This window comes from Thunnus albacares, chromosome 1, assembly GCF_914725855.1.
Source record: "Thunnus albacares chromosome 1, fThuAlb1.1, whole genome shotgun sequence".
In the NCBI taxonomy this organism is placed as follows: domain Eukaryota; kingdom Metazoa; phylum Chordata; class Actinopteri; order Scombriformes; family Scombridae; genus Thunnus; species Thunnus albacares.
In genome coordinates this window covers 2223938-2505279 of record NC_058106.1, presented here as the reverse complement: position 1 = coordinate 2505279, position 281342 = coordinate 2223938, and the positions used below count along the sequence as shown (strand labels likewise).

General features: G+C 40.0%; 3 protein-coding genes and 1 pseudogene across 4 annotated transcripts; 2 read left to right on the top strand and 2 right to left on the bottom strand.

The window, feature by feature from the left end:
* Positions 1-7779: 7779 nt before the first annotated feature.
* LOC122986278 lies at positions 7780-9078 on the top strand (annotated as a pseudogene).
* Positions 9079-27364: 18286 nt separating this feature from the next.
* tlnrd1 (talin rod domain containing 1) lies at positions 27365-30791 on the bottom strand. Its single transcript, XM_044348007.1, has one exon. The coding sequence runs from the start codon at positions 29072-29074 to the stop codon at positions 28010-28012; it is 1065 nt and encodes a 354-aa protein (XP_044203942.1). The 5' UTR covers positions 29075-30791; the 3' UTR covers positions 27365-28009.
* A 10035-nt stretch (positions 30792-40826) lies between these two features.
* Positions 40827-44608, top strand: mesd (mesoderm development LRP chaperone). Its single transcript, XM_044347884.1, has 3 exons — positions 40827-41014; positions 42341-42573; positions 43773-44608. The coding sequence occupies exons 1-3, from the start codon at positions 40859-40861 to the stop codon at positions 44038-44040; spliced, it is 657 nt and encodes a 218-aa protein (XP_044203819.1). The 5' UTR covers positions 40827-40858; the 3' UTR covers positions 44041-44608.
* A 6585-nt stretch (positions 44609-51193) lies between these two features.
* LOC122980001 (cell migration inducing hyaluronidase 1) lies at positions 51194-271457 on the bottom strand. 2 transcript variants are annotated; one of them, XM_044347700.1, is made up of 29 exons: positions 271333-271457; positions 170281-170453; positions 152524-152661; positions 150885-151023; positions 149109-149345; positions 143820-143999; positions 132268-132338; positions 131450-131545; positions 128812-128933; positions 123876-124023; positions 121023-121214; positions 108326-108495; positions 104836-105045; positions 102714-102919; positions 89520-89589; positions 88320-88448; positions 83360-83445; positions 80591-80722; positions 80222-80257; positions 76994-77149; positions 72290-72470; positions 68269-68484; positions 67390-67601; positions 63286-63471; positions 61914-62118; positions 60609-60695; positions 56732-56889; positions 56188-56288; positions 51194-54985 (listed from the first exon to the last, which is right to left on the bottom strand). In XM_044347700.1, exons 2-29 carry the CDS (start codon positions 170333-170335, stop codon positions 54858-54860), a joined length of 4047 nt encoding a protein of 1348 aa, XP_044203635.1. In that variant the 5' UTR covers positions 170336-170453; positions 271333-271457; the 3' UTR covers positions 51194-54857. The 2 variants fall into 2 exon arrangements, with proteins under 2 accessions (XP_044203635.1, XP_044203713.1); XM_044347778.1 differs by having other exon boundaries at positions 271337-271457.
* Positions 271458-281342: the final 9885 nt, after the last annotated feature.

Sequence of the window (281342 nt, the reverse complement as noted above, 5' to 3'; positions counted from 1 at the left end):
GTGTGTATGGGTCTAGTTTTCAGTCTTAGGCAGTGCTGTTTGAACTGCAGCACTGGGCTGTAAATATGCAAATCTGGGTTGATTCTGGTGGAGGCTGTGGATGGACAGACCCACTCTGAGTGAACTCAGTTTGTTTTAGACAGGCTCTGATGGGAGGTGAGGCCTTTATAGGGTTTGGTATGTGGTTTAGGATATGGAGGAACATTAAATGTGGGCTATTTTCCAACATTCTCAGCAAAAAGGCTGCTATATAGCAGGAGCTGTCAAACAACATTGTGTCACAACAGCCACATTTAGCTTCACTTGATGATATTTAAGCCTAAAGACAAAGATTTGTATTGTTGTGTATTCAAACTTAGTTTTGAATTGTACAACTACATGTGTGGGGAAAATAATGATGAGAGTGAAAAATTCTCATCACCTTCCACCACCCAAATTCAACCATTTGCTATTCAGAGATTTATTGGGTAGAGTCTTGGCTTGTTGGTGGTGTCAACCACAAAATATCCACAGAAGATTAAGAAAGAATAAGGAAATTGATGGCTTGACCTGTTGACAAAATCAGCACAACAGAGGCTAAGATATCCTTCCTTTTAATCTCTAACATGGGTCAAGTTCCAAAAACACCGGATCCTACACTTCCCATAATGCAACTGAATAGAGTCTTATGGTGCAATCCATTGCAAGTCGGAAGTTGATAGTTCCGAGTCGGTATTCCTGACTTCTGATCGAAATGTCTCCCTGTGCATCTGCTTGGGAAAACATGGACGCCTACAGCAAACTAATGTTTGTATGGCAAGTCTGAACTTCACAAGCATCTAAGGACCTATATCATTTACCACAGCTGATTTAACAGATTAGCACACTTTAAAAGAGACAGGAGGAGTCTCTTTTAAAGAATGGAAATGGAAGAACTGAATGGAAATGGAAATGGCAACTACAAAGTTGTCACAGCATGTTTCACAACACAAACAACTACATAAAGTAAAAATTGATGAAAAGGCAATTCTGCACTGTTCACTGTGTGTGCCGCCATATTGCTGTGACATCAGGTGTGTTTCTGTCGGCAAACTCTGTTGGTGACTGTTCCATTGCATATTTTTGTGTTGGAGGTTGTTTTTTGCTGAGTTCCAAGTACAATGACTTGAAGCATTGGACTTTCCCTGCCTAGTAAACACCCACATCTTGTCCGCAGTTTATAATGCAGGCATACTGTTACAAATTTAAAGCGTTAAAGCTTTTTTTGGCCACTCAGGGGCAGCAAGACAACCTGTAAACGCATCTGACATAAAATGATCGTATGAAGTTGGTATGACTAATGTGTTACCAACCAGCTGCCAATGTGACCATCCAACAGTTAGCATTGATTTGGAGTTGTGTTAGTGTCCACTAGATGAATGTAAGTCCAATAGTCACTCTGATTTTAGCTCTGGTTTGGTCTAAACCAACTAAGAGAAAAAAAAATCTAATTTTCCTCACCAGCATTTAGCAGCTCTTCAGCTATGGAGAGTTTTAGAGTGAACCAAACAATAAAGTTGAGGGCCATAAAACCAAAACAATGAGCTGAAAGAGGCTAAAAGTCTTTGTAGAGCTGAGGGGAACTGCAGAGTTGGTGGGAATTATCTGTGGGTTCATCACTACAAGCAATTCCTTTCACATTTTTGTGTAACATTTGAGCCAATGTTAATATAAAAATATTAATTAGTGCAACATGACAGTGTCCAACCATAAAGAGACTTAATGTCACTTGAGTACTTTTCCAGAGACACAGAACCACATTATACTAATTATACTGGATTATATGACTAGCAAACATGTAAAATTGGTGGAGCACCCCTCTACTACAGACCTTCTGCTATGTCCAAATTCCATACTAAATGCCAACTATATATAGTATATAGGGGAGAACGGGGTATATAGAGCCAGTGGGTAAAATGAGCCACCCCCTTTATCTAGGTAACCATAAACAAAAGTAATTATGTGACCACAAATTAAAAAAGTATAGTTCACATTACTCAATCCATTTTGGACTCAAGCACATGGAGAGAGTGGTCAGCAAAACAGAACAAAAAAAATGACTTTTGTCACGCCAAGTGAATTCATCATGTTGCTAAAGTTACCAGTCTTGTATCTTAATTTAAAAAGATAAGTTTTGGACATTATTACATGTTAATTGAATTCAGTGTAAGCTACAAAACAAGGTCATAAACTCAGCATAATTGTGGATCTGAACCACTGTGTGAAACAGTTTTGTCATAATGGAGGTTGTGGGGTAAAACATGCCAGTGATGTTGGGGCAAGTTGAGTCAATGGCTCAGTTTACTCCCAAAAATTATTTTCTGATATTCTAGAGACTAGAGACACTGTTCATGTTTGATCCCTGTTACAAGTGCTACAATGTTGATGAATAAATACCTAATTCTTGACTAAAGTTAAGTTTAAACCACACACACAAACATGCTGTACATACAGATGGGTGACAAATTAAAGGAAAAGCCAACATAAAGTGTCTTAGTAAGGTGTTGGGCCACCAGAACAGCTTCAATAAACATTGGCATCGATTCTACAGTCTCTGGAACTCTTCTGGAGGGATGAACACCATTCTTCAAAAAGATATTTCCTCATTTGGTGTTCTGATGATGGTGGTGGAGAGCGCTGTCTAACACATCAGTGCAGAATCTCCCATAGGTGTTCAATTGGGTTGAGATCTGGTGACTGTGAAGGTCATAGCATATTATTCACATCATTGTCATACTCATCAAACCATTCCGTGACCCCTGGTGCCCTGTGAATTGGGGCATTGTCATCCTGGAGAAGACCACTCCCATCAGGATAGAAATGTTTCATCATAGGATAAAGCTGATCACTCACAACAACTTTGTATTGATTTGCAGTGACCCCTCCTACTAAAGGGACAAGTGGACCTAAACCATGCTAACAAAATGCCCCTCAAAGCATAACAGAGCCACCAGATCCCCTCACTGTAGGGGTCAAGCATTCAGACCTGGACCAGTTTTTCCTTTAATTTGTCACTTGTCTGTTTACACAAAAGTACATTTACACACACATTCTTTCAGGAGCTAAACCACAAGGATCACAGTTTAATCTTTACTGAAAATGTTTAGGTAACATGTTGAACAACAAGACACACACATATGGTTTTACTTAAAAGTACAAGTTTTTCGCCTTTGTTAGATTGATGGCATTAATAAAGTTCAACATTATTTTTAATTTTATAATTTATTTGTTTGATTTTGTGTCATTTTTATATCAGTATTTAATGGTAGCACTATTTACCCCATCCCCATGCTCATTTTACCCCTACCTTGGGCCAAATTGTGCCATAGGACTAACTTTTTTTGATGGCTCATTGTTCTAAAACCATAATGATTAGATAACTTGTTTTAATTTCCATGGGTACACAACAACCTGAGGTATATATGGTAACTATTATTTGAAACAAATACAGTTCCGTTTTTGCATTAAAATCATCAAATGTAAAAAGTGGCCAATGTTACCCTGTTCTCCCCTACTATATACTGACTGTCATTGTATAGTGCTTTGCAGTTAATATACAAAAAAAATCAGGACAGTAATCGTAATGTTCAACATCACATTCAAAAATGACATATGTTTAATTCAGTCATTTTTCCAGAGTGAATGCACTTCATACTCATATCCTGGCCAAACGTACTATAGTGTAAGTGAAATACTCAGTTTTATAAATGAGGCATAAATTGACTGGAGTGTGGTTGGAATTTCTCACCACTGAAGCCACTGTACTGGCTCAGTGAGATCACTTTACTATCTTGCATATAGCAGCTGTGGCTGCTATATGTGGCATTATTGAAGGGTTTAATCTGATATATGGTGGCCTCCTAGAAAGTGCGCAAGGAGGATCTACAATGCAGAACACCTATGGTGCTTTGGGAGATAAGAACCACAGGATTCAAAATAAGCAGATATTTTACAAATTAGAGGGTTATTTATCATTAATGATTTTATGGAACTACTGCCTCAGACCAAGTGTCTGAAGAGCTGCTCTGTTTTTCTGGATAAAAACCTTATTTCAAGTGGATCTTCACCTCTTGTAATCCAAAATGAATCTATCTGGGCCCTGTTCATGATCCAAGTCCTGCTGTCAGACTGGGGTGGCCAAGGTTATGCACACTGTCTTAACACAGAACAAAACCAAGATGACTCTTGGATGGATTGCTGACTAGCTTGCAAGGTAATAAGATGCAACTTATAAATTAGACAGCTTTAGAGTTGTTGGAAGGCAAGTTAAAATCCCTGAGTGTTCCCTTAAATTCCTTTCAATAAGTCATTAGCTTATTTCACCCAGATGTGTGTGAAAGATGCATGAAAGCAACCAAAACATGAATAATGGAAATAGTCCCATGAAGGGAAAGCCTCACATTTACACCTGGCAACTTTCATCCACTGTTGACCACTGGGAGAGACCCTGCTCACTGAGCTGCTCCTGGGCAGCTGCATGGTGGCTGTGCAACTTCAGTAGTCCCTCAATATACACTCAGTAGTCTCCCAAGCTGGTCTTCACATGTGGCATGAGGCTTCTGCTTCCCACAAACACATTTCCAACAGAATTCTTCATTTGTACATCATTTAGATAAATGAGTCAGATATCCTCAGTGTGAGGAGTTTGCCATGTATTCTGTTGTGCCTCCCTCTAGTGGCTCACCTGTGTCACTGTGGATGGGGGGGTTAAATAAAAACAATAAATTCCTATAAAGGTCTCTTTCAGTTTGAGGACTGTCCAGCAGTAAGATGTTGGATGAAAAGATGGGATAATCACAGGTGTCCATGTACAGTATGTAGCTGTTTTGTCATAACACTATGGGACTCTATAACAAACTTTATGTTTCATGAAGTCTTTTTCATGAAATTAACTCTGTGGTAAATTTGGTGATTTGTGATTTTGGGCAGTACAAATAAAAAGTGACTCCATAAAGAACCTAAATCTAAAGTATTCAAAAGTTCAGCTGTTTATAACTTCAAGTGCCCTGCTTGTAATGCTAATTACAGGCAACCTGAATGCTGTTTAATGTCCAGATTAATTTAACACTTAAGGGAACCAAACAGCGCTGCGTATGAACATTTAACCTCATGCAACAGATTCATACATATAACTGATATTATGAAACTTCCTGTTGAATTGGAATTGATATCTGGAACAAACTTGGGGACAATGAAAAAAAGACATTCATCTATGGACAATATACAAAAACTTATTTAAGTTTTTTCCTTCTTCTTAAAGAAGCATTTGCCATCAGCGGATATAAACCATCCCTGAACAGTAGTCTAAAAGCCCCTAAGATTCTGAAGTTGTTTACATATTGACAGCATATTCTATCTTACAAACAGTGTGGAGTGACATCATCAGCCTCATAGATAAAACAGAGTAATTAGCTGTTGTTTCCTGACATCTCCACCTACTGCTGGCCGTGGTTTTAAAGAGCAGCAGTACACTTTAAACAGAAAACATCTCTCTTTCTTTCTTTGAAATAGCTGTACTCTTATATGTTGTAATATCAGTGGATCTCCTGGATTAAAGAGATTTGTTGTTGAGAAAATAACCAAACAGACTTGGTGAAAGACTAACATGAATTGGCAGACAATTTTGAATTTTGAATTTGGCAATTTGGAATGCCCTACAGATACTTAAATATGACCTTGAGTTGTTGAGGATCCCTGAATACTCCATTAAGCAACTGATGAGCAACAAGAAAGCTTTTGAAATGGGACAAGTCTTGTCGATCCATTAGGGGTGTGCCCGAATACAAATATGTTATTTGGCAAAGCACAAATAGTGTTTTTTTTTTTTTTTACGAATATTTGTTTCATACAAATATTATAAAAAAATATTTGTTTTTGGGAAGAAAAAAAAACATGTCAAATACCAGCATGCAGGTCAGTTACATCACTCTCTCAGTCTCTCTCCTCTGCTCCGCTGTTACGTCTATCAGCAGGTCTCAACGAGGGGAGTCACATCCACCTGCTATATGACGCACATTTCCTTATTTGGACATCACTCCTGGAGTTGGGGGTGTTCCCCAGTGATAATGCTGAGCTATTGACAGGTGCGAAGTTCTCCTAAGGGACTCTCCATAAGCTGTTGGCCCCCTTCTCCTTTCCACAAAGTTAGGTTGTAAAAAATGTTACATGGTGTGCTGTCTCTGTGTTATGGGTATATAAATAAGTGATTCTAGGTTGATAGCGATTTAAGCTGCGTCATCCAACCAGTAATAGAGGTTGTGTAATGCAGAAAGCACTTGCTCAGCTTGTGCCCTCTCTTCTCTCTGTTAGAGAAGCAGATGGTGGGCGGCTTCATTCAGCTGCAGACTGTGCTAGCCAAAAAAAGCCCGGCGCTGAGCGCATCCACGAGCACTAATGTAGGTGCGATGTGATGAGAAAGAAACACATCCCGCCCAACATGGCAACACTCAAAAGCAGATCTGTGTCTTGCTGCACTCACTAGTACCGTTATTTATCAGACCAGCAAACGTGGCACATCTCCCTGGAAAACGGTGAGGCGGCAAGTGGCGTTATATCCTCAAACAGGAATAAGGCTTCATGCCCACACATTGACCAGAGTGAGGACATCTCAAGTCTGCTTAGTGTCAGCACTGCCTCCCGCTGTTCACGTCGCCTTGCACAGGACCGATATTTACAGCTCACTGCTTGGGGTTATGTTAGTGCGGCTGGCAGCATTACTTCTTCCTTAGAGAGTAATGCCCTGGGCCCGCTCATGGACTGAGGGGAGGAGACACCGAGTCTGGTCTGCCCCCCTCCGGTTATTTGTAAAACACTGAAAACACGGAGGATGATGGATAGACGTATCTAACGCTTTGTTGAGGCAGCTGACGTTGATGTGTTCAGCTCCGTCAGCTTGACCCATTCGATACTGGCCCCCCCTGGGCCAGTCTTGTGTTTATGCAAGGTATGGCAGTGGAGAGGGCTGAATCAGAATATTATAGCTTCCTGGCTGCTGCCCCCCAGCTGACCACCCGTCCTCTGACACGGTTTTACGAGGAATGATGTCATAGCTGCGCACTACCGGAGTAGATGGACAAAACACTGAGACTGGGTTGTTCAATACAGTATCCTCCCAAGAGGAGATAGATTTTCTCTTTGAGAAGATCCAGAACCTGTTATAGAAACAGGCTGTCTTGATCGTTCCCACTCATGACAGACAGAAGGGGTTTTACTCTGCATACTTCCTGGTTCCCAAGAAGATGGGAAGTTTCAGACCCATTTTGGATCTCCACATTCTGAAACAATGCATCACCAGAAAGACGCTCCGCATGCTAACCATGAGGACATTGCTGGAATTGGTTCAGCCATGTGACTGGTTGGTTCACCACCATCTACCTGAAAGACTCTTATTTTTCAGCAGTCACGCAGCATTTCCAGCCAGCTCCAGGATCTCAGCAGTCAGGTACTCCACAGCTACCAGGTAAACGGGGGCGCCTGTACCGACACACTCCGCATAGTTCCCCTTCCTCGGCAGCCTGTGGACATGGCCGACTGGGAACTGGCCTTAGCGCAGGCTTTTCCTCCAGTTTTTCCCCTGCCACACATTTTTGGATTCTTCTTTAGAGTCTGGTCTCAAAGAAAATACGTCGAGGTGGTGCTGAAACACAGGAAGTTCCTGCATTTCACCTTTCAGGGGATAGCCTACGAGTACAACAGACTACCGTTCGGCTACTTGCCTGTGCAGCAAGGTGCTGAACACTGCAGCCACTACATAACTGGGGCATGAGGGTTTTCTTTTACTTAGACGACCTCATTGTCATGGCCAGGTCCAAGGAACGAGCCATTTTCCACACAGCCAGTTTGGTGCTGCACCTAACCTGGTTTGGTTTTGCTATCATCTGGAAGAAGAATGCCCCCCTGCCATGCCAGCAGGTGGAGTATCTGGGAGTCATGTTTGACTTGGTCAGGCTGTGGGCTGCTCTGTCGGAACCCAGACAGACAGTCCTGCAGCAGGCAGTCCTCAGACTAAAGTGGGGTATGGCAGTGACAGCTTGGACTGTCATGCAGGCATTGGGGCTCATGACAGCGGGCCATCCAATCATTCCACAAGAGCTCCTGCACATGTGCCATCTGCAAGGGTTGTTCATCAGCCTGTGCTTGGATTCCGAAAGGCACAAGCACTGCTGGGTGAATGTTACCCCATCAGCGCAGGAGTACCTGCATTATCAGGGGTCCCCACGGCATCTGTTGACTGGAACACCACTGGGTCGAGTGAGCTCCTACATAGGGGTGTTCACACATGCATCCCTGACCGGGTGGGGGGAGAGCGATAGGTGGTGTGTGACCTTCAAGGGAAAACCGACACATCAACCTCCTCAAACTTCAGGCAGTGCTCCTGGTTATCTAACACTTTTTAACTCTGGTTCAGGGGAGAAATGTGTTGGTGAGAACAGACAACCGCTCCACAGTTGCCTACATCAACAGGCAGGGCGGAGTCTGATCCACAGCCCTGTTCAAGATGGCGGAGAATCTGTTGGTGTGGGCCTCAGAACACCTCCTGTCTCTGAGAGCCGTCCACATTCCAGGTCTGGAGAACAGGGGTGCTGACCTCATGTCAAGAGGCAAAGAGGCAGCCCTCCGGCAGATGAGTGGGTGCTGCACCCCGAGGTGGTGCAGCAGATTTTGAACCGGTTCAGGAGAGCGGAAGTGAATTTGTTCGCCAGTTGAAACAACACCATCTGCCCACTGTGGTTCTCTCTGACGCCGCAAGATGATCCACCTCTGGGGTCGGACGCGTTTGCACACACACCATGGCCAAGGATGCTGCTTTACACCTTTCCTCCTCTCCATCTCATTCCCCCTCAGTTGGAGAGAGTGATACAAGAGAGACTGTTGGTAATTCTGATAGCCCCGGACCACCACTCTGCACCATGGTGCACAGAGATGACCCAGATGTTGGTGGCCCAGCCCTGGTCCATTCCCCAAGTGTGGGGGGCTCTGTCCCGGGAGGTGGGCTTGATAGGCCTGCTGCACATGTTGGGCCAACCTCTTCAGACTTGGCTCCTGAGAAGGACAGGCTGATGCGGGCTGGACTGTCTGCACAGGTGGTGAAGACTATCCAAGTGGCAAGAGCAGGGTCCACCATTGCTTGCTACAAAGGTAAGTGGTTAGAATTCCAACACTGGTGCAAGGAAAGGAGACTGGACCCCTTGACATGTGCAGTGGGAGAGGTTCAATCAATCAATTTTATTTATATAGCGCCATATCACAACAGAAGTCATCTCAAGGCACTTTTCACATAGAGCAGGTCAAGACCGTACTCTTTAATATACAGAGACCCAACAATTCCCCCATGAGCAAGCACTTGGCGACATTAGTAAGGAAAAACTCCCCTTTAACGGGTAGAAACCTCAAGCAGACCCCGGCTCTTGGTGGGCGGCCATCTGCTTTGACCGCCCACTCTCCTTTCCACAAAATCTGGAAGAAAAGGGGCTGATAGACCTGTCTTCACCCACCCCCTCTTGAAACATTTACAGGAGCTTATAGTGGGTTAGGAGACAGCGGCTGGTGATATGTGTCTCCACCCCCCAGTGGGAACTGCCGATGGTGCTTGAGGCCCTAGTGAGCCTCTGGAGCGCTCCTCTCTGAAGGTGTTGTCATTCAAGACAGCTTTGCTGCTTGTGCTGACCTCAGCTAAGAGAGTGAGTAAATTGTGCACCCTGTTGGTTCACCCCAGCTGTTTGCTGCTTTGTGGTAACCACAGTGGTGCGACTCTCAGACTGATCCCTCCTTTGTTCTTAAGAACATTAAAAGTTCATTTAGGTTGAGAACTATTCATCTAGAGGTGTTTTGTCCTCCACAACATGGGGACACCAGGGAGGCAAAACTGCACCTTTTGTCTTGTCTTGGGATGTTATGTTCAATTACAACCCCCTTTCGGTGCCCTGAGCAGCTGTTTGTGTGTTATGGAGAGGGAGTGGCTGGTAAAGACCTGTTCATGAAGCAGTGTCTACTGCCTTATTCAGTGGGGTGAGTGTCGAGGACATATGCATGGAAATGTCTTGGTCTATGCATTGTCTGTTCATAAGGCTCTATCTCTTGGACATGACAGGCACCTTTTCAAGGTCTGTGCTCTACTACCCCCCACCCCCCCTGCATTGTCCTGTGATCCAAGATGACTCAGGGAATGGAGTGTGCAAGGACCCCTGCAAGGTTAGGCCATGGTTTCCCAGTTCATGTTCATGTTACTGGGCCAGGTTGAGCCCCCTACTGCTCCACTTAAGCAGCTGGGCTGGGTTTATAAAGTAGTAGGAGGGCTGAGGCGACTTACCTATAGCCAGCCAGGCTCAGTGAGGCAATCTGATGACATGTCATGGCAGGGGGAACATTAATTGGGCTTGGTCTACTGTACCAATAGAGTGCAGTAGAGGGCAGACCTCAACCAACCACAAGGAGTCCCTGCTGCAGTGACCATGACATGAACCTTAACTGGCTTCCCACCTGATCAATGCCAGTTGAGCAAAAAAGAGGGCAGAGCCATGATACCAAAAGTATCATTCATCTTTTAAACCTTCATTACAGATTACCTCAATGTTCCTCAGAATGTCTTTTGGATAGTTTTACAATAATGTAATGTTTTGACCTAAATATTTCAACTATGGTATATTTCTGAGAAATCAAGCTTCTTGATTGATCTGTTAGTATAGTGAATGGCTTCAAATAGTATGGTAGCCTTAGTGGCTATAGGCCTTTTTCACAGCTGACATTTTAACTTGTGATGGTAGGAAAAGCACAGGTGTTACGACTAACATCAATGATGGTTCAGTTCTACTCAAGTGTTCCAGTAAGCCATGACAGTGTGACAGTGAGCCAGCATGCACAATACCTGGACCCTGAATCTGAAGCAGTTAAATGGAATTCATTCATCACTGTGACATCTCTAATGACTTCAGTGAAAAAAACTATCAGTGTGTAGAAGAAACCAGCCACAGGTGCAAATGTTGAACACATCGTCATTACAATCAGGAACAAAACACTGTAAGTCTACTTTAGTTGCTGAATTCATCCAAAATTGACCTTGACCTGAAACAAAATTGTTTGAAACGGCTGAATGTGTAAACAGGATTATACAAAGTATCATCTCTACTGTGTGGGGCACAGAAGTTTAAGGTTGGTGATTTGATGCTTCTTACTGCTGTGCACCTTGGGAGTTTTTTTTAAAGCTTTTTTCTGAGCACAGCCTTGTACCTTTCATGAAGATTTTTATTTTTCAGTGCAGTTGCTTATCTTTTATACTGATGATTCAACTAGGAGAGTTGCAATCACATCTAAGGAGGCTGTCCTTCCAAGAAAAAGAGTATCACTTGTTTCTTCAAATCACTCCCCAACGATAACCAAGTGGCTATTAGTTTAACCATGACAACAAAGGTTTCCTAATCTTCACAATGATCTTTCCTTAACCTTATAACCAAGTTGTTTTTTTGGACAAACCTAACCACACCAGATCAATAAATGTTCAGTTCTGTGACAGTGACTTATAATGACTTGTAACAGTTTGGAAAGTACTTATATGGAAGCCAGATCAGAAAGCACAAACATGGATATTTTTAAAGGTGACTGTATGTAGTGTTTTAGTTTGGAGGAATTGTTGCATCCAAGACTTGGAAGTGATCCAACTGCCAGTCACCTAACATTGTCTATGCAAAAAAGACTGGAACCCCCAAGCTCCCTGACATAACTCTTCCCTCTTAATGTGTTCACTGGAATGCATGACCAAGCTCAGAGTTACTCTGAGCATCACTGCTGTGCTCAGCAAGAATTTTACCCCTGCAACCCAGACTTGTGCACCCTCAGTTTGAATTATGTGCTACATTATCATACCACTATAATGCAATTTTAACAAAAACATTTTAGGCATGACATTCACTGTAATGGATGACTTATCACAAGCATATTTCTGCAGCCTGGTTTTCATTCTGTAGTGAATTGAATAATAACCCATATTACCCATATTAAGTATGCAGTAGTGAATGAGATACAACATGCAAAAACAGGTCCTTAAAAGTAGATATTTGAAGGTAAAGCTTGTACACCAGAGTCAGAGAGTCTATATAAACTGGGATAGGGCTAAATTTATAACTACCATTCTATGTCTGTTCCTCATTGATACACATCATGATTGTATGTTAGTTTTAAGTTTTAAGTATTTTATGTTTGAAAATGTAATTTGACATATCATTTTCTGTGATTAACTTTTAATGTAGACATTTAGTTTGTAAGTTTAAAAAATACCATGTGGCTTGTAAATGTTATGGTAAATGTTATTATGGTGTAAGAGTACATGTCTCTTGTTTGGTTATATGCTGGATGTCTCAGTGGAGAAATTAACTCAACCACAATGATCTAATAGCACACAGTAGACAGGCTCTGCTTCTGTACTGTACTGTGCTGTGTGAAGGAAATGGACCACACCTCAGAGGGAAAAGAGGGTAAAAAACATCCTCAGTAAACAGCCTGAGAGCAGGAAATTCTCTCTCTGTTCTCTCTGGCCTTGACCTGACAGTATTTCACTTCCATCTCTGAGCTGAGCCTGCAGACACTGGGTTGGGCAGAGTTGGGCCTATATTTAAACAAGAATACACTCCCCTCCCTCTGATCTGAGATAGAACACAGTAGACCTACTTTTCTATACTTCCAACGCTGTCTGCCACATGAGACAGAAGTGTCACAGGACAGAACGACTATGGAAAGCCACTGGGCTAGAGGTGCATCACCTACATAAAGATCTCCATTACTCTTCCAATGCACTAGTTAAGGAAGCCTGGACTGCTTATTTTGCCAACTTAATTTCTTCCTCAAGAAGAGATCCTAAGATTTTATTTGACACTATAAATAACATTGTCTCACTGCTGCCCTCTACATTACCATCTTTCTCTAGCGATAATTACAACAAGTTCCTCACTTTTTTTGTGGACAAGGTAATGGCTATTAGGTCTAGCATTCATCCTAGGACTTGCCTGCCCAGCTCTAGCCTTACTCTATCTCCTCTCGTTGTAGAGTCTTTCTAATCAATCAGCTTACAAGATCGGATAGTACTGACTAGGAAAATGAAGTTATCCTCTAGCCCAATAGATGTAATGCCATCTTCTCTGTTTTTACAAGTTTTGCCAATTATTGGCACCGCTATATTAGCTATTGTCAACTCCTCAATGTCTTCAGGATGTGTCCCTTCCTATATTAAACATGCCACTATCCAGCCCATATTAAAGAAACCTGATTTAGATGCTGCTCTGCCCAAGGATTATAGGCCCATATCTAAACTCCCATTCTTGTCAAAAAATTTTAGAGAAGGCTGAAGCCAGTCAACTCACCACTGCGCTGGAGAGGCATAGTATTTATGATAAGTTTCAGTCTGGGTTTGGGAAACAGCACTCTACTGAAACTACTCTTCTAAGGGTCTCTAATGACATTTTAATGTCCTCTGATGCGGTTGATTGTTCTGTGGTAGTGCTACTTGACCTCAGTTCTACGGTCTATACCTGCTGTATGTGAAAAGTGCCCTGAGATTACTTTTGTTGTGATTTGGCACTATATAAATAAAACTGAATTGAACTGAATTGAAAACTTCTGTATTGGACACAGTAGACCATCATATCCTGATAAAGAGGTTACGTGATTGGGTGGGCATATCAGGCATAGCATTGGACTGAATTTTATTTTATCTCACTGACAGAAGTTTTACCGTCTCTATTGGTGATTTTGTGTCTGATTCCTCTCCATTGTCTTGTGGTGTCCCACAAGGTTCGGTTCTGGGGCCCCTGTTATTCTCTCTATATTTGCTGTTCTTGGGACGGATCATCATCTCTTTTCGCATTGACTACTGCAATGCACTATTTACCTCTCTTAGTATCTCTGCCCTTTATTGTCTGCAGACAATCCAAAATGCTGCCCCAAGACTGCTCACCAGGTCAAATAGACGGTCTCACATTACACCTATACTTAAAACTCTTCATTGGCCTCCTGTTACGTATAGGATTCAGTTCAAAATTCTCAGTCTTACTTACAGAGCTTTGCACGGTCTGGCTCCTGCCTATGTGGCTGATCTACTACACCCATACACATCGGCTTGCTCTCTTAGGTCTAACATGCAAAACTTGCTCTTTTCCACGCACCCACCTTAAGACCCATGGTGACTGAGCTTTTAAGGTCGTGGCACCTAAGCTATGGAATGCTCTGCCTGCACCCTTAAGGTCTGCTGATTCTGCTTATTCATTTAAAAAGCAGCTAAAAACACACCTGTTCAGAAAGCCGTTTGGGTAACTTGTAAGAATGTTTTTTACTGTGTATTTTTATTACAGGTTGTATATTTCTTTATTTCTTTGTATTTCTTTGTGGCATCATTCTCATGTAAAGCATTTTGTGACTAATGTCTGTGAAAAGCGCTAAATAAATAACTTTTACTTACTTACTTCTTCTAGTATTCTTATGTTCTATCAAGACAAATTAAGAATCTGTTGTTTTCTTCTGATTTGGAATGGTCAGTTCCCTCATACTGCTGTGCTTGTGCCAGTACTCCCCTTATTCACATGTTGGTGTGTGTATTGGCCGGTTTCAGCAAGTATTACATTCTGAATTTCTACAGTGAATAAAAGATACTAGGCAGGGGCAGAGCTAGACTCTCAGCACAGAGGGGGCAGAGCATTCTCGAGGGGAGAAAGTCATTTTAAAATTCACAACTGTAATAGCTGATACATCCTATCCTATCCTGTCCTATGCATAAACACAAAATGTCACTTACTGAGACAAGCAAGCCTACAGTATGTCTAAGAAAACATACAGGGAAGCCAATTTGTCAGATAGGCTTGTTTTGAAAAACAAAAAGACAGGTTGCTAGTCACGTTCAAATGTTTCAGCACTGAGGACAGCATGCAGCGCTCTATGTGCATCAATTGATGAATGGTTCAACGGTACACCATAGAGTAAAATGTAGAAGTATCGGTACTGCATACCTGTGAGTACAGGCTCACTTCGAGCACTGCCTGCACCATTACTGCGACTACTACTTCAACTACTGCCATGAAAATACAGAATGTAACATCTAACATACATATTCTATGCTAAAGGTTTTTTACTGTATTCCACAAGAACACACTGTAGTCCAGAAGTGGTAGTAATGCTACAGCTGTTTGATTTCTAACGCTTATTTCTTTATTATTTCTTCCTCTTCTTCTTATTTCTTATTATTATACCCTACATCAAAATTCATGCAATAATTTGTAATTAATCATTAATTAGTGTTACAGTTCATTCATCACAGCAAAACAACTTCCACCAGCTCTGTTCTATTGTCTCTATTCCTACTAAAATGTATCTATATCAAAAATACTACACCATTTCAAATCTCTCACAAAAACACATAAAACAACATTATCAGTCCCACACCTAGTGTGGTTTGTAAGATAACATTGTAATGACAGCTAACACATCCAACAGTTATCAGTCAGGAGTAATCATGCAATCATGTTTGCTCATGTCATGTCGTTTGGTCATGTGACTCTCACCTTGTAGGTCGTAGCCATCCCTCAACAGTCTCCCCTGGTCTCCCCAGGAACAACGCTGGGCTGTGAGTCAGAATTGCAATAACACCCACTGGCCAAGAAAGACTTTATCCCATTAAATTATTTTGTGCCATTTATGTGGGGGGAGTCAGCAGGAAGTTAGCTGGTTACAATAGACTACAAATGTACTGTTTAAGCAGGAAAATAAGTTGTTGTTCATATTGTAATCAGTGATTTTGTATAAATCTCCTGTTGGCTAGCTCTTTAGCATGGTGCTTGGACTCATGCCTTGCAGAGCAGAACCATGCTTTAAATTCACAATCAGTACATTCTTGTGTATATCCCAGCTAGCCATGTTCCTTTTAATCTTGCAAAACAGGAAAGTACAGTATATGGGTAACATGAAGAAGACAGAAATGGGCCTAGAGGCAGCAGGGAAGGATGACGTCACACCCCTTGAATGTTCCCAGAAGAGATGGTTACTGCTGGTTCACATTAGCTTGTGCACACACTCACATACACACATGACCCTGAAGCACACCACATGGATCCTCCTCATTGGTATTCATATCATTGTGTTTTGAATGCTGTAAAATGCTTGGATATATACAAAACAAGGTGCCTTACAGTTCAAAAGCAGGGGCTTAGGATTTGGGGCTGCAGTGACTGAATGATGAGAAGAAAAAAAACAACAAAATAAACTTTTTAGTAGAAAAGTGATTAGTAGTTTAGTGGTAATATGACAAAGAAAAAATGCTCCAAATGCTACCTTTTTATCAGATATAATACCGTGCTCCATTATAAAACCACACGCAAGACCTACATATCTTGTCATAATGAAAAAACAAATGAAAAACTTTTCTTATTACAACGAAAAAGAACAATAGAAAGAAGTGAGGTTGGCAGACCTCTGTAACTGCTCCTCATCTCTGCTGGAGGCTGGCAGCTCCAGGCTACATTAGCCGCTATTAGCATAACATGCCTGAATCAACTTGCAATGTGGGTGCATGGAATAAAAATACAATATCTCTCTGCTGTTATGTTGCATTGAATTTTATCCTTTCTTTACTGTCCATTGTGAGTCCAACAATGTTATAGGAGTGCAATGCTACAATGGTGGAGTATACTCCCCTTAATTGCAGCTTTACTTTACCAACATTTTTATAATTTAGTTTGAATACCAGAAGTTCCAGTTTGTTCAGCATTGTCCCGGGTGTCCTGAGTCCTCACAAATATCTGTAAAACACTAAACTGTCCCAGTTTTCAACATTCACTACCAAATTGTCCTGGTTTTAACCACAATTAAAATAACGATTGTAATACTGTACTTGTTTTCAGCGCTTACATAGACGTTTGTCCCACTCATTACTACCTAACCAATGTAAAAACATAAACAATGCACCATGCATCTGAATTCAACACTAATTTGTCTGTGTGGCTCCTTCTGAGAGAACCTGTCAGTAACGGTTAGCCATCATGCACTACGAGTAGTTAAGATTTGGAAGGTGTGCATGTCGGCTCCTCTGCGAGTATCGAACACCTACAGTTACTCATAACACCCTTCTCTGTGTAGGTTTGCAGAGACGTTTCCATGTGTCTTCGGAGAAACATAATTCCATTCCATTTTACCATCACACTGTCATGACGCCTGTGCTTTTCCTACTACATCAATGTTTGCTGTGAAAAGGGTCTATCAGATTGTGACTGGCTGTTCGACACCAAATACCTGCTAAGCCTTCCCATTAGCCTCAGCTGCACTTTGTGTTTGGTGCTAATTAGCAAATGTTAGCATCCTAACATGCTAAAGTCAGATTACCTGCTAAACATAAAAATGTTAGCATGCTGACACTAGCGTCTAAGCACCACTGTCACAGAGCTGCTAGTGTGGCTGTAGTTTCGTGGTCTTGTTCTGTCATTAAATGTATTTTAGCAGCAAGCAGGATAAGCAGTAGGAGCTGCAGACTTACAACAAGAGCTGCTGCTATCTTGTTTCCACACTGTAATGGCTGTAATATCACCCAACCTCCACCTGGCTTCAAGACAAGAGGAAATTAGGATAAAACAATAACCCTCTGCCTGTCCTGCTGGTAGAAACAGGATATGTGAACGGTGCTCAGAGTGAATCACACTAACACTTTCCCACAGTATAGAGGTATGAGGTGAGCTTCCTCCTCTGCATTGTCAAACCAGACTTTGATTAAGTCACTGATTGCAGAGGTGAACTGAGACACAGCCCAGTGTAATGCTTGTGTTTGTGTGTGAGGACAATAGTTAGCAGGGTGGGGTCCTGGTCAGGGACAGGATATGAAGTGTGTATTCTGAGCGGGGAGTGGGCTTGCGTTAACAATGTGTACACTGTCTGCTCATCAGGAGGAAGTTCTCCAACTACTCTGAATCCAAAAAAAGATCCTGAAACCACTGTGGCTCAAAGGTCAGCGTGTGGGTGTGAAAGTGTCCAGCCAACCATCTCTTCTCTGCATGCAGGTCTAAAGAATAGGAGGGTCCCAACATGGCTAAGGTTAAAGGTCAGACTTGTACTGTGGCGTGAGCCAAAGAAGGGCTGGGCCTGGAATTAAAAATGACGAGAGACAGCCAAGTTTCCACATTCTGTGGCTGAATGTGAACGGAGGGTGTTTTCAGTAAAACAGAGCAGATGTCAAGGCTGTAGAACAACAGTTTAGTTCCATCACCTGCAATAACAGCAGTGGATCACCTCCCATCACTCCAGACCTGCCGCGATATATCATCTGAATCCACTGAGTGCAATACAGCAAACATGTTCATTGAAGTGTTAAGCCTCTCCACACTGCTCTTTACAGTGATTATAGCATAAGCATATTAAGGACACCTGCTGTTTTCATTAAAGTTTAACATTTTGGGAAATATGTTTATTTGCTATCTCCCTGAGAGTCAGAAGAGAGATAATTTATTGCTAAAACTCAGAAGAGTATTACTGGTCAGGAAATACTGATTCACTAAATTCAAAAACTTAAAGTATGATGAGATAACAATAGTTTTACATGACATTTTGTCTTTCCTGATTCTCTGACTAGCGCCACTATGGTGACCTGAAATTTACATTATTTACTTTTCACTATCTCTCAATAGTAGCAAGGTCATAGCTGGGATTTTAGATATACTGAGGTCATGAGACCAAGTTCCTACCAAAGATATGTTAGATTATATGCTTGAATCATGTGACAGATAGAATGTAACCTGTATGGACCATTTGGACATAAATCTGATTGATTCCACTGATCAATTTGATTGTTCGCCTATATCAGGTTTGAAGTTTGTTCAAGTTTTTAGTAACCTGACTTTTGATATGACTTTGACTTAATTTTTACATCGGAATTTGACTAATTCCATTCGGGAAACTTGAATATAGTCTTATGAATATTGGACACTTAAATGAAATTGAATCTGAATTTGTGACCCGTAATAAAAAAAAATAAAAATAAAAATGAGGCTTTTCTTTTTCAAATAAAATATGAAAGCAACATTGCATCTTCCCAAAAAATCCAAATGGATTAACATGCCTCTAGGTGTATATTTCAGGAATTTTAACATTTTAATAATATTCTCTGTTCGGTTATCTCCCTTACCCAGCTTCTCGTAGTAAAACTAATTACTCTCTGTAATTTGGTTTCTTGTGTGCATATAAATACAATACTGTAAGTTTTTTTTCCACAATCTATTTACATCTTAATACCCTCAGAGCTTAAAATTTCTCCTCTAACATATATGCTTCCATTTATCTGCTTTGTAATTGATACAGATTAATAAGGAGGTTAAGATAGAGTAATACCTTTGTTACTAGTTGTTCATCAAGAAATATATCCCACACATAACCCCCTCTAAAACCACAAGTTATAGTTTTTACATTTCTGTGTGTGCACAGACTAAACAGAAGAGATACATGTTTGACTACATCGACATTAAGCCGGCTAAATTCTTTGAGCAAAAACGACATGTGTCCACAGCAGAAGTTTCAGCTCTAAAAATATTTCCGTCCACATTAAAACCCCAAAACAGTCAGCCACAGGAAACCAGAGAAGAAGAAACTGTGTACTCTTTCCGTTCCTTTGGTGGCTTCCTGACATTTTGTTTATTGTGAGCAGATTACAATAGTTTCAGTGAGAGAAAGGTGGTAGCAGGTTGACATTTGTGGTTCAGAGTTAAGTACTCTAGACATACCAGCATCCTTACAATTATGCATGAATCATTGTAAGGATGCTGCTAAGTATGTCTAGAGATGAATACTCTTTGATGCAGTGAAGCTGAGCTCAAGTAAAAATTTCCCCAATTGGTATAATAAAAGTATATCTTATCGGAGAGCTTGATGGATTGACACTAAATTTTGTACTGATGTTCATGGTCCCTGACATTGGGCCTCACGCAAGAACATTTCTGTATTCTTCTCCTAAATCTGTCTTACGTATTTCTGTGAGGTTTGTTCACACAGTGTTCGAATTCAATTCAACACACTCTTGCACAAACAAAACCCCTAAAATTGCCTTTTCTTGTTGAAATGTGCTATACAAATAAACTTGCTTTGCCTTACTTTGTGTTTAATGCTAATTAGCAAATGGTAGCACGCTAACATGATGAAATTAGATGGTAAAAATGATACCTGCTAGACATCAACATGCTGGTATAATCACTGTGAGCTTGTTGGTGGTATTCTCTCTCTCTCTCTCTATGAACTGGTGTGATAGCGGCGCGACCGACGCTTGCTGCGACCTCTCCTAGTTCTGATTATGCTACGCAGTGTCTTAGTCCATGTCTATGTCTATGTCTGTGTCATCGTGTGGAGTGCAAGGAAAATATGTCTATGATCATCAGTTTGTTTTGGACATTCGTAACAAAGACTTTTGCTATGAGAAATACTGGCTGGGAGAGCTAAATCAACTGGGCGTGCTCGGTCTACACCCAGTGGACCCAATGGAGACAATAGCCTTGCCTGGAGCTGCACCTGAGAGGAAACAACGAAAGTGGTGCAACAGGACGTGGAAGCGGGGCGAGCACGGAGGAATGCAAGCTAGGCTAACTGTTAAACCATATAAACCAGCAGTTCCAACAGTCGTGAGCTGTCTACATCGAACTGAGACATGTACTTTTCTCTCTAAGTGCACTTCAATGCACTGTGCTGTTAACTGCTCGTACTTATTTTTGTGGGGGGGATAGTGGGCTGGGAGGAACAGCATTTTGTTTTTTGTGCATGCAAATACACAAGAAAATGACAATAAATGAAATCTTGAATCTTGAATCTTGATGTTAGCACAGAGCCACTAGCATGGCTGCAGACTCTTGGTCTTGTTGTAATGTTAGCTGTGTCAGAGCAATAACAGCAATGTCATTTAATCAGCCAAGCCTATAAATAATTCAAACAGGATCAGTTAGCTCTTCTCAGGTTACTTCAGTACAGCTGGGGACACAATATGCTACCTTGCCTTGTTAACAGAGAGGACATCCACCTTGTGTAGTACTAAGATTAGGAATTCAAACCAAAACCTGACCACTGGTAAAAAAACAAAAACAAACAAAAAAAAAACAGTTCAACTGAATAACCCCCAACAGTTGATCTATCAGAGGGTGGCTTTTTCCTGTCAAAACCTGCTCCCACCAACAAAGAGATACAAGATAGTTGGCAGCCAGACCCAACCCAGCATGTCTTGGTCTCTGTGAATCAGGATAAAGTCTCTGGCCTCCTCTATGCGACTGCCAGCCTCCTTCTCCTCAGACACTGAGTCGTCAGTGCCGCAGGGATTAGAGCTCCTCTAGGGAAAAGGATAGGCAAGTGTTTCCCTCCTGCAGCAGGAAATGGGCGAAACCTTGCCTGAAATTATGACTCCAACGTTTTGTCATGTGAAGGAAGCCACTCCTGATAGCACAGGCTATAGGTTTCCTGTTGTGGGCCAATAGTTTTGGCTCCAGCGTGTGCTGGCAGGAAGGCTGAAGAATGCTGGGTCAAGAGCTGCTGAGAGCATTATAGCTTTGTATCATCACAAATGGCTAAAGCACTGAAGTTCCTTTTAACTGTTCAACACAAGTATATGGTTACAGTTAGGCCTAGTTACTGTAAGTAAATAAGTAAGTAAGTAACGTTATTTATATAGCTCCTTTTTAGAGCAGAGATGTCACAAAGTGCTTCACAGAAGAAATAAAGCATAAACATACAGACATAAAACACAATAACAGAATTAAGTAGAAAATAGAAAAATCACACAAAGGCAAGCCTAAACAAATGGGTCTTGATGTGCTTTTCAAAGGTGTCCACAGAGTCCACAGATCTTAAGTGTAAAGGGAGAGAGTTCCAAAGTTTAGGAGCCACAACCTCCATTGTAAAGTCTCCTTTAGTTTTGCATCTAGATCAAGGAACAACCAGCAAACTCTGATCAGAGGACCTTAGAGACCTGCTGGTGACACAGGGCTGCAGTAGATCTTTATAATGTAGGCAGGTACCTGACCATGCAGAGCTCTATAGCTGATCACAAGAACTTTGAATTTGATTCTGAATTTGATGAGAAGCCAGTGAAGAACAATCAGAATCTGTGTCACATGAGACCTTTTGGAGGACCTGGTCAAGAGTTTCTGAAATCTATCAATCAATCAATTTATTGCTCAGTAGTGTCTGTTATACAGAATAGGGACTGATGAATGAATGAACAATTGTGTGAGTGATTTCAGATTTCAGACTTTCTCAGATTGTCAGGAAGTTTAGAAAACTTCAGTATAAGATAAATATTCTTTTAGGGAATATCTCTTAGGGACTTTTTCCAAACTTCTTCAAACAAGCAAAATTCTTCCTGATAATAGCAGACAAGCTGATCATTTGTACCTTCCTATTTGCAAAACCACACACATGGAAAGTGTCACCTTAGATGTTCTGGTTCTGGCACATATTTGAATTTTAAAAAGAAATTTCAGTTTTATATGATTGTTGACTGACTGTGCTTAGTTTATTTTGTGACTTTTATATGTTATTTCATTTGTATTTACATAATGTTTGTTACTCTTAAAGAGACTCACTCTGTAAGCCTATCGTTTTTGATTATCCCTATGAAGTTTTGTATAAGTGTAAAATATATCATTTAACCGAAATTAGTATAATAATTAGTATAATTCATTAATGTAGTAAGTTGATCATAACTTATCTTCAGACATGACCAATAGTCTACAGCCATGCTAGCAGCAGTGCATTTAGCTAAATCCTAACATCAGCATACTAACATTCTCACAATGACCATGTTAGCATAAAGACATCATGTTTACCAGGCTCACCATCTTAATTTAGCATGCTAACATTTTCTCATTAGCACTAAATATAAAGTGAATCTGAGGCTGATGGGAATATCATTAGTTTTGCAGGTATTTGGTCATATTGGACAAATTGAAAATTTCACTGGATATTGAGAAGGGAAGTCCAAAGATCAGATCAGTGTTATTGCAATTAATTCAACTAAGCGTTATATTCATATGCAGTACTGTGCAAAGGTTTTAGGCATTTTAGACGTTTAGATTTTTATCCATAATGCAACACCACCAGGGAGGTGTCTGATCGGTCCCAAATTTATTATGCAGCATCACAACCAGCCCAAAGCTAAAGTCATAAAGAACTATATTCAGCAGCAAGAAGAACAAGGAGTCCTGCAACAGATGGTTTGGCCCCCACAGAGTCCTGATCTCAACATCATGGAGTCAGTCTGGGATTATATGAAGAGACAGAAGCAGCTGAGACGCCAAAATCCTCAGAAGAACTGTGGCAACTTCTCCAAGATGCAGGAACAACCGACCCGCTGAGTAACTGAAACACTGTGCAGGTGTACCGAGGAGAACTGCTGCTGTTTTAAAGGCAAAGCTGCTCACAACAAATATTGATTTCAGTTAGGTTTCTGCTGTTTACTCAACTTTGTATCAAGTTACCTGATAAATAAAAACTATTCATGCTATTATTTTTGAAAGCATCCTCACTTTACTTTTAGTGCCTAAACCTTTTGCACAGTACTGTATGTTAACTCTCTCAGCAGAATCCTCGTTGCTGCTTGGATTCATTGAGAGCTTCTTCAATCAGCAGAGCCTTTATCACCAAATTTAACTGTATAACCATTTGCTATAAATGGTCAGTTGTCTCTGACTGAATTTAGTTTATCAGTGTGAGGCTGTGTGAAAAACACATTTCCTAAAAACACCCAGGATAAAAACTTGGCAAATACTCTCTAGAGTCGTATCAGGGTTACCTGCACTGTGTTATAAAAGGATTCAGATGAAATCCAACTTCAAATGCTGCATGGATGACATCCCTATATAATACATTTCATTAAATGAGGATTTGGGTTCTGTGAGATTGCCACAACCCAGGGCTTATGATGGCTTTACTTCAGAAGGAGTGTGACCTGGGACGAACTGGAAAGGGCTGGGCATGAGAATACACTGTGGATGCTGCTCCATGTACTGAAAGGTGAGGGTGAGACTAGTGCCATGTCATGTGGGATGCAAGATAGTCAGTTCATCATGTGAGAATTAAAAATACCATGTATGTACAATATACCGTAGCACTAAAGCCATGAAATATGAGCTGAAAAGTTCACTTGAATGCAGTAGATATTAATAGATATTTAACAAAAACAGAGCTTTCAACCTCATCTCTCAGTCTCTGTCAGCATTAAGTGGTTTTGTCAGATTATATCCATTAAACTCTGGTTTAATTTCCTTGAACTATACATTTTGAAACTGATATTTCTTCACTTATTCAGGCACTTCTGTATTATTTATTAGAATATTATCTATTTATCTATCTATATGTATATATACATAAAATATTATTTAGAATAGTTCAACTTATTTTCTTTCTTTATGAAAGAGAGATAAGAAAACATTATCGATCTCATGTCTGTGTGTTGAGTCAGCACCAGTTAGCATAAAGACTGGAAGCAGGTGGAAACAGCTATAAAACACCTACCAACACCTCTCAAGCTCACTAATTAACATGTATCTTTTTCGTTTAACTTGTACACAAACAGAAATGTAAAAACAATAATTTGTGGTTTTAATGGGAACTGCCTGCTGGAAATATTCCTGATTTGGTAACTCATAACACACAACTTTGGTAACTGTGGGCAGATGGACACACTGTCGTTTTTGTCTAGAAATTACAGCACACAATTTCCCCCAACTACCTTTTGTCATTTTGAAATATTGCGTTAGCTGTATTCCAGTTGGGTGTTCCAGTGTCAGGGAGTTGCTAATTCAATAGGCCCTTTTCACAGCACACAATCCTCCCAATACTGGCGAAAATCACATCACTACTTTACTATTTACTTGTGATACTTCATTGATCCATTTTTTTTTACCTCCTCCACAGGGAGGTCAACTGTCAGCTACAGAAGAACAGTCTGGATTCAGTGTGTTGCTCAACGCTGCAGCTAATGTTTGCTGACACAGGGGCATGAACACAGGTCTAGCTGAAGCACGGACTCTTTATAACACATAACCACCAGAATCTATAGACTAGGGCAAAAACAGCTGCTCTCTTTTTTTAAAAAAATCAATTAGTTTACTCTCAGAAAACTGTAAAAAAAAAAAAAAGCCTGTCCTGATTTTCCAGCTTTTCACAAGGACATACTGTACTTTTTACATCCACCCATTTTCTTTACCGCTTATCCTCCAGAGGGTTGTGAGGGGAGCTGGAGCTGATCTCAGCTGACACTGGGCCAGAGGCGGGGTTGAGGCCTGGACAGGTTGCCAGTCGATCACACATATAGCGCCAGTCAAGTTTAGACACACTCTCTTATTCAAGGGAATAGGAAGGTATGTCCAAACGTTTGACTGGTATTGTATAGAGACAACCATTCACATTCACATTCACACCTACGGGCAATCTACAGTCACTAATTAACCTAACCTGCATGTTTATGGTCTGTTGGGAGGAAACTGGAGAACCTGGAGAGAAGCCACACAGGCACAGGTAGAACATTGCAAACTCCACACAGAAAGATAGTTGTGCAAAAGTAGTGGTGCACTTTTTTACACCATTACATTTATCTGACTATTTACTCCTTACTTTGTTCATAAAGAGTATATACAAAACACCAGCAGCTTATTAAAAAATGCACTTTTAACTACCCAGCAAATTTAGTTCAACCACGTTAACCAGCTACAGCATTAAAACAATAAATAACTCATTATAATAAAGTTTCTGCATTATAAGTACAGCAGTGCTTTTAAAATCTCACAGGATAAGGCCATAATTATTACAAGTCCATCTTTAAAAATTGTCAGGTGCCAATATGGACACTGAAAGTTTTTCTTGCTGTAATCATTCCTAAAAGAACAACCTTCCCATGTAAGTGACCGGGGGGGGGGGGGGGGGGGGGGGGGGGGGGGCAGAATCCAATCAGAATGATTCAAAGTGTATCTGAAGCTAATATGAGGCTTCAGCAGTCTGATATGGATATCTTTTGTGTTTCCCTGTTGAGCTGCAGTTGAGGGACTGTAACATAAGAGGGAAATTGTAGTAAATTCTGTTACTGTGGAAGATTTACACTGACTCAGACTGCTGGCGCCTCATGTTAGCTTCAAATAAGCTTTTGGATAGATTTTGCTTGTTTGTCCCCATCACTTACATTGAAATGACATTATGACACTTTCAATGTTCAGTATGAGCAGGAGAATTGATGACAGCAAAACCTCTTTCAATGTTCATATGTTTTAAGATGGACTTCTTTACATTTAGCTGATAATACTAGTTCTTTTACATTGTGGATTTCCTACTTTCACATAAGAATTGGAAAACTTCTCCCACAACTAAAAGATGTTTAATGACACTGAGTTTTTTCCTGATAGCATCATCATCTTTGTCAAGAGTCATTATTTAACACCTTGTTACTAAAATTAACTAAATGTCTGGTTTAGTCATTTATATAGTACATTCCTGAACTAACATATTTATCACATCCTACAAATGCTGAGTCACATCATGATCCAATGAAGTAAATTGCAAAGAATTTAGCAGAACCAGACCATGACCTGAATGACGCAGAATCTTCACAGACATCTTAGATCAGTTTGTCTTAAGGGCAGTTCACACATTTTCTCTCTTCCCTTTCCATGAACACAGTTTTGGTTTCATTTGTCCGGGTTCAGAGATATCTGTCTACAGGATTTCCCAGGGAACACTGTGTATTATGCAGGGACACTGTTAGTAGAAAGTACAGAGCCCTCAATGCCCTTGTCTTGCACACACAACAAATGATTTGTGACTATAAGATTTAAATCATCTTGAATCATCAGAACTTGGTACTACTTTCTTCAAAGGTACATTGCATAAAAGGCTTTTTTTTAAGTTGCAACTACAGGCTTTGTTAGTGGTTAAGAAATAGTTTACAAATGCTTTATAGATTAACTATAAGCCGTTAATAAAATTTGGGTTGCCAGGTTGTGAAAAATCCCTTGTTCAAACAATCTACCTGATGAAGAGCCAAAGGGTTTTTCACAACCTGCCAACCCAAATGCTGTTCTTAGTAATTCATTATAATTAATCTATAAAGTAAATGATTTATTAAGCCCTAAAAAAGTCATTAGTTACATGTTATATAACCCGTAACACACACAGTGGTACCATATTTTTGAGCACCACAAACTAAACTCCATTAACTCTGCTGTGTTTGGTTGGAGGCAGACATCAGATATCTCCTGATCTACATGAATAAGACTAGAACTTGGGAGCAATAAAAGACGTTTTTTTGTAGTTTAAGTGACCCTTTCAATCAATTTGGCCTTTTAAAGCACATTAGCCCAACAACAGCATATCAGAAACAACATTTTTAATAGTTGAAATAAATACTCCATTACATGCATGATCAAAACACATTAAAATACTATGGGAGTCTGGTAAATAGTGTAAAACCTATGGCACACACTCACAGCAGCTTTTACCAATTAAGAATTCACACACATTGAGAAAAAAAAAAAAAACAAAAAAACAAAAACAAGCATTGAGACACTCATCACTCTTCCCAATCTCACAAAGCACATGTACTCAAGCAGGTCAGCCAACCATAGGTTCACACAGCGAGGCTACATCCATCATCAAGGCTGGTGTTTTCACCAGAGCTGAAAACTGAGGTAAACTTTTCAGGTTTGAAGGCTGCTGTCTGTTGGTGACAAGCGGGTCTGTCAGCTGAGCCCAGGTCAGACCCGGAGAAGGTGAAGCGGTCTGTTTTAACGAGGTTTGAGTCACATCCAGCGCGACACGAAACCCCTGTAGCCGTTGTTTTAGTGCTCCTCTAACATTTTAACACACTTCAACCAACCCGGGGCAGACCTGCAGACAGCCTTCCTCTGATGTTACTCTTGACTCTAAACCTGATGAGCAGGGATAACCCAAGTGAGTCTCTTTGGTACATCGGAAAAGGACAGACGGGGAACTCGAGATCATGTTGCCTCTTCCTGAACTAATTCACAGAATGAGAGTTGACTGGCGGCAGAGTCCTTGGAGAGGAGCGTTCTCTGAGTGCCTGAGTGAGCAGAGTGCAGCCGTCTGATACAGCACACGCCGAGTTACGCAGACGCTCCCGGTAGTCCGCCATTTTGGAGCTGCTCTCGGGATGCTGTGCAACGTCCCTGAGGCCCTGAGTGAGGAGGACACAGGCTGAAACCACACTCATGGCCCCCCCTAAAACCGCAGTCTGTACCCCCTTCCCGTCAGTGGAGATACTCGCAGCTCTTCCCAGGAACTGAGGTTCTGTAGCGAACCCGACTAGGGCGCTGACAGCCTGGACCAGAGCGACACTGAAGAGGACGCAGCGGTTCCTAGTCAGCTCACTGGGCTGGGTTTTCACCTCTTTGACACAAGCCAGGAAGGCAGTGCCGCTCGTGCTCATGCTCTTAACGCTCAGCTTGAACTGCTCCTTCGCAAAGCGGTCCCTGGACCTCTCGCTGGCCAGCGACGAGATGTCTGTCAGAGTCTTGAGGTTGGTGGAGATGTTCTGAGAGAGCTCGAGGAGGAGCTGGGGGGTGAGGTCTGACAGGGGCGTGACTCGGAGGACGCCGCAGCTCTGCTCCACCTCATGCCTGCAGCGAGTCACCTTGTAGCGGTCCACCAGACCCGGCAAGCAGGGCTGAGATCCGGCGGTCTCCACCGCCGCTAAGTAAGCAGCGTGGGCCGAGCATTCGGTCAAAGAGACCACCAGATCAGCCATCTCCAACAGGCGGTCCCCCACCTCGGTGAAGCGGCCCATGTTGAGCTGGCTCTGGATGTCGTGGGTGAGAATGGAGAGCTCTTTAGTCCTAGCAATGACCGTGTCACGGCACTGGTCAAAAGTGTCAGCCACTGCCACACCTTCAGACGTCATGACTGGCCTGGTCTCGCTGGACAGCAGGAGGAGGTCAGCCACCAGCTGCATCTTGCCCTTACATGTGTCACAGACGGAGGAGAGCCGCTTCCTCTGCTGCAAACTGCCACCGGGTGTGCTGGCTGGTCCCTCGCTAGCCGATTTGCCAGAGCCACCACTAGCCATAATAAGGAGGCGAGGGGAGGAGGGGGGTGGAGAGAGGGTCAAACTGCTCTTCTGGAGGGGTTCAGTTATTTATAGTTTTCTACTGCTGCACACTGCATTGTACTGTTTAAGACATTTCCAAGATAAGCCTCAGCTCACTGTGTTTAAAAATCTTTTAAATAACAACTGGCCAAACAGTCTTCCTTATATTCCTTCAGAGTATGGATAAACTGTACATTATATGTTGACACACAGGACATGTAATCTCAATGTAAACATGAAGTAAGAGCAAAATTAAATTACTGCATTATTGGAATGACTTCCCCATTGTTAATTGGTGTGTTTCTGTATTCTGTCATAATAAAAGTCCTACACTATGACCATATTCCCAGAATGATTAACCTTGATTATTAATAATGTTACAATATTACATAGTCAAATCCAAAAAAAAACTTCTGAGTAATCAGTGTAACAAGCTATATGCTCTTATCTTGACACATTAATTTAAATGCCCTGAACAACATAATTCAAAAGTCAATATTCTTATTAGAGTCCCAAGTTTTTGTGGAACAGAAGAATTCACAGGTTGTTGAATTAAAAAAGAAATCACACACAAACTGCAGTGCCGCCAAGGTGCCTTCTACAAGGCAAAGTGCAGATTGAGATTTATAAAAATAATGTCAAAACCTCCTTATCTTAATAATAATAATAATAATAATAATAATAGCACATTCCCAATTGGAATTACATTTGCTGAACTGCCTCTGTGCTATTTTAGTAACGTTAGATGCCTTTACTGAGAATCTATCTGTGACTATAACCAAGAAAACACCTCAACATTTAGTAGATGCCTTTTTTTGAGTCTTTTTTGACTGTAATCAATAGGATATCATTTTGTGTCCACTCGCAAGAGAGCAAGTAGCCTGTAACAGCACCGAGATCTTGTCCGACTTGTTCCCAATGAGTTTGACCGGCCTGGCGTACTCATGCTGGTTACAAACAGGGCACCACCCGGGCAGCTCTTCTGGACAGCGGGAAGAGTTGTGTTTCCCTCCGGCACCATCATTTCATGAGTCCTTCCCAAGTAAAATCCACCGAAAGGGCGACTGCCCAACAACACAAGCCACTCAATCCACTTTCAACCTCTTCTTTTTCAAACAGAGCCCTGGATTAGAAGCTAGCAGTTGCTCCGGTCGCTTCGACTCCATATGCATCGTCCGTCTGTCCGCCCCCCACCACCTCCTCCTCCTCCGCGTCTTAACTCGGGACCAGAGAGTGTGTAGCCCCGCATATCCTGTGTGGGGACTCGCTACTCATATCCATACCGGTCGGTGGTCCCCGAACATTTAACTCACTTGTTTTAGCTGACTCTGCGGTCCCGAAACCGTAAGCGCAGCTGGGAGAAGCGGCCGTTATTCCCAGAGATTCAAAGCCGCGCTGCGCGCTCCCGCTGCAGTACTATGAGGAAGCAGGGAGGGTGTGGTCGCGGCGGAACGGCGGCTGGACTGAGCGAAGTTGTAGCAACACACCAACACGAGGAGCCCTTCGCTTTAAAATGAACTTTCCATCATGTCTGTGAACTAGCTGCAGGCTCACATGAACCACGTCGCGGGGAAGAGTCTAGTTACACGATAGTCAGAGAGCTCCGAAGAATTTTACGACTGCTTTTCCTTTCAGGACTGGCTGCTCCGCTGCCATGAGACAGACAGACCTCCGCCTCCCTGCTGCGTCACGTGATCCGCGTCGGTCTTTTCAAAATAAAGGCACTGATTCAGCGCGCAGTTTGGTTTAAAGGTAGAGTCAGTCATTTTAAAGGAAGATTGTTGATATTTGAACCATGGATGTATAATAAGAGCTGGATAGGGTGCCGCTGCTTAGCCTTGCAGCCAGTTTTTCCCAGTGGTCACTTGCGGTATTGCAGTGAAAAATCCCCCTGCGGCCCAAAAGGCATTCTCCCCATAGACCACCATTGTAAAAGAGACTTTTGTAAAACTGTTGACAGGACACCTCAAACTGCAAACCAGATCAATTATTACTATTTCTATCATGGACTTTTGATCCATGGAGGTTTTATATTTGTAGAACTTTCCTCAAGCTGAGAAAAGCGATTTAAAAATATGTGACATCATCACAATGTAAAGTCTATGGGCTGAGCTCGTGGGTGAGGCCAGCAGGGGAAACACTACTGCACATATTCAGTGGGCCGCACAATGTGGAAGCAAACCTAGAAACTTTTTTTGGCATATGCGCCAGCCGAGCAATTCCTATAGGACTGAATGGGCGCCATTTTTAGTCTGGTATCCAGCTCTTATAATACATCCATGATTTGAACTAAACACCCGAACAGAAGCTCCGCCCCCCAAATTCATGGACTCACATTGCCAAGGCAACACAAGTTCCCAGGAAGAGCGCAGGCTTTGGAGACAATTTAGGTGTTTCTCAATACCAAGTATGCCAAGTTCGGACTTGCTTACTTGCTAGTTTGGATTTGGAAGTTTGACTTAGGAGTACAAACTCCCAGGAACGGGAGGATGCAGTACGGTCATTCTGCAGTTGGAACAGCAGTGTACTTGATGACAGTACCAGCTAAGCTCATCTCAGTTTCCATGGAAATACATACTAATACCTGGAAAACAATCACTCACGTCAGTAGAATCCTTTGTAATAAAACCTAGTAAACTACTCTAGCAAGTAGGCCGACCCTTAGTAACAACCTAGCAACAGAGACGATTTCTAGTCCCTGCTGACTCAGCCAGACAACTTCAGCTAATACTTTCTGGATATCGTGGCATTACCCAAACTGAATAAATACCTCACATATAAACACAAAACTGCTTTGCTAGCTCAATCTTGTTGTAACTAAGATATCCACAGAAAAAAATTATTTTTCCATGGACAGATGTAGCTACTATGTCCACAAACTCCACAGACATTAGTAGCACCGTAGCACCAGCACAGCGGATGGAGGATGTGGGAGTGGAAGCTAAGATATACTCTCAACTGAAGGGAAAATGGTTAAGTTTTGCTGTGTATGGGAGTGCAAGATAACGATGAAGAATGAAGAAGGGTCCGGGTTTTGTGTGTGTGTGAGGGTGTGTGTGTTGTCCCACAGTCTCAGAGTTCAATCCACTCGGCAAAGGTTCTGTTTTGTTTTCCCCACAACCCCTAATCAGTTCAGTTCAATCAAGTTTCACAAACAGAAAGGAGAAATCCTCCCCACAAAACAAAACAAACGAAAGACACTAGCAAAGCAACACAGTACATAAAATAAAGCCAACAGAAATGTCAGATAGTTCGAACCACCATGTTTAACTATATATCTTTAAACCTTACAGTTATGGCTGAAAATGACAACAGAAAAAAAAAGTTTTCCAAGTTCACATATCTCCCCAATTCGAATTAACCACCAGTCGTCTACCCAGAAGTGACTCTTGTAGATAGCGCAACGTCACAGTCTGTAGTTCTAATGAATGGCAGAGTAATATTTCTAGTGATGAGGCTTTTATCATTTGAGCACGGCTAGGTGTGCTGTCATGCTGATTTTAGCACGTTCTAAATGTCTAGTTGACCAATCAGATTACTTGGTCGGAACTACGTGTTGTATAATACAGATTGAGAAACACCTTTTGACATAGTGGCCAAACCGTGGAATTACAACTTCCGGTCCAACAGGGGCTCCAAAAAGCATTTTTCCTACACACAATCATGGGAAAAGGAGCGGCTGTAAAATGGCGGATACATTTTTTTTGAGCATCACAAACCCTGCACAATGACTCATCTCACTATCAGAATTTGATCTGTTTGGTCCAATCACATTTCAAAAGTCTAGAAGAGCTGCACAATTGAATTGTTTTATCCACATTCACCACATCCAAGTTAGCTGGAGGGCTAAACTGGAAGTTAGCTGTCTCAGCTGGTGAGAGTCTGTAGTGAGCATGCTCTATGAGCGCATGGAGTCCATAGAGCGTGCACAGTTTGTTTTCATCTGGGTAATTTCTTTACAGTGGGAAGTGGCTTTTTTGTCTTCATGTGCTCACTTCTGTTCCTCTCACACACAAGCAGAAAAAAAATTGGTCTTGTGAGCACAACAGTCCATCCACACCCTCCGCCTCTCTGCGGCCTCTCCACTTCTCACTCAACCAGCGTTCAGCGTCTCTGTCCACAGAAGCAGCCATCTGTCAGCTGCAGCTCCTGGGGAGCTGAGAAGACAGCAGTGGGACAAATTGCCTTCACCAGGCTGACTGACAGCAGAAACTTACTGAACCAAAATAGTTTATATGTCGGCTACACGGGAAGAAATTGACTGTATTTATTGATTCATTGACACAGTTAATAAGTTGAAAACATATATACAGCGAGATATTTGTGTGATTTGAACAGCTGATTGCTCAGATTACGCTTCATTAAATGCGACAGGAACAGACTCGGGGGGGGGGGGGGGGTCTCTGTGAGACTCAGGTTCAGTGTGGATTGATACATTTAATAAAATGGAAGTGTATCTGTTCCATGAGAAAACACTTTCTGTGTGAATCGGCCACAGCCTCTCTCTCCAGTTCACCAGCAATCCCGCACCATTCAATGGGTGCTGGAGACAGGAGACTGTCATGTCTTCACACAGACAGCTGCTCTGATGACTTCCCCGTCCTGTGCACGAGCACGGACGCCCCCTGCTGATTGGCTGGAGTAGTGTTGTGTGGTTCACTCCGAGCTGCTGTGTTTACATGCCCGTTTACAGAGCCAGTGCTGTGTATGAACACCAGATTTTTTTCAGCGCACACACAGAAGGTACAGCCAGTGGACAGTGAGCAGATATTCACTGAATTTGACAAAAAGTGTATTGAATCTCTGACTTCACCCTTAAGAAACAGTTACAATCAGCTGTATCTTTACAAGCTGCTGTAGGCACTGCTGCAAGGATTATTCAGATGTTTTCATTAAGTCAAAAGTAGAAATACCACAGTGAAAAAATACTCAAACACAAGTCTTTTATTCAAAATTATAGCCTGAAATAAAATTATGTAAATGTGAGCTGCAAGATATACTGAAGTATCAAAAGTAAAAGTGCCTGTAAATGGACTTGTCAGATAAATGTAGAGGAGTAAAATATATTTACTTCCATGAGGCAAGTAAAAGTAAGCCTAACTTGAAATGGAAATGCCCGAATATAAGTACATCAACATTACATACTGTACCCGAATAAAAGAACTTATTTAGGGTGGCTGTCTATGGCTAGTGTTTAATAGCTTTATTATTATATTAATGCTGGATGTTGCTTTGTTTACTCTGGCATCTTTAACATCACTAACTACCCCCAGTGTTTCACATGCTCACCGACTACTGGTGTTATCAGTGCTCAAAAAACACACAGATCCTCACTATGGGATTATGTACATGACCTGATACACCTGCTGCATGTTTGGGAGAAGTCAGTGGGAAGAAATGCATTTTCCAACGCCACCAGCCTGGATCTCACAGATCACACAGTAGCAGCACAGCTGGAAAGAAGGCTGGAGTTTCAGGTCTTCCCCTCACCACTGGGTTGAGCAAACTGTACAGGAAGAGAAAATGACATTAAAAACTCATATTCTTATAGATATAGCCTGGGCACTGTGTGAGTTTCACACTAGTCAATCTGGCAGTTATTGCCTCATTTAAATGGAAAAAGTAGTGGCAGATTTATTTATTATTACATGGTAAGAAGTACATAATTTAGTAAAATATATGCCTACATTTAGCCTATATTCACAATGTTGACTAAGTGAGAGTTATTTTGCCTACAGTCGATTTTATGTGGGCATTGCTGCAGGGGAAGTTGAAATGACACCCTTGCAGCAATAAATAATTCCTTCCTAACACTGCTCCACAACCTCATACTGCAATTTTTTTTCTTTGTTGTTTTGTTTTTTTTGTAATGGGCGGTTAAATCTGAATCCTGTAACTGCTGGGAATAATGATATCCAAGTCATCATCAAATCACTAAATACAAATGTGGATGGTACCCAATCATAAGAGTTGAAGGGGAAGAGCTGAGAGCCAATCCAGTTGTAGTATGGGAGGGACCACTGTGGGGTGAATGAATCAGAATCATCTTTATTGGTATGTTTACACAAACAAGGAATTTGGGCTCTTCTCATTTCTCTATTTTGTGCCTCCTTGTCTCCTCTCTCCTCCATCCTCCTGCCCGTGACCCGGAAATCGATCTCAGCGTGTCATGTTTAAGGATGTCTCAATTCCTAAAGTGCATCTGGAGGAGAGAGAAGCGAGGAGAGATGAGGCTCCTGGTCTCCTGCAGAAAGGTCCCAGTGGCCAAAAACCCCAACATAGAGAGCACCTGCACTGGCACAGGTATCGCATTCAAGCGTTGGGTTTTTCTCCTTAACTGAGGTTCCAAATTGTGGCATAATTCCAGAAGGAGATGCCTTGGGAGACGAAAGCAACTTAATAACCACTTTTCACTCTCCATAAAAAGATTCCTGCAGTCCTGAAAAAACCCCTCACGTCTCAGGCGTGTAGAGGTCTTCTAACAGAGTCAGATCTGCCATGGCTGAGATTTGATGAATGTCAAGGCTGACTAATTAGCATCTAACCTATTACATTGCAAATCGGTTAGGTTACCCATTGCTTTCAATCAATTTGAATTGCTTGTAATTATGTCACCTGTAGCCTGGCCTAAAAAGTAGGCTTTCTCAAAATGAAAGAGAAATTAATCTTAAACCAAAAAAACTGTTAACCCCTGATAATACCCATTTATGTTAGGGATATATGACACCTAGTCAATGTATGCCTTTACAAAATAGAATATTTTGCCATTGGCTACATATCTTTAAGTGATGAATATGTGGCTGCATATGCTTAGATAATAATAATAATAATAATAATAATAGGATACATATCATTCATAAAATTCAACATTTTAGATGCCATATTTAATCTAACTATGAGTCTGGGAACCTCTGTCTGTCTGTGTCTGTCTGTCTGAACGGACACTGCACTAGTATGGTCTAATAGCAATTATCCAACACAGCCAGATTTACTATGCTGCTCGCAAGTCCACGCTGACTTTAAAAAATTGCGGACAGGAGTTGAGACTTGATGTGAGATTTGATCGTAGCCTCCGTTCACATCCAAATTGATAAATGTCGAGCTTTGCGTGGAAATGACTTTACGCTCACTATTCTGTCATGCGTTCATTTGATAAATGAGGGCCATGGTGTGTAACATTGTTCAAAAATATTGCACTGGGAAATGATTAATTGCACAAAAGCAAATGGTAAGTCTGTGTCAAGGTGTAACATAAGACAACATGAGGTTATTATAATATAAATGATAATGAATTAATAATATATATTGCCTGAGATATATTGTGTGCTAAGTAGTTGTGATGTATAAGTGGTGGGTGATGATGTCATTATTGCCTAAGCTAATCTTTACTATTTAAGTCACTCCTGTACACTAGCCATTGCTGGCTAATAGGGATGTGCAGAGATCCCAGTATTTGTATTTGTATCTGTATTTGTTGAGACAGCAAAATTATTTGTATCTGTATTTGTATTCCAATAAAAGAGGAAAGAGGCTTAAAAATCCTGTTTTTATTTTTATTACATTAATTTTAGAAAATTGTTATGCTTACTGAGCTAAAACTTAACTCATCGCCTCATTGCAGCCGGACGTATCTATTTGTACACCCATAACACAGAGACAGCACACCATGTAACGTTTAGGGAAGAACTTCAAAGGCAATTATTGCTTTGCATTTTTCATTTATTGCCTATTTTTTACAACCTAACTTTGTGGAAAGGAGAAGGAGAACAACAGGTTATGGAGAGTCTTTAAGAGCACTTTGCTTGTGTCAGTAGCTCAACTTTATCTCTGGGGAACACCACTAACAAATGATTTTTAAAATATTTGTATGAAACAAATATTTGTATAAAACCCACTATTTGTGCTTTGCCGAATAATGTATTTGTATTCGGGCACACCTCTACTGGCTAAGCTCTATACATTTTGAGCAGATCACTGCTGACCTCTAACATTGCTAACTAAGCTCAAATTGTTAGCTATTCAGGTCACTGCTGACCATTAGCCATTGCTGGCTAAGCTAAAAAAAAAATATTGGTAGCTGTCCAGGTCAGTGCTGATCTAATCTTTGCTGGGTGGTTTATTCACCTAGGTCTATTCATTCACGGTACATCATTGATGCTAATCACTTAAGCTTAAAAAAAACAACAATTCTGCATCTGGCTCATTATTATGTTTTATCTCTTAGCAGAATACGCTTCTTTGTACGATTAATGGTGGCTTGTTTCATTCCTGCTTGCTAAGTTAACATTATCTGGGGGAGAATATTAGGCTGTGTCTTTTCTAGGGCTTGCGTCCTTTATTTGGGAGATTTATCTTGCTGCTGCTCAGGACTGATCCCTCGATTACAAAATCTCCCTGTAGAGTCTAAGTGCCAGAGACTTTTGACAACTCTAATTATCAGTATCATCTATACAATACACAGTTATCTTTACTACATTTACTTGTCTCTCCTGATTGAATTGAAAGCAAAAATTCAGCCAGGAAGACTATCTTTACTTCTCATACCATCACGCCTTTCACATCTCTCATGCATGCATCTCATAATTTCCTTGGCTGTCATTATTCAGGGCTGTCAATTGAGCAATCAGCTGTTCACACCAGTTGGTCACATCTATCCAATAGCACGTCGTCACACCTCCATTGTTAGCCTATTATGGTGTGGCTGTCCTTTTAAATACGTTTGTCTCCCTCTCTGCCTTTAGTGCTGTCATGCTGCTGTTATGCACGCCCCACCACCTCCCCATTACCACCAGTCTTCAGTCTTCTGCAGATTCATCAGTGCATCGCTTCATCGACCTCACCAGCCTTATCAATCTCAGCAGAAGTCATCAGCCACCACCAGTGTCTGGATTCCAGGGGGGATTTATCTTGCTGCTGCTCAGGACTGATGTCCCTCGGTTACAAAATCTCCCTGTAGAGTCTAAGCGCCAGAGACTTTTGACAAGACTTATTATCAATATCATCTGTACAATAAACAAATATCTTCATTCATTCATCTCTCCTGATTGAAATGACTTCAAACAGGTGAAACCATTTCTGTGAACTGTAAACAGGATACAAGTAGTGCAAAGAATTGAAGAGTGCAAGGAGTGCTGAGATAAATATTAAATGGTAAAAAAAAAGTGACATGTTAATTTATATAAATATAGTAGGTGAATGAAAATGTGCAAATGAGTGAGTAAGAAAGCCTAAAAAGTCAAACAAAATGATTATTGATTTGTGTGCAAATCATACATAACCACTACATTTATTAGAAATCATTGAAGCCATCATCAGTCATTAATTGTATACAACTAAATCATATTGGATTACATTGTGTAAAACTCTCTGTATGTTCTTTTCCAACTAAATATAAGAGTAGAATTACTCAAAAAAATGAGATAGAGACCTATTTGCAGCTTAGGTTTTCATTTAAAACCATGCAGGAGCAGGTGTCAGGAAATGTGCCAACTGATTGCTTAGTTGTATTATTTAGGCTGATGATGTCATAGACATAGTCTTAGGTAGAACATTAATAAACATCAACACCCAAAACAACTTAAGTCTTACTAAATATGAACAATGAAGTCTTCTTAGAGTTGCATATTGTTATGAATATGTTGTAAACAGTGGTAAAGTACTCTTTAATTAGGGAAAAATAAACATATTCTGTATAAGTTCAACTTAAGTAAACATACAGAAATATTATTATGAGCTAAATATACTTAAATTAATAAACTAAGTATCAATAAGTATTCAGGAAGTATCAAAACTAACAGAACTCGTTCTGTATTACATATTTTACATTAGTGAAATATTATTACTTGATACGTAGGTGGCATTTTAATTTAGCTGATTGAGTTGGATCAATCTTTAACTCTTTTATAAAAGGGCCCACAACACAGCTGTTTTCACTTACTTACACTTACATGATTAGACCACCTGTGCTTAATCAATATCTTTCACACTCCCCTGTCAGTTTTGTTGCACCTGATAGAGCAGGACAACTGACACCTTTATCATTCTTACAATGGACTATGCTGACCTCATCTTTATACTCTTACTTAGTTACTTTCCAATAATAGTTGTAGATTTCAGTGGATCTGCTGTTTTTTTTTTTTTTGGGTAGTAGTATTGAATTCAAGTTGTATTGAATACAAAGTCCATTCACAGCTGTAATTACGATGTTTAATCAATAGCAATAAAATAAATGATTTGATTCATTGCTTTTTCTGTTATGGCTTTTAAAGATTTATACTTTAGTAGATTAGAAACTTGACATATTGCTGGTGGAGAAACTGGACTGTTGCAGTATCAGACAGAGGGATACTGTAGCGAGAAATGATCTTTGTTGAAAGATTTACATGTTCAAAACTGATGTGAAAGTCTTAACATTAGCTGTCATCATGAGGGTGAATGCACTAATATGATCATAATATGCAGGTATACAGATAGATATAATTATACTATATGTGAAGCATTATAGGGATGTTGCATGTTTTTTGGGTAGTGCGTGTGTGTGTGTGTGTGTCAAAATTTTGTGTATCTTAATTTTGTTCCAAAATTACACATCAGTTTATTTCAAAATGATTTTAACACCACATATTTCCCAGAATGAGACTGTATATTTTATATATACTGAATGATGAACCTTCCCTCAGGTATGTTACATGGAAACAAACCCTCTTTTCTACTTGGTAGGAGGCTGTGATGAACACACTGTGACTGTGAGTGCTGTTGTGCTGTCAGTGGGACTTGCAGCTGCACAGGGCACAGTGCCATTGGGTGGAGTCGGTCAGAGAGGAAACAGCTCCACAGTTTGTGTCAGCAGGGCTGATCTCTGATCTCCACGACCCAGTGAACTCTGCTGGCCTTCACACGCTCCTTTCTACATTGTCTGAACAATCTAGTCACATGTTCAGTGAGGGAAAATTATTATTATTATTATTTATTATTATTTTTATCATTATCATTATTATTATTATTATGTTCCAACCAATTTAAAACTAATGTATTAGTCTATTACTGTTATTGTTTCCTGCCTATTATGATTATGATGGAGGCTCCTCTCTGAACCCAGCTCACATATTTGTATAGTTATTGTATTTTTCCCATTCATGCTTTTGGACCTCATTTGCAGAAAAGTGCAAAATAAAGAAAAAAATCTAATTTAAACATGTAACTAAAAATATCAACTACTAGCACCTTCAGAAAAACCTAAAACAGCATTCTTTACACAACAGCATACAGCCAATTAACTTGTTTCCCTGACATCTCACATCGATACAGATAGCTCCCAAGTGTAATTGTGGGATTGTCATTTACATTAATAGATAACTTTTACTGAGTTTGAAGTTGATTTCTATGCAGATTGACGATAAATATAAGAGAATGAGCCAAATAGGGGTGGTGAAATATTTCGAAATACTTGTATTTGTGACACATGTGCGTAAAAAATGAACAACATCAAAAAGAAAAAATGAACAAGGTTTTTAGGGTTTCTGGCAAATAAAAATAAAAATAGGACAATAAACATGATAATGATAGCAACATGTATTCATTTGGCTGATGTTTTCGTCCAAAGCAAACAGACAAATGATAAAAAAATATCTACATTATTTAAATTGTATTTTTATTTTGAAACCCCCTCCTCTGATGTGTGTGCCTCCGGTCGGCTCTAGACACGCCCCTCGCGTCTTGTGACCGGCTGACTTCTGAGCCAATCAGAAGACACCATCTGTAAACATGGCGTCTGGCTTCAGGTGGAGATGTGTGGTGCTCCTGCTCTGCACGTATTTTCTTTGTATTTTGGCGACAGACAGCAAAGCTAAGCCTAAGAAAAAGAAGGACATCAGAGACTACAATGACGCAGACATGGCACGGCTGCTGGAGCAGTGGGAGGTAATGTGTAACATGCTAGTTCCACACATTAGCAACTAGCCAAGCCGTTAGCTCCGTTTATGAGCCGTGCATCATCAGCAACACACAACTCCTTAGTTTAATACTGTACCAATTTGAGCTACATAACAAGTTCTTGTTTGATAGTCTATGGATAGGCTATGTTCTGTTCTCTGATCTAACCTTGTCTCTCAAAGGACAGGGTCACAATTTTGTCTGTTGTAAAACATCAGTCAGGAGCCCAAATGAACACGGAAACATGTTTTCTTGTTGTAATCATCCCTCCTGTTCATACTGACATTAGAATATCCCTTCATTATACACTTACAATGGAAGTGATGGAGGACAAAATCCACAGTCCTCCTTCTGTGCAAAAATGTATTTAAAAGTTTATCTGAAGCTAATATGAAGCTTCAGCGTCCAAACGAGTCAAATCAAGTAGATATCTTTCAACATTACAGTCTTTTTAGTGCCAAAGTTCTTCTTTTTGTTACTATACTTCCACCACAGCTCAACAGGGAAACACTGTCTGAAGAAACTCAAAGAGGGAATTTAAGACTGTAAATGTGTCAAGTATCCACTTGATATGACTAACTCAGACTGATGAAGCCTCATATAAGCTTCACATCAACTTTTAAATGACTGTGTGGACACACTGTGGATTTTGGCCTCCATCACTTACATTGAAAGCACATTTGAAGAGGATCTTTTAATAGTCAGTATGAACAGGAGGAATGATTACAGCGAGGAAAACCTCTTTCACTGTTCATATGGACACCTGACTGCTGTTTTAAGACATACTTGAAAAATGATGAACCTGTCCTTTTAAGATGTGTACAAGCATGATTTGAGACATTACAACTAGTTTGGAACCAGCTGTCTAATATTTATCTTACACAAGTGTGATGTGGAAATTTGAAGCCTACACATCACAAACACTGAGAATGGACTTCACAGTGAAGTAGGAGACATCTTGTGTCCAGCAGTTAAACTTTTGAAATTAACAATATTCACATATTCAGAGATTGTGAAATTTGTAATGAGGGAAAAGGAGGAGTATCCCTAAAGGGGTACTGGAACTTTTCTCTCCACATAGAAACCATCAGATACAAATAATCCAAAGAAAAGTATTTTTATAATTCATAAAACATGACCTGAGGAGATCTTTAAGTGAGACTTGATGAGGTGTGAGCTGTGTTAACAAGCATGCTGCAACATTTTGAACGGGTCTGGGCACAGAGCTTCCAGTCATGTGCAGAGTGAGACAGTAACAGTGTTTCAACATGTCCTCTCATGACTCACCATGGATCATTTTCTCTTGGTCCACAGGAGGATGATGACATTGAGGAAGGTGACCTCCCGGAGCACAAAAGGTCTCCTCCACCCATCGACTTCGCTAAGGTGGACCCGTCCAAGCCCGAGGAGCTGCTGAAGATGTCCAAGAAGGGCCGGACTCTGATGGTTTTTGCTACAGTGTCGGGGGATCCCACTGAGAAAGAGACGGAGGAGATCACTGGTCTGTGGCAGGGCAGCCTCTTTAACGCCAACTTTGATATTCAGAGGTACAAACTCACTGAACTCATTCAACATCAACAAGTACTGTGTTTAACTGCTTTTCATACGACTGTTGGTCCTATTGAATACCTAGAAAAAGATGCCCCACTCTGTAATCTGATGTTTGAAAAGTAGACATTGACAATAAACAATCTAGGTGATCATGTGGGGTCACTTTCAGACAGTCCTCAAGCATAAATGGCAGATAGCAGCTTAAAACCCTGTCTAACTTGAACACGCCCTCATCACATACTCAAAAAATACACTCAATCACACACACACTCACACAGTATGGGATCTCTGTATTTATATATGGGGGTGTGGAAGGGGAACATGATGTTTTCTTGTAGTTTGTGTGTAGAAAAAGGGCCAGTAAGCACAGTTGCAGTGACTACAGACTGAGACCAGGATCAATTGATTGTAAATTATTTCATTTTGTATTGGCGGGCCATTTTCTATATTTTTCTTATTGTCAACAAATCTCATGTTTGGATCCAAACTGACAATGAACGTATGTGTATTAAAGCCTGTTATATCTTATTCCTCTGTGCTGTAGACCTTCATTCACTATTAAGAACATGTCAATGAGCCACACTGCTGCACTGGGTGACATGTTCCTTCCACCTGAAGAGTTTGGTCTCAGTAGCTTGTTTAGAAGAAAGCCTAATAACCGCAATCACACTTTCAAGTAGTTCTGTGTTAGACAGTGCCACTTTGTGCTACATTGTACATTGTAGAGCTTTAGTATAAATATATGTCATGCAACTTACACAAGTGTGATGTGGACTCTGACTGGACTTTTCAGTGTTTCCAGCAATTTTACAACATTTAAAATAAAAAAAAATTACGCATATGCATATTTATACAGTCTAGATTTTTAATGAGGAAGAAGGAGTAGATGACATTTTAACTCAACTTTTTGTTTAAAAACCATATCAGATACAAATTATTATAGTATTTTTATATATCCCAAAACATGTGTGGAGGGGTCCAGGTTCTTAAAATTTTAGACGGGCTCCAGTTCCAAACCGGATCATCACAAACTCCAGTGCAGCTTATTGAAACAATATTCTTCAATCATAAGCGTCAGGTATTGTGTATCATTACTAAAAACTGAAGTCATACAAGGTGTATTCAGCCATTTGAAACAACAGTTACATTACAGTGGAGGGTTTTGATCCACGTGTCCCCCCCTGTCCTCCTGCAGGTTTGTGGTGGGCTCCAACAGGGTGATCTTCATGCTGCGGGACGGCAGCATGGCCTGGGAGGTCAAAGACTTCCTGGTGGCCCAGGAGCGCTGTATGGACGTTACTGTGGAGGGACAGGTGTTCCCTGGGACAGCAGCCAAGAAAGATGACGCCAAATACAAGCAGCAGAATGAAGTCAACGGCAAGAAGAAGAGCAAGAAGAAGACAGAGAGCAAGAAGCCTGACCTGGAGGGGAACAGCGCCAGCCATCTCAAACAGGAGCTGTGATGCAGTAACGCAGGAGATGAGGGGCTCACAGGTCCCTTTCTTCTGTTGACACTCTTGACATGTGACAGCCTCAGACTCTGGCAGCATGCCTATTGTTACCAGCAATCTGTGAGAGGCTGCAGGAGCACATGACGAGACCGTGGTTCAAAGTCTACTGGGTTCATTAACCTTGACTGCTGAGCTGTCCCTCATTGGTGCAGTGACAATTACATTCTTCAAATCATCATCCACTCAGTGGTAAAAAAAAAAAAAAAGCTCTTTAAAATCTGTTGCCTTCTTTTGTTATTTTCTGATCATCATCAAATGAAAACCCACATATGTACATATTGTTTGAAAGGTACACAAGATAAGCATCATTAAATGTAATTCTCTATGCCAGGAGCCATGTGAGGTGTGAAAGTGGTTTTCCTGGTACAGACAGTGGAGTCCCTCATCAGACCTTCAGGTCCTAGTCTGTGTTAGACTCTGTTCAGGTCCGGCTGCACTTCAAGATTTGATGCAACGGCAGCACTCACGTTTTCTGTTAGATTTTTCACTGAATATGAAATAAAGATTTTTATAAAATGGATTTAGATGTGTTCCATTGGTGATATTTGAATTATAAGTCTTTGTAACTCATCTCTGCTCATCCTGCTGGTCTTCAAGATCATTTTCCTTTTACAAACAAATCTTAACGGATGGATTTTGCACAGTTGGTTGTCACTTTGTCATAAACAACCACCTGATGTCATGTGACTGAGGTTCTATACTAGGGTCACATGATGTCAACTTAGCCATTTCCAAGACAAATGAGCAAACTCCATGAAGATGATCACTGCGTCCCGGTTCCATACTACGTACTACTCTACAGTACATACTACATACTAATCTTCATAGTGTACTGTTTCTGCAGTCAAGTATGAGTCACAGTTCATTCTCCTTCATTTCCTAGACAAAATCTGATATTTTCATGACAGAAGCATGCAGATAGAGCGATCTAGCTCTTCACAGAATGAACTTGATAATTCAGTGGACATCAGGTAAGGCAACTTATTGTGAACTGTAACATTTGAATTGTCACAATATTAGGTGAGTACTTTAATTGATTTTTGGAGCATGGAACCAACATATTCAGGCCACATTTCCTCCACCTTATTTCTTTTTCCCTTATCTCAAGCATCAAAAGTACATAAATTGGGAGACCACATGAACTCAGATTATCACATTATTGGTCTTCATATTGCAATAAAGGAAAGCACATGGTATTGCATCATCAAACCTTATTAAATCATTTAAATTAAATAAGTAGAACAATTTCTCCAAGAATCCGTGAACTGTTTGGGACACTTTCAAATGTGCCGGTCGGGGCCATTCTATACACTCATCAATGAATCACAAGCAGCATCAGAAGAAAAACAAAAAGAGCCTCCTGTAAGAAATTAACTAACTCATTGTATGCATAAAGCACAATGGATGGAAATTCCTTCCTTACAATCTGGGTAGACATCTGGACTTGATGGTATATCGATAGAGGAGGGCAAATGACTGACTGCCTCCAGCGAATATGGAAGCTGAGCAGTCCAGGTGAGCTGAATCCTCCTGACGACCCGACTCTGCCCACCAAGCTCCTGCAGGCAGAGGACAAAGAGTCTGTCCAGAGAGGGTCGTCACAATGAAAAATGACTTAGGTATTAATTAATAAATGAAGAAATGTAGAACTACAGAAATGGAAAGATCATTTATGGAAATGTAAAAAATAAATCCAGGATTACTTTGTCATTTTTCATTATCAAATGTATTAATTTTTCATTTATTTAGGTATTTAATTATTTATTTCTGCATCTATTTGTTTATTTATACATAAGTAATTTTTTGTCCTCCATACAAGTGGGCCTCCTATCGTTTTTGTTGAAACATGATCCAGGTGAGAATTAGAAGGATCCTACCTGTCTAAAGACCTGGAAAACACTAACGTACTTTATCCTACGTATTCTGGAGGGAAGTCCATTTGACTAGTGGGTTCAACAATTCCATCCTAGAGGTGTAAGCCACATTGGTGAAGGAGGAGGCCACGTAAGGTTAATGAGCTGTCTTCATTTATTTAATGAATAAAATACTTAACAGCAACTATGACCGCTGTTATGACAACAGCACATTCTTATTTTGTCTCTGAGCACTTTCATCTGCCAGCAATGTCAAGTTTAGCTCACTGCTCCAATATGCTTGGACAGCTTGCGTCATACTTTGTAACACTTTACCTACACACAGCTGATCAGGTTTGAGTTTCTCCCCAACAGTGTGTGGGTCTCATTCTGCCCTCTATGAAACAAGACAGCATCATTCAGAGTCATAGTTGCTGTTAAGTATTGTATTCTTTATGTGGCCTCCTCTTTCACCGATGTGGCTTACACCTCTAGGATGGAATTGTTGGACCAACAAGTCAAATGCTGAAAGCTTCATGAATATTAAACTAACAAAAATGAGCTGACTGGCCTCAAGGGTGATTTAGATAATTGGTTTTCAAAGTGGGGTCTGGGGACCCCCAGGGGTGCTTGAGGGGGTCCCCATAAAATGGGGAGTAGTTTAATTTTTACTAATATTCTATTCACTAGAATTTAGCACAATGTATAAGAATGACTATTCTGATCAGAGGTTTGACTCTCTCCAGTTATCTTCCCAGCTACAGTATAGACAGGAATTCTCTACTGAACCTCAGATGGGGTCCCCAGGACAAAAATCTTATCAAATGGGGGTCCACAGCTTGTTACATATCAATTTGTGGGTCCTTGACATGAAAAGGTTTGAGAACCAATTGTCTGAGTACCAATGGTTCAATTGTGTACTGAAGGACTGATTAAGAATAAGCATTGCACTATGATTGTAATATTCAATAAACAGCATCCATTCTATATCATAAATATGAATAATAACCATATTAACTGAATTTGCCAAAATCAGAATGTCAGTATGGCTAATGCTAACAGCAGATTAGTGCTGATTAAAATACATTTCTAGCCAAAAGAAAGACATGACAGTAATGTCACATAACTTGCCAACACACAATATATTTACCTTGTGTTTAGAGTGCATGGAGAAATTAAAACTCACCTGGAAGAAAACATTGATGCTTTCAGTCCTATTTAGAAGATGGTTTAGTGCTGCACTTGTGGCCTCTTATGGCCAAAATGAGTATTACAACAACAAACACTTAGATCCTGTCCAAACAAAAAAAAAAATCACCTGCCAAAACTTTTTTTTTCACCTTTTTTTACAGATGGAAAAAAATTAAGCTACTTGTTAATTTGTTAAGCAACTGGCAAAAACCTTTATTCCCCACCTGTTCTTAAGTCATAAACACAGGAGAGAAAACAATTTAGATCAGACTTAGAAACTGGATCTCCAGAGATATTTTTTTTCTCACTTGCCTCTCAGGGCTTCCATACTAACATTACAATGCTATGATGCTAAAATATTGGCAAAATATACAGCTTGTAGAATTAAAGGATTCCTTTCAGATATTCTACGCTGCAATTAAACAGCTTTTATTCATGCTCGTTTTATTTGACCAACTGAGGACATGACATGCAATAGATGTTATGAGTACAGAATAGACCGAATAACAAAATTACAGATATACAGCATGGACAAACAGGATGACAAAATTATAGATAGACCGATAACATACATGAAGAATCTGATCAGGAGAACAACTTCCAGGTGCTGCCAATCAGATAAGACCTGAGCCATGCAGTCTCCATCAACATGGAGACCTGGGAGGAGGACAGACTACATATACACACAGGGGAGACTCACATCACACACACACACACACACACACACACACACTGGAGAGAGAAAGACATGGAATTAAGATACAGGGTAGAGAGAGAGACAAGAGGTTCAGGCTGAATGGCCGATGGTCCAGTACAGAAAAGCCTGGAGGAGAGAGAGATTATTCCAGAGAAAGGACCCTGCCGCCTGATGACTCTGGGGATACACAGGAGCCCTGCATTCTGAGAGCGGAGAGCAGAGAATATAAGGCTGAAGGAGATCAGAGAGGTATGAAGGAGCATTTTATGACATCAGTAGCACCTTAAAGTCTCATCTAATGTGGATAGGGAGCCAATGAAGGGAGGCTGGAATTGGTGTAATACAGTCAAAAAGCTCTAAAAGACCTAAACAAAGAAAATGTAATACCCTTTCCAAAGCAGAACAACTGCACATTAGGTCTGGACAATATGTTTTAAATCAATTACTATATACTGTATAATACTACTCTACTGCCATTTCTTGATTATGTACATGACTGCCTAATCTTACAATTATTGAGATGATGATGGTGAAAGTGGTTATGGAAATGACATTTTATTTGTATTTTTTACAGTTTATTATTTTACTCCCGTCTTCTTTTTAATGTTGTAACTGTAACATTGTCTGCTCTTTTTATTTGTTAAGACCGTCGGGCTGCATTTTGTGTATGAAATATTCTGTATGAAGTGTATTATTATGATTACTGACTATCATTTTCCAATACTCTGTTTCTTATTTCACACAATGGTGCACTGACAACTACTTCCAACTGAATGTGGACAAAACAAAAGAACTGGTCTTTAACACATCAAACACACCCCTCACTGGACTGAATTCCACCTCCATCCACAGCAAGACAGTAGAACAGGTCAACAACTTCAAATATCTTGGCCTCACATAAGACAATAAACTCAGCTTTGATCAACACATCACTGATATCCATAAAGGATCCCAGCAGAGACTCCATGTCAAGCAAACTCAGAGCACTTTCTGTTGCCCCCCACCTCCTGTTTTGCTTTACAAAAGCATAATCCAACCCTTCCTGCCGTACTGTTCTCCCTGTTTGTTTACCATGTTGGTCATCTCCAACAAAAACAAATGATCACACATGCTACCTCCAAAATCATCCACTTTCCTACACCCAGTCTCTTAGTCATCACACGCGTCACCCTCACAATAGCAAATGACACTGATCTCCCCTCAATCCACACCCCACACCACTGCCGTCAGGCTGCAGATCCAGACTTATCTGTGTGTGTGTGTGTACAGATACATGTATATGTGTTGGGATACAGTCAAGGGAATGAATGTCATGTTTATGTATTTGTAGCTTATGTATATCTGTACGTTGCTCTGTGGTTATCTGTATGTTTCTGTGTATGTACAGGCTGTGAAAACAAATTTCCTGTGGGACAATATATATATATATATATATATATATATATATATATATATATATATATATATATATAATAGCAGTTATTATGGAAAATGCTATTTTATATGGAATGGAAAACCACATAAAATGAGAATAAATGTTTAATTCAAATATTTATAATAAACATAGGCTATTGTGCACTAAATAATAAGCCCTTACATCCTCACTCACTGGAAAATTGTGTTTGAATCCTGCCTGGTTCTGTTGTAGTTTCACATGTCTTAAAGATGGCCTACTTGACTTCTTACAACCCCCAGAACCTTCCTGTACTTGATGGGGCAGGTCATGAAGGTAGAGGGACATAATGGCCCCGGTGTTAGCAAGATGGGTCTGTGTGGCCATGTAGCCTTGTGCAGCTTAGTAAGCAGGCTATCCATGACCCTGCAATTACTGCTAGGGCAGGTGGCTTTGCCAAGAATAGAGTCGGAGGTAGAAATCAGTGGAGGGCCTGATCCACCAGAGAGACCTGCTCCCTGTCATGCATGTTCAAAAACTTCTGACATGATGCAGACCACTGGTGCGGAGCTGCTGGAGAATTGAATTGTTTACACTCCAGGTCTTCAAAGTCATGAGGGGCACCTGCAACGGCGTGGGGTGAACCTCCACATCCTCCTCAAACCGAGAGGCAGGAGCCATAAGGTCTTCAAAGGGGTGACATCCAGAGCCCTGGATGCCCTGCCAATAACCTCCTCAAAGCAGCAGGCTAACAAGGTGCTGCCTGCCATTTGCCCGCAAGATAAATCATTTTCCTCAGAGGAGAAGGCAGTCTCTACATCCACATCCTCTGAGTCTTCCCCCTCCTCCTCCAACACAGTAATGGAGAGAGGAAGAGGGTCAGCGTGAGGCCGGCCTCTTAAGGCAGGCCTCCTTGAGCACTCCCCCTTGTCCTTTGTGGCTTCAGCCATTCTCACAATTTTCTCCTTAGGCATGTCAGAAAGAGGGGAACCAGCCTGCTTCACTCCGAAAAAGCGTCAGTGGGCCTCTCTGGTATGTGCAGACAGTATAAAACAGTCCATGCACAATTGAGGGTTCTCCCTGGACAATATGGCATGCTGATGCCCCAAACAGAGCACAAACTCATCATGACTGTCTCCACGGCATGGAAACCCCACAACCCACACAGGAGTGTTCCTGCTGGCTTGCCATCTTGACATCCACTCCATTCACTTCCCTGTTTACCACCAGCCCCGTGGGATACTAGCCCCACTGCTAATATAGCTAGCCTAGCTTATAATGCCGTGGAGCTATTTAGGATGCTTGGTGACAGCACTCGCTTTGAAGGGGAAAGAAACAGGGGATGTCCGCTGTTAGCTGACCCGGTCTATGCTCAATACGGATTACCACTGTGCATGTTAGCCAGCAACAGCCAGCATTATGCAGCAGGGGCACACTGGCGTCTAACCACCTCGAGTTTATTTATACTGGAAGCAAAGAGATGCTGGCTTGACAGGGGAATCAAGTCTTCCCACCTGCTGTCAGCCGACTCAAGTGTCTTCGCTCAGCACAGGACCCAACGAGCATGTTAGCTCACAAACGTGACAAGTGATTTGTTAATTACCTGCATAATTTTAGTAAAAAAGTATTAAGTGTTTACAGCTATGCTAGTGAGGCTGTAGTTAGCTACATCCTAATGTTAGCATGCTAACATGCTGAAGTTGACCAGCATGTTAAACCTAATGAGATGCTCACAGAGCTGAAGTTACAAACTAAGACCATGACTGTGATATATGATTTTATCATAGATCATATATATACTGTATTGTGGATACTATAAATGACACCTGTGTGCTTGTTTGATTTGAGAAAGCTATGTAACCAAAAATCAGCATAATGGATACACAGTATTTTAAGGAAGATGCAGTCTTGTGTACAGTATGTTGCTGCATTTGTGCCGGCAGCTGTATAGAAAGGAGTGACAGTCAGACAAACTGTTGGTCATCATTTATTTCTGTACAAAAGTCTTCAAAGAAAAAGATGGAGTTTCATCACTTTACAAGCTCAAGCCACATATACAACACATCCATTTGGTGTACAGTTAAAACAAGTCATATACACGTATGTAGTGAGTGTCTGGTACAAGTCTTAAAATGGAGCTATAAAGGTTTCTTACATACAGTATACATACAGGACAGTAATAACATTACAACTCAAATGATGTTTATTGTAGATTTGGATCAACGGTGTCTGTACAATAAATAAGTATAAAATATATCTCTTATCAATCTGGATTTTTAAAAACACATTAAACATACAAAACACTCAGTTACTGCTACAACCTCCGAAAAAAGACCAGCTATTTCGGCAAAGGGAGGGGGAATCCTTTTTCAAGCCAGATTGGAACAAAGATTTCTCTGTTGTTTTGAAATGGGGAAATTGCACATTTAAAAACTCCCTGATTTAACATTCAGTGGATAATTTAATTTCATCTTGTGTATTGTTTTGGGCTTCTTGCTGGTTCACTGCAAAAACACAGACAGATGGAACACGAACACAGATATGAAACAAACATGAGAGGAAAACATCACAACATCAAGTGAGCGAGTGCTCAGAATGAAACAGAGCAAGTTAACAACCACTGGTTTGGATGCAAAACAAGGAATGTTTCTATTTTTTCTTTTCTTTTCTCTCTTTAAACACTTTAGTCAAACAGAGCAGGACAATCAAACCACTCAACTTCTATGTCAGTCACATATCACAGAGACCTGCATGGGAAGGGTTCTTGCTGATGTGTTTGATTAGCTGGCTCACCCTTGCTTGGTGTTTGCTACCTCTGTTCATATCGAGGCTTCGCAATTGCATCACAAATCGCCTAGCAACCGTGGCTGACATCATGGAGGTCCATCGGAGAATTGGTCAGTAGTTAGTAATGTGTAAATATGAAACAAACAACCAGGCTAGAAAACAAACAAACAAAAAAAATCATAGAAATTATTACTGTTGATAATGATAATGAGAAAGTGATAATAATGTAATATTGCAGGTTTCTTTGCAAATGTAGGTTACTATGACTCGGTAAACTGGCAAACCCAATCTCCTACAAACTACAGTCATATGCAAATTATTTATATTAGCAATTTATGTTTATTTCCAGTGTTCACTGTGTGAAGAAATGATCAAAAAGTTAAAGCTAATAATGGTGTGTTAATTATTACTCTCTATTTGGTTCACTTCAAACAACCTTGGGTGCGTTGACCTGTTTGGTTTGGTTTGGTTTGTTTAGACAGGTAAAAAGATGTCAATTGAACTCGGATACTGACCAAACTTCCACTAAACTTTTCAATAAACTTTCACACCAGATTGTTTAGAAAAAGAATTAATCTGTTTACCATGACCATGATCTTCCCCTTTCGAAGGGACAGTGTTCAAAATAGTCTTGTACCCAGTCTCCTTACTTTGTAGCTACATCATGTTTTCCTCTAAATGTTCTTTGCTAACACAAAATATTTGCATACGAATGTCTTTGGTACTGTAGGAGGTTAGAATTTATAACTTCAGCTCTGTGAGCACTTGCATAGATCTGTAACGGACTTCGCTATTAGTTGAACAACATACTAAGACTGTTTTTAGTTGGTGGGACTAAATGTCTGAGCCCCTTACAGAAACTCAACGAGCTTCTGCAGGGAGCAGGTACGCTGGTAAGTGGCCTTTGTCTACAGGACAGGAAATGCCAGACTGAGATGTGTGGCCTGCTCACTGGCCACCCAGCTGGCAACATGCCAAACCTTTGCACCCTTCCTTGTAGGCAGCGAGCCCACACCACGATGACCCCATGGGTGTCTCCACCAGGCCTAACCACCCAGCACTCACATACAAGCTCTTCTCCCATGTCTGGATCCAGGAAGGGGTCCAGTTTCCCTTCCGAGTGAGATTGTTCTGTCTGTCATTGGCTGATCCAAAAGGGTTCTTGAAAGGAGCCCATCTAGGTCGTTCATGCATATGATCAGGATGCCTCCTGGATACCTGTGGAGGTATTCCAGGCACACCCAAATGGGATGGGACCCTGGACCAGACCCACAACATGCTGGAGGGATTACATATGTCATTGGGCCCTCAGGATCCCCAGGAGGAGCCAGTGGATGTGGCGAGGGATAAGGACAACTTGGCCTACTTTGCTCAGCCTGCTGCCAATATGACCCTGACCAGAAAAAGATGGATGGAATATACAGACTACCCATTGAAGCTAGCGAATGACTTGATAAATATCCTATGTGACTTGAGAATTCAAAATTGATTTAGATTTCGCTCTTTTATCTCTAGCTCCTAGCTAGTAAATAGCCACTACTCCCCTATCTGTTGTCCAGTAAGTAACCCTCAATTCATTTTTTAAAACTTCTCAAAACCGTCATCACACCTACTTAACACAGCGATTGGCAAGGTGCACTGTGGTGAGACTGTAGGTAAACTGTGAACTTCTCTCTCAACCTGCATCCAACAACTTTTGTAACTTTCCAAAATTGACAATCTGACCAGCACGTCCACATCACACAGGGATTATCCAGGTGTGCAGAACTTCTTTCTCAAGATTTCTTTTCATTCTTCAGACAACTACTTATCACTTTTCCTGTGTACAAACAAGAAGAACATCATGAATGCCTTAATGGAGAGAGTGACTGAACCATTTGCGCAATTATTGTGTCTTGCCCTGATGGCAGGCCTCTCACCCTGCCTTGGAGTATGCTTTATCTGAACAGCTATAAACACTTTGCTTTCACACTCTGGACTCAACTGCGTCATCTAACTGCATCCTCTAAAAGTGACACCAGAGGGTGTCCACATTCAGATTTAGATTCAGTGACTCAAGGAGGTCATCATTCTGACACTGTAGATGTCAGGTGGGCTGGGGTAAACCAAAAGCGAAGTCCGTTAGAGGACAGAGTACTGTGAAATATTTAAAGGTTGAACTGTCGTGCCAGTTTCTACTCTAAAGCTCAACAAGGTTTTCCGTGATGTTAAGATGAAACTAAGTTACGGTCAGTGTTTGCTGGTGCATAAAACAGATGTTTTTACAGAATGGCAATAATGGTAGGCTGACCAAATCCAATGGTTATGTAGCAGACAAGCTAATAAGGTATAAACATAACAATGACCAAATGTGTTGAAAATGAAATGTGATGAAATGACAGTGTTCAACCAGAAATAGAACCAATATCAACCATGTCTATTAATGTCTGTGGAGACAACCATGTATCTGCAAACACCGCTGGCTGTTGAAAGCCACTGTTGCCAAAGAGCTGAGGACCTCCAATATGGCTGCCAGAGGGTGTGTTGTCACCTTAAAACCCTCTACTGATGTTGGGGGTCTTACACAGTTATGGTTCATCATGGGCAGTGCTGGCTCTGGGAGTCTGGGGGTCCTCCCCTTATCAACACACCGAATCACATCATTCTTTCTCAGCACCGAGCCTAGAAAAAAACACCATTTGATCCTGGACCAATGGCTTGGAGTAACTGACTGTCACACTGCAGTGCTGGCGGTGTGTGTGTGTGTGTGTGTTTGTGTGTGTGCATGTTTATTCTTGTGGGGGGGTATGTGTGTCAGTATATGGGGGCTACATAGTCTCTTGGCTGTCTTCCCCACTCTGCCTGCCACTCATAGCATCATCTTGTGGACCACAGGGACAGGCAGGACCTGATGGATCTTGGCTCGGTCAGTGTCCACCTCCAGATGGACCCAGTCAGGTTGAAAGGAGCCCTTGAAGCCCACAAATGCCAGCTTATCTGCAGGGAGGCAAAATGACATTATAGTAAGAGAAATCATCTGAGCAGAGGGGTGTTTTTCAGCAACACCCAGCATCATAGTCACTTTTACACAGCAGGGGTGCCATGTGGGACCAGTCCAATTCTGAACTTCTGGCTCTTCACTCTGCAACTCATAATATCTGTTACTGCACTCTTTTGCTCCTAAGACACCATGTATGCCATAATGACTGGTTACTGCAAAAAACGTTGTTGCTTACATGAATTACTTTACTGGCTAATGAAGAGTCATTCTGTTATGTTTTGACAAAGTACCGTATGATCTGTCAGTTATAACACTGCACTCAGATGTTCCTGTTTTTAGAGTTGTAGACATGACCCTGTTTTAACATTTCCATGTTATCACTTTCAACAAGAAAGAACTATTCATTCCTTATAAATCAATTTATACATGATACTTGAACATCAAATTAAAAACAGAGACATGTCATAAACTAAATGTCTATTGAGTGGTTCTTGATAAATCTCTCAACATGGTAAAAATTGTAAAAGTTTGTTAGTTAGGATCTTTATAGTCCACATTGTGGAAAATGATCTTTGGCTTTACCACACATTGTTAAAGACAATGCAGGACAATGATGAAGACAAGCATCAGGGACACAACATCATCAAACAACATCATTTCAAAGACATAAATATAGTAAAATTAAGGAAAGTAAAATAAAATGGTAGAGGGGACAGATTTTTGTGGAATTCAAAGTAGACTTTTCATTCTGCAGCCATATTGCATTTGGCAAGAAAGACTTGCTGTACACATTGTTGGTGGCTCTTACTGGTCTATAGCTCCTCCCTGAGGGTAAAAGCTCAATACAAAGAATGGGAGGGGTAACTTATTATGTGGGAAGCTTTACTTTTTTATATTTAATTCATATTTCCCACTCAATTGCTTCCCTATAATGTTGCTCGCTATCTGCAGCTTCAGTTTATTCCTAACAGTCGGCTTTCCACATGACCACCAAATTCTTATAAACCATTTCCAGAGTTGGTCTTAGCTAAATTTGTATTTATGAAGAAATAATGATATTTTACCATTATTTTGGGTCAATTACAACCATTGAAACAACAGCACCATCTACTGCAGCTCTGTTGTATTTTGTTCCAGACATGCTGACACATTAATTACAATGCACCTGGGTACAGATATACTGTAGTTAGTTAGTTACCTTTTAGTTTGATGCTTTTGTCTGCTCCGAGTCTCTCCAGGGCTTTAGTCCAGGGTCCTCTAGTCACCAGACGGCCTTTAGATGTCATGAGAACAATAGAACTAGAGAAGGAATGAGAGACAGCACGTCACTGTAGCGTTCACATTTAGCTAACTATAACTGCATGTGTCTTTTAGGCTTCGGCATGTGTGTGACTGATGTCTCAGGCTCTATTTAGTGTAAAACAGCCTTGTGGCAATGTCATTTAATATCTGTGGAGGCTTCAGCATCCTCTAAAGGATGATGGTGGTTAGAGGAAGATAAAGTTTGCGTCTGGTGATGGAAGGCATCATTAGGGTAAGAAGATTTTGCAGATACTTGATGAGCCATACAGCCGTCCATCATAGAATATCCAACTTCTATCAACATTAACCTAGGTCCACTTACTAACTTTCAGTCAATCAGATCTTTCTCAGTTTTTATATATTCATGCATAAGTAAAATACCAATAAACACAATATTAAATAGAGTGATAGTATAGTGGGATAGCAGTCACTCTTCTTACTTGTCTCTCAGTCCACTGATGTAGTTGTCCAGCTGTGCAGGGATGCCCTGTAGGATTGAGTTCCTGAAGCCTTTGCTCTCCACCACCTTCCCATCATGCCCGTCGACTATTGTCAGCTGAACCCCATCTTCTGGTTGGTACAACTTCCTGCCATTCACCTGTCACAACAAAGCCAGCCAATCACACTACTGTTCTGGGATGTATGGAATAGTTTACTCAATAGCGAGCAAGACATTTCTGACACTCCATTTCTGACTCACTACTCATCATCATTTTGCATCATCATTGTCAACTGTAAAGTTACACTACAATCATTTTTGCATTTATAAAATGCAGCATATTGCATTTTGGGATTATTAGCATTGTTTTCATCCCATTGTGGAATTTTTGATGGCATTATCTAGTGGGGGAATTTACACACTCAGAATTTGGGCGTCAAATGATCACATAGGTCATTTATACCTGCACTCCAGAACAACTCATAGGAGCGTAATATGCCACTTTCCAAAACTGTTACAAATCACTGTTAAAAAATAATTATGTTTTATGGTGTGATATTGCTGTGGTTAAGGTCTGGTCAGGTTTAGGCACAAAAAACACTTGGTTAGGGTTATGGAAAGATTATGGTTTGGGTTAAAATCACACAGTAAACACACAGCATGACTCTTGCAGTTGGAAACATGAAGCGAACATTGGTCTCCTGCAGCTAAGTCCACTTTTTGCCTTTTTGCCATCTAACTAGCTGTCCACCCAACCTGCCTCCTCCAAATGGGGAAGTCACTTTATACTGATGTCATTTGAACTCCATCACTTCCACGGGTCATAATTACTAAAGCCACTAGATGGCGTCTGTCACTCAAGCATGACTATAGGTTGACTGTAGGTTGTAGAAACAGCTGTTTGTGGCTTGCAGCTCTCTCTCTCTCAAACAAACAAAACTATGTGTGCTGTTATTATTCAGGTACAAATGAAAGAAAAAAGACATTTCACTCCAAACATATTTTGTCTGCTACTTAGAGCACTACTATTTGCAAAAAGGTTTCCAGAGGGACTGGCTGACAGGACAGTAATCCTTGCTTAGCATGATGCTAACAACATATTAATACAATGGAAAATCCCATAGAAAAATGGCAAAGCAAGAGTTAGCGTTACACTCTTTAACTTACAACAATTAGTAGATGTTAGGGATGTGCAGAGAGTCTAGTATTTGTATTTGTATCTATATTTGTTGAGGCAGCAAAATTATTTGTATTTGTATTAGAATAAAAGTGGAAATAGGTGTAAAATCCAGTTTTTGCTTTTATTACACTTTTAGGATATTAAAGTGTTAAAATAAGCGTTTATGAATAAACTATCTTATGAAGGAGGTCCCCACAACGGGTCTCAAACTCAAGTCTCCTAGATCATAGACGACTGTGCTGACTACTGAGCTAAACCGAATGCATCACCAATGCGCAGACAGACCTGAAGGTATTTATATACCCATAACACAGAGACAGTACAGCATGTAACGTGTAGAGAAGAACTTCAAAGGCAATTCTTGCTTTCCACTTTTCCTTTACTGCTTATTTTTTACAACCTAACTTTGTGGAAAGGAGAAGGGGAATAACAGGTTATGGAGAGTCCCTTGTAAGCACTTTGTGTGTGTCATTAGCTCAGCTTTATCTCTGGGGAACATCCCCAACTCCAGGAGTGATGTCCAAATAAAGAAATGTGCATCATGTAGCAGGTGGACAGAGACTGAGATAGCACTGTAACCGACCTGCGTGCTGGTATTTGATGTTTTTTTTTCCTTCCCGAAAACAAATAATTTTTAAAATATTTGTACGAAATGAATGTTCGTAAAAAACCCACTATTTGTGCTTTGCTGAATAACATATTTGTATTCGGGCACACCCCTACTAGATATGTACACAAAACGGTCTTAATGAACCCATAATAACTTTTAAGATGTAACAGGAGCATTACCAAACAAACAACATGACAAGGGAGCCTTGAATTAAGATATGACAAATACAGCATGTGCAATCCATTGTACTCGGGACTCGGGGAAAAAAATGACCTCTGACACGGAAAGTGAGATGGAACGGTCATTGAAGTCGGAATTCCAAGTCGTAAATTTGGGCAACATCCATCCAGCTCGACTTCGCCAACAGAAATACACCTGACATCAGAGCAATATGTAGTGTTTGTGTTGTGAAACTGTAACTGTAACAACTATGTTGTTGCTATTTCCATTTCCTTTCAAGTTCGATGCCCAGCTTCTCTGGTCTGCATGTTGAAGTGTCCTTGGCCAAGATACTGAACCCAAAATTGCTCATGATGGCTGAGCCATCAGTGTGTGAGTGTATGATTAGACATGCTAGTCTCTGCCATCAGTGTATGAATGTGTGTGTGTGTGAATGCGTAAATGTAGCATGTAGTGTAAAAGCCCTTTGAGTGGTCAGAAGATTAGTTGCAGTCCATTTACCATTTACCATTTGTCAACTGTTGAATTAAAGAATAACCAGCAAAACTCTTTCACATAAGCTTACAGCATGTTAGCAAATAGGAACTAAAGGAGAGTAGCACCTTAACATCCTGTCATTCAATTCTTGTGCATGTTGGACTCTATAAAACAGCAGCAGAGCAGAATTTGCTCTCTAATAACATTAAATGATGAAAATGTATCTGTGGATTCACTGAGAGAAGTGTTGGTGAATGTCCCTCGCACCCATGATGATCATTACTTAAGACTTCAACTGTAAAATAAGTTTTGAAATCCATCAGTGATGCAGCCTGTGAACAAACTAAAATAAGGTTCTTCCTATCAGAACATTTTAAACTCACTTTTCTCTCTGTGCTCCCTCTCATGCACAAGGTGCAAAATATGGTGTGTGCATTGTCTTTTTCGATAAATGTCAGATTATGTCTGACTAAAGCTACAAGGAACATTTACGTGAATGTTTGAATGACAAAAAGCCATCACTTTAACAGCTTGATAAAGCCAGCAGGGTTATGTATTCTGTGTCTGAAAAGGGCTTAATCAACACATCTCACTGGTTTAACCTGTACACAAACAGAAATGTAAGAACAACATCTGTGGTTTTAGAGGGAAGTTACATGCTGGAACTACTGTATTTTTTCACAGACAACAGCCAGGCACAGAGACTGGGCACAGCTTCCTGGAGTCTTGCCGTCACAGTGAGGTTGGCAGGTTTGGTACTGAAAGTACTGAGTGGATATTGTTTGTCCAGAAATAGTTCCAGCACAAATTCCTCTGTACAACCCAAACTTATCTCACTCTTTCAAAGAAACCAATGAGCGTACTTCCCAAGATGTTGAACCATTCCTTTAAGAAGAGATTTGAAACCTATTAATGCAGATGTGTGTATGGTCTCTGGAGGTTCTTTCCAAAGTCTTCATAGCAAAGTTACACTCACACTGAGCTCTGGCTGAGGGTCTCACACAGCAGCCGAGCTCAGTAGCTGGGAGCCAGAACCTCAACACACTTAAACATGACTTGTAAAATATTACCATCTACCCTAAAACATCTAATGGGAAATGAAATAGAGGTAGTTACAGTTCTCTCCCTTCCATGATCCATCTAAGTGCCTGTCTGGTTTGTTTACTGATTGTTCATTGATATCCAGTGTGCAGTATGCAGGTTATGTAACCGGACAGTGTTGTTGAGATCAGTGGAAACATACAGTTGCATGTAATGGGTGTAGTAATGAAACCACTATTGTGTCTCTAAATGGCATCTCTTGGAGGACTGAAGATGAAATACTTCTTATAGTATATATTATAGACATTATATTATATATATTCCCAGTGGTCCAAGTCTGAGCTGTGTAGTAACTCTCCACCTGTGTGGACTGTATGAAACAAAGGTTACCTCAGTAAAGGCAAAGTCCTCCTTGATGTGGAAGAAGCGAGTGTTGTAGGACTCCAGTCTGACCTCCAGGAAGTGTTCTGATGAGTGCTGAGAGAAAATAACAAAAGGACAGAGTTGGGCTGAATAAACAACATTTGGCATTTCACTGGAAACAATTAGTCTCTAATTCTCACCACAATTACAGAACAAAACATCTGAGATGCAGTAAACACAACTGCAAATGTCACTTGATATAAAACAATATTTCTAGAGGTTGCTGTGGGGAAACGGAGGCTCAGCAGCAGGAAACAGTAACAGTGTGACATTCATATAATACAACTGACAATTGCAGTGGAATGTATTACTCTGAAATATCAATATATGCATAAAATGTATTTAATATTGTGTGAATGACAGCATTTATACAGTATGTAAAAATAGAAGTGTGCAGATAAATAAAACTAAATAAAAAACCCAACTGATGAAAATATACAAAAACATTCAATGTGTTCAGTTTGAACATATAAGAATAACTGAAATATCAACTCAGATGCAATATTTCAACAGTAAAATCAGTCTGTGGACTAGGGATGTGCCCAAATACAAATACGTTACTCAGCAAAGCACAAATAGTGGGTTTTTTATGAACATTTATTCCGTACAAATATTTTAAAAATGATTTGTTTTCAGGAAGAAAAAAAAGAACATGTCAAATACCAGCATGCAGGTCGGTTACATCGCTATCTCAGTCTCTCTCCTCTGCTGCACTGTTACATCTATCAGCAGGTCTTAACGAAGGGAGTCACATCCACCTGCTACATGACGCACATTTCCTAATTAAACATCACTCCCTGGGATGGGGATATTCCCCAGATATCAAGCTGAGCTAATGACATGCAGAAAGTGTTCTAAAGGGACTCTCCATAACATGTTGGCCCCCTTCTTCTTTCCACAAAGTTAGGTTGTAAAAGATAGGCAATAAATGAAAAGTGCAAAGCAATAATCGCCTTTGAAGTTCTTCCCTACAAGTTACACGCTGTGCTGTCTCTGTGTTATGAGTATATAAGTAAGTATGTCTGTGTATGGATTGGAACTGGATTTTTACACCTATTTCCACTTTTATTCAAATACAAATATAAATATTTTTGCTGCCTCAACAAATACAAATACTGGGCTCTCTGCACATCCCTACTGTAGACTGTGTTCTTCTAAAGGCCTGAACAGTGTCAGTTTCACTAAAACTGTCTGAAAAAACAAGCTCCTCATATAATAAAGTCTGCATTAGAACATTTGAAATAAATTCAGTTGACCCTTCCCCTTTCTCACCAGCTTGGCGCTTGGAATCTTTCTGGGCATGGGAACATCCACAACAGGCAGCTCAGTGTGTCTGGGATAGGCCTGGGCCATGCAGTTGCTGGGTGGACTGCCTTTAGGGATGATGGCTGTGACCTTTACCCTCTCACATCCCTTGACAGAGCAGAAGGCAAACTGCTCCCTGTCGTTGTGGGCCTTTACCTTCAGGAACAGCAAGCTGCAACACACACACTACAAGTTTAGACATGGTGAACGTCTCTGTGTGCTCAAGTTTTTAATCCACTTACCAAAGCCCACATCTATCTATTTTTCTCTCTTCTTCTCACTGTGCCTGCTACTCAAGCTGTCATATATCCCCTTTATCATCTCTGCTTTGCTTTATATGTATTTTTCAAAATATATTTTGGCCTTGTAAGAATAGCAGTTTATTTTAACTGCAAAAAGCAACACGTGACTAAATCCAGTATTAAAATTCTTTGAGGTAAATTATTTAACAATTGTTGCTGGGTGGACATAAATTAGGGTGAAAAACCACAAAAATAAGATGGTTAATACATGAGAATCATCCTTTAATTTTAATATTTAAAGCTGCATTAGTTGGTTGTTTTTGGCCACTTGGGGGCAGCAGTTGACAACACAACATTGACATAACATCACTGGATGTTGTTATGGTTGATGTGTTAGCAAACATTTTCCTATTTAACATATCCAGCAGACACAGAGCGACATTTACTTGGAGTCATGTTTGTGTCCACCTGATGAATGTGAAGGTGAAGATGTTTCTAGTACCTAACTGTGCCTTTCTGCTGTTTGGTGCTGAGCAGGGAGTGTACAGTGAGTTTATCGCAGCTTTTTCACTGAAAACAGCTGCCTGCTGCTGCTGGAAACCAGGTTGATCAGAGCTGAGTTGGTGGCTAAAGTTGTGGGCCGTAAAACTTATTTATATAGCACCAAATCATCACAAAAGTTATCTGAGGGCACTTTTCACATAGAGCAGGTCTAGACCGTACTCTTTAATTTACAGAGACCCAACAATTCCCCCATGAGCAGCACTTGGTTATCTAAAAGATGTTAAAAGTCTCTGCACAGATGAGTGGAACTGCATAGTTGTTGATAATTCTCTGTGGGTTTGTCACTTCAAGCATCACCTTTCACATTACACACAGTTATTTGATCCACTTTTAGTAAACCCACATATTGATTCGTGTAGCTTTAATCAGAAAACATCAGAACAGACTGTGACTCTGTGTTAGCTATATTAACTTAAAGCATGATATGAAAATCAACATGCAGAAAAAGTAACAGTAAAATTCTTTTTTTGTGAGATAAGCTAAGGTGGGGCTCTGTGTGTGTGTGTGTGTGTGTGTGTGTGTGTGTGTCTGACCCAGTGTTTTCCTCCCAGTAGTAGTAGCCTCTGGCCAGGTGGGAGTGGTTGATCTTCTCCCTCTGCATGGTCCTCATGAAGACTCCAGTCTTGCGTGTCTGTTTGGTCAGGCGGTTGTGGATGTCTGAGATGACGGTGAAGGTGGTGCCTTGTGGGTAGCAGAGGCCCACGTTGATCCAGTCATTTCTGAAACACAAACAAGCAGAGCAATTTATACTCTGATTTCTACCTGTCTAATCAGGTCAATATCACATGAATTGAGAACAGAGCTAGAAGTTACTAATAAAAGATAAATGATTCTCTGGTTCCAGCCTCTTTACTATTTTTTTTTTTTTGGTTTTGGACTATAGGTCAGACAAAGAAAACAATATTTCAGCTATTTTTTTCTTTTAATATTTTCTGACATTTAATAAAGTGAACAAAAAAATAATTTATAATAAAAAAAATCTCCAATTGCTGATGATATTGGCTCAAATGGTAGAATAAAATAAAAACAATAATAAATTCTGGTGTTGAAATTCATATGCATAGTATACACGTATTAATGAACTGTATGGACAAAGTGCTAAACTGAGTTTAGGGAAAATTTGAAGCAAAACATTCATAGTATGCATCTGGAATCAGATGCATATTCTCACTTAGCTTTCATTTTTTTCATGAGTGAAACTGAACTTTAAGTTAAAATTACTATAATGCTCTGCAAGCACATCCACTAGCCTGTACATTATCCCCATATATAAATTATGCATTAGCAATAAAACAGACACTTGCACTGTGTCTCATTTATACACTGCTCTGTGTGGCTGATCATCAGTCTGTTGTGTGCAGCATGCAAGATACATGTTAGATGTTACAATCTATCTTCTTTGACACCAGTTATTAATCTGTGCCTTCTTTTACCCGTTATAAAGATTTAACAAATATTTATTTTAAGGCTATCTAACCAATCAACATTTATTCTGAAGGTCAGAGGTCTGTATCAGAAGTCTTTTTACTTTCCAAATATTTGAAAATGACACTTTATTAATTTGTGCGCAAACATTGCTATACCGAATGCACAGTTTATTTACTAAGCTCTCACTTTATTCATCTGCAGTGGTGCAGCTTGATGTAGTTAAAGTATTGCAGTAAAAGTAGTGGTTTGGTCCCTCTGACTGATATATTATTATATATGACATCATTAGATTATTAATAGTGAAGCATCAGTGTTAGAGCAGCATGTTACTGTTGTAGCTGCTGGAGGTGGAGCTAGTTTACACTACTTTATATACAGTTAGCTAGTTTAGTACAGTGGTTCCCAACCTAGGGGTCGGGCCCCTCCAAAGGGTCAGCAGATAAATCTGAGGGGTGGTGAGATGATTAATGGGAGAGGAAAGAAGAAAAAACAAAGTTCTGATACACAAATCTGTTTTCAGTTTTTGGACTTTTTCTCTAATCTTTGATTTTTGCTGAAATATTGGATCATTTGAACATTTATTGAAATGAAAGCATGTGAGAAGTTTAGAGGGAAAAATCACTATTTGGTGGAGCTGTTAACAACTCATAGACATGTGAAATGTGACCCCGACTACACACTGCTTTTTGTAAGACGTCAAAAGCCAAAAATGTTGGAAACCACTGGTTTCATCTTTAACAATGTGTTGTATTTTAAAAGCTTGTTATATTATCCATTGTGTCAAATCTTCATCTGAAAAGTAACTAAAGCTGTCAAATAAATGTAGTGGAGTAGAAAGTACAATATTTCCCTCTGAGATGTAGCATCACATGGAAATACTCAAGTAAAGTACAAGTACCTCAAAACTGTCCCTTAAAGTTACTACAAGGAGTTTTTAACTGGTTATGAAAGAGTCTCATGATGCCTCTGATGTCTCTATGTGACCTACATAAATAAACAAGACCATCAGTGAGATGATTGACTATTTCTATAAAGTTATTCTAAATGCCTGTCACCAGGTCAGATTCCTCACAAAATCAAACAATTTATGGCATGACATGTAGCAAAGTTCAAAATAAATAAAACAAGTAAAATCTACGATATAAACTCCCTATAGCAATCTATTCTACCAGATCCTTCATCAAAACTTCAAAAATCATCAGGAGGTGGCTGCATTTCAACACACCACATTGAATAAAGCAGGAAAAGAACAATCGTTTAATCCATGATTGGTTAGTTTACCCTCATCAAGACAGACTGCAGAAGTCTAAAATAAACAGGTCATATTTCAGCTCTCCCTGCACCTTCACCTGCTATAATATTCAGTGAACTGTAGGTGGTGCCATTGGTGTATGCACCATATGTGGGACTAAACTGCTCTGGCTCTCCAATCACCATGTTAGGGTGGACTCAGGCCATGGGGAATAGTTGACATGCTTGAAATGACATTCTCTTAAAATAACTGATGGTGAAACTGTAAACAGTATAAGAAGGGAGGAGCACAAAGCCTCCACAAAGTCAGGCTGTCCCCATTTCTGTGGTGAATCCTGGTTAATAGCAGGAATCAGAGGAATTATCTGACAGCATCCATCAGCTTCATTCACTCACCACGAATCACCCCAGTGACCTCAGGAGTTGCCCTGCCATTTACACAAAACCTTCAACCAGGGATCAGCTTTCAAAACAGTATGAACCCTGTCAGTTCACTTCCTGTGTCCCATCATCCAAAAAATTTCCATGTAATTCTATACATGCTTCATTCTTTTTATATTCTTTCGATTTCAGCCTCGTCATGAAGGTTGAATATAATCAGTATAATTTTACCAAAGTGCTTGTTTGATTGTGGAACAGTGTCTGCAATCCTCACTTTGTAACACATTCTGTACTGTTCCTGAAGTGAATAATGAATCTCCGTGATCAAATTCATGAAGACTTTTACATTAGCTACTCTACATTCCTGCAAGGCCAAAAAAGTGTCACCTCAGCATGCTCAAAGCTGTCAAACTGTACTGGACATTTCTGCAATGGACCTGTCAGAAATCACCTATCACAGAAATTATGATAATGAATGAACAAAACATGAACTTGCACATTTTAAACATTTTTGCATTTTTGTAACAAAGGCCCACTACTTTCTTTTCCATCATGTTCTACAGTTTACAAATCCAACATGCCGCAAAGCAAAAATTCCACCTGGATACTAAACATTATCACCCCTCCTTGCTTCCAGACATAAAGTCTTCCTCCTCAACCTCTCCTTTTCCTCCCCTGGGTGGGTGCTTCAGTGCTGCTCCAATAACAGTGCGATGGAGGAATTGGAGGTAAAATACAGGCTAAAATTCACTTCACGGATGGCTGACCGCAGCAGATGAAGCCCTCGGGCTGCTCGGTGCAGTCAGAGAAGCGGGCTTGTAAACAGGTCAAATGTTGGTGAGGGATTGGCTGGATGCATTATGTGGGATCAAGAAGGTGAATTATGCTATCTGCGATGGTTGTAAAGTCTGTTAAGACTCATTAATAATGAAAATTCTCCTTCAAATAGGCAACCTTTTCAACTAATTTTGACATTGCTAATGTTGAAATCTAACAGCTAAATTACAACTCACATCGACCTGACTCCACTACCACATTCACTTGTATTTACCACTGTCAAAGAGAAAAAAACACAGTATAATAAAACTCCACAGGGCACTAATAACCTATGGTACATTTGCTAGATGGTTGAAAAGGTGATTATTGGAGAAACTGAAGTGCCAACATGATACTGAGTATCATGGAGTATTTGAAGTCTGTATGGCATATGTAATGTTTGATATTTGTTGTCTTGGGTGTCTGTATGTGTTATGCAATTTAGTATTTTTTGAAATTGTTTGTGTTGTTTAGTGTCATCTGTTGTTGTGAAGTCCTGTCATATATACTTGTATACTTATGTTCACTGTGTTTGTGCTATAATCTGCCCAGCAGATGGAAATTAAGAATTTGGCTAAATCTGGCACATTTACATCACACTGATGTTAATTAACGCGTGTATCCAAGACTCTCACCTGGTCAAACAAACTAAATGAGACTTTGCCTGCTATAAATATGCAGGTAAAGTTGTGTGCAGGTGGTGTGGTGGTGGAGTATGTGCTGTATGTGCTGTCACAGCTGCAGCTTGCGTGTTCACTGACTTGTTGAAGTTGATGAGCCAGATGGTGACCTCAGTAGGCGCCACCTGGTCCCAGTGGATGGTGTAGCCTTTGGCAAGTGTGATCACTGGCTGGAACTGCTGGTAGTGCTTCCTCTTCCCCAGAGCACCCTCTAGTGTCAGGGGCCGATCAGGGTACTCATCCCTCACCATGTGCATGTTCTGGTTGGCAGGGTTACGTGTCTGGACATAAATCTGGAGAAAACACAGCCACAGAGTGAAGCCTGATTCTCTAATATTTAGAAAAAATGTTTGTGAAATATCATTATCAGAATATGTTTCTTCTAATATCGTTTGATTTAAATGGTCCCTGGTCTCCCCTGGTGTGTGCTAGGCACCTCATATTTAACATGGTGCAAATGTTTTTGTTATATTATCCATTTAGCTATTTGACTTAAGACTAAAAGAATAATACAAAAAATAAAAATTAAATTTGGCCATGAAAACTGTTAAATATATATAAGCAGAACATCAGCAGACCCCACACAAGAGGCATTGTGTGTACAGGTATGATTAAGAACCAGACAAGTGTTTGAACTGGATTAGTGGATGAGTGTGACTGACATCATGAATATGTTTATTCACACTGCATAACATCTACTAAAAATATGGTTCAAGTCAACAGAATTAACCATTCACAATAGCACAGGCTAATGGACCAGATGGATGACTAATATATGTCTAGATATTCATGATTGATTTCTAATTTCACACATGTGTTATAAAGAGAACTGTGATTGTGATATGCAAATGCATGTAATCAACCAATGCCAAACAGGGTGTTACAGAGAGTAGATTTGTGTTTGTGAAAGCTGATTTGTGAGGATGGATGTGTGAGTGTGTGTGAAGCTTGCTGACCTACCTGGGCATAGTGGCCGCTGCAGATAGCAGCCTTCCAGTCGGGTACGTCGATGCAGTCGGGGTGGCGGAGCAGCCAGTTGTCCTCTTTCACCAGGTAGGCTCCGGGATACTCACTGACTGAGCCGTCGATATCATGGAAGATGGTCGTCTTGTCCCCATCCATCTGCATCTTATTAAACCAGGGACCAGGCTCCCCAAAAAACACCCGAGATGTGATCTGCAGGAGGTGGGAGGGGGGTACATGGATAGGCATAGATTAGCACCTGCTCATAGACTGTATTTCATGTTCACATTCAAAATTATGAAAATTCTAAATATTCAGTGCTTCTAGTCCAGTTATAACTCTCAATGAAGTGAGGCAGCAAAGCCTCTGAAAAAACATTTGGAACATTTCTCTTTGTTTTCAGTTTTGACCGAATTTCTAGATTCCTCTGAAGGAGTCAATTGGCTTTATCTGATACTGAAGTTTAGGGTAAACAGGGTGCTCTGGTAGTGAGGAAGGCTTAGAAGCTGCTTTAAATATATATCATCCATTTACCTTCAAATTTAAAGTCCCCTCCACTCAAAAATGTGTTTTGCTTCTTGTTCCTTTAGTTGGATGTTTTACTTTCACTGTACAGAATCATGTATGTGCAGAGTTTGTTTTCACATTCATCTGCTGAAGGAGTAAAGTTTCTCTGTGCGTAACTGCGAGTATGATTTCTGACATCACAACTAGTTTGAAGCCAATCGCAGTCCATGCAACTTATACAAGATGCGACATCATGTGTTCAGCAGGTCATCTTTTGAAATAAAAAAGTATTTATTTTAAAATTATTATTGAAAGCAGAGTATTTATTATACATCTTAAAACATGTTTGGAGTGGAGCTTGTCAAATATAAGAAATAAAGTTTATAGATTTATTAACAAAGTTCGGGGACAAAGACCACGCCTTGTACACATCCCATTTCCGCACAATAGAGTATTTAGGCACACCTTATCCGTTCCTCTCCCCTTTTGTCTCAGTTTGCAAGTGACCTGTGACAGACTTGCATCGCAAACGCTTACCTCCCGCCCATGCTCCATGACCCACGTTCCTCAGCAAAATATTGTTCATGACTCTCGATCCAGCAGTACCAACGAAATACCTCCTTCACCACCACATCCACACAGAAGCCATTTCCATCGCTGCTCCTCAAAGGAAAGCTACTCCCTCAGACGCCGCACTACTGATCAGCTGGGATCCAGATACTCCATACACACCCATGCAATAGCCAACTTTGACGCAGCTCGTTTTCCTGCAATTAACATCTTCAACTGGATGCTCACTTACCTCCAGAGTGCTCTCAAAGAGATGAACGTCTTGGTCTAGCGAAATGATAATAAAGCCAAACTTTTCCAACTCTACGGAGACTCTACTTTCATCATCTCTCTGGCCAGCAGCTCAATTCCTCCCGCTCTTCCAGGTTCACCATCTAATGCCACCCAGATGTACACCACACACCGATCACATCACCACACAACCTGCTTCAATGGAGCCCTGGCTGAGGGCCAGGTTGCACTCCACATATATTTTCTGACCTAACCCTTCGTCCCAATTCTCCTGCTTATTTCTTAAGTGTTTGTTTAATTTTTATTGCTCATACTGACTCACCTTTCTGTCATTGTGTTTCCACGTTAACATCTTAAAGCTAGAAAAGGAAATTCTGGCCCATCATCTCTTTTCTTTTTATGCCTGATGGTTATCCCATGTCTACATTATGGTTTATTCATAACTAAGGCAAGTGCTTAAAGGTCAATTTTGCTGATTTTCAACCTTTTTTCTATCTATCTGAATAGGGGATATAGTGTAAAAAAAAAAATTCACCCCTCATCCCTTCATCCTTCATCTCCCATTCCTTCGTCCCTCATCCCCCAACCCTCATCCCTCCCTCAATCCCTTCCTCCTATATCATCCCAGCTCTCATCCTCCCATATTATCCATTAAACAGCATCCCTTTCTCTCTGCTCCCTCCAGCCACAGCCGATATAGGTCACTCAACTCTGTCTGTCTTTTTCATTCACTCAACCTTTATTTAAATCTCAAGGTATCATTGAGGGCATGCCCTCATTTTCATCGCTGTCGATCGTCTGTATCAAATGCTTTGACACAATGAACCATTTTCAATGCAATCATTCCTTATCGATTCTGCACTTTGGTCAGCTTTGTTTCTCCCACCACCAGTTCATTCCATCAGCAAGCCATGGAACTTTCTCCTTCCAACCCACTCCATTTCCATTAACTCTGAAGAACCATCCATTCCATCTCATACATAGTCCCACGGTTTGCACTCTGTCCTCACACTCAGCCCCTCCCCCCCCTTTTTTTCTACTTTTCCTCGACGCTCCTTCATACCACAGACTTCGTACACCTTTGACGGCCTCAAGCCTTTATCACAGGCTTCTAAAGTCTCTGACGGCTCAAGCCTTAACTGCAGGCTAAACGCTTCTCTTCTTGCTTCTGACAGCCATTGTACTCCATCAAGGTGCATCATACCTATTGCTACTTACGCAACTGTATCCCTCTTGCGGTCGTGCCCATGTCAGGCTAAGTCGCCCACACAATCCCACCAAGCATGGTTGATGACGTCACCATATCCCAGAACACCAATTACTGTAAGCACCTTCAAATTAGCCCAGAAGAACCATCAATACTGCCAGATCATCCATTTTCTTGTACATGGTTGTCCCACAGTTCCCACCCAGTCCTTGCACATGAGGTCCTTGAAATCCTTAGGGTACTGTATCCAGCCTTGCCTCACACTACAGCATGTTATCCAAAGGTCAGTAAGGCCGAACCATGTCATAAGCCGAAACGTGTGCCCCTCACTTCAGACTTCTTGGCCTGCTATATCAGAATTCTCCGCAAAGGCTACTTGTGTCCTTACACTGACAAGTCTTAGAATCTATGTTCCTATGGGTGTTCTCCGGCTTTCTGCGCTGCTCAGAGTTCACCGCTTCTCCCCTCAACTATGATCCATCTCAACACGTAACACGTCCGATATTTCCATTCATTCTTCTGAGACAAAGATGCCACTACCACACACCCTCATAGTTAACCTTGAGCAAAGCAAATTAACCAGCCTGGCCTCTCTCACTCCACATTTCTTTTTGTTTAAATTCATATCTGAGCCTTTGAAACCCATTCAAGCCTACATAAACCAGAGACTAGCCCACTATGCCTCTCCATAAGACCCGCTCTTCACCACCGAACCAGGTAGAGTTGCTACGTGTTCCTGGTTGCACAAGTCAGCGATTTCTCCAGAGCCATACTCATACCGCGTCAGAGCTGCTCCAACTGCTTCCAGACAAGGAATCCCAGATCATCCATAAAAATTCCCTGCTTACCTAACCTGCCACGACATGGACAACATTAGAAACTTCCATGAACGCCTCTCTGCATGAAGTTTCTTTTGGGGGCTCTATCCAGCCAATGGACTGATGAGACAGTTTCCCCACTCAGTCTTGACCCCCCCCCCCCGTTCCCTCCTACGTCTCACCATCCGCCGTTGTCGTGTCATTGACAAACTGCCATACATCCATCGACAGCCCTTCCCCCATCCCTTCACCCCTTCATCCCCTCATCCCTCGACCCTCACCCCTTCCTCCCTCCATCCCTAATCCCTTCCTTGGGCTCTCCAACCCAGTCATCATTCAACATCTCAGCTCTCTTTCATTATCTCAATTAAACTATTTCAAATCCATATTGTTGTTGGCGTGGTCTTGGTTAGTGAAATGACACATTTTAGTATGTGTGAGAACAAATTTTTATACGGCAGTGTAAGTGTGATGAGTTTCTCTAATCCTGGGGTTTATCTATTTCTTCATGTTCTTCTGTTTATTACTTTTCACAGAAATGTTGCCTCCCTCTGAATGAAAATTTAATTCAAACTTAAATCAATGGTCTGGTTTCATTTAGTATCAAAACAACATCTAAGTTCCTCAGTGTCACTGACTGAATCAGTCCAGATGTTTTGTATATTTCACAGAGAAACTGACTCACAGGTACGTGGTCGAAAGTGATGTCAGTGACATTATTGTTGGGGCAGCTCTGCCATGAGTTGTTGAGCCTGAAGCCGAAAGCACTGGTGTGCCGTCCATCCAATGCCGTGTATTTCCGAAACGTACAGTTCTGCACATTGATGGGCCCGTCGTAGATCTGCATGCCCCGGATGGGGAAATCACTGCAGGGAAACAAATCCACACCCACACACCAACCCATCAGTAATTTACTCTCTACATTTGGTAATAAAGCAGGAAGGAGGGTGATGTTGATAGTGCAGTGTCAATTTGTGGAGGTTGGGGTGGAGTTCAAATTCCATCTCATACTGTCATTACTTCATCATGAGCACAAGCTTTGCCTAACTTGAACCATATGGCTGTGGTTGGCTAACATTTACCACGTTAGGTTAGTCCTGAGTCAGGCAGTCAGCATGGCTGTGTCTTATAAAAGGGAAAGTGTAAATAGCTGAATTTCTCTCAGTCATGCTTCATTGACTCATTTTGATGTAGTTCCATCACAGAGTGAAGTACAAACTTTGTTTGAAGTATTAAAGACTATTCTCCCCAATGTCACTGGTCTCTGCACTAAATTTTAGTCTAAAAAGTACATTTTCATCCAAACTGCTCTGTTACCACAATCCAACTTGGCAGGATTTCACTGCTTATTCATTTACATATATTGTCTTCCGTTCACTCACTATAATTTCCATTCATAATATTGTGACAAATATGTTACAAAGAAGAAAGTAACAGACTGGAGTAAAATATAGAAAGCCTAAAAAAGAAGAATCAAATTCAGCACGAATAAATGAGTGAAGAGTGAACTTTTGTCGACTTGGACAGTTTGACAAAAGTTAAAGAATGAGCATTGCAAGTGCAGAGAGCAGTCTTTCATCACTCAAATACTGCCTTTACTTAATGAATAATAAAAATATTAAGTGCAGACAATGAGAAATTCTCTAATAGCTATTCCACTGCAGTGACAGGGAGGCACTAACTGGACTATGGCTACTTAGTTTAACCAAATGATCAATCCTCCTTTGACTTTAACTGAAGCTGCACATATCAATATATATATTTTTTATGAACAATGGATCAAATAACTCTGTGTAATGTCAAAGATGTCACTCATATTTTATTGTCTTAGTTTCCAGGCCCACAAACTTTGATCTCATCAACCTGGTTTCCAGCAGCAGCAGCTGTGTTCAGTGATGAACCCACTGTACTCTACCTACTCAGCACCAAACAGCAGACACACACAGTTAGAGACTAGCTGGTGAACATAATGGAGAATTCAGATGCTTAACAGCTTGGGTCTTATATTTGTAGTTTTGGTCATCATTTCTTAGGTCTAATAAAATTGTACTCACCAAAATAATAAATCTGGAAGAACAAAAAACAAAAAACAATGAGCTGAAAGAGGCTCAAAAACTCCTGCCTTTTTCCAACTGAAAAAGGCAGTGACAGTTTTACACATATGTTAATATGACCAGTCAGGTCAGATACACACTGGTAAGTGGTAGTACAGTGAAAAACAGGAGTAAGACTAACTACCATAACTCACAGTCTAGTGTGCTTGGACTGGGGAAAAGAAGTGTGTGCACAGTTGACTCCCTGCCATGGATGCTGATGAAAATCTTTTCTACCCAGTGGCCTTCATCAAATGTTCAGCACTGCACAGCATGAGAGAACTTGTGCAATGGTGTGCCTAAGTTCATCTCATTGCATTAAAGAATGCCAGGCTGATGATGAAGCATCCAGACAGAAGTGCTTTATGTGGATTTCTCTTTTTCCCACACAATCAAGGAATCTCGAATAATACTGCTGTTGAGACATTCCTTCTATACTCTGCCAAGTGGGCCAGGGAGAGGACTGATTACTATGTCTGGCTCTCACACATATCAGTCTCCATTAAACTGGTACTCCACCCAAAGTCTACCTTTGGGGTATTAAACACTCACCCTTGAAAAGTGGCTGTCAAAAGTTGTCAGTTTGCTGCTTTACTAAAGAACAGCATCTGTGGTCATTTAGAATAATTTTTTAAAGGCTTACAGTGGTAATATATGTAATATATAGAACTGTCTCCAACCACTCCTGCAGAATAATCTACTTCTTTTCTGTCCATCTGTATGATCTGTATGTTCCAAACATTCATAGTTTATAATAGTATACTTGAGCTATGAGTGTAGACTATCCGCAGCAGTGTATTTAGCTGTATTTTGACAAAACCTGTCACCATCAGAATTCTTTGTAATTGGCATTAACTCAAGCTGACCACAGCTGCTTCCCTTAGCAAAGGAGCAAACTACCAACTTTTCACAGCCAGCTGTCAAGCCTTCCTGGGCAGCTTTATTTACTCAGGGGAAACCAATTGAGAGCAACTTTCTCATTTACAGTGGTGCTCTGCAGATACACAACCAAACAAGTCATATAACAAAAAGAGTAAAAAGTGTAAAACCAACAATCTTACGCTAAACATAAATACAACACAAATACAACACAAACGACTTATAAAACATCAAAGAACAAAAAGAAAATAACAGTGATATAAGTACATTACACAGCGATAAAACAGACACATTAGCATTCATTATATAAAACATTGTCCAACAGAATCTTAAAATGTTCTAGGGATCAAAATTTCTGTCTAATTTAAGGGAGTCTTGAAGCTCATTCCACCTATAAGGAGCATAATAGGTGAATGCAGTTCTGTATTCATATATGGGATATCCAAGGTAATGCAGTCTTGTGAATGAGTGTGGTATCCCATATTTCTAAGTCTTAAAAGTGGTGATAAATAACATGATAGTTTATCTAGGATGGCTTTATAAATAATAGCAAGACAGACAGTTCCATTCGAGTTGTAAGTAATGTCCATCCTACCTTCTCATAAAGGATACAATAATGGGTTCTATATACTGTCACCTGTAATAATTCTAAGAGAACTGAGACACACAGAATCAAGCAGTTTGAGGGTATGGGCAGCAGCATGCATGTAAATTACATCTGCATAGTCAAGCACTGATAAAAACGCTGCCTGTACAATCTGCAACCTTCTGCTAAGAGAGGCACTGCTTATTTCTATTTGCAAGTCAAAAGATGTCTAGACGTCAAGGTACAAAAACATAGCTACATTTGGCAGAAAAGTGAGTTATTTGTTATATAGACTACATATGTTTATGTTATAACACCATTTCACTGACTATATTTCAAGAAGTGTGTTCACACATACACTAGTATGCTGGGTTTGAATCTGATTCTGGTTTTGATCATATTTGGGATGTGATGTTTACAAAGAACATATGCATGCACTCACTGTGTGTGTCGCATTTTGGTTCATGTATGTGCAGCAGTGCAAAAGGGCTGAGTGAAGGTGAATATTAATCAGCAGCCAATCACAGTGAAGCATGACAATAGTAGTTCAACAAATGGAAAGACACCTCTTCAGGAAATCATATTGTTATCTGGAGGTGTAGAGTGGCATGATGTGAACACACAGCACCACACATCTGCAGCCAGAGAAAGATGGTGTGGGTTTTTCAAACAGTTAATTATATTACAACGATGACAGAAATCAGGCAGGTCTTAAACGTGTTAGATTAATGTCTGAATCTAACAATAATGTTGTTCAGGTGTCACTAAATGTATCCGGGATTTCACAGAAACATCAGTGCTGATGTTCTGTTTGTTGTCCACAGCTGGCTGTGTGTCACAGCTGGCTGCAGCATCACACAGCAGCTGAAACCATAAGTGTGTCTCCAAACTGAGAAAGAGGCTGTGCACATTTACACACCTGGCCCAGTAATGGTAAGTTCATTAACACCGGATCGGTCAGGATCTGACGATAATTAATGTTCTGCTACACATCTACACAGGTCAGCTGTTACACACACATTTCAGCTTTATATGGTGGAATTGTTTGTAATAAAGCAGCCCCTCACTGTATGGATCAAAACTAGCTAAAAGATACTAGATCCCCCCTAATGTCTGACTGAAGATTTCACCCCTGAAATCATTCAATATCAATTCAATATCATTCAATGCCTTACAAGCTTGAAGACTAAAAGAGAGAGAGATAGAGACAGAGAGAGTGAGTGAGTGAGGAGTGAGTGTGTGTACAGTTAACACCAACTATCTCAAGACGCTAATAACTCCACCCTAATTGCATGTGACAATTTGTACTGGTCTTTGTGAGTTAGACTGTTTTTGCAACAAGGCTTCTTTGCATAGAAAAGGGACAAATTTTGCACCAAATGTATGAATATTAACTAATTTACATACATGCAAATGGAACAGACGCACCATGATGCTATTTGCTTGGCAGAGCAGTGTGTGGCACATCTCACCCTTTGCACCCTTTTGCATCTTTTTGTCTCATTTACCCAGCATTAGCAGCTGCAACAGCCACGCAAACCTTTCGTGGATTTGGCTCTCAGAGTATAGTTAGAACCTGCTACACATTAAAATATAGTCACTAGACATCTTGCATTTTTCACTTTTCAAAGCTGCATCAACAGATTTTTGTGAGACAGCAAGCAAAGACAGAAGAAAATACATCAAATTATCACCTTCTAAAGTTGTTGTGGCAACATTAGCAGTCATTGAGTGTAGTTTTTAGCCCCCTGATGCAGCTGGAAGCATGGTTGATGAGAGAGGGCTGAAAAACCAAGACAAAGAGCTAAAAGATTCTATAACTGTCACTTACATGCCACGCGGGAGGGTCCTGCCGGTGAGGTCAGAACCCCCTCGGCCCCAGATATGGTTGTCGGGGAGGGACATCCCACGATTATCACTTTCACCTACAAACAGCGAGTTCTTCACCTGCTGACGAGAGCCATCGTCATCTGGAAACGTTCCTCCACTGCACACACAGACAGAAGAAGCAGCAGGAGTAGCAGCATTAGTAATACTAGATGTAGTAGTAGTACTACAGTATACTGTAAACAATTTTACAGTACTGTACTATACTACAGCAAACTAGCTTTTAGTTTGCATTGGCTTCCGGTAAAATCCGGAATAGAATTTAAAATCCTTCTCCTCACCTACAAAACTCTTAATGGTCAGGTACCATCATATCTTACAGAGCTCATAGTACCCTATTATCCCACTAGAACACTGCGCTCCCAGAGTGCAGGTTCACTTGTGGTTCCTACAGTCTTTAAAAGTAGAATGGGAGGCAGAGCCTTCAACTATCAGGCTCCTCTCTTGTGGAACCATCTTCCAGATTTGGTCCGGGGGGCAGACACCCTCTCTACATTTAAGAGTAGACTTAAAACTTTCCTTTTTGATAAAGCCTTGGACCAGCCCTTAGTTATGCTGCTATAGGCCTTCCCATGATGCATTGAGCTCCTCTCTCCTCCTCCCCCTCTACATCTGTACGCATTCATGTACCATTAATGCAAGTTTCTAACTTGGTTTCTGTGGAGTTTTTGTGCTTTCTTGTCTCACAGGTTCCTATGGATCATGGTCATGGACCGTCTGGTTATGGATCTTGAGCCTCCGTAGGTCATGGTTGTGGACCCCGTCCTGCTGAACACCCATGTCTGCTATATTATTATTAGTCATATTTCTATTATAATTATTGTTGTTGTTGTTGTTATGCTTCTCTGTGTCTCTCTCTCTCCTCTCCCCCTCCCTCTTTCTCTCTCAACCCAACCGGTCAAAGCAGATGGCCGCCCACCTAGAGCCCAGTTCTGCGTGAGGTTTCTTCCTGTTAAAGGGAAGTTTTTCCTGCTGCTGTCACCAAGTGTTTGCTCATGGGGGAATGTTGTGTCTCTGTGAACATGACCTGCTCTATGTGAAAAGTGCCCTGAAATAACTTCTGCTGTGATTTGGTGCTATATAAATAAAATTGAATTGAAAATTGAATTACATCTAAAAGGTGTCACATCTGCCTCAGTTCATTTTTGACAAACTGCAGTTCGGTCAGTTCACAAAAACTATGTATGAAGTCCAGTATCTGCAGACCTGAGATCAGTTTGTCAGTAATGTAGACAGGTGAGACACTTGACATGACCTAATGAATGACCATTAGTTACAGAAAAAATATCATTGACACTGCAGTAGAATGTATGGAGTTATTCTTGTAGGGGCAAAATGCTCTCTGATATGATGTACATTCATATTAAAAGTAAAAAGTCGACTAAAAGAAATCATACTGCATGGTGGTATTTCTAAATTCTTTCCTCAGCAGTTAATGCTATGGTCACTGAACTGGAAAATCAGAAACCTGCAAGCTGGAACCAATTTGAATAATGAGTGTACAGCATTATTCTAAATCAGCTGTGTGGGGCGGAGCTTATAAGGTACAGTAAGCCCATCTACCATCCAGTTTAGCGGCATAGTAGCTAATCATGTTTAAAACCTGTCTATAAACCTGAGCTCGTTCCTACACAGCAATCATTTTCATCTGATTATGCAGCTGTGTAATCCCCTTGAAGTTTGTTTGAACCAACAGGTCAAGAATCCAAAGAAGACTAAGTACCACAGTACCATCGTTCAGCTCCTGTGTCCCTCCTGTATCATTTATTTACCTACTTTATGTACTTACTAACATTCAGCATCCCCTGCTGACATTTACCTGGCATTCATAATCAGCAATGCCAAAATACACACAGAACCTTGAAGAAGCATTCAGCTAGTCTTTCCTTCATTCATTTGCATCTCACCGTTATTATTCAACTAGATGGAACAAGTGAAACCAACACTCAATCTTCTCAGCCTTTCCCCAGCAATTAAAAAACAAATAATCCTGGTATTTAAACAGAAACTCCACCAGTTTTCCACATCAAGATCAGTTTACATGTTGTGGTCAGTACTACTCAGCCTGTGAAAACAGACTTTGAAAGATGTGGGCGTTACCCGGCAGGGAGGCTCTTATGAAGAGGTGCTATGTAGCTGTGGATGTTTGGAGTGATGGTCAGCACCTTGGGGGAGGAAAAGTGGACATGACGCCTTTGATGTCTTAAAGTTCTGCTCCAATGCTGTCTCTTTCTGTTATGGCCCCTGAAGGTCTGAGTCCTAGTCTTTATCAGCCTATATGAAAAATTAGTCTAATTGGTTCACTAGTTTCTAAACAAGGAACTGCATTTTACTCGTGACAGTTTATGTCACGTTGCATGGAACTGCAGCAGTTTTGGTTTGAATGTCTGACTGTGTCAATAGAACTACACATCCACCTATCTGTGTTGTCTAGGAATGCCTCCTCCGACCTTGGTGACCATGGCAATGCTGATTTACCCTCTATCAGAGAGGTTTCTGCTTTCCCCGAAACATCACAGACAGCTGGAGTCTCAAGGAGAAGAGAAAATGTCCCCTTCCTGCTTAAGAATTACAGTGTGACCTCAAGGCCCAGACTTGACCCAGTGTAACCCAATTTGTAACCCCTAAAGATGGAAAATTCCATAACACTATGTAGTTGCATTATGGGAAGTGCTTGACCCATACTAGAGACTAAAAGTCAGGATGTCTCGGCCTCTGTTGCATGTTCATGTCTTTTGAGTCCTGGGACTTTATGGTATATTACTAAATGTGTATCACCTTTTAAGCATGTGTGTGCATGCCTCTCAGGTCTGCTTTACCTATGCACACCTTACACCTCCAGGATTTCTGTGTGGTTGTACCATCAAGAGTATACATCTTGCTTTGTAAAGTCAGTTGAAAACTTCACACCAATTCCCACCTCTGTGACCATTGCACCCCTAAATTACTTTTCACACTGCATCAAAGCACTCCGTTTCCCAGTGCATCCTAAGCAGATTCCATATAAGGTGTTTTCCAATTACTCACACAGACAGAGGAAGAAAGGGGGGGGGGATGGGGGAGTGGGGAGGTCGTTCCTGCATCACCACCAGTAAATGCAAACAGCAGCCCTTTACTTTTATCCACAGAACACAGAAATATGAACAGTGATTTAATAGCAGGGGGGTCTTACCTCGCTAGAGTGAGGCCAATACCATTATCTGCAAATCTAAACAAGAAAGAGAGAATATTATTGCTATGAGCACAGTCTGAGGTCTCCAGAGAATACACATACACACACACACACACACACACACACGCACACACACACACACAGAAGAAGGAAGTAAAAGTTATTATTACATAGGGATGAATTTCTCACTGTCATCTCTGTCATCAAACATGCAGAAAAACAACCTGCACTACTGTACATGAAACTCAAAATGATGATTTTCAACCACAGTCACACTTAAATTTAGCAAACTTCACACTCAGACAAACATGTGCCCACTCTTTTATTTGGCTGCTCAGTTTCAGCCGCATCCATACATGCAGTACTCACTGGCAGTCATCCAGCCAGACATCCCCTCCTCTCAGCCAGGCTCCGTGGTCCTGGTTCTTGTAGGCTACAAAGTGGTGGATGAGAGCAGGGACTCTGGGTTTGAAGGGGTCAGCATCCTGGTGGGGGCCATACCTAAGTATCCAAACAGTAACCACAGCACCACAGAGAAACATGGAGTTGAAAAAGACAGCGTTGGAATTTAATGATATTTATTTATGTTCTGTATGTTCAAGTCTCACTTAAAGTTATAATCTTTAAGACTTCAGTCCTGATTGGTTTGGTGAATCTGTGGTTACTGGTGGTAACAACAGCCGTGTTTTACTTACAGAGATATACAGAGTTCTTTCAAAATGACTGGCAGCAAACAAATCTTGAGAGGCTACTTAGGTGTACAACAGAAGAGGAACCTGTGTATCTTTTTAATGGATGCATTAAGAGCGTTGGATACTGCACAGTGAGTCAGCCAGTCCTGCCAATTTGCCCCTGTGGGGCAGTAGTGAAACAAAGAAAATCCCCTGCAGTCTTATTAAGAATAGAGTTATGATAGAAATGAAAAGTTTTTGTGTGCTCTCTGCAGCTAAAAGATTATATGTGAGTAAAAAGACACATCACTCTAACAGCACTGTACGACTGCTATAATTATTACTATTATTATTATTATCATTTACTATTATATACCATATTATGCATTTTCAGGTTGTAGGTACAGGTTGTGAACGTTATTTAGGCTGCAACTAAAAAGTGTAATGTTTCTGCTTTCTCAGACAACGAATGCTGATTAGAGAGAGTTGCAATAATTTTAGCCTTTAGTTATTTGCACACGTTGAAAAGTAAACCTAATAAGATTTGATAAGGGGGATGAAAGGATTCAGATTCAATAAGTGGACTTGATACTATATTTAAATTTGATAAAATGCCATCAAACCCCATCCCTGGGCCCAAGAAGCATTTCCTCCATAGACTGCTGTTATATAAAAGCGACACCTGTGAAACTTTTGAGAGTCAGACCTTGAATAATCAGGTCAGTTATTAATCTGTTTATTATGAAAGTATGAAGGTCATCCATTAGTAAAATCTTCCCGACACAAAACATTTTATTTTGTAATAAAATGGACAAAATGATATTAAAGGGCCACCTACTTTTTTTCAAAGCTTTCAACCTTATCTGACAGACTTCATCAGTGAATGGAGTTTGCTCAGTTGTGATGTAAGTCACAGGATTACATGTGGTTGTATAGAGGGGAGGGGGTAACCTCTGCCTCTGTTCAAAGATGGTCTCTTGTGTCACATGACACAGGGTTGATGAACTTTGACCTCCTCCCAGTCAATGCTGCAGTTCCATACTTAGATCATGGTCTGATCAGGTTGTTTGCTCAAGTGTGCGGTGGAGAGAAAGCCAGCGGTTGTGTGACGGTGGCTGTATAATGTTGGCAGTGAACGTCAGTGCAATGTGTGTACGGTTTAGGCTATCTGTCAGTGAATAGATGCTCCTGCTGTAGCTACATTAGAGATGTTTCTAGTGGAGCTAGCACGTCCACCCACTGAGTCCCGTTAATCTGCACATGTGACAAGTGAATTTGAAATCCTAGATTACAAACTTTGTTCTCTTTTCCACAGATCTAACACCCGCATCTCGGTGCTCCACATGCCTGCTCACCCAAACTTTGCTCTGTGCTCCATAAGAGTAGTTAACATCATGGATATGATCTGGATTGTGATATTAAAGATCAGATAATAATGTTAAATGGAACATAATGCTGTGATATTGTCCCTCCAAGCACAGACACACAGACTTTTAAAAGGCATCCATTGCTTCGACATTGCTATTTTTTTGTGTTGTGTTTAAATATTTTAAATCAAATGTGAACACTCTTTTGTAAAAGTTTATTCACGTAACTAACTGTATTCCTTTCATAAAGCCATATTGATTATTCAAAGCTCTGTCAGAACTGAAGATTTTGAATAATCAGCTTGAGCATGGCTCGGCGTCTGACAGAGCTTTGAATAATCGATATGACTTTATGAAAGGAATACAGTTAAAGTTATGTGAATGAACATTTACAAAAGAGTGAACATTTTATTTAAAATGTTTAAACATTCAGAAAATAGCCATGCCTCTTCTATTCAGCCTCTATTCAGTCTTGTAATTGGTTTGCTCGCTCTGCATGAAAGCAGACAGATTTCCCTCAATATCGATCCCTGCTCCCATTTACACATGACCCCATGCAAGAAATGTTCCTGAACATTTCAGGGATAGACTGCATGTGTGAAAGGGCCTTTAGAATGGCTATTGCTGCATTTTAGAATGCATGGCACAACTGGGTTTTTGCAGTCTCATATTTGCCTTTATCAAATGAATCTGTCTATCTATCTTTGACCTTTTTTCTTCTGTGAGGCAATCTGTGAGAAAGCTTTGTGAGAAAGAGCATCACTGAATTGAAGAGGGAGTGGTTGGAATGGTGAGGTCAGGATGACACACTGGTCCTTTCATACTGACAACATGGGTTTTACTGGTAACTTACTTTTGTACTTTTACTTGAGTTGATTTCAGTGCAAATAATCTCACTTCTACTTGAGTAAGATTTAAAGTCACACTCCCTGATGTTGTTCTGCATTACACTAAATCCTAACGTTTGTCAGTAACAAAACATCGACGTGAAAACATCACGATTAGAGATTACAAATCCATCATGCTGAGTTATACTGGCTGTGATGACTTCAGCTTGTAATTCAGCATGTTTATTTGTTACAGAATGAGGAGAGTCTGACCTGGCTCCAACCAGAGACAGGAAGGGTCTCTTGTCCTTGTCGTTTGCCTGGGTGGTCTTTACTCCATTATCAAGGATTATTCCAGCCTGAAACAGAAAGAGGATAAACTACATATCAAGTGTATAAGACATTGATTACAATAAGAGAGAATAAAGCAATGTTAGAATGTAGCACTCTTAGATCTGTCCTTGTGTTAGACACTTGTGCGGGTTGATTAAAGATAAAGTCAGTGATTCTAATCCAATACACATTTTGTCATATCTCCTCACGGTGCTGCACGCTGAAAAAAATCCAGTGTCCATGGACAGCACTGGCTCTGTTAATGGGCATGTAAACACAGTGGCTGTGACCGAGCCACACAACACTACTCCAGCAGGGGGCATTCGTGCTAGCGTACAGGCCAGGGAGAAGTTATCAGAGCAGCTGTCTGTGTGAGGACGTGACAGTCTCCCATCTCCAGCACCTGTTGAATGGTGAGGGAGGGCTGGTGAACTGGAGAGAGAGAGGCTGTCAATTCACATAGAATTGGCCACGTGTTTTCTTCATGGAACAGACACACTTCCATTTTATTAAATTTATCAATTCACACTGAACCTGAGACAGTCTCAGGTCAGTGTCTCAGGACAGTCTCGCTGTCTATGTGTTTGACCTTATTAACTGTATCAATGAATCAATAAAAACAAACAGTGTTGATTTCTTCCTCTTCAGCTGACATGCAAACCATTTTGGTTCAGTAAATTTCTGCTGTCAGTCAGCCTGGTGAAGGTAGTTTGTCCTTCAGACGGCTGCTTCTGTGGACAGAGATGCTGAACGCAGGTCGAGTGAGAGGCGGGGAGTGTGGATGCTCACGTGAGACAATTTTTTTTTTCCACTCCTTATAAAGTGTCAGAGGCACAGAAGTGACTCTACAGTGACACATCACCCCGGATTCCACCATATTTTTCTTTTGGTCGTTGCCTTGGCAATGTGCGTCTATGAATTTGGGGGGCGTATTTGTTTGGGTGTTTAGCTCAATTATCAACAATCTTTCTCCAGAATGACTGACTCTACCTTTAACTGAGGAGTCAGATTGTGTTTGGCTGCAACAAAATCTTGGTGTGTGGTAAAAATGTGAAATGAATATGAATGAATATGACACAAGCTTCTAAATCTCCTGCACTCCAGTGCAGTTATTAGAATTTGTAATTCCTGATCTTTTAGCTGAGCTGAAACCACAATTCTAGTCTTATTTCCTACGGAATCAAATAAAGGTCATTAATATCTTGAGCTTGTGAAATGGTTGGTGAATGTGTAATTAAGTTTTGCAGCTGTGGAAATATTTTGTGTATGTGTGATTAAAATTTGTGCAGGAATATTTTCAACAGTGAGGTTTCACATAGCCTGAGAGACGGACACACAGATTTCCCACCTTTTTGTGTGACAGTGAAGTTACATGAGAGACGGAAACACAAAGTTAAGCGTAAGGCAACGCAGTTGTCCAAATGAATATTTTTAAGTTCAGGAAGGTTTTATGTACCCAGAATAGAACAGTTATGTAGCTTTAGGATGTTAGCAAACGTCCGCCTGCATTACCAAAGTAGCAGCATCAACGCTGGCAGGAACTTTTCAAGCTGAAGAGTTTTCATCAGTGGCTTGCAAGCCTGGCAGCATGCTGGGCCTGATCTGAACCCCTGCCAGGCCTAAGCATCGGGGATTTTAAAAAAAAATGTATTTTAAGATGTTTTCTAAACTAAAATGTGTTATACAAGTAGTGTAGCTACTTTAAGGAATAGCGCGTAGTGAGTGTGCGGTCAAGGAAGAGAGAGAGAGAGCGAGAGAGAGCGAGAGCGTGTGTGTGACGGTGAGGCTGCAGCTAATTTTCTGCTGAAAATAAGCACAGAGACCCAGGAACATCTGAGAACAGCTTCTCACTAACAGCTCCGTGTGTTTACAGCAGAGAGCAGGAGGACAGACATCTCACTCCACGAGTCTGTGCTGAGACTCTGCTGCTGCTGCAGATGGTCACAGAACAGACACTTTCACTCTATAATTGTCATGTCTGTCGTCTGACTAAGAATTGATAACACGCTTAGTATTTTACAAATGATTGTTGATTTTATTTGATGAACGTGGACACTGATATGCGAAAATGAACTAAATGAGTTTTATTTCTATTAAAGTCTGTGTAAAGCAATAATAAATATGTGTTCTGAGTTTTTCACACCACAGAAAAATGTGTTATTAACCACTCAGCCAAATTTGACTGATTACAAAAATCGCAAAATATATAAAACTAAGTTTCAAAATCATGAAAAAACAAACATTGTTCTGAGCTCTGAAAGGTGGGGGCGTGTCCACTGAAGGTGCTGAACTGAACAGCCTCTGAGACTCTGAACTTAACAACATTTATGCTGAACTCCCTTAAAAAACATACAGTTTAAAATAAGTCTTGTTTGTTGGTGTAAGACAGGCAACATGGATGATATTTTAAAAATAAAGTAACACTAGTAGCCACTGTTTAATGCGGCACCTATTTTGTAGGTAAATGTGGACTTCTTTCAGTAAAAATGTAACTTACATGAGTAGTGAACAAGCATCCATCACCAATCATTATGTTAAACTGTCATTTTTTTCAGTGAAGTTCAGTGTCAATGTTAGTCACTTCTTGTGCCGGTGAGGGGCTGGATGTAGTAACTGTAGGAGTACGTCTGTATGTCTGTACACAAGGCTGCTACACAGGCAAGGCTAACGCAGCATGAGTAGACATAGATATATCCTCTCAGTGGATTGGAGCTTTAACACCAACTCTACCCGTCAGCGGACACTTCAGCTGGGTTTGAAATAACTCCTTGAACACTACCGTTGACCGAAAATGGCCCCACTCACCGGTAACAGCTAATACTATGACACTATGAAAGGGCAGAGAGAGAGACAGGAACCAGGAATAGAGAGAGGGGTATAACAACAACATACACACAACAATAGCCTGTGGCCAGAACCAAACCATGAACGTTGCAATTATGTGGTATACCAGGAGTCAAATACTGAGCTCAAAGGGACTGAATGCTTCTAAAGAGCTGCAGTGTTGGTTGGTACTAGCAACCCTTTCACATTACGCAGAACAGAGCTCTAAGGTAGGGACACTCCCCGTTTAGAGGTAAATGATACATCACTGACTTTAAATTACAGATGAATGTCAATTTTGTTTCAGATATCACTTAGTGGAGCTGTGAATCCTATAACCAGAGATGTTCAATACAACTTCCATCAAAGTACACAAGTGCTGTTTCAGAGAGGTGTTGGAGCACAATAACTTTTCCTTATATAAAATAAAAATAGAAGTAATGATCAAAGCCATCCTCAGCCAGTAGCTCGCTTCAAAAAAAAAGACCCCACCGCGGTGTTGCTGCTCCGAAAAACCCCAACCTGCAGCCCTGACGCAACCTCGTCTCACACAAACATCCTGGGGTGGCAGCCTGGCATGAGTTATGCTCCCATTAGGATGATCCAAATTAAAAGTGAAAAAGGGAGAGAGGGAGTGAGACGGGGAAAGAAAAGAGATCACTGTTGGGGGCAGACAAAGGAGGGAGATAACAATAACACTTCCTCTTCACCAGCGTCTCATAAATCTCTCTCTGCTCGAGCTGTGCTGCGCTCGATGCCGCAGGCGCCTCCGAACTCTCTCCTGCTCTCTCTCCGTCTCATCCTTTCTCCCTCAGCTCACTTTCCTCCGTTTCTGTTGTCTGTCCTCTATTTTGTTGTTCTCAGCATTCATCTAAAGCTTTTCCTCTCTCTGTTTTCAGCAGGTCGTATCTGACACTCTGTAATCTCACTGCCCCCTCCTCTATGAGATCCAAATGTATCAATATGCTGTATTAGCTGCTAATTTTTATAAAAACACACACTGACATCTAGTTATGCAAAGCCAGGTACCCTGACACTTACTGTCATTCTTACTAACTAAGTTTGGTGCGCCACAGTCTAAATACTGTTTCAGAAACTTTTCCAGCCAAAAGTAATTTAATATTGCACGTCCATAAATTTGGAACTCTCACAGAGACAGATGTGCCAGCACGCCTGTTTTACTATATGCCGAGGTGAAATATTCTGATGGCACACAGCAAAAAATTTAACATAATTACCATAACTATTGTATAAAAAACAAAAGCAAAATGTTACCTCTGAAAAAGAAGCTACCTAGAGTGAGAGCAGTGATGCAGGAATGCATTTGTTTAGTGCAGAGTGTGCAGAGGGTTGAGCAGCGCCAGTGACTTTGAAGAGCCCAAATAATTGTGCCATATTATGTTTGGGGGCATGGTTACAAACATTCTGCCTGTTGATTTAAACCATTAAACCCCCAAAATAAATCAAAACGCAAGAGAAAATAAATGGATGTGTGAAATCAAGAGACACCAACAATCTGATGTATTCAGAAAAACTCAACAACTGTCCTAAAAGCTTTGAACAGCCCTTCTGTCTCCAGGCTCCAGACTATTTTTAAAGTTTGATGTTTCCAGTTCCACAATGTTTTATGTGTTTCATTTGTTTATTTTACAGTTTTTCTGTTATTTTATTGTATTTTGAGAATTCTATTCATTTTTTTTTCTCTGTTCTTTTATTTGTTGGGTTTTATTTAATTTGGTGCTGATTTGTTTTAGTTTTTTTGCCTTTGTAAAGCACTTTGCACCACTGTTTTATTATTTTATTACTATAAGCTGCTTATGTTTATGGGGTGCTTTTAAGTGAGACTTCTTCCAAAGAACAATGACAGGATCAGTTGTTCATGTGTGCTACAAGACGACATGCAGTATATTCAAGTGTCAATATGTTCAAGTGTCAGAGCCTTCTAGCAGTCAAATGTGACGGAAGCAAAGGAGGAAATCAGGTGATGTTATTATAAAGTGACAATGTCCATGTAAGGAGGAGGTTTGTTGTGAATGGATGAGTCAACATGAGAGACTCAGTCTGTCCATAGACTCACTCTGTAGTTGGAATGAGCTCTGTTGTTGCTGAAGTGGCCCATAGGTATGTGTTCAGTGTGTCCGGGAGAGTACAGCCCCTCTGAGGGTCCAGTGGGCACATGGTGGAAGATGAACCAGAAACCTGTTTCCTGAGGGATCACACACACACACACACACACACACACACACACACACACACACACACACACACACACACACACACACACATAAAGAGGCTGTCAAGATATAGGTTATAAAGATTTATTGGTCCCCTCCAGACATGTTTTAAGACATATGGAAATACTCTGGAACAATAATGTCTTATATGGTTTTTCCACAAAAAAATCTTTAAAAACCTTCTCCATTAAAATTCCAGAATCTATAAATATGCAAATATATTCCATTTCAGAAGTTTATCAGCTGGAGACAAGATCCTTCACTGTAAAGTCCATTCTCAGTGTTTGTGCACTGGAGGCTTCGAGTTTTCACATCACACTTGTGTAAATTAAATATTGGACCAGGATTGGCTTCAAAACTAGTTGTGATGTCACAAATGATGCTCATAGGCCCACATCTTATACAATCAGATTTTCAATGAGCACAGAGAAACTTTCCACCTTCAGCAGATGAACATGAAAACAAACTCTGCACATACATCATCTGCAAAGTGAAGAGAACAACATCCAGCTGAAGGAACAAGAAGAAAAACATATTTTTGAATGGAGGAGGACTTTAGCTATCACACATGTAGAACAACAAAGAATCTGTGGACATGTGTAAATACATGTAGAGGTCTTTTTTCTTCATACATAAACATGTGCACACTCCAAACACACAAAAGATCGCCTTGGCTTCGCCACTCTGTCAGCCTGTCTGTTTCTGTGTTGTTCTTCACAGGTATGCAAATGAGAAAAGTTATTACATTGGCGAGGATAAATGAGACTCCATTCCGCCCGACGTATCCTTGTGAAATCCCAGAAGTATGATCATAATTGGCACTCTATCATAGTGAAACTGCGGCAGTGCCTCTGTCTGTTGTCTGCTTGATTCTGAAGTTAATAGGAGTATACAGCCATTAATCTGACCTGGCAACGTGGTAATGAGACAGACCTCCACCTGGAGAGACGGGGGGAGGCGGGTGGGGGAGTGGTATGGAGGGGGGCAGAGAGAGATGGAGGGGTTGTGGAAGAAGAAAGTGAAGGCAGAAGTGAGAGACTCACCTCTGAGCCTGCAGCTGCACAGTTGATGAGGTTGTTATTGGGATTGGCGATCCAGAAAGTTGAAGTTGCACTAAGAGGGAGAGTGTCAGAGTGGGGGAGAAAAAGGAAAAAGAGAAAAGAGTTTGGTTATTGGATGTCACACAAATAGTGAGGTGATGGTAAATAAAAACAGTGTGATCAGTGACTCACAAGACAACGGTCACCGAAGGAGAGAAAATGACTTGTGTGGATAAACAAATAGGCTGAGGGTCATTTAATAGAATCATTTTTTGTATATCAGTACATTTGTATAAATTAAGTCCTGTAAGGTGCAAGCAAGTCATTTCTTTAAACAAAACCAGCGTTATTTGAATATGTCTACTGCAGTGATGTCACATGATATTATACATATTAAACCCAAATACAAAAGGAAAAGAAAATGAAAGCTTGTATTGTAATGCATTTATCAAGATTTTCCAACACATAGGAAAAAAACATTTTGCAAGTGTCCAGTATCTTTCAAGTTTAAAGGCATCTAGTTATTAAAATAAACAAACAAAAAACAAGTCTCTATTGCACAGCACAACTATGCAATGTCCATTCTAGATTTTTATGGCTTTTGATTGGTCAAGAGAAAGTCAATATGCTGCCAGCGATGTAATTCACAAAAACAAGAGAGTTGTTTGTGTGCTCAATAATATATAAATAAGGCCATAAAATATTGATCTAACACAACATAAGCAAACATTGATTTTGATTCATGCCCATAAATAACAGAGTGGTTCCCTGATTGATTACAACTCTTTATACAATAAATCCTTTACAGAAATATTAACAAAAGTTACAGATTTGTGCTTTTGCCTGTGACTGATGAGAACCCAGAGGGTTAAAGTTCTAATAACACCACAGCTCCATCACATCTCTGTTATAATATCCACCAGAAGCATTTAAGAAGTTAAACGTTCTCGACAAGTTACTGAATGTAAAACGCCTTGTCTCCCATATTGTCATCAGCACAGAAGTTCTCTCTTGGCCTTGTGAATAGTAGTTAGACAAAATATTTCCAGAAAATCAGCAAAAGAAAATGCAAATGAATGTGCGTTTTCATCCTCTACTGTTATGCAAATATTAAGCCATTGCAGAAGAAGTGGACACAACGAGATGACATCAGTAAAAGAGCGGCAGTCAAAGCTCAGATGGTGAAAAGCGATGTACAATACATGACGGAAATATGACATTTCTGTTTATTTCATGTATTAATTTGAGCAACGTTACACACAGATCTGATGTTTTCTTCTCTTCAGTGGAGTTTAAGTCACACACTTCATATGCCTCATGATTTATTCTCTAAAGCCGGGCTCAGACTGCAGGAGTTTTAAATCCTGACCGATTTTGAAATCAGGTTACATCACAAACATGAGGAGAAACTTCACAGATGTTCTTCTTCTCTAATCTCAAACATGCACACATTATAGGATTTGAAAATAATGGCACATCACACACTACAGGATATTATTAAGATTATCGTGCCTGAGGGAGCGATGCGCCGCCTCACGTGATCTCACATGATTTCACAGCAGATGTAAACGAAACGCTTTGCGGTGAGAAAAAAAATAAAATCAGAAGGCGAATGAGTCTGGATGAAAAAATAGTTGGGGAGACACGTCGACCCAGGTTGTCTGTTCTTCAATGAGAACTGCAGATGAGATTTTAACTGTCAGTTTTAATATCTGTCAACAGTCATATGCTAGCCAACGTTAGCCTCAAGGGCTAGAATTTTTACGGTTGCTTGGCAACACCGTCAGCTCTTTCTCATTGGCTACTGCGGTCCCGCTCAGAAAGTAGTGACATAATCATCCAAATTTTTAAGATTGGATCTGTTAACACCTCACTTTACCAGATAATCTGTGCCAAACATCGGTACCAACCAAGGTCCCAGACCAGATTTCTTCTCCGATTGTCAGGAGTGAATCAGGGATAAATCGGCCCAAAACTCCTGTAGTCTGTTAAGTCTCAAGTCTGTTTCCATGGCATCTTATCACATTTTACTTTCACTGATACATCAACAGCCAAACATGAAAGCTTTTTGGCAATACATATTTCCTCAAGCATTTATATGCATACAATGAACATGTGCATAAAAGCAAGTGGATGGAAATGCACCTTCCTCTTATTTCAAGTGGAAATTGATATCCTTTGGACATCCAGGGTACAGCCCTGCTAGCAGACACAAGATGCTACAACGTTCATTACACCCCACAATACAAAAGTGTTGAGCTAAATTCTGGATGTATTATGAGAAGTGGATAATGTGTTGATGTTCAATCCAGAGCATACACAATTCCTTTATTACACAAATTCTTCCTGGTTTGCTTGTGCATTGTGTGGAAAATTCACAATATTTTTTAATTACTTGTGTACAAGTGTAAATTTTGGAATTATGATGGCGCTAGAAAGGTCAGGAGAGCTCACCTAAGAATATTGGAATTTATCCTTTGGAGAATAAAGTTTCATGCTCTGGAGTCAAGTGTTGGAAGGAAGGACGGACAGACAGAGCTACTGACTCCAGCAAAGGGCTACACTACACCTAGTGTTCATAACAGCAAATTAAAAGCTCTGGAAATAGTGTAACTTGAATCACTGTTGGCTTATACTGTATCGGTCATTGACTGATGCAGAGGCAGGGAACATTAAATTATTCCTTAGACAATGATGCAGATAATTCGAAGACACAATCCAACTTGTAAGCATAAAAAAACATCTTAAATTCCAATAATATCATTAGAAAGGTGACAAACTGTGGCAAAGTGGCTTTACTCTCTGCTACATCCTTCATCTTGGCCTATTTGTTAACCTCTCTTCTTAATTATGCAGCCTTAACAAGGGTATACACTCCTCTACCCATCACCCCCTGTTGCACCTCAGTTTGGATGAGAAAGGAATTAGCTCTGGTGTAATCAAGGTCTCAGTCAGTCTCAATCAAGGCTCAGTCCTCTCCAGGTTTCTTAATGTGATTTCTTTTAGAAAGGATGAGAGGGAGAAAGGTCCAGACAACACAGAGTCGACTCAGCAGACCAGCAATGGAAGAAGTATTCAGATCCAGTAAGTACCCATAGAACAATATAAAAATACTCCATTACAAGTAAAAGTCTTGCATTAAAATTCTACTACATGAGTATTATGAGCTTGATGTAGTTAAAGTATTGCAGTAAAAGTACATAAGTATTATGAGCTTGATGTAGTATGCAGTATTGCAGTAAAAGTAGTGGTTTGGTCCCTCTGACTGATATATTATTATATATGACATCATTAGATTATTAATAGTGAAGCATCAGTGTTAGAGCAGCATGTTACTGTTGTAGCTGCTGGAGGTGGAGCTAGTTTACACTACTTTATATACAGTTAGCTAGTTTAGTACAGTGGTTCCCAACCTAGGGGTCGGGCCCCTCCAAAGGGTCACCAGATAAATCAGAGGGGTGGTGAGATGATTAATGGGAGAGGAAAGAAGAAAAAACAAAGTTCTGATACACAAATCTGTTTTCAGTTTTTGGACTTTTTCTCTAATCTTTGATTTTTGCTGAAATATTGGATCATTTGAACATTTATTGAAATGAAAGCATGTGAGAAGTTTAGAGGGAAAAATCACTATTTGGTGGAGCTGTTAACAACTCATAGACATGTGAAATGTGACCCCGACTACACACTGCTTTTTGTAAGACGTCAAAACACAAAAAGGTTGGAAACCACTGGTTTCATCTTTAACAATGTGTTGTATTTTAAAAGCTTGTTCTCTATCGTATCGAGACTATCTCTCAACACAGTTGCATATTCCATATGCACGGAGACTGACTCCACTCTGAGAGTAGGGAACGTGAGAGCAGACATCCAAACTTTAGCTTTGGAAAGCGAGATTAGCAAAATATCCACTTAATGGAATAGGCTGTGGACCGTTACAACCTGTGGACCAGGCTTTGGCAGCCTTGGTGTCTCCGTCTAAGCCAGTCCTTGGGAAAAGAGTAGTTGCCCAAGCAAGAACTGCAAAATGATGGACAACTTGATGACTAAAATGCATTGCACTATGGCAGCCCAAACACAGGTGGCTAACACAGGGGCCATATTGGCCCTTAACACCATGCGACTCAGCGGCTGAGGGAGGAGTGTGGTGAAGACCTGCTGACGGAGCAGCAACAGGTCTCCTCACTTCTCCCTAAATTGATAAAGGGAGCAGGCAGAGGCAGCTGGCAAGGCTATGTCAGGACTCTGGGGAGTTCGGCGCCACCTGTGGCTATCACAGTCCATGCTGCAGCCAGAGGACAGGGTGTGTCTACTGAGGTTACCTGTAGAGTCGTCTGCCATGTTTGGGCCTGATGCTTCAGCAGGCACAGGAATCACAAACATCAGGTGCTTTAAGGTGGAGCCAGGACTGGTGCCGGCTTCAGCCTCATCAGCCTAAGCCTCCACAGCCTACCTAGAGTCAGGGGGTCGGCTGGATGCATCACGGTGGGGCAGGTCTAAGCTTAGATGACATTCTCACTTTGCCCTTGTGCCAGTGGCACTGTCTTGGCCTGGCCAGGGAGATGTCTTGTATCCTTGTCAGTCGGCATAGCAGAGGGCAGGCCATCTGAGCGCCCTCTGTCCTTTCACACCCAACCTTTGCATCTTGCAGGTTGGCCATGATTTAGCTGTGTTTAGCACCTGAGCATTGGGCAGTGATACGCAGCATCTGGTGCTGTCACTAGTCAATGAATGTGTAAGGTGTCTATTTGTATACGGCGTTTCACAGGGGTTTTTTGTTTTGACACAGTCCTCTGGTGGTGGGGACGTCTCATTCGAATACCAGAATCAGGGATCTTGGGGTGTACTTGAGGAGCTGCATCTGCTCTGTCTCCTTGGTCTCCTCGCATATGGAATATGTAACTGTGTGGAGATATAGTCTCGATACAATAGAGAATGTTCGGTTACATTCTAACCTTGGTTCTCTGAGTGAAGAGACTATCTCTCCAGGGCAAGGCCACTAATCAGTGTTAATCAGTGATTACATGCACACTTGGGCCTTATATACCTGTGCATGGGCCACGTAGTGGTGTATTTTAAAGAGATATCCATGTCAACTGTCCCAGTGGGATCAGTCCCTGCACATGTGGAATATGTAACTGTGTGGAGAGATAGTCTCCTCACTCAGAGAATCAAGGTTACAATGTAACCAAATGACGTTATATTATCCATTGTGTCAAATCTTCATTTTAAGAGTAACTAAAGCTGCTAAATAAATGTAGTGGAGTAGAAAGTACAATATTTCCCTCTGAAATGTAGAGGAGTGGAAGTATAAAGTAGCATCACATGGATATACTCAAGTAAAGTACGAATACCTCAAAATTGTACTTAAGTATTTGAGTAAATGCACTTAGTCACTTTCCACCATGATGGGTTGACAGTGATGATGTATGGATGCTGAACTGAATTGCTACATGAAAAAAATGGAGTAAAGATCACACAAGCTGGATTGACTCTAACGTGCTGGTACAGGCACCACTAATCATTTACATGGAAGTATGTTGGGAAAACATGTCAGGTCAGGATACAATGATAAAGTTGCAGAGGAAAAAAGCTGACAAAAATATATTAAAACTGCTTAATTGCACCTAACTAAACACATTTTCTGTAATTCTTTAAAACTTTTCCCGCAAGAGAAAAATAAAAACCACTAAGCGGATCTTATAGTCCAACTGAAATCACATTTAGTCATCTCTTTCCTTTGTGTAGTCAAACATAATCAGTCAGTGTGTTAAATTGTATTGTTAATGTTTTTTATTATTAAAAGGAAGAAAAAAGTTTTTGGGGAAATATCAGAAATGCTCCTTTTTGTCTAAGAGGCTGGAGAGGTGTGTTTGGTTGGGACAGCAGATGGCAGGCTGCGGAGGTGCCAATGTTACACCACAACGAATGACAGTAAATTTGTTTACAGTAAGTAAAGCTACAAGTCATGAGCAGACTTTGTGTTGTTAGCAGTGGTATTGAAGAGTAAGAACCCCACCAGCATCTAATGGGTCCAAAGTGACATTTGCACATATGTTTACATGCTGTTTAATGTGCTGCAGCTTAGCAGCTAATTAGCTATGTAGCTTGCTAACTGACAATAGCAGTGTACTTTTCCCCGGTGAATATCTGTTTGGTGGCTTGTTCAACAAGGTAAGCTGCAGGACAAGATGTGTGTTCATGTTTGTAAGTTAGATAAGAAGGAGACTTTAGCAGGAAAGCTAATGTGGGTGGTTGTCCAGCATCTGTGGCTCTTGTGTAGCAGGATGCTATCAGGCTCAGTGTGACCCTTGTTATGCATTATCGCTTTATGCAAGATTTGAGTTGCTGCATGGAAATAAGGACTACAGCTGCATAGACAGATAATGGAATGGTATTTCATTGAATTAATGCATTTATGTATGGAATTCATCTTTTGGTTTCTGTTTTTTTTCTCAAAGGAGAACACAGGAAAAGTCATTTACAGAGCAGATATGTATGTTGTAGCAGACAAGAAATGCATTTTAATTTCAGATGGAATTTAAGATGACTGATTAAATTACAGAAAACAAAAATATAGTTTTGATGTATTCATTTGTGACTCTCACAGCCTTGAAACATTACATTTTAACATTTACAACAATGCCCATCTTTTGGAGCACACAAACACCATAAACACACCTGTCACCTGTGCAGCATGGGGCTGTTAAACTGGAAACACTGCAGCTACACCTTATTGTTATACAGTCTGTGGGCTACACACAGCATGACATGGCTATGCGATGATGCTAGCCATGCTAACTAGCTGCTAGCCACTGTGCAGGCTGCTAAATGGATCTGTCACGTCTCTTTGTATCCACGGGTTGGTGCTCCTGTCGGTGTCAGAATGAATGTGTGTTTTTAAAACTTAGTGAGCTGCACTCAGGGCTCCGCTGTAAACGCCCCTTGAGGACGTAATAGAAACTGTTCACGCCAATTCATTTAGAGAGAGCATTGGCCATTGGGGAAACTCCCAACACCGGGCTGGTCACACCAATGGTGTAACTTCATCACTCAGTGAGTCAGTCAGTCAGTCAGTCAGTGACAGACATTTCCAGACAAAAGCTGCAGCCTCACATCACACAATATTTTGACTGCTGGCTGTCAGAGAGCATTCAGGCCTGGACGCCTGCATGCAGCAGCTCTTCTACTTAATGGGGGTTTGTGTATACAGCAGAGGGCTGCAGGATAAGCCACACACATCCATACTGTTGATAGCTGAACCTTGTTAGCCATCTTTCAATCACCTGTAAGGTGTACACAAACACATCGAGTGGACACTGACATTCAGTTAGTGTGTGTATGTAGATTTGAGTAGACCTGGGGGCAGACCATTTTATTTTAATCTTCATACTGTGCCACTGCATGTTTCCATCTCTTCTCTCTTTTAGACTTTGCAGTTTTTGTTTATGTTAATGCATAACAGACAAAGGGAAAAATGAATTGGCAAAGATTTTAAATATCCTATTTTCATATTACCTCTTAAAATAGCCTACATTCAATTCTATAATATGTCCCTATCTTATTTAATATAATTAATAGTTATTTGTATTATTATGCATTGTTTAAATGCAAGGCCCTGGACTACACCTCCGTTGTTTTGTTCTGTTATCATTTCTGTGACATTTGCAGCATTTCTGAATGTGGTTGTTTCCTGCTTCTACAGCAGGTTTGTGTATTAGGTTGTGTTTTCTGTTTTTATCGTGTTTTCTGTATTTGTGATTTTTTTTACGTGTTATCAAATTGCCTTTTTGCATGTGATTTCTTAAGTCGCAGTGTGTTGAGCCTTCAGGGCCACTGTATATTTCTGCATCTCCACTCTAGGAAATGTTCTGTTTTTAAATCAATGTGTCAGTCTGTTTGATTATATGTTTATGTAGTGCTTTACTCACTCTTAAATTATCATTTTTTCATAATGGTAAAAAATTCTTCTTGATTTATTTTTGTGTGCATATATGTGCCCCAGCAAGCACCTTTCACACATGCACCACACATAATGTGAAAATCATTATAATTCCATTTGCAAGTATGTGAGAAAAAGCAGCTTAGGGTAATGAGTAGGAATATGAATAAATATGAATAGAAATAGCAGATGTGCAGTAAATGACAACAGTGCACCTTAAGCCTCTCCTTCCTCCACTTTCCCCTCTTGTCTTCTCTTCTTCCTCTCTCCCTCCTTATTCTGTGTTTCCTCAGTCTCTCTCCCAAACCCCCTTCACTCTGTTGCTCTTGTTGCAGATTAACACACTCCTGCAAAGGTAGATGTGTATTTTATTTTTAAACTAAATGCCAGAATTAAACTGTATGCCAAAGATGAATCTGCAGTCTTTATGTAATCTTCAATCAGCCCACTACCAGTTGGTGTAAGAACCTCAGAAAATGGATACACTGACTTCCACATTACTGCATATTAATCACGAGGAAGGTTGATAAGGACTGACTTATTCTCTAATAGAAAAGGTATTTCACTCTAGACAAAAGTGGTGAATTGCCAATGTTGCCATCCCTAAAGGACAGCCATACCATAATTATCATTAATTTCAGTCATGATAGTGCATGCAAAAGGAATGTATCACCTGTGCTTGACAGGGTTAATGTCGTAGAGCCATGAGGTGTGAAACACACGGTAAAGCTTTTAATAAGGTTTATGTCTTCATCAGAGTAAGAAGAGGCAGTGGTGGTGTAGATGTTTAAACTGCCTTTACACACCTAAGAGTCCACCTCTCATTGGATGGACAGATTCTGGCTGTTGCTTAGCTTATGTCTTGTAAATTTCACAGTGACTACGATGCACTATGACACACATGACAAAATAGATTCATGTCTTCATTTAGTTCATATGGTTTTGGTTTGTTTTGGATGTGGAGATTCAGTAGCTTGTCCTGCACATCAGTTTCTTCACAATGTCACAATGTTTCTTGTCTTTAAAAACACATTGGCTATATGGTTGCCTATGTGTTTTTGAAGGAGATGAAGAGGTCATAGTAACTATGACGGGAGCAAAGGAGGAAATCAGGTGACATTATTATAGAGTGACAAAGTCTACATAGGTAGGAGGTTGGGGTGTGCCTGAATACAAATACATTATTCTGCAAAGCACAAATAGTGGGTTTTATATGAATATTTGTTTCATACAAATATTATTTGTTGGGGGTGTTCCCCAGAAATAAAGCTGATCTACTGACACAAGCAAAGTGCTCCCAATGGACTCTCCATAACCTCTTGTTCCCCTTCTCCTTTCCACAAAGTTAGGTTGTAAAAAATAGGCAATAAATGAAAAGTGCAAAGCAAGAATCACCTTTGAAGTTCTTCTCTACACATTACACGGTGTGCTGTCTCTGTGTTATGGGTGTATAAATAGGTAGAGGACAGCACACGTAGCCTTGCTTTTGTAGTTAGCTAAATTTTAAACAGATATTTACAGTGCTGATGTGGGAGTGCTGGGGTTTGTAAAATAGGGGCTTTGTGTGTGTGTGTGTGAATGGAAATATCTCCACTGAAGAAATTGATGCTTAAAAAACACACCTAACTGCCACAGCTTGCTGCTGGAGATGGCTTGGATGGATAACTTCTTTTGTCAAATGCATGCTCAAGGACACACATACACACACACTGACTTCAAACACTTAAAGTGTTTAGGCTGAGCACATTCATCTGGCTCTGTTTAAGTGACAATTCTCATCCTCCTCATGCAACCCACGTGTCTCCTGCTGCTAGCAAATCTGACAAAAATTTATTGTTCTCATCTGAGCATTTAAATTCAACACACACGCAACTCAACAATGACAGGAAAAGAGACAGAAGGAGCCACGAGGCACCGTGCAACACTGACTGGAAATTAATCATCACGAATCTTAAAGTGAGGAATGTTGTTAGTGCAATCATGTTTGATTAAATGGAAATTTTTGAACCACAGTAATAAATGCACTGGGATTTGGAAATCATTACTGAATACAATGATCCAGACAAATCTGACAAAAAGCCTCATTAGGAATATAGTGCATTGTGTATATAACTAGATAAATTAGGAAAGCAGAGGAGAAGAAATGAAATGAAATGAAGGGAGTAGAAAGCAAGGGCTAAATAATGTTAAAGAGAAACAGCAAATCCTTCCAGTGTGTTCATTCTGGAGAGCAGGTGGATGACTCCGTATCAGTGAAAGCCTGTGCCATTATGCATCCCTAACCTTGGCCTTTATGCTCTGCAGCTGAAGGCAGAGGCAGTGTGGGGAGATAAAAAGTCATGTGACCTGGATTAAACTGCTTTATATTCAAAGCTGCATCTTTATGCTTTAAATATAATGCCTTTCTAACAAAGTGAAGGTGCCGGGGGGGAAACAGTGTACCTCTGCTGATAAATGTTTGTGTGTGTGCATGTGATCGAGAGAGAGCCAAGCTAGGCTTTGCAACACAAGGGTGAGATTCATGCTTTATCAGTACTTTTCAGTTTTACAAGAGAAAAGACTTCGAGGATGAGGACTAACTGGTTGGTTTGGCAAATATACAGTACATCTGGTTAACTGCCCCACCTGAAAGAGTACTGCAGAGCCACTTCCCGCAGCTTTTCTTAGGGAGAGTCCAGGACTGTCTCCCACGCGGTGGATGACACGGTCGAGAGCTTTGGCAAGACAACGTGGGGTCATCCAGCAGCCAAAGTTGAACCTGGTTCAACTTTGGCTGCAAAGCAACGTGATGTCATCCAGCAAGGCACTGCGATGGTCAACCACAGACATGCAAGCGCACATTCTTGGTGGATTATTTTATAACATGATTTTCGTGTTTCTGCTGTTTACCTCGAAAGATATTGGTGGTTTTGGTGTCTGATGGCACTTTAATTCGCATGCATAAACCTATAGATCCCCTCCACTCAAATATGTGTTTTACTTGTTGTTCCTTCACTTCTATGTTTAAGCTTCACTGTGCAGAATGATGTATGTGCAGAGTTTGACACTAGAAGGCTGTATTCACATTAATCTGCTGGAGGTGGAAAGTTTCTCTGTGCTCACTGTAAATCAGATTTTAAATGGTGTACCCTACGAGCATGATTTGTGACATCACAACTAGTTTGGAAGCCAATCCTGGTCCAGTATTAAACTTACACAAGTGTGATGTGGAAACATGAAACCTCCAGTGAACATACACTGAGAATGGATGTTTTAGTGAAGTAGGAGACGCCTTGTGTCCAGCAGTTCAACTTTTGAAAGTGAAAATATTTACATATTTATAGAGTCTAGATTTTTTTATGAAGGAGAAGGAGGAGATGCTATTTCATGGATTTCTTTGTGAAAAACCATATTAGATAAACATAATTGCTCCAAGCAGAGTAGTTTTTATGTCTTAAAACATGTCTGGAGGGGATCTTTAACAACAATACAGAAGAAGTCCATTTGTTGTTTTGTTTGTTATGACATCAGTATACAGTATATGATCATGAATTGTGTAGCAGATCACTTGCTGACCTTTAAAAATGTTGGAGTGTAACTGGAAATACCATCCATCCTTTTAATGGATGGAAAATAATTGCAGGTGATGCAATATTCGCTAAAAACTAATTGTAACAAAATGGCGCTACAGTAAAATAAAAGGGTATGTATGTGTGTTTGTGTGTGTGAAAGAGAGAGAGAGAAAGAGAGAGAGAGAGAGAAAGAGAGAGAGAGAGGGTTTTAACTGATGATCACAAGCCAATTTGCATCCGGCCTCTCTCGTTCTACAGTGTGAAAGTTTAAGATTTTTTTCAGGACAGCTAACGCATTTGTTTTCTTTTATCTTTTAAAAAGTTTATTATTTTAATAAGTTTGTTGTCTCTCTAAAGAGTTTCTGTGCTGTCATGTGAAGGAGAATGGTTTTAGGCTGGAATCTCTCTTTGTTCAGTCTCTTAACTTTAGATGTAATCAACATAGAGATGTGCAGCATTGTACATAATTATCCCAACTTTTGAAAAGTATTCTGGCAGAGAGCAAACCACATTGTTGTAACAGTAATAATGTGTGGGAGGAAGTGCAAAAATTACATAACTAGCTTGAGATTAATTGCCACTGTTTGTGCATATGTGGTACTGGAGGCGTGTTTGTGTGGTCGGCCCACACTAAGCTCTACACCCCTCTTAAAATGATCATTTCACACTCCATCCAAAGGCTGTGATTGTTCAATGGTATATGTGTTGGTACATGGTAAATATTGAAGCCCCATTATAATTAGTAACAGAGTCATATGCAAAATGAGACCACTGCAAATGTGGTACTGCCACTGCATGTGAAAGGGACAATGTGTACTGCACACCGTGGTTGAAAAAGCTTTAAATGTACCCTTATTACAAACTATTTGTCTTCACTCTGTGGAGTCTGTGGAGAAGGACTTCTACAGTTTTTATCATATTTGTTTCTATAATACAGCTATAAAATAAAAAGGATGCATCATGTTGTACAGTAATTAACACTTAGCTTGTATTCAATCTACTGTAAAGCACAAACAAAGTTAACAAAACTACTTGAAACTATTTGGGAAATATGTCTGCTGAAGAATAGACTGGTGTGTGATGTGACAGAGACATTGCGCAACCAGAAAATGTGCAGGTGCATCCAGTGGACACGAGGAGTGAAATGTTTTTCATTGTATTGTCTCTGTACTCCAGCACGTTGGGTTTGAAACGAAACGTGAAAAGTGAATATTCACTTGAATGTGAATATGAGGCTGAAGTGCTGACTTTGCTGGCATTCAGGTGTGTGAGGGTGTTCCCAACCACACTGTCTGAACAATAAAACAATGAAAAACATGTCATTGTCCTACTACTATGGATTCCTCTACATGTGTTTGGGGTTGTTAGTTATAACAGTGTTTTCACAATTACTTGGCTAGTTGCTGAGAATTCTCTTTTTCAAAAAATGGGTATGAGCGAGGAGGTGTTCATCACACCATAACTAATGCTGCTTATAACCACTGTAGAGTGATCACCTTGTATATATCTCCAGCAGTTGAAGAGTTGGAGATATATGTTCATTGAATCTCTATCAGACATATACCGTGTAAACCTTTTTTAACCCAAGACTCAATGTATTTTTTATGGCTGTACCATTCCGTCAAATGGAATTATTCTAAATGTCTTGTGCATTATTTTCAGAGTTCAGCCTCCAGAGAGTGGGAGTGAAGAGGTTAAACACAGTACCTGCAGTCTTGCCGTGGGTTGGCCACGTATCCTGGGTATGCTCCTTCAGTGATGTAACGGCACATTTTGCTGTCTCTGTCTGAAGGCAGCAGAGTCCCTGCTCGCACCATCAGACCCAGGCAGTGGTCGAACGTGTTTCTCTCCTCCGGGCCGTCCTCTGTGAAGAAACAGTGTCCCAGCGTGTCGTAGCCCACCACATCCTTTACCTGCGAGGGGATGGAGATACATCGAGTTTATATGACACACTGCATGTCTCCCCTTGCAAATCTAACTGGAGGAATAATCGCAGACAAAGAGTTCAGTCAGCTATTAAAGTATCAACTTTCCAAAGAAAAAAATCTCATCTTTGCACCTTTTGATAATGTACCAGCATTCTTAATCCTCCTTACCTCCTTCATCCATGTTTCACCTCCTTTATCCATGCCTCTATGTGATTGCATATTGCAAGAAGGGAAGCTCTGACTGTTGCCTGTGTCTAAATGTCAAACAGCAGTTCAGAGTGTCTGGCCTTCTTGGAGTCTCCGTTCATGGACTCATGGATGCACTGAGAGAACTGCATACTGTGTTCCATTCATTCCAAAGAGGGTCGCTCAACAAGAGCATTTGCCAAAAAAAGTTCTTTAAAGGGGACCTATTATGCTTATTTCCAGCTCTATATTTTTATTTTTGGACTCCACTGGAGTAGCTTTGCATGATCCACAGTTCAAAAAACTTTTTATTTATCTTATACTGGCCCTTTATGCAGTCCCTCAGGTCAGCCTCTGTCTCTTACAGGCAGTTTTAGCTCCAGTCTCTTTAAAGCAAGCTTTCTGAAAGCTGAGAGGCAGCTGTATCAGAGTCGTGTTAAGTTACCGTTGATGCAAACCCAAGATTTCCTGCTTTACTGCTTAAATTTAAAGCTTTTAAATTACTTAATAATGGGAGACTTTTATTGTGAAGAATTTACAGGAAGTGAAACATGGTCCTCACTGAATTAGTAGAGCTCCATTAGCAGCACTAAAAACTGGTTGACACAACAAGATATTGAGATATTTGGTGCTCTTTGCTGAGTGGATCAGTTAGAAATAATGCAGGGAGGAATAGCACAAGCAGAAACAGCCACAGTGATGATGATGTCTGATGAAGAGCTGCAGACGACTAGCACACCTCCAACTGGTAAACTACTTATTCTACTTTTCACTGCTGTGTAATGGAGTCATGGTTTGGCGTGACCACACCCAAAACAATGGAAAAATGCCATAATGTTAGCACAGTGGAGCAGTGAACTAATAGTGAAGTAATAGATCCCCTTTGACCTTCCACATTTTTGGCCCATAGAGCATTAGAGTCTGTCTCTGACTGAGCTGGCTGACTCCCCTCCCCCACCTCCGAACACAGGAATGACAAAAATTTACTGATACAGCTTTTTAAATCTTTATTGGACCTAATGGATCAAGTTCACATCACACACAGTCATGTTGAAGTGTTTGTGATAATCTGAAAAGTTTATTCATTGTTTTACAGCTGTTCCTTGTGTAATGATTGTGTATTAGAAAAGTCCCTTTGGGCCAGTGTGTGTCACATGATCCTGCAATACTGACTGTGGCCTCTACACCTAATATCACCTCATAGCCCAACGCTGTTTCTGGGAGCTTGGACTCTATAGTTAAACACTCACATGGGCAGTTATGGGGAAAACTAGAAATAGAGGAAAAAGCAGTATGGTCTTAACCTGGATTGTAGTCATAGATTGTCTACAGCAATGATATAAAAAAAAGTGTTGTACAGTATGTTATTAGTTGTGATGAACATGAGCTCTGCGATAACCCTGGTACGGCATACTGCAACGTGTTGTATATCATTAAAGGAATAGTTTGACATTTTGGGAACAACGTTATTTGCTTTCTTGCCGAAAGTTAGACAACAAGATCAATATCATCCATACCATAACTAAATATTCAGCTGCAGCCAGTTAGCTTATTTTAGCATAAAGGGAAATAGCTAGCCTGTCTCTGTCAAAAGGCAGAGTCCTGTCATTACTATGAAGCTGCCAGGAAGTCTCTGACACAAAACCCCGAAAAAACACATGTAGTAGTAATACATAAACAAATAAACGAATACAAAAAAGAAAAACTGAGCTCACCAGCAGTCCATTGGAGGCGTGGATGGTTACGCAGCGGGAGAAAGAGTGGTGGATGGACAGATCGCTGACATAGGTGGGGGGGTCATAACCCCCTCTCTCGTCCACGTCTCCGTTCATATGGAAGTGGATCGGATAGTGTCCCATTGTCTGCTGACCCATGTGCTGCAGCTCCATGCCAGATATATGAACTGCCTTGAAGCCCCGCTCCACCTAATGACAGCAGATAAGATGAAACATCAGTCAGCGAGATCAGTCACGCAAACAAAATAAATAATAAAAAGACAGATAATGACATGAATAAAAGCAAAATTCACAAAATGTTCCCAAATAAAAGTAAAATAGCAAAAGATAAGGAGGGAAGATGCAGAAGAAGAGAAAGGCTGAAAGGAAAGAAAAGAAAGGAGGAGGATGGACGGAGCGATAGAAGGATGCAAGACATAAGGAGCAGGGTGACAGAGAGGAAGAAGGGAATGATGATGAAAACAAAAAGAGAACATGTAAAAGAATGGTGATGAGATTGGAGGAAGGGATTGTGGATGAAAAGATGGAGGAATCAAGGAAACATGAGAAGGAGGGACTATTACAAAGACAGAATAGAGGGAGGTTAGACAGAGTTCACATGTGATGAGAGTCATGGTGGATGAGAGGATGGAGAGGTGAAAAGGTGAGAGTGAAGAAAAAGGGGAAGGGGAGAAAGGAAGAAGAAGGAGGAGGGAGGCATGGAGAAGAGAAAAGAAACATGGGATATAGGGAGTGGAGCAGAAAAGGGGTGTAACAAAGACAAAGGGGTGGAGAGGAAAATGCAAAGAGACAAGGAGAAGGAGGGAAAGACAGAAGGGATGAAAGGACGTGTTTGAGGCGGTGACAGAGGAGTCGATGCGGGCCGACGGAGCTTCATCAGTGAATAACAGCAGCTTTGTTCATAAACCAGAGCCGCTGTTGCACCACATCACAGGAAAAACCTCCTAACTAATACTTTAAGTGATCTTCACTATAACTTCAGTTGAAATTTTGCAGCCTTTGAGAAGATGCTACAAGTCCAACTGATATTTGTGGAGATACAAAGTTTGAACACAACAGTAACAGCATGACTGTCGAGGGTGGAGTATTGCTCTGAGGCGTTCATTTTGAAGGGCTTTACTGAAATCTCACTGGGGCTTTCCTATGTGTGCGTGTGTGTGTGTGTGTTGCTCGTACATGCTGTACACACACCCATGCATGAGAAATATGTGACATGAGCCTGTGATGGAAATGTATAATAGGATATGACAGCTTGCCCTCAGGAGAGAGAGGCATGAAGGCAGCAGGAATACAACCACAGCCTTTCTCTTCTGTCCTTTCCCGTCTCTCAGCGTCTCTCTCCTCTGTCTGTTTTCCTCATGCCAACAGGTCAACAGGCTGGTATATAGGGCACAGGTTTTTTTTTGAGCATCTTAACTTGCTCTGATTGAACTTATAGTGGTACATTAGAGCAATAGATTTGTTAATATTTTTTAAAGGAAAATATGGAAGTATTTACATGGCTGTGAAGATTTTCAGCCACCACGTCATTGTATATCTAGATTAAAAGTCGATTTAGCACCTCAAGAAGTTAATTTAGCACTTCTAGATTAAGTATTTGCATGTGCAAATGATGCTGTTGCAAAGAGCCTAGCACCTTATGAGGCCTCGCAATCTTTTTTTTAGGGATGGTGACGGCAGTTGATCCAACACTTTGGTCCAGACTGGAAGATCTCGACAACTATTGGATAGTTTGACAAAACAATGCCAACTCACCCTCCACTTACTAACCACTAACCACTATTTTTTTTCCTTGAGCTTTCAACTCTATCACACAGTTTTCATCAGCTCATGATGAATGAGGGGCTACAACTAACTATTCATTGATCGGTTGGTCTATAAAATGTGAGAAAATAGTAAAAAATGCCCATCACAATGTCCTAAAACCCAAGGTGTCTTCAGATGTGTTGTTTTGTCAGACCAACATACCCAAAGATATTCAGTTTACTGTCACATAAGAAAAAGAAAGGCAGCAAATCTTCACAATTAAGAAAAACAATAAATGTTTGGTAGAAAAATAACTTGATCGATTATTAAAATAGTTGCTGATTCATTTTCTGTCCATTGATTAATCAATTAGTTGTTTCAGCTCTAGATGGATGAATGAAAAGATCCATCTCCATGACAACTGAGCAAACTCCATCCGCTGCTGAGGATTGTGTGATACAGCTGAAACTTCCAGAGAAAAAGTCAAGGATGATCTTTAATGTGTTGTCTTGAACTTTGGTTCCTACATTAATGTTCCACCTCACGATTAACGGTAAGAACTTTGGTGATCCACTGACTTTTCATAAACCGTCATGATCCGGTCAAAATTTGACTGTTTTATGTGCTTCTTTAGAACAAATCTACTCTATGATTGGTTCTTGTATGAGGCCCAATAACCATGAAAAATATGTTGGCATTTGATTTTTTTTTTTTTTTTAAATCATCAGTTTGTTATAATTGGATTTGCTTCCTTTAACTGTTCCCATTACATGTGTACTTTGACTGTAGAAGGCAAATGTATTCACTGATAAGAATCATACATATCATACAGTGTCATACATTTTTTGTTTTTTTGTGTTGAACCAAAGTAAGAATAGAGAAATGTGCCTTCATGGATAAATACTGGGGATAAGATCAGGGTTTGGACTTTGACCTTTGACCTGTTTCTATATAACAGGTGCAGGGATATGGTCTGAGTGGTTTTCTTTAATTGTATTTGATTGTATTTCAGTGAAGCTAAGTAAGGCTCATTTAGATTAATAATTTAGATATGCTTAAAAGCTGAATATGTCTGCATTAATAAAACACAGCTTGCATCATAGCTAAACAAAAGATTGGTAATGGCTTCAATATAATTTATTTCCATCAAACATGCTATGATTGGCTCCAGTCCAGATAAGGCAGATCAGTGCAGGACATGTCTGGGAAAGAAAACATCTACTCAGGCCGTTCATTTTGTATTACTGAAAATGAATAGTTGAATTAATGCTGTTCTCTTTACAGACCATGTTTCTGTATAACAACTGCATTTAGGAAGCATCTATTGCATTACAGTCTGCTCTAAACAGGTAAACTGTGCTATTTTCGTTAACCTCAAGATTGATTGCTACAACAGCTGTAACCATGGTAACTGACTGTACACATCAAAGATGGTGATAGGTGTAGCGTCACAATGCTTAGAGGACTTTATCATTTAAAATGAAAATGAGACACACTGAGGAAAACTAGACTCAAATGGTTTTAGCTTTTTGATGCACATAAAATGACAGAAACAGAAAATGACAGAAACATACAGAGCACTGTGCAGCTGTTACAAAACATGCAGATAGGTCTGCAACAGGTTTGAAGGTCAGTGCTCAATGACCCCTGGGTGGAAACTTGCTCATATGCATATCACCTGTTTGTCTGCTCAGTGAAGGGCAAGTTTGAGAAAACACTGTACCTTCAAATGTCCTCCAAAAGTGTCGAAATCAAAGAATTTGCAGGCCTCGTTGCCATAGCAGCCGGGATCCATCTCACCACGGAGCAGGATGTTGCGACTCAGCAGGCCAACCTCCGCCCTCATGTCCACGCCGTCCACCTCCTCACCCATGTGGATGAACTGGGCCTTACCTACACACACACACACACACACACACACACACACACACACACACACACACACACACACAGGCTCAACATTAAAACATTGCAGCAAACACAATATAAAGACATCTGTTGAAAACTGTTTTGTGGATATACACCCATCTGCTTACGGTGCTGTCTGTAGCCTCACTGTTTCTACTAAACAGTCCATTCAACAGAGCTGAGCACAGATTAAAAAGATGCACAATCTCACCAGAGACGAAGTACATTTTGTTTGTTTGCTGTGTGTGTGTGTGTGTGTGTGTGTGTGTGTGTGTGTGTGTGTGTGTGTGTCTGAGCAGATGTTTCAGATAATTGCAATGCAGAACATAATGGTGAATAAGTCAAGGTTTGTAGCACCACTTTTTTTTATCTTTTTAAAGGAGAATGAACAGGCAGCACTTAAATACCATGAGGAAGGATTTTACATGTCTGGAAATGTTCACAGTGACAATTTTATCATATATCCATCTCACCAATTGTGAGATAAAACAGTAGAATGCCATTCACAGTACAAAGTGATCGACCAAAGTGCTCGCATGTGTTTGAATGGCAAACACAAATTGTTGCCAGATGATGATGTCATAATAGGCTTGTTTGAGATGACCCGCGCCTCACCTGTAGAGTGGACGAGATCGAGCGGCTGCAGCAGAAGAAAGTGACAAAAAGCTGTAGTCAAGTCAAGACAGCCCTCAGAATGTACAGGAAGTCACAGAGATATTTACATCCTGTTAGATCTGATGCAGATTTAATAAAATGTTATCAGATCAGTCTATTCAAGCTTGTAGCCTATTTAAGGAATAAGGCAGGTGATTTTCTATATTTTTCAAATTGTCAACAAATCTCATGTATGGATTCAAACCAACAATGAACTGATCTACTAACAAGTATTGTGTGTGTATCCAAAGCCTGATATATCTTAGACCTCCGTAGACCTCCGTTGTTGTAAAAGACTATTAAAACGTGTCAATGAGCCACACTGCTGCACTGGCGGACGTGTTCCTTCACCCTGAAGACAATGGTTATGGTAGTTTGTTTAGAAATGGCTCCAAAGACTAAACCAGGAGAGTATTCTTGCTGATCTATAGTCTGAGTCATGTAATGTTGAAAAAGTGAATGAGATTTTTACTTTCTCTGTTTCTTGGTTCAAACTTGACAAAGGCTATTCATTATATACTAAATGCTACCTATTTGATTTTGAAAGCAAGGTGTCATTTTCTATTAGCAAATAAAATGCTAGCATTCTTTTTTTGCTAATTAAAGCTCATTTGATTTTGTCCCATTCGTCTCATTGATTGGTCACAAAAGTATTTACAACAGTCTATGATCAAGACCATTTCTGTCACTGTTGATGTCATTTGGTCTGATGGAAAGCTTTCTCCAGAAAGAGGAAGTTGAAGATGTCATTGAGAAAAAGATCTATAGTTGAGACAGGTTCAATTATTTTGCTGCATGTCCCTGTGAGTCCTCTGCATCTGTGCCCCCACTGTGCCAACACAGTAGTCTCACTGAAATGAAGTAGACAGCTATGTTTTTAATGCAGTGCTGTCTGTCTGAACATTGTCTGAGTGGGGATTCAGACCGCTTTGCTTCACCTGAGCTCTCTGCGGTCAGACAGTAAGGCCGGGGTCTGACCTGAAGACATAAGACATAAAAGTTCATATGTTCCTGTACCAAAACAGAAATGGACCTTCATCAGAAAGTTTGTCTTGTTCATTTATATTTCAATCCACACACAAAAGGGAAAGACTAAGGGCCAAATGCACAAAGAATGGATTGCGCCCGCTAAGAGCACCATGAATTGCGCAGCATTTGTACCTGCAATCTGCCCCGTTTTAAGGTTGTATTCACAGAAGATTTTGCACTAATGATATGCTGGTGGAAAAACACGCCCATAAAGTTTTGCAGCTGAATGTAATTTGTTTTGTGTCTGTTTGAGTAAATGAAGCGATTTCCAGTGTTTCAGGCTTTTTTTCCACACAGATTGCTCCATAATGAAAACTGCAGAGAGCACAAAAGCCTTTAAATTGCGTGTTTTTAATTAGCAGAGATGTGCACACACAGAGCTCTCCAAAATCACAAACCAGCTTTCATGCATTTTGTCTTTTTTACTTCTTTAGTATTTTGCATCTGTAACATAATCTATTGAAATGTCAACTGTCAAAATACAGTTATGAATGTGCTTCAGGCAGGTCTTCAACGTGTTAGATTCATGTCTGAATTGTATGATAATGTTGTCCAGGTGTCACTGAATGTATCACAGAAACATCAGTGCTGATGTTCTGTTCTGCTTCACATCTAGACAGGTCAGCTGTTACACACACAGTTCAGGTTTATAGACAGACAGAGAGAGAGAGAGAGAGAGTGAGTGAGGAGTGAGTGTGTGTACAGTTAACACCAACTATCTCAAGACGCTAATAACTCCACCCTGATTGCATGTGACAATTAGCGCTGGTCTTTGTGAATGAGACTGTTTTTGCAACAAGGCTTCTTTGCATAGAAAGGATTTTGCGCCGAATGAATGAATATTACCTCATTTACATACATGCAAATGGCACAGACGCACCGTGACGCTATTTGCTTGGCAGCGCGGTGTGCGGCGAATCTCACCCTTTGCAGGTGCTTTGTGAATTACACACACATCTTTTTGTCTCATTTGCCCATGGATTAACGGCCACAAAAGCTGCGCAATCCTTCCGTGGATTTGGCTCTAAATGTGGAAGTGATGTGGTGGATGGAGAGACAAGGAACAACATAGACTGATGACGGTGTTCCAGTTGTAAATATCAAACATGATTAAATTAATTCTAACGAGAATGACGGGCATGGAGACTGGATCAGATGACAAACACATATAATCCAACAACACCGTACACACTATAGCAGTAATATCTACTGTAATGACAGTGCTACTGACTAAAACCCCAACAGTCTCATTCCAACTTGGTCCAATCAGTTGCCAGACATCTATCAAGTGCAACACTGAGAATGCTTTGAGGACTGTCTGTGTGTGCTACTAACCACAATAATAAGATTCATCATGCTGAGACTGCAAAGATGAATAAAAGACAGAAGTGCTGAAGAGAGATTGGGGAGGCAGTGGGATGCAAACAGGACATCAGGCTTTTCATCCTGCCATGACTGATTGTGCTGATTCAGAGCAGGTCATCTAAGGACCTTTAGATGTGGTTAGACAACAAACTGTATGAAGTATCAGTTGAAGCATACTGAGGCCTTTAGAAACCCTCCAGTTCTGAACCTGTGCTTCCACTCACCCACACACATACACTCACACTGGGCCTCAGCAAGTATGAAAGCAGCAGTATTCTGTAATTTGCAAAGTGCAGCTCCTTGGAAGGCCAATTTGCACCCCAGCAAATGATAGTGAGGCTGAGAAGAACAAAGAGGATCCAAAAAGGAATGCTGGAGAGGAAAAGGGCAGCAAAAAAAATAACAGAGTAAGAAGAAGAATGGTGCAGAAGTGATAACAGCTACACGTCCTCCACTCCTACACATTCACATCCTTAACGACGCAAATGTGCTGATTAGGGAAAACAAAGTGATGCCAGGGAGAAAAAAATAAATAAATAAATGAAAGAAATGTTCAAGTGTGAAATCTGAGAGACAGAAGATCACACACCCACATGCTTAATCTCTTTTCTCCTCCTACTCCCTGCACCAGCGGAGCCAGGACTGTACAAGTACAAATGCACACTTTGATTCTATTCAGACTTACAAGAAAAATTGGATTATTTTAGATCTCAGTTGACTAGTAGTGCCTCCTGCATGTTTATCAGTTTTCAAACTACTTACATGTACATCTTTGAGGATAAATAACCAGCCTTGTTTTTTTTTTTTTAACTCTCATGCACAAAGTCACTGATTGTTCATAAAGTGATGAATAGCTCTTCATGAGGGATCAGCAGGGGTTGTCTGGCATGCTGCCTGATGCAGGTTGCTGTGGATCATGTCAGTGGACAGGAAGTGGGGTAAAAAAGTGGGGCAATAGTATCTATATCTGGAGACTGAAATTCCATGAAAATTGGAACTCTGACCTAATGTCTTTTTTCTTTTTTCTGATGTAGTCATTTTTTCTTTCTGACATCACAGAAATTGTCACTATATCTTTAAAAGGTGATTAAAGAATTATAAAGACTGCCTTTTCTGCATTTATAACTAATTCAGTTGACATACTGTCACAGTTATTATATGAATGGTTACTATAGAATACTATATAAGACAGGCAGGCTCATGACATCACAGATAAACAACAGGACAAGAAAGATGACAGTAACACAGAGAAAACCTTTGGACAGGGAGGAGGGAACAATGCAAACAAATGTGAGTACACTCACGACCACACAAACATGCATGTGCAATCTAACATTAAATGCCTTGCCTTGCCCTCTGCAAAAGACCTGGATGGTAAAGGACCTGGACACCAGCATATATAATGTCTGACCAAAGTCAGTTCATCACCATGGTCAGTGAAAAGGTAAACAGTGTTTTTAGTAACTGAGAAGACGAGATAGTGGAATGCTCCATGCCTTAAATTCACATGGATCCTGGTGGCACATCCTGACACTAATTCTTGTCATGTGATACATATGAAATGACACAACACTAGGCCACTAGTGTGTGTTGCATTTAAATTAATTATTAACATGTACTCTTCCTGACCAGATCACCTGTACTGTGATGGACTTTCCTTCTGATTTTCTATCTGTGAAAACATGGCAGCTACTTGGAGTCGATGTCAATTTCAAAATTCTGAAACCACAAAATCAATAAGAAACTGGCAGCAGTTTGAGGAAGACACTTTCCTGTTTCAACAAGACAGTGCAAGACAGCTCCCTCAAGAAATGCTTTTCCCAGTTTGGTGTGGAAGATCAACACCTTTGGGATACACTGGACTGTGAACCAAGCCTTATCACCCAAAATCAGTTTTCAGACCTCACTAATGCTCTTGTGGCTGAATGGGAGCAAACTCCTGCAACCAGGTTCCAACATCTGGTGGGAAGCCTGAAAGCAGAAGAGTGCAGCAGCAGAGTAATGCCAATGGTTTTGGAAAGGCGTGTTCAACTGTCACATATTGGTGGGATTTTCAGCTTTCCATGTACCTTGTTTGGGTGTCCGCACTACTTCACCAAGTCTGGGTTGGACATGTATTTGTTCTCAGTGGATAATAAATCTCATGGTGAAAACTGGAGCTGGAGAGATGCAGCCTGGCTTTACAAGGCTACGTAAATGTCAGGATAGAAATAGAATAATGCTAAATCCTACACCACTGCTCCAAGCCATTGATCTTCTCCACAACATTTATTTTCCACACTCATCATCATTTATGCCATTTAGAACTGTCAAAAGTTCAACATGTAAAACCTCGGCACAAGTTATTGGACTCAAACTGATAAATAGCCCCAAGCTATTCTGTCTCTCTCAGCCATCTCCAAGCTCTCACGTTGCCAACAACAAAAACAACACACCCTCCTGTCTGTGCTTAACCTCGGGGGCTAGGGAATAGACTTGATTATCACTACATGTTCAAAAACAGTGTTGCAAAGTGGCACATGGGTGGGAATTAATGAAACAGATTACAGTCAGGTGTAGACTGACAGGAGCTCTGAGGAGCAGCCCCCCGGCTCACAAAAATAGGATTTCCACTCTGGATGGCCAAACACCCAGTGATGTCAGAGAGCTGAGGAAAAACAGAGAGGAAGGTGGGGAGGAGTGTAATGGACTGATTTCGTGATGCAGCCAGGCAGGAGAGAAATGCCAGCAGCTCAGGCAGAGATCTGAAAATAAATCCTTGACTCAGAAATCCACGGTTTGTGAATGGGTGTTGGGAAGCAACAGCTATGAGAGGACACGTCACATCATCTTACTGCTGACTTTTAGCCGCTGCAGGCACTGAGAGTATTTCCGAGAGACAAAGACCAAGGCTATTTTAATCATACAGGGGAACACTGAGGGCTGACCAGGCTGATCTGAAGAACTCTGTCTGATAACTCTCTGGGTATTTGTGCACGTATGATTAGGGATGGGAATCGAGAACCGCTTGCACTTGAGAACTGGTCTCAAATTCTCCAATCCACTGGAATCGAATGCCTCCGAGCTTATCAATTCCTCTTACCGATGCCCAGGCATGTGATGTTGACGGAACGAAAAAGGCGGAACTCAACTGTGAGGGCAGCTCAGCCTCCGGACTGTCTACAGCACACATGCTAGAGTTATCTTTGGCTATCTTGTAATTCATCTACAAAAAAGGCAGCGGTTACAAGCATTTTTTTTAATTTAATGAGTAAAAAAATGACGTTTGCGAGATGAACATGACCTAAACTGTGAACTTTCTCCGCCGTCACTTAGAGACTAATGTTAGCAGAGCAGAGCAGCGATCATCAGTAACAAATGAGACCACTGGCCAACACACACTGCTGCATTAAACAGCCTAAACTAACTCTGAGGTGAGAAAAAGAAAAGAGAACAGAAAATAAGAAGAAAATAACTCCGTGCTCAGTTTGTTTCTTCAATGTCTTGGAAAACAGGGGCTTTCCCCGGAGCTAGCAGTGCAGCAGAGAGGCTGCTCTCCACTGCTGGAGACATGATGTTAATAACACTCCTTCTTCTGCTCATTTTGTTATTCTCATATAGACAGGAGACTGTAATTTATTAATTAATGCAGTTAACTTTTGGTTGTGGACCATTTAACATATCTACCAGTCATGTTTCATATATTCATCAGCATGCAAGGTTATTAATAAACAGTGGAGATAATAAAATAGTTGCATTGACAGTGAAACCCTGTGTAGGCCTACTTTTTTCCACACAGAAAATTGATTGGGAAATTGATAAAGAATTGGACTGATAAGCAGAATCAATAATGGCATTGGTATCAATAAAATCTTAACAATACCCTCCGTATGATGGTATTTGTAAGCAGTAAAAGAGAAAGAAAATAAATGTCTGTATTCATAATAGCATGCGTGCCAGTGTGTGTCAGCGTGAATGGGCTCAGTCAGGAACACACAGTCCTCCAGGATGCAGGCTGAGACTTTCCCTTGGCCCTGAGTCAGTCCAAACACCTTTCACTGACTCCCACACACTGCTCTAGGCTGTCTCAACCTGGCCTCTATCAGACTGGATGTTTATGTGCACATACACACATGCACACACACCGTAGACTCAGCCTTAACTCTCATGGAAGGGTTCCTAGAAATAAAGATGGTTTCAGTGTGTGATTTTAATCTTTTCAGGCAAATAGAAAGGCCAAATCACTATAGATTACATCTAGGTCGAGGAACACATTCACTACTGAGGCTTCAATAAGTGAAAGTGATCTCATCCTGAAGGAATGTCTGCGTTTTGTCAAAGATAGTATTACAGACATTAAAGTTAGAATCCTTAAGATTTCAGTCCTGGTTGACCTGTGGTTACTACTGGTAACAGCAAGTGTCTTTTAACAACACAGCTCCAACAGTTCAGTTGAAAATGATACATGTGCCAGCAAATGCACCGTGAGCAGCTACTCTGATGACAGAATTCAATAGAAGAAGATTTGGTATATCCATTTCCAGTGCAGCCAGATGGTGGACTGAGAAGATTCATCACCTGATGTTGTTTTCATAGAGTTGACAAATTAGGAGCAGACTCTGGTTCCAGCAGTATTTTTCCCCCACTGTAAATTCCCCTTTTCAAAGTTTTCTTTCAATGATTCTCAACATAGAAACAAAAGAGACGCCTGAATACTATAACAACGCTAGGTTTATGTTACAGGCATCAGTTTGAATAATTTCAACTTCGTACTAGAGAAATCATATTTTTCCCAAGACTCTGGCACGGCGGATGGCTCTAAGTGCTACAATACACATGAGCTACAGCAGCCTTTTCTATAGAGAAGAACCTATGCAAACTCAAAATGCTTCATTGATTCATAATGGGCCATTCATACATACAGTCTCAAAAGCTGGGACAGTGATAGGCTGCTATTCATTGTGAATGAGACCTAGCTTTGCAGTCTGGCAGCCCCCATTGACCTAGAGAGACTCAGAAAGCGCTCAGCTACACTACAGAGCAAAGCTGAAAGAGCCTCAACTTTATGCAAATGTCCTCTGACACAATGCGAGAGCCAATCACACTCACTTTGATTCCCATGGTAACGGAAGTACAGAGTTGTTTACTACTCCACTACATGAAAGAATGTGAAGAACCAAATGGAGGAAAAACCAATCATTGCAGTCTCCGGCGTCCCAATTCCATTTGTTGTGTTTAACAAGCTACCAGGACTTGAAAAAGAAAAGGAAACCAATTGTAAATGATGTGCTCAACGCAACACAAACACAGAGTTACAGATTAATGAGGGAGCAGAGAGTATGTCTAAGGGAGCAGAACACTTTGCCATAGTTGCTGAATTCATCCAAAATTGATGCATAATCTGAAAGCGAACTGATAAAAACTGCTGAATGTTTAATTAACAGAATCTTAAACCGTTTCAGCTGGATGTTTCAAACTAAATGCATCTTGGGAGTTGGAGTTAATGGAAAACCACAGTTTATTACAACTTATTTTTGTAACTCCGGCCACCAGTTGCTTGTAATAACATTGTGCTGTGACAACACCGTGACAAACCAAACAGACCAAATGGGGAAACCAATACTGGCAGGCTATGGTGAGTCAAGTACAGTAGGTCAAAGTTAACTGTGATGGATGTTTACAATGGACAGTTTTGGTAATAATTTCACATTCGTTGTAACCGTCTGTTATGACTGTCGTTAAGACTAACATGGGGGATTGTTTCCAACCTGTTGGATGGTCTGACTGCTCTTCTGTGTTTTTCAAGCTCTGCCTACACTTTGCATTAACATAAACCCAGGGCCAATCTAAGTGTGATTAAGTTTTTGTTATTCCAACATCTAAACTGTGAAAAAAGCTGCCTGATTGTGTTAAAGGTTACCAGAATTCATTACCATTTTAAGAAACTGATTCAGGACACTGTTTTACCTTTCTGTGTGAGTGATGTACTTGGACTGCTTGTTTTATGTGCATGGTCTTTTTCATTAATCAAGCTTATTTCTCGTTCGGTCACCTTTTGCTTTTAACCTTGTGGAACACTTTCCAACAAAGTGGTTTGTGTTTTAAGTCCTATACGAGTAAATAGGACTTAACGTGGCTCGCTATTTCAATTTAGAATGAAATTCCTTCAAATTAAGTGCTAAATGTGTCTTTGTGATTATTGTAGCCTGGCCTTTCTAAAAGATTTTGTTACAGCCTCAACAAGTGGCCTAAAATGTTTTACCGGCACACTGTTGAGAACCGAATAGAAGTAGAAAACACAGCTCAACTCTCACAGAGACTACTTTAAGCTGAAGAACCTTTCTTCAAGCTGACGCCTCCATCTACTCAGATGGAGATGGTGAGTGGTGGCTTCCTCAGCTTCTCCACATACTTTCTCCTCTCTCTTTTAGCATGCTCCAGCAAACAGGAAAAGTTTGCTGGAGTATGCTCTGTCCCTCTGTTTGCTCCAGCAAACAGAGGGACATACTTTTCATGGATTTTATTAAGTCAGTTATGCTGTGCAGCAAATACAACACAAATATCCCACAGAACAATCTTGGCAACAAGTAGCTTGTGAAACAATCTTGGCCACAAAGACTATGGAAAGGATGGCCTTTTTGCGGGCATGCCTGAGTGATCTGACATCACTTAGAGGGGGAAGAAGAGGTATTTTTTCAAATGAAATGTTCAGAGCAGGTTTAAGCCCTGGCTTTTGACTTGAAGGAGGCATTTTTACATATGTTCACCTCATGTTTGATAACTCTGACCATCTTTAATGTTATTATGACATTATAACAGTATATAAATGACAGAAAAACAAAAAAAAGCCTGTTATGTTCCCTACGTTTGTAATTTTATCTCAAAGATAGAAGCCTCCCTGTTTACCGATTATTGCCCTACATCTGCATCAGAGCTGCATTTTCAGCTGCACTTTCAGGTCAGTGGATCAGTTTTATACACCGGAATAGTAGAAGACAAGTAGAAACAGCTACAGTGAGCAAAAAGTTGAGGATGAAATCTGATTACAGATGCTCACAGCATGGCATGCTGCACCCCAGCAGTATAAAAAAAGTTATTAAAAAAATTATTGACTTTCTTCTTTATTAAAATAATGTGAGGCAATGAATTGTCTCAGCTCACAGTTTGTTTGGCTGTGAGGGATACAGAGAGCGGAAGGGCGATTTTACATGCCACAGTGCCACTGAAAGTCTTTCACACTTTCTCAAGAATGCTACAATTTGATAATTGTGAGTCAAAACCTGCAAGAACTGTGAGAGACAAACTGGTGGCCATAAGAGAGGTCTGGGAGAAGTGGGTGGACTGTCTGCTATAATGGTTAAGCTACATTTGGGTCCAAAAAAGAAAAGGTATAAATGCAGTTGCAAGAACAATACTTTCCACTCATACCTTGGGATGTTTGATTTGAAAGAAAACTTATTTTAATTCTAACTATTCTAATCTTTCATCTGTTTCACTCTGCAGATGTCTCTCGTTTTTCACTCTGCATTGAGTGTTTTGTCAAAGTGAGAGAGAGTGATGGTTATTTTGGGTGCTTTAACAGTGCGCTCTCCCTCATGCCTCTATGCGCTTTTTTTCTTCCTTTTCCCGGTTGATGATCATGGAGGCTGCTGTGGAAGTTGTAAATGAAAGTTGTGACAACATTTTAGGTGCAAATTCAAAAGGCTTATCTCTGACTGGTCACCGCAGTTACAGTAAAATCAGGTGCATCTACAGAGCCTCACCCCTCATTAAACTGATATAACAGCTACATGAGTCTCATGTCTTACCTGCAAGACTTGTGTTTTAATGCTGTTGTTCATTGTTTGTGATGTGCAAACATCAGAAAAATAAAAAGCTTGCGTCCTGGTATTAGTTCAGTTATAAAATCCAAAGGCACCGCGGAGCATCTCTCTTTACAGCGCTGCCAGCCGGAGAGTCAATCACACTAGACGGTAGAGGAGGAGACGACTGAGACACTGGTGTGTACCTGTTTAAACAGAAGTTTAACCGACTTTGCTGCATTTAACATTGCAGCTGAGAGCGTCACAGCTTGGAGCAGGAAACACAGTCACTCTGCATCGCACTGCTGACCTCCGCTTCCATCAACTCCATTTGGAAAGACAAACAGCCAATGAGGAAACTCCAACACACACCAGCCGACCAATGTAACTTTATCACTCACTCAGGCACTCACAGACAACCGTGGTTATAGGGCTGATCCGTGGCCGGTCTAGCCAAAAATAGAAGTCTAGCATTTTGTAGTTGAATTCCTCATTGTACAGTATATAAGAATACATCACTATGAAATATATTACTAAAAAAGTTCTGCTATTGTTTCCCTTCAATGATGATGTATTCAAAACTACTTTCTGCACATTTCTGCTACTTTTTTAGACTATACAAGTGCTATCTCTTGCTAAAAAAATGTACCTTTAGCAATTACAATAATAATAATAATAATAATAATACTAATAAACCTCTACTTTAATAAAGAAAGCAATTATGAGAGGTGTGTTGTAATAAAAACAAGTGGTGTCCACTGATTAAATGCAGTCTGTCTGCACTGAGAAGAGTGAAAACCCAAATATTCACAAAGTTAGTGATGAATGACAGGTTGTTTCTTCATGCAAAATAGATTAGGGGTTTAAAATTGAATTAAGCTGATTTATTTTCAAATCATTTTTGACCCTTAGGACAAGGGGAGTATACAGAATTTTAAGACTACACAATTAATAATGTTTCATGGACACTGCAATTCTGAAAATATTGCTAGCAGCAGTTGTTGGTTGATTCAAACCATAAAGCTGATATTGGATCTTTTTACCTAACATAGCATGAGGCCTTGTAGTCAGTGAAAGCAGAAGGAGGGTTCATCTTTGTTAGTTCTGCCTTGTTAATTGATGGAAATTAAAGAGGAACGCCATTTTAAGAGTTCATATGCAATCATACTACAGAAATCTTGTTTTGAGTACAAGGACACAAACCCTTATTGGTATCAAAGTCAGTTTCAGATGTATGTTTCCAGATGTAGGAAGGTACAGTGTACTTTTCCAAGTTTTGTCTTTCCCAGGATCGAAATTATGTGATTTTTAAAAAATGGGCAGCATTCCCCTTTAAGTTAAACCACATACCAATTCCAAGAATAAACATTTAGTTACAGCATTATGGGGGCAGTAAGAGCCTATGAGAGCCTAAAGGCTTTAGAAGTGGGCTTATGACCCACTTTCCCAGCCAGTGGTCACTTCAATTACAGACAAGGAAAATGTGAGTTGGGAAGTTTACTCTCCTCTACATCAACAGCTACTCTCAAAAGATTACTCTCAAACATGTCAAAGAACACTATGGACTACACTGTATGTTAATGGCTAAAATTGATTAGTATGAGACCTAATGTTAATAGTAATAGATCTGAATTTTAACTGCACTGATGTCACATGTTTATAACATGTCATAGGATCTCTCACCTTGGACCTTGACCTGGTTGGGTTTGCAGGTAGTGCAGGGAAGCAGGATGAACTCTTCAGCCTGGTGCATGGAGTAATCAGTACTGGCCACCACCACCTTATCCCCGGATGCCCAGCCCTCTGGTTGGTCAGCAAGCTCCAGGATGCTGCTATTGGACATCATGTCAATAGTAATGGAGGCCTGTGGACGAACTACAGGGGGAGACAGTAAGCGTTAGGGTTTGAAGAATGCAGCATAGCTAAATTCACACAGGCCAGGCACACACAGCACTAGCCTACATTGAGAAGGTCAAACCCCACCCATGTACACAATGCATGTGTGCATATTTAAGACCAACACTCATTTCCAACATTTTTGTTTGGCAGCACTGAGCAATGTGGTTAACAATATTTTTTATATTTCTAAGCCTTTTAACTGAATAACTTTTGACTTACTGTATGTCATGTGTGAGTGTAGGATCACAACTGGAGATGCCTGCCTGAACTGGCTTTCATATTTCCATATTTTAAAGTGTTCTCAGATTCTTGTGTTTCTTTCAATAACAATATCTTAGGCCACCTCCATTCATGATCACTTGGAGTGGCTGCTTTTCAGACGTTCTTCTGCCCATTCATGTCCTCCAGCTCCTTCTGGGGAATCCCAAGGTATTCTCACTCTTGATGGGATATATAATCCCTGCATTATTCTGGGTCTGTCCCAGGGTCTCTTCCCAGTTGGACATGCTCGGAAAACCTCTCAGAGGAGATATGAAGTAAGCGCCCTTATCAGATGTCCAAACCACCTCAACTGGCTCCTTTCAATGCAGAAGAGCATCGGTTCCACTATGATCCCTTTCTTGGCCAAGGTAACTCATTTCACTGCTTGTATCCACAATCTCATACTTGAGGTCACTACATTGGTTGGAACATTGATTGATCTAACCCTAATCAAGAGATGCAATCATCTTTACCATAAGAGTTTGGTACAACAACCACATTAATACTGGCACAGCACAAATCTGTCTGTCAGTCCTGCGTTACATCTTACTGTTATTGTGTGTTTTCTTGTGAGATACAAAGAGAAACAGTAGACATGGTGAGTTTGATGTTTTGATACAAAATACTCAGACATGTACAAACCACGCAGCAACCTCTGGGGCTGAAAAATGAAGCCAATGTGGAAGTGGCAAAAACCTGCATTCTATCTAATAGCCATCACGGGGCGACTCCACTGGCAGCAAAAAGAAGTCCAATTGTATGGAAGTCTATGAGAAAATGACCCTACTTCTCACTTTATTTATTACCTCAGTAAACTGTTTCCTAATGAGTTTATGATCTCAATTGCTAGTTTCAAGTCTTCTTCAATACAGCATGATGTTCATTTTGTAAATTATGGTATTATGGTCCAATTTAATTTAAATTTGACTATAAAGCAGGGTATGCTTTAGGGCGTGGCTACGTCGTGATTGACAAGGCGCTACCACGGCGACAACGTTGCTTACGTAATGTAACCGTTGCATATAGGCGTAGCTGCTGCTATTTCACAGTGTGTTTTCATTTGACTAAAGTTAATTGAACATTGTGGTTGCCTAAAAAAGTCTTGTTCAGCGTTTGGTTTTAATAAAAGACCTATCAATGAGTTGGATTACCATAGATTGTAAATGCACCGTGCTAACAGAGCTAGCAGCTAGCACTATGGTCAGCTCACACAATGTCTACACAGACTGTGTAGCAAAAGCAGCATATTAGCAGAGCAGCAGCAGCAGTTTCAGTCCTCCATCTATACAGGATGGGTTCAGGCACAGTACTGAGAGTAAGTCACCTGTGTTTCAGCAGTGCATAAAGCCCTACACACAATCACTTCACTTCACAGGCACATAAAACCAAAGAAAAGAAGCATAAAAATGTCCTTCAGGTTGCAGTTATACATGTTGAGCATGAGTGAAACACCTGTGTAAACAGCTATATTGATTAAAATAGAGGTGTATCTGTTCATGTCTCAGTGACATGTCTCACTTCACATTGAAGGGAAACAGGTTTTCCTAGAATGAGTGGGCATACAGTTGTACTATGACATCTTTTGCGTGCAAGGCAATTGTGGAATGATGTAAATGGGTTGTACCCATTGTAAACTTTGACAAAGATAACACCAACACTCCCGAGAACTCTCTGCATAACACAAACACACACACACACACACACACACAGACAAGCCCAGACAGAGTCTGTGGTATCTCAGTGTGGATGGAGCAGCGTCTGTGAACTCTGAGCTGACAGTGTTTGCCTGCACCATGATATGGGCTCCATGCATTCCAACCATAGCAGCCTGCCCACACACACAACACACACTCTGCAGCACAGCCAGAGAGTGTGTGTCTGTGTATATATACATACACACTAAAAATCACTGGGTCAAAATGTACCTAATATGGGTCAGAACAACACCAACACAACATTGGGTTAATGTTACCAAGAGAGCCACTCAACACTTTTTTTGACCCAGTTTTAATGTTCTTATCATATTACTGTAGCGTTAACTAATGCTTATTATAATCTATTCTACTCTTTTTAAACGTACGTGTCACAGCATGTTATTAGGTTATTGGTTGTCAATAACTTGTGCATCTTTTGCAGTTTTAAACATCATATGCACATCATTTTGTACAAGTAACGATAAATTTGTGGCACTTTTAAGCTAAAACTTGAGCTTGGTGTGTTTAACACTGGGTCAAAGTAACCATACTTTAACCATATTTCAGGTTGGGTAAATAACTCAGTGCTCCCATTTAAAAAGCATAGAAGTGAAAAAACGCTCATACACATACTGTAGTCACAAACATACACACAGAGACTGACAGTAAATGACAAACTTACCAAGTTTTCCACAAAGGAATCGGACTCTATAGTTGCGACAGAGGCCATGAGCCTGGTCCTTGTTGAGGCAGACAAAGCCATAGTCCTTGTCATTCTTGTGGATAACATCTCCTGTCTGGTTGGAAGGTATGCCATCATGAGTTTCAGCCTGGACAAGGTAAAGATGGATTATAAAATGAAAACAAGGTACTATTGATAACACCAATTTCCAACATGAAAACATTGTTGTTAAATTTTGTGACACACCAATGGTATGAGCCTTTTTGCACAGGTGTTACCAAGCACATTAACAATGGACCATGAAACTGAAGCAGCTAAATGGAATTCAGCCATCATTCATTTTATTAATTACACCTGTGTTTTTCCTATTGTCACATGTTAAAATGTTTTCTCTGAAAAAATGCCTATTGTGGATAACAATGTTCCTCAAAATGAAAGGAACACTTCAAAATGTTGGGAAATATGCTTGTATTGTTGCTGTGTCAGCTGCAATGGATATTGAGAAGTTGTTTGTCTTGTCTTGGCAGTTTCCGTTATCTGCCATACTAGTCTAGGTTAACTTTATTGCTACTGCTGGTTGCCATTTCTCGCTGGAATTTCATGTATCATGTTGGTTAGCTACCGAGCTGTAAGATATCTATAAATTACTTGCTGTAAAACAGCTGTGGTAATGAAAGGATGTGAGTCCCATATCCAATCCAGTTTCGACAACATTTTTCCACATATGAATTCACTGCTTACCTCAAAATTGCTCTCTTATATGAACATTATACATGGGACCTATGACAGCTTTACTGCTGCATGCTTGTAGAAACAGTGTTCTTGTGCTTTCCAATAGATTTCTCTTCATAACAGAGCTGATGGCAGTGGAGAGGCCAGCAGAAGCTGCCAGTTTCCCTTGTTTTTATTCAAAGGTTCATTTAGTAAATGATGCCAATGTCTGAAAATGTATGTGGTAACAAATTACTGACAATTCTGTACATGCTTTTTTTCTGATAAACCTCTCCCAAAAAAAGTAATAAAACTATGACCTGTTGAACTTCAGTACCCTCAGTGTTACAATTACAGCACAAAGTCTTGGAACAACAAGAGGAGAGTGCAGATGTTCAGCCTCAGGCACTGAGAAACTCCACATTTCCTTAGGATGGTCAGATAATCCAAAACAAATCACAACCACATTACGTAACATATTGGAACGAGACAACAAAAAACACTTGGTTGCTAAAATTAGAGATCCCACAGAGGCAAATTAGACAGTAAAAACTGCAAACTGAGGAAAACTTTGACTATGTCCAGATTCAGCAGGAAAATGATGACACATACAGAGCTGACAACCCAGAGAGGAGAGGGCTGTTCTCACTAAATGTATAAGAATTAAATAAATTTGAACCTACCTACTATATGGTAAAAGACAGCCAGAAAACTATATTTCCAACAATCTATTGGGAATTGTTTTTAATTTTGCAAAACACTCCATTAAGAGATCAAGAGAACAAGAGGGAAGATTGTAGAACATACAAAATAGATGCAATAAAGGTAGCAAATTGATCAAGTTATATAGCTGCACAGCGATCATAAAAAAGGGCAGCTGCAGGCTACAGCAGCTATTCTTCATTGTAATGGAATGGGTGTTGGAGGTGGTGTGGGCAGACCTGGCACTACTGCTTATCTTCATGAAAAGGAAAACAGCTGCTGCGTTATGGTGCCAGCCTGGATCCACATTCACTGACTGCAGCCTTGCCATGTCCCAGCAGCACAGTAATAGCAGGCTGGCTCAGTGCTGCTGAGTAGTTAAGCAGTTAAGCTTAAACTGTTGTAGGAATCCAACAGAACATCAGCATTGCTGTTTCTTCAGCAGAACCTATAGATATATTTTTGATCAGAGAGTTGCTTTATGGCTTCCTCTTCCTTGGTGTGAGATTTGTTATGGCAGTGAGAGAGTGTGAGACGGAGCCTGTGAGAGAAGGGGGAGAGTTGGCAACCTTCTGGTCACGATAAGATCAAGACTTGACTGAGTGAGTCACTGTTGTTGGTCCAATAATGCTACAACGCTGACTGCTCTTAGAAATACAATTTCCCCTTTTCCTGACAACGGACATACTTTGGTGTTCAAGAACAGACCAACAGACAGTCAACAGATGATACTTTGGCGTATCAAATTCAGATGTGCACGTGATCATTGTGCTAGCATGCTGCTAGTTGTTGTTGTGTTGGTTTTTTTTGCAGCTTTATTCTTATTGATCTTTTCTGGCAAAAAGAAAGGGCTACATGATAGTGTATAGGAACAACATATGTTATAGGGACATACTCTATATGTAGGCCATTTTTTTCCAGTATTTCACATATTGATCATATCATAGTCCTAAAGATTCTATATGTAGAATTGTGAGGAAATTTACATGTTTTAATGTTTTTTTATTGCCAATGAGTGAACAGGTATTAATGTCACATAAAAAATGAAACCATCCCCAACTTTCTCGGTCGTCTGTAACAGCCTGTGGACTGATTTCTATGTGAAGGACCCGGGCCAGATTTTCTGCAAAAATCAAACGGAAGTCACGTTTTGCACACTCCTGAGTGCATTGCCTTTCTCCTGCTAACGTCAACAAACGACCTGCATAACCCATTGATGTGCTGTAATAGCTGGATAGGGCTAATTTTTCCCAGTGGCCAAAATCCCCCTGCAGCCCGAAAAGCATTTTCCCAAAAGACCACCATTGTAAAAAAAAACGTCTGTAAAACTGTTGACAGGACACCTCGAACTGCAGACAAGGTCGATTATGACTCTTTCTACTATGAATTTTTGATCCATGGAGGTTTTATATTTGTAAAAGTTTCCTCAAGCCAAGAAAAGTGATTTTAAAATCTGTGACGTCATCACAATGCAAAGTCTATAGGAAACCCGGAAGATAGATTTTTTTTTTTGGCGTATGCATTAGCCGAGCAATTCTAATTGGACTAAATGAATGCTGTTTTAGTCCAGTATCCAGCTCTTATAATACATGGCATAACCACACAACTACACAACAAACAGCGTTACTGACTATAAAACCCTGCAGATGTTAGCTCTCCAGCTAATGAGATGGCTAGTTGCCTCCATCAACCACTACACATTTCACAACAAAACAACCCTACAATGACAAGTCACCCACCTGAGCACACACAGCTAAAACATTATTAGCAGAACATAACTAACCCCTTTTGTTTTTCCTGTTGGTGGTCAAAAGTTCGTAATAAGCACACATTTCACAACAAAACAGCAGTGCATTGCGCCCCAGCCACAACTTGTTGCTGCCCGGACACAGCCTGCTGCTTGCCGGAAGGGTTGGTTGATTAACGCATATTTGGGCGAGCTGGGTGTAAGTGTAAGTGAGGAAAGACATCACCTTCAATAGTCTCATTTTCACTTGTAGACTTGCCACACATTTATCCCAAGAAGTGTTGCAAAAGTCAAAGCGTAAATTTGTGACGCGAGAGAGCACATTTGTGAAGTTGCAGTGACCGATTCAAGAGACTCAAGTAAAAAAAACATATATATATATGAGTAAATGTTGGATTACAAGCTTGCAGCTGTTATTGTATTTATGTAAATATCAATCTACACATTTGTGAATATTTTTCTGTGACTTCACATTCAGATATTCAGATTCAGGATATTTTCTGAGTGAAAATTTCAACATACAAGTTCAGATTTTTGCTCTACAAGTTCTCACATTGTATTCTACAAGTTCTCAAAAAGAAGTCTTCAAGCTCTCACATTTTGAAACATACTTACCTTCATAATAAACCTTACGACTGAGTAATTACACTATACAACACACTGAACAGTAACTGCTGGAGTTCTGGAGATAGAGAGAACTCTACTCCCGAAAATCCTGAGACCACAAAACTGTTGGATGTTCTTGTACCAAAACAAACATAGAAACAACCAGCTGCTTGTACTGTTTATATGCAGTGCAAAAGGCAAAAAAGGATAAAAAAAATAGAGAGTTTGGATGAGATTCTGGATGAAGAGGCATGGGTAATGTGGACTGTAGAACCTACAGAGGGAACTGAAGGTGAGCGAACTTCAGGCTGAGATAGGTTGTGGTAGGTTTTTGATTTGATGTTGTAGAGGTGTTCATTCTCTTTACAGCTTAATCAGTATTTCAGCTGCACTCACACCGAAAACCTTTTCTCGCCATTTTCCCCTTCTTTTTTTAATTTACCCTTAATTTATCCCTCAGGTGACACGTGATTTGCAAATATCAAACATTTTTTTAAAAATCTATATGAGAACAACTAGCAGCCACTGGACCGGAAGAGTTCAGATTAGCTTCTTTACATATCACACACTAACTTGGACCCATCAGTTGTCATGCCCAAATTATATTCATAATTGGCTCAACAGTCGTAATGCGTGTCCCTGCCTTATAATAACAAACAAGCATATTTTCCCAGAGAGTTTGAATGTTCCTTGAAGCGCAGGCCTGTGAAGAGAGCTAGGACTGATGAACTGTAGACAGCTGATGTTTGGATGTTAAGACATTAGAATGCCAGATGCATCTAATTAGTAGATTTACCACTGTTTCATCTAAAGATGAACCTGAAATAATTTTCAAATATTTCACCTGTGCAGTTTGCTAGAAACAGACGTCACCTCAGGCTGTCTAACATTTACACAGATGAATCTGGAGGAGCTCTGTGTAAAATGAGTGATAAATATTATCCTCAGCAAAATCTTTAAGCTTTACAGTTTCTGTTGATAACCTAACTGTGCTGTTTCATATCACTTCAGAAGAACGTGATAATTACCCAGTTGCCAGCATCAGCAGCTCTCATCTCTGTGGCTTGGAGACTGCATTTTGCTATCAGTATCTGTGATCAGCAGACAGGGTATCTGTGGGACTCATATGCATATATGCATGAGCGTTTGATGAAGTAAGAAGAGATTTACCTGGATGTCCAGTGGACTGCTACACAGTCGGTCTGGATAAGCCTCATGCAGGTCCGATAGTTTCTCCCAGTCTCCAGATCCTCTCTCATCATCCCTGTCAAACCATTCTGTCCACTCTGCCTCTGTGGGACACACACACACACACACACACACACACCAGTAGCTCCCAGTTCAGTGGTCAGACAGCTAAGCGGTAGATATTACAATAATCTATGTCAAAGCTTTGACTTGTAGTCCATTTAGTCTGTCAGAGAACATTTGTAGCAGGGTAATTGAAGGGCTCCCATTATGTTCTCTGTCTGGCTGCCACAGCGGGGGACATGCAATTGACTACTGTGGGCCTGAATTTCAGTCTGAAGCCCCACACAGTCAGACTGCCTGAGAATGTTTGTGCGAAGCTCTCACAGCTTCTTCCACTGTGTGTTTATCTGCAGGCATGCGCACATGTCCATATATGCATGCTGGAGAGTGGCAGTTTTATTAAAAGAGCTGCTATCTGACGGGAGATGAGAAGCATCTAATTGGAATCAGCTATGAAGCAGTGTTGAAGGAAGGGTCGATAATGGTAGCATGCCAGACGGCTGGGACTGAGGCAGACGTATTGATGAGAAGATGATGTGGTGATGATACCACCAAGGCTGATCAATTACAGCTCAGGAAGAATTTAAAGAGACCAAGTGAGATGATGAAACACGTGTAGGAGTTTTGTTTGCCTGTGTATGTCTGTGTGTCTGTATTTACTAAGGTCCTGCAGTTGAAATCACAGCCTGTAACAACCACCATACTGTCAGGCAGAAAATAAGCTATTCTCAGTCCTGCTACCATAAAGATGCATTACACTGACTGCTTCAGTAGCTCGCTTCATGTTAAGTGATCTTATCAAAGATACTTATTATGCCAGACCATTGACTGTATATAAATATGGACGTCATGAAAGCTCCCCAAAAATGAAGCCAAAACATCTCGATCGCCCCCTGGTGGCTGGCTGCAGTATACGTCATAAGTCCCGCCCCCTCTATGTTAGCAGATGGGACATGAGCCAAACTAAAAACTTAAAGTACACGTTAATTAAATTTTTCCCAAAGATGGTTTCTGTCATTTTAGGTAGTTCTTATCACGCTGATGTTTGTCGAAGTGATAATTTTTCTGTTCTGTTTTTAATTAGTTTGATGATATAGAAAGGGGGCGTGGCATCATGATTGACAGCTGTGACAGCCACTCTCTAATCTCTGTTAGATGACGGGACGGCTGAGGGGGTGTGTCCCACGGGCCGTCATTCCGCCATGTGACTCTACTGCGTATACTGCGTGGAAACACTTCGTCCATATTTCTATACAGTCAGTGTGCCAGACTTGTGAAGTCCAAACCTAGAGTTAAATTTCATCATATTCCAACTTCAGAGATTTATTGGTATCAGCAATAAAAAGGCTGTGGTGGGAAAAAAAACTATTAGCTCCTATTAGCTCACTACTATGTGAGCTAATAGGAATTGATAATGAGTCCCAGCATAATATCCTGTCATTAAATGATTGTGCGTGTCAAGAGTAATAACATTAACTGATGTGAAAATGTATCAGTGGATTCACAGTGAGGAGTGGCATCCCTTGCTAACCCTGAACCTAATAATGTATACTAATTAATGCTTAAAACCCAACTCTGTCCACCCAACCAGCCAAGGCAGAAGGCCTCCACCTAGAACCCAGTTCTGCTTGAGGGGGAGTTTTTCCTTGCTGCTGTCTCCAAGTGCTTGCTGATGGGGGAACGTTGGCTCTCTGTAAATTAAAGAGTACGGTCTAGACCTGCTCTATGTGAAAAGTGCCCTGAGATGACTTTTGTTTTGATTTGATTTAAACTGAATTAAAACAGCAAACTAATTTTTAAAATCTATCAGTGATGCAGCCTGAGAACTCATAAAATACACATAAATACGCCATCCCATGCGTTCACGTTGGTTCAACAAATTGCGAGTGTGTTGAAGTGAAAGCAGCAGTGTAGTGCTAGTCTTAATGTTTTTTTACACTTTGTTAAAGAGGACATTTCAATTGACATAAAAAGCTTTTTAAAAATAGATTTTGATGACCCAATAGATGAAATACACTCAAAAAGGTCAAAGGGATTCAAATCGTACCAATACTAAAAAAGCTATTTATAATAGCTTTTTTAAAATTGATCATTTTATTATTTGAATATAATGAAACACAGTAAAACTCTATGATTATTGGTGGCACACCACAGGGTCCATTGTTGAACTGATCTAGCATCTAGCAACAGGGAAACTTGATTCTAAAAAAAAAAAAAACTGTAAATGTGTCAAGTATCCACTTGATATGACTAACTCAGACTGCTGAAGCCTCATATAAGCTTCACATCAACTTTTAAATGACTGTGTGCACACACTGTGGATTTTGGCCTCCATCACTTCCATTGAAAACACATTTGAAGGGGATCTTTTGATAGCCAGTATGAACAGGAGGAATGATTACAGTGAGGAAAACCTCTCTCACTGTTCATATGGACACCTGACTGCTGTTTTAAGACGCACTTAAAACAGTCACTTCGCTCAATAAAACACATACATGTTGTACAACACTTCCCAGCATTATTGTGCTTCTGTGCATGTGTGTGTGAGAAGAGTTACCTTGCACCCACTGGCTGCTGGTGGTGATGGTAAAATGCTCCCCATAACTCCAATGGAAAACACGAGAGCTCCGGGCCTCTGAGGACGCCTTGGTCCCTTTTAAAAAAAACACACACACACACACATTATGGAAATTCTGTTAAGCCGGGTATACACTGTGTGATTTTGGGCTGTCCCAGAAGAGAGATGACCAACGTGAAAGAAACTTAAATTTAAAATATCCATCTCACAGTGTGACTGCTGCTACGATCTATGTCTAACCAACCAACAGGAATGCAGCATGAAATGATGCACTGATCAACGTGACACTGGCACTAAACCCAGTGATGGAGGTAAAACAAGCAAAAGAAAATGTTTGGGATTCGAGCAAAGAAGAAAATCTTGTTGAGTTGTAGCAGCGGAAGCCTTGTTTGTATGATGTGTCCTCCACCTGTTATCATGACTGCGCCAAGAAGGACATAGCATGGAAAGCTTTATTCTTGCTTTATTGTTTACCACTATAGAGGTGCAGAGGGATGACGCATGCTGATGACGTTTTCTTGTATATTGACTGTTGTAGCCTACGATTCAGCAGGTGTCATCATCGTACAGTCTACATACATCAAACTTTATGTTGTACCCAAGGTTAGTAGATCCATGTTGCACAGTTTAGCTTGCAAACTTATAAGATTGCTGAAATCTCACAGTCTATAGGTGCCATTATGTAACACATCATGTAACACAGTCCCAGAGGATCACTAGAACATGTAAGCTTTTTTTCTGAATGTTGTAGAGAGCGAAAGATCAGGCAAGAAGCAAAATTTAGAAGGGGTTCCTACCTTGATAGACAGCGTGATCCTCCACAACAGAAGAAGCATCACCTTTCACGACTATAAAAGTCCAGGGATGCCTGTAGGCGAAAAAGAGAGGAGAGATGAAGCAGGAGAAGGAACAGGAAGAACCAGACAGACAGACAGAAAGAGAGACAGATGAAGCCGGAAAATGAAGAGGACAAACAAATAGAAATGTGAGGAACATCTACAATAGACTACACACACACACACACTGTATGTCCAACCATGGCAATTCGTGAAATAGTCACGAAATTGAACCTAGTGATTCGTGTCCACGGACATGAATTTTCCAATTTTTTTTCTTGCCACTCAGCACAACTTTCAAACTAATGTATTTCAATAGGAGTACCTTTCATGCCTGCAGCACTTTTTCTCTGGACTCAGGAGCACAGAGGATTTTTTCTCAGTTGTAATTTATTTTTAAACTATAACCACTATATTACTCAACATTTAGTCACAGGATTTTATTCTTATTTTTATTTCTTTATCAGTCCTGTGCCAGGAAGTATTTTCCTCCCTGCTGATTTTAATGATATCCTCAACAACGCTCCAAAAGAATCACTGAAGGGTCCTTGATAGTGATGCAATACAGCAAAATGATGGGTTAGTGTTATGGCCATTGGTTTTAATTATTTCATCTTCGATTGTGATAAATCAAGTTTTTTTTGTCAGTTTTGGACAATAGCAGAAGGGGCTACATTAGCCTACCCATGATCCTCAGCGACTGTTACTATGGTGAAGACACCAGCTAAAGCCGTGACATAACATATATTCAGTATAACATTATATATAGTACTGCAGATTGGTGGTTACAATCAGGAACAAAATACTGAGTACAGAGACAGACAGACAGATAGATGCCTACATTTTTGGGGGGTGCGGAATAACATTTCTAGCAAGAAATATAAAATTTATTTTCATAACATTCGTTCAGTGAATGTATATGATATTTAGTTTGTCACTTGATACAGGGATTCTTGCAGGCTTTCTATCTATTGCTATGGTGGTTGCTATGACTGCTGCTATGACTGAAACCATGTACTTTCATGATTTTGGAACAATTGTCTTTGCATTGTGTATGATGTTCAATAAAAAAACATGGATTTTAGAGTGCCCCAGGCATGAATTGAATTTGAAATCAAATTCCCTTCAATCCAAATTCATAGCTTTGCGATTAGCTGACCAGAGGAGATCAGTTTCCCCCATAGTGAATGTAGACTTTTCAATGTATGTTACCATAGAAACTGCTCTGAGAGCAGGAAAGTTAGTCGTTAATCTACTGCAATTTTTAACATATTGGTAAGCATTCAGGATAAATAATAATAAACAAGCTGTTTAAACACAGTTTGAAGCGCTGCATAACTCCCAATGACACTGAACCCAAAACCTCATTTCTAGAATACTAGCTACATTACCTGAAATAAACCAACATCTTTACTTTTTCTTGTCATAGATCATCTAGATGCAGTGTAATTACCAGCTCGGCTTTACTAGATATTTGATATATGCAGCAAGTATATCATTTTATGACCATATATTTACAACCCTATTTTGCGAACCGGAAGAACTACAACTGTGGTGCTGATTTGTGTCAAGGTGAATGGCGCTGCTCTAGGGAACTGTAGTTTTTTTGTTTGTTTGTTTTTTAAATATTAGTGTTTTTCCTAATGTAGCCGCTTCTGCTATTGTCCAAAACTGACAAAAAATACTTTATTTCTCAGAATCAAAGGTGAAATAATTAAAACCAATGGCCATGACATTAACCCATGGTATTGGAGTTATCAAGGACACTTTCATGTTTTTGTGTGGAGAAATGTTGAGGATATCATTAAAATTGACAGTGAGGAAATTACTTCCCGCCACAGGACTGATAAAGAAATAAAAACAAGGATAAAATCCTGTGATTAAATGTTGAGTAATATAGTGGTTGTAGTTTAAAAATGAATTACAACTATGAAAAAAACAATACATCTTCTGTGCTCCCAAGTCCAGAAAAAAAAGTACTGCAGGCATGAAAGGTACTCCTATTGAAATACATCAGTTTGATAGTCTTGCTGAGTAGCAAGAAAAAAATGGAAAATTCATGTCCATGGACACGAATCACTGGATGAAATTTCGTGACTATTTCATGAATCGCTATGAGACTGGGTTGGTCTGTCAGCACTGGTGGCATTATATTCCTAATGATATTGACATAAAGATTGAGCAGCTGACACTCACACGTGGGGAGTGTGGGTAATTAAATGACCTATCCCAGCATGCATCAGTCAGGTAAAGACATATTGGCTTTCAGGGAGGAATGAAAGGCTCAGTGCATATGTGTGACTCCAGGTCTGTGTCTAAGATGTCACCGAGTATGTGTGAATTAAAGTGAGAGGTTGTATATGGATAATGTGCTGATATCAGCTGGTTTTGTGACTGACAGTAATCAACAGACAGGAAGAAGTTGAAGTTTATGACATCATTAATATTATTAATAATGTCCAAAACACTGAACAGTTAGAACCTCCACAGGTAAGTATCACTTCACATTACTCTTTTATTCTTGATGAAATTGGACATATGGATATTAAATATCACATCCTTTGAGAGATATGTTCCTGAAAATTCATAGCAGAGAATTTTCACAATAAAAATATATTGTCTCTTTAATATACAGTAGACCCACATGCTTCTACAGGAGATAATTGGATTTAATTTATTTATTGATAGTATTACCCCTATCAGCTCTTGAATGTGCATTTTTACCATCACCGCATAGTTCTTATGTATGGATGATCCTACTCATTTTTTCATTATATGGACATTCAAGAAAAACAACATACTGTATATATAAGTGAACCATGTACAGTATTGTATTTGTGTGAGCCACAGGAAGGCCTCATTAGTCAAGCATGACCCCATGAGCTTTAATAAACCTCCACACTCTTAGACCAGACCCTACAACTTAACACATTCATGTTATTGATTAAACCTGTGCTTTTTATGCTATGCATTTATCAATATGTCTGCTGTGAGAAAAGCCCAGAATAAGATACAGTATATAATTTAAAGTTGTTATCCCTAAGACAGGACTTTTTAGTAGCATTTAATGGCAGAGGCTGTGTATCTACCTACGTTACTAATATAATGCTGGTAAGTACCCACATCTAAAGGAGTGGACTAAACTAGTAAAATTGTAATCTTTGAAGAAGGTAAAATTATTTTGTTAGAAAGTTTGTTTGGGAAAGCATCAAGTAAAATATATAACAATTAGTCATACCTGTAAGTACTTAAGACAAACAGATGGCGCATTAGAGAGAGTTTTATCTAGCACAGCCTGCTAGTAGTAAAACCTGAAGTCCCGTATGGAAAAATAATATATAAACATATATACCCCTACAACAGTGACACTGTCATATATGATATATATATGGACACATATTGTAGACATAAACAAGTGGTTCAAAGTATAGGATGGTATAGATATAACACATACATGTTACACATGCAGTATATGTGCTATACATACATGTCAAATTAAAGGACCATATAATACATTTTTTATGTTTATAAATATGTCCCCCATACGTCCAAAAAATGGTGATAAACATGTCACATATATTACTCAACTATATTGCCTTTTTTAAATCTCTGTTTATGCACGAACATATCATAAACATTTACATTTATGTACATATCATAAATGTTGAATATATTGAAATCACATATGGTGCCTGTGTCCATCCATCAACTCTCAGAAAAATAATGATTCTTAAATGGTTCTTCAAAAGGCTCGGTAGTTAGTGAATGGTTCTTCAGGTATTTTATATGGTTCTTTGTAGTATGAACAGGTTCTTTATTCTTATTTGAGTTATTTGATGGTTGGTGATGGCATAAAATAAAAAAAATAGTTTCCATGGTTTGAGGCAGTTGGTTACTAACAGACTTTGGAATTGTTAATTAGTCAATGCTAAGTCAATTAAAAAAACAATAAAAATGAATACCAATAAAATAGAAAAAAGACTCCCAACAAAAATAAATACTGAATTTGTGACAATTTCTAACTCCAGCATTATTTGACCTGCTTGTTTTCTATCTTCCAGCTTTACACTGCTGATGACTGCAAATAAAGTATGTTCTTTTTCAAAATAAATATTTTCTGATTCTCTCTTAAAATAAATTGATCAAAGTAGTACAGTAGTTAAGACATCTTCATATTAGCTGATGTTGCTATATAGAACATAAAAAGTGGATTAAATAATAGTCCTGCATCCAATCTGCAATCTACCTTGAGAAACTTTACACAGAGATATGCACGTTTTTCTCCCCAGTGTGCCCTTTACTGGGGGGTCGCAAATCTGGATGAAGCCTTACTACTTTAAAAGAGCCGTTTCTTTATTTATCTTTACTTCAAATCATATAACAAACTGAAGTAGTTGACGATACACCTAACCACTGGAAAGTGAGCATAGCTCTGTGGGACTGAGAAGAGTACACAAAACAGAGAGATGCATGGCTGCCCAGTAGGTCTGCACACAGGCAGAAAACGAGCACCCCCTCCAACTACATCCTCCGGGAAAATGGCCTTCTGTGACAGTGTGACAGTCATCAATATCCCTGACCAGCTCTCTTTTCACCCAGTCTGAGCAATTTCAACGGCACTGGTGAGGTCAGGTTAGTATTTTCACTGCAATGTTTGTAGCTAATGTCAAAAATATGCTTGTTATGCTCTTTCAGATGTCTGTTCTTGAGTCTGTGCCAGTGTCTAACCAGTTAGCAGCTAACTAGCATGTTGTGGTAGTCAGTGCTCTATGTTAGGGTCAGTTGTGGAGACAAACACGAGGGTCAACATTCATTAATATTGAGGTAAAGTTAGCTAGTTCATTTTATTAAAAACACACATTCAAAAAGGCGAGTGTCTGTTTTGTCAGAGTTTGCTGCGTTAGCTAATTCACATTAGTCTAAATAAGCTAGCTGATATTAGCTGTCTGTTGCTGTTAGCATCTGACAACCAGTAAAATGATCACTAATTGTTTTTGGACACATTTAGGAGAAATTGCACTGGATGCTTAATGTTTCTGCATCAGTAATGTTCCATAAAAAATACTGCGATTTTGTTTGCTGTCAAATAACCACTTCGGAGCAGAAACCCTCATGTCTGTATTTTCTGTAGCTAATGGAATACAGCAAAGCATTTAACCTTGATGGTGCATTTAATATAGATAAAAATCAAATTTCATGGCACCTGACAAATGGTGTAAAGCCATGATAACCTAAATTAATGGTCTAAATTAAGTTATATTAAATATTTATAGGCTTTCGAATAGTTGAACATTGTGTGTTATATCAAGGAGGGGTCCTTGAGAAAAAGCTTCATTCTGTTAATTAAGCTTAATTATGTTCTTAACTCTGTTAAAAAGTGGTTATTGAGTAAAAATAACACATTTGTTGACTTTCTCTAACACTATAGCTTATTAAGGATTAAACAGTACACACAACTGTTGCTATTGCATAACTCCCATTCAATTTTAAAAAAACAGTCACATTTTTTTCATATCAGAACTAAAACAATTAAATGATAAACTAATTACTTGCTCGACAGGAAAGTTATTGGCAACAATTTTGATAAACTTTTTTTATTTGTTATATTGTTTAAGTCATTTATCACTCAAAAATGACAAAGGTCTTTGTTTACAGAGTCTCAAATTTGAGGATGTTCTGTTTTTCTCTGTACTGGATAATTGTAAAATGAATATCTTTGGGGTTTGGACTGTTGGACAGACTAAGCAAGATATTTGACAATGTCACCTTAGGCTCTGGAAACTTGCAACGGGCATTTTATAAGCTTTAAAAGCTAAACACTTTACAGGCTAAACAATTAAGTGATTTATCAAAAAATAACTGACAGATACATCTATGAAGAAAATAACCATTAGCTGCAAGCCCTAATATTAATTACTGTCATAGTTTATAAGACATTAATGTATAATTATAAAACCAAGCAATAATAACTCCATAAAACCATATAAAACTAGTTAAACCATGCAAAACACAACAAAACTAATAAAACCCAATGTAAAATGTATATAAATACTGATAAAATCCAAACTGAATAGTAAATTAAAACATGCAAATGAATAAAAACTCAGCTTTAAAAGAATGTCCCACCCTGACACATTCCTTTGTAAAAGTTTCTGTGTGGTTCCAGTGTTGTAGCTGAGCTAGTGGCTCTGCTATGAGGCTCTCTGTTGTGTGTGCCTGTGGGGGAGTGTCAGTACGTAGCCAAGAAACACATCTAACAAAATTAGTAGGCTTAACATTATTGCAAACACTTTGCAACATGACCCCAGTGACATTGGACAGTTTTTCCATGAGTGTACAATTAATGGAAACATTCAAATTAATGTGAATAAACAAACTCTGGTTTGATCGTTGGCTAGCTTGAACATTAGTTAGGCAGTTTACTAATGTTGCATAGCAGGCAGCCAGGAACTACTTTCTTGTAAATGACTCTTGTAATCTGCTTGTTATTTAATAAAACTGTTTTTATTGGATTATGACTATAATTTCCATATTGTAATATTTGGTAACCATTTTATAAAAGCAGTATCTCACTCCTGGCCATGTAGTATATTGTGACCACAATATACCACGGCCAGTCATGAGATATTGCTTAAATATACAGTAGTTTTTCTTTGCTTGTTTGTTTTTTTTAAAGGTTGCCCAGTCTTTTTAAATGGGACAAGTTTGCTTGTAGAATAACAGAATAACAACTGCAAAAAGTCAAGGCTGGATGTTCTTCACAGATCAGTAGTAGCCTATACACTTAAGTGTTTGTTGCACCTAGTTACGTTATATAGACACATACACACACATACACATACATAAAGCCTACCTCAATAAAACTTTTTGTGTATTCTGTTCACATGTTAGATACAAAAGATGTTTTGAAGGAGCAGAGATGCAGAGCTGCAGCTTTGTGCTCTTATTGAAAATAACTGTCATTAGTTACTGACGCCAATGAACTAGCTGTACCAATACCAAGCTAAGTCCAACTGATCAGTATACAACATTTAACTGACTTCAGCTTTACTGTATACAGTAGCATATCTCAAAGTTCTATTTGTAACCTTATTTCATTCCTGTATAAGCTGCAAAACAGATATCATGACAAGGTACAATGACAGTAACCTACTGTTGAATGTTTGTTAAATATTAGTGAATGTAAAGCTAATGTTTGCTTTGATGTATTAACAACTTTTAGCTACCTAGCTTGTATGGCTAATGTTAGGTAGGTTATAGGTTGTTTACCTATCCAACAAATATAATACCAACCTTTTCAAAGTGTGAAGTTCCCTCTGCATTTGCAATGCAGCACACATGTTCACCTCAGTTTTGGGAGAACTGAAGTGCCAACACATGGTGAGTAGTTTAGGGGGCCTGGGAAAGTGAAGTACTCCCACTCAGTACATAGAGCAGTCATTGAGGTAATGGAGGAGTGACTCACATTGATCAGTAACTCTTGCTGCTGATTTATTATGATCATTCTTTACAGTGAGTCAGTAAAATTTGGTCTACATCATAAAACAGAAATGTATAATTAGAGATGAAGGAGAGTGAGAATCAAACATTCAGCATATGTGATGCTGACACTGTTTGGTTGGTTTCCAAATTGATCTGAGTTTCCATACCCCAGAATTTAAAAATGTATCTTTGTATGTTCCTCAGCTGACTTTAAATTCATTTTAACTGAGCTTTTAAAAAGCAGTTACTGTACAGTTACTGTATTTCTCTGCGCTGCCACTGGCACCACTGTGGCAGCTGCAGTAAACATATGCAAATTACATAACTGAGAATGTATTGCGGCGTCTACACTGTCTCATGAATTCCAGCTTATTAAAATGTCTCTGGGTGCGCCGCAAATTGCACAGCCTCTCTCCTGATGACACCACTGTTGGCCTGGTTGGCAATAGTGCCAGGAGAGAAGGCGACAAGAGTCATTAGGCAGGAATCCTCGCCTCACCATTTCTCCCATCCATTTATTCTGTCTTCCGCAGCCACGGAGCAACGTGCAAATTGGGAAAGGGAATGTTAACTTCTGCTCTGTCCTCATGTCGTGTATGAAACCCTCTCATTGCATTAAGTTTCATAACACTGCCTGGCTCAGAGGCTAACCACAAGGCTCACACTGCCAAGATTCACCGGCATCTTCTCTCAGCCCACAACAAGGCCTCTCATACTGCAGATGACTAGTTTTGTGCAAAACACATTCATACAAGCTTGTGGTTAACTGTATAAGTAAGCTCTTAAAATTAAATTTCTTAAAAAAAAAAAATTCTGAATAACAAAAGAGCACAGTTGAGTCTTGCTGGAGGAATGTGTCAGTGTACAAGTGTACACATTCTTAGAGACTCAGAAAACCCTTATGTCAGAAACTCTGAGACATCTCCAAGGGTTTTGTTATCATGGCATGATTCAGTTTCCATTTCCCATGCATTCCTGACATAGTAACACTAGCGCTTCTTTCCCCCCAAAACACTGTCCGTAGAGTGAGATACAACATCACTAAAGCACACACAACATCTGCCACAGTACTCCATAAGCAGTAGAAGTGTGTGTGTGTGTTTGTGTGTGTAACAAGGCTTTGCTTTATTTTTTATGTCTCCATAAAAAAAGGGCCAAACGAAGTTTTTACAAATATATATGTTTTGGGGAATTTTTTTTTCCATTGGCTAGTTGACAGTGCAGACACAGAGGGAAACACAGGGTGAGAGAGAGAGAAGAATGACATGTAACAAAGGTCCCCGCTGGAATCAAACTTAGGATCTTGGGGTGTGTGCCTTAACCAATAGACCGCCAGGATGCACAGGCTAAGACTTTTGCTTTGCTTTTTTCTAACAAATTAATAATAACATCTTTACCAAAAAAGCACCAGCATTGGTCATTTGTTCATATGCTTAAAATGACCATTGCTTACATTTTACTGATGTGCATGTGCAAAGTAGGAAGTAGTGTGACACTATCATACCTTGACTTTGACACAGTCTCCTTCCAACAGTCAATGCTGATTTTTTTTAACGATGACCCTGAACTTTCTGCAACACTTTCACCCTAAACTTAATCAGGTGGCAGATCAGTGGCTAATCTGAATTGTTTTTGGAGGGCACTGACAAACAACTCATTTTGTCATTATGGTTTAAGCATTTGTTGCTTGGGACAGTAGGACAATTACATTGTGCTGTTGGACTCAGTACTGGACATGACAATAGCTGTGTTTCCAGTAACCTATTTTTATGCGCATTTTGAAGTATTGCATTAAAAAAGCTTAATAGAAACCCCAAAATTAAAAAAAAAACGTACTCAATTTCGCAAAAAAGTTTTTACACTCGCTTGAGGTGGATTTGGGAAATGTTGAAAAAGAGTTTATGTGCAAAATGAGTAATGGTAACACCTTTATCGAATATATAATGACATAGCAAACATTTAACTCACATGACTGATCAGCTGTTTCTGCTCTTGGTGTCTTCCGGTGTTTCCAGATAGCATGACGCATTGCCAATGACCTCTCTCCATTTTTCTCTCGTCAGAACAATAGAACTATTTGTTTTGTTCCCAGTTGGTAATCTCAACTTCTTCTACTCTGTTTACTGACGGATTATTTAAGCCTCTACCGCGTCTTCTGACAAAACTATGCGTAGCCAAGTTTATTCGCTTCAAACCAGTTGATGGAAACGCACCTAATGCGCATTTTCCTTTTTGCAACATTTCAAAAATTCACTTAAAATTCCCTTGCGAATCTAATTGAAACACAGCTAGTAATGCCACTTCTGTTCCTTCTTCAAGTATCTGCAGGCAGTACTATATCAGCAGCAGGAGGACAGAAGACAAGGAAAGACTGCCTGTGCACTGCAGGTGTGCACACGGCCCTTGAATCAGGTTGTGGTGACAGATGGGTTGAAATTGTATGTCCTGTGTGGATTGTGTGTGTAGATTGTGTTTCATAGAGGATCTGGCAACTTGGGTAACATCAGAGACAAACATAAAAAACGTATGTATCTGTGTGTATAACGAATATTCATAATAAGGGTTGACGGCCATGCAAATTACGGGAGTTTCCCAGGAGAAACAACAAAACAGGAACACAGCGGCAGACGGTGTGAAAATACAGAAGAAACCCCGGAAAACGGGACTGTTGGCAGGTCTGGTGCATCAGTACACTCTGACATTACTGCTGGGTGTGCTTACAGGTGCAATATAGTACACTTCTGACCACATCACATCCAGTGAAAGAGCCAGATATTTTTCTCAGGAGTTGGTGGAGTCCAAAATAGCACTAAAAAGAGAGTGAATACTGGACTTACAGTTATCAGGTGGACACAAACACAACTGTTCACAAATGTTCCTTCCTTCCTGTGTCTGCTGGGTGTGTAAATCAGCAAGTGTTTGCCAACTTAGCCAACAACTTCATAAGGTTATAATATATCAGTGTTTGCAGCTAATTGCTCTGCCTTGTGCCTACAGCTTTAAGAAACATTAACAAACAGTCACCAGTTATATCAGGAGTGTAAAGGAAAAACCCCTGAGTTCATTAAGGATGGGTGTGTTTTACTGTGCTTACTGATTATACTTTTCATTTATATGCAAAAGAATGTGGTCTGGCCTTATTCAAAAGTTCAAGAACATATTGCTTTCTGATATACAGGTATTTCTCTCTTGGGAAATTACACCTATGGGGATTATGATCTCCAGTCTATGATCATCAGAGTCAACCACAGATACAAAAATTGCCTTTACAAAATCACTTACATTTAATTTAATGGTTGATCATTTTCCTTCCCATTATCCAATTGTCATATAGGTTCCACACATTTACAACAATTTATCATGATTCACACTGTCTTTATTTATATGAATTAACATTAGCCTAAAAGTGTACACATTATTTCTGTATAAAGTATAAAATGTAAGAGTGGACAAACTGATATCATGTGGGTTTTGCTCCAGTAAATAAACTGTAGGTATGTAGCATATATATATATACATACATATATATATAGCCACCAGATCCCCTCATTGTAGGGGTCAAGCATTCAGACCTGTACCAGGTTTTCCTTTGTCACCCATCTGTATATATATACATATATACATACACATATATACATACACACACACACACACACACACACACACACACACACATATATATATATATATACACATACACATATATATACACACACATTTACAATTGTTACACCGAAGACTTCTTATTGTAATGCTCCATACAATATAGTGCTGGAAGCTTAGACAACACATTTTCTTGACAGAGTGTGAACTGAATACCTCTGAGATTGTATTGGGAGAACTGAGCAGAAGTGTTGAGCTCATAGTACTGACCAGCAGGGTGTGACTAACAGTTATTGTCATTATGCTATTATTTTTTTTATTAGTTTTGTCTTTGTTTCAGAAACTTGAAATGACAATTTCTCTATCACAAGTTGCCAGAGGCTATAGTGATGTCATTTAATTTCAAAAATAATATTTCAGGAGCTCACCGAAATCCCAGAGTGCTGATGTGCTGGCTGCCCAATCTGGAGAGGCTCGTCTTGGCTGAGTCCTCCAAGTTGTTTGAGCCCTCATCGTTGACCACCATGGCCATTATGAGTCCCTCTTCCACACTATCCACATACTTTGCAAGACGACGACTCTCGTCCTTACTGCGATATGTGTCAAACCTGTGGGAATGAAGTAAGGTTACAGGAGGAACAAGAGAAAGAGAATCATTATTGTGTCTTCTTTTCATTGTAAAACACTGACTGAGTGAAGGACTTTTGAAAACCACTCTGCATGTAGAACAGTCCTATGTATTGATCAACAACTCTAAGAACCTCCCACAAACAGTATATGATGGGCATATTTTGTTTAAGTAAAAATTAATTCCCATATTTCAAGAAATTCATCACAGAGTACCAGCCAAAATCAGTGATCTGTGGGTCACAAACTGTGGGTCTACTCACAAACTGTGCAACCTGGAAAAGGAGATAACTGAGAGCAAGGCAAGTTTTTAAATGGGCAAAGGCAATTAGATGTAACCAAACCCAGACGCCGGCCGCAGGGGGTCGCTGGTAAACGTTGCCAAAACATTGCTTTCCCACCAGGGGAGAGCAAGGTGTGGTGACAGGCCAACAGCAACTTTTCACTGCAGCACCAGGTCAGATAAGAGGGACTGAGAGAAGAAAGTAAAAACCTACAGTGCTGACGGACCCAATGTTGCTAAAGGCAGGGAAGTAGTAGAGGAAGAAGGCCCACTGGTGGAGAGCGAACCCCAAAGAACGCACCACGAAGAGGAAAAGAAAAGCACAGGAAACGGAAAGAAAAAGAAAGAGCCAATTTTTTGAAAGACCCTTTCGAGCATGCCAGACAGCTGCTAGAGGAGAAAAAGAGTGGGAAGTTGGAAGTCACCAGGGAGCAGCTGGGACAGCACGTCAAGAGGCAGTACAGCGATCCAACAAGGGACGTCCCGTTAAGAACACTAGGGTATGTGCCTCAGCCTACCCCGTCAACATCTGAGTTCAACATCATCCCCCCCAAGCTTAGTGAAGTCAGGCATGTCATGGAGAAGGCAAGGTCCTCATCAGCACCAAGCCCCCATGGAGTACCCTACAAGCCCTATAAGAAGTGCCCCAAGGTGCTAGAACTGCTATGGTACCTCATGAGAATCGCCTGGAAAAAATAACGGATTCTATCTGAGTTGTACAGAACAGTAGTGGTCTTCATCCCCAAAGAATGGTGAATAGTAATTGTATAGTGCCTTTCTAGTCTTCTGACCACTCAAAGCCCTTTTTACACTACGAATCACATTCACCCATTCACACACATTCATATGCTGAATGGGTACAGGGGCTACCATACAAGGTCCCAACTTGCCCATCAGAGGCAACCTAATCATTCACACACATTCACACACTGATGGCACAGCCATCACGAGCAGTTTGGGGTTAAGTATCTTGCCCAAGGACACATCGACATGCAGACTGGAGGAGCCGGGAATTGAATTAGTGGATGACCCACTCTACTTCCTGAGCCACAGCCATCCAGGATGCGAACTCCAAAGACATTGGCCAATTCAGGAGCATCGGGGATGGGATTGTTGACCAGAAAATCAGTTGCTCAGACTTGTGGAAAATCCCACAGGCAAGACTCAGCTTCTTCATCAAGCCAACCTATGACTCCCTTTCCTAACCTTGGAATCTCCACCAGTGGTTTGGGAATGAGGAATTCTGCTTACTCTGTTCCGCAAGCCTCCACTAAATCTTGTCAGGTTGCAAGACCGCACTTTCACAGGTGAAGAGAAAGCTGGCTGAGGCGCTGGAGGGGTGTAGACAGGAAAGCAGGGGATTTTCACCACCAGTGGAACACCACATCCATTTTGTCAGGGAAGGAGGAGGAAGGAGAAGCACCAGGCCAAGAGAAACACCAAGGCTCTTTTCCTCCAACCAGGAGTGGATAATGAGAATTGATCTCAGCAGACAGTTCCAGTTCCCCGGTGAGATTACCAACATGTCTCTTCATCCCATCATAAGAGTGTGGTCCACCAAGGCAAAAGCTGTACTCCTCACTGAGCTCACAGTCCCATTGGAGGAGGGGGTTGAGGCCACCTATGAATGAAAGAAGACTGAAGAAGGCTGTTGAGTGCAGGGAGGCTGGCTGGAGGACCACCATCTACCCAGTGGAGGTTGGATGCTGAGGCTTTGTGGGACTGTCAACCACATGCCTGTTGAGGGACGCAGGAGTGACAGCAGGAAAGATGGAGAAGGCAACAAAACAACTGGCAGAGAAGGGCAGCTTTTGGCTGTGGCTAAAGAGGAAGGACAAGTGTTGGGGAAAGCACACCTAACCCAGATGCCAACTGCAGGGGATGGCAGGGAGATGTCCCTGTCACTGCTCCATCACCAGGAGACGTCCCAGGATTAAAGGAGCAAAACGTTGAGGATTGGTGATTCCTGGCTGATGACTCTGCAGCTCACCCATGGGCACTAGGGGAGGTGCATCAGGCAGTAATGCCCAGCAGGTTATACCAGCTACCTGTCCATTTACTGACTTACTGACTTTACTGACTAAAATCAAATGTATAAAATGGGCTTAAGAAAAAGTAGTGCATTTAAAGTGTATGTACAGTGCAGTAAAAACAAAAAAAATAATAAATGACATAAAAGTGAAGATTCATTTAAAAAAAAAATTAATTATTAAAAATATATTATTTGTCAAAAAATATCTAATAGTGCGCCCAACCCTCTTGTAACCTAAGAGGTGCACCACACTTAATAGTTCTGTATGTAGGAATCAGAAATTCCTTCTCATTAGTGACATCTGTGGCCGTTAAATGAGCTGCAGTCAACATCCTGGTGCTCACGCTAACGTGCTTGAGGCACAATACTATTGCAGGTGATGTCTTTTTCCTCACTTACACTTACACATAAAAGATCTCTAACGTTGTGTTTTGCACAATGTTTCAGCAAAGCATCTTTCACTCCTAGTCAGGCCTGGCTCCTCAACATAGAAATCAGCATACAGGCTGTTACAGACAACTGAGAAAGTTGGTGAAGGTCTCATTTTTTATGTTACATTACTACTTGTTCACTCACTGGCAATAAAAAATGATGAATACATGTAAATTGCTTCACAATTCTACATATAAAACCTTTAATTAACCTTAAATCGCCCACATTTAATTAGGGACAAGTCCCACACTCTTAATTGGGGACAAATCCCCCAAAAATCACAGCTTTAATTAATGTAACAAATCAAAGGTCAAACAGATGAGTGTAAGACATTTTCACTAACAGGATTGCCATTAATAACAAAATAAAAACATTTCCATTGTGGAGGTACATTTTGACATGATGCACATAAGAGTCAAATAAAAAAACTACCCCAGCTATGCCAATTTGCCAATTGCCAATTGTTCAAATTAGTATTTTCTGGCATAGGTGTATGTCAAGGTCCTGAATTGTCCCTACCAACATTTTTACTGATCTCAAACCATCTTGCTATTTAATCATGATGTTAACAGTGGGATCTATGCAGAATTGCAGGTTTGTGTGTTTTCTGCAAAAAGTGGGTTATTATGATAATGAATGAAAAAGCGCCATATGGGGGATTTCTGACTATATGATCTGGCAACCCTCAACTTCAAGTTGTATTACATATTACTGACTAGCTGCAGCCCAGCAGTAATAGTAGTAGAGTTGGAATAGAATGAATGGTAGAGAATCTGATGCAGTTAGTATTAATAGTTTAACATTTCAAATGTCACAGAATTGTAAAGTCTTCACTGGAAGACTAATATAACTACAACTAATGTAATTAATATTATATTTAAATTTCAGGGGTTTGGTGTTGTTAGCTAATTTGTGATTGTTACTCAGACATGTTGTCATTTTATTAAACAACTTTACTGTAGATGAAAACTCCTCCTTAATTGAATTAAGACTTCAGGTCCTTTTTAACCCCTTAACATCCACCCTTTTTATAGAATTTTCACCTATTTGGCATACCTAAATGGAAAAGCTCATAACAGAAGAACTTTAAGGCCATGATGCATGTATTAGGCTTCATTTGACAAGTGACATCGTCTAGTTTCTAAATGTGCTTGTTTAGCATGTGGCTAAAACACAAACAAAACTACATCAGTTCAAATAAGTGTTTTTGGTCCTCGTCTATCATGACTCATATTTAAATAACAATAATTAAAACATGCTTTATGCCAGAACTATGCAGAACACCATATACCTTCTACATCTTGTCAACCTGTATAATAATCCAGACCTCTAGGCCTAACCTTATGGGAGCTAGGGAGTTTTTAGTTTGTGGTGTCACTGCTGTCCCCGAACCTCTCCAATCATTTCAAATTGGCCAAATTGTGCCAATTGCTTTTACTCATTACAGCATGATGCTACCGCTTACAACTGGCTTAAGCGGGTCACTGGCAACCCGGTGGATGTTAAAAGGTTAAAGAAGAACCAAATGCTCTGTAATCAATCAAACATTAATCTTCTGTGAAATTATTAGGAGAATTATTTATGTATATCTGCTCACTTTTGAGAAAAAGGAAAAATAGCTGACTTCTGTAATTTTAGTTGCCAATAGCACCCCAAAATCTCAAAATATTCTCCCAGCTCACTGGATAATTAGAACGTCTAGGATTAGGGGACGCTATGGGTTCTTTAACAAAATCAGGGAGTGTACCTCCATAAGAAGTGGAAGCTAAAATAACATCTAAAAGCACAAAAGCAAAACATAGAGAGCACATATATATATTATAAATATATATATTGAACAACCAGTGACATCCACTTGTGTAACACTAATCTACTTCAAAGCATTATTTTCTTCCTTTCCATGTATGAGTGTTGAATTGTTCCCTAATCTCTCACTGCACTTGACTCATGCATATTAAATGTGTGGTAATGACAGTGTATTAAACATTTTTTATGGTTGTCAGACATGGTGTAACAACAGTAAATCAGACTGTATTAGATATAGTTCACTGCCCTGCCTCCTCCTCTAAAATAGCTTAATCTGTTTACAACAAAAACTGTTTATCAATTTTATCTGACTTCCATTTGGAATAAAAACATGATGGATAATTAATCATGAAAGGATATTAAGGATGGCATCGATTTCTAAATTTAATATCCTAGTATGAAACAATGCCAGAGCCATTAGAGGATTATTTGTCTCTTTCATAACAATCTTGGGGTTATGAGACATCAGCCACTACATCATTTCTGCTCTAATTAGGAGTCTCAGAGACGCAGCCTCAGCTCCGAGGACACCTTCACCTGTCATCATGCAGGACCTCTCCGGACTTAGGGTCAATGACGTGGATAATGATGCCTCGGTTCCCCCAGCTTCTCTGGAACAGGTAGTTGTTTTGGTTGCTCTCTCCAGGGTGGAGGGTCTTGTTGAGGAAAGTCCATGACAGCTTCTTTCCTCCGTGGATCTCAAGTGTACCTCCGGTCCCCACACCTATGTACTTCCGGCCAAAGTAACTGTGTTCCTGATCACTGTCATCCAATCTGAGAGCAGTAATGAGAGTTATTTTTAAAATTACTTAGTTACATTCATTCAGTTAAATACGACTTACATTTGAGAGAACAAAGTATACTTCAGTTTTTCGCTTTAATGATGATTGGGTAAAAACAATACGATGCTTGTGGTGTTTCCCCTATAATAGTATAGGCCTGGTGGGCCGCCAGGCCAACGAGAACCCCCGCCAGGCCAAAAATATCTTTTTAAATGCCAAAAATAACACCAAATGTCCATTCATTCAGAAATCAATAGCACTTGGGAGCCTCTAAGCAGCGCTGTTTTGAAATGTGAGTTCATGTCTGTGTCTCGTGTGAGTAATTGGTTAAACGAGAGAGCGAGCGGCAGACAACTGATTGTGAATGTGAGCGCAGCAGGGGAAAAGGTAAGTAGTAAATTGTCAGTCTGGCAGTAAATGTACAGACTACATTGTGTCACTTAATAAATGCTGCAGCTTCCCAAGACCAAGGAGGAGGAAGGGGGTTAGCTCCGAAGTTAGCAACAATGGGTTAGCCTAACCTGAAGACGCTAAACAGAGAATTACAGAACAGAGAAATTTCCCAATTGCCTTACTTTCTTCTCTTCCTCCTACTGAGGATGTAAATCTTTAAAAAATAATGTATAATTTCAATTTTTTTAAAGTTCCAATAATTTCCTAAAACAGCTGGCCACTGTAGTTTTTAGAAGAAGTCTCTGGTGTTCTAGTGAGTGTTTCTGGCAGCAGGATGATGTGTGTGGGATTGAGTGAAAATAAATTAGTGTGTGTGTTCATGGTAATGAAGGAACATGTCACTCAGTGTAGCTCACTGATGTTAAATAGTTTTTGGACAACAATGGAGCTCTATGGCACAGAGAAATAAGATATATCACACTAGAGACACACACACACAATACTAGCCCTGATCCAGTTCAAAAACACCATTTCCTGTAACTTGAAATTTTCAGTCACTGAGAAGGTCATAAAACTTGTACAAACTCAATACAAACTCACCAAACCGTAGACAGTGTTCCCAGCAATTGATAAGCTAGGTAAAACAACACTATGTCAGGCAAATGCGAAGAAACAAAAAATCCTTATTCATTCCAGAAGATTGCCCACCATCTGGGGAGTTCAGGATCAGGGCTAAGGCAATACTGGTTTATAAGGTCATTCTATGCTGGCTTTGATCTTTTCATAGGATTTATGGACAATAGGAAAAATATAAAACACTGGAAAACATCTAGTTTATATTCATACACTTACTAACTTCAAATCAATCAAACTACATTTGATTCATCACATCAGAGAATGAACTAAACAGGAACTAAATTGAATCAAGTTTTTAACAACAGGCCAATGCTGTTTCAACATATCAGATATGATTTGTTAATGGATTAATGTTTGACATTTGTTAATGTTAATGGATTTGAATAGTGAGACTGGTTATAACCTATGTTAATATGTTGATTAGCATCACTTACTGAGAACACTTCTGCCCTTCAGAACACAGTATCAGCATGTTCTCATGAGTTACTTCACATAACTGTACCTTCCAAATAGGGAAATGGTGAGGTTGCCTTTATAAGGACAGTCTGGGCTTCCGATGTGCAGTTCTCCTTTGTTTCCAATCAGAATGTGTTTTGTTCGAAGCACTATGGGCCTGTTGGTGTCAGCAATCACCAGCTTTCCTAAATGGGCAAGAGACACAGACAGACAGAGAGAGAGAGAGAGAGAGAGAGAGAGAGAGAGAGAGAGAGAGAGAGAGAGAGAGAGAGAGTGATGAAGCTTCCTGGCAGGTTTTTTATGCCCCGGTGCCCTCAGACACTTCCTGTCTTCCTACCATTTATGGCCCTGGGCTCAGGCTGTTCACACACACACACACACACACACACACACACACACACACACACACACACACACACACACACACACACACACACACACACACACAGAACAGATGTAGCTGGCCAACCACCCCTGTTACCAGGTCTGCAATCCAATGATTCAATAGTGAAGTGGTGAATAGCTGTTGAACATCAGACATAACCTGCTGTATGTGCTGCTTTTCTTTGAACGGCTGAGGACCTGCTTTCAACAAGGCTTTTTTCTTAAATAATATTACTCTGTTTGTGCTTTTGTTTTGCACAATACATTCTAAAATAGGCAATCAAATCTTTTTACTTCGAAAGATCTTTCAGTCTGAGATACTTCTGTCAAGGTATTGACCATATAGTAGAGAATAGACTATTCATGGCTCTACAGTTAAATGTTGCAGAAAACTATTTGAGGATATGAACATTACATCCTAACACCACCCCACTATGAAACAACAATATCTTCAATTACTTTCATGATTTGAATTTACACATTAATTTAATATATTTGCCAGATCCATTAATTATCAGTTTAAGGTGTTATTTAGGTTAGGATTTTGGGTTACTTTAGGGATCTGATTTTTTTTTAGATGCAAATTAATGATGTTTTAAGGGATTCCTATTCAATATCCAAGGATTTCATAAATTGACCTCGCTTTGGGGTCAGTTAAGAAAAATAAATAAATTTGGGGTTGATTAAGGGGTTTTATGGAGTAAAAGCAACATCACCATCAATTAATGTGCAAATTCAGAGGTTTCAGGGGGCACTTTTAAATATGAATGAAGGGATGGATTTAATGCAGTTAAGTCAATTTTAAGGGCTTTGAACAAACTACAAATCCCTTAAAACAAACAGATAATGCATTAAATATACCTTAATATATTATAATCCATTAAATTTATTCATTAATTATTACCCTAAAACTCATTTAAAACATCTTGTGTAAATTAAGCAGCAAGCAGCATTGGCATGAAGATATAAACAGATACGGTGAACTGGCTGACAATAAAGGCAGCCTAGCATCTGGATGAAGGGATTGGATGTTACTAATGTGATTATGTCTCTTCAGTGGAGACAAAGCTTCAGTGGACATTTAAGTCACATGCTTCATGGAAGTCATAATTCATTCTCTAAGTCTGTCTCCATTGCACACGCATTTTGCTTTTATCAATATACCAACTTTTCCACCTGAGCCTTGTGTAAAAACCTTTTTTTTGAATTTTTGGTGTTTCCACTCAAGTTTTTAATGTGAAAGTGCAGATAAAAACAGGCAGTTAAAGAAGATGATCACAACATGGATTTGACTGGCTTACCTCCATTGAGAATCTCGATGGAGTGGACTGTAGCTGAAGTTGTGAGGAGGACCTTCCTGCCATAACCAATAGTAACACGGTGGTCTTCACTGTGTCCTGGCATCCATGGCTGCAGTCCTGGCTCCTTATCCGGACACTCTGCAAGAGACAGGGAAAAACACAAACATTTAACTTCTCAGCACAAATCATCCATTAATTTGTGAGCTGATACATCTCTCTCATGTTGTTGAAGTCCTGTCCCAGCACACTTCTAACAAAATGCTTGTGGGATTGTCTCTCAATTGACCAGGTGTGCTGTTAAAGAAGATGGGTTTTCATTCCTCATACAGCTACCTCTGTCACTTTTTATCTGTACAATGGAGTGCTACACCATGAATGCCTTTTAAAAGAGAACAGGTAGAAACACTGCTACCTTTAGATGTCTTCAGACAACACATTTGAAGCATACTGAGGTATGCTATGCTGAGGTAAAGGAAACATCCACGGTGATTCATAGCTTCAAAAACCGGGGCAGATGACGCAGATGAATATGGACAAATGCAGGAAGACCAGAGATATTGGATCAAATAAATACAAGATTCTCCTCATGATAGTACAAAAAATGAAATGAAATAAAAATGTGGCTGTGAGTCACCTTTTCTCTTGTCTCTCCCTAGCCTTCACTGTATCAACAAGCAACCTTGTAGCAACGCTGCAGTTCCTCTAAGGTGTATGAAGACAAAGAATTGATGGAAAACATTCAGCCACTTTTAGAGCAAATGAAATATTTTACAATTTGCCTCGGCCACTGTAGCATTTCTCAGGCTTTATCGCCACCGTGAAGAAGTCTTTTACAGCTGGAACATTGCTTTTATAGGACAAATATGAAATACAAAACACTTGGACATGTTTTGAGGGGGAAAATGACTGTGTATATAGACATCAGGGTAAAAATCTGGTTTTGTATCAGTCCCTCAGAATCAATTAAATTCTCCTAGCCTTATTCTTGCAGTGCCTGGTGTAAATACTCTTTAGGCAGGGTAGAGCATCATCTATAATATGTTATTGTATGTAACTACTCTTTGCAGGGCCTTGTGGTCCTGTTCAGTGCTGTTTTTGTACCAGGCAGTGATGTTACCCATCAGGACACTCTTGATGGTGCAGGAGTAGAAATTCCTCAGTATTTGAGGGGATACCCAGAATTTCCTCAAGTGTCTGAGATGAAACAGTCTCTGCCTTGCCTTTCTCACCACTGAGTCAGTATGCTGTGCCCAGGTCAGGCCCTTGGTGATGTGGACACCAAGGTACTTGAAGCTGTCCACCCTCTCCAGAGAGGAACCTTTGATATTAAAGGGGGCGTAGTTCTCTCCCTGCTTCCTCCCAAAGTTCAGCAGTAGGTTATTGTCCTGACACCAGTGGGTCAGGTCCTCTACTTCCTTCAGGTAAGCCTTTTCATTGTTAATTGTGATCAGGCCCACCACAGCTGTCGTCAGTAAATTTGATGATGGTGTTGGAATCAAAAGTGGCTACACAGTTGTGTGTGTACAGGGAGTACAGCAGGGGGGCTCAAAACGCAGCCCTGGGGTGCTCCAGTGTTAAGGATAAGGGTAGAAGAGGTGTGTCCGCCTACTGTCACCACCTGGGGTCTGCCCCATCAAGGATCCAAATGCACAATGAGGTGTTTAATTCCAGGTCCTTGAGCTTTGTCATGAGTACGGGGGGGGGACTATCATTTTAAATGCTGAACTGTAGTCAATGAACAGTAAACTCACATAGCTCCCTTTCTTGTCCAGGTGAGATAGGGTAGTGTGGAGGATGTGTGCTATGGTGTCTTCTGTTGATCAATTGGGATGGTACCCAAACTGTAGTGGGTCTAGTAGATGGTGAGGGGCACATGTAATCCATGACCAGCTGTTCAAAGCACTTCATTACTACAGAGGTGAGTTCTACTGGGCAGTAGTCATTCAGGTAGGCTGGTCTTGTTTTCTTGGGCACAGGAATGATGGTGGATTTCTTGAGGCACGTGGGTATGACAGACCGAGCCAGGGACAGGTTGAATATCATTGTGAACACTGGTGCTAGTTGGTCAGCACATAGTTTGAGGACCTGTCCACTGATACCACTGGTCCTGCTGCTTTCTTGGTGTTTACACTCTTGAAAGCCCTCCTGATGTCATCTCTCTACTGAAGGAAGGATGTATGTATGTGTGTATGTATGTCCTTTGCATATCTTGAGAACCCTTCATCCAATTTACTCCACACTTGGTGGGTGTGTTGCTGTGGACCCACGGGAATACATTTAATATTAATAAACTGGGCAGGGCTTCAAGGTTCTGTGAGCAAGCAACAGAGAGACAAGCTGGTGAAGAGAGACACTGTGGAAAGCTTTCTCTGTGAGAGGGAAAGCTTGTGTATGACAGAAATAAACTTTATTTTCTGATTATTTCATTGTGGCAATGTTCTAAAGCACAAATAAATAATCATCAAACACTCAACAGGTGATTTACTGTGGAGACAGATACTCTTAGTTTCTGTTTCATTTTCCTCCTCTGCATTTCTCCTTTTCAATCATTCATTACATCCAACTAATGCATCAGTAAATACAAAGAACAACAGAACAAATCTGTTTTGTTTTTTCCTTGTGCGAATGCTGTGTTTCAAGCACAGCACTGATGAGTGAGAGAGAGAGGAGAGGGAGTGGTGGAAAGCTTTCTCTGAGACAGAAAGCCTGAGAATGAGATAAATGACCAATCAGTGATCTGCAGTGTTTTCATGTCACTATTTAGTATCAGCTCAGTTTGAGTTTTTTCACATGGTGTACTGTAAAAAAAATTAAAAATAGACAGCGAAAAATATGTTTATTTTTAAATGCAGCCCTCATTATACTTGAAATGAGAAAAGATTTACTATTACAGTACCAGTAATAGTTTTACTATTACTATTACTATTTACTAATACAGTACACAGTGCATCTGTGTATAATAGAATGTTAGTTTCTCTCATGTTGTTGGTGTGTATACTCATTCACACCTCACATCAACAGTATTCATTTTTTCTATGCATTGAAGCAGCATTACTGGAGGCCAAGCAATCAGCTTGTTCCAAACAGGCACATTTTGAAAGGGCACTACACTAGTGCTCAGAAAGGGTGATAGGTGTGAAAAGTGTATCCACTCATCCATTAACCTCTGCTTCAGCTGTTTTTGCTTGCTGGCTGCCAATGGCCTCAAAGCGAGCATAAAAGTTCATTTTTTACTCAGCTTTTTACTAGAGATGCATCAGCATTTGACAAGGAGGGGGTGGGGGGTGGGCTTGTAATCTGTCATAGTTGTTAGACCTTGCCACATGCTTCTGGGATTACCCTCCTAGAACTGTAGTTCTACTTTCTTACCATAGTCCCTTTTTTCCTCCTTTACTGCTCTTCTTACATTGTAGGCTGCTGCTTGTCCATGTTTCCAGACTGCAGCCCTGAGTTGTGGGCTGCAGTGTGTGTGTTTATGGCATCCCAGAGGGTTCTGATAATCCATGATTTCTGGTTGTGAAATGATTTAACTGCAGTCTTGGGTACAGTTTTCTCTGTTGTTTCACAAATTAAATTCACCACAGACTCAGTGAATCTGTTTTTATGTCATCTGTGACATTGATGGTGGTGTCCTGGAACGTGCTCCAGATGGTGTCATGTAGTGCAAACTGTAAGGCGGCCTCTTATTGGCCTGACTGTTTCCTGACCTCTCACGTCACTGGGGACATGTGTCATAGTTTGTTTATATACTTTGACCTCAGCAAAAGGGATGCATGATCGCTCTTCCTGAACGCAGATAGCGATTCTGCTCTGTATCTATTTTTGAATGGCATGTAGCAGTGATCTAGTATTAATATTAGAGTATTAATTCCCCTTGTGGTGCAATCAATATGCTGATGGAAGTCTGGCATAACCTTCTTAAGGTTAGCCTGATTGAAGTCACCAGCAACAATGAGAGCAGCATTAAGATTACGTTTATGAAATTGATAATTAATTAATAACTATTATTTAATTATGAAATTAATGAAATGTCCTGAGGTATCAGAGCTACTAGTGCAGATTAACTATGTAATCTTGTCACATCCTCTTGAATATATTTGCATAAATACTCGCCTATCATCCGTCCGTTACAAACCACTGTTACAAAAATGTTTTATACTCTTTCATCATGTGCCGCTTGGTTTGGTTCAGGTATAAACCTGTACTGATTCACATTTTATTTTCCTGAAACTTCGGACGTAGCTTAAAACTTGATCACCATCTTAATGGAAGCATAACTACTAGTGATTAACAGTGCCATCACCAGCCCAGCTAAGATATATTACAGTACAATATATTGTGATCAGCTTAAAAAAAACTGCAGTCAGTGACTACAAAATGGTCTAATTTAGGAAAGTGTTTTGTAATTACAGACATGGCCAGTGTTCACAAACTAGTTAGCTACAGGCCCGGACATTGGCAGCACCAGGACAATTCCCTTTGGCCTGCCTGATTCATTTACTGATTGGCCTGGGGTGTCAGGCCAGTATCAAAACACAAAATCATTAAGGTAAATCATAGCAAAAATAACTCCAGATAGCTACATTCATTCAAATTTGTAGGCATGCAGTCCCCTCCTCCCGTTCATTGCTTTTGACTGATGTTAATATCCCTGACACCTGTTTGGTCCAACACACAAAGCCTCCTGCATCAACAACATCATCGCCTGGAAACGTTCCAGTCTGTGCGCAAAACACAGTGATGCAGGGTTTTCCCCGCCATTATAACACTGAAACACAGAGCCTAAGTGTTTTTTACAAGCCCTAAGCAGAAATGAACAGAAACAACTATGCTGAGAGTTTTCTACCGCGTTCTGTTGTCATTTATTGTTGCACTAGCTTCTCTGTCCCCTCCTCTGCTCTCTGTGTTTGACCGAGGGCAGGGCTCACACACGCACACACACACACACACACACACACACACACACAGAGCAGCACAGAGTGGACAGCAGAGACGCCAGTGGAGACAGTGAACCAGGTGAAGTGAAGATAACATTTTACTCAAGTTGAGGACAACTACGCTCATGGCTAAAAAGCCAATAAGTAATTTATAAAACCACCTGCTCAACAAGCATAGACATGTCAAAAAGCAATATTTTTATAATATATAACTGCTTTGCCCGCAGTGTCCCACCCACCGCCGGTATGTTTTACACAACCACAACATGCTGGTCAAGCTAACAGCAAATTGTTACAAACAAGCTAAAACAAAAGCTGTCTGTATGTAGCTTTTGGCAATTTGGTAAATTCTTGTTAACTAAGCTGCTGTCTGAGACAAACTGGTCACTCCTTCCTCTACCAGCAGTATCTGCAGACAGTGAATCACTTCAGCAGCAGAGGGAGGAGGACAGAGGACAGGGGGAATGACTGATACTGACTGATGTCTGTGTTCTTCATTCTTCTAAACTTCACTCAGTATTTGGATGTCAGGAATATTATTTATTTTACTGGTATGTTAGATTTGTTTCCAGTGAGATATTATTGAGTTTATATAGTGACTTTGCTGTTGTAAACATTACTGTTGCTGCTCAAAAAACAATGTTTTGTTATATTTAAAATAGAAATCTATTCTAATCCTGAGTGTTGATAAGATAAATTGAATTGTTATCTAGATAAGATAACAATTCTAACCATACCCATCCCTACAGCTGGTTAGTAGCTTCGCCCTGACTGTAGGTGTCAGACGCACAGTGCGACATAAAATATATTTTATCTTTTTTTTATAAATACTGTTATAATACAAAGTCAAATAACATCAAGTTTTCATTATTTCTGCGTGCTCTTGCTGTGTTGTTGACTCAACTATTTTTTGGCTTGTAGCTTAATATGCTGGTTTCAGTCAGTTTAGTGTTTTGTGGTTGCGTTACGCTGCTGTGATTAGAAGATGAAATGACTTGTGACGTGCTTTGAAGATTTGGCTCTGCAGAAACTTAATTGTGTGCACTTATTTAAAAAGTAGCTTACATATGTGGAAGATAAATAATAATCATGCAGATTTATGTCTTGGTCCAGATTCATTTGGATTCAAATGAATCCACCTGGGTAGGTGGCCTGGGTAGGTGTGAGATTACCGGATTGAATTTTTGTCCAAGGCCGGCCCTGGTTAGCTAATTATGACTTCCTTTTAATTATTTCCTTGCTATTTTAGCCTTTAGTAGAGAGTTGAGAGTGCAAAGTCCTTGTCACACCAGCATTTAGAGCAACAGAACTTCAGGATGAAATGAATTCACTCAAAAGGATTTGATAGATCAATGGATTTGCTCACAGAGGCGAAGTAACCTTTCAAGTATAGTTCAACTTGAACTTTTTCTTGACAGGACTGACCTTCTAGGGAATGAAGAGAACTGGAGAGTCCAAATGGAAAAGCCATCATGTAAGCAGCGTTACACTATCCAATTTGAAATAAACTTGCTCTGTTGGGAGTATAAATTGTTCCACAACAGAGATGTGGCACAGCATGCAGTCATTTATGAGACAAAAGTGGATGGAAAAAATACATTTCCTTAAATGAACAGTGTTAATGTGCTGTCCAGTTAGCAACCAAGAGCACAAATAGTCAACAAGCTTCTAGTGCTGCTTTGCTAGAATCAATTTTGCTCTGCAACTTTGTGGTGTAACCAGGCACTGAAGAAAGAAAAGAGGGTGATTACAGATGCAGGCACCAGATTCAAACCAGGTACACACATTTATACATACACAGGCCAACCTCTCACCTGTCATTGAAAGCAACAGATGAACACAAGTTTGCTTGGGGCTGTTTACAGGCAGTGTGGAAAATGTAGGAAATCATGAGGTGGAAGTAAATACAGCAGAGGAGGAAACAACAAAAAGTAAGTTACAACACACAATAACCCACTGAACATCACAGATTGATGCAGGTTTGTCAATGAGTGCTCTGCATTTGATTCTGTCGTTCAGTGTCTAATCTGTAACTTTCTCAGCTTTCCAACTATTTGCATTGAGATAAAATAGCAAACAAGGTTATTGGATTGCTCACTCAAGAGTAAGAGTGACTGATAAACCCATTTAGTTTGTGTCTGTTATTGTCAGGATAGCACTGAGACACTATGTAACTGTCCAGTTTGCCCAATAAGTTTCAATCTATTGCTCTCCTGTGTGTGTGGTGGCTTCCTCATCCCCCTGCTGCCTAATGCATTCATCAATGGCACTGACTGGTTGGGGACCTGAATTGTCAAGTAGATTTCCCAGAGGCCTAACACAGATTGATAGGTGGCAAAGTGCAATCAGCTGGTTTCTGCTGTCTGTGAGTGATGGCTGCTTGTCTGTGGTGTGTTTGTCTGCAGTCCTGCTGTGACTCTAGAGTGGCTGGGATACTATTCCATTATCTGTCTATGTTACATTAACAAACCATCCATCGTAGCATGATAAGTCTAGTGACACTGGCATGGCATCCCAGGTGCAGACTGCTGTGCATACTGAGTGTTGAAGGACAGGTTCACAATTTTTCAAGTGTGTCTTAAAACAGCAGTCAGGTGTCCATATGAACAGTGAATCATTCCTCCTGTTCGCACTGGCTATTAAAAGATCCCTTTCAAATACACTTACAATGTAAGTGATGGGGAACACAATCCACAGTGTGTCCACACAGTCATTTAAAAGTTGATGTGAAGCTTATATGAGGCTTCAGCAGTCTGAGTTAGTCATATCAAGTGGATATCTGACACATTTACAGTTTTAGAATCAAATTCCCTCTTTGTGTTTCCACAGACAGTGTTTCCCTGTTGCTAGATGCTAGATCAGTTCAACAATGGACCCTGTAGTGTGCCACCAATAATTATAGTTTTACTGTGTTTCATTATATTCAAATAATAAATTGATCAATTTTAAAAAAAGGTATCATAAATAGCTTTTTTAAAATTGGTACGATTTGAGCCCCTCTGACCTTTTTGAGTGTATTTCATCTATTGGGTCATCAAAATCTATTTTTAAAAAGCTTTTTATGTCAATTGAAATGTCCTCTTTAACAAAGTGTAAAAAAACATTAAGACTAGCACTACACTGCTGCTTTCACTTCAACACACTCGCAATTTGTTCATCTTGAAATTGCTGAAGAAAATGAATCAATGTGATCTCATGCGATGGCGTATAAACAGCATGCCATTTTTAAGTACATTTCGAATCTCCTGTCTATTCATTTTTTAAGCTTTTCAGATCTTATTTAATGCTGTTGGTTAGATTTAGACAAAAAGCCCACTTGGTTAGGGTTAGGGAAAGATCATGGTTTGGGTTAAAATGATCAGTAAAATGCAGTAAAAATGTCTGACGTGACAGTAAAAATGTCCCAATGTAATGATAAAAATGTCCAGTTAGTTTTTTTTGTTGTTTTTTTTAAAAGAACTTTGCCACTTGGTGATACCAGGCTGAATGAATATGCCTTTGGAAACAAGTGGAACTGACTCACTCATACCATTTATTACAATTTCCACCTCCTTAAAGAACATGAAGGAGACAGACATAAAATGGAAATGCTGACACTATAAAACCACAGGCTCACATGCAGTATACAGTAAAAAGTTCCTCATCAGCAGCTGTTCACAGCAGCAACCACACACACATTCTGAGTTAGCGTCTGAACCTAGTCCTCCGAGATCTGTGTCTGCCAGTAACTTCAGTGTTTGACAGCTGTGAGTAAAACTGCTGAACCTGCTGCTTTACTTTTTGAATTCTTTTCTTCATTTAACAACACAGTGAACTGTGCCTGAACTCAATCTCAAAACCTTTAACACAGGTGAGTCGGGGAGAATGACACTGTGAAAATAAAGCAGGAGAAATATAGACTTCAAAGCACTGCACCTGGTTTCTTCACAACTCTAATTATAGGTGAAGAGAGGATAATAATGGAGTGTAACACAGCAATGATCTGTCATGTTATTGTTTAGAGCCATCACTGTGGTGTGTTTGTGTTGAGTGTACTTGCCCTGTTCTCAGTGGACCACTCCAAAAATACTGGAGCTCACATCTGAAGGGATACTGACAACACGGGGCCTATTGTGGCTTCATATTCTTTGTATAGTAAATTTCATAATGGTGGAGCCAAAAGTGAGAAAAGACATAACCAGCATTAAGACAAGAAGAAATATTAAAAAACAACAACTATGGCTCCAGTAAACAAAATGAAATATCAACAAATCTACATGATCAACTGCAAAGAGCCAATCTGGGTGTTGAATCCATAAAAACCTAAATCATCAATTTAACTGGAGTACAAATTAAGAGGAAATTTAATTGGTCATAAAGCTGCAAAAAACAAGCATCTAAACAGTATTTAACAGCTGACCATGAGGGGGGGGAAGAAACAAAGGAAATGAACCATCACAACCAGTCATGATGTACTGAATCATTGATTGGCTATTCCTTCTGTGCATACATGTGATAAATCATGTTTCTCTTACACTTCAATGTCAGTAGGAGTAAGTCACTTGATAAATGTGTCTTATTCTTCACAGTCTGTTGGTTATTTAAAACATTCCTAAGTGTGTTTTTCCTACGAGTCGGATAAACACAGATGCTGGTTTTCCTCTCTCTGTGTGCAGTCTACTACAACAGCCCCTGACTTCTATTTGCTCAGGTTTTGTAGGTATGTTGTGCATGAAAACCAATACATACTTGGTAAAATCAACAAATCAAAACCAATCAATGACTCAATTAATGAACTGTATAACGGAGACCCAAAGTCATGCATTCTTGGTCATGCATTCCAAGAATATCATATCATTGCATTGTCCTTTCATTCAAAAAAGACAAAGAAAGAACAGGAACGTTGTGCTACTTTTAGCCAGTGCTGAACACACTTGAAAGAGCTGGAATTGGAGGTCTGAACACTGCTGCACTTGTGTTCTAATGAACTGTGTTGCAAGTACACCGTGATGAGTCAAATATAGAGGAAATGAACTGATAGCATACACCGTCGAAACAAGACAAATTTGTCTTAACAACACATTTGTTAATGAACTGGAACCTGCTTAACAGTTGTCTTATTCAGACCTTTTACACATTTTCATTTACATTTTCTTAATGAGTCTGAATATGAGGATCCTCTTTACATTAACTATACATCATCCTCATTTGCTTTTCTGAATTATCTTTGATGTATTCTATCATTGTTTGCTTTTTAATGGCTCAATTTCCCCATGACAGGGATCATTAAACTTTCATGTGAATAATTGCAAAGCAAATCAAACACAGTGCAGGCAGCAGCTTTAGCTATGGTGTTTATAGCCACGTGAGCAGAATGACTATGAATGGCAGCACCTGTCTGTCGGTCCATCGGGGGGGCCAGATGCATAAACGATACGTACGCACAAAAACCATGCATACGCCATTTCCTGCACATGACACTTAGTAGTGTCACATCTCGTAAAGTCGGTTTAGATATGAGCGCTATATGATGATATATATTATGATATAGACCATATAAAGAGCCGCACGTAATGGTTGCGTGTAATGACAGCTGTCTTCTTTTTCGTTTGTTTCATTGACAGCTGAACAGACTGGTGGAGCAGGCGGTGAATTGATATGAAAACAGCTGGTTCAGGCCGTCTTCATCCATTTATGGTTAATTGTGGGAGTGGAAATGAGGCTCATGCACATGCATCCAGTTCCTCGATGAGATTTATAAAACAGAACCATGAGCACACATGACTTTATAAATCTGATGAAAAGAATGCGTATGCATATTTCTGGCTTAGTGAGTACACACAGTTTTAGTCATGAATCTACACAGAGTTTGATGCATCTGGCCCCTGATTCGGACAGAAATATCTCAACAAATACTGGATGGGTTACCATGAAAAACTGTACCAACATTCATGTTCTCTCAGGGTGAATTGTAATAACTTAAGTGACTCCCTGACTTTTCATCTGACACCATCATCAGGTCAAACTATTTATGTGTCCAATTCTTTGGTTTATGATTGAATACCTGCAAAACTAATGATATTCCCATCAGCCTCAGCTGTACTTTGTTTTTAGTGTTTATTAGCAAATGTTAGCATGCTAAGATGCTAAACTAAGTTGGTGAACAAGGTAAATATTACAACTGCTAAACATTAGCATGTTAATGTCATAGTGAGCATGTTAGCCTGCTGACTTTAGCACAAACTGAGGCTACAGTTAGCCTGCTAGTTATACTTGGTGTTGCAGCTGATATAGAAAATTAGAACTCTTGTCTATGATGTCATGATTAGGGAGGGGCCAGAGAATTCAACTGAACTGAACTTTCAAACCCAAGCAAGCACATACAAGCTAATGTTGAGCAGAAATGCAGTTTTTACACACAATCTCTGTATTGCTGGAAAGATGACCCATGCCAACAAGGGATGCCAGCCAGCTATGTGATTATGTGTATGGTACCAAAAAAAAGTAATTTAGTGTGCAGTTCCTTTTTAATGATTCCTCTCCAGTCAAAGTGCCAGTCAAAGTGTGGCCAGTGTGGATTTTGGGATTTGGGATTCTACTGGAACAAATTTATGCCAGGATCAAAGTAAACAATATCAGCCTCATAGTGATCAGATCCAACAGATGTGTGGAGTCAGGTAAAAACTGTCATTATATCCCAACCAACTTATTCTATGTCTTGGAAGCCTTGTGATATGTTGATGAAATAATTACCATGTCAGAATTCTTTTGGCTTTTCTCACGAACTTTGACAATTTCTATAATTTCATTCATGACTCTTCATTGTTGTTAACACTCCTGCTCCTGGCAGTCTGTCTCAGACCCCTCCTGCTCCGTTACTTCTACAAGTCCTGCAGATCATGAAAGACTGCAAGCTTGGCCAGGGTTTAACCTGCTGTCTGCCTCATCTCAAAGCCCAGTAATGGCAGGAATTTAAGTCATTTTGATCACCTGAACTGATGTAGTGCAATCTCCACAGACACAAATGTCATGTAGACTAATCCCAGCATCAGGTTTGAGCTCTTGTCTTTGTGTTTTCATGGCTGTTCCTGCATCTAAAGCTAACTACACAGTTTTTCTATTTATTCCAATCATCTATTTCTGTGCAGCAGATAACTTTACCTAAAAACAGCTAAAACCTAAAGACCCTGGTGTTGCTGTCAGATGAAGACTATGCATCTTTTTTTCTGCAAAAACTTATAGGTTTAGAAAGTTTTATGAGCAGAAAAGTTGAGACAATTTTTCTAAACCCATAAAGGAGCATCATTATTGTTTTACACCTGGCCAGAGAAAACCAAGATAAAGTCACATGAAAACTCATATTCAAAATTCATTCTCAAATCTCATATTATTCATCCAATCATGCTCTTTATTATGATGTCACTTTGTGTTTGAGCTTGTTCATTGAGATGTGGCCCTGTGACTTAACCTCAAATAAAAAGCCAATCTGCCTGAGATTGAGACACTCTTGTGGTTGTGATTAGAAAGATTTGCTTACAGCTCTAAAAGCCTCTGTTTGCAGTCGCAATAAAGCTGCAATAAAAAGAGCCGCTGAGAGAGAAGAAGGGATATGTGTTAAGTTTATAGTGGAGGAACTTTTTTCTAATGCCTTGAGCACTATTCTTCAAATGCACACAAACACACAGAACAGGGCCAGGATCAGTTGTGGCCTTGCTGTTTGCAAGACTGCCAGAAGAAGATTTCTGCTTTCCCATATGACACATAAGCCTGAAATGTGTTTATATGCATAAGTTTGACTGATATTTGCTTAAATTTCAGTGCATGCCAGAGAGGTTTTGGTTTGACCCAAAGCATTGGTTAAAGGATACAAAGTTCCTGAGTGAACCAGTCCTGCTGTTCGGGTCAGTGAAGGCATCCCTCACACCAGCTCTGTCTGCCTGTCTGTCTATGTCAGCACTGTCTCTCAGGGATTAGTACTGTTCAACACCTCCTCAGCAGAGAATCCATAAGCCGATGGTGGTGACACTGCAGGTGAACACTGTGCATCACTGCTACTCTATGCTTATAACACATCGTTGATGCTGATGTTACATTACAGCTTAATTGTAGCTATTATATCGATTAATTTAACAGGTCAATTCATCCAAGTTACAAAAAAACAAACAACAAAAAAAAACCCAACACACTATTTTTTCTCTTTTCTCACATGCAGTCATGCAAATAGTTCCAGTTTTATTTGTCCTAGTTTTAAATGATCATCTCTGCAGTCCCTAAAATACTATTACGCCTGGGGAGGAAATTTTAAGAGTAACTTTAACAGGGAGTATACCAATTAGCAACATTTTATTTTATGAACTGTATTTTATGTGATGCACTTCCACTACAGTAGCTCTGCTTCCTCTTCTGGACTTTTCCCTGGGAAGGAGTTCATTCTCTTTGCTCTGTATTCTTTCTGTTTTTGCTTTATGTCATGCTAGCTTATTACAAAAAAAGTGAATGTATTGATGTTTTTAGTTGTATTTATTTTCATGCATACATTTGCTAATTAGGAGAGAAGTTTGTAAAAGTGCTGCTGTGTGGCTTGCAACACCACAGTCTACTGCTGAGCAACCCAGTCTCACATCAAAATATGTAACAGCTATATTGGTCCACATCGCAAAACATATTAGTTCCACAATAACAGCTCTAAAAAAATTTTTGTTGAGAAATGTTAAAGACATTATTAAAAGAAAACCTTGATATGGTAACAGTGAGGGAAAAACTTCTGGGCGGGTCCCCCGGTCAGCCAATTGCAAAGCTTCAAATCTGGATTTCAGATTCAATTCATCCCTTGAAAGAACATAACAGCTCAGATAACTGCACAACACAAATACAATGTTTCAGCAGCATCCATTACAACCACTAAAGCAAAGATAGAAAGCCTGACAAACTAAACATCATATACATTCACTGAATGAAAATTATGAAAATAAAATGCACATTGCTCACTGAAAATGTTCAAATCAAAACCCATTTCAATGCTGAAACTATCTTAAAATATTGCATTTTCCTCTGAGAATAAAAGGAATGTCAGCTTTTTTTTTTTGGTTTGTTTTTACAGACAGAAAGTTGTCAGTCACGTGATGTGGACACAGGTCAATAGAAAATAAAAGGCCAAAAAAAAAGTGTAGGCATCTCACAATTTTAGAGCCGTTGTTGTAAAACTAATATGTTTTGCGTTGTGGACCAACGTAGCTATTACACATTTTGATATGAGACTGGATTGTGTTGAGATCATGTTAGCTAGTATGACTCTGCTCATGGTATCACACAGACACAGAGAGAAATTATGTTTATATACTACCAATATGTTTTGCTAAATGTGTTTTCAGGGAAACATGTTGCTGCCTGGATTATGTTCAGTAGCAAAATGTTTCCATTGGAGGAAGTGCTGTGTTCTTGTAGTGCATGCAAGTTGCAGAGCCATGGACAGCTTCAGGAGGACGAGAGAAAGAGACTGTATCTAATACCAAATATTACAAAGAGAAAAAAAAAAACCCCACTTAACTAACTGAGCTAATCACTTAGTTGGAAATTCAGGCCTGTTGTGACTAATATGTCATTGTGGAAAAAATGCTATGTGAGGGTGTTTGTGGAGAAACTTGTTTCACAATGCGGTGTCGTGGGGAAGGGCAGCAAAGTCTTCACTGCATGCTGATAGACAGAGGGAATATTCAGCTTTAACGCATCACAGAAATGATGAGAGAGGCTGCTGAGCTGAATGTGCTGTCAGGAGGCTGACTCCAGTAGCAACACCGCATGCACCGGTTGTTTAAAAATTGGTGATCTGACACCAAATCCACGTACGATAATTATGCATAAAAGCAGCCCATGAGCCATAGTGCATAAAAAAACCCTGAACATGTCCATCAGTCATGATACATGCATCACTGACAGCTGCACAGAGTTACACACACACATTTAAAATGACCGATGACAGGACCTTAGACTTTAATTATACTTTATGTATTTCTTCATGGCAGAATTAGAAACACTAATGGTTATTTATCAGTTTTATCAAGACTCCCACCATCTCAGAATTGTGTTGCATCCAGGGTGCTCAGGTCTCTTTTGGGGTAGCAAAGCGCCAATGGTTCCCTTCCTACTTAAGACACTGGTGTGTGGTTAGGTTTAGGCAACAAATAGACTCTGTTTCAGGTTAGGGAAACATGTTGTTTAAATGTTGATAATATTAACACATCCTGTGTACTTCAGGTCACTGTTGACTTTTTTAATATTTAACCGAGACCACCACCTTTCCTTAACCCTAACAAAGTGCTTTGAGTTGAGTTCACGCAGGGTGATTACATACAAAGTCAATGCAAAGTCGCCAGTTAAAAATGTTTCAGCTTGAGAGAAGAATTTGCACATATCATGGGGCTTTATGTGTTTACCTCATAAACGTACAGAGAGAAGAGGGGGAAAAAAGGAGAGAGACTGGAGGGAAATAACAGAAAGAGGCTGAACTCACCACAAACACACAGACACACTCTTACAGACATGGCTGGTGTGTCTGTTGCCAGCTAGCTAACAGCTAATGTTCAGTAATGTATTTTGGCTGTTTGGGGCAAACAAACACAAATGGTCCAGTAGTCAAACTCACACTAGTAACTCGAGGCAAAAATTTGCTTTGTGTTCTGTCTGAACAGAGCTTAAGAATGTTAATCATGCTTTATATGAGTGGATATTGTGGGAAAACAAATAAAATATGTCATCAGTGAACGTAATTTGGGCGGCATGATGTTTGTTTCGAAATGTATTTGCTGTTGCAAATTGACAGTTTTAATTAATTTTTAGGAGACAGTATTGGAACGGAAATGGGCTTGTGGTGCTCACAGCATGGAAGATCAGTGATTAGTGATTACTTACTGATTAGTTTTCACTGGAACTACTTTTAACCAAAGAAACAGTCCCTCTGAAAACAGTGTGTTCTGTGGATTATCCAGAATAACTGGGACACTGCTTCTGCAAACAGACACTGATGATGAATTCCTTGAGTGTCAAGGCTCTGAGCACCACAAACTAAACGCCATTCACCTCCGTTACATAGGTAAGTAAATATGTTTTTGACAAAAAAGTCCAAATCCATGTTCACTTACTAACCTTTTCAACGGCATCTCACAGTATTCCATGAGATGAGACCATGAGATGTGGTGAAAAGCTCTGGAAAAGGCTAGTTAGTGGACATTAAGTTAAGATTTGTCCAAGTTTCCAAGGTTAAATATAAGCTTTCATGCTGTTTTTATTGTAATTTGGGTTAATCAACCCTTTAATAGCTACTTTGCATGCGGATAATCACCTTTGCGAGAAGAACATGACCTATAGTGTGAACTTTCTACACTGACAGCGATCAGCAGTAACAAATGAGACCGCTGGCCAACACACACCGCAGCATTAAACAGCCTAAACTAACTCTGAGGTGAGAAAAAGAAAAGAGAACAGAAAATAAGAAGAAAATAACTCAATGCTCTGTCTGTTTCACCTCAAAAACCCTGCGCCTGTTCAGAGCTTTGGACAACGATTAATGAATTCATTAATTAATGCAGTGACTTTGGTTGCATGTATCTTATCTATAAGTTATGTTTCATATATCCATCAGCATGCAAGGTTATTGATAAACAGTGGAGATATTAAAACAGTTGCATTGATACTGAAACCCTGTGTAGGCACGCTTTTTTTCCACAGAAAATTGATCAGGAATCGGTAAGGGAATCGATAAAGAATCAAACTGATAAGCAGAATCAATAATGGCAGTGATATCAATAAAATCTTCCCACCCTTATTTTGCATTTCATATATGTTTCTGACAGAGTGTCATACACATATGAATATATTATGTACTCCACGTAAAAGTAATCTCAGTCTCTCTGAAGGCTACAGGGTTGTGATGCATTCAGGGTGTTTGTGGGACTAATCCATCATGGTTCTCAACAGCTACTGTTTGTTTACATATTGGAGCAGATGCTACATGCGCTACATTTGAGTACACTCCACTGCAGATTTCTGACTAAAATAATGTCAGACAGAAAATAACAAGCCAGGATAAAGTGTGACAGGCAATAGAGAGCTGACTGGAGAGAGGAAGGAAGCAGAATGCAGCCATCAGCCTTATCTTAGTGGTCCACATCCACTCAGTCACACAGTACAAACATCCATTAAAGGACAGCACCACCATGATGTTTGTCTTTTTATTGTTATCAATAAATCCTATTAAAGATCAGAGCTTTTTAACGGGGGCTGTAAGACTGAACACTAAGCTGTCAATCAAACAGGCACACTGACCTGACAAGCTGGATTCTTGAGGAGAAACTGTATGTACTATATTCTGAAACAGACCTTCGACTTCACTATCAGTCTCTGGAGAGAAGCTCTTTGTCTGGCAGATGTCACTGTACATTCCCAGGGACGTGACAAGGTGACTGACTTTAAAATCACGTATGTTTGAAAGTGACAGTATTCTTTCCAATCTCATTTACCTCAAAAATATTAGATTTGTCAAGGTTACATAATTCCGAGGTTCAGTTTTATCAATCACCTGACCCATATCATTCATGTCTGATTTAGCTGCATTCTTTTTCATTCATTTCACAAACAACATCCTGAAATCTGTACATTGAATAATGAGAATCAGTTTGATATTACAGTGATGTATAGGGTGGTAGAATCTAATAACTGACTGATGAACTGGCTGTATTGACAATAATTGTATTTGATGTCAGTGTAAAATAGCAAAACAAGTGTCCTCAGTCCACCATTTCTGTGAAAATAAAGATCAGTAATAAAAACACTGTTCCTAACTCACCTGCTTGGATGCTGGGGAGCAGCAGAGCTGCCAGAAACAGGACACATGTCTTCATCTCTCTAAGCCTGCTGCTGACCAACTTCACACCAGAGGCCTTCAAAGGTTGCTTCAGACCTCCCAGTGGGCTTCGGAGTTGGAAGTGCCAAGTTCACAGCAGGAAGTAACCAAAGCACCTAGAACATCAAATTGAAAAGCAGAATAGTCAGCATGACATGTACAACTAGGTGATTCTAAAGACTCCCTGGAGTACAAGCATGGCAGGAGGTCTGTCACATTTCTGGACAGCCATGTAGCACACTAGAGGAGTCTTTCAAAACACCAGCTTTAATTGTGTGGTTTAGCTTTATCTTCAAAGAGTTTTGGACAACAGATCCTTACTGTGTGTACAGATGCAGACTGAACAATAGCAACATAATATTGGTTTACTAAAGATGCACGGCACTGATATATGAAGAAAAGATGAAATCCAAATGCACTATTATTTGATATCTGGCCTCAGCCCATCTACACAAGATTAGGAGCAGAAATGCTTTGCACATTTCTGACATGCCGATGGGTTTCAAAGTTTAATCAGTTTCAACTTTGACTTTGTTTGTCAGTGACCTGTAACTACCTTTAGTTACTGGTAACCATATAATTTGAAAGCAATCTGTGATGGACAAAGGATCATCTGTTTCAGAGTTGCCAGAACAGTAACAACACTAAAAGTATACTATGATCTTAGCAAGAAGATATAAGATAGCAGAATAAAGCTAAACAGAAATTTCAGAAAATGTCTTTGCGATTCTTGATTTTCATATTTGGACGCACATTGGTGATGTAATCCTGTGCTACACTTTGCCTCTGCACTGTACTCTGTGGCAAAGATGTGGTACTAGAGTCTGGTCTTGGTCTAAGGATGTTTTTCTACTATCTTTTGTCTCTGTCTGTCCAGTATTTTAGAGTCTTTGTTCACATAATGGGAGTCCAATTGTGTGTTTTGCACTTCCCAGTGTCACAGGTTGCAGACTGAAAAGGCTGTTCTGCTGTGAGTCTCAGAGATACAGAATTCATTAATATAATCTGCACTGTTCTTCACTGTCATGTACAAGAGCAGGCAATGCTAATGTTCCATTCCAGAATTTACAACAACCATCATCCTCCTTTTAGATGTGTAGTTTTATGCACATTTTCTCACATGCATAAAATGCATAGTTGTACCCTCATACTTGTACCATTGTGTAAAACATTCTGTTTTTAATATGCTTATAGACATATTTTATTTCTCTGTTATAATGACAAATAATGCAACATTTTAGGCAAATTTAAGTTCCTGTTGCTATCACATTTCAAACTTTTAAGTGACTCTCACAATGAAAAACAGGAAGACAACAGGATGAAGGACATAGAATGTAGGGATGTGCAGAGAGTATTTGTATTTGCATCTGTATTTGTATTCGAATAAAAGAGGAAAGATGCTTAAAAATCCTGTTTTTGTTTTTATTACGCTTTTAATTTTAGAAAATTAAAGTGTTACAATAAGTGTTCATGAATAAACTACCTTATGAAGGAGGTCCTCACACCAGGTCTCAAACTGGAGTCTCCCAGATCATAGACGACTGTGCTGACTACTGAGCTAAAACTTTACTCATCGCCTCATTGCAGACAGAACTCTGCCTATTTGTACACCAACACAGAGACAGTACAGCGTGTAACATGTAGGGAAGAACTTCAAAGGCAATTATTGCTTTGCGCTTTTCATTTATAGCCTATTTTTGAAACCTAACTTTGTGGAAAGGAGAAGGGGAACAACAGGTTATGGAGTAGGAAGTGTGTCAGTAGCTCAGCTTTATCTAAGGGGAACACCCCCAACACCAGGACTGATGTCCATATGAGGAAATGTGCGTCATGTAGCAGGTGGCTGTGACTCCCCTCGTTGAGACCTGCTGATAGATGTAACAGTGTAGCAGAGGAGAGAGACTGAGATAGTGATGTAACCAACCTGCAAGTTGGTATTTGACATGGTTTTTTTCCCCCCGAAAACAAATAATTCTTTAAATATTTGTATAAAAACAAATATTTGTAAAAAACCAAAAAAAAAAAAAAAAAAAAAACCCACTATTTGTGCTTTGCTGAATAATGTATTTGTATTCGGGCACACCCCTAATAGAATGGGCACTATTGTTTTTTTTTTTGGACGTGGTCTTGACATGGAATCGACCCCATTTGAAATCAATCTCAAAACTGCTCTGACTTGGATTCATCTCTGACTTAACTAAGTGGTCTTGACTACAGCCCTGCAGTCATTGATAAGGTTGAGGTTTTTCTAAAGCTGCTCAAAACATTCACTAGAATTCACTAGAAGACAATGTCATGCATTAATGTGCACACAAACATGCTGAGCATGGGAAACACTGATCATCAGACCTTTTTGGACAAACAACCCAAATGCATGTGCATCTGCAATTATGTCACCACAGTACTATATATTCATATAGAATCCAAGTGGCCCAGACCACAACCTGGTTTTTAAATAGGCTGCTTTTCAGAGAAGCCATCATGAGTGAGGAGTCTGGACAGTCACTGTCTGGCTGCCACGCTAGCAGCAGCGCCTGGAAGTTCTTCTTACCACAGCTTCATAAATAAATCTGTAAAATATGCTGTGACATTTTGCATTTCTAATTACTCATTTACTGTAATGACAAACGATGTTTACAGCAGATTAATTCATCTAAAGGTAGTTCTGCCTTGTGGAGATTCTCTTACCACTGCATGACCTCCAGAAAATTGGCTGAATCGCTGTAAACTGTGCAGCATCCAACATTAGCTTTGATTAGATTTAATTAGCTCATGCTGCCATGTGGAGAGCTCAGTGAGAGGCTGTGGGCATAAAGGAACTCTATAATAATTAATCATCATTTATTTTATCATGCAATTAGCTCGCTGTTTGACTTGGGGTGACAGAGTTTGTGGGAGTTTCTTGGTGCAGTCAGCTATAGTATGCTGGCCTATTTACAGTACCATGCATGTACACATACACTGTTCACACATTAATGAGCCTGGCACACTGTTATTTTTCATTCTGTTTGTTTGCTATACTTTGTGCTGCTAATGCTGCTTGTCTCTCTGTAATTCTTGCCAACACACTTATCTCTGTCCAACTGTCTGCTGTTTATGGATGCAATGTGTGCATATGCTCTGCAGTCAATCTGGAAAGTGTGTACACACGCAGGTCACTGTATAGTAATCACTGGTAAACATTTCTCCCAGGTAATCTCCTCAGCATATTGGAATCGTATGATTATCTTGTCTGGCAGCAGATTATTCCCTAATCTGCAACAAAGGAAAGTGAGACATTCCATTCCTTTTTGCTAGCAAAGTGTCCATTTTAGCTTATATGTGACTTCTCACAGTTGTAGGTACTACAGATTTAATGATTTAATTGCCGTGTGGAAATCACGGTGAGTGAAAATGGGAAGTAGTTTAATTACACAATACTTTCATTCATTAGAAGTAATCCCACTGAGATGATTGCTCTCATTATATGTTTTACATAGCACCATTATTTGGCTACTCCATGAACAGCATAGACAAACTAACTCAACAACAAATTATAGAGTCCTTGAAACTGAATCAGATCAAATTAAATTAAGACGACTGTGGATACCTGACATCAAAGTATGTGAGAAGCTGCATTCTGTAATCATTCTCCTCCAGTCCATAGAAAATGTGGTGAGTGCTGCTACAGCACAGTGAAATTTGCTTTAGAGGTAGGAGATGCAAACAGAACCGAATGGATGCAGGTTTTTCAGCAGCAGATTGTCAGGTTAGGATACATGTGCACAAGTTGAAAAGTTTTCAACTTGAGCAAGAAATTTGAGGTTATTATAAGATATGTGACTCACACGAGCAAAAACACACCACAGCTGCAGATCCCCGCCGGTGTCTACACTGGTTCTGTTCAGTCACAGCACTACTCCATACATAGCTGATGTAGATACTAAATCAGAAAGAGTACACTCCAGTTTGCAGTTGTGGCTGACATAGACAACTGTATGCCAGGCTGGATTACCTTCCAGGCAAAGTGGCAATTGCATCAGGTCCCCAGACCCCCAGGGGGCCCTAAAGCGCCAGGTCTACACCATTTTGGCTTTATCATGATTAATTAATAATTATTCATACATTATTAATATAGAATAAATTAAATAATAATAATCATAAAAATTTTATATGATTAATAGAACATTTGTTTAGGAATATGTACCACTAAAACCACCTGAAATGGCTATGTAGAGGAGCCTAAATGTGGTTGTTATTTTGGTTATGCGTATTCCCAAATAAAGCTGCATTTAATCAAATAACCAAAACATAACCAATATAAAGCAAACCCAGGGCAAGGCAATATTCCGGGATAGGAGTAGTAGGTCTCTGGGGCTCTTGGCAAAATATAATTAACCTCTTAACATCCACCAGGTCACCAGCGACCCGCTTAAGCCAGTTGTAAGCAGTAGCATCACGCAGTAATGAGTAAAAGCAATTGGCACAATGTGGCCAATTGGAGATGATTGGAGAGGTTTGGGGACACCAGTGACACCACAAACTAAAAACTCTCTAGCTCCCATAAGGTTAGGCCTAGAGGTCTGGATTAATATACAGGTTGATAAGATGTAGAAGGTATATTTCCAAAAACTAGAAGATGTCACTTGTCAAATGAAGTCGTGGCCTTACAGTTCTTCTGTTATAAGCTTTTCCATTTCGGTGTGCCAAATAGGCAAAAATTCTATAAAAAGGGTGGCTATTAAAGGGTTAAGATGATTTGTATTCATTTGTATTCTACTGTGTGTACTGCTCTCCACAGACAGTGTGAAGACCGGGGGGATCAAATGGGGTCCTCAGCTCATTCTTGCCACTGGGTTAAATTTTAAGCATATCTGATCCACCAGATTTGTGTTAGGCAGACTGGAAATGCATCTGTCCTTGAAATCTAGTGTCAGATTAAATAAGAAAGACACACCTTTCTGTTCAGTTGTTAAAAACACTGCCATGTTATAAAAAAAACACTGTCATAACTGTGCATTCTGTGAACACAAGACAAGAGATAGCAGAACAAACTTGTGCATCAGTGTTTATTCAGTTGAAAACTATGCTACCAGCTGACAAATCTAAATACACAAGAATATGAGTAAATGTTCCATTTCTCCAGTTTCCTAATGAAGGAAAGAAGCAAATAGGACGCAGTTAGAAGACTTGTCATCGTCAGCACCTCAACATGGCAAAGACATGGCAACATCCTGCATGGTGATCCTGAAAGAATAAGAACAAATTCAGATATCACATTTGTTTTGTGCCATCAAAGTCAAGTCATTGGTGGATATATCTTTAGGGTGATTCTATGTATAAAAAGCTGTTCAAATAAGAAACGCTTTGCTGCATTTATTGTGGAACACTTTGAACCTTCACTGCAGTGATTGTTAGACTGTATGTATTTAAGCGACTGCAGGATCTAGATTCTCTAAATTCCTTGAGGAACTAGAGTGATCAGCACATCTGTTGGTGTGGAAGTGTGTGGAGTGTGAGAGTGATTACGGGGCTGTTCAAAGTACGCATGTTTGTATTCCCATTGATGCATAATGAGTGGGATTGTCTCATGAGAGGGCTCACATGTTTCCTTCTCAGGACCAAAAGGCTCCTGACTTGGCAGTGAAAACTGGTTTGGTGCATGTGTTCCTGACTCACAGTCTGCAATGCTGCCTCAGAGGAATATACTACACCTTTGATCACTATTGTAAAACACTGCTCATTTAATCATGGAAACCTGAAAAGGACCACTAATAATCAAAATATTACCTGGCCAAATGTTGATTACATTAAACTTTAAACTTAAAATCATTTTAGTCCATTGAGATATCCAGATTTGAGTCCCTCAGAAGCTTCTCTCTACAGCTGCAAATTTGCACTGATGTCCATCAGTTAAACAGATACCTGGGAGAGGTTTTGGGTAGGTAGCAAAACCCACAAAAGGCCAGAACCACCCCTGAGGGTCTGGGTGCTGACTACGGCTTAATATTCTACAAAGGAAACAGAACAACGGAAAACAAATTAAAACATCATGAGGGGCAAGAGGAAAGTATGATCTGTGATAGCCTCTAGCCCTTCCATCCTAGGACTTCCACAACTGATTGGAAGCTTAAGGCTTCAGTGTGTTTCAAGCAAGTGCTTTTTGCATTTTCTAACAGCCTTTAAAGCAGCATCTGTCTGGGTCAGACAGGTTTTGTAACTTTCCAAAACATACAAACTCACAATCGGGCCAATTTTACGCAGCAAGTGGCTGTTCTTCACACAACTATGTCCACCATTTTTTGTGTATACAACTGAGTGCAACACCATGAATGCCTTTGAGGAGTGACTGTATGACAGTGTGCACTAATAACACCTCTCAGTCATATTTACAATGTCAATTGGATGATTTTGCAAATCCCCAGATTATATCCAGTGTCAAGGTTTTTCAAATTTTCACCATCTACAATATCTGTGCTTGGAAGTTGTACCTTTTGGAGGTATTCCAGACATGTCCAACTGGGAGGAGACCCCGGGGGAAGACCCAGAACACACTCAGGGGGATTACATATCCTGTCTGCTCTGGGGTCATGGGATGTCTTAGGATCTCCCTGGAGGACATGGCTAGGAAGACGGATGTAAAGGCTACTGTACTTTGCTTGTTACCATCACAACCCAGATAGAGGACATAAAATTGATAAGTGGATGCCTGTCGGTCAACTCCTTTGCTAGTCATTCAAATTCCTATTTCCTAGCTGTGGAGTCCCATTAATGGCCAACAAGCCCGTTAATAACACAATTAATAACCGCCTTCCCCTCAGTTTGTTATTCTCATACAGGCAGGAGACTGTAAGATTCTTTTAGATTATTTAATTAATTAATTAATGCAGTAAACTTTTTAAAATAAAAAGGCTGTGACCAGTTATTTTTCATGTTGTAATTCAGTGGAGTAAGGACACCAGTCAATGGTTTGGCACACAGTGGAGCAAGAGACTGAAAATAGTTCCGAATTGGCACCCAAGTATTGTGATAGTACTGAATCAGAAGATAAGCATATCATCCCAGGACTGCAATATCAACACTTTCATTTGTTACAACCTTTATTTTTCATCTTTTTGTTCCATTTTGGTATAGAATTTAAATCCCTACGGACACTTTTGTCTGTCAAATCATAATTTTTTTCACTTGAGGGCACAACATTCTAAATGTATGCGCACAAACCGTGTACACGCATGTATGTTCTCCAGCCTTTGCCATCTTTGTCTCAAAAAAAATCCAGGGAAAACCCTGTCCTCCTTTGCTCCCGTCATCATTACTACCACCACCAGAGGGCTTCTGTAACTTGAATGTAAATATATGTTGTTTTGGGGCTCTTGCTCTTTTCTTGGCAGAAGATGCCCCTTCATCATCACACTATGTCGCTATATCTCAAACCTCTATCTTTCTAATCTTTGAGGTTTTCTCAAAGAAAGATTTGCCACTCTGTAATTTCATATTTATTTATTTGGATTCCCATTAGACACTACCAAGGTAGCAACTACTCTTCCTAACCATTACTACTGCCTGGAGCACAGGGCGTTTGTCGATAGCCTAGAGAGTTCATAAAGGAGTGGAGAATCCTATCAACAAAATATCTTTGGCATGCATCATCAGGCAGTTGGATTAATGTGTTTTCTGCAAATGCAGTGAAAACTCTAATAGTTGGATGTCCATTACTGCAGTTTTGCTTACTGCAACAAAGAGTAGAATTGTATTAATCAAAGTACAATGTCTGCATGGGCGCCACCTTATTAGTGTTACTGCTTTAATCGTATTATGACTGCATTACTGGTGTGCATTTAAACATAGCCATTGATGTTCCATGCATGTGAGAAATATGTTTCCCACCCAGGAGAGGATTACGTAAAGGATTCATAACAAGAATCAGCACAAGTTTCACATTGAACCAGGCTGGAGGAAAGTCAGGCTGTGTAGCTTTGGGTGGTGGATGAACAGATGCATCTGATTTCAACACTAACAGGTTCCATTCTGCACTCATGCCAAAATGTTTTTGTGTCGGGAAGGATATTTTTTTATTTTAGCTAAGGTTTTTCTTATTTACCCATGACCAAAACTCCACCCTCACCACATTGTTTGACCGTTTCATGAGGTGGCTGCTTTATTTCTCTTATTGTCATGTGAATCAATTCGTGACAGAAAAGCCAAGGATGCGTAGTCCAGCACAGATGACACCGAGGAGTGTCCACAAGCTCGTGTTCAAAAAGAGTGTGAAGTATTTCATCTGCTAATCGAATGCACTCTTGCTGTCACACACAGATCACACACGTGAGTACTGGCAGGAGCCACTTAAGAGAAGCATTCATGCATTATTAATAATAAAAGCTTGTTCTGTCTTGACTTTCTTGAATTCTAAGTGTTCAAATGATTTTTACTGAGCAGTGATACCGCAGCGCTGGCAGCCAGTCAGTAGACCACGCAGCCACTTTTCCTCAGTAGGCCTGTCAACATGATATGGAGCTGCCAGCTGGCAAGACGGACAGTCAGTAAGACAGTCAGCCAGGTCAAAGTTTGTGGTTAGTGATTGAGATACATACAGTTAGATCTTTTTTTCTGGTCTGGCCTTCCCACCTTGATTATTTCTGGGGCCATGACCAGGATTTTACACGTACTCAGGTCAGCAGCCTCCATAGCACATGACCCTGCCTCCATCCCCAGAGAGTTTTCACTAGCTAGTCACCAGAAGGTATTTGTAACATTTGTTTAATATTATTTTTACTTTTTATTTATAGTTTAAGACAATATTGTAGTTGATCAATTCGTCAGTCAACAAAAAAATGATCAACTATTTAATTGGGTTTTTTTCTGTTATTTTTGAGTACATTGCCCAAAATCCATTGCTTCCAGCTGTGATTATTTACTGGTTTTCTTAATGTTCTATCATAGTAAACAAAAGTATAGTAAAAATATCTCTATAAAATACTTTGCAGTAACAGACTAAGATAACACAGTCTATGTGTTATCACTGACATGAGTATAAATTATATTTAAATGAAAGACTGAAAAGTCTCAATTCAGCAGCCCAGCAGTTACTGTTAGCTACAGTTAGTACTCTGAAACCACAGCCAGAAAGATGAGTCAATGTCAACACCTGTATTGTGTTTTAAACTGTACTGAAGTCTCAAGTAAGTGATCATAAGAGTCCAGGCAGAATGGATGATCTGTTATCTCTAGCCAAGTCAGTCTAAGCAGCACACTCCCTAACACTTCATGCTGGAAGCAATGCATGATTTACTTCTTATGCCAACTAAAAGAGAAGGAAAAAGGTGTTGAATCCTTTTTGTATTATTCTTGTGTTTCAGTGTGGATGGAAAGGTTTTTGACACACAAGTTTTTAAATTTACATGCATGAGCAATGAGCAAGGACATGACCACAGTCTGAAGAGCTTAGGACAGAGCTATTCAATTACAAATTCAATTGGGCCAGATTATAAAACCTGGAAATGTAAATGGGCCAGACATTTTCAGCAGCCTATTTAAAAACCTTTTTTTTAAGCTTTTGGTAATGACAAATTTTAAATAAATGCAAATGAATGTAGTAAAAAAAAAAAAAGCAATGTTTATTGTTTCACTTTTTAAATAGGAAAAATATTTTTGGTTACATATCTGACCCAAACAGAATTCTGTACTCCAACACAACAAACTCTTCCTGACACTCCTCTCCCATACTCTCACTTAGGTTTCCACTGTTGTCTTCCTGCAACAAGTCAACTCTTTTACCTACAACTCTTTATTTCAGTGGAAAAAACAAGCACTTTTAGTGGACGTACATTGACGTCACCATACCTAGCTATCCAAGATGGCAGATTCACCTGCACTTGCGTGACTCACATCCCCGGTTGACTCCTGTAGTGACAGGCGGCATATGTTACTCACGCTGGTTTTGTTTCCTGAGTGCTTACAGATTTTAGACCACGGCCACAATGCTGTAACTATTTAGGCTACATGATAACATTGCTATTACTTACTATTGTTTAATTTAAGCTTGCTGGGCCATTCAGCAATTGCTTCTGGGCTGGATATGGCTGACAATAGAATAGACTGGGCTTAGGATAACAGCCTTTAATCATGACATTGGCTTTCCTGTGGATGAATATCTGCTCTCCACAGCAGGGGGTTCATACTGCCAGCAGGGACAGATAACCTCCCATTCACATCCTCAGTCTTTCACCTTCAGCCCTCAAGCTACCTGACTGAGAGACTACTCCAACACACACACACTCAGGTAGGAAATCTCTGTTTGTGTCATGTGTAATTCTTCAGTATAACTTTGGTGTAAAGAAACATTGTGAGGTCCATTTCAACATTCACATTCATTCACTCTTCCACATTCACAGAGCTGAAGCCATACGGTAGCTTATGTGTTCATGTGGCTTCCAAGCCCTGCTGGTTATTGGACGTTTTATGAGCTCAGAGTGACTGTGAAATTTTGAACACAAGCTGGCACTGCTCTGACAACACTCCCTAACACACATCCTAAAAATGAACTTCTGAGAGAAATTGCTACTTTCCTTGCTGAACTACACTGCCTGCCACACATACAGTGACACACACACACACATACATTTGCCAGCAAGTTAACTAAGGGTGGAGGACACGGTAACAAAAACTTACAATTAATCTCTTGCCGAAGCAGCACTGAGTCCATGAATAGCATGTAATAATATACCTCTGGGGGAGAACAAAGTGTTGGGTGGAGCTCTGTTAGTAGCATTAACAGCAGCTCTGGCTGAGGACTAGCTAAACACCGGCCATATGGAGGTGAATAAAATCTGCTGACACCACATACACACTTACTTTTTCCAAGTACATTTTTGTCTGAATAAATGTTTTGATCTCTGTCTCGTCTACAGGAAGCCAATCCCATTGCTGCCTCAGGAATAACACACCACTGCTGAAGATTTTGATAAGCTTATACTGCATTCCACTTGAAGTTGGAAGTCAGAAATCCTATCTGATGACATGTAGATACTATCTCTGTGGCTCGCAGTGGTCCACCTTATTTCACCTGCCAATAAGCTTCACCAGAAGGGTGTAACCTACATATAATTACACACTATATCCTCCAAAAAAGCTGCCTAACAACCAGCAGGAGTCTCTGCTGCAGCAATAAGAACATGATCCCTCACCGGCTTCCCTCTCATGAAACACTGCCAACTGTGTTTCACTCATGGCTGAACAAGCTGGAAGCACCGATGCCTGAGATTCATCTCTGGTCTCTCAGGTGTTGGATAAATATTTCTATTCCTGAGCAAGGTGCAAAAGAGCTCCGAGCTCCGCTGATACATAAGCTGATATTATCTTATCACAGATGTGTCTGTATAAGCATATATGTCAGCTAATATGTTACAAGCAATGGGAGAACAGAAATCCCAAAGATATGTTTGAGATCATTTAGAAACAGTGTTTCCGTTACATAATTTTTCCACTAGTGAGCACTGGGTTTATTTTTTACTATGCTAAAAATGTCATTACAGGCAAGTTGGAAGTCAAAGTACTCATTTGTACTCAGTTTTTGTGCTGTTAAACTATAAACACTGTGGCTACACCTTATTTTTATACAGTCTATGGGCTACACACAGAATGGCATGGCTATGCTAATGATGTTAGCCATGCTAACTAGCTGCTAGCTGCTGTGCAGGCTACCAAAATAGATCTGTCATATCTCTTTGTATCTGCGGGTTGGTGCTCCTGTCAGCATGGGAGCCTCTGTGTGAGATGCTTCGGTCAGGAAATGTGTTTTTTTAAAACTTATTTCGGGACCGCGCTCATTCTCAGTCCTGCTGAGAGTGAGCTGTGCTCCATTGTAAACGCCCCCTGAGGATGTAATAGATACACGCCGATTCATTTTGAAAGAGCAATGGCCAATGAGGAAACTCCAACACTGGGCCGGTCGCCCAGTGTTGGGTCAGTCAGTCGGTGACAGACATTCAGGATTATAGGGCTGGTCTGTGACCGGTCCAGCCAAAGATAGGTCAGTGAAGAGGTCAGTGGTCTTTGTGGTAAAGATGTAAATACATCCAGTATGAAACAAATTTAGAAAACTAAATATGATTGTAAGCAAGGGTAGTGTAGAAAGTAAGATTCATCATCGACAAAACAATCTGAACCCAAGGTCCACTTAATCTCCTGGTCTGCAGCTGTTGACTGTATCACATGGTCTTCATCAGCAAATTAATTTTTTCTCAGTTGCTATTGCATTGAAGATCTTCAAACTTTCCATTATTCTGAGCACTTTAAAGACTTTGCATCCATGTTGTCTTAAAAGTTATTTAATTTAGTAAGTGGATGTTGAGTTAAGATTGTTTTACAAACTGTTGCTGTCAAGAATGACTAGATGAATAGACAAGTACACATGACTGATATACTCACTTCCCCCAAACTTGAAGTGCAGCATCTTATATTTATTAGCTGTTGCTGTCTACAAACACTTCATCCTACGTGCTCCAGTCTACTCATCCATGTGCAACTTTCAATCTTAATTCTATTTCTCTTGTTATTTTTCTTTCTGTTGATAATGAACCAGTACAGTACCAGTCAAAAGTTGGACACACTTACTGCTAATGTTAGTTGATGGGGTGGGGGTCAAATTCTGGCTAGGGCCCCAAAGAAGCATGGGTCAGCCCTGAAACACAGACACACTCATAGCAGCTGTGGCCACAGTGCTAAAGATATGTATATCATTAACAATATCCTGAAGCCTGCAGTGACAATGGATAATATGATTCACTCAGCAGCCAGTCAGCCAGTTCTGATGACAGACCTGTCTGAACACACATGCGAACAGGTATTTGGAGGTGGTGCAAGCGTGTGTGTGTGTGTGTGTGTGTGTGTGCATGCAGGCATACTACATACATGTGTGTATATTGTTCCGTGTGTAAAAGCAACCAGCATGACAACCAGTGCCTCCAGTGGTAACCCTGCATGTAATTTTGTGTGTGTGTATGTGTGTGTGTGTGTGCATGTGTGTGTGCGCGTGTGTGTGCATTCTTGTGTGACAGAGTGCTTTCATCTGGGTCTCACCGCATGTCTTCATGCTCATGCTAACCTTGTTAAGTGTACCTGGATCAGGTTGAGGACAGCACATTCAGTATGTGGCCAAATGTTATTTTCCTGCAACCAAATCCAGACTACTTTTCAAGAGACACACACACACACACACACACACACACACACACACACACACACACACACACAGACACACACACACACACACACACACACACACACACACACACACACACACACACACACTACAAAATACACAAAGTCTAGCCTTGGGCAAACAGAAAACAAAAGGCCATATTTCACAAATTTGCCTGGCAGTATGTTTAAGTAAATAATAATAAAAAGTAATTCAACTATTGTACAGTTTAGATTTTATACTTAATTACTTATACATACTTACTACTACCAATGTATATCATATTTTATATACTATAACAATGAAAGGGATGTCTGATTTTGGTTGTGATGTCATCCATGTTCTGTGTGACATGTTATTTTATAAAGTTTGGGGGACAAATTGGATAGATGAAAAAAAGTTAAATGTTGGAAAAATGTAGCTGTCATTAAATGATAAAAATGATAAACCCCTTTACCACATGTCAATAATTAGCACATGCTTACTTTTTTACAGGTTCTTCATGTAATATATCTGACTACTCTAGTTTTAAACTATAAACGGTAGCGATATTGCTGATCATACAACTTCAGTAGATTGTCATTCAACATCTAATCCAAGTTCTAAACATCAAACTAGGTCTTCTGTATATGAATAATGTCTGTTTGTCTTTTCTACAACTGTAAAAATATTGCTCAGTCAACTGTTATAGTCTATGCTTGATTATGAAGGCATTATGTAATGTACGCTCCCACCTCATCTTTCAAGCAGTTAAACCCTGTTAATCACAGTGCATTACATTTTATCACTAATGATGAACTGCATTCTCATCCTCGCTTTATGTATCACATAGATGGACTCTTACTGAGAAGAAAATCATAATATGATCATGATATTCATGAATCTCTACTGTTAAAGCATTACTACACATCTCTTCTTTAATTTAAATCTTATAACTACAGGGTCAGAATCAACTATATTGGCTGAGTATGTTTAAGTATACATGGAATTTGACTTTGGTTTCCAGTAGCTTTATGATACTTTCTACTATGCACAGAGCCAAGAACAAATGTACAGGAAGATACATACAGCTACTGTATGTATGCATCATTAGAGACACACAGTTTGTGGTTTGTCATATACAGTACATTTTCTGTACTGGCCCTTTCATCATACCAGTGGGGTTGACAGAACGGCGCTGACCAGACCAGTTGCTGAGCTCTCAAACTCCAGAGAGATAGATGTTCTGACAAGATAAAGAAGTAACAGCAGGATGCAAAGACACTAAATGACTTCTTTGGTTATTTTAGCTGGAGTTCAATGGTGGCTCATATCTCCTTTACCTTAATGAAATAATTTTTAAGTTTTATGTGCAAAGTATGTGCAAAGTATTCAGTAAAACACATGGTCTAACAATAGCTCAAGTCAGTAGAAGCAAACACACCAGTGTAACACATGGCTGCGCTGCTGCCGGATGCAGTCAGATCAAAGAGAACAGATGACTGGACTCTGAAGTGTAGTTTTTGTCTGAAGACAATTAATATGGTATGTTAGTATGTGTGCATATCACAATATGTTTTATGTGCCTTATTCTTTATTCCACACTGCCATCTATTGACTATGGATAGTGAAATCCCTCTAACAACTAAGTAAACAAATATGTTGTGTCTGCATTATTAATTTTCATTGTAAGATCAAATTGGGTTTGTTGAACTCTGTGCAGCTGTTAGCAGTGTGGAAAATCATCTTAACAGCTGGTTAGTTACAAATTTATGCTGAAATATTGTTAGACCATGTGTTTTACTGAATACTTTGCACATAAAACTCAAAAATGATTTCATTAAGGGTCAGGAGAAATTAGTTACAGAGGAGGAGCTGCCATTTTAAGTCCTCACCACGTTTTCTCTTGAGAACTAAGTGATTAATATGCATTAGAGGTTGTGGCATGAAACGCGTTCTCCATGCCCAAAACATGCCCAAAACTCTGCCTTTTTTGGCTAGCTGATAAAAAAGGTCTGACGGACTTTTTCAGCAAGCTGGTCCTAAACTGAGCTCAGGAAACTCTTATGTTGTCCGGCCAATTTAACTGCAACTATTTGACAAGCCTAGTTAAAGAAGTTAGTGTACCCAGATTCATTTTATTCAACATTCAGCTACAAAATCACAAGGACTCAACAGAAGTCATATCGCCGGCCCAAATGTCACTGCCTTGGAAAACCGTGCCAGTGATGCCTCGGCCGGGATCTCTGCCTGTCAGCCCTGAAGTGAAACCGCAGAACCGGCTGGTAGACCCTGCTGTTGGGCCCTCATCGGCTGGGTGAACCACTGCATCTGGAGTCGCTTGGGAGCGTAACCGGCAGCTGAGGCTCCTTCACGGCATAGCCCTGCAGGCAGACAGGCCCGCACCTCCCTTTAGGCCGTGCCGGAGGACTCAACACTATACAACAACTATAGGAAGTCAGCTGAAACTGTCTCATATCTGCAACGACAAGAAGGCATAATCCATATCTTTCTGTGATTAAGAGTTGATGTTGAATAAGAAGAATTCCCATAGATAACTCTAACGTTAAATCACATACTTCACTTTTGCCCACTGAGTTAAGGCTTATCTCACCATTTAAAGATCTTTTATTCATTTGTTTGATTATTTTCTTCATTATGTATTCCTTACTAATGCTTCATTTATTCAGTTATTAGCAGGCATTTAGCAATAAATGAATGTCCTCATTTATCAGTAAGAAGTTGTCTGTGTGTGTTCTTCAAGCAGAAGACAGAGGTTCCTGTATTGGATAGAATTCCAATTCTTGGTTATGAGACTGATTCATTTAATGATATTTAATTTCCTCCTAAGGGAGGTGGTGCCCTATGTTAACGAGTAAAAACTGAAATGCTAAAAGTTAGGGGTGTGTGTCCGATTACAAATACATTATTCGGCAAAGCACAAATAGTGGGTTTTTTCACAAATATTTGTTTCATAGAAATATCTTAAAAATTATTTGTTTTCGGGAAGAAAAAGCATGTTGTTAAATGTTAAATACCAGCGCACAGGTCAGTTACATCACTATCTCAGTCTTTCTCCTCTGCTCCACTGTTACATCTATCAGCAAGTCTCAGTGAGGGGAGTCACATCCACCTGCTACATGACGCACATTTCCTAATTTGGACATCACTCCCGGAGTTGGGGGTGTTCCCAAGAGATAAAGCTGAACTACTGACACAAATGAAGTGCTGCCATGGGAACACTTCATGAACACTTATTGTAACACTTTAATTTTCTAAAATTAAAAGCGTGATAAAAACAAAAACAGAAACAAATACAGATACAAATACAAATACTGGGCCTTCTGCACATCCCTACTAAAAGTAGTTATAGTCCTTCAACAGTATATAAAACCTGCGTAGACTTGCACAATAAATGTTTAATATGGTATGTACGTACTGTTGTATAATATGTTTATTACACTGTGTACATTTAGTACAGCAGATGTTTTGTGCTCTGTAGTGACTCAGGAGGTCAGCAAGTCCTGGTTGGTGGGCAGATCGGCCCCAATAATCTTATCTGCAGTCCTACATGATTTGATAATTACTCCTTTATACTAGTTTGGAATAGTTTTTTATAACTCTTATTTATAGTTTTCTTTATAACTCAATTGCTTTTATGAATGTTTTTGTTGGTTGACTAACTTTTATTCAACTAATTGTTTTACTCTCCGAGTAAGAAAACAAATTGTCCAACAGCTTTTATTTCCCATTATTGATGACAGTGATATCAGAACACCTCTGAATCCCATCTTCAGGCTTTACTGTAGTTTACAATAATATTTGTAGATTTGTCCTGAGGTGTCCTTACCACACGCATCATTGTTTGATGTATGACACACTGAACTGGTTACCACTTTGCTCTAGGAGACATTTTCATTGGTTGCTCTTTGTTTTCAAATGTATTTACTTTAACTATTATTCATCATATTCACTCAGACACACTCAACATCCTCTTTTTCATTGTGCCTAGAATCTTTAAAGAAATTGGGAGACATGTTTTTAAGTTTAAAGCACCATCAAGTTGGAATAATTTGCAATAATTTGAATGATAACTCACTCAGATAAGTTATCTTTCCATGACTTCAAGACTTCTTTGCTTGTTTACCTTAAATCTACTTCTTCTTGTCTTTGATTGTATGTCTTCATTTTTGTTCATACGTAGACTCTATACTTTGACATAATGTTATTTGATCTATTCATTTATTTTATTTCTCTTTCATTCTTTGTATAAATGATTCGTGTAACAGATATAGCAGGTGGGGTTTGAGATGGTGCGAGAGCCCTTATGTGTACGTCCATGTTGATATTATGTTGATTGTTTTGTGTTATTGTATTGTTTAATTTATCATCATTATTATTACTAATGTATTTTGTGTTGTTTAAATGTTGTAACTTTTATTTTCTGTGCCTAAGGACCTCCTCGAAAACGAGATGGTGCATCTCAACAAGCTTATCCTCTATTTCAATTTTGAAATGAAAATATATATGTTGCTTTGTGTATTCTGCTTGTGTCATTTTTAAAATTTATTAATTTCTCGCTTGAGAAGGTCTTGAGCTGAATAAGATTACCTGATTAAATAATGTTGCCTAATACAGAATAACAACATGTACATGTTTCTTTTTCAGAAGAAAGACACATAGCTGTTGGAATATATGCAAATATGCATAATCTTGAGTATATATACACAACAGTGAGCTGAATTTTGACACCTGCCGGCTATAATAGAAGATCAGAGGTGAGGTGATGTGAGACTGACTGACAGGCCGACATGCTTCCCTTTCAGCTTTCTGTCTCTCTCTAATCCCTCTGTCGCTGCAATGAAATGATGAAATCCCTCAAGAGTTACATTAAAGAGGAGGAAAGGGAGAAATGACCTCATTAGAGCTAGCGGTAACATCAACAACAGCATGGAGTGTGATCCTCGGCGAGCCCTGCAGTCACACTGTGCCATCCCTGCACAGCCCAGAGATTACAGCAGCTGAAAATGTAAGCGTGATGAAATTGAAACACATGCTGCAAATGATGAAACTCATTTGACGTGGGCTGGGGGGAACAAGGTGCTGAGGTTTGGGGTGGGGTTTTTTTTGTTTCCTTGATTGTTTGAAAGTACCTTCACTGTGTTCGTGTTTCTGTCAAAATGCTGAGTGCGAAGTGGTATAATGCAAGAAGATCAAAAACAATACAGGGAATCAAAAGAAGTGAATGCAAGAGAAGGGGAGATTATAGAGTTGAAGCAATGAAGTACTCAACACCTGAGATAAAACAAAATATATTAATGTGGCTACGATTGGTGCTGATCTACATCCTTTTTAAACTATAAAAAGCACACATCCAAATATGTCGCATTTTAGTCTCTGTGCCGTCTGCACTGGAATTAGAACGATATAATGGTTTTCCCTTTCATTTCAATCATTATAGTCCATCACAGTCCAGGCCTCATCAAAGACTTCAAACACAGACATAATCACATCAGTCAGGAATGTAACACCACAGATGATCCAAGCAAAGCTGACTCCACTGATGAACACACCTTCAAACAGAGAAGAAGAGCTGTCTCACCAATGTTGAGTTTTTTGAATGACTGCTTGGAGCATAAAATTTAGCCACACCTTCAGAGGGGAAGGACATTTCTAACCTGGTTCCCCACTGGCAATAAGGAGAAGGAATATTCAGGTTTACTACAAATTAGGTCTATCATTCATATCAGATATGATGACATTGTCCTGACAAGTTACATGCTGAGATCTGGAAATACTACAGTATCACTAAAAAGAAGAAACAAGAGCAGTGAGAACAGATGGGAAACAAGCCAACAGTTTACCCAGGTCACCTAAGTCATCTGGGTAGGTAAAACTGAAAGTGAGTCACTCATTACACAACTACAGTAGGCATGATTGGTCAAAGTTGAAACAGGAAGTAGGTCTGCAAACTGTGATGGATGTTTACGGACAGTTGGGGTAAAAATGTTATTTTTCACCTTGGTTTGGTCTCCAAACTGCCTGACTGCTCATGTTTCTTGACCTGTTGGATGTCACTGTAGCTGTGTAACCTGGTTCTCAGATCTCAGTAATGAAATTGTTGGGTATGGTGTTATTATTACTGATTGGTAGGTTAGAAACCTATGCAAATAAGGCAAAAGTTGTAAAAAGAAAAAAAGAAAAACAAAGAAAAGAAATGCAATTTCCCCTTGAGTAAAGGCCCAGATACAGTAGGTGCTACCAGTAGAGGTCACATACAGACACAAATTATATTCAGTCTGATTAGTTCAGGTATGGTATGGTCCCATTGTACTGTGTTAATATGCCTAATACTCTAGTGAATCCCAGTCATTGACTCTTTATGTGGTGTTTCATCACAGTAGAAAAATGTTTTGTTGTCTCCTGCCAGGGTTGGTTTTTGGGGCAGTGTGTGAAGTCTGTTAAGTGCAGGAAAAACAACTTGTATTACTGCTGCCATAGTTGGTGTTCTTTCCCTGTATCAGTCAACCACAGGTCAACCACATTTTAGATTGGGTGTAATTATCCTCAAGTCTGTCCAGTTGGGGTCTTTGATTCTCTTACAGATATGGATAAACCACATGTAGCTGTTGCTGCTGCACTACATGTGTGCAAGCATGTGGCACTCTAAACCTAACCCAACTCACTAACGCTGTTTGTGTCATTTTGTTTGATATCATCACCTACTGCAACTGCCAATTGATGAAGGATGAAAATGAAACTGACCCTAAATCAGCTGCAATCAGCAGCTGCTGCTTGTTGATGCAAAATACGAAGCCTCAGCTGGTCACAGTAGAGCAGTAGTCACAGTTTAATCGATGATCAGTGATTTAGAATTGTGACTTCATTGACTCTATGTTTTAAGTGTGCTGTGTTTATATATATTCTTGGACATGGTGTATGTAATTTACCATCTATTGTCAACCAGCACAAACGGAAATGATTTACAAAGAACATATTTCAGCCATCAATGCTGATAACAATCCATCTTGACTGGGAAATGGCTCCAGCGCCTGCTGTCTCGGAGATATTCTCAGCCTGTGATTTTCACTTCTGGCTGACAGAGCGCACAGCCAGCAGGCTCCCACTGATGTGCTAAATAAATATAAAAGACACTTGTTTTAATTACTTTTCCCAATTAAGCGTTTTCTCCTGGCGAGCCACAGCAGCCACGCTGAGAGGAAGAGAGGAGGCAAAGTGAGAGCGGGTCATAGAGTTGACAGTCTCGTTGGTTCAAACAGAGAGACCTGCTGTGCCAAGACAGGCAGTCGTACAGATATACAACTGCTGTGCTGCTGCAGTGTTAACTAGGACAGAATCCCCAAACATGTTCCCCAACAACAAAAACACAGCATACAAGCTGGAGCCTCCATTTTCATCAGCTATGAACTATGACACATTCACACACATAAAAACAAGTCCTGAATTTAAAGATGATCATTTATAGTCTGCATTTTGCTTTCACAAATTCCCTCTCTGTAAAGTCAATATGATGCATTTAACTATAAGGGGAGTGTGTATGTGTGTGTGTGTGTGTGTGTGTGTGTGTGTGTGTGTGTGTGCATACGCAGAAGAACAAACCACAACTGCATATAATGTATACAGCATTAATCATGTAAAGATAACTTGGCTTCTGTAGCCATGACCATGAGAGTTATCAGGTCAAAGAATCATCATGGGCACTTCAATTATATTCTGTACAGGACCAATGACAGACAAGTACACACTGCAAACATTCACGCAACGTCTTTCTCCCTCGAGAGAGGAAGAGGAGGAGGAATAGTTACTGAGGAAGGGTGGAGGGACAGACATTTCCTTCACTTTGAACAAAATAAATACTAGTTGTAGGAAATGTGAATGTGGACATTTCTTACTTAGTAATATGACATTCTGACACAGGCTTAAAACAATCAGTTTTATTCTATTATTATTGTGTTTAAAAGACCAAATCTGCTATTTTCATGTTTGATATTCAAATATATATTTGACCATTCAAATGAATACAAACTCCAAATGCCTCTGAATGCAGGTTTTTGTTTTGTCAGGATGGGAACACCTGTTTTTTAATGCAGTTCAAACAACAACAAAACTCAAAGCCAAAGAAACATATGGCATAAAAATATTCATGCATTATTTTGTTGAATCTTCTTCAAATGTTGATCAGCTCAATATGTGCTAAATGATTCATGATAAAACAACCACATTTTTCTACTATGGATGTAAAGGACAGTATAAAAGAAAGAGCAGTGACAGCAGTGCAGTGCTGGCAGGTTGGAATCTGGACTGACACATGTTGATGTAACTGCTCCTGAGCGTCCTGCCCTCTGCCACAATGCCCCCTGTCCACTGGAATGGCACATTCTTATTTCACTAAACTGACAACGCTTTCCTTAGTGCACACCCATTTTAATGCTGACACAACATGAATGTTTCCCAACCCCCGGTCTGTCTGTCTGTCTGTCACACAGTAAGGTGACACTTGAACACAAGTCAGTACATATTATTAGCCAGTTGAGGAGGAGGGGGTGGTGTGTAGCTTCAGGAAAATATTTCTTTGTCTGTTCACTTCACTGTGCTTTCTTGGAATGAAACCCTTAAGCTCTGCTGAACCCACCAATGGACCCATCTTTACATTATCATCTTGTGCAGAAAAGCACCGTTTAGTGTGGAAATTCTATAAAGATCCCAAATACTGTATGTCAGACTGAATTTTGGGGAAAAATGTGTACAATGATGCACAACATATGTAGACTATTTCAATTGAGTGGAATGGAACAGCCATTAAAAAAAAAAAAGTATAGACACGTAAGGTGAGAACCTGTGTGTCTATCACACGGTGCAGCTTCCATAGTCAGCACTAACATGCTGTCTATTATATTAATAAGATAAATACTGAAGACATAAATCTTTAGAAACAGCTCATAAATATACAATAAAAGTCAAAAGTTTGGACTCACTTTCCCAAAGTATACAGTATACAGTAACTCATTTGTTTGGGACTATTTCACTTCAGTGGCGGATTAATCCGCATTTGGTGCTCTAATGAGTATTTCGGGCAGCAGGACGGTCTGCAACGATGTGACTCTTTGATGTGATAGGATATAGAAGATTTTAGAAACACACACTTGTTCAATTCATTGTTGGTTTGACAATAAGAAGAATATAGAATATCACCAGATTTATTCCATAGGACGTATTTAACATTTACAGAGAGAAACAGCAGACTTTCCTATAAATAGACATGTTAAGATCACTTCCCTGCAGTGAATGTGAGTGTATCAGGTCACAGAATCGTCACAGGTACTTACATTTTTTCCCTGATTGACCAATGACAGACAAGTACACACTGCAAACATTCTTGCATTGCGTTTTTCTTTCTCAAGAAAGAGGGAGAGGAGAAGGACGACAGACATTTCCTCTCTAGCTTTAAAAATTCAGGGAATGCTTTGGATTCAGGCCACAAAATGACAGCAGGCATTTAAATCTGGGCCAGCAGTCTGTGCAATGCCTCAGTATGCTCCCAGCCTGCACCCAGCAGGCCACATACAACCACCAGGCTAATCAAAAGCAACTTGAAACCTGACTGAAACCTTGAATTAACCAGGAGATACAGCAGTCACAGCAACATGCCAGCTTCATGCAAAACTATCAGGGAGGCTGGAGCCCTTTACCTCCTCAAGACCTGAATCATTGCCTTAACAGTCAATCACTGCCTCAGAAAAATGCAACACAGCTGCAAAAATTCCTAAAGAGTGGGTGTCTGGAGGTGGGCAGACTGGAGAGGCGAGGAGGGAGTATGGAGGGAAGAGAGGAAATAACTGCTGATCCTGGTGGAGGTGTCGCAGGCCTGAACCAATAAAACATTTAACAAACTGACTACCTATTTATTTAATTCCTCCCACTTCCTACGTGCTCGACGAGGGATGCGACTAAACAGCTGACAAAATCTCCATTTCCTGACAAATGACTCCTAACACAGCAGGGAACCACTCTGATAACTTTCCTGGAAACATCACGGATGTTTTTTAATAAGATCATCTCCATATGCTGTGTTTCTATGAGGGCCTTGCCAAACAGTCTGACATTTGAAAGTCAGATAAGAGGAGGATTTTTGTTTTTTTCAAGCACACACATACACACACTCACTTTAAGCCAGCGATGCTAACCCACACTACATTAACAAGTCCAATGTGTGAAGGTGAGGTATGAAACGGTTGGTTGGTTGAGCTGGCCTGTCGTGAGCAGAAGATGGAACGTTCTCCCCTCCTCTATTAATCTGGTTAAATCTCCTTTGCTTGACAGGTTAGTTGATCTTTAAACCTGTAATGTGGCTGTGAGCACATCACATATCCATAATTTATAAGACATACTGAGGCACACATACACAAGCATAGCTGAGCTGCTAGCAAAGCCATGAGGACACATCAGGGCTTCTTGACAGAACAGGGACATGAATCCGTGAAGCCAAACACATTTACACATGCTGACATGTCTGTGATTTGTGGTCAGCCAGTTGGAATATGAATCCCTTAAGAATCCAGAGTATTGACCGTAAAAATGAAACTGAAATTTTTCTGTGCATAACTATCTTTCTTATTCAGAATCTTCTCAGACACTTAGTTTAACGCCCATGTAGGGAATGATTCTTGGAAGCGTAATAATTTAATCTCATTCGGTCCTCAGAGGAGACGGTGTATTAGTGTGTAATAGCTTCAATGAGACAACGTTCACTTAACCCTCATCCTACCAACATAGAATAACTACTGTAAGAAACAACCTTCTCAAAACATTATTAGTTATTAGAGATAGCATTTAAAAAAAAAACAACATATTATTTTAGGAATGTTATACTTAATTTGTATATTGTGTAAGATGAAACTATATACTTTTCATTAATACAAATTGCAGCTTTTATCCGAAGTACAATCTTTCAAAAATCCTTCAAAATGACTGACTGATAGTGTGTGATACTTTAAATTAGGACCCATGGCAAACATGAACTCAATAAATAGTTCCATCTATTAAAACTGCATAGGCAGAATTGGGTGCTTTTGACTGGGGTCCCCCAGGACCCTAATACATTGTTATTTTTAAAAAGCACTAATTAAAACAGAAACAGAACAATGATGTGAAGTCATTAGGAACAAATTGATTGACAACGTCGTGAAAAGTTGGAATGATAATAAGAAATGAAGCACCTATGAGATAAGTATACCCCTGGGGTCTGCAGGTACCGCAGTCTGTAGGATGAAGCTTAAACACAGGGTGATGCCTGTTTTCAGTCGGTTTTTAAGAACAACAGAGCACTACTGGATGTCATTAAACAGAGCTAACCTGTTCTACAATCTTCACTACAGGAGCTTTGCCAATTACAATTATCTGCTAAAAGCAAGCAGGACATACTGTAGTTACAGGAAGACATTATGTCAGTATTGAGATATGTGCCCTCAAGAAGTAGACTTCATGGGTACTCAGCCTCCTGTGACTATTATTTAAGTGGTCAGCCAATAACACGGCCCATCAAACTGTCAATCTAAATGACACGATTCACAGAAATCACAGGGCAACATGTCCAAACGACACTACCTGTCAGGTGGTGAGAAGAGCGTGTTGTCACGGTAAGTAGAAATGTTTCTAATCATGGCCACATTAACCTGTTAAGGGGCCCCAGGCCAAAAAAATTTACCATTGGGCCCCTATTGATCCAACCTGCCACCTTCTGTGTATTGTGAATGTACATATGTGAGCACAATATGAAGTGAAATATTATGTTTTTTTCTGGAGCTTTCAACCACATCATCACTGAGATGATCAGTGCTCATCACATGGCCTAAGGCTGGTGTTCAAGACAGGTTTTGGCACTGATGTGAACGGTCCCCTTGATCTTTCTCCAGCTGTCTACTGACTTCATAATAACTGAGCAAACTACATTTGCTGGTGAATGATATTATATGTGATTGAAATTCCAGAAAAGGATCTTGAATTAAAGGACAGGTTCACAATTTTTCAAGTCTGTCTTAATACAACAGTCTCCCCCCCGGGCTTCTCAAAGTCCAGACCTCGGTCCGCATCCGGACCAAATGGCAAGTCAGTCCGGACCCAGTCCATATCTTGTGTTATGAATACACTAATGTTTTCTATTTTGAAATAAATTTTCTATTGATCAATAAATTGTGAGGTGAAATATACAGTGTAGCTGGAAATCATTCACAGTGATCCTGTCCCCAGATCATTGACATTGTTGTCCTGGCAACGTCAACTGCTGGAGAAAGTGTTGTGTGTTGTTGCTGCTGAGTTCATGCATTAACGTTACACCAGAGAATTTGCTATCAGTTCCTAAATTGCAGATACAGGATGTGTCTTGTTTTCTCTAGTACATAATTTCTACAACTAGTGTGACTGTGACATGTCTCAGCCCCTGGACATCTGACCTTGAATAGAAATCAGATGACCTTTGAGTAATAGGATAGAGAACCCCTTGTCTAGAGAGGTTTTCCTCACTGTAATCATTCCTCCTGTTCATACTGGCTATTAAAAGATCCTTCAAATGTGCTTTCAATGGAAGTGATGGAGGCCAAAATCCACATATATCATATCATAGATATCTGTCACATTTACAATCTTTTTAGCATCAAGTTCCCTCTTTGTGTTTCCTCAGACAGTGTTTCCCTGTTGAGCTGTGGTGGAAGTATAGTAACAAAAAGAGGAACTTTGGCACTAAAAAGACTGTAACGTTGAAACAACCCTAACCCTACTTGATTTGACTCATTTGGTCTAAGAGCTGAAGCTTCATATTAGCTTCAGTGTTCATTTGGGCACCTGACTATTGTTTTAAGACACACTTGAAAATTGTAAACCCATCCTTTAAAATAATCTTGCCAAAATACTGTTCCCACAGTCAGAATGAACTTTCATGCTTAAAATATAAAGGCCTTAAAAGTAGATTTTGATGATTTGACATAGCGTCCCTTCCAAAAATTTTTTACCAGACACAAAAAAAAAGGATCTTGCACTGTTGTATACTTGCTTAGATATTTAATTCATTTTTTCATATTTATTCAAGTTTGTTGGTATTATTTAGTTAACTGTTCAATTATATTTTCAATATATTTTGTTTATCAACATAAAGGTCATGCTGCATCAAATCCTCCATGCTGCCAGAATAAATTCAGGTGAATAATTTATTTATTGGTTTAAAAGTAGTCAAATATGTACTGAATCTAAAAAATACACTGTTCTATAAAATCACAAACATGTAATAGGGATGCCGATATATCCGATATGCCGACATTTCCCAAATCATTGTGGCCGATTGCTGATGCCGATACCGATATATGCACATATTTTTTTCCACCTGGCTGAGGAGACTATTATGCAAGCAATCATAGATTGTATTAAGTATGATCAGAAAAGACAATACACAAAGAAGGAACTGGAGGTTGAAAGACTGGAGTTCAGAAGCTCAGCATTAAAACTTTACTGCTCAACCCACTTGGCAGGTTTATTAAAGAGTTCTTTGAGTTCATTAGACAGACAGGATTAATGGGTAGGATTTAATCTCTGGTCCACATGCCAAAGCAGAGGGTGGCACCTAATACACTGGTTGCAAACTGCCAATATAAACCAAAAAGAAGAAGAAGAGGAGTGGTACATCCTGTCAGCCCAAGTGTTTCCTATCTGAGCAGCCAAACATAGCAGCTCCTCCACGGACTGTTTCACCCTGATGGTTCTGGTGCTTCCTTCACAGGCTCCACTTCACTCAGCTGCCTGACAGACCTGCTGCTTCTTCCCACTTTAACCTGAATAACACATAGGGGCAAACTGGGAGCAATATCTCACTCCCAAACTGTGATTATATCACAGCCAAGAGGTGATGTTTGGGGGGCGATGTTTTGATGCGCAGCAGAAGGCTGACAACCCCCTTTATTGTGATATAATCACAATATACCACCACCAGGAGTGAGATACTGCTTTTGTAAACTGCTTGCCAAATATTACAAATCGACACAACCCAATAAAAACTGTTTTATTAAATAACAATTACTGCTGCATCATTCATAGGAAGGAACAGACAGAGAGCTCAAACACAACAAGAGAGTTTCCTCACAAATGACTATTTGAGATGTTAGAGCTTGAGATGAAAGTAGACACAGGCTGCCATGCCATGCAAGAAGAAATAAGACATAACTCAAGCTTCTATTATGCTTAGAGCTGTATCTGCATCTGCAATATATGCAGGGAGGGGGATGCCACTAAGGTTCCTGCATACTCTCCTGCACCAGTCCCAAATTGAATCTCTGTGGAGGTCACACAAATCATGTGATTTAGCAAAAATGCTACACTGGAATTGATGGGAAAATGTTTTTGTCCATCATAGTTGTTCTGACAAAAAACCCTAATGCACAACATGTCTACCGGGTCTCAGAGACCTTGATGAAGACTTGGAGTCAGTATGTGTTGGCCGGCCTGATTGCAAGTGCTCAAAGAATAAATTTATAAGATTATATCACCTGAAGACAGAGTGCCTTAGTTTGTGTGAGTCTGTGTGAATATGTGGCTGCCGTGCCAGGCTATGCAACGCTGTTAATGTTCATCTTGGTGCCTGTAACATTACGTCTGATGATGTATAAAGCTTGTATGATTAAACTGTGGTGCATTCAAGCAAGTATAGTTGTAATGGCCTGACATGACATATGTGTTTCAGAACCTATAAAATATGATTGGTCTTGGACAGACTAGGCCCACCTGATTTCCTCTGTGCCCACCCTACGCTTCTGATGTTTTAGTAAGCCCTCATCTCTCTCTGAGTGGTGTACATGTAGATGAACGGGAGAGAAATCCATCATGACATATACAGTACATCAGAGATGTGACTATCATTCCTTCACTGTGTGTGTAATAAACATTTATTACATGTAGCAGATGAGATCTAAACCACCAAATTCATTGTCTTTCCTTAGAAGGGCTCTTAATGTGACACTTAATGTCACTGAAGCATTAAATGAAACACATCTGAAGAGCACTACATTTATAAAAATGTACTTAAAAATCTACTCAATGAAAACCCCGGCTGTCTGCAATACTGTGCAGTACACAAAATCAAAAATATGTAATCCTACATTCTGCCGACAGTACATTTGTAAATAATACATATAGCGCACACACACACACAAACACACACACACACACACACACACTATTGTATTTGTTAAGAGATCAGTCAAAATTCTACTTTTACATTGGATGGATTTTTTCTTTCTTTTCGCAGCAGTAGCATAGAAGAGTCACTGAGAATTATGAACTTGACTGACTTTTTGAATTTTGAATGACCTCAGAATGAGCAAAAAAAAAAAAAGAGTAAGAGTCTCAAAAGTTAAACCAATGGTTACACAAAAGGCACAGGCCAGACTGTATATTGGCATGTATGTACAGTATATCAGTGTATGAGCTACTGTACAGCAGGTACTTCCCCAGTGTGTGTGTGTGTGTGTGTGTGTGTGAAGGGTTAGAAAACCTTGCTGCTTCAAAAGGAGATAACAGATAGCAGCTGCAGGGCAGAGGCCTGTGGCAGATTGGTGGGGATTTTTTATAGAGAACACAACCCATAAAACCAGCATGCCATTACCTTCACAGCCATGTAGATCTGAGATACACAAACATGTTAAAACACACAGTGAAGAAGTTAGGAGACATGAGAAGCTGCTTGTCTGTCACAGAGGCAGTAAATCTCAGCAATCAAGACTGGAATGACACTGTGGTGTGAGAAGAGACCTTTATCATTTCAGGATCACATTAAATCATTGCAGTCTCTCCTTGGCAAGGTACAACAATTATCCTCCATTAAGCATTCCTATGTGTGTGTGTGTGTGTGTGTGTGCGTGACTGAGTGTGACTTATTGGAACAAGAAGGGGGGCTAACCTGAAAACAGATAAATCAACACAGAAGTGGGGAGTCCATTTATGGGCATTATTATTTATTTAAAAGGAGACATTTAACAACACACACACACACACACACACACACACACACACACACACACACACACACACACATCAGTGTCATACTAGAGACTGAAATCCAGCGCCATGTGTCAGTGAACAGGGCACAACACATCACAGCTCTGAACCAGATGTTTAACTTGAACTCATAAAACATCCTGAACACTACGTTTGCTTCTCAGCTCCTCCCTCATAGGTACTTACACATTACTACACAATCTAGAGGTTTATATATGACTTCCTGAGAAAAACAATTTGTTTCACAATTCCTTACTTTTGGGTTACATCCTTAAACAACTGTTTGCATGCAGTAAATAATAAAACAATGACTGACAGAGCCTACAGCAGACTCCAGAATAAAACTAAGAGCTACTATATCTCACTGCATCTCTCTTATCTTGTGCTTAAAAAGCAAATTAAAGCTCCAGAGCAATAAGGCACCATTTATAAAGGGGTTATAAATAGTAACAAATGACTATATTAATGGTTAATACATCCTTTATAGATCAGTTATAAACCACTCATAAGAACCAGTTTGGGGCTACCAGGTGGTGGAAAATCATAATTTCTCTTTGGTAATGAAGCCGTTTTAAATGTTAGTGATCCATTAATAGATGCTCATGGGTTTCTAATAAGCAATCAAGCATGCAGTTGTTCATGTTAATGAATGGATTGTTGTTCAGATACTCTGAAAAGCTTTCCCAGAAGTGGTTGAATTGTTCGAAACTGACAGGATTAATGTTTTTGATTTATGTTATGTTTTTTATGTTTATATTAGGCTGCCACCTCTCGCTTGTTGCTGTGGTTGTATCTATGCTCTAAAGTAGGGTTGGGGATTGATATCACTTTATCTAATATGAATCTGGCTATTTTGCCATCAAGTTAGAAATGGACTTAAAATATCTATTGCAACCCAACATCACTCGCAAGTGTAGCGAGTCACTTGCTCATTAGCAAGCTTTTTGTAAAAAAGCAACCTATCACTTCTCACATTCACTTCATTTTAACTTTACTCAAACCCTCCTGCCCCACCATTGCATCACTTCATTATTGTCAGTGTTTGGTAAATCACTGTGGATCCTCATTTTCCTAAATTGAAATTCTTCAACTTTCAACCCCTTCCTTTTCTCTGCAATCAGTCAATCCAGCGATGCCTGCTCTACTACAATGTCTTGAAAAACAAATTGCTTATGTCCCATAGAAAAGTGGTCAACTTATCTTTGTGCCATGTCACATTCAGTTAGGAGATCTAAACCAAGGTCAGAGCTACCTTCAGCTTCAACCTGTAGGATAACCTGGCTGCATTCAACTGTTTTGCACTCAGTGACATGTGACCTGGTTGGACAACAGAGAGGTCAAACAGAAGAAGTCATGCAGTCTAAATGAGGCACAGGAAGATTTACTACTGTTTTTTGTTGTTGGTGATGTTGAAGCTTTGAATTGTTTGGCCTCACTGGACTATTTGGGAAAGTATGTTCACTCAGTGTTCACTATCTCTAGAATGGGGTGGTGAGCACAGTGTTTAGCTATGCTAGGAGATAATAGCCAAAGCAATGACAATGCAATCTAAGTACTTAAACACTAAGGTCTCTTTAAGGGATCAAACACTGTGGGCTGCAGTGGTGGAACAAATCCAGAAACTTCATGTCGAGCATCGACAAAAGTGCACAATTAATTGAACAATGAGTAGAAACCCAAACTACATGTAACTGTAGTAACTTCAAATTCTAATCATGCGTACTTCTTGGATCCTTTGAACCATCAGCTACTTCTTTTCACTGCTTTTATTTAAAGCAGTCACTCTGTTTTAGCTTGGCATGGCATATATTGTTATTTTCAGAATAAAATAAGCTACTCAGCTGAGAGATTTTAACAGATTTTGTCACAATTGTTTTTCATTTTTTCATGGGATTGGGCTCCCATCATGCTTTTGGTGATCCAGGTATTGTTTCAGCAGAGAAGTAGTGGATGCTTTCTCTCTGGACATTGGTGTGGGTCAACTGGGGCCCAACAGTAATTTTATGCCGCAGGGCCGTTTGATGCCCTAGATGACCGAGAGTCTGCTCAGACCTAATGTCAAATCATGATGATTATAAGGCCAGATCTGAAGTTATAGGGAGCATCTTTTTGTATAATTTTGAAGTGCATTTATGTCTATCTGAGACACTGCTATCACTGGAAAGAGCAGACTCCAGCAGTATGTGTATGACATATGTGTGCTGGACTTTAGTTGAGTTCAAAGGAATAATCTGACTGGACATTTGTGTAAGTTGTAGCTGTAACACATTTTGGTTTTAGTGAAATCCTTTATATCATCAGCTAACCATCTGCTTTATTTTATAGTTTTCTCTCAGGTGAGGCACCAGGAGTTAGGGTTCCCACGAAGGGAAACTTAAATTAACAGTCTGACATTTTGGAAAGGTCTCTTGTTTTCCATCTCACCCAGAGTCAGATGAGCAATCTTTTTCATCTCTGTGTGTTCAGTACAGAGAGAGGTCCAGGATGTGTTTATCTTAGCTCAGCACAAAGACTGGAAGCAGCATCTAACAGCAGAACTCTGAACCTCTGGGTTGTTGTTTTAACTTGACCATGCCTTTTGAATGCTCTCCAGTCTATCATGCAAAACCAAAGACTTGAAGGTCTTACATAACTCTACACATGTACCTTGATTTGTCATGGTTACTACAGTCTCCAGTCACATGGACCTGTAGCCTGGGGACCATTTCTCCACAGCAGAAATAGAACAACAGACAAGATTAGGGGTTTTGTAATGTTTCCAATCCTGTTGTGCCAGTCGTCTGTCTCCAGGACATGAGAAAGTGTCTCATGGTCATTTTGGGGTTGCTTGGTTTGCTATGTTTGGTATTGTGTTACACTGAAGACACCGGGAGTCTAGGCATTTTTCATAAATATCATTAGAGACTGAGAACCCCCTGGGAAGACTGGAGAGGAAACATGAGAAGGCCACAGAAAACCCATGTTCTGACCCTGCTGTGCGCACGTGCTGGAGTAAAAACATACCACACGTACACACATATGCACTTATCATTAATGTCACATGCTCAGTCAAAAACACATTTAAACATATATGTAGCAGACATGACAAGAAGGGGGCATGGGATTGATTCACTGAAAGATGGTTCATTCTAAGATCATTTGAAATATCTGAAGACTGATCACGAGATGTTTACATGCTGATGGGCAAGGAAATAAGACATTTTTCCTTGTTGAACAAGGACAATGTAGAAATGGTGCGCTGCTTTGAAAGCTCTGGTGCACTGGCAAAAACAAGTGAAGAGATATTAAGAGATTTTTTTTAGAATTGACACAATTAGTCAATTAATTGATTAGTTGATTGACTGTAAATTAATAGGCAATTATTTCCATTACTGATGAATCGTTTGAGTGACTTTTGTTACTGTTATTAGGAAATTGTGATCTGCATTTTTCGCGATATTCATATATGTAATTAATCAATTAATCAAGTTTAATCAATGATGAAAGTAATCATTAGTTGCACTCCTAGATTTTTTGGTCCGGGTATCATCGGATAATTCGTAATTCATTTGTGATTCAAAAACCAAAAAACGGTAAATCTGTTATTTGTTTCAAAACAAAAAACGTTTTTGGTGTCAGAATCAAATAACGAAAAACCAATCAAACCCGGCCTGTTTTTGGTTTTCGCCGATTCGTTTTATCGTTATTCCTTTTTGGATTGAATACTGCACAGGTCTGCGGACATTCAGCCAATTCGTTTTTGCATTTGAAACCAAAAACGGAAGTCACATGGTTTTTCCTTTTTTCCTTTTAAACCAAAAATGAAAAACGAAATCACGTGATCTATTCCTTTTTTGTTTCCCAACGAAAATCCAGAAAACCAAATTCAAAAGACCGTGCAATTTTGGTTTAGAAATCAAGTGTTTTTATGTCTTGGTCATATTAGCATATATTTTCTGGAGTAATAGTAGGCCATTTTCCACATTTTCATCAAAGTATTAACCCACCTTATTGTATTCCTTAGTAATAGCAAAGGCTTTACAATAATATGACCCCATTACTGACATTTTTACCTGAAATAACCAGGTAACAGTTAACAGATTAACCTGTTATCCCATCACTAGTGTTATTCCTGAGAACGTCTGCCTCATTATTGCCTTGAGATATTTTTACCTATTATCACCCTCTTGTTTTTGCCCCATTGTTACTCTGTTTTAGCAATTACACATCAATATACACACCAGTTTTCTAAGATTCATCCATCCCAGATGGATGGAGTGTTTTTAGTCAAAAGGGAGAATAGATTGTTTTGTGTAGATGATAATATACAAAATACATTTGTCTCTATTGCCCAATTTAAAACAAAGTAACATCTTTGCCAGTCAAATTATTTGTTATTAGCTAATTAGACATCATGTTCTTATGTCTTTATGTAACTCTACAATAAACACTTGTCATCTTAGAGGTGCACCAGCCTCTGATGTAAATGTGGAGTTACCAGATGAGATCTGGAGGGACTGTTTAGACCACAGAAGTGTAAATGAATACACTTTAAAGTTGTTGGGCTCCACTCTTCCAAAACTAAACTGAGTAAGATCTACTTATCAGTATCATGATCATGTGACATGTTAATTAGCTTAAAGATCATTCTCTCATTTATTGGTCCTGTCTTATGTTGTTATAATAGTTTCTTACAATGCAACCAGATCTACGCGCACGCACACACACACACACACACACACACACACACACACACACACACACACACACAGAAACACACAAATGGATGCTAAAGTGCTGGAGATGTCTACTAAGAGAGGAGTACCAATGTAATGTCCTGCTGTCTTAAAACCATTTGAAGGTCAGCACATTTGCCGCTCAGCGCACTGCATCCCACTCTCTGCTCATCAAAGGCTCTTTCACTCAGACTGGAGCTCTGTTAAAGTGCACTAGTTTGAGTGGATGTGATGGGGGCATAGGGCAGTATTTTAACGGTAATTTACCTCCATAGCAGTGTCAAAAGACTGAGAGAAGAGCAAGTTTGAGGAGCGAGTTGTTTGTAATTTCCATCTGAAATGTCAGATTTTTGAGTACTTCAACTGGGGATATGCCCTAATGCTTCCACACAGTTACACACAGCAGTCTGCAAGACTTGTTTGGTGTCTAATGATCTCAAAGACGGAAAAGGCAATACATTCTTCAACTGGATTTTAGCCATGCTACTTTGCCATCTCTAGTCATACCATCTGCAAGGAATAGTCACACGATGGCGATGCCTTGATTGGTTGGTTGATTGGTCTGTTGATCTACCACTTTGGTCTTATTTATACTTAAATATCTACTATTTACTAGGAAATTCAGTACAGATATTCATGTTCCCCAGAGAATGAATCCGATGACTTTTCATCTAGCACCACCATAAGCTAGACATGTTTGGCTCAGACTGAAATGTCTCCATCCAAATTGACATTCCTGTCCCCCTCAGGATGATTTATAATCGCTTTGGTGATCCGTTGATTTTTCAATACCGCCATGATCAGGTCAAAATTTGAATTTGTCCAATATGACCAAACACCTGCTAACTAATGACATTCCCATCAGCCTCAGCTGTTCTGTGTTTTAAACATGTCAGCAAAGGTTAGCATGCTAACACACTAATTTATACAGTGAACATGAGACACATTCACTGCTGAAGATCTGCATGTTAGCTTGATAACAACTACTTTTATTCACCACAACTGCTAAGAATAAAAATCAATCTTTGGGGTTCAATGTTCAACCATTGTACTATTTGTTTTTCAGCCTCACAGCTGCTATTATGGCTGTAGTGTCTTGTGTCTTTACATTTAATCCTGGCTCATTCGGACATGTCATCACATTAATAGACTTTCAGTGTATGTAGGTCATTTGAGGAGTGTTACAGTCTCCACATTTTGGTGCCCTAGATGAGACATCCCTGATGGAATTATAATAATTATATGATACTTTATTACTTTATATCTAACTTTATTCAACTTCATTCACCTTCTGTCCTGTGTCATTTCACTGACATCACCTTTCAAGTAGTATCTTTACATGCAAACTAGTCCCTGTCTGCATTAAGAAAATATAATGTGGTAGTTTTCCATTTACTAGTTTGTCTGATAGTATTTACTAAAATATCTATAGAGAGAGTGTGAATCTGTCAGAACATGATTTGGACACTCATTAACATCTGAATTAAAGATGTTGGCAGGAATGTTTGGGATCAGAATTCTGAGCTGGTAAATCAGCAGCATGGAAATACTGATGTCACTGAATCCTCACACCACAGGGCCTAATGCATAATGCATCAGGCTGCATTAAGACCAAATCCAGCAATCCAACAATCCAGCACTACGACGCAGGGGGCCCCGGTGGTGGGGGCGTGTTGTTTGACGTACCGGTGAGACAATGAAACATGATCCAGGAAGTCGAGCTGCAGTCACAGATGAATGCATTGAAGCCAAAACACTGCGTGGCGGTTTGTAACACTCTGGAAAGTTTTCATGGTCATGGTCATGGTCGATCAAGTAAACAGCCAAATATGACACTCATGATACAAAGTAATCCACCAGGAATGTGCGATGTGTGATTGGCCACTGCAGCGTGACATCAAGTTGTGTTTCGGCAGAAGTTGATTCCTGTTCAACTTCTCGCTGGACGCCAGCTGCGTTTTTTTGCTGAGCCCTATGCGGTCCCTACTCCTGCAGTGTAAATGCACGACATTAAAATGAACGGTGGATGCTGGATTTGGTGTGAATGCTGGCCGCATTCTGTCAGTCATTCTCCTGTAAACCCTGGGAGGGAGGCAAGAGAGGAAGGAAGCTCCACTGATGGGTTCATCATTCTCAAATGTTCCCTTTATCACAGATAATGAAGCCATCACAGCAGAATGGGAGAAGCACAGAGACAGACAGGAGAGATTCCTCACCTCTCTCTTTTGAAGCATTAGTCACTCTCCTTTTGCATCTCCATCTTCCTGTGAACCCTCATTAAGTGATTCAGTCAGTGCGATGGAAGAGAAAAAAGCCTGCAGCCAGTGGCCATGCTGAGCCCAATGAATGACTAGTCATGACCATTTAAATGCCACCTCCTCCTGCATGCATGTCCACTTATGAGGGCCACTGACTCACAGAGCAGCAGGATCAAGGCAGCTTGTTACATGATTTCCACTTCCACATAAACATGTCTAAAGGCATTAGAAATATCAGCGCGTACCCCGGATATGTATTCTTGCTTGGGTGGAACATCTTCCAAAATGATATTTGGATCATTGTGAGACAATTCTGGTTTATTACAGCTCAGATTTGATTTTAATGGCAACACTTTTCTTTAAGTCTCCCTATTAAGCATTTATAAACAGTAGGCTATATAAACAATGAATGGTTTTAACACTATAATGTAGTTATAAGCAAATATATAAATATATAATAATAAAAACAGACTACAGTATATTTCTGTATGTCTTCTTTTTCTGCTTTCCTGTGGAGGGGTCATCCGTGGTGTGTCGCGCCTATTTTAGCCACATCTCTGCAAATGTGTGAGCAGGGAAGGAGGAAACCCCTGGTCCATTTACTGCATCATCGAGTAGCACATTATAGTGTGTTATAAACCATTTATTAACTGTTTATAAACTCTCTATAAATGCTATAGGGGGACTTCAGGTGTTAGCATTTTTGTTTTTTTTCTCCCATTATTTCTATGAGTATTGATAACATTACACTCACCAACGTAATTGCAACAATTTAGGAACACAGCGACATCTCTCCAACAAAGTCCAATGGGGCAAGAAACACCAGCAGTCAGATGTTCAGTATTGCCTCTGACTAAATGTGTTCAAACTGACAGAACTGGGGGTAATCGGGGGGTGAAAGTGGATTTGGGATCAGGTCCTTGTCACTGCACAAGTGACTTCTACTGTTCATGGTGTCAGGGGTCAAGGGTCAGGACAGGATCACACTTTAGGGTGCCTGCAAAGATAGGAGCCGGCTCTGTGGGGGGATGTGAACCGCTCACATGTTACACCCGATAAAGCCCCGCACCAGCAGGTGAAAGAAGCAGGTGGTTGGTGACGTGTCTCAAAAGAGACATATGGCTGTCTACAACCTCCTCAGGTCTGAATCAGCAGAGACAAGACATAAGAGTACAGACAGAAAAAAACCCATTTCTGTAATGAATGAAAATGTGAATGAAATGTCATCGAGTAGCATCCCAGCTAGGATGCTGGGTTGTATTAAATATCAGATAAGTCCTGACTCACTAAACTGATATGGCCCTACATAGACATATAAATACACACACACACACACACACACACACAGATTCTCTGCTGTACTTGAAAGTTCAAAGCAGTGACCAGTGGGGGTCCTCAAAGGCAGAGCACATGTTGACAGCCAGTTCACATCTCCGAGGTCCTTATAATTGATTTCCCTGCTGTAACTTTCACATTTGTCTGAGAGGCGTCACGTTAATGACTCTCACTCTCACAGACACACTTAGAGAGCTTAAGTGAGAGTCGAAAACAAAAACTGTTAGAAAATCACAGCAGAGGCTGTCAAAAGCATTCACTGTGAGTCTGAGAAGATCGGAGTAATACCCAGAAACACTGGGAAAGCCTGAGTCCTCAGAGCAAGACAGTAAGAGACATACAGAGCTAACAGACAGAAAGAAGGTCTTACAATCCAGAAAAACATCAAACAGCAAACTGCAGCACAAAAAATAAGAACCAGTCAAAGAACAAGATGTACATATGAGCACAGTCAAATACAAATTTATAACAAATGACAATGGAATGGAAATGATTTAACTCCCACCGATGAATATCATGTGCTGTGCATACTGACGGATCAGTACTGGCTGAAGCAAGCAAAAGAAAATAGGGGGAAAAAGAATAAATGGACAAAACATATTCAGCAGTTTTACAACATGTACAATGCATTTAGAGCCACCTGGCAAATGCAAAAAACACAAGCCAGAAGCTCTACAAGTACAAATAAACAACACTTGTGTTTGTTTCACTGCAATATCAATTTATCTCCAAAAAAATGACAGCACAGCAGTGTCATTTGAGAACACAGTCTGCACTGTACAGGTATATGTCAAACTCCCTCTGAGAGGCAGACAGGCCTCAGTTTTAGCTACACTGTACAGTGATATTTGAAGTAAAAGGGTGAAAGACAGGGTTGCAAATGTTGATGTGATATTAAAGTCATTCATCACATCCCGCAAGGAAAAACCAAGTTCAGCACAACAGCAGGGAGCGGGGAGTGACCATAGCAACTTTCCCCCTATGGGAAGGTAGACTCAGAGGCTCCAGGTGGATGCTGGGTGGGGGTAGGCTTTTTGAAACACTATATGAAAAGCTGTTGTAGTAGCAGTAAGTACAACCAAAAGAGTGAGCAGAGGATAAATTTCAAGGATCAAAAGCGTGTGTTGGATATATGATGCAGTTAGAAGACTATGCCATGTGAGTGTAGCAGTGGACTTGCCTCAACAAGATCTAATATAGACTTTATTGGTGTAAAGTTCTTCTGTTTGCCTTGTGTTTGCTGTGGGCTTTGTCCTCCACCACATGGCCAGCTCTATCATCTGTGTGTCTTGGATGCAAGTGAGGTCTGGTGGTGCTAGTGATCATATTCTATTCTTTCTTTGCATCAAAGGGCCCACTGGCACTCAGGATACCCTGATGAGAGATTCAGCTATGTGATCAATCAGTGCCAGTGGCCTCTTGTATGCATGGCTTGTGAAACTGCTAGGAGGCCCCCCTGTGAAAAAAAATGCCCCTAGTTGTTCTCTGTGTAACTCTGTAGTAATTTAATTCAACACAAGTTATTTTTAGGACTATGTATAATGTAACACAGTATAACTGAAAGACTAAAGGTTGTGTTTTGACTCAGGTTGCCCTACAAGACGATGCCTCAATGCCTGCATGTTCACAAACAAATCTGCAACCAGTCAAATAACCACATACTGACACATAATGAAGCTCAGGCCTTTGGAGCTTCTATGTATATAATAAAATAATCCAGTCTTACTTGTGTGCACTTGATCCTTGGAGGTTTTTTCTTATTTAGATGAACTGACCCTTTAATATATTGATAGAGAGTGGGAAACATCATAGAACTGGGGATGCTAAACACACCACATCTGCAACATGTGTGATTCCAGACTGTGTCTGTGTTAGGCATGTGCAGAGAGTCCAGTATTTGTATTTGTATCTGTATTTGTTGAGGCAGCAAAATTATTTGTATTTGTATTCGAATAAAAGTGGAAAGAGGCTTAAAAATCCTGTTTTTGCTTTTATTATGCTTTTAATTTTAGAAAATTAAAGTGTTACAATAAGTGTTCATAAGTAAACTACCTTATGAAGGAGGTCCCCACACTGGGTCTCAAACTGGAGTCTCCCAGATCATAGACAACTGCGCTGACTACTGAGCTAAAACTTTACTCTTCACCTCATTGCAGACAGACCTCTAACTAACAAATATTTTTAAAAATATTTTTTGAAACAAATATTCATAAAAAACCCACTATTTGTGCTTTGCTGAATAATGTATTTGTATTCGGGCACACCCCTAGTCTGTGTATCCACAGTCCACACTAACATGATGGATTTGTCTTTTCACCCCCCAGTGCTCACAATGATATCTGTCTTACAACGCTAAACTGAGCAGCTATAAAGATACCTTACAGACAGACAGTTAGAGAATGAAAAAAATGAAAAAGCACATGAACAGACACAACTATAATCTTCAGTGAAGTGGCATGTAAAAGCAGAATGTGCTGAGACATTTGGCTGTGCTTCAATAAGCCCCGGAGCGACTAACGAGTATCTTTATGTTGTATGAGCTGTTCTGTGCCCTGCTGTCTGCTCTGATTCCCTCTGTCAGCTGTCACACGTCTACCTCTGTACTGTGAGGATGTGTGAAAACTTTACTGTTCATTGATCAGCAACACACACACACACACACGCACACACACACACACACACACACACACACACACAGAGGCAGTTGCATATTTTTACATTGATAGTTGCTTGAGTGAAATGCTGAAACTTGTTTGTGTCTGTTTCTGGGATTTAAAGATAAAACCCACCTCCCATATGCCTCATCTTTTATATTCCTGACATGGTACATTTGCTCTATCTCTCTGTTCCACATAGAGTGTGTGTGTGTCCATGTGGTTTAAATCACAGGCTGGTGTAATAACAAGCCACAAGAGTGCTCAGGCCCTTTTGTCTAAAACTGCTACTTGTCCTAAAAGAGGCAGTTCATCTTTGAATTGGTCCTTACCAATCAATCATGACAATCACAACCCAGAGACAACATGAGAGCTGTCAGAGTTAAAACACAACAGCAACATGAAAAATTACATTAAACATTAAAAAAAAAAACAACTGCTGTGCATACCACTCAAGTTGTTTCTCAAAAACAAGGCAATTTATTGCTCACAATAACAATTGTCTTGCTGTGCATACTGGAGAGACCATAATTGTGAGCCTGGTTCACTCAGCAGCTCTTCTTATTATGTGGAATGGAACACAATTTTAACAGAGACGGAGTGTGTATTGTGTGTGTTGTTAATGGCAAAATGACAATGTGTCTCACAGTTGAGAATAAGTAACAGCATTTTCAGAGTATTGGGGAAATGGAGATGAGTTTCTTCCAACTTCTGTGGTAACTGCATAAATCACAAAACCTATTGCAAAGAAAACCAGTGCTCTTACATGTCTTCACAAGTCCATGTGTCTCTAGCCATAAACTCTAAATTCCACTTTCTGATGTAGTTTCACTCCTAGAGATGTAATATCAGTCTGTCAGCTGGGCCACCATTTGTTTTGCATTTAACAATTACTGCATGGATTGCCATGAAACTGAGTATGGACATGCATGTTATCCTCAGGATGAATTGTTACAATTTTGATGATTCTCTGACTTTTCATGTAGCATCCCAATCAGGTCAAAAAAACGACTATCATTCCTATCGCCGGCATGAGACTAGTTTTGGCGTTTCGCTTCTCTGGCTCTCTGCTATGGCTCTCTCCTTTTCACAGAAACAAAGAGAAAAAAACTCACATACATAAGTTGCACACACTCATCCGCCCATCCAGACCACTCTCTTGGGCGAGTGTGTGTGACATGTAGTTTTCCCCACAACCCCAAATCAGTTTAGTTCAATCCAGTTTCACAAACATAAAAGAAAGACAACTCAAAAGACCGCTGTGGGTTTTACCGCTAATCCCCACAAAACAAACCAACGATGCTAGCAAAGCAACACAGTACTTAAAATAAGCACAGCAGAAACATCTGACAGGTTGGAAAACCATGTTTGACTATACATATATATATATATTCAAACATTACAGTTATGGCTGAAAACAACAACAGAAATAAACAAGTTTTGCCAAGTTCACATATCTCCACAACTCAAATCAAGTGCCAATTGTCTACCCAGAAGTGACTGTTGTATTCATCAGAACTATAGTTTTAATGTAATATAGAGAATAATGTAATATAGAACTATTAAACATTAGAACTATAGTTCTAATGAATGACAGAGTAATATTTTTAGTGATGAGACATTTTTCCTTTGAGCACAGCTAGATGTGCTTTCATGCTGATTTCATCACGTTCTAAATGTCTAGTTGACCAGTCAGATTGCTTGGTTGGAACTACCTGTTAACAATATATTTATAATTAATTAACTTTATAATAACAGGGCTTCATTTAACTCTATTATATTAGTGCTTTATTTAACTCTATTATAACAATACTTATTTAAATCTATTATAACGGTACTTTATTTAACTTTATTATAACTACTTTATTTCACTTTATTGTAACAGTAGTTTACTTAGTACTTTTGTGTTTCAGTAGTTTACAGTAGTTTAGAGGAGATTTCAAAATATATATTGTGTATCGCAATATAGTAATCTGAATTGTCAGGATCATCAGATAATGTGTTGATGGGTAAAATATTATTTCCTGCAGTGTGTGGTGCTGATGATGACTCACTGGAAGTTGTGTATATATTTGATGAACTACATGTCATTTAAGCCTCACTTCCTGTTGCATGTATGCAATAATACATAAGAGAAATATTAATGCAGAAATACATTTACCAGAAGTATGTGGGAAATAACTGTAACTTCATGTGTCCACTATGTGGCGCTAGAGAACACCCACTAATTATCTGTCATATTGCTGTATATCATGTGTAGACCACACCATGTAAATTTCATGTTAATCAGATGATGTTTGTCACGTAAGGCTGATTTCCTGTTGTCAGTAGGTGGCGCTATGACTATGACTTATTATTGACATGTAGATGTGTTCAGGCCTGGACTCTTGTCAAGTATGAGAAATTTGGGGCTGATTGGACGATGTAAAACCGAGTTACAACATCTTCCTGTTTAATGTCCCAAATATGTTTTGGGCAAAATTGTCCAGCATGCCACGTTAAGGGCGTTCCATGAAAACTAAAAAGCTAAAATTTAAAGTTGCTTGGGTTAAATCTCTAGGAGTTCATTAAATCCAATGCCTGTCAATGGCTTCACTTTGCGCAAAAAAATGCAAAGTTGATTCAAAATGGCTGAATTCCTGTTGGGCGAAAAATTTGAAAAAATATGTATTATGTATAGACTGATGAGAGCAATGAACCCACCAAATTTCATGCAGATCCAAGAAACTTTGTTCCACCATGGCTCTGTGTTTGGGGGCGCTATGGAGCCCGCTGGCAATGCCCGGGCACAATCACTACAGAAGTTTGCAATTTTCGCCTGTTCTGATGTGTCTGCCAATTTTTGTGAGTTTTTGAGCATCCTAGACTCCTCAAAAATGGCGTACTATAATAATAATAATAATAATCCCTTCAAAAACAATAGGTTCCTCGCACTTTCAGTGCCAGAGACTGTTGGGCACTTTAGACAGCTGCCACTCTGGTTGTCACTATTAGCTAAGACTGCAGTCTGCAGTGTAATTCCATAAACTTCACAGAAAGAATTACATCAAATAAATACCAAATAAAGGTTAAGCTTCAGTTGCACCTTTCTGCTTTTCTCCACAAGCAAGTGCCATCTCTTTTGCTCACCAATGTGTGCTTTCTTTTTCTCTTTCTCACTCTCTCTTTCCTGTCTCTCTCTTGTTCTGTCTTTCCTCTCACTGTTTCTCTCTCTCTTTTCAGGAAGTTGGTTACAGAATGCGTAAAAGTCTTTAATATTATATCAATTTCCACCCCTGATCCCTGATAGAGTCAGCAGTTCACCAAAGCAGGGCAGTGTCCAACCTAGGTCTAACAAATATGAGCAAACAAACAAACCCAATATACCAAATAAGCAATAATAAAGTATGTAAAGTTTTACTTTCTGGACAGAGGTAGAATACAATGTGGACAATTCTTTGTCTCCTTATGTAAAACTTAACCTGCTGATAGATTTTATTTACAACTCAAAGAAAATGTCATAATGATAGGTGAGAGGGTAACAGACAGGGCTGACAGACAGAAAGCAAAGACAGAGAAGACAGAGGAGAAAAAATGAAGGAAGAATCCAATAAAACCAGAAGAATTCCAATGAAAGACAATATGGTAGAGTGAAACAACAGAAAATGGAGGGTTTATGTGATAATTCAGCCAGTAAATGTCACGTAAATACCAAGACGTCAGAATCCAGCTAAGTTTGATTGCACTGTGCCTTTATCAGCCCCTAAAGCAGGCATTATGGTCAGAAATACACTTCACATGTATAGTACTGGTGTGAAATGTCAGTGGTGCGAAGGCAATCACACCTCATTAAACTCCTCTGGTCTAATCTTTCTTTCTTTGTTTCTTTCTCTGTGAGAAAGACAAAGAATCAGCAGAGAGCAGGCAAGGAAGACAAGAGCTAATTATATTGTGCTACATGAAATGTCATGTAAGCTGTAGGATCTCTACACAAGACCCTCGTTTTCTATAAATTACTGCTTGCATGCTACATTATATATTAAGACTAACCTTTACTGGAGTAATGTGAAAATAATGTCAACAATTGGGATGTGCAGAGAGCCCAGTATTTGTATTTGTATCTGTATTTGTTGAAGCAGCAAAATTATTTGTATTTGTATTTGAATAAAAGTGGAAAGAGGCTTTAAAATCCTGTTTTTGTTTTTATTATGCTTTTAATTTTAGAAAATTAAAGTGTTACAATAAGTGTTCATGAATAAATTACCTTATGAAGGAGGTCCCCACACCAGACGACTGTGCTGACTACTGAGCTAAAACTTTACTCATTGTCTCATTGCAGACAGACCTCTACCGATTTATATACTTATAACACAGAGACAGCACAGCGTGTAACGTGTAGGGAAGAACTTCAAAGGCAATTCTTGCTTTGCACTTTTTATTTATTGCCTATTTTTTACAACCTAACTTTGTGGAAAGGAGAAGGGGAACAACAGGTTATGGAGTATGGAGTGTGTCAGTAGCTCAGCTTTATATCTGGGGAACACCCCCAACACCAGGACTGATGTCCATATGAGGAAATGTGCATCATGTAGCAGGTGGATGTGACTCCCCTTGTTGAGACCTGCTGATAGATGTAACAGTGGAGCAGAGGACAGAGACTGAGATAGTGATGTAACTGCTGGTATTTGACATGTTTTTTTTTTCTTCCCGAAAACAAATAATTTTTTAAAATATTTGTATGAAACAAATATTTGTAAAAAAAAACCCAACCCACTATTTGTGCTTTGCCAAATAATGTATTTGTATTCGGGCACACCCCTAGTCAACAGCCAGGGCATTTACATGAAAAATGAAAAATCAGAGCTAGAGAGAGAGGTTCAGACCCTGGCTCCTTCCTCACCTCTAAAGAGCTGACCAATCACTGTATGAAGTGATTGTGAAGGTCAGATCATCTTTTTCCAAAATTGCAAAGGTGTTGCCAGAGGGGGTTTCTGAGGCAATTGAACCATCTGACAAACACTTCTGAAGAAGCACACTGGCAGCTTGAGTGACAGGGTGAGGAGTTCAGACATCCAAAAGGAGTTTAGAGTTGAGCTGCTGCTGCTTTGCATCGAAATGAATCAGTTGAGGAGGTTCAGGCATCTGATTAAAGTTAGGGTTACATGTGGATGTGGGGGTATTCCAGACATGTCCAACTGGAAGTAGATGCCAGGTCAGACCTAGAACATGCTGGAGGGATTATATATCCCATCTGACCTGAAGGCCTCAGGATATCTCTGGAGGAGTAGAAGATTTGGTTGGGCAAAAGTACATCTGGGCTACCTTTCTTGTCCCAGACCCAGATATACTGTAAGTGGTGGGAAATGCATGGATGGATGGGGGCACCATATGTTCATATGACTTTAAAAATCTGATGAAAATAGTGTGTATTGAAGTTTTTGCTTTTGTGTGCACACAGAAATCTTTGGTATTTTTGTAAGGTAGAGTGAAAATGTTCCCAAAAAAGCAGAGATTGAGAGCAGCAGCAGTTTCCTGTGATAGCTGTCAGATTCCACAGCAATGATACCAACACTCAGGTAACTCAGCTGACATAAATCACACACACGCACACACACTTCACACTTCATGAGGCTGTATGTATTCCACAGGCAAGTATGATAAGGCCTCCTCTGTGACTGGTAAAAAAAAACTCACATGAATAAGTCCATGTGTTATGTCACCAGCCATCACAACCTGCCACCTTCTTAGCAGATAAAGAGTAGAGGTGTCAGGTTCATCCAAGCATGAGTGTGTGTGTACTGTATGTGTGTGCGTAATCCTTCCACACTGTGATCTCACTGACCCACATAAAATCCTGGAAAGGAAAACCCGAGTTCAATACGTTTGCTCATTATGTGTAGGCTTAGTACCTTGTTGTTTATGTGCACTGTCTATGCCAGGGACAGCTACGACTACACACACAAACACATATACATACAAGCAAATACATGGATGCATGCACACACACACATATACTTAGTCAAGTCAGAGCTACACCCGGCTGGTGTTGCATAAAAGCCCCTTTTTGCACACTGTTTACCGTGCTGCCATTTTCTGATTGGATGTCCATGGTCTTAAGCTGGAGTTTATACAAGTGCTCTGTACAGCTGCAAGGAACTGCAGCACCCCAACTCTACAGCTAAACCAGTCTGCTTTCCCTCTAAATAGACACTCTCACTCCAAGTTTTTCCTGTTTATTTTGACAGTTGAAGGCCTAAATCCCAAATCACTGCTGTGTCTAATCTTTTGAGGCTAACTGTTTTTAGTTTTTACTTATTTTCATTGAAAAATACCCAGATTTTTAAAAAGAGATTGATTTTTACTTGAGGTTCAAACTTGACCTCAGAAACAGCAGTTGACAAAACAGTCTTACCTCAAGGTCCATTTAGTAGCTGTTCTTCAGCTTTCAGTCAAGTCATACAATCTTCATCAGCAGATTTTGTTCTGTTATCATGGAATAGAAAATTTTCCATTTTTCCATCTTTTTCTTAGAAGTTGATTTTCATCTGCTGATGTGATATAATTCAACGCCACAGTTGCCAAGTCTGCTTATTATAAGCCACTTTGGATTCAGATTCACGTAAATAAAATAAATACAACTCGGTCTAGCAGCAGCATTCCAACATCAACATCAACATGTCAGTGACAACCAGTCAACGAATGGTACAACAGCAAGAGCAGCAGGTGACACACCTTCAGGTCACCACGTAAGGGCTGACGTGTGGAGTCAGGTGATAAGAACAAGTTTACACAGACTGCCCTACATTTAACTTACTACTGTTGGCATTAGTAGCCTCATAGCAGAAGGAATGAAAGATCCTGAATAACAGTTAGTTTTCCTCAGGGCCGCATTGTAGCGCTGGCCTAAGGGCATTAAAGAGAATTCACCAGAAAGAACATGGTCAGATTGACTAATGATACCGTTTGCTTTCTGGACCACATGTTTCCTCCAGAGGGAGCACAGGTTTTTTTGCTGGACTCCAGTGATCTTGGAGCACACTTTAACAATGCTGTTTAGACTATTCTTGTCCTCCACTGAACCAGCATATGAAAGAAAATGTTAAAAGACTTTCAATAAAAGAAATGATAGAAGTTACATAAAATATTATAAATATTTGGGATTGTTTTTCTGTAAAGTCGCTTACAAATATTGGTAGATGCAGGTTGCGGTTTTTTGGGCTTGATTCTAAAGTGTAGTTGCTTATTCGGGCATGCTCCCTGTATATCTAACATACACCAGTACATGTGTGGTTCTGACAGCGGGCAGCAATATTTGACAACTTAGATGGAGCTCGGTCAAACTTTAATGTTAGACATACAGGGAGCACGCACTAACTGGTGAACCACTAGTTAATGCGTGTACCACGTAAAGTTAGTCCTTGCAGTAGCGGCCCTGGTTGGATTCCGACCCAACCCTTTACTGCATGTCATCCCCTCTCTCTAAATCCCATTCTTGCTGTCTCTGTCCATTATACCTGTCTAATAAAGCCAAAATGCTTTAAAAAATTATCTTTAAAAAAATCCCTAGCAGATGTTTTTGATATGTTGTTTAAACACATGATAGTTTTTGAAATGGTTGGGTCTTGAGGATATTTGTTTATTGTTGACTTTGTGTGCAAATGAATCTTCAACTCAAAGGTCCATCATTTTTCAGAGCTTTCAGCTGCATCTTATGGTTTTCATCAGTGAATGGAACATGGCTGGATAACAAATGGTCATTACCCCTGTCTCTGTTTAAGGATGGGAAAGCTTTGCATTCATATGAGTCGTTTTGGAAGACAACAAACTATTTATCTTGTCATTTGCTCAGTTGCGCTCTGGATTATCCTGAGTAACTACAACACTGATTCTGGAAAAAAAATGTTACTGTTTGGTTTTTCAAACGACAGTTTTTTTCCATTCCATTCACCTCTATTGTATTGGAGTGGCAGTATTACTCTTGAATATCTAAACAATTCTGCAAATAAAATCATCTGTATGGCTACCCATCACTAGAGGCGTGAGGGAAGTACGTCTTTCCCTTTAAATATTAATGCTGTGTTAGCATTATTTTTCATGGGTTGTCAGTTTATTTCATTGTAATTTCTCATTTTAGAACAATATTCTATGCTTTCCATTTGCATGTTACCAGCAGAGAATTTCCATGCAGATTAGATGGGAATCTTGCATCAGTGATTCCTGGGGTTCACATCTATCTATTCCACTACCTGTCTCTGCGCCTCCAGCTGGGCTCAGCAGGGTTAAAGCTTTTCAGCCAGGCAGCAAACCTGTGAAGGCAATCTTCAGGTGCCTCTTCACTCTAAAGTAGGCCAGGCCAGCTCACACACACACACACACACACAGGGACTGACTGGCTTGAACAGCAGTGGACGCCAGCATGGGTTCCGATTAGACTGCGTCAGGCTAGCTGTTTCCCTTTGTTTCAAGTCTTTCTGCTAAGCTAAGATAACAGGCTACTGGCTGTAGCTTCATACCTGACCAGTGATCAGTGAGCATTGTCCCTGACAAATAATAATTATAGCTCTGCCCATTTTACTCAAAAGAATTGCTAAGATCTCAGTTGGACCAAAAATAGGTCCAGTGTAGTGAGAAACACAAGCAGGCACATGATCAGACATGTTGTCCACAAGCCATTAGTTTAACTAGATTAGCTGCGTCATTTGGAGGTAAAACTGAAAGTGAGTGCACCCAAAATGTCGCTAGTAATGCCTAATTACACAAGTGTGCACACATACAGTGAGTACAAGTGGTTGCAGTTGAAGCAGGAAGTGAGTCTATAAGTTGTGATGGAACAACAGAGAGTTTGGGGAATAATTTGACTTGTTCACCTTTGTTTTTTATTTCCAGATAAGTTTGTCTAACATGGAGATTTGTTTCAAACCTGTCAGATCATCTGATTGCTTGTGTTTCTTGACCTGTTGATGTCACCGTGTTCCTGGATCTCAGTTATTACTTTAGTGAAGATTAAAGCCAAAATGGTTTGTTGATTAAACAATTAGTTGAATGACAGAAAATGAATCACCAACTATTTTTGATAATCAATTTTAGTCACTTTTAAGCCAAAATTCCCAACATTTTGATATTTTATTGAGAAAACCATCAATAGATTAATCAAGAAAATATAATCATCAGATAAATCAATGATGAAAGTAATTTACAGAAATTATAGTCAGAAAAACAAAAATAAAACTACACTGTACTGATCAATTGATTCAATGATTCTATCAGGAGAATTTCATATCCAGTCAAGCCTGGGAAGAGCTCCAACTGTCAGTCACCTCATATCATATCTCCTCTCACTGGGCAGCTCTATGTGCTATTACTGTACATGACCATCAGTCCTGTAAAACAGTAGAAAAGTTCCAGGGAGAGGGGATAAATACCTGTGTTACGCAGCTCTGTAAACTTGTCCACCACACCTGCTGTCCTTGATACGTGGACCAGCATCCAGATGTTCCTCAACGACCATTTCCCCTTCCAAACTGGTAATTATGCTCCTGCAACTTTGCTCTCAGCCCAGTAAATATACACCACCTCTCCGCGCACCAGTGCTCTGCCTCCCTGCCATCAGGCAACAGTCAGATTCTGAATACCTTCCACTGCATTGTTGTCATTTCACAGGTGTAATCCCCAATTCACTGACCTGTCGACACTCGTACTGCAGTTCAGACACACACACACACACACACACACCACTCACATGAGTTTCAACGTGATCATAATAACATTATTCAGGGCTTAATCTCAGTCTTGACAAGCTGAGACATGCTGAAAAATATAAAGTAAAAAAAGAGTTAAATAAACAGCGCATGCCCTGGAAATAATTGTGTGTGTTCGTGTGACTGCGTCTGTCAAAGGACTGTGTCAACACCAAATAATGGTACAATTATTGCTCTTACATCCAGTGCTGTATTTAATTACAGAAAACAACAGTGTTGTCTTTGAAACACTCTGACCTACACTGGTCTGACAGACAAGACAAAGTGTTTCTGAGAGTGAAACACCAACCTTTTTTTTTTTTCCCAGAGAGGTAGTTTCTTTGTCTGTGACATGATGTGGTTGCCAAAGATAAGACCCACCGATAAGTCACATAGAGAGGCGAGAGCTCATCTTACAAGACCAACAAGACAGGACAAGCAATACACTCCTTCTCCTGCCCTTTAAATAACCACCCAGTTAATTAATAAGGCATATTTTTGATAAATGAATATTGCATTGTGTACATTGATCCGCCGTTCCAGATTAGAAGCACAGAAAAAAAGACGACACCAGATCGATTTAGTGCTCCAAAGTATAAGGCACTTCTAAATGTGGCGTATGAGAGAGAGACAGGGGGAGACAGCTCAGTCCTCTCCTACCACATTAGCCCTATCTATTCTCATCTTTTCCCAGCTCAGTCCTTCTCTGACAGCGGCTGCTAATATTGACTCATTGCAACCCAACCTGCTTATTAGACTTTCATGAGGATCGATTGGAAGTTTTCACTGATTTTATTTTGCATTTGTACCCATCCTCCCATTTTTTTGCCATAATTTACTATTCCAATCCTCTTTTCCTATATCTCCAACATGTTTATCGATGATTTTCCCTCACTTGTATTGCACAGACTGCAACAGGTGCAGAGTTAGTGACATACATGTTGCTCTCCTTCACATTCATTAAGATTACAGCACGAGTTAGACCAGAAGTCTGAAACTACTGGCCATTTACTGACTACAGAAATCATCCCCTGTTCATGTGGGAGGACTGCACTCAATAGTCTGTTAAAACCTGCAGTGAGAACTGCCTCACACTGCCTTAAGGATGTTAAGTTTTTTAATGGTAGGAACGATGATCAATGAAGAACTGAAAAAAGATGCACAATTGAACTGTAGACATCCAGACATCTGGAAAGCATGTCCACAATGACAATGCTAATATCCTGATGTTTAGCAAGTATAATGTTTACCTTTTCTTACGTTAGCAAAGTATTAGACAAACTGACCTGATGATGGTTCTAGAGGAAAAGTTCATCACCAAAGTTGCTACAATTCATCCTGAGGGGAACATGAATGTCTGTGCCAAATTTCATGGCAATTTATCCAGTAGATGATGAGATTATTTAGCTGGGTAGGTGAAAACTGTGATATGCTGGCATTGCATAAAAAGTGAGGAGATAACCGTAGTCTTTAGGATTTATCCGCTGGGGAGCAATATTATCATTTCACCCAAAACCAAAAATGTCAGTGCCAGAGGAAAAGTCATAGGACCATCAGAATCAGTCCTCTGGAAACCATTGATCTCTGTCCAATGTTTCACAGCAATTCACAGTTAAGGTATTATAGTCTTGATTGTTAGGTCTACTCATTGACTGACCAACCAACTAACATTACCATTATTAGAGCCACACCACTAACATGCCTCAATACATAAAACATCTGTTAATGCACTCTGTATTGCTACAACATCCAGTCCACAACATCCCAGATGGTCCACATGGTGACGTAGTTGCATGGACATCAAACACTGTGACTATTCTCTGCTCTACCACCTGGATGTTACACAGCTAGTATGCTGTCCTACCCAACAATATACTGTTGTGTTATTGTACCGTATGCAAATCCAAACACTGACTGCCTATTAGAGAGGCTGCTGTATATAAGTCTAAGATGTTTATATGTAAAGAAACTAAATATTGCCATTTTAACTTTGTTAGTCTATGTTTGACTAACCTGGAGATTTATTTACAACATGTCTGATCTTCTGACTGTTTGTGTTTCGTGACTCATTGGATTTTCTTGTATTGATGTCACCTGGGCTCGATTATCCATATATGGGATAGGGTGAGTGCCTGGGGCACCAGCCAGTGGGGGGTGGGCACCAAATGATTAAGACAAGACCTTTAAAATATTTGTCATATATATTATTTACTGGAAGAGATGCAAATAGATACAAAATTAACTGTTGATACAATATATAAATATGTAAAAAGAAAAAGAATTGTGATTGGATGTAAGTGCCTGCCCTCCCCCCCCAAAATCAAAGTTAAGTCCACAACGATGCAGTGCCACCAATCTATCATATCAGGCAAATTAAAATTGTTCATAATGTACCTGCAATCACAAGCTTTTTTGTTCGGAAAGAAGCAAGGACAGAGACATCCACTGATGTCCTGCCACCAGGAGGAGCAAGAGGCACTAGCAGCAAAGCTAAAATTTGTGCTAGCAGTAAAGCTAACGTCACAGCAGCTAATGTGAGCCAAGGCAGGAACCAGGTGCAGGAGCGAGGGGCAGTCAGCAGCTGAACTTGGAGACGGGAAGCAACGGTGGGAGTGGAGGCAACAGAGAGGATGATGGAGACGTCGATGGAAATATCACGTATAGGCCAGACGGTCCTGCAGCCTTACAGAATAGGGCACCCAAATACCCAGCTTCTGTGCGGGACATTGGTATTGGAGGAAAAACACTGTAACTTACCAATGATTTATTGCATTGTTTTCTCCCAAACAACGAGGTAGTGCCTGGAGAGTGGTTAATTTACTCACCATCAGAAGGTATGGTTTACTGCTTTACCTATAAACTGCTATCCTCACAACATAATGCTTTTACATCTGGGTTCTCTGACTGGAGACATCCAGAGTGAATCTTGGACCATGACAAGAGTGCAAACCCCTTCTCCTCCCGCCCAATAAAAACAACAACAAATTTGGTCTTTGCAAGCTGAAATGATGCCCATGTTTATTTGCATATAGAGCAGGGAAGTGAGATCCCGTCACAAGTGGTCACTCAAGACGCATTTGGAGACGCATGTTAGTGCCAGGTGTGAACAGGGCCTGTCACCACAGATTTAACCCTCAATATGTCGCACAAGTTGACATTCATCTTTAGATTTGTCAGGGAGGGAGAGAAAGTGGTGGAGAGATTCATTGGTTTCGAGCCTATTCACAGCCACAATGGAGCAAGTCTTGCTGAATGTGTTATAAGAATGGCTCATGATCTGGAGTTAGATTTATCAAATAGCCAGGGACACAGTTATGACAACGACAGTAACATAGCTGGTAAACATAATAGCCTTCAGGCGCATCTTAAAAAAAGCAAACCTATTTACTTAATTTCATCAGTGTAAACAGCACTGACAATAGCTGTAAAGATGTGAGCGATTTCTTTGACCTTCTTCAGTCATTGTATTCGTTTTGTGCCGCATCCCCTAACCTCTTTAATCAGATATTACAACAAGTATGTGAACATCAGCAGGACTCTAAAACCATAGATTTCAGCTACTGCAGAAAACACTGATCATTGAGGTCGAAATTAGCTTTAAGCTTGTTGAACCTCATTATTCTCTCCTGCCTAGATTGGCCTAGATTCTTAACGTTGTGGCTTTCCCATTCCTTATTAATAAGAGTCTTCCCTCCAGCAGACAATAATGGGTTCTCCCATAATGGACATGAAGGCAAAACTAGTCCCTTGATTGCACATTTCTTTTGAATTATTTTTGCTATTTCACATGAAAAATTAATAATTGGGTTCTTAATGTTTGTATTGACCTTTGTACAATACCACAAAGAATAAAGAGATACTCGCTTTTACTCTCACCAACAATTTTTCTGTTCCAGCCACATCCAACTGCTGACCTCACACTGTTCGTGAACCGATTCTTGGTTTTTTATTCCCCCAAAGAAACTTTATAAAAAGCTTTTTAATTTCTTTTAACCAATAATCAGGTAATTTAAGTGGAATTGAAGATATCATAAAAGACAGTCTAGGGAAAACATTAATTTTAATTATCTCTGCTCTACCTCATAAGGATAGCAAAAGTGTTCCTCATCTGGTAAAATCTTCTCTAATTGTTTTAATCAATTTAGGACCATTTATCTCAAATATCTTCTCAATGGGGGAGATGGTATTAATACCAAGATATTTCAGTCCCTCTTTCTTCAAAAACTATTTGACTTATGGCAAGATGGGCTGGAAAAGTCATGCAGTTGAGCAGAGTCGCTTCGCTCTTGTTCCAATTAACTTTATATCCTGAAGGACTGCCAAACTCATTTATGAGCTTTAATAAGTGTGGCAATGAGTTTGCTGGATTTGAAAGAGTTAATAATATATCATCTGCATATAAATTTATTCTAAAATCATCCATCCACCCATTTATACCACTTATTTGTTGGTTAGGTCTAATAGCACATGCCAGGAGTTCTAATGCCAAGATAAAAATTATTATTGAGACTGGACATCCCTGCCTTGTTGATCTAGTTAGCTCAAAGGGTGAGGACACAATTCTGTTTGTTTTTAACACAGGCAAGTGGTTTGTAATAAAGTGCCCTAATCCTCTGCATACATACAGGTCCAAAGCCATATTTTCCTAAAGTATGAAATAAATATGGCCATTCAATCCTGTTGAAGGCTTTTTCAGCATCCAACGATAACATTACTGCTGGATGCTGAAGTGAAGCAGCTCTGTACATTATATGAAACCAATGAAGGAACCACTTTTTCAAGACGCATTGCAAGTATTTTAGCATATAACTTGTAGTCATTGTTAAGCAAACTAAGAGGTCTGTAATTGTTCATTTGCATATGATCTTTGCCAGGTTTTGGTATTGTTGAAATTACAGCTATTCATCTGCTGATAGGCATTGATTGAGACATTATAATATCATTATATAGCCAAGAGTCAAGACATCCTGAAAGCCTTTATAAAATTCAATACTAAATCCATCTTCACAAGCATACATTTGTGATGTGCCATTGTGTGTTGTTTTGTATTGTGTGTCTTGCATACTCTTTTTTTGTATAACTTTGTATGTTGTTTTTACTCTATACTGTTTGTTATTGTGTTGTGTCTTTGCTCTGACCTGCCAAGGAACTACAGATGCGAATTAGCTTGACACTATAATCTGGTTTGGTGCATCAAATAGTGACATTTATGTTTGAGCATCAGTATTTATCAGCACATGTTCTTCTTTGGCTTTGACATTGATGTATGTAGTGTTTAGTACCTGGTAGTGGTGTAAAGAAGCAGAGAGGGGACAGACAGTGTAGTAAAATGTCTGAACAGACAGCAAGGTTGTGATAGTGCTTTATGTTTGAAACAGGGTGTGTTTTTGGGAGAAGATGGAGAACCTTGCTGAGCTGCTGTATCTCTGGCTGTACAAAGCTCAACACAAAAAGCCTTTCACCAAATTTGTCTGATGTGTTTGAGGAGCAACAGAGCTGCTACAACACAGCCCTTCCTGGGGGAATAGTGTGTGTGTTGTTGTGCGTCTACTGCTTCTGACCACACTTAAGCATATCAGATACTGAATGCTGTTGCCCACAAATAACAGGAAGAGGAATTGTTTGAATCAAGATGAAATCTGTGCTCAGGAATGACAGTAACAGCTTATACACACCCATTACATACACTGTAATGAAAGAGCAGTTTGTCTTTTTCTGTTTTTCCATCATCACAGAACAGCGGACATTTCGGAGAGTCACAGTTTTAGCAGCCAGCAGCAATAAGCTTAGTGTCCTCTGGGACATATTCCAGGGTCCAGCCACCATTCATAGAGTGCATACTGTTAGAGGAAAACAATAGGCAGTGGATGAATGTGAGTGCATAGCAGGTAATCCTCAGAGTGATGCACAGTTCTTCACAGCAAGAACAAACCTCAGATGCTGTTATCCAACCAAGCTGACGCACCTGAGCACTCTGAAGCTCTGTCAATATTCCTATGTATAGGTGTATGTACAACAGGTAAATATGTCAATGTATCCTGTGACTTAAAATAGCAACATTTGATGTGATGAGGTGTGATGTCACCCGTTGGTTTGCACTGATGCCATTTGAAGTCCAGAGTTGCTGCTTATGGTCAGTACCATCTTTTCTGTTGGGAGCCAGGTCCTTCAAAGACGGAGTGCGTAGACATCGTGTCTACACCGAAAGCATCTCAGCCACTTTTTTCAATTTTCCATCTCAAGTGCGTCTGACAGTACAGTATTTTTCCAAGTTAATCAATCCAGCAGTCTACACAGCCCACGGAACAGCTCACGTGTCAGGCATGCTATACGTGCATTAATGCAACCCAAAGCGTATTTTCAGGCTTCAAGTCTTCTTTCCCCTCTTTAACACGTGTAACTACAGTCAACACAAAATGCTGAAACTTTCCAAATCAGAAGTTGACAAAGCAAAGCAACTTACTGTTTATTCTGATAAATCATAGAACTACCCATAGTGTTACTAACCTCACCACAGAAGCCTTGAAGCCTGAGTGTAGAACACTTAGTGAAGGATGGCAGGTCTGGAGGTGAGGAGGTGGAGGTCGGGAGAGGCTGCCACAGTGTTGATGATGTCTGATGAAGAGCTACAGATGACCAGCACACCTCCAACAGGTAAACTACTTATTTTACTTTGCCTTCTTTGTAATGGAGTCATGGCTCGACGTGACTACCCCGAAAACAATGGAAAAACGCCATAATGTTAGCAGAGCAGATGACCATATAAGAAATCTGTCATGAGTCGACATCAGCTCAGGCTGAAAGTAGAAAAAACTGTTGGAAACCAAGTGTTCACAGCAGTCTGAAACTGTTACTTTTGCTCCCAGGGATTACTTCTCCATATGTTTTTACTTATTGTTTGACACATTGGGCACATTTAATACGAATATCTTACATATATGACTGAAAATAAGAAAAAAGCATAATAGGTGCCCTTTTGATCAGCTGATCCTACAGTAAATATAGCTGGGACCATCATCAGTCTTTATAAGTAACCTGCTAAATTGAAAAGATGCAGCAAAAGGTTGGCAGCCTTGATATTTCCTAAGTAAATCAACCTGAGGGTGAGTTCTGGGAGGACCAGTTTAATGCTGGAGAAATATCAGTGATGTGTGCTCCAGATGGGATTAAATCAGTGAGTGTAGTAAGTATTCAGATCAGCCATCCTTCCCTAGAGAAATAAATCCCATCTGAATGGAGCTTTAGGCTTATGAGTATATATTTTTTTAATACAAATATTGCTCAGTACAGCTGTAAGTGTAGCCAAAGAATAGATTAACACATAGCTAATCTGCTCTTATTTAATTGTTATTGTTCTGTGGTGGATGTAAATCATTTTGTCCCCTTCAGCTTTGGCAATTTATGGAATCTGTGTCAGGTTGACAAAGGAGCCACTAAAGTAACGTGAATGGAATTGAAAGGAAGTGAAGTGAGAGACAGACAGATGGATATAGAAGCGTGGCAGAGCAGAGGGGGGAGAGGCAGCAAGAAGAAGACAAACAAAGACAGGGTGGGGGACAGCTCAGCCAGTCATCTTATCCCAGGCTGACGTGAAGTGCCACAATTTAAGACATTCACTTTCAATCACAGCCATAAAGGCTGCGAGCCAGCAACTCCCCGGAGCAGCCCTGGCATCCCACACCAAATCCATCAGGTCTGACTGAGAGAGAGAGGGAGATGGATTCTCTGTTGTAAAACAATCTTGTGCTTGGCGAATAAAAGGAATCTATCATTTGGAATACAGATCGGAACTGGCCTGGCTTTTAAATGTGATAGCCATCAGAAGAGGAAACAGAGGCAACAGAGGAGAAGATAAATAAAAGGAAAAACAAGTGGATTCTTGACTGTAACAGTGCTGGCTGAGAATACTGTTCGGTTTGCACACAGAGATACAGTAAAGCCGACAGCAGCATGAGCACAAGACTGTAAACACTTTGCACATTATCCAGGGATTAAACAAAATGTTCTCATCTACAAAAAAGGATCCCTCCTGTCCGTGCAGACAAAAACAACATTTTGAACTCCATTCAAAATGAGTTGTGCTTGAGAGATTTGTACTCTTAGGGACTTTTCTGCATTATTAGTGCAGCATGCAATAAATTAGGAAAATGGACATACACTTGTTTGAGTTACCGAAAGCTCATTTTTCAAGTCCAACAAGTCCATGTCTGTAGGTACATACATAAATATACAAGTCAAGTCAGCTACATAACCCATAGAGTCCTTAAATGTTAAATACCAGCGGTGGAAAGTTACTAAGTAGGCTTCAGGTACTGTGCAACTACAGTAAACACAATTTTGAGGTACCAGTTTTTTTGCTACTCTATACTTCTATTCCCCTATCTTTTGATATTATATTGCATGTTTTACTCCACTACATTTATCTGACAGCTATAGTTACTTTAGAGATAAACATTTTCTTATATTTTTAAACCAAGAATTAACATATAAAACACAATACATTGTAGTTAATTAACAAGACAAAAGTGTATGGCCGTCTCTGTTAGGTGTAGCCTATTTAAGCTAAATCACACACATCAGCATGCTAACATGCTCACAATGATAATGCAAGCTAGTGTTTAGCAGGTATGTTAACCATGTTCACCGTGTTGGTTTAACGTGTAAGCTTGCTAACATCGCTAACAACATATAACATAAACATATAACATATAACCTAAAGAAAATGACGTGTTCAGATTAAAAAAGCCTTCCTGAGATTTCTAAGCCTGTTTTAAAAGAGGCAAGGGTCTGTGCTGCCCTCAGATGGTTAGGAAGGCTGTTCCACAGGTGTGGTGCAGCAGAACACAAGGCTAGATCCCCCATGATGCAGAGCTTAGTACTGGGGGCCCAGATGAGCAAGCTGCTGGCAGATCTGAGGGTGTGGGTGAAGGCCTGCAGTGTGATCAGTTCCCGCAGATAGGGAGGAGCATGTCCACCCATGGACCTGCATGCAAGTAGCAGGACTCCACAGTCAACCCTGAGCTGGCAGGCTGGATGAAGAGACAGCTGCTGTCCTCCGGAGAACAGGAATCCCAGTATAGCAGGTAGGTAGCACTTTACGTTGATCAATCTAAAGTCCGCCAGTTCAATAGAACATATTTCAAAGCACGCAGACAGAAAACATGAAAAGCTTGAGCAAAATGTAGGAAGACCACGTAAATCAAACAAGAAGAGTCAATTGTCAATTTAGCAAAGAGGAGCGGCAGCCAGTATGCACCAGCATTCCCTCAGTGCACAGTAGCCTCTCTCCCACAAGCTCCAACATGAACGACCCATGGAACAACCTTACCAACAAAGGTTATGGAACGGGCAGCAGTTTGTGGGCATTTGTGAACAATCTGACTCCAGTTTGATTGGGAAGTAGAGGTAACTTTGCAAATGGAGCATTTTTATGTTCACTTTAAGTTTTGAAACTTTGACATGTTTAACAAAGATCTCAAAGATCTGACATTAACAGTATATAAATGACAGAAATTCACAAAAAGCATGTTATGTCCCCTTTAAGTAACATTTTGAAGGCAGGACCTTACAACCTACATAGTTGTACTGCTACTTTTACTTAAGTAAACAAATTAACATGATGGCCGATGTGTCACACGAGTTGACCTTTCTGAGTTCAGACATTTGACCTTTCACCCTGACTGTCCTCAGATCACATCGTCCTTTCCGTTGGGATCTCAGCCTGAAGCCAGTTCTTTTTAATTTGGCAACAACACAGTGTAACCATGCTGAACTCTTAACACACTCTGGGAGGGGAACCTCGCTCCAACATTCCTGAAGAAATGGCCCAAATATTTCCTGGCTGAGGGAGACAGAGAACAGTTAGAGTGGGGTCACCTCAGCGTGTACGATGTGTATCAAATATTCAGACGAAAACATTATGTAATACAAGTGTTAAATTCAGAGGTATGTTTCCCTCGAGATAACAGCACAGATAAAAGGAAGAGAGCGACAGAAACCAAGAGCAGGGATGATGGAGGAAGATGGAAAAGCACAGCTGCCTCTCTACTCCTACTTCCTGTCTCCCTCTCCATTATTGCAGTCTATATTTACATACTGTATTTCCAAAGTCAAGTGTGAAAGTTTTCAGAAGTAATTTAAAACAGTATTTTGTCAAAACTATCCCCTCAGCCAGGCGGATCCTCTATATTTATCTTCCTCTTTGTGTTTTTTAAATTTTTTACGTTTCCCTTTACCCAGCATGTTAACGCTCACTTGATTGCACTTTTCACACTTTTCTCCACATATATGGACTAAACTACACACACTGACAGCAGCCCTGTAGGCAGTCTTTTCACCCGTCCGTTCATCCATCCAGTCCCAGCAGAGGCACAGGGACATTAAGGAGAGGTGCAGTGGCCCGTGGTCCTCCTAGGACGCTTCCCAAAAAAGCCGTGAACTACACACCTCATGGCCAACTCCACAATAAAGACCTTTTACTCCTCAGGAGCTGAAAACTCTAGCCACCATCATTTCCCAGCCTTTCCTCCAAACTCCATCTGCTAGTTGTCTCTCTAACGGGTAAATGCCTTCAGACAGAAAATTGGAGAAGTGAATCTAATTTATCATGGCCTTAAAGTCCTTGCAGTAGATCCAAAATGCACTCCCACTGAGTTTTGGTAATGAAATTACAAGTAATGGCATTAGCATGATGATGAAGTGATGTTATTAGAAGCAAAATTTATAAAAATCTGATGGAATTTATTAGCATGAAGAACTATATTCTTTGTGTAGACTACAGCTGAGAACAGACATTAAAGCTGCTCTATATTTCCAACAGATAAAATGATCATGTGAAAAGTGGCACCGGTAGTGACAAACTGCTAATCTTGCACATTTATGCTGCAGTTTGAGAAGAAAAGGCAAATAAACTGAGGAAAACGGCTAGATTTGGATAAGATAGTGGATGGAGAGATGAGTGCAGACAGGGCCGTAGCTAGCAGTGAGGACACAGAGTTCAGGACTCTGACCAGCTGACCATACAATAATGTCTATCTTTAGTTAATACAGTGCATCAAATACCTGACAAATAAAGGTACATAATCACAAAAATCCTACAAAAAATCCATGTGCTGTTAACCCTGTATTTAAACGACATCATCCCTCCTCCATCCCCCTCCCCTCTCTAGTGACAGTCAGCTAGAGGGCTACGCATATACTCATAGGACTGGAGATACATCCAGGTAACTGCTATTTATGCTTAACTGGCATGCACATTATATAATAGGCACCAGGAGTTTATCCACCCTTGTTTTTTCCCCGGCCTGTTTTTGGGGACCACTCCCCTGGCCATTATCAGAGACCTGCCTTTTAATTAAATACGGTATTGTCATATTGCCCAGCCCTAATTCAACAATTTAAAACTTGCACATTATGGATTTTTATAAATAGTTTACAGTATTTTATAAATGTTTCACTATAGGGTGGGGGTGTTGGGAGGGACTTGGATTAAGTATTTCTGGCTAAGTATTCCAGCCCTGTCAACAGAGAGTGTTGAAGGAGAGAGAACTTCAGATAAAGGGGAACTTCCAGTGAGCTCACATTCTTAACTGAAACATCATCAACTGGATCATAAAGTTTGCTTGTGTTTTTTAGTGATGATTTTTTTATTATTATTATTTGCTCCCTGGTTATGTCAACAGTCCAGATCCAGTTGTAAAAATTAATTACTAAGATCAAATTTTAAAAAAATGATCTTAATGAGAATGTTGGGCAGCAACACAAACATTTAGAATTCTATAACAACACGCGCTCTTTAAATCAGACTGTAACAGACTCAGATCAACTTGAGCTGATGAGTCATCATGCCCAAATCATCAGTTCAACAATGATAATGTGTGCTCTAAATTATATTGTGAAACAGTTAAGAGGCTGAGGGTCTGATTGAGGAATGGTAGCAAAATGCAACATTAACTCTTAAACAGACTCTTAAACTTCATGATAAATCATAAGGAAAACTACAAAACATGAGACTTCTTAACTTATTAAAGGAAAATTTAGTATTTCTTTTACAGATTGGTCTGATTTTAAATGTTTTGACCATATTTTCTGATTATGATCAAATTAGCCATCCTGGAAGAGACCACTCCCATTAGGATAGAAATGCTTCATCATAGGATAAAGGTGATCACTCAAAATAACTTTGTATTGATTTGCAGTGACCCTTCCCAAACCATGCCAGCAAAATGCCCCCCACAGCATAACAGAGCCACCAGATCCCCTCACTGAATGGCTCAGGCCTGTACCGTTGTCTTGGTGAACGCCACGCATGCACTTGCCACTTTTCAAGAATATCTAACTATAAAGCAAGGAATCTGTCTGTCTGTATGTATGTATGTATGTATGTATGTATGTCCTTTGCATATCTTGAGAACCGTCCATCCGATCTACTTCACACTTGGCGGGTGTATTGCTGGGGACCCAAGGACGTGCAGTGTCGAATTTGGTACAATTTGACACACGACATTATTAATAAACTTTGAATGAACAGGCGAAAATTCAAGCTGTTTGATATAAACACCGTCACATCACAGTGGGGTGGGGCTTCTGGGCTCTGACTTGCTGAGAGGGACAAAGACACGCGCCCCACTCAAACTGCCCAAGAGAGAAGAATGAAAAAAACAAAGGTGGAGGCAGTAAAACTAGCCAATAGGTGTGTAGATACGTTTGATTGACAGCAGAATCAACCAAAGGAAGGCTGTAAACTGCTTCAACAGTTCAAGCTCTCTTTAGTCTCACTGGTGAAGTTTCTGTCTGGATTTAAACCATTTAATTTATCAAATTCTTATTTTAATTGATACATTTGTCAGATGATACATACATATGCGTTTCTCCAGAAATAATAAGCAATCTGCCCCTTGCGAACAGGCACATTTTGACTGGGCACTGCACCGGTGGTGAAGGATGACTCATCTGACCATATCATTTTTTTTCACATCTCTGTAGACCAGTGCCTATGGCTGTTGCACCACTGAACTCTCAAATGTGCATTCATCTTTGTAATGAGGGGTTTATGCACTGCTACCCTACTATAATATCCCTCTGTATGCAATTGTCGACGAACTGTTCTTGCTGACAGAGTCTGTTCATGTCCTGCATTGACATTCTCAGTCCTGAGGAAGAGTTGCTCTTCTTCAACCACAATTGCTGACCCTATTTACTGATGTCTTTCCCATCGATCTAAATGCAGATGTCACTTTAGTCACTGTTCCTATTGAAACATTGGCCAGTTGAGCAGTCTTTGTGACTGAAGCTCCTGCCATCTGTGCCCCATCAATCAACCCTCTCTCTCAAAGTCACTTAGATCTTTTCCTCTTGCCATCTTGATACAAAATAAGAATCAATTGGGCCTGCTCAGCATTTTTATACATGCCACAGAGCATGATTGGATTGTACCATGCAGTGCACCTGTGTGGAAGCATCTGCATTCATTATGTTTCTCCACTCATTATTCAGATTTTTCCTTTGTCACCTGTCTATACCCATACATATACAGTATACCTTAAACATCTTAAAACTGTTAACAATTCAAGTAATATACAAAATCACATTCATCCCAATGATACATTTGTTTTTTGACTTGCAAATATGTGATTGAAATAAAGAGCTGGTGCATGGTGTTGTGATGTCCTGTAGCCATGTCTAATGATTGGCTCTATACATGTCTTGCATGAAATGACATAATCTGAAATGTTAGTGTCGGCCACCTTTTATTTAGTGCATTACATATGTATTTTACTAATTAAAACTGTAGTGTGTGTGCCTGGAGTTGGTTTCACATAGACACTGCTTGTCTGTGTGAAGCCTTCATCCATCCATTCACAGGTTCTCATCAGATAAAAAGCTTTTCCTCCTGCTCAAACATCAAGCACACTTGTGTCACAGAGAGAGCAAGAGCTCAAAGAGCCTTACATCACTCTTGATGTTATGCACCACATAGTTTGCGAGCAATCTAATTGGCATTAGCAGTCTAACCTGAGGTAACGGGTGATCTCCTTGTGCTGCACATGACAGTGAGAGCTCTGCTCAAGGAGGCTCTACAGAAGAAAAGGATGAGGAGGCTGCTCTAAATCAAGTCTCCCTTGAAGCTGCTCAACAGAAACTTGTAAGAGGCTGTTGACTTCCCTCCAGGTGCAGCTGTTTTATTCTCTATCTGACACTGACATAATATGTGCCGAGGCTAAAGTTGAGACACATTCTACATGGATAGCCCTGAGCAGAGTCCCTAAACACACCTTGTCCTCAGCACTGGATACATAGCTTGGAGGAGCTGCGTGTCTGTTTTGGAAAAGCATTACATGTAAAAGAAAGGTGTGAGATGCCCTACCTCCTGGCTAACACAGAAGTAAGAGCTGGGTTGTAACAATCAATGACACCTGCCCACAGCTAATAGAAAGAAGGAAATCATAGTTCAGTTTATGGTTTGCTCACATTGTTGTGGAGCAACCCAGAAGGAAAAGAGTTTCTAAAGATCACTAACCTGTTGGAGGTATTTCTTTCTGCTATTCAGATTGCTGAGCAAATCATAGACGTAGACAGAGATTAAGGGGTCTGGTACCAGGCCAATTCCAAACTGAGAGAAAAAAACAAAATCCAAAAAATGAAATGAAGGTAGCATACTCATTTTTTAAAACAGAGTGACAAACAGACAACGCCAGCTCTTTACTTGAGGTCTGTGTATTATATCAGATATAATGTTGTGTTCAGCAAACGCAAAGCAAATTTTTCGTGCGATGAGATTACATATAAAGTCAATGTAAAAACATGAAAAGACACAATTTTGCATATTCGCATGAGTTGAGAATATTCAGCATCAGCGAAAATATCACGCGTATCATGGTGCTGGACCAGGGGATTCAGCCGCAGCACCAGCTCTGGAGGAGAAAGCCGGGGAGCGCGTTGGTGGTGGTGGTGCTGATTTCTGGAGGAATAAACACACACTGGACCACCACACCAGTCACACTCTAGTTGGTGCCATTGCTCGCTGGCTGGCTGGGGCGAATAAGCACCAATTACACGAATAAAAACAAATGTTCTTGCGTTGAAACTTGCGCGAGTAAAGTGAGGCGAAAATTCGCTTTTGCATTTGGTGTGAACACAACATAAGCCATAGTCAAAGTCTATCTCTGTCAAAGCAGCCGTGTAATACCAGGAGCCCTTCCCATCAGACTACATACATCATGCATTATTACGTTTTGTTATTGTTGATGTTCTTACCCATTTAACAGGCTATTCATGGCCTTTACTGTCATGACCTTCAGGACGATCAAACAATTCTGTCTATCTGTCAGAAAATGCTATTCCAGCAAGCATCACCACTGATATCTGTTAACCCAACAATCTCATCTCAGTCTCCATGCAGACTGCTCACAAGAGCTGCTGCACTATTGGTTTTTTCCTTACCGCACAAATTTGCGAAGCCATTCAGACTGTGTTAAGCACAATAAAAGAAATAAAATCTCATATATTATAAAATAATTGGTTCCTAAATATCATATTGGCCTGTATGCAAGGCGACCCTAATTATAAGACTCCCCCTTTTCCAACAGCTGTTTTTGGAAAAATACTTTTTGAATATAATTTACATCATAGTATAGTTACATACTCACATTCTCTCCCACCAGGCTCTTGCAAGCGGTCATAAATTATCCTTATACTTATCATCTGTGACAGTGGTATTGAAATATTCCGTTTCTGCAGTAGAGACGTCGGAAGATGCTTTGGACTCATTTCACTCGTAGTTAACTTATTTCTTCCATGGTAGCAAAACACGTTTATATGAGCCTTCAGAAACTCCTGCAGGTTAAACTGGACTAACAAAACACTTTTAGGGCTGATTGACTCCAACACACTCACTATAAACAGACTTTAAGACACTCACTAGCCTAGCAACATCAATGCTACAAACAGCCCATAATGCAACACTCCATGTAGGAGTTGGTTTTACACCGCTACTTTATGCATTCAAAAAGAATATCTGATTTTGTGAACATGTAACTGTCTAGACCCCTAATATAAGACATCTTATATTCAAACCAATATGGTTAACTTTTCAAATGCATTTATTTCTCTAGTAGTCTATTCTTTTTATCCTCATCTTTATGTCAAGTAAGGATGCCACAGTGAGGAAATTTTTCCCACCGGTTAATAAACTCATGACAACCGTGGGTAAGTAATGTAATTGGTGTATGCCCAGACACCATGTTACCAGTAACACCAACTACCACGGCAAGCCTAATGTCAAGCCTGAGAGAATAACCAATCACTTGAGCCACTCACTCAGCAGTGGAAGCGCTGATCAGCTTGACTCTGCTGTGGGCATGATGTGATTGTGTTACCGCAGCAATGTGGTAACTGCGGCAACTCTACTGCTCAGATAATCACACGCTGGCAATTTATAAATGCATAAACAAATACATGCACAGAGCGGGTTTGCTACCACACACTACCATATCTGCAAGAGGCTTTAACAACACCACAACAAAGTGAGGAGAGTGAAATGTAATGTGCTGCAGCTAAAAAACAAACAGCTTTAAGAGGGTACATGTACAGCACACAAGCATTTTCAAAGCAGAGCCGTTTCTCATTAGTCTTGCTTGCTTTGCTGTAGTCACTTGTCACTTGTACATTTTCTTCCCAAAACACTGAAGCATTTGTATGCTGACCCTGAATCTTTCATTTTATAGGGACTGCCTGTAACTGCTGTGTTTCATTCTCTGATTTTTCTATTCCTGACAGACACAGTGATCTCCCATTGCTGTGGACTGGATGTAGAGATCAGGTTGACACACTGTATAATTATGTCTTCTTATGCACATAAAAACAATGAAGTGTGTGGGTGTAAACTGATTTAATTACTCTTTCTGGATGACTTTCTTAACTTTTAATTTCTTTAATGTTCGCCTTGACAGTGTTTTTTGTCTTTTTGTCCACGATAATGTCCACATTACTGTTCTTTGTCTTATTTATTTCAGTGTATTTCAGTAGCCATATTCTTTCATAGTTTCAGGTAATTATAAGTATTCTTTTAAACACTCCTACCCAGAAAAAAAACATACTTGTACTTGTGTTGGAGCAGAGTGTGATAATAATTTATGTATAATACATCCCCACCAGTGTCATCTAAGGGTGTTATTTCTATTAGGAATCTGCGTGACAAGCAGTTTTGGGCAGTAACACATTACTTTGTAACAGGTAACAGTAATTTTTTTCAGTGACGAGTAGTGGAAGGGATTACATTTTGAAATTCAGTAATTACATTACAGTAACTTATCCCAGTAATGCTCAGTTACTTTTACACTTGGGGGTCTGCATGCTCATCTAGCTGACGGAGGAGAACTGTGTGAAAATGTTTACTGTTACACACATTTTGAATGTAGGACTTTTACTTTAATGTTTCACAACATGACACTTAATGTCAAAAACCAACCCATGGCAATCTCATGGCAATTTGTGAAATAGTCATGAAATTTAATCTATTGATTCGTGTCCACAGAAACTGACTGCTATCGCTGAAACCACTTACGCTCATGTTTTTGGAATAATTGTCTTTGCATTGTGTAGTTATCTGAGCTGTTATATTATTTGTGTTATTTTATGTAACTCTTCGATGATGTTCAATAAAAAAAAACATGGATTTTAGAGTGCCCCAGGCATGAATTGAATTTGAAATCCCAAATTCATAGCTTTGCGATTAGCTGACCAGAGGAGATCAGTTTCCCCCATAGTGAATGTAGACTTTTCAATGTATGTTACCATAGAAACTGCTCTGAGAGCAGGAAAGTTAGTCGTTAATCTACTGCAATTTTTAACATATTGGTAAGCATTCAGGATAAATAATAATAAACAAGCTGTTTAAACACAGTTTGAAGCGCTGCATAACTCCCAATGACACTGAACCCAAAACCTCATTTCTAGAATACTAGCTACATTACCTGAAATAAACCAACATCTTTACTTTTTCTTGTCATAGATCATCTAGATGCAGTGTAATTACCAGCTCGGCTTTACTAGATATTTGATATATACAGCAGGTATATCATTTTATGACCATATATTTACAACCCTATTTTGCAAACCGGAAGAACTACAACTATGGTGCTGATTTGTGTCAAGGTGAATGGCGCTGCTCTAGGGAACTGTAGTTTTTTTGTTTGTTTTTTGTTTTTAAATAGTATTTTTCCTAGAATTGAAGTTGTAAATACTGAATTGAGAGTACACTGAGGAGTTTAAGGGAATGGTTAACAGTGAGAATAATTACAAAAACACTGTCAACACATGCTTATGTCATATGCTCCTCTGTAGCCTACTCCTTTGCTACTGTTGCAGCTGTAAAACAATGGATAAATTGCCATGAGCATCAGACAACCCCCGCGAAATGACTCGTTTCACTATCAGAATTTGACCCATTTGGAAAGTCTAGAAGAGCCGTATGATTCAATTATTTTATCTCCATTCAAGTTAGCAGAGAGCTAATTGGAAGTTAGTCAGCTTGGACAGCAGAAGTCTCTGGGTGCGCATTCAAATATTCAGCCCGAGAATGTCCCTCCCAACATGAGATTTAAAAACTCTGTGTAATGTGAAATACATAGAGATTTATCTGGCAGTGATACGCTTCATCAGCATTGTGTGAACTCTTTTGGCAAGGGCTTGAATGGACGTGCATTTATATATATAAAGCTCTGCACTGCAGGTTTAATGTAGGCTACTACTGCATGAATCTTTTTGGCTGCAGCTGACATTGTTTTGTTCCTCCACTTCTAAAACCAAACCTCCAATATGGTGGCAGTTTCTGTCTGACCATACTGACATAAATACAGTCCACCTGCTTCTTTGCCTATTTCAATGACAAGCTGCTCATTAGTCTGGGATTCAGTGGGAGTTTTAGTGTCCCATGATGCTCTACAAATGTTGTTGTTGAGGTTTTTATACACACTCTGGAGGACATACTAAATTTGTTTTATTTGAGCTGTAAATGGTCTCCATTAGAAAGCCAGAACATCAGCAGAAAATATACATTTCTGTCAGGCCACAAAACTACATATTATCCTGAGGACTGGTCACTGGTCACCTGAAGTAAAGTCATTTTCATTATGCATTTTTCTCTCTGTGTAGCACAGCAGTGACTACATCTATCTGAGAATAAAGCCGCTTCTACAGTGTGTTATGGAGTTTTATTGAAACTGCAACAAGGGACAAATCACTTTTCAGGCAGACAGTGAGGGAAAGGGCACAGACACCCTGTTGGAGCTCCTAATCCACCAGGAGCTGTCTTTTCCTGTAACATATTACACAGACTGCTGTTTTTAATCGGACCTGGCCTCTCTTTCTTTCTGTCATGTTGTGTCAAAAACAGACAAGTTAATATGAAGCATAGAATGAATAGCTTGCTTTTTGTTAGACAATGACAAGTATTCAATTGCACTAATTGTTTGGCTGTAGGTAAGTGCTTAGGAGGCTTGGGGCCTGCAGTCAACACTCAGCCAAAGCTCCCTTTCTTTGTTTAGAGGCCCCTGCAGGGCGGACGCTCACTTTAATTGGATGTATTCTTTTTTCCTCCAGGTTTTGAAACTGATTGACCATTAGTAGAACTGTAAATCCTCCACTGCTGAGGGAGTTAGGAGAATGCAGAGAGCCAGAGACCAGGGATGCAAGATTTCACTGCTGATGTGATCTCTGGCCTGTGGTGACACTTCAGGAACCATTTAGGAACATTTGGACAAAGTAGTTAAGGCTCCCTGGTACCCAACAGGCTCAGCCTGAGGCCTGTAACACATAACTGCGGTCTATTGAGGAACAACTTTATCCGAGTATACAGTATTTAACAATAGTCTCTGTACTGATCATTATGCCTGATAGTTGACTGGAAACAAATGAAATACTTATGAAATTCAGAGATATGCCAATGGCATCTTAGGTCTCTCTCACATCTCTAAGTTGGTTGATACTTTGTTGCCTTTTAGTTCTGATCTGTTTCATAGTCAAACCAAGAGAAGTAACCATGATATTATATGACAGGTAACTCATCCTGTGTCATCAGCATTACATGGACCCACATGGAGAAATCAAATTGATCCTAGAAATTAAGTTAATAGACTACTAAACTGAAACAGCAGACACATTTTGAGGGAAATGCAGTGCTGTATTTTCTGTCAACACAAAGAGAAAATGTTAATTAACATATCTGGCAAGTCACAAAAATGTTGATACTGAACGTATGACTAAATGTTCACTGACAAAGTATTTCATGTTTTTCCTGCCAAAATATCTGATCTTGCCGTACCTATACAGCATTATCAAACTTTGTATGGTTGTGTTTAGGCACTGGTAGCTCTTAGTTACCATCTTTCACTAACCTTAACCAAAGTGCCTTGGATGCCTAAACCTAACCACACACAGGACTCAGGATATGAACCATCTACGTCCTGCAACGTCCTCCCTATGTCTTCAGTGCAGTATATAAATGTGTGTGCATGTGTATAAATGAGTGAACATAATAGAGGCAGCAATTAAATTCACAAATGCAATGAAATTGGGAAAGCAATTTAGTTTTGTATCCAAATGTAATCTCCAGGAGACAGGGCTGAACAAAGAGCTTGCCAAGAAATAACTGGTTATAAGCATTATTAATCCAAAATGCAACTGGATACATATAAGTGGCAGCTGGTGACTCAAAAAATTAGGGAGGAAAGGAGGAAAACCGATCCATGGCATCATGTTATTTTACACTTGTTGGCCATTTATCTCTACTTTCTTATGTTCAAGTTCTGTTATGTTCTCATGTTCAAATGCAGGGCTGTGCAGGGACCTTTAGAGGGACAGGTAGAACAAGATTTTGAAACACCATACATTAACATCATTTATAGCATAACCTGTTGAATTATAGCAACCCATATTCATACAGAATGTAACATGGAATCTTACAACAAACTGCATCATACTATATCATGTGTCACATGTGACCTAAGTATGGAAATTCAGATCAGAGGTCGATGACCTTTGACCTCTTCCCAGTGGATGCTGTCAGTGGTTTTGTTTTGGTGTTCACAGTTGATGTCTGTTCATTTAGTCTCTTCTAAAGACCTTGCTGTTTCACTAATGTAGTGTTCCCTGCACTTACTAGGTACCATACATTTTTACTAAACTTATTAACTTAAATGTATTATTTAATGAGGGTCTGCAGTTTTCTCTAGCCCCAAGCTAGTTACCCACTGATGTATAAGCCAGCCTTAGTGAAAACTGACCAAAAGAGGAACAAATGGCTTAGTTTTGGTCTGCTAGCTGTGTTAAAGAGAGATAGAGCAGGTAACAGTGTTCAGAGATGCAGAATATATTTCCCTGCTATTTAATCATAATTGAAATTTCCAGTTAAACATCTTTGGAGCTGTTCAATTCTGTCAGAAGGCCCTTGTTTCTTGCTGAAGTGAACAGAGCGGAGCAGTTTAAAGCTCAATCAGCCATGTGTTGTAATTTGAAGTCTTAATTTCCCAAGAAATCACAGCAAATTAGTCCTACAGAACTTAGTCAAGAGCTGAACGGCTTTACAATTGACATACACAGACATCCATCTGAAGTGTGACAGAACAATCATAGCTCTGCTCTGTTGTAGGTCTGCATCTCCCTCCACCAACCTGTAATAGGGTCACAAGCATGATATCATTATGATGTATGCAAGGTATTTTTAGATATAATTCTCAATTGCTCTCTGACGAGCACTAAACACACACACACACACACAGCAGAGCTGCCATACTTCAAAAAGAGAACTTACAATCCAAGCTGTCTGAAGTGCCTACTTAAAAACTCTGCTCTGTAATTACAGATGTACAGTAGATGAAGCCCTCAATCATGTGGCGGGTCTAGGACTGCAGGGAGCCTTCAGAGGATGCTTCACACACACACACACACACACACACATGCACACACTGACTGTGGTGTATGCCAGAAAGAGAAATATATCCCAGAGCAGTGAGGAAAAACAGCTGAGATATTCTAGTAATTTCTTCCATATGTTTTCAGTTGCAGCTATCAAACATTATGCTCTGCGAGTGGGATCAATGTGTTGATATTGGCCTCGATGGTTGGCAGCTGTAAGTTAATTGCATTCATACAAACTGTGTGTTGCCTGTTTGAGTCAGAAACATTCCTGTCATAGTTATTATGGCAAATATAGTTGACCCTGGAGTCATGGCTCCGTTCAAAGCCATTTTTCCACCCAATGTAGCCTTTGCATATTGAGCAAGCCCTTAAGTGAACTGATGCTGAGCATAACACTACTGATGTTATAATTATATACTATATATATATATATAGTATGTATATAGACACCAACAGGGGAAGGGCAGTGTGTGTGAAGTGGTGGTGGGGGGCAGTGGGGGGCAGAGGAGGATGGGCTCCTGCTGTCCTCCTTAGAGCGGGATCTCATATCAATTTAATGCTCTTCATTTTTCTTCATCTTCATCTATCTGTTATTGGCCAAAACACATAAAATGACACTCCAACGAAGGACATCCTCCCTAACCAATCAACAACCAGAATATAATATTGACATTGCGTTGGTCCAATGCAGTCTGAAAGCAAAACAAAGGCTGACCTACCTAAATCTTTTTAAAGCTACAGGCTTTCTGCCACCAAATTAAATGAAGTGGATTTAGTAAACATACCCACACACACTTCCAGGCATGGTGGTCCAATGCATTTTCTTTTGAATGTGACATTAAATCAAAAGACGGCAGGATATTTAAGTATGTCAAAAAGACTTCTTCGTGCTAATAAATGCCTGCCCACCAAGTGGCAATGCAATACAAAGAATTAGCACCAGCAGCACTCTACAGCAGAGAAAACACAGGGATGATTTTCAAACTTCTAAATAACAAACTATTTCCATGAGAGAGAAATTTGGAACTCTCATTTGGGCCTTTGAGCCTCTATGCATAATAGATCCGGTGGTGTGTTTGGAGAGCTTGTAAGTGATGGTGATTGGTTCAGAGGATTCAGATTAAGATGCTTTAAGGGAGAATAATACTCAGAAGGAACCAGAGAGGCCCACAATGGGACTTCCCACACATCTGATTGATCACAGACAAACTGAATGTTTCACCAAACTAAACAGTTTGGAATGGTAGATAATTACTTTCATGGGTAGTATGACAAATTACTATTTCAATTATATGTAACAATGTCACCTACCAAGAAATACAGTTTTAGTTCTGGTAGAAAAGGAGGAAAGTTTGATGGTCACTAATAGTAGTTCCCATGACTTTTATTTATCCAATTTTCAGAGTGTAATGGAAAAATATCGTAACAAATTATTTTTCCCATATAGCAAAAATCTATGTGATAGTATTACTTTTGGCAATGTGGTTAGCCAAACACTGCGGCTCAGTGTCAGAAAATCTTGGCTATTACCTACAGCAATCTGGGCCCATTTATTATCATCCTCCTCATCAGCATCATTTTGGTCCTTTGAGATACGAATCCTGCAGTATGAGACAATCCAGTGATATTTCTGGCAGAGTTACCAGTAATATCCTGTCTTGTGTGAAGATAACATTGCCTCCAGCTAAAGGTGATGTGTGTCTTAATATGTGGCGAGATGACAGGTAGACAAAGAGACAGACAAACAGACTGACAGACAGACAGACAGACTGAAAGAACAGTGAACAACAGAGAGACAGTGAGATTATGCCAAGATAAGAACACAGGGGATCTTACCTCTGATACTGTTGATAGTTCAATATCCCTGTACTCTACGAAGGACATTCTTAAATTCACTGGCACTGTCTGTAGAGTATGGTCTTGACCTGCTCTATGTGAAAAGTGCCCAGAGATAACTTTTTAAATAAATTGAATTGAATTGAATTGAATTGAACTGGCAGTTACCTCAAGCTATAGGAACCACGCATAACCATTTCTGTCAAAATACACTGATTTTCTAGCTCATATTATTCCACTGACTGATACAACTCTGACAAAAACAGTCTTGTTAGATTGGCAAAGGTCCACTCGATCCAATCCAGTAAAATAATCAGTCCAAAACACATTATTACATCAATAAATATCCATGAACGGCTGTTGCATCATTTTAAATTAGCCGGCAGATATCCTTATCTTCCCACGTATTCTCCATCATAACTTGCATTAGTATGTAAACATTAGCCACATCTCGGTATCAAAATGGCAGCTGCATGCTGACCTTTCGATTGACACCTCTCTTAACCCAATAGGATCTTACATGTCCTGTCCACAGCCTACAATAGCCAACGAGAGTCTGCAATGAAAGGAGGTGCCTGCCCCTCTTCTTTTGTGTAGAGACTGAGCCAATAGGAACAGATTCTGTCAACGACTGGCGCTTCAAACAGCTGGTGAAATTCCAAAAATGACCATATGCTGCTTTATTGCTTTTTATAAAGGCAACATAGATTTTATATAAATATAAATAGTTTGCTGTGATTTACTTTTTATATGAACTGCTTTTCCACCTTAGCACTTGTTTTGACTCTTTTAGATGCACAAAGTTTAGTTTCAGGAAGGGAACAAAGCACTATAATATGTTTATGCTTCAGTTACTCTGAAGTAGGGGTTATTTGATGTCTTTGAATGGCCTTTTTTTGGAAGATGGCTAGACATACCTTTAGAAGAACATGCAAAATATTAATTTTCTGTAGTATGTACAACTATGGTTACCGACTCTCTTTCCACCTCCCTACACTCGTAATTTGAGTGTAATTCATTTGCCAGAAAAGAGGCAAAACACACAAAGAACAAAGTTAAAGAGGATTTGACTGATAGCATTATTTTTTTATTTTTTTCAAATTTTCTATAGATATCCTGATACCATTATCATGAATTCTTTTGGCCACGATAATGTTGTGAAAATCTGATATTGGGACAGCCCTAGTTGGCGCACACGAAAGGTGAAGAATGAAAAAAAAAACTTGAGAGATGTTCATGCCTACTTTCTCACCTCTACACACCTGGCCAATAGCTGTGTGAAATGAGCGGCCTTGTTGGATTGTTAGCCAGACACAAGGCCAAGTGGTCACTGAATGGTTTGATGAGTATGAAAATGATATGAATCATATGCTGTGGCCTTCGCAATCACCAGATCTCAACCCAGTTGAACACCTATGGGAGATTTTGGTCTGACGTGTTAAATAGCGCTCTCCACCAACATCATTAAAACACCAAATGAGGGAATATCTTTTTGAAGAATGGTGCTCATCCCTCCAGAAAAGTTCAGAGACTTGTAGAATCAATGCAAAGGCTGAGAAACCCAAAACCACACACCTACCACAGGCTAGAATAAATTAGTGTGTCACCTCTGCCCAGGGTTTTTTTTCTCGCTTTTTCGCTCTTCTTCATTTTGGACGTTTTGGACACCATTTTAACTTTCTATGTACTTTTCTTCTTTCGTATCACATGATCTCTTAAGTTCACTTTCTTTTCTTTTAAGCTACGTGCAATATTCTAACTTCAGTGAAACAAACTTTATGTTGAAATTCTTTCACACTTAATATCTTAGATATAGTTTTGTTTTGGCCGGCAAAATTATTTTTCAAGATATTTAGTAAGAAAGTCAGTACTGTCAGTCAAACTTCAATTAAAACGACACACTTCCTGCAGATAAAGATATCTTCAACGCTGTGTTACCAGAAGACAGCCATATCAGATCAGTCTGTTTCCTTCATCTAACAGTTGAACCCTGTGCTGATTCATCGAATCACCTGAAGAAACCATTTCATCTGAAGACCCCACAACGCTCATAAGCAGAACTCCGCTGAAAAACCCCACTGGGAACTCTGCTGCTGAATAGCTGATTCCTCAACTCTGACGCCAGCAGACAGACCGCTAAATCACTCGGTCATCTGAGGACATTGCTACGCAAAGTAGGATAAACAACACTTCTCCTGCCCTTCACCTATTTCTATGATTAATAGTTGGTGTCATTTGAATTGAACTCTCCAGTTAATTTTTTTTAGAGAAGTTGGTTTGGAGTAAGAGAGGTGCTGCTTTGTTGAGCTGTCGATCCATGGGTGAATCAGCCTGAGACAAGCTGTGGCTCCGAGGCTGAATGGTGCAGGCTTTGCTGAATTTGCTGTGCGTTCCAAAAAAATCCAGTAAAATCGGTTTGCCTTGCCAAGTTTTCCAGCATTGAAAGAAACACTAAATTTGAATGACATAGTGTATGTACGGATGTGGACAACAAAAAAGCTGGAAGAGAATGAACTTGAACCTAAAACCTGATAAACTGGATTATGAAAATAATACAGTCTCCTTGCAGTCAACACTATTTTACTGTTTTCTTGCCCATTATCGACAGTCTTTTTTTTATAATATTTTTTTTATAATTATATTAATTAATCACAGTTCAGGACTTGTGAGTCAAGGGAATAGCTCCATCTTATGCATCATAATCAAGACGTTCAATTGATAATCATGCTACACAGTAGGCATCTAATTTGCATGATGAAAAGAAATCACATGCTTATTGAAGCTTTATTCTGTATCAGGTAACCTATGTGGTCACACTGGTAGAATGTGAAGGTAGTGCTGTAAAATTCTTTTTGAAGAAAGATCTGCAAGAAACATGCTCACCAGCCAGCTGACTCAGGACCTGCTGCAGAGGAGGCAATTTTTCCATGATATTCCACCAGCATTTATGAAATTAAATCAGATTTCCTTTTATGTTGGCTATTCTGAAGTGCTTATTTAGGTGATATAAAATTGTGTCTGGTTCTGTTCAGCGGTCATTACTGTGACCTGTCAGCTGGGGCAGTGGGTATACTTTTTTGGCATGTGAAACCGCATTAAAGCTGGCATTCTGTAAATGACATTATGTTTTTTAACAACAATGTTGTGCCCTCATGAAATTGAGTTTGATTCTCCTCTATGGGACAAACTAACAGAGTGTGAGGATCTCCCCCTGTCTCTCACACTAGTTTCACTCACTAACTCTTTTCCATTCATCTCTATTTTTTCTTCTCTATTTCAAATAATATTGAGCTACTGCCAATAACAAACACAACACTTCCTGCAGATGTTTCATATTAATCTGCTTTTTTTTTTTTTTTTTTTTTTGGATGTTGGAAGTTTTTTTGATGTTTAATTTGAAACATGTGTGCAGGAAGTGTTGAGTTCATTGACAGTAGCTTAACACCAAACAAAAACAAAAAAGAAACAGCTAAGTAGACTGGAACGAATCAGTGAATGAACACAGTATTTCTGTTTAAACAAGAGAAAGTAAGAGCAGCAGAGTGGTGAATATGACACAACTGATGGACTGATGGAGTTAGTGCCATGGACATGAACATTATACTAAATGTATCATGACAAAATGTTGCAACAGCAAATAGCTTCAACAGTATCAATATGATCAAAACAGGAGATAGAAATATCTCACTAAAATGTGACAAAACATACCTACAGTATAAAACAAGAAATCTGAATTAAAGGCCAGTCCCTAATATAAGCCTGCTTCAAATAAAGGCCTGGTTTTCTGCAGTTCAGGTGAAGTAACTAAAGGTCATAAAAACCATGGGTTGTAAATACTGAAAGACGAAATGACAAAATGCAACAAACTGCTCTTGTTTGGAGATCAATTGGAAATATATTCAAAATACAGCATATTAAAAGAATCACTTTTCACAATAGTGCAACACAGTAAAGGCTCCAGATTTGGGTGCTGGGAGATGTGCACCTGCACAGACTTTCTACCTCATTATTGATGTTATTATATGTTAGTGGAAGCTATAGATGTGAAGACATTGAGCCCTGGGCTATGAGGACTTGGAGTAGAAGCTGTATTTCTAAGTAGCTAATTTGCTAATGCACACCTACTCTGCTCTCACACACATTAGGATTATAGTCAGCTTCTATAATACTATCAACACACACATGCACATTAGATTGTGCATAAATCCACACATGCCAGCCTGCATACACATCATTAAAGCCATTGATTTGACATCAGAATGAATTATGAGCTGGAGGAGTAGAGGCCTCCATTTAACTGCATCATTTATTGACAAAAAACCTTTTACAGAAGAGATGTGGCAGCAGCTTGACACTGAGCTAGCCATTATCCTACGCCTGTCTATTGGTGTTTGAATGAGAAAATATCTGCATCAGACAAATAAAAGATAATTGGAATCTACTTTTCTCCCTGAATGGATTATTGTCAAATGTTGGGGGGGCATAACCCGCTCCGCTATTGACAAATGCTAATGCCCTCACCAAAGTCTGCTGCACAACCGGTCCAGCCACGGTAAATGGTAGATAGACTGCATTTATATAGCACCTGTCTAGCACCTTTCTTATCGACCACTCAGAGCTGCCACTGATGGCAGAGGCTGCCATGCAAGGTGCCAACCTGCTCATCAGGAGACACCTGCCCATTTACCCACACATACATATACCACATTAACTATATGCATATGTGCACGCACACACCCGAACAATACACATTTATCTACGTCCAATCATATATCGAACATTCTATTCCAATGGGAAAGATCACACTGTTTAGAAGTGAGAGTTGAAAGGCTGCCAGTGTTTTCAGTTGAGCCCCGGACAGCATATTTGATCTTTTCCAGTTTTAGAAATGACATTATATCCCACGACCAGGACATGTTTGAAGGGGGTGAGCGATTTTTCCTGAAGAAGAGAATTCAACAAAATTAAAGAGGCAAAACATTAATTTGTATAGCAGTCATTCTAACCTCCTCCTCAGGGACACCAAAGATAGCAACCTGAGGCGATGATACCAGAGTCAGTTCCAATATCTCTGACATAAGATCAAAGAAAGACCTCCAGTATTCCGCAAAGCTCGGGCATGACCAAAACATATGAGTCAAGTCTGCTAGTGCCTGAGAGCATCTGTCACAGCATCAGATCTGATATATGTGCAGTTCAGTATCTTGCCCAAGGACAATTCGGCATGCGGACTGGAGGAGCTGGGCCACCGACCCTCTGATTAGTGGATGACCCGCTCAACCTCCTGGGCCACAGTCACCCCAACACAAACAATATTTGCGTCTGTCAATGTGTGTTTCAGGGCAATATTTCAAAGCGATGCCTCCACAATAATCCCTCTATTTTGATTGAAGTATTGCCTGCGTGAAGTTAGACACAATTCCCAATTTAAACTTTATAGCAACACATGCCTGTCTGTATTCACACACACTGCTGTATTTTGCTACTGCAATCTGAAAAGTTCTCTCCTTGCCATCTTCTTCACCCTAGGAGGGCAGTCTCACACACACACACACACGTACACACAAACACACACACTGTGGTTAAGGCCTGTAGGTGGAGGTAGCAGCAAAGAACATGGAACATTTTCAGTCTGCTAGAAAACTAACTCCCTACAACTTCTGATGGGTCCCAACCTGGCAAGAATACAAATTACTAAGGGTTTGACTGAGAGCATGCTGCTGAATTTTAAGCTCTTCCACTCCCGCCCCCCTACCATAGACCCATTTTTGGGGGGAACAGGGGATGTTTAGGAAGAGATAGCAGGTCAACAGTATATGCCACATAGAAATGGCTTACATCATCTGAAAGCTGGGAGCCTGAAGATCAATTTGAAATGCAGTTCAGCACTTTTCTGGTAATAAATCTGTAATGAACATTGTGTTTTGGTTGGGCACCTATTAAAATTTTTAGAGTTTAGAGTGTATAAAGGCTTGGAACATTATAATGGTAGTATATGATGGCCATTCCCATGCTCAATTATGTCTTATGTAAGTTGTTGCAGCAATTTTTAGGTTGATGCCATTTGGTGCACAGATTTGATGCAAAATTTAACCATTTTTGACAACTAAAGAATAAAAAAAAAGATCAAAAATACCTCCAAAATACCACATTAAAACGCAAAGTCCTTGTGGAACACCATAGAAAAATTCATGCTGTTATTTGGTATCAAAAACCTTTGACATTTAGAGATTTCTGTAAGAATTGCATTTTTCAGTGATTGGATGACTAGCACTTCTGTTTTGGAAATTGCTCAGAAACGCCTAATTGTCAACATACTCAGGAAAGCCATATATCCTGTGAACGCCCTCAGTCTCTAGTTTGTGGTTGTAAAGTTTCATGAGGCTGTGATTATCCTATAGCTCACAATAGGTCATTTTATAAAGTGAGGTCAAGTTTCAAAAATGGTCTCACTACGATGAAATGACTACCATAGGGACTAACATCATCTCACATGAATACAATTGGGTTCAGTGGAAAGCCGATACTCTTGTGGATTCAGTCATACCAAATATATGCAATTCCTAGACTGTTTAGGGACCCCTGTATGTAGAAATATTCAAATGCATTACTTTTAGAATAGGCCAAAATAACACATTTATACTGCATGCAAAAAACTGCATGGTTTTTTCCCAAAACTGCATGGGATTAGCATAAAGTGGGCATGTCTGTAAAGGGGAGACTTGTGGGTAACCATAGAATCCATTTTCATTCAGATATCATGAGGTGAGAGGTCAAGGGACCCCTTTGAAAATTGCAATGACAGTTTTTCCATCACCAAAATTTTGCCTAACTTTGGAGCATTATTTAGCCCACTTCCCAACAAGCTAGCATGACAACCCAACCGGTCAAAGCTCAACCCAACCGGTCAAAGCAGATGTGGGGTCTGCTTGAGGTTTCTACCCGTTAAAGGGGAGTTTTTCCTTACCGCTGTCGCCAAGTGCTTGCTCATGGGGGAACTGTTGGGTCTCTGTAAATTAAAGAGTACGGTCTTGACCTGCTCTATGTGAAAAGTGCCTTGAGATGACTTCTGTTGTGATATGGCGCTATATAAATAAAGATTGATTGATTGATTGATTGATTGACATGGTATCATGGTTACCAATGGATTCCTTAGGTCGCCTAGTTTAATATGATACAAGTATCTTCACTGTAGCTTTAAAATTATTGTCTTTCAGAGGCCTGCTACAGCCTCTGAAAGACAGTAATGTCACCCAAGGACCTCAGGCAGTGAAAGAGGGTAAAGGGTCAGTTCACACAAATTATAGAAAAACATATTGGCTCTCTTCCCTCTAGTGGTATCTCTCCACGCGGATAGTTTTGGCTTTATTTGTGAAGGTTTGGAGATATTTAAGATTCCTGCTCCCAACATGTTCTATTTTTCTTCAACAAGTCCTCCAATCTGAATCATTCAAATATGTTTGTTATTGTCTCCCAGAACAACACATGGAATAATTTTCTGGTCTTGTGATATCACTTGAGTCAACATCAATTGGGGCTGAAGATTTCAATTTTGAAAATAAAAAAATATGGGGGTGTAGAGTTAGAAAGAAGTGAGATTACCAGACCTCTGCTTGATGCCAACGGCTCCAGGCTACAATAGCTCCTACTAGCATACACATGAGTGAATCAAGTCGAGTTGCATTGTGGGTTTTGACAAAGAATGCGTGGAATAAACAAGACGATATCTGTAGTTCTGCTGCATCAAGTTTGATTTGTGAGTGTATAAGCGTGCAATGCTAAATCAGTGGAATACTCTTTACACTTTAAAGAAACTAATGTTGATTGATAGTAGGAGACGAGATGTGAAAGTCAAACACTTCGTATGTACATCCATCAACCCAAACTTCCACCATAAATGGTAAATGGCTGCATTTGTATAGCACTTTTATTCAAAGCGCCTCTCATTTACCCCTTCACACTCTCACACACCAATAGCAGCAGGTACCATTGAAGGTGCTGGCCTGACCATCGGGAGCAATTCGGGATTCAGTGTCTTGCCCTGAGGGAAAGGGGAAGTTCAACCCTGCAATTAGTGGATGCTTTGCCTGCTGAGCCACAGCCTCCCTGGAGTTGGTCTGGCTTATATTGTGATCACAGCTCAGCTGTAAACATCTGTAGTGTGACCACATTTTTAAAGAAAAATATCCACCCATCATTTTGAAAGGTCACCTAAACTCCACCTCTTCCTGCAATCTCAAGCTGTCAGTCAAAAAGCAACAGACGAGCTCTTCCCCTACAAAGGAAATAAGTAAGTAGAGTCCATACACTAGCATCACCTCAGGAGATGGGACCACTATGATGCACTATGACACTATGAAGAACAGTGTCATATGACCACTGGGGTAAATGAGCTAGCAGTATATGTAACAGTAACCTAGACTAACAAAAAGTAGCCTACAGATGTCTCTGTCTGTCACATAACTTTTACCTTTCACATTGCAGTGGTCACCTGCATGTATCCCACATCACTGCCCATGACCTGAGAACCTCCATGTCTGCCAGCTCTGCCTTCCTAATTTACACATTGAGATCTGATCATGATGCAGGCATACTGGAGATAATGAGAGCACTTATTAATACCAAGAAAAAATGCAAAGGACCGTGTTGTCTTTACCCAGAAAAGTGATCTAGATACAGATCACATTAATCTCAGACTAAAATGAGGTACTGAAGACAGATATGAAATACAGAAATAAAATGAGAACAGTTGTTTGATACTCATAGAGCTAAATGAGAAAAAATGTTTGTCTTTGGAAGCACTAACCCTTCACTTCAACATTTTTCTTGCTTTATCTTTTCTTCTTTTCTGTTACCGTATTCAGTCTCACTTTTTTTTTTGCCATAGTGGCAAATAACATGAAGACAGCATTTTGACCACCATCATGGGACACTACAACTGCAACTCTCCACAGAGCGTCTCATCAAACTCTGTTGAGGCCAATACATGCTGCGAAGGTCTGCGTTGGTCCAAGTGACGTAAATTTCATTGTCCAACCATATCAGAGGGTCTGCGCGGTCTGACCCTCTGCTCACTTTGTGACCACCAGACTGTGCACATAGCAAGCATGCCAACTGCACATGTACTAGAATGCCTGTCTTGTCTACTGTATATATGTACTGTATTCCTCTTCTTATTAAGCTGTCATTTTTCTTTTTTGACTTTTCCTGTTCAGCAACATATAGGAACTCCTTGGCTTTATGTAAAACAATACAAGGGGCTGTGTTGGTGTAAGCGTATTTTTTAAAGTGCTGGTGAAACAATGAAGTCTGATTGGAGTAACAGATTATTGAACTTAAAGACTGATCAGAAAAACACTGCACAGTGGTTTGTAGTATTCACAGACTGGATTTTACATCTCCGGAAATCATGCTGCAACCCTGTTTACCAGTACATGGACCCTTGATTGTAGTATGTATGGAACTGCATGTGCATCTGCAGTCTCTGTACAAGTCAACAGCTGTCCGTGGATGCAGAACACAGAAATTACAAGTTGGTCTTTAGGTGGGTTAGCAGCTCCTCAAGGCAAGGTGAGGCCTTTACAGACACCACTGAAGTTTTTGAGTAAAATTATATCATTACCCTCATCACAATGGTGCGTACACACAAACACACACACACACACACACAACAGTGTCAGTACCCAGCGATGCGGGGATCATGAGAAAGAGCTGAATATTCCTGCTATGGATGGAGGTTGAAATGAAAACCATGTTGTGCTGCAAGCATCCTCACAATCACCTTGGTGTGACTGCAGACTGCCGGCTGAGAACAGATGAAGAGATTTAATCAATTCTTGTGTTTCTTTCTTTTTCACCACCAACATTAATTCAAAACACGGGGTCTTAAATCTGAGCTTGCTGCTGGTGAATATATGAGAAGAGAAGCAGTTAAAGCCTGGACCAGCTGGAAAAGATAAACAGGACTGGTGTTAATGATGTGTGGGGCTAATACTCTCCTCTGAAATAATCACATCAGACACACCACGCAGTCTACCTCTGATATTATATGAAATCTCCCAGGTCTCTTTTAGATATGGTCAATCTGCCATATCACACATTATACACATGATCCTATAAAACATCGAAATGCATAATAATCAAGACATACTGAGAGAAAAGGGATGACTCCAGTCTGTCTCAAGGAAAAATAATAATTAAGTCAAATACTTCCTAAAAATATCACAGTAAGTTGAGATAAATGTTTAAAATTAATCATATATTAAATTTAATATTAAATGCTTAACCTACTAAAATAATAATTTCACACTAATTACAACATAAGCAGGGTAGCATATTATTAGATTATGGGAGGGTTATGAGGTGCCTTTACATCACAAAACCTTGTGTGAAATTATGACATTAACGTGAACCAGAGAGCGTAAGTGTTATGATTTTAAAATACTTTATCGTTTTTTCATTATTTTACTTTAACCAGCAAATTGCTAGCCAAAGGCTAAAATCACAGCTGACTGACAACTAACAACGCTATTCACAAACCTTCACTTAAAACAAAACTTCACAAAACTGTGTGAAACCCCCCAGAAAAGAATCGGTGTGGTCCATCTCCACATGTTCAGTCTCCAAACACAACACCCAACCAATTCAACAAACCAAACCAGCACTCTGAACTTTGGAAAACCAACCCAGACCAAGACAATTTTTAAAAATCAGTGCAGCAGAATCAGAGATATCCTGACATTTAGTCCCTACTATGGTCTTAACCTCCAAAAACACTGGCTCCTACATTTCCCATAATGCAACGGGATAGTATCCTCAATTGTTACTTCCTGACTGGTAAAGTCTGGTAAAAAAAAAATATATATATATTTTTTAATTTATGTATCTATTTTTTTTAAAACAAGAATAAAACTTAAGGGATCCTTGCTGGTAGTGTAATCTACGCAAGAAGTGATGGCATATGACTGGGGGTGACTCATTGGGATGGGGAGATGGTCAGCTCACCCCCCTGCCGACACTACTAACAGGCCAGTCCAGTTTTTCAAATGTAAGCATCAGATTAAACATCATGTAAGACCATCTGTACATCCATCTCAACATCGAAGGAAAAGGTCCTGGCCACATGGATCTTCTGGGGTTCCTAACCACTCGGATGATGTAGTTTTTTACAGGCATGCTCTGTGGTACGATTAATGGCCTCGGATGACAATCCTATGTAGCAATCCCATCCAGGATCCCAGTGACCAGAGGGTAGAAGCTCCTCCAAGTTCAAAGCAGTGTTTCATCAGCAAAAAGACCTGGACTGTGTTTCATGAAGTGCTTTTTGGACTACTGTTGGTACTCATTGCTGTATTGCTGTATGTGTCTGTCTGGCCAGAGCAATCAACACTGATGGAAAACAGCTGGGACACCGAGTGATTGAGCTTGGGACAAATGCTGGCTCATGGCCAGTTGATGCTCCTACAGTGAGTTTTCATCATAACTTACTGGGATATTTTGCAATCTATTCCTCTGTCCTGCGACACGGACAAGCCCAGGTACCAGAGTGAATCACTGATCCAATGGACTGGTCATGTGCCACCCCGTTTTGGAGAATAGCAGGTCTTCTCTTCATGCTGATCCTGCTCTCCAGAGATGGTCAGCTAAATCCTGGACCAGTGACCCCTGGAGTGCTGCAGAATTTCAATGCTGATTTGTGCCCGAGTGTGTCTGGACTCCTCTGGTGCCAGTGATGAATGAGCAGCAACTTTCTAAGCTGGGCTAAACTTTGTTAACACCAGACATGATGTCTCCATGAATAACTTTTCACTACCAGGCTGTGGAAACCTTGATCTAGTGTCTCTCTCACAAAACCTGCTGCTGACACCACTGCGTGTCAAAACCCTGCAATGAGGAGGCAGAGGTTATTCAAAACCTTACAAACTGTCAATCATGCAAAAGTCTTATGGGACCTGAAGCTGAAACTGAGGGGGCTATTTGGTGGACATTTTAACATCAGAAGCATTACTGCAAAGAGCAATCAGCTAACTCATCTCGTGTCTGACTCAAATCTGGATTTTCTCTGTCTGACTGACACATGGTTGAAACAAACAACTCCTGCGAGTGTGTTCATCGTGCCCGAATACCAATGTTTCAGAAGAGACAGACCTGATGGAAGAGGAGGAGGGGTGCTTTTTATGTGAGAGACAACATCAAATGTTCAAATCACGTTAGAATATGTTGGGATAAAAATCCCAACAAATGTCTTTTAACATCACAGATATCTATAGGCCCCCTTCTGCAGATGACACTTTCTATGATCAACTCACAGAAGTCTTGAAAGAGTGCAATCTCAACAAAGAATTATTACTTATGGGTGACTTTAATGTGAACTGGGAGGATAAATCTAAGAGGAAAAAACTAAAAATGATCACAGAAAAATTCCAACTAGAACAACTAGTAAAATGCCCAACTAGGATTGCAATCCATTGCGATCCATTGCAAAATGGTCCAGTACACAAATCAATCTGATATTTACCAAATTTAACAAACCAGAAAGAATAACTAAAAGTTATAATTTAATCACTGGCTTATCAGATCATAACCTAACCCTATGTGCAAGAAAGATGAGATGATGACATCATCAGGGTTATTTTCTAAAATATTGGAAAGCTCATAGAGCTGCAACGATTAGTCAATTAGTTTGCAACTATTAAATTAATCACCAACAATTTTGATAATTGATTCTTCTCAAATATGAATATTTTCTTTAGTCCTCCATGATAGTAAACTGAATATCTTTGGGTTGTGGACTGTTGGTCAGGACAAATGAAGACATCTGAGGACGTCACATTGGGCTTTGTGAAACACAAATCGACAGTTCTGGCATTTTATAGAACAAACAACTAATCGATTAATCAGAAAATAATCAACTGATTAAGTGATAATGAAAGTAATTGTTAGTTACAAGAGACATAAAACTTTCACATATTGAGTAGTACTCTTGATGACTAATACACTTAACTTGGTGTGTGAATGTGGTGGACTCTACCTTTATAATAATTTTAATAATTTACAAAAAAATCCTCAGTCCTCAGGGACCTATTGCAGCTATTGCAGTTGATGTAGGAAATGTTAAAGGAGATTGGGTTTACTAAAATACTAAAAATGAAATATTCCACTGCCAGATAATTGCTGAAAGGAATAATTACACTATATCTAAAGCAGCTTTCTTCAATTTGTGGCACAAAGGATTTTCAGCTTCACTCCAAAAATTCACATCAGTGGAAGGCAGACAGGACAGGGCCTGATGCTGTGACAGCAGCCAGGAGGAATGATTGACAGGCAGCATATGGATGAGAGATGAAACCCATCAGCAGCAGAGAAAGGACACACTGTGGTAACACAACGTGCACACCTTTTGTGTTAATGGATGAATATTAAAAACTATAGCCTACTGGGAGTGTGTGACATTACACACACCATCCTAGGTGTATGTGTGTGTGTGTGTGTGTGAGAGAGAGAGAGAGAGAGAGAGAGAGAGAGAGAGCTGTGATGAGAAACTGACAAAGTCATTTCTCTGCCTCCTGAAAATAATCCCTGTGGAAGGACTATATGTCTGATAGCAGCTCTGGACCGACCAACAGAGAGGAAACCCAGGAGAGGGTGAGAGAGAGAGAGAGAGAGAGAGAGAGAGAGAGAGAGAGAGATTAATAAGAATTAAAGAGAAAGTCCAGAATATTGGATGGAATACATAAAGTAATGTCACTGTGCCTGTGTCAACTGTTTATGCTTTAATAAAAAGAAGGATCAGATATCCACTGATATGCTGCTGATATCAACTTGGTGTCATATACGTCCCCATATCTGTGTCTCATATTGAAGTAATAGACAAGCTACCAAAGACACTTATTATATACTACATTAATTTTAATTCTGTATAAATCTGTATTTAAATGAATCTAATGACTGTAGTGTTAGCTGATTTCCAGTCCTTCTCATTTCACTGAAGATCAACAGTCCAGCTTACTGTTTTGCTTCTGTGGTCCATACAGTTGCATCCCTATTGCTCCAAGCTACCCTTGAAAAAATGCAGCACAATTCAATTCAATTCAATTTCAGTATTTACATGAAAATGCAGATTCACGCTAGGCTGCGAAACAGATGTTACCTGTATATGAGTAGGTATGTGTTTGTTACATTTGATCATTCATGTAATCAACGCACCCAAACTGCGACATAAGGCTGCCTGTTTGTTCACAAAAATGTCACTCAAGAAAAAAAAAAGGATTTCACAGTGTAAAGCTTTAAGTCCTGCTGTTGAAAATCAGTACTTAGCAGCATCAGCAGTTGTAATAAGGGACCAGAAACAATTTTAAAATAATGGCAGAGATGAGGAGAGAGTAGTTTGATAGTAACTTACATAAAGACTCTAGGAAGCTGTTGGAGTGTGAGACTTTTCTTAACAACTAATGATTTACATTCATTTTCATACCAAAAAGCTAACAAAAAAACATTGTCAAACTTCTCAGTAAACTGGCAGCCATGATGCACATCATAATGATTTCAGTAATAGCCTATATTTAAACTCCAAACCATTACGATGAAGGCAGAGCAATTCTTAAACCCAACAATTGTTTTCCAGCAGTGGGAAACTATCTCATGACTCTCATGAGACACTTGCCTGATGCCATGGTCACACCACAAAGTGATATTCGCTTGCATGCGAAATTAGTGCAGGCTTAGCTGGTGAACTGCTGTAGCTAGCCAAGCTAACTGCTAACTCGTGCAAGTCGGACAGAGTGGTTCCCAGAACTTCTCTCTCCTGTCATGTTTACATCTACCTGGCATTTTGTTCACCATTACACAATATTTCATTAAATAATAAGTTATTGAAGAGGGAAAATAAAGCAGTTAGGAAAATCATTTGTTCGCTAGTTTAGCTTGGTTGCTAAGAGTAACTTCCCACAGTTTATTTGTAAAAAAGACGTATATGTACCATTGACTCCTGTCTCATAACTGTCTGTAAACCATTGCTATTCTTCACTCCAATACAGGACATAAATAAAAGTGAACGTTGCAACATAGCTCACAAGCTAGCTTCCTTCACATTGGATTCTTCGGCTCTCCGTCCTCTCAAACGGTCAGCTCTGTCAACATCATGGCTGATTAAGAAGAACTGGATACCAGACTCAAAGATGGTGCCCTGTTCATTCCTAGGAATGATGCTAAGTGGCGCATGAAAGCACAAAATCGGTTTGGCTGTAAAGAAATTACCCAGATGTTGCTCACGCTTCCACATTTCACGCTTCATAGAGCATGCTCAGTAGAGAATTACGCTGGACGAGCTGGATGATTTCCGGTTGGCTCTCCATTCACTTGAATCGGGATGAAATAATTTAATGGTGCGTCTCCTCTGGACTCTCCAAATGTTGTTGGACCACATGGATTGAATTCTGATAATAAAACAAGTCATTTTGTGGGGATTGTGACGCTTAAAAAATGTATTTATTGTTTTACAGCCGCTCCTTTTCCTATGACTGTATATTTGAAAAATGCTTTTTTGGCCAGTGTGCATCACGTGATGGACTCAGAAGTTGTAATTACATGGTTTGGCCACTATGTCAAATTTCACAGCCTGGCGCACTTCTGGGGGCTTGATCAAGATGGGCTGCTGTTGGTCAACTGCACAAATTCATGGGTCAAAGTTCACCAAAGTGACAGCAACCCCTGCCAGCAAATCCGCTGATCGCAGATCCACTGTAATGATTTTTTTTTCTTTTACACTTTTACATTTATACAAGATCGACATACAAAAAAGGAAACAAACAACAACCACAACACCAACAAAAACAACAACAAAAAGTATAGAACAGTACAATGACAGATTATACAACACATAATATAGAAGGGAGGGATACAGTATAGTGCTTCACAATGAATTATTGATTTCATTATCATAGGGTCTACTTGACCTGTATAGGAGGAACCAAGGTTTCAAAATAAATTCACATAGGACTGTTCAGTACTAGTCTGTATTAAGTGCAAATATGTGATACTGAAATGCATTTCCAACCTTGATCCCAGTCCATTCCAGAATTGTATTTAGTATTGCTGATCATATCAGCTATTCATTCCATATCAAGATTAAAAAATTCAAGCAACCGTGTTTCTAGAAACATTTTGGATTACCAATCTTCCAATTTAATTTATTTAAATCATTTTCGTTTAAATCCTGTCTTTTTTTGACTGTAGCTGTATTGCCCTATACCCTAGCAAGCAAACAACAGGACAAGGAGAGAGATTTATATTCATTATTACTGAAATCGAATGAACACTCCAGTCCAAAAGGACTTGACTGCAGGGCAGTGCCACAGCATATGAATCAAAGTTCCCACTTGTCCACAACCATGCCAGCAGAGATCAGAGGAGCTTGGGTCTATTTCTTTAAGTCTGTAGGGAGTGATATATGCTCTGCGAAGGATTTTCAATTGTATAACTCTGAATCTGACTGACATGGAAATTACTGCAGGGTCCCTCCATATTCTTTCTCATTCTGCAGAGGTGAGTGAAACCCATTGGGACTGAGTCTGAATATAGAGATTCAAGGAGGAATGAATCAACATCCGATAGAGAGCTGAGACAGTACCTCTGTCTGATGCTAATTATAGTCAAAGTTTTCTTTGGGAAGTTTTGAGAAAATTGATTTTAATTGTGCATACTGTTATATCTCCTTCTAAGCTCCTCAAAGGATAAAACCTCCCCATTCTCTATGATTTGTGAAATTTCTGTAATATTGTGTTGCTGTCATGCATAGCTTGACAGTAGATTCCCTGTAGCTTTAAAAGCTGTATTGTGCCATATTGGACAGGATGTTAAAGCAGTTCTTGTGTTTTTCCATTTTTTTAATTTTTTTATTTTTTTAATAATTTCACATGAGAACTTAATAATACCATTATCTAGCTTTGTGGGTGGAACAGGATGATACCACTGATAAATGCAAGATAATACAGATACACATCTAGGATTCCAAGACCCCCTTTATCTCTCGGCAGTGATAGTTTTTTTTTATGATTAATTCCAGACTTCTTGTCTTTCCACAGAAAAGAGGAAAACATTACGTTTATATTATCAAACCAAGGGTTTGGAATATATAAAGGAACAGAAGAAAAAAAAAAAAATAAGCAAAAAATTTTCATCTTCAGTACTTCAGCTCTGCCACTGTACAGGCGGTGTTGACCACCTTCTAAGCTCTTCCTTGATATAATGTAATAAAGATTGTGTATTCAAATCAAATATTTTATTAATAGCTGTTCTAATCATTACACTCAAATATTTCATCCCCTCTGCTTTCTAGATAAAAGGCACTGGTCCAAGATCAGTGATGTATGTTCAGTGATTTAGAAGTAGCTTCACTTTTGGTCCAATTGGACAAGGTCAATGAAATATCATCTGCATACATATTTAGTTTGAAATCAAGATCACCAATTAGAACACCTGTCATATCCTTTGTCCCTATGGTTTGTACATGCTAATAGTTCTAAAGCTAAGATAAACAGTAATGGAGACAAGGGACAGCCTTGTCTGGTCAGCTGATGGCAATTAGGCCATTGTTCCTAACTGATGAAACAGGTTCATCATACAGTGCTCTAATCCTTTGTACACTGAAATGAATTGAATTTGCTGAGATTTCATAGTTTTAAATCCTGGAGGCTTTGATGCCCTCTGTTAAACTGGCAGGTAGAACAACACCACAGCAATGAGCACTTAACCACAAAAATGGGGACCCCACATAAAAAAAAAACAAATTCCAGAGGATTTCCTTTGAGGATTTCACTCACCCTTTAATTCTTGTATTTTTAACACTCTTCCAGAAATACACACACACACAAAGTGGAACATAGCTCTGTAAAAGATACTGGTTCCAGTTTATTTATGCTGCTGCCCAGTACCAGCTAATGGCTGTTTGAACATTGTGCTGGCAGTCACGTGACATCAGACACATTCACAGATCAATATATTTGCCACTCTCAGTGGGAGGAGGGGGCTATGACACACGAGAAAGTATTTTACAGCTCTGTTTGACTCTTGCCAAAACTAAATTCTAAACACACAGTCCCTCTGTGTGTGCGGCTGCATCACTCACACACACACACACACACACACACACACACACACACACACACACACAGTGAGACACAGGTGTTCTTTTTGTTAACCTGAGCAGTGTTCCCTGCTCTAATGTATGTACTGCAAATGTTCCCTGTCACAGGCAATCTGACTGTGGTTGCAGGCAAAACCACTGCTCTCACCTTTATTATTCATCACCAACAACACGCACACGCACGCACACACACACACACAATTACACACACACACACACACACACAAACCTTAGAGTCCTTCCATATGTGGATAACAAGGCTTGCCTGTCCAAACACATATCTTGGCACATTAGAGGTAAGACTTGATAAACAAGCAGGACATGCTGTGTGTGTGTGTGTGTGTGTGTGTGTGTGTGTGTGTGCGCGCGCTCCGCTGCCATTAATACAGGGTCAGTGCAGTGGTATCGTGTTGAGATCTGCTGTTTCCAGAGCACAGACAAGCTCCTTTATCTCTGTCGACAGCTCCATGCCTGATCTGATTCTGCTTTAAAACTACTAATCACTGCTGAGACATTCTTGGCCTGTTGCATAAAGGCCCTGCAGCAGCTTCACACTTGACGCTACAAAACATCATCCAGCAGTGTTCATGTCAGAGTCTACTCCACGTGAATGTAGATGAGGAGACTTCATGGAGAGGATTTCCAGCTGTAAACAGACTCCATGTATCTGAGGGTTGTTCTCCCCCCGGAAACTGAATTCAGAAGGTGGTGGTCAATAATTGGCAGCCAGTGTTCTCACTAGAAAGGAAGCCATGACCTCCAGTCTTTATGAAAGAAAATAAATATATGTATATGTGCACTGAGCCATCTCTCCCCATTTACAACCTTCTGCTGACTATACTTGTCATTGTATAACAACTTAACCATCTCAATGACACCTGAATCTCCATCCACTTAGGAAGGCCATGCCATGACAACTTTGGATATACCAAGCAAGTGGACGTTGTGTAGATTTTTTGTTGTTAAACTATTTCCAAAGGCTAGAATAAACCTTTAGCATAACCAGAGTTGTTCATGTTCCTGAAAACAACTGCTAGCTACAGTCCATTCACATGTGGAGAACAGGTGGCAGTTTGTGGCGAGGAAATCTTGAGATTTATCCACAACGTAATGTGTTACAGCTTTTCCCATTTAGCAATTTTATTACTGTGCTGACAATATGTATATTATTTATATCTGCCAGAGATCTTTTCTTAGCCTACAAAAGGTGGTGCAGTAAATTCAAATCCTGCAAATGAACAAGTGGGTAAACAAGAATTCCAGTGGGTGTACACTACACTACACCCCTTCTCTCAGCACTGTGATCTAAATTGGACTCTTGGGATCCAAACTAAACACGGTCTGGAGGACGTGGCTGTGTTGTGTACTTTTAACGTCGGCTTTAAACGGCTGCTGTATGTAAGCTTTACGCAGCAGCAGCGGCGGCACATGGACACTCAAGTAGAGGATATCTGTCTGTATTTTGTCTGTCTGGATCACATCAATCCACAAAAATCACAGACTCACACACAAAGCAAGAGCAGCTGTCTGTTGTAGTGCCAGGGAAGGACCTGGAATCAATTTACAACCAGTTATCCACGCAAGCCCCTCATTGCTTTTTTATTTAATTAATTAAGAACATGGAAGACAGGTTGACTTGGCTTCTGTAGCAGGGCAACAAGTACAGGCAAGAAAACAACTGCTCTAAACAATTTCACAGCCCATTAAGGAGTTGATGGATGGGTCAAAAAGAAAAAAAAAAAAAAAAAAAAAAGAATTAAATTCCGTCTAGGCAGCCTCATCTACGAATATGGAGCTATTTACTGTCCAAAGCAGAGCGGAGGGGAAAGCAGAGTGACTCCTCTCCTGCCTGACCAGAGGGGAGACACATTTTCCTCTTTCAATTGAGGCTGGAGAGCTGATGGTTTCCTCAAGTAAACTGTGGCCTTTGGCTGCCTGCCCAATCATCCACGGTGGCAGCTCCCTGCCAGTTCTTCTCTCTGACTGTACTGTGTGTCTGTTGCTCTGTGTGTGTGTGTGTGTGTGGAAACTCTAGCCTACATTGGAAACTAAAGGCCTTTTTGCTGCCAAGAGTTGTGTTTCTCACATTGGAAAAGGATTTCAAGAGACATAATACAAGAAAGGCCAAAAGGTTTAGTATGTGTGCGTGTGTGCGTGTGTTTTAGAATGCGTAAGAAACAAAATACAGAGGAAAGTAAAGGTATGTATGTAGCATACATGTATGTTTGCAGTGTTTTTTCTTCTTTGGATTTCATTTTTTTAACTTTGTGTCCAATATTGATACCACGCACTTTGATGCATAAGTTAACAGCTGCATTCATTTGATTTTGGGAGGGGGGGGGGGGGGGGGCAGGAGACCAAGTCGAAAACACGTCTGACGTTGTATCATCTTATAAAGTTCTTGCTAACTTTGTTAGCAACCAGTTGCCGTTTTACACATCCAGCAGACAAAGAGCTTCATTTGGAGTTGAAAAAATTCACCGTCCTTTTAGCTCTGTTTTGGTCTCCATCTACTCCTGAGAAAAATACCTACCTCCCTTCCTGCCAAATGTTTCTTCACCAGCTAGTTGCTAACTTCGTCTGTCTGCTGTTTGGTGCTTGCAGCTAACATACAATGCTAGGCTTATTATTATATTATTAGACCTATTTTCTGAAATAGCTACCTGCTTCTGCTAGAAATAAAGTTGACATGAAAAGAGCAGAAGTTGTGGACCAGAAACAAAAACAATGAGCTAAAACAGGCTAAAAAGCTCTGTTAAGCTGAAAGAAACTACGGAATTGGTGACAATTCCCGGAGGGTTTGTCACTTTGTCATCTTTCATATAACAGAGTAATTTCATCCATTGTTAATATTTAAAAAACAGATAAGTGCAGCTAAAAGTTTTTTGAAGGTTGTACTCTTTTCTCTACCAGTTAAGCCATTGCTCATGCCACGCAGTTTTTATTCCAAACAAATAAGAAGCATAGAATTCATCAACTCAACCTGCTTCACAGGAGTTGATGAATTTTTCCCAGGAAACACCAACCAGACACTCAGAGGTTTATGTACTCAGGGTTTGTAGCAGAATGTGCGTACATTTCACAGGCTTCTCAGTCATACCATGCTCAGGTCTGAGCTGGGAGATTTATTTAACTGACATTTTCTCCCCAATAGCCATCCTTCCTTTTTTGCAGGAAAACAATTGTGTGATTGCAGTTGCTGTTTTTTTTTCAACCAGTATTTCTGGTTCAGCAGCAGAGAACTTTGTCTCTTTTTTGTGGTTAATTGCTGTCAGACATGCTCAAGATGCACCTTTAACAGCCTAACATCAGGTCTTAATTAGCAGCATTGCATTCAAATGAACTCAACCGCAGTTTTGCTCATTAACACCATCACTCATGCTAAATACCCTGTTATATTAAAAAGATTCAGAGACGCTATATTTTGTAGCCTCACCAGTAATATGTGGTAGGTTTGGGAAATCTACTGGTAGTGTTTAGGGCAATAAATGTCAAAGCTTTCATGAGCTAGATTAAGTTGGATCACCATCCAGTTCTATCCATCAGTGAACCAGAGCAGCAAAACAGACACTCATTCATTCAAAGATCTCCCTCATTACCACTTAAAGAGAGAACTATGTAACTTTTGCTGAACAGCAGCCACTGTGGCCACAAGGGGCAATTACAAGATACTGGGACATTGAATTTCCCTTCATTTCCCAAGACTTCTTCCTGCTGCTTAAAGACACCATCATTAGAGGATATGACTTTGAACCCATTTCCACCTGGTCTTAAAATGCAATGTACCTGGATGAGGTTGAAATCATTGGAATGCAATTGATTGTCCAGACCTGAGATCTGGTTCCAGGTTTTCTCACATGTTGTGTGGCCCACTGCACATGCACACTAGTATTTCTCTCATAGACTCCAGGAAAGACTTGCAAATATAAAACCTTCAAGACAGATTACTCTCTAATCATGTCATTATCCAGAAAACAGATCACATATTTATACCAGGTGGAGACCTGTCTGAGAGGGAATTGAAAGGGACCACAGACAGGACATAACAACCTGTCTCCTGGTGAGATACACTGTGTTTACTTCTTGTTTGACTTTGTGATAAAACCATTGAATTGTTGTTTATCTGGACATGTTAAAATATAGTGTAACAGTAGTACGAGTAGAGAGGAGCCATGAGGTCAGAATCAAACTGATGTCAGTAATGCTACAATATCTATCTAAAGTTAGCTACTACTAATTTAACTAGTCATACCAGACACTGATGTGTGGTCAGGGTAGGCAGTGCCTCACTAAAGCTAAAACACGTACTCCAGTAAAACCAGTCAGTGGTCAATAGTTGTTTTAAAAGTATAGTATGCTCCTACATCTTGCTCCTAAAAACTACTGGTCCTAAACGCAGGAAGTTTAAGGCCATGGGCTGAGGCACAGGCTGTCTGTGCCTATGTCAGCAGGTTTGGTGCAAAGGCCAGTCTTTTTGTAGATTTGTGCATGCATAGTCGGTTCTCATAGTGTGTTGAATGATCAACAATCAGGCAAAGACCAGCCCTGCCCCCCACTTCACGTGACATCCACTCCTTCTTACTCTGCGCCCTCCCTAGCACGGATAGCTTAACAGCAGCGGTCAGCATGGATATTTCTTACTTAAAAAGATTTTCAACATTGTCTTATGAGGAAAAAAGAGTTGTGGTTGCTAATTGGAAACCGACACCTGAACTACACGATCTTACCCAGCCGAGGGGGCAAAAGATTACACAAACTTTTCAAACAGAGTTGTACCAAAAGAAGGACTGGCTATGTGCAGCCAGACTAGCAAGCTTTTTTTGCTTTCCATGCCTATTCTTCTCCTCCAGCAGCGACAGCGTGTGGGTGAAAAGGGGGATACTGTGACCTGAACAATTTACCAAGAGCTCTGCTGAAGCATGAAAAATCCACAACCCATGTCCTCTCTCAGATTGCCTTGAAAACCTTTTGCAAGAGTTGCATTGACACGGCCCTGGATGAGCAGTGCAGGCTCTATATCGGTGTGTACAATGCAAAGGTAGAGGAAAACAGGGAAATCTTAAAAAGCTTCATCGATGTGACCTGTTACCTTGCCAAACAATAGCTGGACTTTCTGGGAAATGACAAGAGCAGTAGCTCTGCCAATCATTATGTTGAACTGCTGCATGTGTTGGCAGAAAAAGATGACAGGTTAGCCACACATTTCAGCACCTCAAATGTGCTTACCAGCACATCAAATGGGATTCAGAATGATTTAATTGAGGTTATCAGGGGTCAAATAAAAAATGACATTCAAGCAGCATCCTTTGTTGCAGTGGAAGTGGATGAAACTACGTATTCACAAACAAGGCTCAAATATAAGTGGACTTGAGATATGTCAACAGCGCAAGTGAGGTCAAAGAAGCTTTTTTGGGATTTGATGACGTGAGTAATGACAGAAGTGCACAGGGAGTATCCGAGTATGTATTGGATGTATTAGAAAAGTATAATTGTGCTGATAAGTTGATCGCACAAACATATGATGGAGCTTCAGTGATGGCCTAAGAGCTTAACAGGGTTTGGGCAAAAATCAAAGAGAAAGTGTCTGAAGCTATATTTACACATTGCTATGCGCATAAATTGAATTTTGTGCTTTCACAATAAGCAAGATTCATTCCAGAGTGTAAAATTGACTGTTGAAGGGCTCACACCATTTTTCAGCAAGTCTACCAAACGTACACATTTACTGGATGAAGTTGTGAAATGCCACGTCCTTAAAACGTCATCTGTCGGGTGGAACTCCAATTCTAGGTCAGATGATGGAGAACTCAGATGACTGGGATGGCGAGACCCTCACTGTGGCCTCAGGATTTGATCTCTGGCTCTCAATAGCATTCACCTGTTTTCGCCTGATGGCGTACAATGGCATTTTTAGCATCACAGATGTGCTATTTCGTCTTCTTCATAACAAGGAAATGGACATTTGCCTGTGCTCTGTGTCCGTCAGAGACACTATGTGTGCCTTGAACAATCAGTGAGAGCAGTTTTTTATGATGGTTTTGAACAGAAAAGTAAGGAACTAAAACTGATAAATAAGGAGACCCACCACCACAAATCTGTCAGAGATGAGATGTTCTTGACAACATCACTGTACGAATGAAAGCCAGGTTTGACCATCTGGAGGAGCTTGACTTAGTTGACTGCAAGAAATTTGCCAAGATGTCAGCTAAATTGGATGATCACAAATTGAGGAGCCTGTCCAGATATGCAAATTCTTGGATCTGATTAGATTAAAGTCTGATTTGGAAGGATTATACTGATCACAAACAGTCTAAGGAATGATGTCTTACATTTTTGTAGACAATGATCTGCAGGATACTGTACCCAAGGCCACAACTTTTCAGTGATAAAGTGCATAAGACCTATAGCTGTAACAGAATAGAACAGAGCAGGCTTTCCTCCATAGCTCTTATTTTCATTGAAAAGGAGAGACATATGAAACTAAGAAATATGACTAATGAAGAGGACTTTTACAACAAAGTTAGGCTTTGGCAATAAACCTTTTATTGGCTTTGTGTATGTTGTCTGATGTTAGGCTACTGTGCACTGACACCAAGTCTTTTTTTCTTTATCCTGGTGCGCCATCACCAGACCCTCATTGTGTCTGGTTATCGGTGCACTTTTGCGCATTTTGTAGGAGTGAATAAGTTTTTTCTTATTAACATGGATGGAGATAAGATAAGATAAGATGGAGCTGCCAGGCAAGAGGAAAAAGAGGAAGAGGATTTCACCGCATGTTACTGATACCAGACCAAGTAAGGCTGTAGCAATATCTCTGATTACACTGAATTGAGCAAGGGTGTTTTCCAGTGCTTATCCATTCAACGTATCATTTGTCAGAGGAAGATTTTGCTATTTCAGCTTTTAAATATGACAGTCTGACTTTAAAATCCAAATGAAAGCAGTGAAAGGTTGCACTGTCCTAGACTGAGTCTCTGTGTCAGCAGCTGAACTCAGACCAGCCCCGGCAGATCAGACAGATCAGAGCAGCTGCAGATTCATAAGCGATACAAGCCTATAATAAGAAAAGGAATCTCTCAGCCTCCTACAGACACACACACACACACACACACACACACACACACACACACACACTGCCAGTCACAGACAACAGATCACGCAACAGCTTGTACATTTACAAGTCAGTCGCAGATGAAAGGAAGTGCTACAACCTCAGCTTGTGTAATCCTCGCTCCAGCTTCGCATCTTGAGGAGACACCTCTCTCTCTCTTTCAGCTGGTTCATTTTCAGGATTCTCTACACACCTTCATATTTCATGTTTTCATCATCATCACCATCATCATCATCAACTCCCACCAAACTGACAACCTGTTCTAGCTAGTAGTTTAAGCCATGACTGATTGTGTAACATTCTTCTTCTTTTTTTTTTTTTTTTTACAGAGCAGGTCACTTAGACAAAACATTTCTCTGCTTTCCTCCACTTCCTCACCATCATCATCACTGCCACTCTTCTCAGCCTACTCCTACTCTTTGTTACAGTGCTATTCTCCTCCTCGTCATCATGTCATCCACTCTGGAGGACAATGAAGGTGATAAGGGAACACAGGAAAGCCAGCAGTCAGACAAAGACGGCTTCAAGGCATCATCATTGCATCAGCTGAAGCACACATTTTGCAGTCACAAACACATAATTCCTGTCAGCTGCCTGTAGCATGGATGAGCTCCATCACACACGAAGGCAAAAGAAAAAAGGTATGACGAGCATGTTAAGCACCAGGCAAGTAAGCAACCACGTAACTGTACAGTCATAACCAACATCACAATGTATTAGTGAATAACAGGCATCAGGTGATGCTGTGTGAGGTAACTGTAGAGTTAATATGGTATTAAACTGAGATCATTTTCAGATGTTTGAAGGAAACTCATGTATTTGTAAATGTTTTAAAGCAGATAAAGAAACACCCAAAGAACTGTTATTAAATAAAAATCCACAGGCTGGATGTGTTAAACAAGGCTTCCACTGGGACACTGCTGGCATGTTCTCAGGACTGTTTCAGGAAATTTGGTGAGGTTTTTTGGGTGTGTGCCTAATTTATATATTTTTTAGTCATATTTGTTCAGTTAACAAAAACAAAAAAACATAAATATGCCAGTATTTCTTACAAAATAATTATATTCTGGCATTATGGGGAGGGCTTTGAAACAGCTTAGACCATTTTGTAGGGAGATAAAATAAGCAGAAAATACGATTAAACAGTTAAAATTATATAGAAAAAGCAGACAAAGAAAAGTTTAGGGTGTGTTAGTAGACTCTTGTCCTCATTTTTTTTCTAAAATCATGGCTACATATCTGTACAGACAACAGCTGATAGCATCACATCTGTAGACAGTGAAGGAGAAAATGGTCCACTAACCTGTTGGAAGGAGGCTGGGAACAGAGTGCACTTGTTTTCTCTGGAGCCGAAGAACCACCGCTGGACACTGCGCACTGTTCACTGACTGGAGGAGAAGGGAAACCTGCAGACGATTGGTTTCATACCGGTGATTTTGTGGTGAATGACAACCACCCATTTGAACCTATTATAGTCTCAGAAAAAGCATATTGTTTTTGCTGTTTTTAAGATCTTAACCTTTTAAGCTAAAGTTATTTTTAAAGATCCATCAGGCTAAACGTGTATTATCTCACTACCCGCAAATTAAAAATCCGCTTTCTGGTCATATCTTCACATAAAGCCACAACAGAATATGAGTGCTGCCTTCACTGTATCCTGATATATTTTGTTATTTACAGTAATGTTTGCACTTGGTTGCACGCGATTGTTAAAGACAGACCGGAGCTGGAGACTGAGCGGTGCTATCAGCGCGCACTGGCCGGGAGTCAACTTACCTCTGTCCCTAAAGTCGTGGTAGGACAGGCGGCGTGCGTTCAACAGTTCAGCCCGTACTACATGCTGACAAGATGCGCGGAGCGACCCTTTCAAGCCCGCTCTGACAGCGTGCAGTGAACTGTGCCTCCTCCTCCAGCAGCGCACGCTACCCGCGCAGAAACCGTATTTATCGACACGGATCTTTCTCCGCACACCTGTGGCTCACAACGGCCACATTACACCCTCAAGTACCCATTCTGTGGGATGCCCCACAGGATCAGTGCACTCACACCATGCCCACGCCCCTGAAAAAGGGTATTAAAAGAGTCCATAGAGACCTACCGACCCGTAGTTTGTAATCCGTGCCAGTCCCGGAGCCTGGGAGACGCGCAGCCCGGAGCAGTGCAGTGATGGATGGGAGCGCTGCTTATGTGTCAGCCGGTGTCAGAGCGCAGAGACACGGCCATTCCCTGTCCGAGGCGCACGGTGCGGCGCCGCCTCTATTTACTCCAGCTGGAGGAAAGTCACGCCCACTGTGTGTGTGTGTGTGTGTGTGTGTGTGTGTGTGTGCGTGTGTGTGTGTGTGTGTGTGTGTGTGTGTGTGTGTGTGTGTGTGTTGGGGGGACTACTAAGCATACTTATTTGCAGGGGCGTAGCCAGGATTTTATAATGGGCTGCTAGGTCAAATAAAAATACTGATGAAGAAATACATTAATACATACATTAATTAAGCTCAAAATATGAAATACAAATAAATAAAAATCAAAAATAATTTTAAAAGTCAACCTGTCTCCACCACTCAGGACCAATCACCGGACCTGGGGCGTCACAGCTTTCTCCATGGCTGCCCCCTCTGGAACTCTCTCCCCAAACACATCTGTCCAAGTTCAAATCACCAATCAAATTGCTCTTTTTAGAACTGCTTTTAATGTGTGATTAATGATGTGTCTCATATGTTTTTAGTGTGTTTTTCTATGGCATATGTTTTTAGTTTTTAGTCTATGACATATGCTTTTGGTGTGTTGTTTTTCTATGATTGTTGTAATTTATGTAAAGTGTCTGTGAATACCCTGAAAAACGCTCGATAAATAAAATGTATTATCAGGGCCCGAGCAGGGGCCCAACAGTCCCTGCCACTGAAAGTGCAAGGAACCTATTGTTTTTGAAGGGATTATTATCATTATTATTGTTATTATTATTATTGTTATTATAGTACGCCATTGCATTTTTGAGGAGCTTAGGATGCTCAAAAACTCACAAAAATTGCCAGACATGTCAGAACTGGCAAAAATTGCAAAGCTCTGTAGTGATTGGGCTCAGGTGTGGTCAGTGGGCTCTATAGCACCCCAAAACGCAGGGCCATTTTGGAACAAAGTTTCTTTGATATTCATGAAATTCAGTGGGTTTATTGCTGTCATCATTATCAACATAAAACTTTTTTTTTTAAATTTTTGCCCAATAGAAAGTCAGCCATTTTGGATTTCGAGTGTCAATTTTCATTTTATGAACATGTTTGAGGCCTTTAGGATGCATGAAGACTAATGACACTTTGTTTATATGTTTGAACCAATAAATGCTTCAGTTAGTATCAAAATCGGGCTTAGTCATGGCATTTCCACTCTTTAGCGCCCCTAGTTACTTTTAGGATTTTTGAGGTGCTAGGAGTGCTCGAAACCTCACAGAAAATTTGCACATACATCAGAAGTAGTGTAATTTGATATTGGATATGGGGCTTGGACATGGGTGTGGTAAAATGGCTCAAGAGCACCTCCTAGAAAATTTCAAAGTCTAAGTCCCCACCTTTAAATTTGACATATATGTACAAAATTTTTGGGGCCAATGTAACAACCTCAGACTTAAAGAAAAAAGCCTATTGAAGCCATAGCCTAAGTCCAACAGGAAGTCAGCCATTTTGAATCTACTTTGCTTTTTCTCACAAAGTGAAGCCATTTACAGGTGTTGTATTGTAACAAACTCCTAGAGATTTAACCCGAGCAACTTCAAATTTGGTAGGTTACATCTTAAGACCTTTGTGATGCTAAATTGCTTTTTAGTTTTCATGGAACGTCCTTGGTGTGGCATGCCAGACAATTTTGCCCAAAACATGTTTGGGGCATTAAACAGGAAGTTGTTGTAACTCGACTTTACATTGTCCAATCTGCCCCAAATTTCTCATGTTTGATAAGAGTCCATGCCGGAACACATCTACATGTCAATATTGAGTCATAGTCATAGCGCCATCTACTTACAACAGAAAGTTGGCCTTATGTTACAAACATCATCCAATTTCCATAAAAATTACATGATATGGTGTACACATGATATACAGCAACATGATATATAATTAGTGGGTGTTCTCTAGTGCCACATAGTGGACACAGCAAGTGATAGTTATCTCCTACATGCAATGTCCAATATTCATGAAAATGTATATCTATGTCAGTTGCCCTCTGGTGAATGTATTGCTGCATTAATATTTCACTTATGTAATATTGCCTACGTGCAACAGGAAGTGAGGCCTAAATGGCACATAGTTCATTAAATGTATACAAAATTTCTAATAAGTCATCTCCAGTGATACATACTGTACAGAGGAAGTAATACTTTACCTATTCACATTGTCATTTCTTGACAATTCAGAGCCATGTCAACAGACCTCTATTAGTGATACAACCACTGCCGCGAGGGCCCGTTCATCACTCCTTGCAGCTTTAGTTAACACTGTTATTGTTTAACCATGGGGAGATTCTGTCAGTTGACCTCTTTTTAACTTTTAATGGAGAAACAGTATTTAAAGCAGATGACAATGCATTGTTGAAAATTTCAACCATGTCATATAAAGAGTGGTCATAACTGTATGGCTCAAATGATCTCATAATACAGTGGAAACCACTTATAGTGATTACATCTGTCCAGGTCAAATTGATCACTATAAGGGGATAATTATTATAACCGATTTTTTCTCTTTTTCTGTATTTCTCATGCAGATTACCGTCTAATTGACATTTGTATATGTATTACATGAATATAAAGTAATGAAACAGGCAGCTTGGCTATTTACTGAATTTTTTTAGACCATTTCAAAATACAGAACAGCTGTTTAAACGCTTGTTGTTTTGCTGCTGCATCTCGTTGGCTCGTTTTTGGCAGTTTGTCATAAGCTTCAAGGAGACTACGTTTTTCATTGAGAGACTTTCTTTTTCCCGTCATGATTTCAATGTACATGCATCACCAGCCTCAGGTCACCAGTTGAACCAGAATCAACTTTTGGAGAAAGCCAATCTGTAATGCTGCGGTGGCCAATCACAGCTGCTGATCAGACTGATTAGAGCTGTAACCGTGTCATGAGGGAGGACAAAAACATTACTAGGAAGAGGGGATGACATTTCTGTTCATTTGATAACATTAAATGTAAAGTTAGGCTTTGCTGACAGCTTCTCAACTCATTTTAAAAAGATGAGAGAAAGAGAGAGAGACAGAGAGGCAGTGATCAAGCGAGCTGAAGAGTGGATGATGAGAGTGAGCAGTGTTAGCGAGAAAGCCGGTGAATGAGAGGAATAAAATGTTATTTTCTGATTGTTTCACAGCGGTTACAAATAAACATGCCCATATCCCGCACGTCCACACAAACCTGCGGAGGTGCACCACAACATCTGATAATGGTGCCGCAGCCACTAATTGCATATCATACATGTCATGGGAGTAAGGGAAAATATATATATATAATTACTGTAGTTTTACTTTTTTTTTCATGTGTTTTTATGGATGAAAAGGCCCAAAATGAACACTGCAAATAGACTACTTGATTACTATAGGTGAATTATTTAAACAGCATTTGTGTAGGAACGATTCTTTCTGTAGGAATAGTCATGAATATTTTGGTGGCCACAAACTGTATAGAAGTCCTTGACTGGTGAGTGTGGTTGTCATGTCCTTTATTGGGATAGAGACTACCTCTGAATGCCTTCGGTGATGTGAAGCAGAGGGGCGGGTGAAGGGGGAGCACTGTCCTGTGTGCGCTGTTGGGGGGGGGGGGATCCTGGTAAGGAGGGGAAGGGACTCTGAGGAGGAGGGGGAGAGCATGCTGTCTACTTGAGTGTGCTGTCCTTCACACTGTCCTTTACACTGTTCTTTGCACTTATCCCCACAGTCTTGTTTGGGTGTGGCATCCCAAATGCATAACATAGATTGGCATTTTGGCATTGAGTAGTCTGGATCCAGTGATATTTGGGTGAAGCCCATCAAGTTTAAAGCAATCTTTACAGTTCCAAAAAATATTGAAATTGTCAATAAACTTTATCGCATGGGCACGCTGATTTCAGCCATAAAGATTCTATTCCTTTTTTCCAAGTTGGAATTGGTCCAGAAATTAGTGTATCTTGTGATTTGTAGTCGCTTAGCTTTACCAGTAGCAGGGAAAAATCTTTTTTCAGGATTTCAGAGCCAGTTTTCTTTCATGCGAAAGACCCAGCATGGTTAATAACTTTGATATTACCTGGCATGTAGTTAGGATAGCTGGCAACAGCCCAGTCAGATGCTTGATAGTTGTGTCATCCATGGTTAGATTTTCAGTTTTTTCCATTTTTACATGCTTTGTTATAGAGTGCCCAGTCAAAATAGTGCGGCTGTGGCTCAGGAGGTAGAGTAGGTCGTCCACCAATCGGAAGATCAGCGGTTCAATTCCCGGCTCCTCCAGTCTGCATGTCGAAGTGTCCTTGGGCAAGATACTTAACCCCTAATTGTCCCTGATGGCTGTGCCATCAGTGTGTGAATGGTTAGATTTCCTCTGATGGGCAGGTTAGGACCTTGTATGTAGCCCCTGTGCCCATTCAGTGTATGAATATGGGTAAATGTGATTTGTAGTGTAAAAGCGCTTTGAGTGGTCGGAAGACTATAAAGGCACTATACGAGTACAGTCCGTTTACCATTTTAACTCAGGTGGGGAGTTAGCACTGTTTCTTCTGGCCCTCGGATTCCCTGCTAACCCTGTGTTCAAGATGGTTAGCAATTATCACACATTTCATTCCGAATCAGTGGATCATACCTGTTGTGCAGTGAGAGTTCAGGTGGTGGAGTGAGTGCTGGTTCTCTGCAATTTGATTTCCTGCTGGATTTGCCTCTGCAGTGGACGACATTAGACCAAGTCAGAACTGGAGTTGATGTTTTCGGCCTAGCTCCTGTGCGGTGCCAGTAAGCAGCATCATTAGGGAAAGCTTGTGCGGGAGCCTCCGCAGCTAGTCCAGAGCTGCCGACAGCATTAGACCAAGTCCTTGGAGCCTCCACAGCTAATCCAGAGGTTTTTGGACACATCTAGGGGACCGTGTCGGCTAAGTCTGTGTCGGATGCTCTACATTTGTAGTACATTTGTAGTCCTGTGTATAAAGGTCTGTGTCTGTCCATTAGCATTTGGTAGCTCTGTGCCTCATGTATTAGCTGCTACAGAGTTAATGAATTGCTCATTCTCACGTACTTGATGCAGCATTTCAATCTTTTTTTCAAACTGTGTTATCCTCTCACTCAGTCACTGACAGTCCATGCAGCTTACTAACTTTGCTGGATTTAGAGACATAGCTTTTATGTTGTCTTTTGCTGGTCAGAGAAGCTTGTGTGCTGTGCTAAGCTAGCTTAGGCTAGAAGCTAAGTCATGGGTGATGGGGCTCTGAAACTTTCTCGTTTCCCGAACATAAACTTTTGCTCTGTTCTGCAATTCCACTATAGATGCTTTCATTAGCACCAGTGTAACTGATAATAGCTCGCTTTGGAATAATATTTAGGAAATTAGAAAATGCAAGGAAAGAAAAGATAGTACAAAGCATATAGCAAGCAGAGAGGTGAGGAAAACACATCTGCACTACCAGCACTACCACTGCAGCACTGATCAAGCAGTTATCCTTCTGTCAGAGATCCAAAAGAGGAAAAGAGGTAGGCAAGAAGGTGTACGCACCAGACTGAAGAAGCATCCACTCAGACTCCCTCTTCCCTCCATCGCACTGGTGAATGTACACTACATTCCCTTCATAATAAAATGGATTTACTGCATGCTGTTCCGGGAGGAGAGGGCCTTTAGAGATACCTGTATCATTGCCCTGACTAAAACCTGGCTCGACAAGGCCGCCCCAGATACCGAGCTCAGTCTCCATTACCTTTCCACTGTAAGGGTTGACAGGACTAGTGAGTCGAGCAAGAAGAGGGGCGGTGGGGTCTGCATCTTTATCAACAAGAAGTGGTGTAATAACATCAAAATCTACAACATAGTCTGTACACCAGACATGGAGATGCTGACCCTGTCATTATGCCCTTTCTGTCTCCTGAGGGAATTCCCTGCTGTGGACATTGGCTGGGTTTACATCCCACCCGGCACTGATACCAAAGTGGCAGTGGAGCTAGTAGCCAAGAGCACTAGCTCCATGCTGACTAAATAACCCAAAGCCCTGGTGTTCATTGTGGGTAATTTCAACAGCTGCAGACTCGATGGTGTTCTGCCCTCATCCTACCAGTACGTTGATGCTCCCACAAGGAAAGATAACATTCTGGACTTGTGTTATTACATCCAGCACTTGGGTGCACCTCCACTCGGTTTTTCAGACCACAATGTTGTCTTCCTGCTCCAACACTACAACCCAGAACTGAAATGTTTTAAGTCTCAGATCTACTGCACCATCCAATGGTTGGAGAACGGACTCACTGGCATGCACAGACTGTCATGTTTATCAAGGTGAGCTGGATCACAGAATATCACTTATTATATCCTTTAAAACAATCAACAGGCAGATCAAGAATGACATTATCAAGCCCAAACTCAAATACAGATTCGAGTAGGAGTTTAGCACCATGAATACAAAACAAGCGTTTCATAAAGTGACAACACTAACTTTGTATTGTGAATCAATACAAGATTAGTCCACAATCACAGTCCCCACCACCTTTGCTAACACTCTGAACACCTTCTACACATGATTTGACATCCAAAACCACTCTGCTGTCTGTGAGGAGTTGCTTAGTGCCCTCCCCTCTCATGAGCCCACATATCCACCCTTCACAGTGGTGGATGTTGGTCTCCCCAATCTTCTACTCCATCTTCTGGGAATCCTACAGGACAGCATCATTGGAATTGCAAAGTGGGAAGAGCTATTTCAGGTGCTGGTTCTGGAAGTAATAATCCTAATCATTTTTCCCATAGAGCATGTGACATGACTCACAGTGTGAGCACTCATATAGCTTGGATCAGCATGAAACTCTCCTGGTTAAATTATCAGTACAGAAGATGAACACCTGCATTAGAAACCATCTGGTTCTTTAGTAAAAACTCGAAGGTACAAGACTCTGTACATTAAAATTTGGGGTAGAAGTTAACTAAAACTCCAAAGGTGCATTTCAGCAAGAAACAGACAGCCACAATCTTGAAAAATGAAGTCATGTGTACTGTTAACGGTGGGCACAAGCTACAGATTACGATATTGAGAAAACTGATTTTACAATCTGCAGATTAAATCAGTATACTTTTAATTTCTGGGTCATTTTTGAGTGAATTCAGTAACTACTACATCTGTTGTTTACAGCCTCAGCGACAAAGTGTCTTGAGTTCATTACGCACTGATTTGTTGCCATGGCTTCTTTTCCATAACAACAGCGGCCAACGCTCATGGGTATTGTAGTATTCTAAACCATTCGCCAAAATCACGGACAAAATGTGACTTCTCAGAAATGAAGCTGAAGTAATTGCAACTAGTGGTCATAATATAATCATATCATTACATTATCCAGGAGAGTCCTGAGTTTCTATGTTAAGTAATATTGACAATGTCATTTAAGGAAAATTTTGAAATGGGAATACAGAATGGGGAAAAACACTTCCGGAAGCAGCAGACCCTCCCACTTTGCAACTCTATACCCATCAATAACTGTGAAAACAGTATATCTATCTCTCTAACACACCCAATGAGGGAATATCTTTTAGAAGAATGCTGTTATTCCAGTCCCACATACTTGGAGAGTCTATGACTAGGAGCACTGAAGCTGTTCTAGACTAACTAACAGACTTCATGTTGGTTTTTTCCATTCATTAGTCACCCATCTGTATCACTACAAGTGTAGGGGAAATGTCTAATTACTCAAGTACTGAAATACAGTGTCAAGGTAAGTTCCATTCTGTGACACTTAATCTACACTCTGTCCATGTGTGTGACATTTCATTGCATTTTCATTTCATTTCATTTCACTTATATGAATGCCACGTGAGCAATATTGCTAGAAAATCTAATTATTGAGAATAATAAAAGCAAACCTCTGTCTCCATTTAGACTATGGATTGGACTCTTCCATTTCTGATACCAGCATCACAGATGCTGCTTTCCTCTTTTCCTCTATGCTGTTCTCTGATCAGTTGGCACAAATATCTGCAATCATTTAACTCTCTCCAAAACTCAAAATGGATTGTATCTTATCTGGAAATGTTCCCCTGAGCATGAAAACAAACAAACTTGTTAAAAGACTGTATTTCATGATGATCTTAATTATCAGTGAAAATTGTAAATAAGTCATTATGAATTCAAATAAATGAAGAGATGACAAGGAACTTTTAATTTGTCTGTCACTTGAGGATTGTTGAAGAATTTTGTGAGCTTTAATTTTGTGTGTGTGTGTGTGTGTGTGTGTGTGTGTGTCAGTGGGTGTGTGTGCATATTTAAAAGGGAAATTGAGAAAGAGAGTTCTAATGTTAAATTTGAGTTGGGCAATGGTGGAAAGTAACTACGTACATTTACTCAAGTTCTGTACTTAAGTACAATTTTGAGGTACTTGTACTTTACTTGAGTATTTCCATTTGATGCTACTTTATACTTCCACTCCACTACATTTATTTGACAGCTTTAGTTACTTTTCAGATGAAGATTTGACACAATGGATAATATAACAAGTTTTTAAAATACAACACATTGTTAAAGATGAAACCAGTGGTTTCCAACATTTTTGGCTTTTGACGTCTTACAAAAAGCAGTGTGTAGTCGGGGTCACATTTCACATGTCTATGAGTTGTTAACAGCTCCACCAAATAGTGATTTTTCCCTCTAAACTTCTCACATGCTTTCATTTCAATAAATATTCAAATGATCCAATATTTCACCAAAAATCAAAGATTAGAGAAAATGTCCAAAAACTGAAAACAGATTTGTGTATCAGAACTTTGTTTTTTCTTCTTTCCTCTCCCATTAATCATCTCACGACCCCTCAGATTTATCTGGTGACCCTTTGGAGGGGCCCCGACCCCTAGGTTGGGAACCACTGGACTAAACTAGCTAACTGTATATAAAGTAGTGTAAACTAGCTCCACCTCCAGCAGCTACAACAGTAACATGCTGCTCTAACACTGATGCTTCACTATTAATAATCTAATGATGTCATATATAATAATATATCAGTTATTGCAGAATGAGTACTTTTACTTTAATACTTTGAGTACATTTTGCTGCTAATACTTGTGTACTTTTATTTAAGTAGGATTTTAAGTAGGACTTTTACTTGTAATGGAGTATTTTTACATTTCTGTACAACAATGTTAATTTCTCACCTAGTGCACTGGGTTAGTGCAGGTCATCACTGTTTTTACTCTTTGGAGCCATTTCTAAACAAGCTATGGTAGCCACTGTTTTCAGGGACGAAGGAACAGTGTGTGACTCATTGATGTGATTTTAATCGTTTTTGGACAACAATGAAGCTCTATGGCACAGAGGAATAAGATGTACCAGGCTTTGGATACACACACAATACATGTTAGTAGATCAGTTCATTGTTGGTTTGGCTCTGCACATGACATTTGTTGACTACTGTATGTGTCATTATATGTATGCATCCATGTACATATGTTGTGTCACTGTCTGTTTAATCACGTCTTAATCTTCACCAGCTTTGACGTAAGTAGTTGATTGGAGTTGACATCAACTTGTTTCTCAAGGGAAATGAAACAAGTGTGTTTTGTTGTCTTGCCAGTAAACATTTGCGTCAAGTTTAATATTTCTCAGCTTCCTGCATCGCTGGGAAACTTTTTGGTGTATGAGTTGCAGTGGGCAGTGCCAGCATTTATTTTGAGATTCAATTCACAATGCAGGGCATCCTGTTTAGTAACCGGTGCTTCAATAGGGCATTAGAGAAACCATTCAAAGCTGTTAAAAAGTCAGAAGTAAGAAACTCATGAAAGTCACATAAAAGCAACATCCAGAGGTTATGTTAAGGTAACATAGTAAATCTAAAAGTGGTGCAGATCTAAAAGAATGCACTCAAACTACAGTCAACTATCTCCATAATGGTCTTTGTACTAAAACATCATTATAGTAAGCTACAGTACTTAATTGAACTGA

Coding starts and splice junctions, on each gene's coding strand:
- tlnrd1 (XM_044348007.1), bottom strand. CDS start 29,074: ATGGCTAGTGGTGGCTCTGGCAAATCGGCTAGCGAGGGACCAGCCAGC.
- mesd (XM_044347884.1), top strand. CDS start 40,859: ATGGCGTCTGGCTTCAGGTGGAGATGTGTGGTGCTCCTGCTCTGCACG. Junction 41,015..42,340: donor GGCTGCTGGAGCAGTGGGAG/GTAATGTGTAAC, acceptor CTTGGTCCACAG/GAGGATGATGACATTGAGGA. Junction 42,574..43,772: donor GCCAACTTTGATATTCAGAG/GTACAAACTCAC, acceptor GTCCTCCTGCAG/GTTTGTGGTGGGCTCCAACA.
- LOC122980001 (XM_044347700.1), bottom strand. CDS start 170,335: ATGAAGACATGTGTCCTGTTTCTGGCAGCTCTGCTGCTCCCCAGCATC. Junction 152,662..170,280: donor GCTCCCCAGCATCCAAGCAG/GTGAGTTAGGAA, acceptor TGTCTCTTGCAG/AGTGTCCGGATAAGGAGCCA. Junction 83,446..88,319: donor GAGCTCATTCCAACTACAGA/GTGAGTCTATGG, acceptor TTTCTGTTTCAG/GCTGGAATAATCCTTGATAA.